Here is a 288358-nt window from a genome sequence, read left to right on the forward strand (position 1 = left end):
CCCTCAAGGTGGGAGAATCCTGCATGGCCCCTTAGCCACCAGCACATTCAAAGTTCTCCATGGTAACAAACCAGCATTGTGACCCATCTGCAAGAGATTCCCTGTCACCTCCAGGCCTTGGTACTTCTCCCCAGAGGCAACAGAAGGAACATGCCATGATCCTCAGGTGCAATTATTAATGGACATGTGCTTTCCAGGCATCCATGCGGGAGATCTCTCTAACCCAAACTTTCCACATGGAGGACAGTGGAGCAACCAAAGCAGACTCCACCTGTCCAGTAGAAGGAAACCTTGCTGTTTGGAGCATCTCACAAGCCTCAGCGTGGGGAATTCTCCATAGCCTCTTGACACTACCACTCCATTTGTCAGACATCAGAGACACAAATTCCAGTGTGAGCAAATATCTGACATCCCCCCTAACTCAGGTGCTGGCTATCTCAAATAAGACGCTGCCCTTTGTAACTGCCTACTGCTTGGCACTGAATTTAACCATAGCTAGTGTTTACAATTCCATCCTCACCTGACTGGTCGCCAAGCCCTCTTGATAGGGAATTCTGGAGCCACAACGCAGCATTCCACCTTCCCCAAAGAAAGAAGAATTGCCTGGTGAGACTGTCTAGAAATCCCACATGAGGATCATCTGCTCAGCCCTCGAGGATCCCTGATTTATCAGCTGCCCTGGACAGTAGTGCGGTGTCTGACAGAGCCTGAGCCATGACTTCGTGTTAGCCATCCAGAGAGTTGTTCCATATCCAGCATGTGAGACCGGCCATGGCTCAATCCGTCCTCTCTAACCATCCTTGGTATTTGAGCATCTGTCCCCAACCTTTGCTGGAATCCCTACCAATGGGGGTACTTGAAGCCCAATAGCGAACTGCTCCTTCCCCATCACATGAAACCTAGCTGTTGGGATGGGTGTCCAACCCTGAGAGGTAGCCAGCTGTATGGGCAATGAGACCATGCCCACTCCTATGGGTCGCCCTGGGGAAAAACAGGCATTGTGACCCTCAGCCTGAGCATGCTTTCAATTAAGACCTCTCGATTGCACCACCAGCATCCCTCATTTAGGGCTGGTATGCCCATAGGCCCAAATCCTAACCCTTGGTGGGAATCTCTTGGCGCCCTGACCCATCTCTGGAATCCCTGTTTTGGGGCACTCCTAGGATGGAAAACAGCACTCTCCCCTTCCCCGAGAAAGCCACCAAACTATTGGGAGCCGCAAGGATCCCTAAGGAAGAAAAATCTCCCATGGACCCATGAGACCACACCTACATTCTGAAGCCATCCAAACACACAATCCAGATAGGAAAGCCTGTGCTACTGCCTTCCAGTCACCCTAATTACAGTTCCTGATAAACTTTCCTCCAGGTCTATGCATTAGGCCTGTGATCACCTCACCACTAAGCCTATCCCGAGTTTGGCTTTGCAATCTACTCTCCCCAAACCATGGCTCATATGTCCTCCAGGATGGGGTTTTGGAGCCACACCACAGGACTGTCCCTGCCATCCCCAGGGAAAATTTGCCCATCCCAGTTTCCCAAACCATCTAGATTTAAAGAAACCCCAAAGTTTCGTGGGCCCACCGCCATACTGGAGGCTGTTCTGGATGCAAAAGCACAGTCTGAAACACCCTGATCACCTACATCCAGAAGATGCCAAAGTCAATGGTCCTGAGTCAGATGATTGAACCTGACATGCCCCTAGGACCTCAATGGAATCCTAGATTAGGTTTACAGGTATTGTCCTCAGAGGCTTGTTCTGGAATACCAACTTATAATATAACATGATATAACAAGAACATCTCCTGTTCCCAGAAAGAAACCGTGCTCTTTGACCTCTGTCAAACCCTCTGGGTAGTAGAATCATACTTGGCCCTTTAGAACCAGGACATTCTAAGAGTTCCTTGGTAAAAAGCCAACATTTTAACCCAACTGAAAGAGATTCCATGTTGAATCATCGCCCTTGGTACTTCGCACCAGAGCCACCAGAATAAACCTGCCATGTTCCTCAACTGCAATGGAGAATGGAGGTTTGCTTTCCAGGTATCCATGCGGTCGTGCTCTGCTACCCAAACTTTCCACATGGGGGAACCTAGAACAAACAAACCAGACTCCACATGTCCAGTAGAAGGAAATCTTGCTGTTTAGAGCATCTCACAAGCGTCAGCATAGGAAATCCTCCGTGGCTTCTTGACACCACCCCTCCATTTGTCGATCATCATAGATTCAAACTCCAGTGTGCACAAACATCTGACAACCACCCTTACTCAGGTGCTTGTTTCTCAAATAAGATGCTACATATTGGAACTGCCTTCCGCTTGGCACTGAATTGAACCGTAGCTTGGTTTTCCAATTCCATCCTCACCCTACTGGTCTCCAAGCCTTGTTGAGAGGAAATTCTGGAGCCACAATGCAGCATTCTGCCTTTCCCATAAAAAGTAGTAGTGCCTGGTGAGTCTGGCCAGAAACCCCACATGAGGATCAATCCGCTCAGCCCTCGAGGGAACCCCGATTTACAGGCTGCCCTGGCCACTAGTGCTATGTCTGAAAAATCCTGAGCCCCAACCTTATGTCAACCACCCAGAGGGTGGGGCCCATATCCAGCATGCAGACCGGCCATGGATCAAGTCCGTCATATCTACCCATCCTTGGTATTCAGGCATCTGTCCCCAGTCTTTTGTTGGAATCCCTTCCAATGGGGGAACTTGAAGTGCAATACAGAACTACTCCTTCCCCGTGGAAGGAAACCTGAATGTTGGGATGGGTGTCCAACCATCAGTGTGGGAACCAGCTGCATTGTCAATGAGAACACACCCACTCCTGAGGGCCGCCCTTGGATCAGAGAGATATTGTGACCCTCAGCCTGAGCATGCTTTCAGACAAGCACTCTCAGTTTCACCACCAGATTCCTGCTTTGCCAGCCTGGTACACCCCTAGGCCCACATGCTAACCCTTGGTGAGATTTTCCAGGTGCCCATACCCAGTTCCCATCTCTGGAATTTCTCTTTTGGGGCTCCCCTTATATGGAAAACAGTACTCTTCTCTTCCCCGAAAAAGCCACCAAAGTATTGGGAGCTGCCAGAATCCTTAGAGAGGAAAAATATCCCTTTGACCCATGAGACCACACCTACAATCCGAGGCCATCCTGAACACACAATGCAGATAGAAAAGCCTGTGCTACCTCTTTCAAGTCACGCTAAGTACAGCTCCTGATGAGCTGCCATCCAGGTCTATGCATTGGGCCTGTAATCACCTCGCCCCTAACCATAACCCGAGTTTATGTTTGCAGATTTCTCTCCCAAAACCATGGCTCAAATGCCTCCAGGATGAGGTCTCTGGAGCCAAACCACAGGACTGTGCCTGTCATCACCAAGGAAAATTTGCCCATCCCAATTTCCCAAACCCTCTAGATTAGGAGAAACCTGCAAGGCCCCTGAGCTTACCACAATATTGGAGGACGCTATGGAAGTAAATGCATATTTTGAAACACCCTTATCACCTACATCTGCCAGACACTCAAGTCAATGGTCCTGAGTCAGAAGATTGAAACTGACATGCCCCTAGGACCTCACTGCTACTGTAGATTAGGTGTTCAGGTATTTGTCCTCAGAGGCCTGTTCTAGAATACCAACTTATGATACAACGTGTGGTTCCTGAGCCACAGAACAGAACATCACCTGTCCCCAGGAGGAAACCATGCCCTTCGACTTGTGTCAAACCCTCCGGGTGGAAGAATCCTGCAAGGCCCCTTAGCCACTAACATTCTAAGATTTTTTTGATAACAAACCAGCATTGTGACCCATCTGAAAGAGATTCCATGTTAATTCATCACCCTTGGTATTTCACACCACAGCCACCAGAACGAATCTTCCATATTTTTCAGCTGCAATGGACAATGCAGGTGGTCTTTCAAGGCAGCCATGCGGGAGAGCTGTACTACCCAATCTATCCACATGGAGGACACTGGAACAATGTTTGTTTGGAGGAGCCCAAACAAACTAGACTCCCCAAATCCAGTAGAAAAAATCCTTACTGTTTGGAGAATCTCACAAGTGCCAGCGTGGGACATCCTTCATGGCTTTTTGACACAACCCTTCCTTTAGTCGGTCATAATAGATACAAACTCCAGTGTGAGCAGACATCCAACATACACCCTTACTCAGGTGCTGGATATCTCGAATCAGCCACTGCACACTGGAGCTGCCTTACGCTTGGCACTGAATTTAACTGTAGCTTGTGTTTACAATTCTATCCTCACCCTCAAGGTCTCCATGGCCTCTTAATAGGTAAGTTTCGAGCCACATCAGAGCATTCTGCCTTCCTCATGGAAGGAAGAAGGGCCAGTCAGTGTTCTAAGAAAGCCCACATGAGGATCAATCTGCTCGACCCTCAAGGGATCCCCGAATTGTAGGCTTCCCTGCCCACTAGTGCTGTTTCTGACAGAGCCTGAGCCTCAACTTCGTGTCAGCCACCAAAAGACTGTGGACCATATCCAGCATGTGAGACTGGCCATGGCTCAAGTCCGTCATCTCTACCCATCTTTGGTATTCAGGCATCTATCCCTAAACCTTGCTGGGATCCCAGTCAATGGGGTAACCTGAAGCACAATAGAGAATTCCTCCTTCCCAATGGCAGGAAACCTGTCTGTTGGATGGGTGTGCAACCCTCAGAGTGGGAGCCAGTGGTATCGCCAATGGGACCATGCCCACTCCTGAGGGCTGCCCTGGGATCAAACAGGCATTGTGACCCTCATCCTGAGCATGCTTTCAAACAAGCCCTCTCAGCTTCACCACCAGGATCCCGCATTGTAGGCCTGGTATGCCCCCAGGCCCAAATCCTAACCCTTGGTGGGATTTTCCAGGCACCTTGACCCAGTGCCCATCTATGTAATTTCTGTTTTGGGCCATCCCTAAAATGGAAAGCAGAACTCTTCCCTTCCCCAAAAAACCCACTAAACTATTGGGAGTTGCCAGGATCCTTAGAGAGGTAAAGTCTCCCATTGACCTATGGGACCATACCTACATTCTGATGCCTTCCTGGACACACAATCCAGATAGAAAATCCTTTGTTACTGCCTTCGAGTCACCCTAATTACAGTTCCTGTTGAACTGCCCTCCAGGTATATGCATTGAGCATGCGATCACCTCACCACTTACCCTAACCTGAGTTTGTGTTTGCAGAATTCTCTCCCAAAACCATGTTTCAAATGCCCTGCTGTATGGGCTCTCTAGAGCCACATCACAGTACAGTGCCTACCATCGCCAAGGAAAATTTGCGCATCACAGATTCCCAAACCCTCCAGAATAGGAGAAACTTGAAGGCCCCTGAGCCCACCTCCTTATTGGAGGTTGCTCTGGTCACAAATGCGCAGTCTGTACACCTGCTGACCTACATCCAGGCAAACACCCAAGTCAATGTTCCTGAGTCAGAAGATTGAACCTGACATGCCCCTAGGACCTCATTGGAACCCTAGATTAGGTTTCCAGGCACCTGTCCTCAGGAATGGGTCACAATGCTGAATTGTTACCAGGGAGATCGTAGAATGTGCTGGTGGCTAATGTGCCCGGAAGGATTCTCCTACCCTGAGCATTTGGCACAGGTTGAAGAGCACGGTTTCCCTAGAATATCAATTTATGATAGAGCATGTGGTCCCTGAACCACACAACAGTACATCTCCTGTCCCCAAAGGAAACTATGCTCTTGGACCTGTGTCAAACCCTCAGGGTAGGAGAATTCTGCATGGCACCTTAGCCACCAGCACATTCTAAGATCTCCGTGGTAACAAACCAGCATTGTGACCCATCTGCATGAGATTCAGTTGCAACTCCAGGCCTTGGTAATTCGCCCCAGAGCCACCAGAAGGAACCTGTCATGTTCCTGAGCTACAATGGTCATTGGGGGTGTGCTTTCCAGGCATCCATGCAGAAGAGCTCTGCTCCCAATCTTTCCACATGCAGGACACTGGAGCTAGCAAACCAGACTCCCCCTTTCCAGTAGAAGGTAACCTTGCTGTTTGGAGCATCTTACAAGCTCCAGTATGGGGAATCCTCCATGGCCTCTTGACGCCACCACTCCATTGTCATCATCATAGACACAAACTCAAGTGTGAGCAAACATCTGACATCCGCCCTTACTCAGGTGTTGGTTATCTCGAATGGGCCTCTGCACATTGAAACTCCCTTCCGCTTGGCACTGAATTGAAAAGTAACTTGTGGTGACAATTCCATTCTCAACCTACTGGTCCCCAAGCCCTCTTGATGAGGAATCTGGAGCCACAATGCAGCATTCTGCCTTCCCCATAGAAAGAAGAATTGCCTGGACAGTCAGCCCAGAAACACCACATGAGAATCTATCTGCTTGGCACTTGAAGGAATTCTGATTTATAGGCTGTCCTGGCCACTAGTGCTGTGTCTGACAGAGCCTAAGCCACGACCTAGGGTCAGCCACCAAGAGAGCGGACCCCATATCCACCATGTGAGATCGGTGATGGCCCAAGCCCGTCATCTCTATCCATCATTGGATTCAGGCACCTTTCCCTAGAATTTTGCTGGAATACCTGCCAATAGGGGAACCGAAGGACAATAGAGAACTCCTCCTTCCCCATGACAGGAAACCTGGCAGTTGGGATATTTGTAAAAACCACAGAGTGGGAGCCAGCTCCATGGACAATGAGATCACGCCAACTCCTGAGGTCCGCCCTGGGCACAAACAGGCATTGTGACCCTCAGCCTGAGCATGCTCTCAAACAAGCCCTCTCAGTGGCACGGCTAGAATCCTGCATTGCAGGACTGGTATGCCCCAAGGCCCAAATCCTAACACTTGGTGGGTTTTCCAAGCACCCAGTCTGAGAGCCTGTCTCTGGAATCCCTGTTTTGGGGCAACCCAATGATGGAAAACAACACACTTCCTGTCTCTGAAAAAGCCACCAAACGTGGGGAGCTGCAGGATCCTAAGAGGGGAAAAATCTCCGCTGGACCCATGAGACCACACCTGCATTCCGAGGCCATCCTGCAAACACAATCCAGATAGAAAAGCCTGTGCTACCACCTTCAAGTCACCCCAATTAGAGTTCCTCATGAGCTACCCTCCATTGTACGCATTGGGCCTGCAAACACCTCGCCACTAGCCCTAACACGAATTTGTGCTTCCAGATTTCTTTCTCAAAACCATGGCTCACTTGCTCTCCAGAATGGTGTCTCTGGAGCCAGAGCACAGGACTGTTCCTGCAATCCCCAAGGAAACTGTGCCCATCTCAGTTGCCCAAACATTTCAAATTTGGAGAAACCTGCAAGACCCCAGAGCCCACCTCGATATTGACGACCCCTCTGCACACAATGCCCAGTCTGAAACACCCTGATCACATACATCCAGGAAGACACCAAGTCAACGGTCCTGAGTAAGAAGTTTGAAACTGACATGCCCCTAGGTCCACACTGGAACCCTAGATTAGGTTTTCAGGCATCTGTCCTCAGTGAAATTTCTGGAATACCAACTTATGATAAATCATGTGGTCCTGAGCCCCACAAAAATAGATATCCTGTCCCCAGAAGGAAACCGTGCTCCTTGACCTCTGCCAAACCCTCAGAATAGAAGAATCCTACGCAGCACCTTAACCAACAGCACATTCTAAGATCTTCCTAATAAGTAACCACCATTGTGACCCCTCTGCAAGAGATTCCATGTCAACTCAAGGCCTTGATACTTTGCCCCAGAGCCACCACACACAGACCTGCATGTTCCTCAGCTGCAATGGTCAATGGAGTTGCGCTTTCCAGGCATCCATGTGGGAGAGCTCTGCTACCCAAACTTTCCACATGGGGGCCCTGGAGCAAACAAACTAGATTCCACCTGTCTACTCGAAGGAAACCTTACTGTTTGGAGCATCTCACAAGCCTCAGATTGGGAAATCCTTCATGGCCTCTTGACACCACCCCTCCATTTGTCGGTCATCATAGATAGAAACTCCAGTGTGAGCAAACATCTGACATCCACCCTTATGTGCTAGATATCCCGTATAAGCCGCTGCACAAAGGAACTGCCTTCCGCTTGGCACTGAATTGATCCGTAGCTTATGTTTATAGTACCATCCTCACCCTACTGGTCCCCAAGCCCTGTTGATAGGGAATTCTGGAGCTACTACGCATCATTGTTCCTTCCCCATAGAAAGAAGAAGTGCATGGTGGGTCTGCCCAGAAACTCCACATGAGATTGAATCTTCTCGGCCTTCGAGGGAACCCCAATTTATAGGCTTCCTTACCACTAGTGCTCTGTCTGACAGAGACTGAGCTCTTACCTAGTTTCAGCAACCCAGAGAGCGGGCCCCATATCCAGCATGTGTGACTGGTCATGGACAAAGTCTGTCATCTCTACTCATCCTTGGTGTTCAGGCACATATCCCCAGACTTTTGCTGGAATCCCTGCGAATGGGGGAACCTGAAGCACAATAGAGAACTTCTCCTTCCCATGGCAGGAAACTTGTCTGTTGGGATGGGTGTTCAACCCTCAAAGTCGGAGCCAGCAGCATGGCCAATGAAACCATGCACACTCATGAGGGCCACACTGGGCACAAACAGGCATTGTGACCCACAGCCTGAGCATGTTTTGAAACAAGCCCTCTCAGTTGCACCATCAGGATCCCACATTGCAGGCCTGGTATGCCCCTTGGTCCAAATCATAAGCCTTGGTGGGATTTTCCAAGCACCCTGACCCAGAGCCCATCTCTTGGATCCCTGTTTTGGGGCATGCATAAGATGGAAAGCAGCACTCATCCCTTTCCCAAGAAAGCTACCAAACAATGGGAGCCGCCAGGATCTTTAGAGCGGAAAATCTCCCATGGACCCATGAGTCCACACCTGCATTCCTAAACCAACCTGGACACACAATCCATATACAAAAGCCTGTGCTACCGCCTTTGAGTCACCCAATTTACGGTTCCTGATGAGCTCTCCTCCAGGTCTATGAATTGGGCCTGGGATCAGCTTGCCACTACCCTAAGCCAAGTTTTTGTTTGCAAACTTCTCTTCCAAAACCATGACTCACATGCCCTCCAGGATGGGGTCTATGTAGCCACACCACAGGACTGTGCCTGCCATCCCCAAAGAAATTGTGTTGTCAAAGTTGCCCAACCCAACCAGATGGGAGAAATCGTCAAGGCCCCTGAGCCCACTCCAATTTTGGAGGCCACTCTGGGCTCAAATGTGCAGTCTGAAACACCGTGATCACCTACATCCAGGCAGACACCCAAGTCAATGGGCCTGAGTCAGATGTTGTAAACTGACATGACCCTAGTACTTCATTGGAACCCTAGATTAGGTTTTCAGGCATCTGTCCTCAGAGGCCTGTTCTGAAATACTAGCTTATGATTCAACATGTGGTCCCTGAGCCACACAACAGAACATTTCCTGTCCCCAGAAGGAAACCGTGCTCTTGGACATGTGCCAAACCCTCAGGTTAGATGAATCCTGCATGTCCCTTAGCCACCAGTACATTCTAAGATCTCCCTGGTAACAAACCAGCATTGTGACCCATCTTCATGAGACTCCATGTCAACTCAGGGCCTTGATACTTCACCTTAGAGCCAACAAAATGAACCTGCCATGTTCCTCTGCTGCAATGGTCAATGGAGGTGTACTTTCCACACATCCATATGGGAGTGCTCTGCTACACAAACTTTCCTCATGGGGGTCCCTGGAGCAAACAAACCAGAATTCCCCTGTTCGGTTGAAGGAAACCTTGCTGTTTGGAGATTCTCACAAGCCCCAGTGTGGGAAATTCTCCATGAACTCCTGACACCACCCTCCATTTGTTGGTCATCATAGACACAAACTCTTGTGTGAGCAAACAGCTGACAACCGCACTTACTCAGGAGTTAGATGTATCCAATCAGCTGCTGCACACTGGAACTGCCTTCCGCTTGGTAATGACTTTAACAGTTGCTTGTGTTTACCATTCCATCTTCACCCTCCTGGTCCATAAGCCCTCTTGATAGGGAATTCTGGAGCAACAACACAGTATTCTGCCTGCCCCAAGAAAGAAGAATTGCCTGGGGAGTCTGCCCAGAAACCCCACATAAGGATTTACCTGCAAGGCCCAAGACGACACCCTAATACCTTAGGCCACCATGGGAACTAAGGCTCTCTCTGACTGAGCCTGAGCCACGACCTCCAGTCAGCCACCCAGACAGGGCCCCATTTCCTGCAGGTGGGACTTGTGCCCCAAAGCCGTCATCTCTACTCAACCTGGATATTCAAGCCTCTGTGCCCAGTCTGTAGCTCAAATCCCTGCCTATGGGGTACCTGAAGCACAAGGGTACTCCTCCTTCCTAATGACAGGAAATCTGGCTGTTGGGATGGGTGTCCAACCCTCAAAGTGGGAACCAGCTACATGGACATGAGACCACGGCCACACATTGGGAGCCACCCTGGTCACAAACAGGCATTGTGACCGTCAGCGTGAACCTGCTCCCAAAAAAACCCCACAGTAGCTGGACCAGGAGCCAGGAGAGTGGGACATCCAGTCCCCTAGAGCTAATACTCACCCTCGTTGGTGTTTTTCAGTCGCCTACACCCAGAAACCATCCCTGGAATCCCTCTTGTGTGGGTCCATTGAAACGGAAAACAGCGGTCTTCCCTTCCCCCAGAGACAGCAAATCCTTGGGTTATGGTCAGAATTCCCAGAGATGAAGAGGGTTCCATGGCACCATGAGGCCACCCCTACATTTTTGCGACCATTTTGGACACAATCCAGACAGAAAAGTCTCCCCAACTGCCTCGACGACACCTTAATTTCACTACAAAATGAACTGCCCTCAGAGCCTGCAGATCGGGGCTGTGATCACATCAGGCCTCACCCTAACGCTAGTACGCATTTGCAGATTTCTGTCTCCAAAACCCTGTCACACGTGTCCTCCAGGATAGGGCCTCTGGAGCCACACAGGACGACTGTACCTACACTCTCTAAGAAAACTCTGCCCTTCACTTTTGCCCAAACCCTGAAGCTTAGGAGCAAAGTACAAAGCCCCTTAGCCCACCTCAATTTCCAAAAATGGTCTGGACCCAAGTGTACATTGTGACACACAGTGAGCTCCTGCCTCCCGGCGAACATCCAAGTCAAAGGCCCTGAGTCAGAATATTGAACCTGACATGCTCCTAGGACTTCATGGATGCTTTAGCTTAGGTTTTCAGGCACCTGTCCCGAGAGGACTGTTCCCCCATACCATCTTATATTTCAACATGTTGTCCCTGAGCCACACAACAGATCCCTCCTGTCCCAGAAGGATACCTTGCTCTTGGTAGTGTGTCCAAGACTCAGTGTATTAGAATCCTGAATTGCCCCTGACCATCCCAACAATCCAGTGTCTCCCTGGAAACAAACCAGCATTGTGATCGAACAGCATCAAACTCCATGTCAACTCAGCCCCCTTGGAACTTCGCCCCAGAGTCACCAGATCGAACCTGCCATGTTCTTCAGCTGCAATGGACAATGGAGTAGTGCTTTCCAGGCTTCCATGAGGGAGAGCTCTGCTACCAACCTTTCCATATGGGGAACCCTGGATCAAATAAACCAGACTCCCCCTGTCCAGTAGAAGAAAAACTTACTGTTTGGAACATCTCACAAGCCGCAGAGTGGGAAATTCTCCATGGTCTCTTGACGCAAACCCACTATTTGTCCGTCATCCTAGACACAAACACCAGTATGAGCAAATATCTGACATCCACCCTTACTCAGGTGCTGGAATCAGGTGTCTTGAATCAGCTGCTGCACGCTGGAAGTGCCTTCCGCTTGTCACTGAATTGAACCATAGCTTGTGTTTTTAATTCCATCCTCACCCTCCTGGTCCCCAAGCCCTCCTGATAGGGAATTCTGTAGCCACAACACAGCTTTCTGTCTTCCCCATAGAAAGAAGTGTCTGGTGAGTCTGCCCAGAAACCCCACATTAGGATCCACCTGCATGGCCCTCGATGGCACCCTAATATCTTAGGCCATCATGCATTCTCAGGCTCTGTCTGACACAGGCGGAGCCACTGTCTCCAAGCAGGCACGCAGACAGTGGGCACCATATCCTGCAGGTGGGACCTGCCGTGGCCGGAAGCCATCATCTCTATTCAACCTGGGTATTTGGGTATCTTTCCCAAATCGTAGCTCAAAACCCTGCCCATGGGGGTACCTGCAGCACAGGAGTATCCTTATTCCCAATAGCAGGAAACCTGGATGTTGAGATGGACACTAAGACTCTGTCTGACACAGCCTGAGCCACGACCTAGAGTCAGCCATGCAGAGAGTGGGACCCATATCCTGCAGGTTGGACTTGCCGTGGCCCAAAGCCGTCATCTCTACTCAAACTGGATATTCAAGCATCTTTCCCAGATTGTAGCTCAAATCCCTGACAACTGAGGAACCTGAAGCACAAGAGTATTCCTCCTTCCCGAAGGCAGGAAAGCTGGCTGTTGAGATAGGTGACCAACCCTCAGAGTGGGAATCAGCTGCATGGCCCACGAGACCACGGCCACTCATGGGAGCCACTCTGAGAACAAACTTGCATTGTTAACCTCAGCGTGAGGCTGCTTTCAAAAAAAACTCTTCAGTGGCTGGAACGGGATGCCCCAGAGCATGCCTACCATCTGAGGGCCAAACACTCACCCTCATATGTGTTTTCCAGGTGCCCATACCCAGAACCTGTCTCTGGAATCCCTCTTTTGGGGGCTCCCTGAGACGGAAAACAGAAGTGTTCTCTTCTCCCAGAGACAAGAAACTCTTGGGAGCTGAGCAGATCCCCAGAGCTGAAGTATCTCCCATGGCACCATGAAGCCACTGCTACATTTTGCAAAAGTCTGGGACAAACAATGCAGACAGAAAAGCCCGCACTACTGCCTCCATGATACCTTAACTTCAGTACACTATGAGCTTCCCACAGGACGTGAAGATCGGGCCTGTGATCACTTCAGCCCTCAAACTAACCCTAGTTCGCGTTTGAAGATTTCTGTCCCAAAGCCCTGTCCCACATGCCGATCAGGATAGGGCCTCTGGAGCCACACCAGACGACTGTGCCTACACACCCGAAGGAAACTCTGCCCTTCACTGTTGACCAAACCCTGAAGACTAGGAGCAAAGTAAAAAGCCCGTGAGCCCACCTCAATTCCGATGAAAACTCTGGACCCAAGGACACATTCTGACACACAATTAGCCCCTGTCTCCAGGCAGACATCCAAGTCAAAGGCCCTGAGCCAGAATATTGAACCTGACATGCCTCTAGGACTTTATCAATACCCTAGCTTAGATTATCAAGTGACTGTCCACAGAGGCCTGTTCTTCAATAACAACTTATATTCCAACCTGTAGTCCCTGAGCCACACAACAGAACCCCTCCTGTCCCTTAAGGGTATCTTGCTCTTGGTAGCTGTGTCCAAGACTCAGTGTAAGAGAATCCTGCATGGGCCCTGACCGCCCCAACATTCTAACGTCTCCCTGGATACAAACCAGCATTGTGATCCAACAGCGTGAAACTCCATGTCAATACCGGTTACTTTCAACTTCACCCCAGCATCACCAGTACGAAACTGCCATTTCCTCATCTGCAATGGGCACTGGAGGTGGGCATTCCAGGCATCCATGCACAGTGCTCTGCTCCCCAAACTTTCCACATGGGGGACTCTGGTGCATACAAACGAGGCTCCACCAGTCCATTACAAGGAAACCTTGCTGTTTGTAGCATCTCACAAGCCCCAGGGTGAGAAATCCTCCATGGTTTCATGACGCCTTCCCTCCATTTGTTGGTCATCAAAAACACAAACTCCAGTGTGGGTAAACATCTGGCATCTGCCCTTACTCAGGTGCTGGATGTCTCCAATCAGCTGCTGCACACTGGAAGTGCCTTCCACTTGGCAATGAATTTAACCATAGCTTGTGTTAACAATTCCATCCTCACTCTCCTGGTCCTCAAGCCCTCTTGATAGGGAATTCTAGAGCCACAACACAACATTCTGCCTGCCCCATAGAAAGAAGAAATGCCTGGTGAGTCTGCCCAGAAACACCACATGAGGAACCACCTGCATGGCCCTCGACAGCACCATAATATCATAGGCCGCAATGGGCACTAAGACTCTGTCTCACACAGCCAGAGCCACGACCTCCAGGCAGCCATGCGGAGAGTGGGCCCCATACCCAGCAGGTGGACGTGATATGGCCCGAAGCCATCATCTCTACACAATCTGGATATTTAGATATCTGTTTCCAGACTGTAGCTCAAATACCTGCCTATGGGGGAACCTGAAGCACAGGGTTATTCCTCCTTCCCAATGGCAGGAAACTTGGCTATTGAGATGGATGTCTTACCCTCAGAGTGGGAACCATCTGCTTGACCCATGAGACCAGGGCCACTCATGGGAGACGCCGTGGGCACAAACAGGCATTATGACCCTCAGCGTGAGCCTCCTTTCAAAAAACACCCTCGGTAGTTAGACCAGGAGTCCACAGAGTGGGCCTGCCATGACCCTAGGGCCAAATCCTCACACTCATTTGTGCTTTCCAGGCGCCCAAACCCAGAACCTGTCTCTCGAATCCCTCTTTTGGGGGTCACCTGAGACGGAAAATATCAGTCTACCCTTCCCCCAGAGACACCAGACACTGGGAGCTGGGCAGAATCATCAGAAATGAAGAATATCCCGTGGGCTCATGAAACCACCCCTAACTTTTGCGACCATCCTGGACACACAATCCTGACAGAAAAGCCTGCGCTAACGCCTCCATGACACCTTAATTTCAGTACACTATGAGTTGCCCTCAGGGCCTCCTGATAGGTCTTGTGAACACTTCGGCCCTCATCCTAACGCTAGTTCACGTTTGCATTTTCTGTTCCCAAAGTCCTGGCCCACACGTCCTCCAGAATGGGGCCTCTGATCCCACATCAGACGATTGTGCTTACACTCCTGAAGGAAACTGCCCTTCACTGTCGTCCAAACCCTGAATATTAGGAGCAAATTACAAAGCCAGTGAGCCCACATTATTTTAGAAGAATGTTCTGGATGCAAATACACATTCTGACACAGAATGAGCGCCGGCCTCCAGGCAGACATCCAAGCAAAGGCCCTGAGTCAGAAGTTTGAACCTGCCATGACTATAGGACTTCATCGATACCCTAGTTTAGATGTTTAGGCGACTGTCCCCAGAGGCTTGCTATCCAATACCAACTTATATTACAACATGTGGTCCTTGAGCCACACAACAGAACCCCTGCATTCCCCAGAAGGATACCTTTCTCTTGGTATCAGTGTCCAAGTCTCAGTGTAGGAGAATCCTGCATGGTCCCTGACCACCCCAACATTCTAACGTCTCCCTGGATACAAACCTGCATTGTGATCCAAAAGCATGAAAATCCATGTCAACTCAGCCCCCTTAGAACTTTGTCCCAGAGCTACCAGATCGTACCTGCCATGTTCCTGAGCTGCAATGGTTCCTGAGCTGCAATTTCCAGCCATCTATGTGGGAGAGCACTGTTACCCAAAATTTCCATATGGGGGACACTGGAGAAAACAAACCAGACTCCCCCTGTCCAGTAGAAGGAAAGTTTGTTCTTTGGAGCATCTCACAAGCTGCAGCGTGGGAAATATTCCATGGCCTCTTGACACCACCCCACCATTGTCCATCATCATAGATACAAACTACAGTGTGAGCAAACATCTGACATCCGCCCCTACTCAGGTGATGGATGTCTAAAATCAGCCGCTGTACACTGGAACAGCTTTACGCTTGGCACTGAATTTAACCATAGCTTGTGTTTACAATTCCATCCTCACCCTCCTAATCACGAAGCCCTTTTTATAGGGAATTCTGGATCCACAACGCAGCATTCTGCCTGCCCCATAGAAAGAAGAAGTGCCTGGTGAGTCTGCCCAGAATGCACACATGAGGATCCACCTGCATGGCCCTCGACGACAACCTAATATCTTGGGCTGCCATGGCCACTAAGGCTCTGTCTGACACAGCTTGAGTCATGAGCTCCCGTCAGCCTTGCAGTCAGTGGGTCCCATATCCTGCAGATGGGATGTGCCCTGGCCCGAAATCAACATCTCTCCTCTACCTGGTTATTCAGGCATCTGTCTCCAGACTGTAGCTCAAATCCCTGATTTTGGGGGTACTTAAAGCACAAGAGTTTTCCTCCTTCCTGGTGGCAAGAAATCTGGCCTGTTAAATGGGTGTGCAACCCTCAGAGTGGGAACCAGTTGCATGGGCCTTGAGATCACGGTCACACATGGGAATCGCCCTGGGCACAAACAGGCATTGTGACCCTCAGCGTGAGCCTGCTTTCAAAAAAACACTCTCGGTAGCTGGACTAGGAGTCCGCAGAGCAGGTCAGCCAGGTTGCTACGGCCAAATCATCTCCCTCGTTGGTGTTTTCCAGGCACCCAGACCCAGAAACTGTCTCCGGAATCTTTCTTTTGTGGTTAATCTGAGACTGAAAACAGCAGTCTTCCCTTCCCCTAGAGACACCAAACTCTTGGGAGCTGGGCAGAATGCCCAGAGATGAAGAATCTCCCATGGCCCCATGAATGCACCCCTACCTTTTGAGACCATCCTGGACACAGAATCCAGACAATGTATCATGATGTACCGCCTCCATGACACCTTAATTTCAGTATATTATGAGCTCCCCTCAGGGCCGGCAGATTGGGCCTGTGATCACCTCAGCCCTCACCCTAACCCTAGTTCGCATTTGCAGATTCTGTCTCCAAAACCCTGGTCCTCATGCCTTCCAAGATGGGGCCTCTAGAGCCACAGTGAAATACTGTGCCTACCGTACTCCTACAGAGGAAACTCTGCCCTTCACTGTTGCCCAATACCTGAAGATTAAAAGCAAAGTACAAATCCTCTGAGCCTACCTCAATTCCCCAGTATGCTCTGGATCCAAGTGTACATTCTGACACATAATGAGCACCTGCTCCCAGGTAGGCATCCAGGTCGAAGGCCCTGAATCAGAAGTTTGAACATGCCATGACTATAGGACTTCATCAATACCCTAGTTTAGATTTTTAGGCACCTGTCCCCAGAGGCCTGTTCTCCTATACCAAGTCATATTACAACCTGTGGTCCTTGAGCCACAGAACAGAACCACTGCTATCCCCAGAAGGATACATTGCTCTTGGTAGCTGTGTCAAGACTCAGTGTGGGAGAATCCTGCATGGTCCCCTAACCATCCCAATATTCTAAAGTCTCCCTGGATACAAACCAGCATTGTGATCCAACAGCATGAAACTCCATGTCAACTCAGCCCCCTAAAACCTTCTTCCCAGAGCCACCAGATCGAACCTGCCATGTTCCTGAGCTGCAATGGTCAATGGAGGTGTGCTTTCCAGGCAACTATGCAGGAGAACTCTGCTACCCAAACATTCCATATGGGGGACACTGGAGCAAACAAACCAGACTCCTCCTTTCCAGTGGAAGGAAACCTTGCTGTTTGTAGCATCTCACAAGCCACAGAGTGGGAAATCCTCCATGGCCTCTAGACGTCACCCCACCATTTGTCCGTCAACATAGACACTAACTCCAGTGTGAGCAAACATCTGACATCTGCCCTTACTCAGGTGCTGGATAACTTGAATCAGCCGCTGCAAACTGGAACTGCCTTCTACTTGGGACTGAATTTAACAGTAGCTTGTGTTTTTAATTCCATCCTCACCCTCCTGGTCCACAAGCCCTCTTAATTGGGAATTCTGGAGACTTAACACAGCATTCTGCCTGCTCCATCAAAAGAAGAAGTGCCTGGTGAGTCTGCCCAGAAACCCCACATGAGGATCTACCTGTATGGCCCTCGACAACACTGTAATATCATAGGTTTCCATGGGCACCAAGGCTCTGTCTGACACAGCCTGCCCACGACCTCCAGTCAGTCACCCAGACAGTGGGCCCCATTTCCTGCAGGTGTGACTTCCTGTGACCAAAAAACAAAATCTCTACTCAATCTTGATATTCAGGCCTCTGTCCCAGACCGTAGCTCAAATTCATGCCTATGGGGGAACCTGACACACAAGAGTACTCCTCCTTCCCAACCCTCTGAGTGGGAACCGGCTGCATGGCCCATGAGACCACAGTCACACATGGAAGACTTCCTGGATACAAATAGGCATTGTGATCCTCAGCGTGAGCTTCCTTTCAAACAAAATCCTTCGGTATCTGGATCAGGAGCCCATAGAGTGGGACTGCCAGGTCCCTAGGGCCAAATCATCATCCTCGTTCATGTTTTCCAGGCGCCCAGATGCAGAACCTGTCTCTGGAATCCCTCTTTGGGTGTCCTCTGAGATGGAAAACAACAGTCTTCCCTTCCCCCAGAGACCCCAAACTCTTGGGAGCTGAGCAGAATCCACAGAGACAAAGAATTTCACATGGCCTCATGAAGCCACCCCTACCTTTTGCGACCATCCTGTACCCACACCCGACAGAAAAGCCTGCGCTGCCACCTCCATGACACCTTAATTTAAGAACTGTATGAGCTGCCCTCAAGGTCTGCAGAGTGCTAGTTTGCTTTTGCAGATTTCTGTCCCCAAAGCGCTGGCCCACATGCCCTCCATGATGGGGCTCCTGGTGCCATGCCAGACGACTGTCCCTATGCTCTGGAAGGAAAATCTGCCCTTTATGGTTGCCCAAACCCTGAGGATTAGGAGTAAAGTAAAAAATCCCCTGAGCCCACCTCAATTTCAAAGATGGCTCTGGACTGAAATGTGCATTCTGACACACAATGAGCCTCTGACTCCAGTCTGACATCCAAGTCAAAGGCCCTGAGTCAGAAGTTTGAACCTGCCATGACTATAGGACTTCATCGATACCCTAGTTTAGATGTTTAGACGCCTGTCTGCAGATGCCTGTTCTCCAATACTAACTTACATTCCAACATGTGGTCCTTGAGCCACACAACGAAACCCCTGCTGTCCCCAGAATGATCCCTTGCTCTTGGTAGCTGTGTCCATGACTCAGTGTAGGAGAATCCGACATGGCCCCTGACCTCCCCAACATTCTAATGATCCCTGGACACAAAGCAGCATTGTGATCCAAAAGCACAACTCAGTGTCAACTCAGACCACTTGGAACTTCGCCCTACAGCCACCAGATCGAACCTGCCATGTTCCTCAGATGCAGTGGTCAATGGAGTAGTGCTTTTCAGGCATCCATGTGGGAGAGTACTGCACCCAAACTTTCCATATGGGAGACACTGGAGCAAACAAACCAGACTCCCCCTGTCCAGTAGAAGGAAACCTTGCTATTCGGAGCATCTCACAAGCCCTAGGGTGGGAAATCCTCCATGACATCTTGATGCCACCCCTCCATTTGGCTGTCAGTGTAAATACAAACTGCAGTGTGAGCAAGCACCTGGTAACAAAGTAGCATTGAGACCCATCAGCAAGAAATTCCATGTTAAGTCAAGTGAATTCTCCAGCCACATCTCAGCATTCTGCCATCCCCATAGAAAGAAGAAGTGCCTGTTGAGTCTGTCCTGAAACCCCGCTTGAGGATCAGTCTGTTCGTTCCTCGAGGGAACCCCGATTTATAGGCAGCTTTGGCCACTAGTGCTTTGTCTGACAGAGCTTGAGCCCCGACCTAGTGCCCTCCTCCCAGAGAGCGGGGCCCATATCCAGCATGTGAGACTGGTCATGGCTCAAGTCCATCATCTCTACCCATCCTTGTTATTCAGGCATCTCTCCCCAGTCCTTTCCTGGAATCCCTGCAAATGGAGGTGTTAGGGTCCATAATCAAAGAACCGGGACTGATACAAAGGAAGGTCAAGCAAAGTTTTATTTTGCGCCAAGCATTGAGAATCAAACTGACTGGTCAGGGCCATCTCTTGCAAAGAGGCGACCCCTCCCAGCCTCACAGACTAACTTTTATAGAGGTAGTTAGCCAGGCTATACACATGTGGCCAATGAGATTGCAATACACAGAGAACAATGCACAGTCATGCTAAATCACCACACACACACAAAAAAAATTCTGGGTAACACAAGGGTGCCCAATTATATTTCAATTTACCCTAATAGATATATGCATGCCCTACTGATTGGATGTCTTCACCTGGCCTGAATGGCCCTTGTATCTAGGCTTTTTAAGTAAGTTCCTCTGGGAAGGGCAGGGTCAATCTAATTTTACTGCATAGGGTCAATCTCAGATCACTACATAAATACAAAATAACTCCCTCTGGCCAACCAGACCCTTACAGGGGAACCTTAAGCACCATAGAGAACTCTTTCGTCCAGTTGGCATGAACCTGTCTGTTGAGATTGGTGTCCAACACTCAGAGTGGGAGCCAGCTGCATGGCCAATGAGACCACACCCAATCCTGAGGGCAACCCTGGGCACAAACAGGCATTGTGACCCTCAGCCTGAGCATGCTCTCAAACAAGCCCTCTCAGTTGCACCACCAGGATCCTGCATTGCAGGCCTGGTATGCTCCTAGGCCCAAATCATAACATTCCATGGGATATTCCAGGTGCCCAGACCCAGAGCCTGACTCGAATGGATGTTTTGGGGCACGCCTAAGATGGAAAACAGCACACTTCCCTTCCCTGAAAAAGCCACCAAACTATGGGGAGCCTCCAGGATCCTTAGAGAAGAAAAAATCTCTCATGGACCCATGAGACCAGACATGCATTCCGAGGCCAACCTAGACACACAATGCCGATAGAAAAGTCTTTGCTACCGCCTTCCAGTAACCATAATTACATTTCCTGATGAGCTGCCCTTCAGGTTTACACATTGGGCCTGCGATCACCTCGCCACTAACCATAACCCAATTTGGGTTTGCAGACTTCTTTCCCAAAACCATGGCTCACATGTCCTCCAGAATGGGGTCTCTGGAGCCACAGCACAAGACTGTGCCTGCCATCTTCAAGGAAACTGTTCCCATCACAGTTACCCAAAATCCCTAGATTAGGATAAACCTGAAGGGCCTCTGAGCTCACCCCAATATGGGAGGCAGCTCTGGATGCAAAAGCCCAGTATGAAGCACCCTGATAACCTCCATCCAGGCAGACACAAAAATCAATGGTCCTGAGTCAGAAGATTGAAGCTGACATGCCCCTAGGACTTCATTGGAACCCTAGGTTAGATTTTCAAGCATCTGTCCTCAGAGGCCTGTTCTGGAAAACCAACTTATAATACAACATGTGTTCCCTGAGCCAAACAACAGAAATTTTCCTGTCCCCAGAAGAAAACCTTGCTCTTGGACCTGTGTCAAACACTCAGGATGATAGAATCCTGCATGGCCCCTTAGCCACCAGCACATTCTAAGATATCCCTGGTAACAAATTAGCATTGAGACCGATCTTCAAGAGTTTCCATGTCAACTCAAGGCCTTGATACTTCGCGCCATAGCCACCAGAATGAACCTGCCATGTTCCTCAGCTATAATGGTCATTGGAGGTGTGCTTTTCACACATCCTTGCAGAAGTGCTATGCTACCCAAATTTTCCACATGGAGGACACTGGAGAAAACAAACCAGACTCCACCTGTCCAATAGAATGAAACCTTACTGTTTGGAGCATCTTCCAAGCCCCACCGAGCGAAATCCTCCATGGCCGCTTGACGCCATCCCTCCATTTGTTGATCATCATAGACACAAACTCTTGTGTGAGCAAACTCTGACATCATCTTTAGCCAGGTGATGAATATCTCGAATAAGCCTCTGCACACTAGAACTGCCTTCTGCATGGCACTGAATTTAACTGTAGCTTGGGTTTACAATTCGATCCTCACCCCCATGGACCCAAATCCCTCCTGGTAGGGAATTTTTAAGCCACAATGCAGCATTCTTCCTTCTCCATAGAAAGAAGAAGTGCCTGGTGAGTCTTCCCAGAAACACCAAATGTAGATCAATCTGCTCGGTCATCGAGGGATTTATAGGATGCCTCAATTTACAGGTTACCCTGGCCACTAGTGGTGTGTGACAGAGCCTGAGCACTGAACTTGTGTCAGCCACCCAGAGAGAGGGCACCATATCTAGCACGTGAGACTAGCCATGGCCCAAGTCCATCAACTCTACCCATCCTTGGTGTCCCCAGGCCTTTGCTGGAATCGCTGTCAATGGGGAACCTGAAGAACAATAGAGAACTCCTCTTTCCCAATTGCAGGAAACCTGGCTGTTGGGATGGGTGTCCAATCCTCAAATTGAGAGCCAGCTACATGGCCAATGAGACCACACCCATTACTAAGGGCCGCCCTGGGAAGAAACAGACATTGTGACCCTCAGCCAGAGTATGATTTCAAACAATCCCTCTCAGTTGCACCTCCAGTTTCCCGCATTGCAGGCCTGGGACACCCCTAGGCCCGAATCCTAAATCTCCGTGAAATTTTCCAGGCACCCAGACCCAGAGCCCGTCTCTGGAATCTCTGTTTTGGGGCATGACTAAGATGGAAAGCAGCACTCTTCCCTTCCCCAAAAAAGCCACCAAAGTATTGGGAGAAGAGGGGAGCCTTAGAGAGGAAAAATCTCCCATGACCCATGAGACCACACCTGCATTCCAAGGCCATCTTGTTCACACAATCCAGTTATAAAAGCCTGTGCTACCTCCTTCCAGTCACACTAATTACAGTTCCTGACAAGCTGCCCTCCAGGTCTATGCATTGGGCCTGAGATCACCTTGCCACTAACCCTATCCTGAGTTTGTGTGTGCAGACTTCTCTCCCAAAACCATGGCTCACATGCCCTCCATGATGGGGTCTCTGGAGCCATACCAAAGGACAGGGCCTGTCATCCCAAAGGAATCTTTGCCAGTCACATTTGCACAAACCCACTAGATTAGGAGAAATCTGCAAGGACCCTGAGCCAACTCCAATATTGGAGGCTGTTCTGGAAGCAAATGCATAGTCTGAAATACCCTGATCACCTACATGCAGGCAAACACCCAAGTCAATGGGCCTGAGTCAGATGATTGAACCTGACATGCCCCTAGGACCTCACTGGAACCCTAGAATAGGTTTTCAGGCTCTCCTCCGAGGCTTGTTCTGGAATACCACCTTATAATACAACATTGGTCCTGGAGCCACACAACAGAACTTGTTCTTTCCCCAGAATGAAACCGTGCATTTGACCTCTGCCAAACCCTCAGGGTAGGAGAATCCTGCATGGCACGTTAGCCACCAGCACATTCTAAGATCTCCCTGGTAACAAACCAGCATTGTGGCCAATCTGTAATAGATTCCCTGTCAACTTAAGGCCTTGGTACTTCGCCCAGAACAACCAGAATGAACCTGCCATCTTCCTCAGCTGCAATGGTCAATGGAGGTGTGCTTTCCAGGCATCCCTGAGGGAGAGCTTTGCTACCCAAACATTCCACAAGGGGGACACTGGAGCAAACAAAACAGACTCTCCCAGTCCGGTAGAAGAAAACCTTGCTATTTGGAGCATCTCACGAGCCTCAGCATGGGAAATCCTCCAAGGCTTCATGACGCAACCCCTCCACTTGTTGGCCATCATAGACACAAACTCCAGTGTGAGCAAACACTGACATCCGCCCTTACTCAGGTGCTGGATATCTTGAATCCGACACTGCATATTGGAATTCCCTTTTGCTTGGCACTGAATTGAACTGTAGCATGTGTTCAAAATTCCCTCCTCAACCTACTGGCTCCCAAGACCTCATGATAGGGAATTCTGAAACCACAACGCAGTATTCTGCCTTTCCCATAGAAAGAAGTGCCTGGTGAGTCTGCCCAGCAACCCTACATGAGATTCAATCTGCTCGGGCCTCGAGGAAACTCCGATGTATAGACTGCTCAGGCCACTATTGGTGTGTCTGACAGAGCCTGAGACCAGACTTAGTTTCAACCAGCCAGAAAGCGGGCCCCATATCCAGCATGTGAGACTGACCATAACCCAAGTCTGTCATCTCTACCCATTCTTGGTATTTAGGCACCTGTCCCCAGACATTTGTTGGAATCCCTAACAATGGGTGAACCTAAAGCATAATAGAGAACTCCTCCTTTCCCATGGGTGGAAACCTGGGTGTTGGGATAGGTGTCCACCCCCAAAGTGGGAGCCAGTTGCATGGCCAATGAGACCACGCCCACTCCTAAAGGCTGCCCTTGGCACAAACACTCATTGTGACTCTCATCCTGAGTATGATTTCAAACAAGCCCTCTCAGTGGCACCACCAGGATCCCGCATGCAGCCCACGTACACCCCTAGGCTCAAATCCTAAACTTTGGTGGAGTTTTCCAGGCGCCCAGACCCAGAGCCCATCTCTGGAATCCCTCTTTTGGGGCACCCCTAAGATGGAAAACAGCACTCTTTCTTTCCCCGAAAAAGAAACCAAACTATGGAGAGCCACCAGGATCCTTAGAGAGGAAAATTCTCACATGGAATCAGGAGACCACACCTGCATTCCAAAGCCATCTTGGACACACAATCCAGAAAGTAAAGCCTGTGCTACTGCCTTCTATTCACCCTATTTACTGTTCCTGATGTACTGCCCTCTACGTCTATGCATTGGGACTATTCGCCTCCCCACTAACCCTAAACCGAATTTCAGTTTTCAGAATTCTCTCCCAAAATCATGACTCTCATGCCACCAAGGATGGGGCCTTTGGAGCCACAATACAGGACTGTGCCTGCCATCCCGAAGGAAACTGTACCCATCACAGCTGCCCAAACCTTCAAGATTAGGAGAAACCTGCAAATTCCCTGAGCCCACCTCTATACTGGCGGTTGCTCTGGTGCAAACTCGCAGTCTGAAACACCCTGATCACCTACATCCAGTCAGACAGCCATGTCAAAGGTCCTGAGTCAGAAGATTGAACCTGTCATGCCCATATGACCTCATTAGAACCCTAGACTAGGTTTTCAGGCATCTGTCCTCAGGGTCCTGTTCTGGAATACCAACATATGATACATGTTGTCCCTAAGCCTCATAACAGAACATCTCCTGTCCTGAGAAGGAAACCGTGCTCTTCGACGTGTGCCAAATCCTTTGGGTTGGAGAATCCTATATGGCACCTTAGCCACCAGCATATTCTAAGATCTGCCTCATAACAAACCAGCATTGTGGCCCATCTGCAAGAGATTCCATGTCAACTCAAGGCCTTGGTCCTTTGCCGCAGAGGCACCAGAACGAACCTATCTTGTTCTTCAGCTGCAATGCTCAGTGGAGGTGTGCTGTCCAGGCATCCATAAGGGACAGCTCTACTACCCAAACTTTCCACATGGAGGACCCTGGAGCAAACAATCCAGACTCCAACATTCCAGTAGAAGGAAACGTTGCTATTTGGAGCATCTCACAGGCCTCAATGTGGGAAATCCCCCATGGCCTCTTGACACCACCACTCCATTTGTCAGTCATCAAGACACAAACTCTAGTGTGAGCAAACATCTGACATCCGCCCTTACTCAGGTGCTGGATATCTCGAAAAAGATGCTTCGCATTTGAACTGCCTTCTGCTTGGCACTGAATTGAACCGTAGCTTGTGTTTAAAATTCCATCCTCACCGTACTGGTCCCCAAGGCCTCTTGATATTGAATTCTTGAGCCACAATGCAGCGTTCTACCTTCCCCATAGAAAGAAGTGCCTGCTGAGTCTGCCTTGAATCCCCACAAGAGGATCAATCGGTTCAGCTCTTGAGGGAACCCTGATTTGTAGGCTGCTCTTGCCACTAGTGCTGTTTTTGACAGAATCTGAGCCCAGACCTAGTATCAGCCACACAGAGAGTGGGCCCCATATCTAGCATGTGGAACTGGCCATGCCACAGTTTGTCATCTATACCCATCCTTGGTATTCTGGCTTCATTCCCCAGACTTTGTTGGAATCCTTCCAATGGGGGAACCTGAAGCATAATAGAATACTACTCCTTCCCCAAGGCAGGAAACCTGGCTGTTGTGATGGGTGTCCAACCCTCAAAGTGGGAGGGAGGTGCATGGCCAATGTCACCATGCCCACTCCTGAGGGCTGCCCTAGGCACAAGGAGGCATTGTGACCCACAGCCTGAGAATGCTTTCAAATAATTCCTCTCAGTTCCACCACAAGGTTCCCACATTGCAGGCCTGGTATGCCCCAGTCCCAAATTCTAAAACTCGGTTTGATTTTACAGGCACCCAGACCCAGAGCCCATCTCTGGAATCCCTGTTTTGGGGCACCCTTAAGATGGAAAACAGCAATCTTACCTTCCCCGAAAATTTACCAAACTATGGGGAGCCGCCAGGGTCCTTAGAGAGGAAAAGTCTCCCATAGACCCATGAGACTGCACCTGCATTCCGATGCCATTCTGGACACACAATCCAGATAGAAAAGCTTATGCTACCACCTTCCAGTCACCCTAATTACAGTTCCTGATTTGCTCCCCTCCAGGTCTATGCATTGGGCCTAATTGCCTTGCGACTAACCCGAACCCGAATTTGTGTTTGCAGACTTCTCTTCGAAAACCGTGGTTCACATGCCCTCCAGGATGGTGTCTCTTGAGGCACACCACAGGACTGTGCCTGCCATCCCCAAGTAAAATGTACCCATCACATTTTCCCAAACCTTTCAGATTAGGAGAAAACTGAAAGGCTCCTGAGCCCACCCCAATACTGGCAGCTGCTCCGGACACAAATGTACACTCTGAAACAACCTGAACAGCTCCATCCACGCAAACAGCCAAATCAATGGTCCTGAGTCAGAAGATTGAAGCTGTAATGCTCCTAGACCTCATTGGAACCCTAGATTGGGTTTTCTGGAACCTGCCCTCAGGGAACTGTTTTGAATACCTACTTATGATGCAACATGTGGTCCCTGAGCCACAAAACAGAAAATCTCCTCTCCCCAGAAGGAAACCGTGCTCTTCAATCTGTGCCAAACCCTCAGTGTAGGAGAATCTTGCATATAGCGTTAGGCACCAGCACATTCTAAAATATACCTGGTAACAAACGTGCATTGTGGCCCGTATGGAAGACATTCCATGCCAAATCAAGTCCTTTGTGCGTCGCCCCACAGCCACCAGAAAGAACCTGCCATGTTCCTCAGCTGCAATCAATTGAGGTGTGCTCTCCAGGCATCCATGTGGGAGAGCTCTGCATCCTAAACTTTCCACATGGGGAACCCTTGAGCAAACAAACTGGACTCCACCTGGCCAGTGGTAGGAATCCTTGCTGTTTAGAGCATCTCACAAGCCTCAGCGTGGGAAATCCTCCATGGCCTCTTGAAGCCACCTCTCCATTGGACGGCCATAATAGACACAACCTCCAGTGTGAGCAAATATCAGACATCTGCCCTTCCATAGGTGGTGGATATTCGAATCAGCCACTGCACATAGGAACTGCCTTTCGCTTGGCACTGAACTTGGCTTGGTATTGAACCCTAGCTAGTGTTTACAATTCCATCCTCACCCTACTTATCCCCAAGTCTCTTGATAAGGAATTCTAGATCCTAAATGCAGCATTCTGCCTTCCCCATAGAAATTAAAGGTGCCTGTTGAGTCTTCCCAGAAAACCCACATGAGGCTCAATCTGCTCAGCCCTCTAAGGAACCCCGATTTGTAGGCTGTCCTGGCCACTAGTGCTGTGTCTGACAGAGGCTGAGCCCTGACCTAGTGTCAGCTACCCAGAGAGCAGGACCTATATCTAGCAGGTGGGGCTGAACATGGCCCTACTCCATCATCTCTACAAATCCTTTGTATTCAGCCACCTGTTCCCAGACATTAGCTAGAATCTCTGCCATTGGGGGAGCCTGAAGCGCAATAGAGAACTCCTCCTTCCCATGGCAGGAAACATGGCTGTTGGGATGGTTGTCCAACCCTCAACGTTGGAGCCAGCTCCATGGCCAATGAGCCAACGTCATCTCCTAGGGGCCGCCCTGGGCACAAACAGGCATTGTGATCCTCAGCCTGAGCATGCTTTCAAATAAGCCCTCTCAGTGTCACCACCAGGATCCCTCATTGCAGGCCTGGTATGCCCCTAGGCCCAAATCCTAACCTTTGTTGGGATTTTCTAGGCACCCAGACTCAGAGCCCGTCTCTGGAATCCCTGTTTTGTGGCACCCCAAGATGGAAAACAACACTCTTTTTTTTTTTTTTCCCAATTTATTTATTTTCAGAAAAACAGTATTCATTATTTTTTCACCACACCCAGTGCTCCATGCAAGCTGTGCCCTCTATAATACCCACCACCTGGTACCCCAACCTCCCACCCCCCCGCCACTTCAAACCCCTCAGACTGTTTTTCAGAGTCCATAGTCTCTCATGGTTCACCTCCCCTTCCAATTTACCCAAATTCCCTACTACTCTCTAACGCCCCTTGTCCTCCATGCTATTGGTTATGCTCCACAAATGAGTGAAACCATATGATAATTGACTCTCTCTGCTTGACTGATTTCACTCAGCATAATCTCTTCCAGTCCCATCCATGTTGCTACAAAAGTTGGATATTCGTCCTTTCTGATGGAGGCATAATACTCCATAGTGTATATGGACCACATCTTCCTTATCCATTCATCCGTTGAAGGGCATCTTGGTTCTTTCCATAGTTTGGCGACTGTGGCCATTGCTGCTATAAACATTGGGGTACAGATGGCCCTTCTTTTCACGACATCTGTATCTTTGGGGTAAATACCCAGGAGTGCAATTGCAGGGTCGTAGGGAAGCTCTATTTTTAATTTATTGAGGAATCTCCACACTGTTCTCCAAAGAGGCTGCACCAACTTGCATTCCCACCAACAGTGTAAGAGGGTTCCCCTTTCTCCACATCCTCTCCAACACATGTTGTTTCCTGTTTTGTTAATTTTGGCCATTCTAACTGGTGTAAGGTGATATCTCAATGTGGTTTTAATTTGAATCTCCCTGAGGGCTAATGATGATGAGCATTTTTTCATGTGTCTGATAGCCATTTGTATTTCTTGATTGGAGAAGTGTCTGTTCATATCTTCTGCCCATTTTTTGATGTGTTTGTCTGTTTCGTGTGGGTTGAGTTTGAGGAGTTCATTATAGATCCTGGATATCAACCTTTTGTCTGTACTGTCATTTGCAAATATCTTCTCCCATTCCGTGGGTTGCCTCTTTGTTTTTTTGACTGTTTCCTTTGCTGTGCAGAAGCTTTTGATTTTGATGAAGTCCTAGAAGTCTATTTTCGCTTTTGTTTCCTTTGCCTTTGGAGACGTATCTTGAAAGAAGTTGCTGTGGCTGATATCGAAGAGATTACTGCCTATGTTCTCCTCTAAGATTCTGATAGATTCCTGTCTCACGTTGAGGTCTTTTATCCATTTTGAGTTGATCTTTGTGTACGGTGTAAGAGAATGGTCGAGTTTCATTCTTCTACATATAGCTGTCCAGTTTTCCCAGCACCATTTATTGAAGAGACTGTCTTTTTTCCACTGTATATTTTTTCCTGTTTTGTCGAAGATTAATTGACCATAGAGTTGAGGGTCCATATCAGGGCTCTCTACTCTGTTCCACTGGTCTATGTGTCTGTTTTTATGCCAGTACCATGCTGTCTTGGTGATCACAGCTTTGTAATAAAGCTTGAAATCAGGTAAGGTGATGCCGCCAGCTTTATTTTTGTTTTTCAACGTTTCCTTAGCGATTCGGGGTCTCTTCTGATTCCATACAAATTTTTGGATTATTTGCTCCAGCTCTTTGAAGAATGCCGGTGGAATTTTGATCGGAATGGCATTAAAAGTATAGATTGCTCTAGGCAGTATAGACATTTTAACGATGTTTATTCTTCCGATCCAAGAGCATGGAATGGTCTTCCATCTTTTTGTGTCTTCTTCAATTTCTTTCATGAGTGTTCTATAGTTCCTCAAGTATAGATCCTTTACCTCTTTAGTTAGGTTTATTCCCAGGTATCTTATGGTTCTTGGTGCTATAGTAAATGGAATCGATTCTCTAATTTCCCTTTCTGTATTTTCCTTGTTAGTGTATAAGAAAGCCACTGATTTCTGCACATTGACTTTGTATCCTGCCACGCTGCTGAATTGCTGTATGAGTTCTAGTAGTTTGGGGGTGGAGTCTTTTGGGTTTTCCATATAAAGAATCATGTCATCTGCGAAGAGAGAGAGTTTGACTTCTTCATTACCAATTTGGATACCTTTTATTTCTCTCTGTTGTCTGATTGCTGTTGCTAGGACTTCTAATACTATGTTGAACAAGAGTGGTGAAAGTGGGCATCCTTGTCTTGTTCCTGATCTCAACGGGAAGGCTGCAAGCTTTTTCCCATTGAGGATGATATTTGCTGTGGGTCTTTCATAGATAGATTTGATGAGGTTCAGGAATGTTCCCTCTATCCCTATACTTTGAAGCGTTTTAATCAGGAACGGATGTTGGATTTTGTCAAATGCTTTTTCTGCATCAATTGAGAGGACCATGTGGTTCTTCTCTCTTCTCCTATTAATTTGTTGTATCACATTGATTGATTTACGAATGTTGAACCATCCTTGTAGCCCAGGGATGAATCCCACCTGATCATGGTGGATAATCTTTTTAATGTGTTGTTGGATCCTGTTGGCTAGGATCTTGTTGAGAATCTTAGCATCCATATTCATCAGTGATATTGGTCTGAAATTCTCCTTTTTGGTATGGTCCTTGCCTGGTTTGGGGATCAGAGTAATGCTGGCTTCATAGAAAGAGTCTGGAAGTTTTCCTTCTGCTTCAATTTTTTGAAACAGCTTCAGGAGAATAGGTGTTATTTCTTCTTGGAAGGTTTGGTAGAATTCCCCAGGGAATCCGTCAGGTCCTGGGCTCTTGTTTTTTGGGAGATTTTTGATCACTGCTTCAATCTCGTTATTAGATATCGGTCTATTCAGGTTGTTGATTTCTTCCTGGTTCAATTTTGGTAGTTTATATTTTTCCAGGAATGCATCCATTTCATCAAGGTTGCTAAGCTTATTGGCATATAACTGTTCGTAGTAACTTCTGATGATTGTTTCTACTTCCTTGGTGTTAGTTGTGATCTCTCCCCTTTCATTCATAATTTTATGAATTTGGGATTTCTCTCTTTTCTTTTGGATTAGTGTAGCCAGTGGCTTATCGATCTTATTGATTCTTTCAAAAAACCAGCTTCTAGTTTCATTGATACGTTCTACTGTATCTCTGGTTTCTCCCTCATTGATCTCAGCTCTAATCTTGATGATTTCCCTTCTTATGTGTGGAGTTGGTTTGATTTGTTGTTGATCCTCCAGTTCTTTAAGGTGTAGAGACAGCTGGTGTGTTCTGGATTTTTCAATTTTTTTGAGCAAGGCTTGGATGGCTATATATTTTCCCCTTAGGACCGCCTTTGCTGTATCCCATAGGTTTTGGACCAAAGTGTCTTCATTCTCATTGGTTTCCATGAATTGTTTCAGTTCTTCTTTGATCTCCTGGTTGATCCAAGCATTCTTAAGCAAGGTGGTCTTTAGCTTCCAGGTGTTTGAGTTCCTTCGGAACTTTTCCTTGTGATTGAGCTCCAGTTTCAAAGCATTGTGATCTGAGAATATGCAGGGAATAATCTCAGTCTTTTGTTATCGGCTGAGTCCTGATTTGTGACCCAGTATGTGTTCTATTCTGGAGAAGGTTCCGTGTGCACTTGAGAAGAATGAGTATTCTGCTGTTTTAGGGTGGAATGTTCTGTATATATCTATGAGGTCCATCTGGTCCAATGTGTCGTTCAATGCTCTTGTTTCTTTATTGATTTTCTGCTTCGATGATCTGTCTAATTCTGAAAGAGGCGTGTTAAGATCACCTACGATTAGTGTATTCATATCAATATGACTCTTTATCTTGATTAACAGTTTTCTTAAGTAATTGGCTGCTCCCATATTGGGAGCATAGATATTTACAATTGTTAGATCATCTTGGTGGATAGTCCCTTTAAGGATTATGTAGTGTCCTTCTGTATCTCTGACTACAGTCTTTAGTTTGAAGTCTAATTTATCTGATATGAGAATCGCTACCCCAGGCTACTTTTGAGTCCCATTGGCATGAAAGATGCTTCTCCACCCCTTCACTTTCAGTCTGCGTGTATCTTTAGGTTCAAAATGGGTCTCTTGTAGACAGCATATGGATGGGTCCTGTCGTTTTATCCAATCTGCAACCCTGTGCCGTTTTATGGGTGCATTGAGGCCATTCACATTGAGAGTGATTATTGATAGATACGTTTTTATTGACATCGAGTTACCTTTGAAGTCTTTCTTTCTGTAGACTGTCTCTATATTTCTGTTCAATGCTATTCTTGGGATTTTTCCTCTTTTATAGAACCCCCCTTAATATTTCCTGCAGTATCGGCTTGGTGGTTGCATAGTCTTTTAAGTCTTGCCGGTCTTGGAAACTCTTTATCTCTCCATCCATTTTGAATGTCAGTCTTGCTGGATAAAGTATTCTTGGCTGCATGTTCTTCTCATTTAGTGCCCTGAATATATCTTGCCAGCCTCTTCTGGCTTGCCAGGTCTCTGTGGACAGGTCTGACGTTATTCTGATGGGCTTCCCTCTGTAAGTAAGGAGCCTCTTTGCCCTGGCAGCTTTCAAGAGATTATACCTACAATTATAATTTCTCAATTTGACTATCAGGTGTCGTGATGTTTTTTTGGAGTGTATAATCTTGGGTGGAGACCGTTCAGCCTCTAGTACATGAACGCTGGTTTCATTCGCGAGATTCGGAAAGTTTTCTTGAAGGACTTGTTCCACGACATCTTCTAGACTTCTTTCTTTCTCCTCCCCTTCAGGAATTCCAATAATTCTGATGTTGGAACGCTTCATGGCATCACTTATTTCCCTAATTCTGCTTTCGTGGGATCTAAGCTGTTTGTTCCAGGCTTCCTCCTGATCCTTTCTCTCTATCTGTTTGTCTTCCAGATCACTAATTCTATCTTCTGTCTCAGTTACCCTAGCTTTGAGAGAGTTTAGATTGGATTGGAACTCATTGAGAGCATTGTAGACCTCCTCCCTGGTAGCTTTAAGCTCCGCCCTAACATTGTGAACATCCTGTCTGGTCGCTTTCAGTTCGGCTCTAATCAATTCTGTTTGGTCATCCATGGCTTTCTCCAACCTAGCTATTGCCTGGATAATTGTTAGCCTGAATTCTCTTTCCGACATATTGTCTATGTTGATAGCCGTTAGCTCTGTTGTGGAAGGTCCATCCTCTGTATTTTTCTTCTGTTGGGCATTCCTCCTCCTAGTCATTTTGGTGGGAGAAGACTGAACAGATGTAGCTGGATGTATCAACTCTGGTGCAGTCAAGGTGCACCCTGGAACACTTCCTGATCTCCGTCTCAGAAGCCTCAGTCTGGGTGCAGAAGCTGAATAAATTCCCCCTTGGATGCTGGCAGTGCAGGTTCCAAGTTAAAGACCCTGGGGGCGCAGGATCTTTTGCTCGTCCCCAAAGCCAAGGCAGTGGCGGCTGTCTGGGAGCTCCTGACCGCCAGAGAGGTTCCAAGCAGTGATCGCACACTGAGATTTTGCCGCTGGCCGGGGCTGGGAGTGCCCGGCTTGCGCGCACCTCTTTTCAGAGGCGGCTGTGGGTCGGGCGCGCGTCTGGGGCACTGAGAACGGGGCGCTGGTCCGTAAGCCGCAGGCTGGGCTTTTGCGCGCCTCTGTCCGGGGAAGAGTTTCGCGGGCGCGCGGCTTAGACTTTGAAACAATGGCCCGGGTCTAGAAGCGCCCCAGGGCCTTAGAAACCCAGGAGAGCTGGAGCGACGTGCACGCGCATCTCAAGCTTTGTGGTAGGGCGAGCGCGCGTTCTGCAGACCGGCTCCCATCCCCTCACAGGAGCCGGAACCCCGCGCTCTGGGGCGCGCTGGCGGCTTAGGGACCAGGAGCTGGTTTCTCTGCCGCACTCTCTCTGCTTCCGCGCCGGGGAGGCCGTCTGGGACCGGGGACTCAAGCCCCTGTCCCTAGCCGCCCCGATTCCCACAGTTTGCCCCCGCGATCCTTTGCTCTTTTGGAGTGCTTTCAACCAGTCTCCAAGTTACTGCTGGTCCCCAGACGCAGGGCACTCTCGCTCGTATCGGGGTATTACTTTCCCACCGGTCGCCTCTGGTGGCTCCCTCCCCCTTTTGTTTATCTTCCGATCTCAGTCCGCCGTTCCCATTCCGCTTTACCTGCTCACTGGCGTCTTCTGCACCTGTAGAGATCCAGACGTGTATAATTCTGATCTCAGGCTGATTTCATGGGTGATCAGAGTTCTTTGGTAGGTAATCAGCTCACTTTGGGGTACCAGCTGAAAAGACGCCTCTTCCTAGTACCCCGCCATCTTGTCCCCCCCGGAAAACAACACTCTTACCTTCCCTGAAAAAGCCCCCAAACAATTGGGAGCGGACAGGATCCTCAGAGAGGAAAAATATTCCAGGGACCCATGAGACCACACCTGCATTCTGAAGCCATCCTGGACACACAATCCAGATAGAAAAGCTTGTGATACCGCCACTGAGTCACCCTAATTACAGTTCCTGATGAGCTACCCTCCAGGTTGATGCATTGGGCCTGCGACCACCGCACTACTAAGCCTAACCCGAGTTTTTGTTTGCAGACCTCTCTCACAAAACCATGACTCACATGGCCTCCCGGATGGGGTCTCTGGAGCCACACCACAGGACTGTGCCTGCCATCCCCAAGGAAATTTTGCCCATCACATTTGCCCCAAAACTCCAGATTAGGAGAAACCTCCACGGCCCCTGATCCCACCGCAATATTGGAAGCAGATCTGGATGCAAATGCAGTCTGAAACACCCTGATCACCTACATCCAGGCAGACACCCAAGTCAATGATCCTGAGTCAGAAAATCGAACCCAACATGCCCCTAGGACATCACTGGAAACCAAGAATAGGTTTTCAGGCATCTGTCCTCAGATGGCTTTTCTCTAAAATCAACTTACGATACAACATCTGTTCCCTGAGTCACACAACAGAACATCTCCTGTCCCTAGAAGGAAATTCTCCCCATTCCAATATCTCCATGGACACAAACCTACATTAGGACCCATCCGCAGGAGAGTCCATTTCAACTCAGCCCTTTCTGTTGCTACCCTGAGCCAGCAGACCAAACCTGTCTTGTCACTAGGTGGGATGCCAAGACATCCATCCTCAGAACCCTGCTCTGGAGTCGTTCTATATGGGACATCCTGGGGCATTCCAACAGGTCTCAATTTTCCTGCAGAAAGAATCCTTGTGGTTTGGAGCATATCAAAACTCCCATCGTGGGAAAACCTACATGGCCTGGTGATGACACCACCACTTCATGAAGGAGCCATGATGGCCAGAAACTCCAACCTGAACAAACGTCTGATCCTCGCCCTCACTTCAGATGCACGAAATCTCGATTCAGTGCTGCAGAGTGTGCCTCCTGTGCCGTCGCTCCGAAACCTATGCCTAGCTTGTGTTCTCAGATTATTGTCCTCACACTCTTGGCCCACAAGCCCTCCAGTTTAGGAATTCCACAGCTACAATGCAGCACTCTGCCTGCCCTCAAGAAGAAAAAAAGTTGCCCTCTGGGGCTATCCAGAAAACTCAAATGAATATTAACCTGGACGCCACCCAACTGTACCCCAATTATACAGTCTACCCTGGGCACTAATGCCCTGTCTGACACAGCCTGACTCTGGACATCCCGACCCACACCCAGACTGCTGGCCCCACACTGAGCACATTCGGACCCGCCATGCCCTATGTCCTCATCTCTTCCCAGTCTCGGTTTTCAGTCTTCAGAACCTAGACCTTATCTCCAATCACTGCCCAAGGGTGAACGTGATGCAGAAATCAGAACTCCTCCTTCCCCATGGCAAGAGAGCTTGTGGTTGGCATTTTGTGCAACCACAGTGTAGAAGAAACGAGTGTGGCCCATGAGGCCCCGCTCATGCTTGAGGGCTGCGTTGGTCATAAACAGGCATTGTGACCCTCAGCGTGAGCCCTTTCCTCAAGTAAGGGTCTGGAAGAAAAGCTGGCATATTGGGCTTGCGATGCTCCTAAACCCCCAATCTTAACCAGACTTCGGGTTGTCTAGTTCCCCCTCCCCAGGGCTCTGCTCTGGAATCCCTACTTTGGTGGCACACCTGAGGTATAAAAACAGAAAGGTCTCCTCCCATCCTACAAAATGACCGCAAGCTCTTGTGATCGGGCTAAAACACCAGAGAGGGAGACTCGTCCATGTCCCTTGAGGCCACCCTGAAATTCGATGGCCATTGGTGACACAAAATCCAGAGACAAAAGCCTGAGCATTCGCCTCACATTCACCCTTTGTTCATATCCCGAAGAGTTTACCCTGAAGGGATTTACACGGTCTGTAGATCGTGCTTGCCATACCTACGTCCCCACCTAAGCCGAGTTTGTGTTTTCAGACTTCTGTCCCCTCAGCCCTGACCAAACACCCTACATATTGGGGACCCAAAAGCCATACCTCATGACTGTGCGTGACCTCTCAAAGGGAATTCTTCCCATTTCTTTGGCCACAACCATATGATTTAGGAGAGACCTCCAAAGTCCCCGGGGCCATCCCAACAGTGTAGGCCGCCTAGGACAAAGAGGGGAGATCTGACACATGCGGAGCAACTACCTCCACTCAGACCTGTAGACAGAAGTTCCCAGAGAAGAGGATTGAACCGGAGAGGCCTCTGGGCCCTAATCGTATCCATTGTTTTGGTTTCTAGGCATCTCTATTCAGAGGCCTGGTTTCCAATACTGGCATATAGGGGTTTCCTGAGGCACCCATCAGAACATATCTCGTCTCCACATGGGAAACTTGTACGTTGGAGCTGTGTCAAAACCTCCAGTTAGGAGAATCCTTCAGGAACCTGGTGCCACCGCCCCATTCCAAGATCCTCATGGAAACAAACACAAATTAAATCCCATCCTCAGGAGTGTCAATTACAACTCAGCCCCCTCAGTTGCTCCCACAGAGATAGGAGATCGAACCTGTCTTGTCACTAGGAGACAATTGGAATGAAAGGCAGGCTGCCCAGGCATACATGCTTAGAACCGTGCTCTGGAGTCATTCCATATGGGATGTCCTGGAGCACTCCAACAGTTCTCAATTGTCCCGCAGAAGGAATACTTGCAGCTTGGAGCATCTCACGAGTCCCATCGTGGGAAAAATTTCATGGCCTCATGATGCTCTTCCCTTTTCATGACGGGGCCATTATGAACAGAAACACCAAACTGAGCCAACGTCTGATCCTCGCCCTGACTTCAGATGCATGAGATCTTGATTCAGCTCTGAGAGGGTGCCTTCTGTGCCCTCTCCCTGAAACCTAAGCCTAGCTTGAGTTCTCAAGCTCCTGTCCTCACACTCCTGGCCCACAAGTGCTCCAGTTTGGCAGTACTGGAGCAACAATGCAGCACTCTGCCTGCCCTCCAGAAGAAATATGTTACCCTCTGGGGCTACCCAGAAATGCCAAGTGACTAACAACCTGCACACCACTAGACTCTACCCCAATTATACAGTCTATCCCTGGGCACTAATGCCCTGTCTGACACAGTCTGAGCCCAGAACTCCCGACCGAAACCCAGACAGCTGGCTGCACACTGAGCATATTAGATCCGCCATTGCCTTAGGTCCTCATCTCTTCCCAACCTCGTTTTTCAGCCTTTGGAACCTAGAACTTATCTCCATTGCACAAGGGAGAATGTGATGCAGATATCAGAACTCATCCTTCCACATGGCAAGAAATATTGTGGATGTCATGTTGTCCAACATTCAGTGTAGGAGAAAACAGCATGGCCCATGAAGCCCCGCCCATGCTTGAGGGCAACGTTCGGCACAAACACACATTGTGACCCTCAGCGTGAGCTCTGTTCTCAAGTAAGGCTTCTCAGTGGCTGGACCAAGAGCCCGCTTATGAGGCTTGCCATGCCCCTAGGCCCCATTTTTAACCGGATTTCAGGCTGTAAAGTCACCCCTTCCCAGGGCTCAGCTCTAGAATCCCACTTTGGTGAACAACAAAGGTAAAAAACAAAGAAACAACAACAACAACAAAAACCCGCATCCCACAAAATGTGCCCAAACTCTTGGGATCAGGCCAAATCCCCACAGAGGGACACTCATCCATGGTCCATGAGGCCACCCCGACATTCCACGGCCATCGTTGACACAAAATCCAGAGGCAAAAGCCTGAGCAAGCACCTCACACTGGCCATTTTTTCATATCCCGAAGAGTTCTCCTCATGGTCTGTAGATCGGGTCTGCCATACTTAAGCCGAGTTTGTCTTTTCAGACTTCTGTCCCCACAGTCCTGACCAAACACCCTCCGTGCTGAGGCCCCTGTTGCCACAACTCAGGACTGTGCCTGTCCTCACCAAGGGAATTCTGTCCATTCCATTGGCAACAACCATACAAATTAGGAGAAGCCTCCAAAGTCCCGGAGACCATCCCAATAGTGTAGGCCACCCAGGACAAACAGGGGTGATCTGACATCAGCTGAGCATAAGCCTCCACTCAGAATCGTAGACAGATGTCCACAGAGAAGAATATTGAACCAGACATGCTCCTAGGCCGTAATCAGATCCATTGCATGTTTTCCAGGCATCTCTCCTCAGAGGCCTGGTTTCCAATACAAGCATGTGGGGGTTTCCTGAGGCACCACCAGAGCAAATCTCGTCTCCACATGGGAAACTTGCCTGTTGGAGCTGTGTCAAAACCTCTGGTTAAGAGAATCCTTCAGGGCATCAGTACCACCGCCCCATTCCAAGGTCTGCATGGACACAAACCCACATTAAGACCCATTTGCAGGAGAGTCCATTTCAACTCAACCCCCTCACTTTCTCTACAAAAGCCAACTGATCGATCCTGTCTTGTCACTAGGAGACAATTGGAATGCGAGGCGGACTGCCCAGGCATACATCATAGAACCGTGCTCTGGAGTCATTCTGTATGGGGCGTCCTGGAGCCTTCCAACAGGTTTCAATTGTCCCACAGAAGGAATCCTGGCAGACTGAAGCATCTCAAAACTCCCACTGAGGGAAAAACTCTGGCATCGTGTTGACTCGTCCCCGTCATGAAAGGGCCACTATAGAGAGAAACACCAAACTGAGAAGACGTCTGATCTTCGCCCTGACTTCAGATTCATGGGATCTCCATTCAGCTCTGCAGAGTGTGCATGATGTGCCATCACCCCGAAACCTAAGCCTCTCTTGTGTTCTCAGACTTCCATCCTCACACTCTTGGCCCACAAGCCCTCCAGTTTAGGAATTCCAGAGCCACAATGCAGCACTCAGCCTGTCCTCCAGAAGAAATACATTGCCCTATGGGGCTACCCAGAAACCCCAAATGGGGAACAACCTACAGGCCACTCGACTGTACCACAATTATACAGTCTACTCTGGGCATTAATGCACTCCTTGACACAGTCTGAGCCTGGAACTCCCGACCGACACCCAGACAGCTGCCCCCCACACTGAGCATATTGGACCCGCTATGGCTTTAGGTTGTCATCTCTTCCCAACCTCGTTTTTCAGGCTTTAGAACTTAGACCTTATCTCCAATCATTGCCAAGGACTGAACGTGATGCAGAAATCAGAACTCATTCTTCCCCATGGCAAGAAATATTGTGGTTGGCATGTTGTCCAACATTCAGTGTAGGAGAAACCTTGTGGCCCATGCGGCCCCACCCACGATTGAGGGCAGCGTTGGGCACAATCATGAATTGTGACCCTCAACGTGAGCCCTGTCCTCAAGAAAGGCCTGTCAGTGGCTGGAGCAAGAGCCCGCATATGGGGCTTGCGACGCCCCTAATTCCCCAATCTTAACCAAAGGTCGGGATGTCCAGTCGCCTCTCTCCAGGTATCTGCTTAAGAATCCCTCTTTTGGTGGGAGACCTGGTTAGGAAACAGAAAGGACTCCTACCATCCCAAGAATGACCCCTAACTCCTGGGATTGGGCCAAATCCCCACAGTTTGGAGACTCGTCCATGGTCATTCCACAGCCATTGATGACAAAAAATCCAACACAAAAGCCTGAGCATGCGCCTCACACTCACCCTTGCTTCATATCCTGACGATGCCTCCTCACGATCTGTACATCGGGCCTGACATACCTACATTCCCAAACTTAAGTCAAGTTTGTGTTTTCAGACTTCTGTCCCCACAACCCTGACCAAACACCCTCCATTCTGTGGCCCCTGTTGCCACAACTCAGGACTGTGCCTGTCCTCTCCAAGGGAATTCTGCCCATGCCATTGGCAACAACAATACAAATTGGGAGAAACCTCCAAAGTCCCCGAGGCCATCCCAGTAGTGTAGGCTTCCCAGGACAAACAGGAGTGATCTGACACCAGCTGAGCATCAGCCTCCTCTCAGAACCGTAGACTGATGTCCACAGAGTAGAAGATTGAACTGGACAGGCCCCTAGGCCGTAATCAGATCAATTGCTTTGTTTTCCAGGCATCTCTCCTCAGAGGCCTTGTTTCCAATACCAGCATATGGGGGTTGCCTGAGGCACCATCTGAGCAAATCTCGTCTCCACATGGAACACGTGTGCGTTGGAGTTGTGTCAAACCCTCCAGATAGGAGAATCCTTCAGGACCTTGGTGCCACCACCCCATTTCAGGGTCTGCATGGACATAAACCCACATTAAGACCCATTTGCAGGAGAGTCCATTTCAACTCAACCCCCTCACTTTCTCTACAAGAGCGAACCAATCAAACCTGTCTTGTCACTAGGAGACAATTGGAATGCGAGGTGGGCTGCCCAGGCATACATCCTTAGAAACGTGCTCTGAAGTCACTCCGTATGCAGCATCATGGCACCCTCCAACAGGTTTCAATTGTCCTTCAGAAGGGAACCTGGCGGTTTGGAGCATCTCAAAACTCCCATTGAAGGCAAAACTCCATGGCCTCGTGTTGCCCTTCCCCTTAGGGCCATCATGGACAGAAACACCAAACTGAGCCAATGTCTGATCCTCGCCCTGACTTCAGATGCACATGATCTTGATTCAGTTCTGCAGAGTGTGCCTGCCATGCCTTCACCCCAAAACCTAAGCCTCTCTTGTGTTCTCAGACTTCCATCCTCACACTTCTGGCCAACAAGCCCTCCAGTTTGGAAATCCCAGAGCCACAGTGCAGCACTCTGCCTGCCCTCCAGGAGAAAAACGTTGCCCTATGATGTTACCCAGAAACCCCGAATGATTATTAACCTGCACGCTACTCAACTCTACCCCAATTATACAGACTACGTTGAGCACTAATGCCCCTTTCTGACACAACCTGAGCCCAACACTCCCGACCAACACCCAGACAGCTGGCCACATACTGAGCACATCGGACCCCCCCATGGCCTTAGGTCATCATCTCTTCCAAACCTAGCCTTCAGGCTTCAGAACCTAGACATTAACTCCAATCAAGGGCCAGGGGTGAACGTGATGCAGAAATCAGAACTCATCCTTCCCCATGGCAAGAAACCTTGTGGTTGGCATGATGTCCACCATTCAGTGTAGGAGAAACCAGAGTGGCCCAAGAGTCCCTGCCCATGCTTGAGTGCCGTGAGGGCACAAACACACATTGGGACCCTCAGCATGAGGCCTGTCCTCAAGTAAGGCCTTTCAGTGGCTGGACAAAGAGATGACGTATTGGGCTTGCCATCCACTTAGGACCCAATCTTTAACCAGAGGTCAAGTTGTCCAGTCACCTCTTACCAGGGCTCTGCTCTGGAATCCCTTTTTTGGTGGGACACCTGAGGTAACAAAACAGAAATGACTCATCCCATCTCACAGATTGACCCAAAACAATTGGGAACAGGCCAAATCCACAGAGAGGGAGACTCGTCCATGGACCATGAGGCCTCCCCAACATTCCACGGCCATCTTTGACACAAAATCCAGAGAGAAAAACCTGAGAAAGGACCTCACATTTGCCCTTTGTTCGTATCCCGAAGAGTTCTCCTCGTGGTCTGTAGATCGGGCCTGCCATACCTATGTCCCCAAACATAAGCTGAGTTTGTGTTTTCAGACTTCTGTCACCCCAGCCCTGACCCACACACCCTCAACGCTGGGCCCTTGGAGCCACACCTCAAAACTGTGCCTTCCCTTTCCAAAGGAATTCTGCCCATTCCATTGGCCACAACCTTGCAAATTAAGAGAAACCTCTAAAGTCACCAAGGTGATCCCAATAGTGTAGGCCCCCAAGGACAAACAGGGGCGATCTGACAACAGCTGAGCAACTACCTCCACTCAGACCCGTAGACAGATGTCCACATAGATGAAGATTGAACCAGACAGGCCCCTAAGCTTAATCTGAACCTTTGCTTTGGTTTTCAGGTGTCACTCCTCAGAGGCCTGTTTCGAAGAACTGCATATGGGGCTTTCCTGAGGCACCAAACAGAACCTCTCTCATCTCCACATAGGGAGCTTTCTTATTGAAGCTGTATCAAACACTTCAGTTAGGCGAATGCTGTAGGGCACCTGAAACACCAGCACATTCTAAGGTCTCCATGGACACAAACCCACATTACGACCCATCCTCAGTACAGTCCATTTCAACTCAGCACCCTGGGTAGCTTGACCCAGAGGCAGCAGATCAAACATGTCTTGTCTCAAATAGCCAATGAGAATGCGAGGCATGCTGTACAGGCATCCATACTTCGAAACCTGCTCTCTAGTCCTTCCATAGGGTACGTCCTTTTAGCCATCCAACAGGACTCGATTGTCCTGCAGAAGGAAACCTTTTGGTTTGGAGCAACTCACAAACTCAGTGTGTGAAAACCGCCTGGGCTCATGAAGCCCTCACTTCATGAAGGGGCCATCACGGACACAAATTCCAGCATCATTCAACATCTGATCATCACCCTGAATCCAGATGCAGGAGATCCCAATTCAGCCTCTGCAGAAAGGGCCTGCCATGCCCTTGGCCCCAAACCTCACCCTAGCTTGTGTTTTCAGACTTCCACCCTCACACTGCTGGCCCACAGGCCCTCCTTACTGGGAATTCTGGGGCCAAAATGAAGCACTCAGCCTGCCTCCCAGAAGAAAAACCTTGTCTATGGGGTTGCCCAGAAACCCCAAATGAGGACCAAACTGCTTGACCCTCAGCAGCACCCCAATTGCATAGGCTACCCTAAGCACTAATGTTCTGTCTTACATAGCCTGAGCCCAGACCTTCCAACAGACACCGAGACAGCTGGCTGCACACCCAGCACATTGTACCCGCCATGAGCTTAGGCCATTATCTCTTCACAACCTGGGTTTTCAGGCCTCGGAACCTAGAACTTATCTTCAATCCCTGCACAGGGGGAACCTGATGCACAAGTCAGAACTCCACCTTCCCCATGGCAAGAAACCTTGCTTTTGGCAGTGAGTCAAACCTTCAGTGTAAGAGAAACTTGCATGGCCCATGAGGCCATGCCCATGCTTGAGGGCTGCCTTGGGCACAAACACGCATTGTGACCCTCAGTGTGAGTCCCTTATTCAAGTAACGCCTCTCAGTGGCTGGACCAAGAGCCCACATATGGGGCTTGCCATGCACATAGGCACCCAGGCCTAGCCAGAGGGCGGGTATTCCCGTTGTCAGTACCCACTGCTCTGCTCTAGAATTCTTCCACTGGAGGGACACCTGTGTCAGAAAACAGTACTCTTCCCTTCCCACAGAATGACCCCAAACACTTGGGAGCTTGGCAAATCCCCAGAGAGGGAGACTCTTCCACGGCCCATGACAACCCCTACATTAAATAGCCATTTTAGACTCAACACCCAGGGACAAAAGCCTGAGTGACCACTTCCCACTCGCCCTCTGCTCATATCCAGAGGAGCTCCCCTCACGGACTAGAGATCTGGTCTGCCATAATCTTGGCCCCAAACTGGAGCCAAGTTTGTGTTTTTGGAAATCTGTCCCCAAAGTCCTGACAAACACAGCCTCCAGGCTGGGTCCTCTGGAGCCATACCACAGGACTGTGCCTGCTCTCTCCTAGAAAACGGTGCCCATTCCATTGGCCACAACCCTACAGAATAGGAGAAACCTCAAGGCCCCCAAGGACATCCTAATAATGTAAGCCGCCCTAGACGAACAGGAGCATTCTGACACAAGCTGAGCAACTACCTCCATGCAGTCATGCAGACAGATGTCCACAGAGACAGAAGATTGAACTGGACAGGCCCTTAGGTCCTAATCTGAACTCTTGCTTTGGTTTCCAGGTGTCACTCCTCAGAGGCCTGGGTTTGAAGACCAGCATATGGGGCTTTACTGAGGCACTGAACAGAACACTTCTCGTCTCCACATGGGAAGCTTCCTTGTTGGAGCTGTGTCAAGCCCTTTGGGTTGGAGAATCCTGCAGAGTCCCTGAACCACCGCCACATTCCAAGATCTCCATGGCCATCAACCTTCATTATGACCCATCCTCAGGAGGGTCCATTTCAACTCAGCCCTTTGGGTAGCTCTCCCAAGAGCTCACAGATTGAACCTGCCTTGTCCCGACCAAACCTTGGGATGTGAGGTGGCGTTTCCAGGCATCCATGCTTAGACCCGTGCTCTCGAGTCTTTCCATATGGGGCGTCCTGGAACCATCCAAAAGGACTCGACTGTCCTGCAGAAGGAAACCTTGAAGTTTGGAGTAGCTCACAGCTTCCATCGTGGGGAAACCTCCCTTGCCTCATGAAGCCCCCACCCCCTTCAGGAAGGGGCCATCATGGACACAAACTCTAGCCTGAGGCAACATCTCATACTCGCCATGACCTCAGATGCAGGAGATCTCGATTCAGCCTCTGCAGAGTGGGCCTGCTGTGCCCTCGGCCCCATACCATATGCTAGCTTGTGTTTTCAGACTTCCTTCCTAACACTCCTGGCCAACAAGACCTCCAGACTGGGAATTCCGGAACCACAACACAGCCCTCTGCCTGCCCACCAGAAGAAAAACGTTGCCCTATGGGGCTCTCCAGAGAACACAAATGAGGATCAACCAGCTCGGGACTCAGCCACACCCCAATTGGATAGGCTGCCCTGGGCACTAATGCCCTGTCTGACACAGCCTGAGGCCAGACGTCCCAAGAGACAAGGAGACAGCTGGTTGCACCCTTAGCACATCGGACACGCCATGGCCTTAGGCCGTCATCTATTCCCAACCTGGGTTTTCAGACATCTGAACCTAGACATTATATCAAATCCCCACACCGTTGGATACCTGAAGCTTAAATCAGAACTCCTTATTCACCATGGCTGCAAAGCTTGCTGTTGGCATGGAATCACACCTTCAGGGTAGGAGAATCCTTCATGACCCCTGAGGCCACGCCCAAACTTGAGTGCCGCCTTGGGTACAAACTCGCATTGTGACCCTCAGCATGAACCCCATGTCAAAGTAAGGCCTCTCAGGGCCTGGACCAAGATCCCGCATATGGGGCTTGCCAATCCCCTATGCTGCCAATCCTCACAAGAGTTTGAATTTTCCACTCGCCCATACCTGGGGCTCTGCTCTGGTATCTCTCTCTTTGAGAGACACCTCAGCCAGACAATAGGACTCCACCCTTCCCACAAAATGACCCCAAACTCTTGGGAGCTGGGCCAAATCCCCAGAAAGGGAGACTCTTCCATAGTCCTTGAGGCCTCCCCTACAATCCAAGGCTATTCTGGACACAACATCAAGAGACAAAAGTCTGAGGGAACGCCTCCCACTCGCCCTTCGTTCATAAGGCAAGGAGCTTCCCTCTCAGTCTGAGGATCCGGCCTGCCATACCCTCAGCACCACACCTAAGCCGAGTTTGTGTTTTCAGACTTCTGTGCCCACAGCCGTGACCCACACAACTTTCAGGCTAGGGCCTCTGGAGCCACACTAAAAGACTGTGCCTTTCCTCTCCAAGTAAACTGTGCCCAATCCATTGACCACAACCCTACACGTTAGGAAAAACCTCCAAGACCCCTGAAGCCATCCCGATAGTGTAGGCTGCCCTGGACTAAGAGGGGCACTCTGACATCAGCTGAGCAACTACCTCCACTTAGACACTCAGTGTCTCCAGAAACAGAATATTGAAACGGACAGGTCCCTAGGCCCTAATATGAACTCTAGCCTTGGTTTCCAGGTGTCCCTCCTCAGAGGACTGGTTTTGAGGACCAGCAACTGGGGCTTTTCTGAGGCACCAAACCGAACCTTTCTCGTCTCCACATGGGGAGCTTTCTTATTGGAGCTGTATCAAACCCTTCAGGTAGGAGAATTCCACAGGGCCCCTGAACCACCAGCACATTCCAAGGTCTCCATGGACACAAACTCACATTATGACGCATCCTCAGGAGAGTCCATTTCATCTCAGCCCTCTGGGTAGCTTGTCCCAGAGCCAGCAGATCAAACATGTCTTGTCGCTAATGGCCAATGGGAATGCGAGGCATACTGTACAGGCATCCATCCTTCGAACCCTGCTCTCCAGTCCTTCTGTATGGGACATGCTGGATCCATCCAACAGGACTCAACTGTCCCCCAGAAGGAAACCTTGTGGTTTGGAGCAACTCACAAACTCAGCGTGGGGAAACTTCCTTGGCCTCATGAGGTCCCTGCTTCATGAAGGTGCCATCATGGACACAAACTCCATCCTCAGCCAAAGTCTGATCCTCACCCTGACATCAGATGTGGAGATTCCAATTCAGCCTCTGCAGAGTGGGCCTGCCATGCCCTTGGCTCCAGAACTCACGCTAGCTCGTGTTTTCAGATTTCCATCATCACACTCCTGGCCCACAAGCCCTCCCAATTGGGAATTCTGGGGCCACAATGAAGCACTCTGCCTGCCCCCTAGAAGAAAAACATTGTCTATGGCATTGCCCAGAAACCCCAAATGAAAATCAACCTGCTCGGCCCTCGGCAACACCCCAATTGCATAGGATACCCTAAGCACTAATGCTCTGTCTTACATAGCCTGAGCCCAGACCTTCCAACAGACACCGAGACAGCTGGCTGCACACCCAGCATATTGGACCCACCATGGTCTTGGGCCATTCATCCCTTCTCATTGACCTGTGTGTCTTCCTGGAGGTATATTCTGAGGCTGTGTCAGACTGTGTATTTTTTCCGGAGCGGCCTATGAAATTGGGGTGGGCTCAGGGGTCTTGCATGTTTCTCCTAATCTGGTGGGTTTGGGAAACTTAGAAGGGCTGAGATTTCTCGGGATAGCAGGCCCACTGATGTGGTGTGGTCCTGGAGGCCCCATCCTGGAGGGCATATGGGTCAGGACTTTGGGTCCGAAGTCTTCAGACACAGACTTGAGTAAGAGTTAGAGGCGAGGTGATGGCAAACCTGATCTGCAGACCCTAAGGGCAGCTCCTCGGGATTTGAAATTTGGACGGTTGGGAGGGAGGAGCACAGGCTTTTCTATCTGTATTGTTTGTCTAAGATGGCCACGAAATGGAGGGGTGACCTCATGGGTCCATTTGAGATTCTACCTCTCTGGGGATTCAGCCCGGCACCCAAGAGTTTGGTGTCTTTCTGGCGGTTGGGGGAGTGCAGTTTTCCGTGTCAGGGGTCCTGTCCAAACAGGCATTCCAGAGATGGGTTCTGGGTCTGGGAGTCTGGATCACCCCTCAAGGCTTAGGATTTGGGCCTAGGGGCATGACAGGCCCTCTCCATGTTCTCCTGGTACCGCTCCCGAGGGGGCTTGTTGCAAATGGGTCTCAGGCTGAGGGTCACAATGCCTGTTTGTGCCCAGATGCCCATGCTGAGTGGGCGTGGTCTCACGGGCCATGCACTTGGCTCCCACTCTGAGGGTTGGACAGCAATCTCAACATTCAGTTTTCCTGCCATGGGGAAGGAGATGTACTATTTTGTGCTTCACGGTTCCCCATGGACAGGTATTTGAGCTAAGTTCTGGGACAGGTACCTGAATACCCAGGCTGCTTCAACATGAGGTTCTCGGGCCAAGGCAGGACCCATCTGCTGGAAATGGGGCCTGCTGTCTGGGTGGCTGACAGGAGGTCGGGCTCGAGCTGTGTCAGACAGAGAATTCATGCAGAGGGCGGCCTATGATATTGGGGTGCCATTGAGAGCCGTCTAGCTGGATCCTCATGTGTGGTTTCTGCGAAGACCCTAAGGGCACTTCTTTCTGGTTAGCAGGCAGATGGCTGCATTATGGCTCCAGAATACCCAAGATGGAGGGCTTACAGGCGAGGAGTATGAGGACAGAAGTCTGAAAACACAAGCTACGGTTAAGCTCAGTGCTGAGCACATGTCCGTTCCAATGTACTGCAGTTGTTTCGAGATCTCCAGCTCCTGGCGAGGGTCAGATGTCTTCTTACGCTGGAGTTTGTATCCGTGATGGCCAACGAGTGGTGGGGTGGCCTCAAGAATTCTTGGAGGTTTTTCCAAGCTTGAGCTTGTGAGCTTCTCCAAACATCAAGGTGTCCTATTGCAGGACAGGAGAAGTCCGCTTACAGGGCTCCAGGGTCCCCCATATGGAAGATTCGATAGCAGAGCTCTCTGAATGGAGGCCTGGGAAGCCCATCTCGCATTACCATTTCAGCTGAGGAACAGGACAGGCTTGATCCAATGACACTGATTCCAAGTTCCAAGTGATCTGCGTTGATGAAAGTTCTCAGTCTAATGGGTCACAATGCGGCTTGGTGTCCAGGGAGACCTTAGAATGTGGTGGCAGTTCTCGGACCATGCAGGATTCTCTATCCTGAGGATTAGACCCAGTACCCAGTAGCCAGGTTTCCTTCTTGGGACAGGAGGTGTTCTCTTGTACAGCTCACGGACCACAGTTTGGACCATATGTTGAATTTCCAGAACAGGCCTCAGGGGAGAGAGGCCTCAAAACCTAAGCTGGGTTCTGATGAGGTTGTAGGGGCATGGCAGGTTCAATCTTTGGACTCAGTGCCATTGACCTGTGTGTCATCCTGGAGGTCGGTGCTGAGGTTGTATCAGGTTCTGCATTTTTTCCAGAGAAGCCTATGAAATTGGGGTGGACTCAGGGGCCTTGCAGTTTTCTCCTAATCTGGACGTTTTGGGAAACTGAGATGGGCAGAGTTTCCTCAGGAAAGCAGGCCCAGTGATGTCCGGTAGTTCTCGAGGCTCCATCCTGGAGGACATGTGGGTCAGGACTTTGGGACCAAAGACTTCAGACACAAAATTGGGTAAGATTTAGGAGCGAGGTGATGGCAGGCCCAATCTGCAGATCCTAAGGGAAGCTCTTCGGGATGTGAAATTCAGGTGGCTGGAAGGGAGGAGCACAGGCTTTTCTGTCTGGATTGTGTGTCTAGGATGGCCACAAAATGATGGGGTAACTTCATGGGTCCATGGGATATTCTTCCACTCTGGGGATTCTGCTTGGCACCCAAGAGTTTGATGTATTTCTGGGGACGAGGAAAATGCTGTTTTCCATCTCAGGAGTCCTGTCCAAACAGGGATTCCAGAGATGGGTTCTGGGTCCAGGCACCTGGAAAACCCAACCAAGGCTTCGGTTTTGGGCCTAGGGGCATGATAGGCCCGCTCTGTGGGATCCTGGGCCAGCTCCCAAGGGGTCTCTTTGGAAAGGCATCTCAGTTTGAGGGTCACAATGCCTGTTTGTGCCCAGTTGCCCATCATGTGTGGGTGTGGTCTCATGGGCCGTGCACTTGGCTCCCACTCTGCGGGTTGGGTAGCCATCTCAATATTCAGTTTTCTGGCCATGGGGAAGGCGGATTACTCTTTTGTGCTTCAGTGTCCCCTATGGGCAGGAATTTGAGCTCAATCTGGTACAGTTACCTGAATACCCAGGTTGGTTCAATATGATGCCCTAGGGCCAAGGCTGGACCCACCTGCAGGTTATGGGGCCCACTATCTGGGTGGCTGACAGGAGGTAGGGAATCAAGCTGTGTCATACAGAGCATTTGTGCAGAGGTCGGCCTATTATATTGGGGTGCCCTTGAGGGCCGTGCAGGAGGATCCTCGTGTGGGTTTCTGCGAAGACCCATAGGGCACTTCTTTCTGGTTGGCAGGCAGAAGGCTGCATTTTGGCTCCAGAATTCCCAATATGGAGGGCTTGAAGGCAAGTACTATGAGGACAGAAGTCTGAAAACACAAACCACGGATAAGCTCAGTGCTGAGCACATGGCCATTCCAATGTGCAGTGGTTGTTTCGAGATCCCCAGCACCTGAATATGGGCGAGGGTCAGATGTCTGCTCACGCTGGAGTCTGTATTCATGATGGTCAATGAATTGTGCAGTGGCCTCAAGAATTCTTGGAGGTTTTCCCAAGCAGGACCTTGTGAGCTTCTCTAAACAGCAAGGTGTCCTACTGCAGGACAGGGGCAGTCCACTTAGAGGGCTTTAGGAACCCCGATATGGAAAGATTCGATAGCAAAGGTCTCTGAATGGAGGCCTGGGAAGCCTTCCTTATATTACCATTGCAGCCGAGGAACATGACAGGCTTCATCTGCTGGTTCTGGTTCCAATTTCCAAGTGATCTAAGTTGATGTGTTAGGGTCCATGATCAAAGGAACGAGACTGATACAAAGCGACGGTCAAGCAAAACTTTATTTAGCGCCAAGCATCAGGAATCAAACTACAGGTCAGAGCTACCTCTTACGAAAAGGCGGTGACAATGAACCCAACAAGGTCACTTCCAAGAAGGCCACTCTGGACGAGGCCGCTCTAGATGACGCTGCTGCTCTGCAGATGAGGCCGCTCCATGATTGGAGCTGTTCCCAAGAAGAGGCCACTCCCAAGACAAGGCCACTGCTCAATGAAGTTGCTCCCCGGACAAGGCCGCTCCCAAGAAGAGGCTGTTCTGGACAAGACCATTTCCTGGATGAGGCCACTCCCAATGACGAAGAAGCAACAATGACAAGGAGGACAACCCAGATGACACAGACTCTGCTCCCCACGATGCTACTCTGACCAGGCTTCCACCCAGAGGAAGCCACCACTGCGGACAAGGCCACTTGTGGTTCGGGGTGGCGAGGCATTTTGCAGCGAGGCTGCTGGTGTCTAGGGGCCGTTGGCATCTCAGGGCTGCTTACGCCTCCAGACCGCTGGCATTTAGGGGCTGCAGGTGTCAGGACCGACTGCTGGCATCTAGGGCCTGTAGGCATCAGGACCGCAGGCGTCGAGGGACCGCTGACAACTGGACCGCAGATGTCTCAGGACCGCAGGCGTCGAGGGACCACTGACAACTGGACTGCTGGGCCGCTGCTAGAGGCTGGAGGCAGCAGGCGGCAGGCGGCAGGAGGCAGGCGGCAGCGCTCGGGGCCGCCGCCGGAGGCTGGAGGCTGCAGGCGGCGGCGCTCGGGGCCGCCGCCAGAGGCTGGAGGCTGGAGGCGGCGGCGCTTGGGGCCGCCGCCGGAGGCTGGAGGCTGCAGGCGGCGGTGGTTCGGCGCCGCCGCCGGAGGCTAGACCGCCGGAAGCTGGAGGCTGGAGGCGGCGGCGCTCGGGGCCGCCGCCGGAGGCTAGACCGCCAGAAGCTGGAGGCTGGAGGCGGCGGCGCTCGGGGCCGCCGCCGGAGGCTGCAGGCTGCAGGCGGCGGCACTCGGGGCCGCCGCCGGAGGCTAGACCGCCGGAAGCTGGAGGCTGGAGGCGGCGGCGCTCGGGGCCGCCGCCGGAGGCTGCAGGCGGGGGCTTGGGGCCGGCCGGAGGCTGGAGACTGCAAACGCGGTTGTAGCTCTTACAAGAGCTGTTACAGCTCTTCTATTCACCGTTGACTCCCCTGCTCTCCGCCGACTTCCAGCGCTCTCCACAGCGCTTCACCGCTCTCTGCCGACTTCACCGCTCTCCGCGGACTTCACCGCTCTCCGCGACTTCACCGCTCTCCGCGGACTTCACCGCTCTCCGCAGACTCCATCCCTCCTGCAGCAGCTGCTGCTCTCCTGTGGCAGCCCCCCTTTGACAGCCTGGCAGAGTAACCTTTATGGGGGTGGTTAAGCCCTGCCCCTACACAGGTGGCCAATTGAATTCCAATTTTCCCAGTGGATATACATACGGCTTACTGATTGGATGACTCCACTCAGTCTGCCCCACCCTTACAGATGGATATTCTCAGTCTGAGTCACAGTGCTGCTTCGTGTCCATGGAGACCCTAGAATGTGATGGTGGGTCTGCGGTCATGCAGGATTCTCCTACCTGAGGGTTAGACCCAGTTCCCATGAGGCAGGTTTCCTTCTCAGGACAGGAGGGGTTCTCTTGTATGGCTCAAGGACGACATGTCGGATCATATGTTGAATTTCCAGAACAAGCCTCTGGGCACAGAGGCCTGAATACCTAGGCTAGGGTTCTGATATGGTTGTAGGGGCATGCCATGTTCAAACATTGGACTTAGGGACTTTGACCTGCGTGTCTTCCTGGAGGTAGGTGCTGAGGCTGTGTCGGACTGTGCATTTTTTTCCAGAGCAGCCTATGAAATTGGGGTGTGCTCAGGGGCCTTACAAGTTTCTCCTAATCTGGAGGATTTGGGCAACTGAGACGGCAGAGTTTGCTCCAGAGAGCAGGCCCAGTGATGTAGTGTGGTTCTGGCAGCGCCATCCTGTAGGGCATGTGGTTAAGGGCTCTGGGACCAAAGTCTTCAGATACAAAATTGGGTAAGAGTTAGGGGCAAGGTGATGGCAGGCCCGATCTGCAGACACTGAGGGCAGCTCCTTGGGATTTGAAATTCAAGCGGCTGGGAGGCAGGTCAACGTCTTTTCTGTCTGGCTTTTGTCTAGGATGGCCACGGTATGGTGGTGTGTCCTCATTTGTCCATGGGATATTCTACCTCTCTGGGGATTTTGCCCAGCACCCAAGAATTTGGTTTCTTACTGGGGGAAGGAGAGAGCATGGTTTACCGTGTCAGGTTTCCTGTCAAAACAGGTATTCCAGAGATGGGTTCTGGGTCCTTGTCCCTGTATAACCCCACAAAGGCTTAGGATTTTCCCTAGGGGCATGATAGGCCCGATCTGTGGGGCCCTGGTCCAGCTCCCACAGGGACTTGTTGGCAATGGGTCTCAGGGTGAGGGTCACAATGTCTGTTTGTGTCCAGATGCCCATCCTGAGTGGGCATTTTCTCTTGTTCCATGCACCTGGATCCCAACCTGAAGGCTGGACCAACATCTCAACATTTAGTTTTCCTGCCATGGAGAAGGAGGAGTACTCTTTTGTGCTTCAGGTTCCCCGATGCGCAGGAATTTGAGTTATGTTCTGGGACACGTACCTTAATAGCCAGGTTGGTTCGAGATGAACGACTCATGTCAAGGCAGGTCACACCTGCAGGATATGGGGCCTGCTATCTGGGTGACTGCCAGGAGGTCGGGTCTCAGGCTGTGTCAGAGAAAGCATTAGTGCACAAGGTGGCCTATGATATTGGGGTGCCATAAAGGGCCATGCAGGTGGATCCTCATGTAGGGATTCCCGCAGATCCATAGAGCACTTCTTTCTGGTGGGCAGGCAGAAGGCTGCATTGTGGCTCCAAAATTCCCAATATGGAGGGCTTGAAGGCGAGGAGTGTGAGAATAGAAGGCTGAAAAGACAAGCTATGGTTAAGCTCAGTGCCGAGCACATGGCCATTCCAATGTGCAGCTGTTGTTTCGAGATGTTCAGCACCTAAGTACGGGTGAGGGTCAGATGTCTGCTCACGCTGGAGTTTGTATCTATGTTGGCCAACAAACAAGATATCCAGCACCTGAGTAAGGGCAGATGAATGATGTTTGCTCACACAGGAATTTGTGTCTATGATGACAGACAAATGGAGGGGCGGCGTCCAGAGGCCATGGAGGATTCCCCATGCTGATGCTTGTGAGATGCTCCAAACAGCAAGGTTGTTTTTCCTACTGACAGGTGGAGTCTGGGTTGTTTGCTCCAGGGTCCCCCATGTGGACCATATGTATAGCAGAGCTCTTCTGCATGGATGCCTGGAAAGCACACCCCCATTGACCATTGCAGCTGAGGAACATGGCAGGATCCTTCTGGTGGCTCTGGGGCAAATTACCAAGGCCTTGAGTTGACATGGAATCTCTTGTAAATGGGTCACAATTCTGGTTTCTTACCAGGGAGATCTTAGAATGTGCTGGTGGCTAAGGTGTCATGAAAGATTCTCCTACCCTGAGGGTTTAACACAGGTTGAGGAGCTGTGTCCCCTTCTGGGGACAGGAGATGTGGTGTTGTGTGGCTCAGGGACCACATGTTGTATCATAAGTTCGTATTCCAGAACAGTCCTCTGACGAAAGATGCCAGAAAACCTAATCTAGGATTCCAATGAAGTCTTAGGGGCAAGTCAGGTTGAATCATCAGACTCAGGACAGTTGACTTGGGTGTCTGCCTAGATGTAGGTGATCAGAGTGTTTCAGACTGTGCAGCCTCCAATATTGGGGTGTGCTCAGGGGCTTTGCAGGTTTCTCCTAATATGGAGGGTTGGGGAACTGACGTGCACAGTTTCCTAGGGGATGGCACACACAGTGCTATGGTGTTATTCCAGAAACCCCACCCTTGAAGGCATGTGAGTCATTATTATTGAGAGAAATCTGCAAACACAACCTTGGGTTAGGAATAGTGGCGAAGTGATCACAGTCCCAATGCGTAGACCTGGAGGGCAGCTCATCAAGAACTGTAATTAGGGCAACTCGAAGGTGGTACCACAGACTTTTATATTTGGATTCTGTGTCCATAATGGCCTCTGAATGCAGGTGTGGTCTCATGGGTCCTTGGGAGATTTTTTCTCTCTAAGGATCCTCGTGGCTCCCAATAGTTTGGTGTCGTTTTCAAGGAAGGGAAGAGTACTGTTTTCAATCTTAATGGTAGCCCAAAACAGGGATTCCAGAGATGGGCTCTGGGTCTGGGCACCTGGAAATTCCAACAATGGGTTAGAATTTGAGGCTTAGGGGCATACCTGGCCTGCAATGCAAGATACTGGTGGTGCATCTGAGAGGGCTTGTTTGAAAGTATGCTCAGGCTGAGGGTCAAAATGCCTTCTTGTGCCCTAGGCAGCCCTCATGTGTAGGTGTGGTCTCATTGGCCATGCAACTGGCTCCAACTCTGAGAGTTGGACACTGATACCAACAGTTAGGATTCCTGCCATGGAAAAGGAGGAGTTGTCTGTTGTGCTTCAGGTTCCCCCATTGGCAGGGATTCCAGCAAAGGTCTGGGAACGGATGCTTGAATACCAAGGATGAGTAAGGATGATGGAGTAAGGCCATATTTGGTCCCACATGCTAGATATGGGTCCACTGTCTGGGTTGCTTACACTAGGTCGGGACTCATGCTCTGACATACACCGTATAAGAGGCCAGGGCAGCCTATAATCGGGGTTCCCTCGAGGGCCTCACAGATTGATCCTCATGTGGGTTTTCTGGGAAGACTCACCAGGCCCTTCATTCTATGGAGAAGGCAGAATGCTGCATTGTGGCTCCAGAATTCCCTATCAAGAGGGCTTGCAGACCAGTAGGGTGAGGATGGAATTGTAAACCCAAGCTATGGTTAAATTCAGTGCCAAGTGAAAGGCAGTTACGGTGTTCAGCAGCTGATTCAAATATCCATCATCTGAGCAATGGCGGATGTCAGATGTTTGCTCATGCTGGAGTTTGTGTTTAGGATGAACAACAAATCTAGGGTTGGCATCAAGAGGCCATTGAGGATTACTCATGCTGGGTCTTGTGAGATGCTCCAAACAGCATGGTTCCTTCTACTGGACAGGGGGAGTCTGGTATGTATGCTCCGGTTTCCCCATGTGAAAAGTTTGTGTAGCAGAGAACTCCCGCATGGATGCCTGGAAAGCACACCTCCATTGACCATTGCAGCTGGGAACATGACAGGTTCATTCTGGTTACTCTGGGGCGAAATATCAAGGCCTTGAGTTGACATGGAGTCTCATGAAGATGGGTCACAATGCTGGTTTGTTACCAGGTAGATCATAGAATGTGCTTGTTGCTAAGGGGCCATACAGGATTCATCTGCCCTGAAGGTTTGACACAGGTCCAAGAGCACAGCTTCCTTCTAGGGACAGGAGATGTTCTTTCTTGTGGCCCAGGGACAACATGCTGTATCATAAATTTGTATTCCAGAACAGGCCTCTGAGGACAGATGCCTGAAATCCTAATCCAGGGCTCCAATTAAGTCCTAGGGTATGTCAGGTTCAATATTCTGACTCAGGAAAAATTGACTTGGGTGTCTGCCTGGATGAAGGTGATCAGGGTGTTTCAGACTGCACATTTGCATCCAGAGCGGCCTCCAATATTGGGGTTGGCTTAGGCGCCTTGCAGGTTTTTCCTAATCTGGAGGATTTGAGCAACTGTGATGGGCAATGTTTCTTTGGGGATGGCAGGCACAGTCCTGTGGTGTGACTCCAGAGACCCCATCCTGGAAGTCATGTGAGCCATGGTTTTAGGAGAGAAGTCTGCAAACACAAACTCGCGTTAGGGTTAGTGTCGAGGTGATCACAGCCCAATGCATAGGCCCAGAGGACAGCACATCAGGAAATGTAAATCAGGTCACTTGAAGGCGGCAGCACAGCCTTTTTTTTCTGGATTTTGTGTCCAGGATGGCTTCGGAATTCAGGTGTGGTCTCATGAGTCCATGGGAGATTTTTCCTCTCAAGGATCTTGGCGGGTCCCGATAGTTTGGCGGCTTTCTCGGGAAAGGGAAGAGTGCTGTTTTCCACCTTAGGGGTGCCCCAAATCAGGCATTCCAGAGACGGGATCTTGGTCGGTGCCGGAAAATTCCACTAAGGGTTAGGAAATGGGACTAGGGGTGTACCAGGCCTGGAATGCGGGATCCTGGAGGTGCAACGAGAGGACTTGTTTTAAAGTATGCTCAGTCTGAGAGTCACAATGCCTGCTTCTTTCCAGGGTGGACTTCAGGAGTGTTCGTGGTCTCATTGGCTATGCAGCTGGCTCCCATCCTGAGGGTTAGACCCCCATCCCAACAGACAACAGTCCTGCCATAGAAAGGAGGGGTTCTCTATTATGCTTCAGGTTCCCCCATGGGTAGGGATTCCAGCAAAGGTCTGGGGACAGATGCCTGAATACCAAGGATGGCTAGAGATGACGGACCTGGGCATGGCCGGTCTCACATACTGGATATGGGCCCTGGTCCCTTGGTGGTTGACACAGTTTCTGCTATCAGACTCAGTCTGACACATCACTAGTGGACTAGGGAACTTATAAATCAGGGTTCCCTAGTGGGCCGAGTAGATTGATCCTCAGGTGGAGTTTCTGGACAGACTCACCAGGCCCTTCATTCTATGGAGAAGGCAGAATGCTGCATTGTAGCTCCAGAATTCCCTATCAAGAGGGCTTGTGGACCACTAGGATGAGGATGGACTTGTAAACCCAAACTACAGTTAAATTCAGTGCCAAGCAAAAGGCAGTTCCAGTGTGCAGTGGCTGATTCGAATATCCAGCACCTGTGTAATGGCGGATGTCAGATGTTTGCTCACGATGGAGTTTATGTCTAGGATTACCAACAAATCGAGGGGTGGCGTCAAGAGGCCATTGAGGATTTCCCACGCTGGGTCTTGTGAGATGCTCCAAACAGCAAGGTTCCTTCTACTGTACAGGGGGAGTCTGGTATGTTTGCTCCAGTTTCCCCATGTGTAAAGTTTGTGTAGCAGAGCACTCCTGCATGGATACCTGGAAAGCACACCTCGATTGAAAATTGCAGCTGAGGAACATGGCAGGTTCGTTCTGGTGGATCTGGAGTGAAATATCAAGGCCTTGAGTTGACATGGAGTCTCATTAAAATGGGTCACAATGCTGGTTTGTACCGGGGAGATCATAGAATGTGCTGGTTGCTAAAGGGCCATGCAGGATTCATCTACCCTGAGGGTTTTACACAGGTCCAAGAGCACGGCTTCCTTCTGAGGACAGGAGATGTTCTTTTGTGTGGCCCAGGAACAACATGTTGTATCATAAGTTGGTATTCCAGAAGAGGCCTCTGAGGACAGATACCTGAGAACCTAATCTAGGATTCAAATGATGTCCTAGGGACATGTCAGGTTCAATATTCAGACTCAGTACCATGGACCTGGGTGTCTGCCTTGATGTAGGTGATCAGAGTGTTTCAGACTGTGCATTTGCTTCCAGAACGGCATCCAGTATTGGGGTGAGCTCAAGGGCATTGCAGGTTTCTCCTAATCTAGATGGTTTTGGCAACATTGACAGGCAGTTTCCTTGGGGATGGCAGGAACAGTCCTGTGGTGTGGCTCCAGATACCACAACATGGAGGGCATGTGAGCCATGGTTTTGGGAGAGAAGTCTGCAAACACAAACTCAGGTTACTGTTAGTTTTGAGGAGATCCCAGGCCCAATGCATACCTGGAGGACAGCACAGCAGGAACAGTAAATCAGGTCACTCAAAGGTGGTAGCACAGGCTTTTGTTTCTAATTCTGTGTCCAGGATAGCCTTGGAATGCAGCTGTGGTCTCATGGGTCCATGGGAGATTTTTCCTATCTAAAGATCCCAATAGATTTGTGGATTTCTTGGGAAGGGAAGAGTGCTCTTTTCCATCTTAGGAGTGCCCCAAAACTGGGATTCCAGAGACGGGCTTTGGGTCTGGGCACCTGGAAAATCCCACTAAGGGATAGGATTTGTTCCTAGGGGCATGCCAGGCCTGCATTGCGGGATCCTGGTGGTTCAAATGAGAAGGCCTATTTGAAATCATGCTCAGTCTGAGGGTCACAATGCCTGCTTGTGGCCAGGGTGGCCCTCATGTGTAGTGTGTTTTTATTTTTTTTCAATTTGTTTATTTTCAGAAATACATTATTCATTATTTTTTCACCACACCCAGTGCTCCATGCAAGCCGTGCCCTCTATTATACCCACCACCTGGTACCCCAACCTCCCACCCCCCCGCCACTTCAAACCCCACACATTGTGTTTCAGAGTCCATAGTCTCTCATGGTTCACCTCCCCTTCCAATTTACCCAAATTCCCTACTCCTCTCTAACACCCCTTGTCCTCCATGCTATTTGTTATGCTCCACAAATAAGTGAAACCATATGATAATTGACTCTCTCTGCTTGACTTATTTCACTCAGCATAATCTCTTCCAGTCCCGTCCATATTGCTACAAAAGTTGGGTATTCATCCTTTCTGATGGAGGCATAATGCTCCATAGTGTATATGGACCACATCCTCCTTATCCATTCATCCGTTGAAGGGCATCTTGGTTCTTTCCATAGTTTGGCGACTACGGCCATTGCTGCTATAAACATTGGGGTACAGATGGCCCTTCTTTTCACGACATCTGTATCTTTGGGGTAAATACCCAGGAGTGCAATTGCAGGGTCGTAGGGAAGCTCTATTTTTAATTTCTTGAGGAATCTCCACACTGTTCTCCAAAGAGGCTGCACCAACTTGCATTCCCACCAACAGTGTAAGAGGGTTCCCCTTTCTCCACATCCTCTCCAACACATGTTGTTTCCTGTTTTGTTAATTTTGGCCATTCTAACTGGTGTAAGGTGATATCTCAATGTGGTTTTAATTTGAATCTCCCTGAGGGCTAATGATGATGAGCATTTTTTCATGTGTCTGATAGCCATTTGTATTTCTTGATTGGAGAAGTGTCTGTTCATATCTTCTGCCCATTTTTTGATGTGTTTGTCTGTTTCGTGTGGGTTGAGTTTGAGGAGTTCATTATAGATCCTGAATATCAACCTTTTGTCTGTACTGTCATTTGCAAATATCTTCTCCCATTCCGTGGGTTGCCTCTTTGTTTTCTTGACTGTTTCCTTTGCTGTGCAGAAGCTTTTGGTTTTGATCAAGTCCCAGAAGTTTATTTTCGCTTTTGTTTCCTTTGCCTTTGGAGACGTATCTTGAAAGAAGTTGCTGTGGCTGATATCAAAGAGATTACAGCCTATGTTCTCCTCTAAGATTCTGATGGACTCCTGTCTCATGTTGAGGTCTTTTATCCATTTTGAGTTGATCTTTGTGTACGGTGTAAGAGAATGGTCGAGTTTCATTCTTCTACATATAGCTGTCCAGTTTTCCCAGCACCATTTATTGAAGAGACTGTCTTTTTTCCACTGTATATTTTTTCCTGTTTTGTCAAAGATTAATTGACCATAGAGTTGAGGGTCCGTATCTGGGCTCTCTACTCTGTTCCACTGGTCTATGTGTCTGTTTTTATGCCAGTACCATGCTGTCTTGGTGATCACAGCTTTGTCATAAAGCTTGAAATCAGGTAAGGTGATGCCGCCAGCTTTATTTTTGTTTTTCAACATTTCCTTAGCGATTCGGGGTCTCTTCTGATTCCATACAAATTTTAGGATTATTTGATCCAGCTCTTTGAAGAATGCCGGTGGAATTTTGATCGGAATGGCATTAAAAGTATAGATTGCTCTAGGCAGTATAGACATTTTAACAATGTTTATTCTTCCGATCCAAGAGCATGGAATGGTCTTCCATCTATTTGTGTCTTCTTCAATTTCTTTCATGAGTGTTCTGTAGTTCCTCAAGTACAGATCCTTTACTTCTTTAGTTAGGTTTATTCCCAGGTATCTTATGGTTCTTGGTGCTATAGTAAATGGAATCGATTCTCTAATTTCCCTTTCTGTATTTTCATTGTTAGTGTATAAGAAAGCCATTGATTTCTGCACATTGACTTTGTATCCTGTCACGTTGCTGAATTGCTGTATGAGTTCTAGTAGTTTGGGGGTGGAGTCTTTTGGGTTTTCCATATAAAGAATCATGTCATCTTCAAAGAGAGAGAGTTTCACTTCTTTCTTACCAATTTGGATAACTTTTATTTCTCTCTGTTGTCTGATTGCTGTTGTTAGGACTTCTAATACTATGTTGAACAAGAGGGGTGAAAGTGGGCATCCTTGTCTTGTTCCTGATCTCAATGGGAAGGCTGTAAGCTTTTTTCCATTGAGGATGATATTTGCTGTGGGTCTTTTATAGATAGATTTGATGAGGTTCAGGAATGTTCCCTCTATCCCTATACTTTGAAGCGTTTTAATCAGGAACGGATGCTGGATTTTGTCAAATGCTTTTTCTGCATCAATTGAGAGGGCCATGTGGTTCTTCTCTCTTCTCATATTAATTTGTTGTATCACATTGATTGATTTGAGAATGTTGAACCATCCTTGTAGCCCAGGGATGAATCCCACCTGATCATGGTGAATAATCTTTTTAATGTGCTGTTGGATCCTGTTGGCTAGGATCTTGTTGAGAATCTTAGCATCCATATTCATCATTGATATTGGTCTGAAATTCTCCTTTTTGGTATGGTCCTTGCCTGGTTTGGGGATCAGGGTAATGCTGGCTTCATAGAAAGGGTCTGGAAGTTTTCATTCTGCTTCAATTTTTTGAAACAGCTTCAGGAGAAAAGGTGTTATTTCTTCTTTGAACATTTGGTAGAATTCCCCAGGGAATCCGTCAGGTACTGGGCTCTTGTTTTTTGGGAGGTTTTTGATCACTGCTTCAATCTCGTTATTAGATATCGGTCTATTCAGGTTGTCGATTTCTTCCTGGTTCAATGTTGGTAGTTTATATTTTTCCAGGAATGCATCCATTTCATCTAGGTTGCTAAGCTTATTGGCATACAACTGTTCGTAATAACTTCTGATGATTGTTTCTACTTCCTTGGTGTTACTTGTGATCTCTCCCTTTTCATTCATAATTATATGAATTTGGGCTTTCTCTCTTTTCTTTTGGATTAGTGTAGCCAGTGGCTTATCGATCTTATTGATTCTTTCAAAAAACCAGCTTCTAGTTTCATTGATACGTTCTACTGTATCTCTGGTTTCTTCCTCATTGATCTCAGCTCTAATCTTGATGATTTCCCTTCTTATTTGTGGAGCTGGTTTGATTTGTTGTTGATCCTCCAGTTCTTTAAGGTGTAGAGACAGCTGGTGTGTTCTGGATTTTTCAATTTTTTTTGAGCAAGGCTTGGATGGCAATAAATTTTCCCCTTAGGACCGCCTTTGCTGTATCCCATAGGTTTTGGACCGAAGTGTCTTCATTCTCGTTGGTTTTCATGAATTGTTTCAGTTCTTCTTTGATCTCCTGGTTGATCCAAGCATTCTTAAGCAAAGTGGTCTTTAGCTTCCAGGTGTTTGAGTTCCTTCGGAACTTTTCCTTGTGATTGAGCTCCAGTTTGAAAGAACTGTGATCTGAGAATATGCAGGGAATAATCTCAGTCTTTTGGTATCGGTTGAGTCCTGATTTGTGACCCAGTATGTGGTCTATTCTGGAGAAGGTTCCGTGTGCACTTGAGAAGAAGGAGTATTCTATTGTTTTAGGGTGGAATGTTTTATATATATCTATGAGGTCCATCTGGTCCAATGTGTCATTCAATGCTCTTGTTTCTTTATTGATTTTCTGCTTCGATGATCTGTCTAATTGTGAAAGAGGCGTGTTAAGATCTCCTACGATTAGTGTATTCATATCAATATGACTCTTTATCTTGATTAACAGTTTTCTTAAGTAATTGGCTGCTCCCATATTGGAAGCATAGATATTTACAATTGTTAGATCATCTTGGTGCATAGTCCCTTTAAGGATTATGTAGTGTCCTTCTGTATCTCTGACTACAGTCTTTAGTTTGAAGTCTAATTTATCTGATATGAGAATCGCTACCCCAGCCTTCTTATGAGTCCCATTGGCATGAAAGATGCTTCTCCACCCCTTCACTTTCAGTCTGCGTGTATCTTTAGGTTCAAAATGGGTCTCTTGTAGACAGCATATGGATGGGTCCTGTCGTTTTATCCAATCTGCAACCCTGTGCCGTTTTATGGGTGCATTGAGGCCATTCACATTGAGAGTGATTATTGATAGATACGTTTTTATTGACATCGAGTTACCTTTGAAGTCTTTCTTTCTGTAGACTGTCTCTATATTTCTGTTCAATGTTATTCTTGGGATTTTTCCTCTTTTATAGAACCCACCTTAATATTTCCTCCAGTGTTGGCTTGGTGGTTGCATAGTCTTTTAAGCCTTGCCGGTCTTGGAAACCCTTTATCTCTCCAACCATTTTGAATATCAGTCTTGCTGGATAAAGTATTATTGGCTGCATGTTCTTCTCATTTAGTGCCCTGAATATATCTTGCCAGCCTCTTCTGGCTTGCCAGGTCTCTGTGGACAGGTCTGACATTATTCTGATGGGCTTCCCTCTGTAAGTAAGGAGCCTCTTTGCCCTGGAGGCTTTCAAGAGATTATACCTACAATTATAATTCCTCAATTTGACTATCAGGTGTCGTGGTGTTTTTTTGGAATGTATAATCTTGGGTGGAGACCGTTCAGCCTCTAGTACATGAACGCTGGTTTCATTCGCGGGATTCAGAAAGTTTTCATGAAGGACTTGTTCCATAATATCTTCTAGACTTCTTTCTTTCTCCTCCCCTTCAGGGATTCCAATAATTCTGATGTTGGAACGCTTCATGGCATCATTTATTTCCCTGATTCTGCTTTCGTGGGATCTAAGCTTTTTGTTCCAGGCTTCCTCCTGATCCTTTCTCTCTATCTGTTTGTCTTCCAAATCACTAATTCTATCTTCTGTCTCAGTTACCCTAGCTTTGAGAGAGTTTAGATTAGATTGGAACTCATTGAGAGCATTGTGGACCTCGTCCCTTGTAGCTTTAAGCTCCGCCCTAACATTGTGAACAACCTGTCTGGTCGCTTTCAGTTCGGCCCTAATCAATTCTGTTTGGTCATCCATGGCTTTCTCCAACCTAGCTATTGCCTGGATAATTGTTAGCCTGAATTCTCTTTCTGACATATTGTCTATGTTGATAGCCATTAGCTCTGTTGCAGAAGGTCCATCCTCTGTATTTTTCTTCTGTTGGGCATTCCTCCTCCTAGTCATTTTGGTGGGAGAAGACTGAACAGATGTAGCTGGATGTATCAACTCTGGTGCAGTCAAGGTGCACCCTGGAACACTTTTGAGCAATCAGGATTCCCCACCCAAACGAGAGACAAAAGAAAAGAAAAAGAAAAAGAAAAAAAGGAAAAGAAGAAAAAGAAAAACAAAAAAGAAAAGAGAGAGAGACAAACAGGAAAGAAAGGGAAGATGAAAGAGAAGGTTCAGCCCAGATGGGCTCCAAGGTAAGATTTATGAAGTAGACAAACAGAGATAAAAAGACTGATACAATTATATGGCAAGGGAAAGAATATATATATATATATATATATAAATATATTTATATATAAATATATAAATATATGAATATATATATATGCAAATAAAGAAAGAATATATATATATATATATATATATATATATATGCAAATAAAGAAAGAACCTCGTCAAAAAGAACCACAAGTGTAAAATTTATATGCTATCAGGACAAACACAAAAAACACAGAAACACTGGTGGAAGAAGATGGGAGAGTTCTTATAAATTCTCCGTGTGTGCGAGGAAGGTTGTTTTGATTCTTCCTGGATGTATCTTGATATCTTTGTTAAAGGACTCAACTTTCCTAAGATAAAGGGGATTAAAAATTGGTTTAACTATAGGGGTAGTATTGAATTGGGAAAGGGGATTACTTTGAAGTTAACTCTATATGAATATTAGAGGATAATAATAAAAAGGAATGTACTAGACTAAACTGCACTAATTTTTTTTAAACAATTCAAAAAATAAAAATGCAAAAGAAAAACATAGGTGTATGTATCAAAAAGTTCAGGTTAGAAAGGTATTATGGAATTTGATGTACTATACAGCTCGCTGTGATGGTAAATAGGTTAAAAAAATTACCTATGTGTAAAAAAATATATATATATGAACCGGAATAGTGGAAACGAGTGAACGATACAAGTTTTCCTATGAAGTAGTGGTGGTTCTCTTGTAGTCCTTTTTTTTTTCCTTTCTTGGTTTGTTTTCTGGGGGAGGGGCCTGCCACGTGGGTTGTCAGTCAATAATGTTTCCTGAGTTGAGTCCCCCCGCCCCCCTCAAGGGGGTGGGCTCTGGGGAAACTGGTTTTTTTCAGGCTTTTGTTCTCTGGCGGTTTTTTTGCTTGTTCACTTTTTTCCCTCTCACCTTGACCATCTTTGATGGTTTTTATAGTATTAGAAGAAATCAAACCACACCCTGATCTCCGTCTCAGAGAGAAGCCTCAGTCTGGGTGCAGAAGCTGAATAAATTCCCCCTTGGCCGCTGGCAGCGCAGGTTCCAAGTTGCAGACCCTGGGGGCGCAGGATCTTTTGCTCGTCCCCAAAGCCAAGGCAGTGGCGGCTGTCTGGGAGCTCCCGACCGCCAGAGAGGTTCCAAGCAGCAATCGCACACTGAGATTTTGCCGCCGCCCCGGGCTGGGAGTGCCCGGCTTGCGCGCACCTCTTTTTAGAGGCGGCTATGGGTCGGGCGCGCGTCTGGGGCACTGAGAACGGGGTGCGGGTCCGTGAGCCCCAGGCTGGGCTTTTGCGTGCCTCTGTCCGGGGAAGAGTTTCACGCGCGCGCGCGCGGCTTAGGCTTTGAAACAGTGGTACGGGTCAAGGAGCGCCGGCCGGGCCTCAGTAATTCAGGGGACTGTGGGGGACGTGCGCGCGTATCTCGAGCTTTGTGGTAGGGCTAGCGCGCGTTCCGCAGACTGGCACGGCTCCCATCCCCTCACAGGAGCCGGAACGTGTGGGTATGTTTTAATTGGCCATGCATCTGGCTCCATTTCTGAGGGTTAGGCACCCATTCCAAAAGGCAGGATTCCTACCATGGGGAAGGAGGATTTCTCATTTGTGCTTCAGTTACCCCATTGGCAGGGATTACAGCAAAGGTCTGGGACAGATGCCTGAATACCAAGGATGGGTAGATAAGAGAGACTTGGGTCATGGCCTGTCTCGCATGCTGGATATGGGCCCCACTCTCATGGTGGCTGACACAAGGTCTTGGCTCAGGCTCTGTCAGACACAGCACTAGTGCCCAGGGTAGCCTATAAATCGTGGTCCCCTCAAGGGCCGAGCAGATTGATCCTCATATGGATTTTATGAGCAGACTCACCAGGCCCTTATCTTTCTATGGGGAAGGCAGAATGCTGCATTGTGGCTCCAGAAATCCCTATCATTTGGGCTTATGGACAAGTAGGTTGAGGATGGAATTGTAAACTCAAGCTATGGTTAAATTCAGTGTCAAGTGAAAGGCATTTCCAGTGTGCAGTGTCTGATTCGAATATACAGCACCTGAATAAGGGCGGATGTCAGATGTTTGCTCACACTAGAGTTTGTGTCTATGATAGCCGACAAATGGAGGGGTGGCATCAAGAGGCCATGGACGATTTCCCATGCTGGGGCTTGTGAGATGCTTCAAACAGCAAGGTTTCCTTCTGCTGGACAGGGGCAGTCTGGTTTGCTTACTCCAGTGTCTCCGATGTGGAAAGTTTTCATAGCAGAGTTCTCCCACATGGATGGCTGGAAAGCATACCTCCATTGACCATTACAGCTGAGGAACATGGCAGGCTCGTTCTGGTGGCTCTGGGGCGAAGTACCAAGGATTTGATTTGACATGGAATCTCATGAAGATGGGTCACAATGCTGGTTTGTTACCAGTGAGATCTTAGAATGTGTTGGTGGCTAAGGGGCCGTGCAGGATTCATCTACCCTGAGGGTTTGATATAGGCCCAAAAGCACGGATTACATTTGGGCACAGGAGATATTCTGCTGTGGGACTTAGGAACCATATGTTCTATCATATTGGTATTCCAGAACAGGCCTCTGAGCACAGATGCCTGAAAACCTAATCTAAGGTTCCAGTGAGGTCCTTGGGGAATGTCAGGTTCAGTATTCTGACTCAGAACCATTGATTTCTGTGTCTGCTTGGATGGAGGTGATCAGGATATTTCAGACTGCACATTTGCGTCCAGAGTGGCCTCCAATATTGGGGTGGGTACAGGAGCCTTGCAGGTGTCTCCTAACCTGGTGAGTTGGGGCAACTGTGACGGGCACAGTTTCCTTGGGGATGGCAGGCACAGTCCTGTGGTGTGATTCCAGAGAACCCATCCTGGAGGGCATGTGATCCATGGTTTTGGGAGAGAAGTCTGCAACACAAAATCAGGTTTGGCTTAGTGGTGAGGTGATCACAGGCCCAATGCATAGACCTGGAGGGCCGCACGTCAGGAACTGAAAATCAGGTGACTCAAAGGCTGTAGCACAGGCTATTGTATCTGGATTGACTTTGCAGGATGGCCTCAGAATGCAGGTGTAGTCACATGGGTCCATGGGAGATTTTTCCTCTCTAAGGATCCTGTCGGCTCCCCATAGTTTGGTGGCTTTTTCTTGTCAGGGAAGAGTGCTGTTTTCCATCTTAGAGGTGCCCCAAAACAGGGATTCCAGAACCGGGATCTCGGTCTGGGTACCTGTGAAATCCCACCAAGGTTTAGGATTTGGGCCTAGGGGCATACCAGGCCTGCAATGAAAGATCCTGGAGGTGCAAATGAGAGCGTTTGTTTGAAAGCATGTTCAAGCTGAAGGTCACAAAGTCTGCTTGTTCCCAGGGTGGCCCTCAGGAGTGGGCATGGTCTCTTTGGCTATGCAACTGGTTCCCATTCTCAGGGTTGGACACCCATCCCAACAGCTAGGATTCCTGCCATGGGGAAGGAGCAGTTCTCTATTGTGCTTAAAGTTCCCCCATTAGTAGGGATTCCAGCAAAGGTCTGGGAACAGATTCCTGAATACCAAGGACGGGTAGAGATGATGGCCCTGGGCCAGGGCCGGTCTCACACGCTGGATATGGGCCCTGCCTTTTGGGTGGCTGACAAGAGGTCGGGGCTCAGGCTCTGTCAGACACAGCACTAGAGGCCAGGGCAAACTATAAATCGGGGTTCTCTCGATGCTAGAAGATTGATCTTCATGGGAAGTTTCTGGGCAGACTCGCTAGGCCATTCTTCTTTCTAGGGAGAAGGAAGAATGCTGCATTGTGTCTCCAGAATTACTTATCAAGAGGACTTGCAGACCAGTAGGGTTAGAATGTAATTGTAAACCCAATCTACAGATAAATTCAGTGTCAAGTGAAAGGCATGTTCAGTCTGCAGTGGTTGATTCAAATATCCAGCACCTGAGTAAGGTCAGACGTCAGATGTTTGCTCATGCCGTGGTTTGTGTCTATGATGAACGACAAAGGGAGGGGTGGCATCAAGAAGTCATGGAGGATTTCCCACGCTGGCCCATGTGAGATGCTTCAAACAGCAAGGCTCCCTTCTACTGGACAGGGGCAGTCTGGTTTGTTTGCTCCAGGGTCCCCCATTGAATAGTTAGGGTAGTAGAACACTCCCACATGAACGCCTGGAAATCACACCTCCATTGACTATTGCAGCTTAGGAACATGGCATTTTCGTTCTGGTGGCTCTGCGGAGATTTACCAAGGCCATGAGTTGACATGGATCTCATGAAGATGGGCCACAATGCTGGTTTGTTACTAAGGAGATCTTAGAATGTGCTGGTGGCAAAGGGGCCATGTGGAATTCATCTACCCTGAAGATTTGACACAGGTCCAAAAGCATGGCTTCCTTCTGGGGACAGGAGATGTTTTGTTGGGTGGATCAGGGACCACAGGTTGTATCATAAGTTGGTATTCCAGAACAGGCCTCTGAGAACAGATGCTTGAAATCCTGATCTACGGTTCCAATGAAGTCCTAGGGGCATATCAGTTTCAATCTTCTGACTCAGGATCATTGACTTGGGTGTCTGCCTGGATGGAGGTGATCAGGGTGCTTTATACTGGGCATTTGCATCCAGAATGGCCTCCAATATTTGGGTGGGCTCAGGGGCCTTGCAGGTTTCTCCTAATCTGGAGATTTGAACAACTGTGATGGGCACAGTTTCCTTAGGGATGACAGGCACAGTCCTGTGGTGTGGCTTCAGAGACCCCATCCTGGAGGGCATGGGAGCCATGGTTTTGGGAGGGAAGTATGCAAACATAAACTCAGGTTAGGGTTAGTGGAGAGCTGATTGCAGGCCCAATGCATAGACCTGGTGGGAAGCTTATCAGGAACTGAAATCTGGTGACTCGAAAGAGGGAGCACCATCTTTTGTATCTGGATTGTGTGTCCAGGATGGCCTCAGAATGCAGGTGTGGTCTCATGTGTCCATGGGAGATTTTTCCTTTCTAAGGATCTGGGTGGCTCCCAGTAGTTTGGTGGCTTTTTGGGGGAATGGAAGAGTGCTGTTTTCCATCTTAGGGGTGCCCCAAAAGAGGGATTCCAGAGACAGGCTCTTGGTCTAGGAGCCTCAAAAATCCCACCATGGGTTAGGATTTGGGCCTGCTGATGAACCCGGCCTGCTATGTGGGATCCTGGAGGTGCAATCAAGAGCATCTATTTGAAAGCATGCTCAGGCTGAGGGTCACAATGCCTGTTTGTGCCCAGGGCGGCCCTCAGGAGTGGGCGTGGTCTCATTGGCCATGCAACTGGATCCCACTCTGAGGGTTAGACTCCCATCCTAACAGCCAGGATTCCTGCCAGGGGGAAGGCAGAGTTCTCCACTGTGCTTCAGGATTCTCCAATGACTGGGTTTCCAGCAGTGGTCTGGGACAAATGTCTGAATATCAAGGATGGGTAGAGATGACGGCCCTGGGCCATGGTCGGTCTCACATGCTGGATATGGGACCCTCCCTCTGGGTGGCTGACATGAGGTCGGGGCTGTTTCTGTCAGACCCAGCACTAGTGTCCAGGGAAGCCTATAAATCGGGGTTCCCATAAGGGCCGAGCAGATTGATCCTCATGTGGAGTTTCTGGGCAGACTCACCATGCATTTCTGCTTTCTATGGGGAAGGCAGAATGCTGCTTTTGGCTCCAGAATTCCCAATCAAGAGGGCTTGTGGACCAGTGAGGATGGAATTTCAAACCTAACTATGGTTCAATTCATTTCCAAACGGAAGGCAGTTCCAATATGCAATGGCTGATTCGAGATATCCAGCACCCGAGTAAGGGAAGATGTTTGCTCACATTGGAGTTTGTGTCTATGATGACCGACAAATGGAGGGGTGGCGTCAAGAGGCCTTGGAGGATTTCCCACACTGGGGCTTGTGAAATCCTCCAAACAGCAGGGTTTCCTTCTACTGGACAGGGGGAGTCAAGTTTTTTTGTTCCAGTGTGGAATGTTTGGGTAGCAGAGCTCTCCGGCATGGATGCCTGGAATGCACACCTCCATTTACCTTTGTAGCTGAAGAACATGGCATGTTCATTCTGGTGGATCCGGGGCAAAGTAAGAAGGCCTTGAGTTGACATGGAATCTCTTGTAGATGGACCACAATGCTGGTTTCTTACTAAGGAAATCTTAGAATCTGCTTTCTGCTAAGGTGCCATGCAAGATTCTACTAACCTGAGGGTTTGGCACAGGTCAAAGAGCACGGTATCCTTCTGGGACAGGGCATGTTCTGTTGCGTGGCTCAGGGACCACATGTTGTATCATAAGTTGGTATTCCAGAAGAGGACCCTGAGAACAGATGCCTGAAAATGAGATCTGGGGTTCCAATGAGGTCCTAGGGGCATTTCAGATTGAACCTTCTGACTGAGGACCATTGACTGGTTGTCTGCCTGGAAGTAGTTGATCAGGGCGTTTCAGACTGTGCATTTGCATCCAGAGTGGCCACCAATATTGGGGTGGGCTCAGGGCCTTTGCAGGTTCCTCCTAATCTGGAAGCTTTGGGTAACTGTGACAGGCACAGTTCCATGAGGATGGCAGCCAAAGTACAGTGGTGTGTCTCCAGAGAACACATTCTGGAGGGTATGTGAGCCATGGTTTTGGGACAGAATTCTGCAAACATAAATTCAGATAAGGGTTAGTGGCGAGATGATTGCAGACCCAATGGGTAGTCCTGAAGGGCAGCTTGTCAGGAACTGTAATTAGGGTGACTGAAAGGTGGTAGCACAGGCTTTTCCATCTGGATTTTGTGTATAGAATGGCCTCGGATTACTGGTGTGGTCTCATGGGTCCATGGGAGACTTTTGCTCTCTAAGGATCCTGGGCTCCTCTCCATAGTTTGGTGGCATTTTTAGGGAAGAGAAGTGTGCTGTTTTCCATCTTAGGGGTGCCCAAAAGAGGGATTCCAGACATGGGTTCTGGGACTGGGTGCCTGGACATTCCCAGCAAGCATTAGGATTTGGGCCTAGGTGCATACCAGGCCTGCAAAGCAGAATGGTGGTGGTGCAACTGAGAAACCTTGTTTGAAAGCATGCTCAGTCTGAGGGTCACAATGACTGTTTGTGCCCAGGACAGCACTCAGGAGTGCACATGGTTTCATCAACCATGTAGCTGGTTCCACTTTGAGGGTTGGACACCCATCCCAATAGCCAGGTTTTTTTCCATGTGGAGCAGTAGTTCTCTATTATGCTTCCGGTTTCCCCATTTTCAGGGATTCCAGCAAAGGGCTGGGGACAGGTGCCTGAAAACCAAGGATGGGTAAGATGACCGACATGGGCTATGGCCAGTCTCACATTACTGATATGGGGCCCGCTCTTTTGATTGCTGACACTAGGTTGGGGTTCAGGCTCTGTCAGACACAGCACTATTGGCCAAGGCAGCCTATAAATCAGGATTCCCTCAAGGACCAAGCAGATTGATCCTCATGTGGGGTTTCTGGGCACTCACCAGGCACTGCTTTTTTCTAGGGGGAAAGAAGAATGCTGCATTGTGCCCCCAGAATTCCCTATCTAGAGGGCTTGGGGAACAGTAGGGTGAGGATGGAATTGTAAACACAAGCTACGATCAAATCAGTGCCAAGCGTAAGGAAGTTCCAATGTGCTGGGGCTTATTCGAGTTATCCAGCACCTGAGTAAGGGCGGATATCAGATGTTTGCTCACACTGGAGTTTGTGTCTATGATGACCAACAAATGGAGGGGTGGCGTCAAGAGGCCATGGAGGATTTCCCACGCTGGGGATTGTGAGATGCTCCAAACTGCAAAGTTTCCTTCTTCTGGACAGTTGCCATCTGGTTTGTTTGCTCCAGGGTCCCCCATGTGGAATGTTGAGTAGCAGAGCTCTTGTTCATGAATGCCGGGAAAGCACACCTCCATTGAACATTGCAGCTGAGGTACATGGTAGGTTCTTTCTGCTGGCTCTGGGGTGAAGTACCAAGGCCTTGTGTTGCATTGGGATCTCTTGAAGATGTGCCACAATGCTGGTTTGTTACCAGGGAGATCTTAGAATGTGCCAGTGGCTAAGGTGCCCTGCAGGAGTTTCTCACCCTGAGGGTTTGGCACAGGTCGAAGAGTACAGTTTCCTTCTTGGGACAGGAGATGTTCTGTTGTGTGGCTCAGGGACTACATGTTTTATCAGAAGTTGGTATTCCAGTACAGGACCCTGAGGACAGATGCCTGAAAACGTAATCTAGGCTTCCAATGAGGTCCTCGGGCATTTCAGGTTCAATCTTCTGAATCAGGAGCATTGACTTGTCTGTCTTACTGGGTTAGGTGATCAAGGTGTTTCAAAATGTGCATTTGCCTCCAGAGCAACCGCCAATATTGGGGTGGGCTCAGGGGCTTTGCAGGTTTCTCCTAATCTGGAAGGTTTGGGCAACTGTGATGGGCACAGTTTCCTTGGGGATGGCAGGGATAGTCCTGTGTGGGTCCAGAGACCTCATCCTGGAGGGCATGTGAACCATGGTTTTGGGAGAGGCATCTGCAAACACAAATTGGGGTTCGTGTTAGTGGTGATGTGATTGCAAGGCCAATGCGGAGACCTGGAGGGCAGCTTCTCAGGAACGGTAATTAGCGTGACTGGAAGGCGGTAGCACAGACTTTTCTCTCTGGATTGTGTGCCCAGGAGGGCTTCAGAATGCAGGTATGGTTTCATGGGTCCATGGGAGACTTTTCCTCTATAAAGATCCTTACAGCTCTCCATATTTTGGTGGCTTTTCGGGGAAGGGAAGAGTGCTGTTTTCCATCTTAGGGGTGCCCCATAACACTGATTCCAGAGACAGTCCTGGATCTGGGCACCTGGAAAAATCCCACCAAGGGTTAGTATTTGGGCCTAGGGGCATAGCAGGCTGCAATGTGTGATCCTGGTGGGGCAACTGAAAGGGCTTGTTTGAACACATGCTCAGGCTGAGGGTCACCATGCCTTTTTGTGCCTAGGGCGGCCCTCAGGAGTGGGCGTGTTCTCACTGGCCATGCAGATGTCTCCCCCTTTGAAGGTTGGCCACCCATCCCAACAGCCAGGTTTTTTTTTTCCCATGGGAAAGGAACAGTTCTCTATTATGATTCTGGTTCTTCCAATGGCACAGATTCCCACAAAGTTCTGGGGACAGGTGACTGAACACCAAGGATGGGTAGAGATGACGGACTTGGGACATATCCTGTCCCACATGCTAGATATGGGGCCCACTCTCTGGGTGGCTAACACTAGGTTGGGACAAAGGTTCTGTCATACACAGCACTTATGGCCAGGGCAGCCTATAAATCGGGGTTCCCTCGAGGGCCGACTTGATTGATCCTTTGTGGGTTTTCTAGGCAGTCTCACCAGGCACTTCCTCTTTTTATGGACAGGGCAGAATGCTGTTTTGTGACTCCAGGATTCCCTATCAAGGGGGCTTGGCGGCCAGTAGGGTGAGGATGGAATTGTAAACACAAGCTATGGTTCAATTCAGTGCCTAGCTGAAGGCAGTTCCAATGTGCAGCGGCTTATTCAAGATATCCAGCACCTGAGTAAAGGCGGATCTCAGATGTTTGCTCACACTGAACTTTGGGTCTATGATGACCAACAAATGGAGGGAGGTGGCGTCAAGAGGCCATGGAGGATTTCCCATGCTGAAGCTTGTGAGATGCTCCAAACAGAAGACTTCCTTCTGCTGGAAAGGTGGAGTGTGATTTGTTTGCTCCAAGTTCCCCTATGTGGAAAGTTTGGTAGCAGAGCTCACCCACATGGATGCCTGGAAAGAACACCTCCCTTGACTATTGCAGCTGAGGAACATGGCAGGTTCTTTCTCGTGGCTCTGGGGAGAAGTACCAAGGCCTTGAGTTGACATGAAATATCTTGCAGATGGACCACAATGATGGTTTGTTACCAGAGAGATCTTAGAATGTGCTGGTGGCTAAGGAGCCATACAGGATTCATCTACCCTGAGGGTTTGGCACAGTTCAAATACATGGTTTCATTCTAGGAAAAGAACAGGTTCTTCTCTGTGGCTCAGGGACCAAAAGTTGTATTATAAAGTGGTATTCTAGAACAGGCCTCTGAGGACCGATTGCAGAAAACCTATTCTAGGGTTCCAATGAGGTCCTAAGGGCATGTCTGGTACAATCTCCTGCCTCAGGCCCATTGACTTGGGTGTTTGCCTGCATTTAGGTGATCAGGGTCGTTCAGACTGTGCATTTGCTTCTGGAACGTCCTCTAATATTGGAGTTGGCTCAGGGTCCATGCAGACTTCTCCTAATCTGGAGGGCTTGTGCAACTGTGACTAGCAAAGTTTCCTTGGGGATGGCATGCCCAGTCCTGTGGGGTGGCTCCAGAGACCCCATCCTGGAAGGCATGTAAGCCATGGTTTTGGGAGAGAAGTTTGCAAACACAAACTCAGGCTAGGGTCAGTGGCAAGGTGATCACAGGCCCAATGCTAAGACCTTTAGGGCAGCTTATCAGGAACTGTAATTAGGGTGATGGGAAGGAGATAGCACAGGTTTTTCTAACTGGATTGCATGTCCAGGATGGCCTCGGAATGCAGGTGTGGACTCATGGGTCCATGGGACATTTTTCCTCTCTAAGGAATCTGCTGGCTCCTTATAGATTGTTGGCTTTTTAGGAAAGGGAAAAGTGCTCTTTTCCATCTTCGGGGTGTACCAAAACAGGGATTCCAGAGATGGGATCTGGGTCTGGGCGCCTGGAAAATCCCACCAAAGGGTAGGATTTGTGCTTAGGGAAGTACCAGGTCTGCATTGCGGGATCCTGGTGGTGCAACTGAAAGGGATTGTTTGAAAGCAAGCTCTGGCTGAGGGTCACAATGCCTGTTTTGCCCAGGGAGGCCCTCAAGAGGGTGAGGTCTTATTGGACATGCAGTAGGGTCCCACTCTGTGGGTTGGACACCCATCCCACCAGCTAGGTTTCCTGCCATGGGGAAGGAGGAGATCTGTATTGTGCTTCAGGTTCCCTGCTTGGCAGGGATTCCAGCAAAGGTCTGGGGTCAGATGCCTGAATACCAATGATGTGTAGAGATGACGGAATTGGGCCATGGCCTGAAGGCTGACATGAGGTCGGGGCTTAAGCTCTTTCAGACACAGCACTAGTGGCCAGGGCAGCCTATGAATTGGTGTTCCCTCGAGGGAGGAGCAGATTGATCCTCACGTTGCGTTGCTGGGCAGACTAACCCAGCAATTCTTCTTTCTTTGGGGAAGACAGAATGCTGTGCTGTGCTTCCAGAATTCCCTGTCAATATGTCTTGGGGAACAGTAGGTGAGGATGCGATTGTAAACACCTGCTATGGTTAAATTCACTGCCAGGCGTAAGGCAGTTCTAATGTGCTGCTTCTTATTCGAGATATCCAGCATGTGAGTAGGGGCGGATATCAGATGTTTGCTCACACTGGAATTTGTGTCTATGTTGACCGACAAATGGAGGGGTTGTGTCCAGAGGCTAAGGAGTATTTCCCACCCTGAGTGTTGTGAGATGTTCCAAACAGAAAGGTTTCATTCTACTGAACAGGTGGAGTCTGGTGTGTTTGCTCCAGGATCCCCCATGTGGAAAGTTTGGGTAGCAGAGCTCTTTAACATGTATTCGAGGAAAGTACATCTTCTTTGACCATTCCCACTGAGAAACATGGCAGATTCATTCTGGTGGCTCTGGGGCGAAGTATTAAGACCTTGAGTTGACATGGAATGTCTTGCACATGGGTCACAATGCTGGTTTGTTAACAGGGAGATCTTAGATTGTGCTGGTGGCAAAGGGGCCTGGCAGGATTCTCCTATCCTGAGCTTTTGACACAGGTCCAAGAGCATGGTTTCCTTCTGGGGGCAGGAATTGTTCTGTTGTGTGGTTCAGGGACCACATGTTGTATCATAAGTTGGTATTACAGAATAGGCCCCTGAGGACAGATGCCTGAAAACGTGAACTAGGGTTTCAATGCGGTCGTACGGGCATGTCAGGTTCAATCTTCTGATTCAGGACCAACATAACCCTAACCCTAACCCAAATGGGGATCAATCTGCTTGGCCCTCAGCAACACCCCAATTACATAGGCTACCCTAAGCACCAATTCTCTGTCTTACATAGCCTGAGCCCAGACCTTCCGACAGACACTGAGACATCTGGCCACACACACAGCACATCGGACCCACCACGGCCTTAGGTCATCATCCCTTCCCAACCTGGGTTTTCAGGCATCCGAACCTAGACCTTATCTCCAATCCCTGCACAGTTAGGAACCTGATGCACAAGTCAAAGCTCTACCTTCCCCAGGCAAGAAAACTTGCTGTTGGCAGGGAGTCAAACCTTCAGTGTAGGAGAAACCTGCATGGCCCATGAGGCCACGCCCATGTTAGAGGGCGGCCTTGGGCACAAACACACATTGTGACCATCAGCATGAGTCCCGTATTAGAGTAACACCTCTCATTGGATGGACCAAGAGCCCACATATGGGGCTTGCCATGCCCGTAGGCCACCAGGCCAAACCATAGGGCAGGTATTCCAGTTGTCAGTACCCACTGCTCTTCTCTAGAATCCCTCTACTGGGGGAACACCTGAGGAAGAAAACAGGACTCTTCCCTTCCCACAGATTGACTTCAAACTCTTGGGAGATGGGCAAATCACCAGAGAGAGAGAAACTTCCACGGCTCATTAGGCCACCCCTACATTAAATGGCCATTGTGGACACAACATCCGGAGACAAAAGCCTGAGTGAACACCTCCCACTCGCCCTCCTTTCATATGCTGGGGAGATCCTCTCACGGACTGTAGATCAGGCCTGCCATCACCTGGGCTGCAAACCTGAGCCGAGTTTATGTTTTTGGACGTCTGTTCCCTTAGCCCTGTCCCACACACCCTCCAGGCTGGGTCCTCTGGAGCCACATGATAGGACTGTGCCTGCTCTCTCCTAGGAAACTGCTCATTCCATTGGCCACAACCCTACAGAATAGGAGAAACCTCAAGGCCCCCGAGGACATCCCACTACTGTAAGCCACCCTGGACAAACAGAGGCATTCTATACAAGCTGAGCAACTACCTCCATGCAGACACGCACACAGATGTCCACAGAGACGGAAGATTGAACGGGACAGGTCTCTAGGCCCTAATATGAACTCTTCTTTGGTTTCCATGTGTCACTCGTCAGAGGCCTGGGTTCAAAGTCCAACATATGGGGCTTTCCTGAGGCAACAAACAGAACACCTCTCCTCTCCACATGGGAAACTTTCTTGTTGGAGCTGTGTCAAACCCTTCGGGATGAAGAATATTGAAGAGTCCCTAAGCTACTGCCACATTTCAAGGACCCCATTGACACAAACCCACATTATAACCCATCCTCAGAGATTCGCCTTCAACCTTTGGGTAGCTCGCACAAGAGCCAGCAGACTGAGCCTGCATGGCCCAACCAGCCAATGGGAATGTGGGGTGGTGTTTCCAGGCATCCATGCTTAGACCCCTGCTCTCAAGTATTTTAATATGGGGCATCTTAGAACCATCCAATAGGACTCTACTGTCCTGTAGAAGGAAACCTTGAGGTTTGGAGAGACTCAAACTTCTGAGCATAGGGAAACCTCCCTGGCATCATGAAGCCCCCATCCCCTTAAAGAAGGGGGCATTATGAACACAAACTCCAGCCTGAGGCAACATCTCATAGTCATGCTGACCTCAGATTCATGAGATCTCGATTCAGCCTCTGCAGAGTGGGCCTGCCGGGCCCTTGGCCCTAAACCTAATGCTAACTTGTGTCTTCAGACTTCCTTCCTCACACTACTGGCAAACAAGTTCTCCAGACTGGGATTTTCAGAAGCACAACACAGTCCTCTGCCTGCCCACCAGAAGAAAAACGTTGCCTATGGGGCTCTCCAGAAACCCAAATGAAGATCAACCTGCTCGGGCCTCGACTTTACCCCAGTTGGATAGGCTGCCCTGGGCACTAATGCTCTGTCTGACACAGCCTGAGGCTGGACGTCCGAACAGACAAGGAGTCACATGGCCACACACCCAGCACATTGGACACGCCATGGCCTTATGCCGTCATCTCTTCCAAACCTGGGTTTTCAGACATCTGAACCTAGAAATTATATCCAATTCCCACACAGGTGAGTAACTGAAGCACAAATCAGGACTCCTCCTTCCCCATGGCTATAAAACTTGCTGTTGATATGGAGTCACAACTTCAGTGTAGGAGAAACCTTCATGGCCCCTGAAGCCACGCCCAAAATTGAGTGCTGCCTTGAGCACTAACTCACATTGTGACCCTCAGCGTGAAGCCCATGTCGAAGTAAGGTCTCTCACGGCCTGGACCAAGAGCCCACATATGAGACTTGCTTGCCAAGCCCCTATGCTGCCAATCCTCACCAGATTTCGAGTTTTCCAGTCGCCCGTACCCAGGGCTGTGATCTGGAATCCCTCTCTTGGAGAGACACCTGACCCACACAATAGGACTCCACCCTTCCCACAAAATGACCCCAAACTCTTGGGAGCTGGGACAAATCCCAGAGAGGGAGACTCTTCCATAGCCCCAGAGGCCACCCCTACATTCCACAGCTATCCTGGACACAACATCTAGAGACAAAAACCTGAGCGACTGCCTCCCACTCACCCTTCATTCATAAGCAGAAGAGCTCCCCTCTCGGTCTGTAGATCTGGCCTACCATACTCGCGGTGCCACACCTAAGTCAAGTTTGTGTTTTCAGACTTCTGTGCCCATAGCCCAGATCCACACACCCTCTAGGCTAGGGCCGCTGGAACCACACTGAAGGACTTTGCCTGTCCTCTCTAAAGAAACTGTGCCTAATCCATTGGCCACAACCCTACAGATTAGGAGAAACCTCCAAGGCCCCAGAGTCCATCCCAATAGTGTAGGCCACTCTAGATCAAGGGGGGCACTCTGACAGCAGCTAAGCAACTATCTCCACTTAGACACTCAGACAGTGTCCCCAGTGACAGAAGATTGAAGCGGAAAGGCTCCTAGGCCCTAACGTGAAACCTAGCTTTGGTTTCCAGGTGTCAGTCCTCAGAGGACTGGTTTCAAAGACCAGCATGTGGGGCTTTTCTGAGGCACCAAACAGAACCTCTCTCATCTCCACATGGGGACCTTTCTTATTGGAGCTGTATCAAACCCTTCACGTAGGCGAATTCTGCAGGGCCCCTGAGCCACCAGCACATTCCAAGGTCTCCATGGACACAAACCCACATTATGACCCATCCTCAGGAGAGTGCATTTCAACTCAGCCCTCTGGGTAGCTCGCCCAAGAGCCCGCAGATTGAGCCTGCCTTGTCCCGACGTGCCAATGGGAATGTGATTTGGCGTTTCCAGGCATCCATGCTTAGACCCCTGCTCTCAATTCTTTGCATCTGGGGCATCCTGGAACCATCCAATAGGACTCCACTGTCCTGTAGATTGAAACCTTGAGGTTTGGAGAAGCTCACAACTCCCAGTGTAGGGAAACCTCCCTATCCTCATGATGCCGACCCCCTTCAGGAAGGGGCCATCATCGACACAAAGTCCAGCTTGAGGCAACATCTCATACTCGCCCTGTCCTCAGATGCAAGAGATCTCAATTCAGCCTTTGCAGAGTTGGCCTGCCGTGCCCTAGGCCCCAAACCTCATGCTAGCTTGTGTTTTTAGACTTCCTTCCTTGCAGTCCTGGCAAAGAATCCCTCCAGACTGGGAATTCCAGAACCACAACGCAGCCCTCTGCCTGCCCACCAGAAGAAAAACGTTGTCCTATGGGGCTCTCCAGAATCATCAAACGAGGATCAACCTGCTCGGGCCTCGACTGCACCCCAATTGGATAGGCTACGTTGGGCACTCAATGTCCGTCTGACACAGCCTGAGGCCAGATTTCTTGCCAAACAAGGAGACAGCTGGTCGCACACAAAGCACTTCAGACACACCATGTCCTTAAGCTGTCATCTCTTCCCAACATGGGTTTTCAGACATCTGAACTTAGACATAATATACAATCCCCACAAAGGTGAGTACCTGAAGCACAAATCAGAACTCATCCTTTCCCATGGCTGTAAAGCTTGTTGTTGGCAAAAAGTCACAACTTTAGTGTAGGAGAAACCTTCATGGCCACTGAGACCATGCCCAAACTGGAGTGCCGCCTTGGGCAAAAACTCACATCGTGACCCTCATGTGAGGCGCATGTCGAAGTAAGGTCTCTCACGGTCTGGACCAAGAGCCCACATATGAGACTTGCTTGCCAAGCCCCTATGCTGCCAATCCTCACCAGATTTCGAGTTTTCCAGTTGCCCGTACTCAGAGCTGTGATCTGGAATCCCTCTCTTGGAGAGACACCTGAGCCACACAATAGGACTCCACCCTTCCCACAAAATGACCCCAAACTCTTGGGAGCTGGGACAAATCCCAGAGAGGGAGACTCTTCCATAGCCCCAGAGGCCACCCCTACATTCCACAGCTATCCTGGACACAACATCTAGAGACAAAAACCTGAGCGACTGCCTCCCACTCACCCTTCGTTCATAAGCAGAAGAGCTCCCCTCTCGGTCTGTAGATCTGGCCTACCATACTCGCGGTGCCACACCTAAGTCAAGTTTGTGTTTTCAGACTTCTGTGCCCATAGCCCAGTTCCACACACCCTCCAGGCTAGGGCCGCTGGAACCACACTGAAGGACTTTGCCTGTCCTCTCCAAGGAAACTGTGCCTAATCCATTGGCCACAACCCTACAGATTAGGAGAAACCTCCAAGGCCCCAGAGTCCATCCCAATAGTGTAGGCCACCCTAGATCAAGGGGGGCACTCTGACAGCAGCTAAGCAACTATCTCCACTTAGACACTCAGACAGTGTCCCCAATGACAGAAGATTGAAGCAGAAAGGCCCCTAGGCCCTAACGTGAAACCTAGCTTTGGTTTCCAGGTGTCAGTCCTCAGAGGACTGGTTTCAAAAACCGGCATGCGGGGCTTTTCTGAGGCACCAAACAGAACCTCTCTCATCTCCACATGGGGACCTTTCTTATTGGAGCTGTATCAAACCCTTCACGTAGGCGAATTCTGCAGGGCCCCTGAGCCACCAGCACATTCCAAGTTCTCCATGGACACAAACCCACATTATGACCCATCCTCAGGAGTGTCCATTTCAACTCAAGCCTCTGGGTAGCTCGCCCAAGAGCCCGCAGATTGAGCCTGCCTTGTCCCGACGTGCCAAAGGGAATGTGATTTGGCGTTTCCAGGCATCCATGCTTAGACCCCTGCTCTCGAGTCTCTCCATATGGGGCATCCTGGAACCATCCAATAGGTTTCGACTGTCCAGCAGAAGGAAACCTTGAGGTTTGGAGAAGCTCACAACTCCCTGGACTCATGACGACCCCACCCCCTTCAAGAAGTGGCCATCATGGACACAAACTCCAGCCTGAGGCAACGTCTCATACTCGCCCTGACCTCAGATGCAGGAGATCTCAATTCCGCCTCTGCAGAGTGGGCCTGCTGGGCCCTCGGTCCAAAACTAACGCTGGCTTGTGTTTTCAGACTACCTTCCTCACACTCCTGGCAAAGAAGCCCTCTAGACTGGGAATTCCGGAACCACAATGCAGCCCTCTGCCTGCCCACCAGAAGAAAAATGTTGCCCTATGGGGCTCTCAAGAAACCCTAAATGAGGATCAACCTGTTCCGGCCTCAACCGAACCCCAATTGGATAGACTGCCCTGGGCACTAATGTTCTGTCTGAAAAAGCCTGAGGCCAGACATCCCAGCAGACAAAGAGACATTTGGCCGCACACCCAGCACATTGGACACACCATGGCCTTAGGTCGTTATCTCTTCCCAACCTGGGTTTTCTGACATCTGAATGTAGACATTTATCCAATCCCCACACAGGTGAGTACCTGAAGCACAAATCAGATGTCCTCCTTCCCAATGGCTGTAAAGCTTGCTGTTGGCATGGTTTCACACTTTCAGGGGAGGAGAAACCTTCATAGCCCCTGAGGCCACGCCTAAACTTGAGTGTTGCTTTCGGCACAAACTCGCACTGTGACCCCCAGCATGAGGCCCATGTGGAATTAAGGCCTTTCAGGGCCTGGACCAAGAGCCCACATATGGGGATTGCCAAGCTCCTATGCTCCCAATACTCACCAGAGTTCGAGTTTTCCAGTCGTCCATACCCAGGGCTGTGATCGTTTGAAAGCATGCTGAGGCTGAGTGTCACAATGCCTGTTTGTGCCTAGGGCAGGCGTCATGACTGGGGAGGTCTTAATGGCCATGAAACTGTCTCCCACCCTCAGAGTTGGACACCCATCCCAACAACAATGTTTTCTGCCATCTGAAAGGAGGAGTTCTCCATTGTGCTCCCAGTTCCCCTAGTTGCAGTGATTCCAGGAAAGGTCTGGGGACAGATGCCTGAATACCAAGGATTGGCACTTGGGCCATGGTCGCCCTCACATGCTGGATATGGGCCCCACTTTCTGGGTGGCTGACTCTAGGTCGGGGCTCAGGCTCTTGTGGATGGAATTGTAAACACAAGCTATAGTTAAATTCAGTGCCAAGTGTAAGGCAGTTCCAGGGTGCTTCAGCTGATTCCAGATATCCAGCACCTTACTAAGGGCGGATGTCAGATGTTTGCTCACACTGGACTTTGCGTCTATGATGAATGGACCGGTGGCATCAAGAGGCCATGGAGGATTTCCCATGCTGGGGCTTGCGAGATGCTCCAAACAGCAAGGTTTCCTTCTATCGAACAGGGAGAGTCTGGTTTGTTTGCTCCAGTGTCCCCCATATGGAAAGTTTGGGTAGCAGAGCACTCCCACATGGATGCCTTGAAAGCACAGCTCCAGTGACCATTGCAGCAGAGAGACAAGGCAGGTTTATTCTGGTGGCTTTGAGTTGAACCCCAAGGTCTATAATTGACATGGAATCCCTTGCCGATGGATTACAATACTGGTTGGTTACCAGGGAGACTTTAGAATGTGCTGGTAGCTAAGGTGCCATGCAGGATTCTCCTACCAAGAGGGTTTGACACAGGTCGAAGAGCACAGTTTCCTTCTCGGGACAGAAGATCATCCGTTGTGTGGCTCAGGGACCTCATGTTGTACCATAAGTTGGTATCCCAGAGCAGGCCTCTGAGGACAGGTGTCTGAAAACCTAATCTAGGGTATCAATGAGGTCCTAGGGGCATGCCAGGTTCAATCTTCTGACTCAGGAACTTTGACTTGGGTGTATGCTTGGATGTAGGTGATCAGGGTGTTTCATTTGTGTGTAGAGCAGGCTCCAATATTGGGGTGGCCTCAGGGGCTTTGCAGGTTTGACCTAATTTGGAGGCTTTAGGCAACTATGACAGGCATAGTTTCTGTGGGGATGGCAGGCATATACCTGCGGTGTGGCTCCAGAGACCCCATCCCAGAGGTCATGTGAGCCATGGTTTTGGGAGAGAAGTCTCCAAACATAAACTCTAGATACGGTTAGTGGCGAGGAGATTGCAGGCCCGATGCACAGATCTGAAGGGCATCTCGTCTGGAGCCGTAAACTGGGTGATTCGAAGCACAGGCTTTATATCTGGATTGTGTGTCCAGGATGGCCTCAGAATGCAGGTGTGGTCTCATGGGTCCATGGGAGATTTTTCCTCTCGAAGGATCCTGGTGGCTCCCAATAGTTTTGTGGCTTTTTCCGGGAAGGAAAGAGTGCTGTTTTCGATCATATGGGTGCCCCTAAACAGGGATGCCAGTGAAGGTCTTTGGGTCTGGGCGCCTGGAAAGTGCCACCAAGGGTAAGGATTTGGGCCTAGGTGCATAGCAGGCCTGTAATGCGATATCCTGGTGGTGCAACTGAGAGGTCTTGTTTGAAAGCATGCTCGTGCTGAGGGTCACAATGCCTGAAGGTGCCCAGGGCATCCCTCATTACTGGGCCTGGTTTCAATGGCCATGAAACTTTCTTCCACTCTGAGGGTTGGACAACCATTCCAACAGCCAGGTTTCCTGCCATGTAGAAGGAGGAGTTCTCTATTGTGCTCCCGGATCCCCTATTGGCAGGGATTAAAACAAAGGTCTGGGGACAGATGCCTGAATACCAAGGATGGGTAGAGATGATGAACTTGGGCCATGGCAATTCTCACATGCTGGATATGGGCCCCAATTTCTGGGTGGCTGACACTAGGTCCGGGCCGAGGCTCTTTTAGGTACAGAACTACTGAACAGGGAGACCTATAAATTGGGGATCCCTCGAGGGCCGAGCTGATTGATCCTCATGTGGGGTGTCTGGGCAGACTCACCACGCAATTGTTCTTTCTATGAGGAAGGCAGAATGCTGCGTTGTGGCTCTAGAATTCCTTATCAAGAGGGCTTGGGTAACAGTAGGGTGAGGATGGAATTGTAAACACAAGCTATGGATAAATACAGTGCCATGTGGAAGGCCGATCCAGGGTCCAGCAGCTGATTTGAGATATACAGCACCTGAGTAAGGGTGGATGTCAGATGTTTCCTCACACTAGACTTTGCTTCTACGGTGACTGAAAAATGGATGGGTGGTGTCGAGAGGCCATGGAGGATTTCCCACGCTGCGGCTTCTGAGATGCTCCAAACAGCCAGGTTTCCTTCTCCCGGACAGGGGGAGTCTGGTTTGTTTGCTCCAGGGTCCCCCATATAGAAAGTTTGGGTAGTAGAGCACTCCCACATGGATGCCTGGAAAGCATACCTCCATTGACCATTGAGTAGAGGAACAAGGAAGGTTTGTTCTGGTGGCTCTGAGGGTAAGTACCAAGGCCTTGAATTGACATGGAATCTCCTGCAGTTGGATCACAATTCCCTTTTGTTACCAGGGAGATCTTAGAATGTCCTGGTAGATAAGGTGCCATGCATTACTCTCCTATCAAGAGGGTTTGACACAGGTCGAAGAGCATGGTTTCCATCTGGGGACAGGAGACGTTCCATTGTGTGGCTCAAGGACCTCATGTTGTATCATAAGTTGTTGTACAGAACAGGCCTCTGAGGACAGATGCCTGAAAACCTAATCTAGGGGTCCAATGAGGTCCTAGGGGCATGTCAGGATCAATCTTCTGACTCAGGACCATTAACTTGGGTATCTGCCTGTATGTAAGTGATCAGGGTGTTTCAGACTATGCATTTGTGTCCAGAGCAGCCTCCAGTATTGGGGTTGCCTCAGTGGCTTTGCAGTTTTCAACCTAATTTGGAGGGTTTGGCCAACTGTGAAAGGCACAGTTTCTGTGGGTTGGCAAGCACAGACCTGTGGTGTGGCTCCAGAGACCCCATCCCGGAGGTCATGTGAGCCATGGTTTTGGGAGAGAAGTCTGCAAACACAAACTCATGTTAAGATTAATGGCAAGGAGTTCACAGTCTCAATGCATAGACCTGGAGGGAAGCTCGTCAGGAACTGTAATCTGGGTGACTCAAGGGGTAGCACAGGCTTTTATATCTGTATTGTGTGTACATCATGGCCTCGGAATGCAGGTGTGGTCTTCTGGGTCCATGGGAGGTTTTTTTCCTTTCGAGGGATACTGTCAGCTCCCAATAGTTTGGTGGCTTTTTTGAGGAAGGAAAGAGTGCTGTTTTCCATTTTAGGGGTGCCCCATAACAGGGATTCCAGAGACGGGCTCTGGGTTTGGGCGCCTGGAAAATTCTACCAAGTGTTAGGATTTGGGCCCAGACACGTAGCAGGCATGTAATGTGCGATCCTGGTGGTGCAGTTGAAAGTGCTTGTTTGAAAGCATGCTCAGGCTGAGGGTCACAATGCCTGTTTGTGCCCAGAGCAAGCCTCATGATTGGATGAGTTCTTAATGCCCACAAAGCTCTCTCCCACTCTCAGGGTTGGACACCCATCCCAACAACAAGGTTTCCTGCCATCTGGAAGGAAGAGTTCTCTATTGTGCTCCCACTTCCCTTAGTGGCAGTGATTCCAGCAAAGGTCTGGGGACAGAGGCCTGAATACCAAACATGGGTAGAGATGATGGACTTGGACCATGGTCAGTCTCACATGATGGATATGGGCCCCACTCTCTGGGTGGCTGACACTAGGTCGGGGCTCAGGCTCTTTCAGATACAGCACTACTGGGCTCAGCAGCCTATAAATTGGGGATCCCTCTAGGTAAGTGCAGACTGCTCCTCATTTGGGGTTTCTGGGCAGTCTCACCAAGCACTTGCTCTTTCTTTGGGGAAGGCAGAATGCTGCGTTGTGGCTCCAGAATTTCCTATCAAGTGGTCTTGAGGACCAATAGGGTTAGGATGGAATTGTAAACACAAGCTACAGTTAAATTCATGCCAAGTGGAAGGCAGTTTGAGGGTCCCGCATCTGATTCGAGATATCCAGCTTCTTACTAAGGGCAGATGTCAGATGTTTGCTCACACTGGGCTTTGCCTCTATGATAACTGATAAATGGACAAGTAGCATCAAGATGCCATGGAGGATTTCCCATGCTGGGGCTTGTGAGATGCTCCAAACAGCAAGGTTTCCTTCCACTGGACAGGGGGAGTCTGGTTTGTTTGCTCCAGGGTCCCCCATATGGAAAGTTATGGTCGCAGAGCACTCCCGCATGGACCTGGAAAGCATACCTCCATTGACATGGAATCTCTTGCAGTTGTTTTACAATGCTGATTGGTTACCAGGGAGACCTTAGAATGTGCTGGTGGCTAAGGTGTCATGCAGTATTCACCTACCAAGAGGGTTTGACACATGTTGAAGAGTATGGTTTCTTTCTGGGGACAGGAGATGTACTGTTGTGTTGCTCAGTGACCTCATGTTGTATCATAAGTTCATATTGCAGAACAGGTATCTGAGGACAGATGCCTGAAAACCTAATCTAGGGTTCCAATGAGGACCTAGGGGGATGTCAGGTGCAATATTCTGACTCGGACCATTGACTTGGGTGTCTGCCTGGATGAAGGTGATCAGTGGGTTTCAGAGTGTGCATTTGTATCCAGACTCCAATATTTGGCTTGGCTCAGGGGACCTGCAGGTTTCCTCCTAATCTGGAGGGTTTGGGCAACTGTGACAGGCACAGCTTCCTTGGGGATTGCAGGCACATACCTGTGGTGTGACTCGAGAGACCCCATCCTGGAGGGAATTGAGCCATGGATTTGGGAGAGAAATCTGCAAACACAAACTCCAGATAGGGTTATTGGCAAGGAGATTGCAGGACCAAGGCACAGACCTGGAGGGTATCTCGTCAGGAACTGTAATCTGGGTGACTCGAAGGCATTAGCACAGGCTTTTCTATCTGATTTTGTGTCCAGGATGGCTTCAGAATGCAGGTGTGGTCTCATGGGTCCATGGAAGATTTTTCCTCTTGAGGGATCCTGGCAGCGCCCAATAGTTTGGTGGCTTTTTCCAGGAAGCAAAGAGTGCTGATTTCGATCTTATGGGTGCCCCTATACCAGGATTCCAGAGACGGGCTCTCGGTCTGGGCTCCTGGAAAATGCCACCAAGGGTTTGGATGTGGGCCTAAGGGCATAGCAGGCCTGTAATGCGGGATCCTGGTGGTGCAACTGGAAGGTCTTGTTTGAAAGCATGCTCAGGCTGAGTGCCACATTGCCTGTTGGTTCCCAGGGCAGCCCTCATGACTGGGCATGGTCTCAATGGCCAGGAAGCTGGCACCCACTCTGTGGGTTGGACATCCATCCCAACAGCCAGGTTTCCTGCCACATGGAAGGAGGAGTTTTCTTTTGTGCTCCCGGTTCCCCTATTGGCAGGGATTCCACCAAAGTTCTGGGGACAGATGCCTGAATACCAAGCATGGGTAAAAATGATGGACTTGGACCCTGGCCAGTCTCACATGCTGGATATAAGCACTGCTCTTTGGCTGGTTGACACTAGGTCGGGGCTCATACTCTGTCAGAAACAGCACTGCTGCTCAGGAAGTCCTATAAATTGGGGATACCTCAATGGCCGAGCCGACTGATACTCGTATGGGGTTTCTGGGAAATCTCACCAGGTACTTGTTCATTCTATGGGGAAGGCAGATTGTTGCATTGTGGCTCCAGAACTCCCTATCAAGAGGGATTGGGGACCAGTATGGTGAGGATGGAATTGAAAACATAAGCTACCATTAAATACACTGCCAAGCAGAAGGCAGTTCCAGGATGCAGTGGCTGATTCCAGATATCCAGCACCTGAGTAAGGGTGGATGTCAGATGTTCATTCATACTGGGCTTTGAGTCTATGACGACTGACAAATGGAGGGTGGCGTCAAGAGGCCATGGAGGATTTCCGACGCTGGGGATTGTGAGGTGCTCCAAATAGCAAGGTTTCCTTCTCCCGGACAGGGTGAGTCTGGTTTGTTTGCTCGGGCTCCCCCATATGGAAAGTTTGGGTAGCAGAGCTCTCCCTATTGGATGCCTGGAAAGCACACCTCCATTGACCATTGAAGTTGAGGATCAAGTCAGGTTCGTTCTGGTGGTTCTGGGGCGAATTGCCAAGGCCTTCAGTGGACATGGAATCTCTTGAAGATGGGTCACAATGCTGGTTTGTTACCAGGTTGGCCTTAGAATGTTCTGGTGTCTTAGGTGCCCTGCAGGATTATCCTACCAAGAGGGTTTGACACAGATCTAAGAGCACTGTTTCCTTCTGGGGACAGGAGATGCTCTGATGTGGGGTTCAGGGGACACATGTATCATAAGTTGGTATTCCAGAACTGGCCTCTGAGGACAGATGTCTGAAAACCTAATCTAGGGTTCTAATGAGGTCCTAGGGGCATGTCAGGTTCAATCTTCTGACTCAGTATCATTAACATGGGTGTCTTCCTGGATGTAGGTGATCAGGGTGGTTCAGACTGCATGTTTGTGTCCAGAGCAGCCTCCAATATTGGGGTGGACTCAGGGGCCTTGCAGGTTTCAACCTAATCTGGAGGGTTTGGGCAACTGGTACGGGCACAGATTCCTTGGGGATGGGAGGCGCAGACTGGTGTTGAGGCTCCACAGACCCCATTCTGGAGGTCATGTGAGCCATGGCTTGGGAGAGAAGTCTGCAAACACAAATTCGGGTTAGGGTTAGTGGCCAGGACATCACAGGCCCAATGCGTAGACCTGAAGGGCAGCTCATTGGGAACAGTTGTCCGGGTGACTCGAAGGTGGTAGCACAGGCTTTTCTGCCTGGATTGTATATCCAGGGTGGCCTCGTAATGCAGGTGCGGTCTCATGGGTCTATGGGAGATTTTTCCACTCGAGGGTTCCTGGCGGGTCCCAGTAGTTTGGTGGCTTTTTGGGGGAAGGGAACAGTGCTGTTTTCCATCTTAGTGGTGCCCCAAAGTAGGGATTTCAGAGATGGGCTCTGGGTCTGGGCTCTTGAAAAATCCACCAAGGGTTAGGATTTGGGCCTAGGGGATTATCAGGCTTGTCATGCGGAATCCTGGTGGTGCCACTGAGAGGGCTTGTTTGAATGCATGCTCAGGCTGAGGGTCACAATGCTTGTTTGTGCCCAGGGCGGCCTTCATGACTGGGTGTCATCTCAATGGCCACGATGCTGGCTCCCACTCTGAGGCATAGACAACCATTCCAATAGTCAGGTTTCCTGCCATCTGGAAGAAGTTCTCTACTATGTTCATGATGTCCCTAGTGGCAGGGGTTCCAACAAATTTCTGGGGACTGATGCCTGAAAAGCAAGGATGGGTAGAGATGACAGACTTGGGCGTGGACTGTCTCACATGCTGGATATGGACCCCACTCTCTGGGTGCCTGATACTAGGTTGGGGCTCGGACTCTGACAGATACAGCATTACTGGCCAGGAAGTCTTATAAATCGGGGATCCCTCGAGCGCCGTACAGACTGATCCTCATGTGGGTTTTCTGGGCACTCTCACCAGGCACTTGTTTTTCTATGGGGAAGGCAGAATGGTGCGTTGTGGCTCCAGAATTCCCTATCAAGAGGGCTTGGGGACCAGTACAGTGAGGATGGGATTGTAAACACAAGCTATGGTTAAATACAGTGCAAAGCGGAAGGCAGTTCCAGGGTACAGCGGCTGATTCAAGATGTCCAGCACCTGAGTAAGGGCAGATGTCAGATGTTTGCTCACACTGGGCTTTGTGTCTATAATGACTGACAAATAGAGGGGTGGCATCAAGAGTCCATGGCAGATTTCCCACACTGGGGCTTGTGAGATTCTTTAGACAGCAAGGTTTTCTTCTCCCAGATAGGGGGATTCTGGTTTGTTTGCTCCAGGGACCCCCATATGGAAAGTTTCTGTAGCAGAGCTCTCCTGCATTGATGCCTGGAAAGCACACCTCCATTGACCATTGCAGCTGAGGAACAAGTCAGGTTCATTGTGGTGGCTCTGTGGGGAAGTACCAAGGCATTGAGTGGACATGGTATTACTTGCAGATGGGTCTCAATGCTGGTTTGTTACCAGGTAGAACTTAGAATGTGCTGGTGGCTTAGGTGCCCTGTAGGATTCTCCGATCAGGAGGGTTTGACACAGATTGAAGAGCACTGTTTCCTTCTGGGGACAGAGGATGAGGCTCACGGATCTCATGTTGTATCATAAGTTGGTATTGCAAAAGAGGCCTCTGAGGAGAGATGCCTGAAAACCTAATCTAGGGTTCCACTGAGATCCTAAGGGCATGTCAGGTTCAATCTTCTGACTCAGGACCATAGACATGGGTGTCTTCCTGGATGTAGGTGATCAGGATCATTCAGACTTCGCATTTGTGTCCAGAACAGCCTCCAGTATTGACGTGGACTCAGGAACATTGCAGGTTTCAACGTAATTTGGAGAGTTTGGGCAACTGTGACGGGCACAGTTTCCTTGGGGATGGGAGGTGCAGAACTGTGGTGTGGCTCCAGACCCCCAATCCTGGAGAGCATGTGAGCCATGGTTTTAGGAGAGAAGTCTGCAAACACAAACTCGGGTTAGGGTTAGTGGTGAGGAGATTGCAGGGCCAATGCGTAGACCTTGAGGACAACTGGTCGGGAACTGTATTCTGGGTGACTCAAAGGCAGTAGCACAGGCTTTTCTATGTGGATTGTGTGTTCAGGATGGCCTCAGAATGCAGATGTGCTCTCATGGGTCCATGGGATAGTTTTCCTCTGGAGGGATTCTGACGGCTCCCAATAGATTGGTGTTTTTTTTCGGGGAAGGAAGAGTGCTGTTTTCCATCTTAGGTGTTTCCCAAAACAGGTATTCCAGAGACGAGCTCTGGCTCAGGGCACCCGGAAAATCCAACCAAGGGTTAGGATTTGGGCCTAGGGGCATAGTAGGACTGTAATGTGTGATCCTGGTGGTGCAACTGAGAGGGCTTGTTTGAAAGTGTGCTCAGGCTGAGGGTCACAATGCCTCTTTGTGCCCAGGGCAGCCCTCATGACTGGGCATGGTCTCAATGGCCACGAAGCTGACTCCCAGTCTGAGGGTTAGGTACCCATCCCACCAGCCAGCTCTCCTGCCATCTGGAAGGAGGAGATCTCTCTTGTGCTCCAAGTTCCTGTAGTGGCTGGCATTCCAGGAAAGGTCTGGGGACATATGCCTGAATACCAAGCATGGGTAGAGATGATGAATTTGGGCCGTGGCTGGTCTCACATGCTGGATATGGGCCCCACTCTCTGGGTTGCTGACACAAGGCCGAGGCTTAGGCTCTGTCAGATACAGCACTACTGGCCAGGTCGACCTATAAATCAGGGGTCCCTCGAGGGCCAAGCAGACTGATCCTCATGTGGGGTTTCTGGGTAGTCTCACCATGCACTTGTTCTTTTTATGGGAAAGGCAGAATGCTGCATGGTGGCTCCAGAATTCCCTATCAAGAGGGCTTGTGGACCAGTAGGGTGAGGAAGGAATTGGAAACACAAGCTATGGTTAAATTCAATGCCAAGCAGAAGGCAGTTCTAGGGTGCAGAAGCTGATTCGAGATATCCAGCCACTGCATAAGGGCAGATAACAGATGTTTGCTCACACTGGACTATGCGTCTATGATGACTGACAAATGGAGATGTGGCATCAGGAGGCCATGGAGGATTTCCCATGCTGGGACTTGTGAGATATTCCAAACAGTAAGGTTTCCTTCTACCCAAAAGGGGGAGTCTGGTTTGTTTGGTCCACGGTCTCCCATTTGGAAATTGGGTAGCAGAGAACCTCCACATGAATGCCTGGAAAGCACACCTCCCTTGACCATTGCAGCTGAGAAACAAGGTAGGTTCGTTCTGGTGGCTCTGGGGTGAAGTACCACAGCCATGAGTGGACATGGAATCTCTTTCAGAAGGGTCATAATGCTGGTTTGTTACCAGGGAGTTCTTAGAATGTGTTGGTGGCCAAGGTGGTATGCAGAGTTCACTTACCAAGAGGATTTGACACAAGTCGAATAGCACGGTTTCCTTCTGGGAACAGGATATGTTATGTTGTGTGGCTCAGGGACCTCATGTTGTGTCCAAAGTTGGTATTCCAGAACAGGCCTCTGAGGACAGATGCCTGAAACCTAATCTCGGGTTCCAATGAGGGCGTACGTGTATTTCAGGTACATTCTTCTGACTCAGGACCATTGACTTGGGTGTCTGCATGGATGTAGGTGATCAGGGTGTTTCTGACTGCGCATTTGTGTCCTGAGAAGACTCCAAGGCCTCTGAGCTAAGGGGCCTTGCAGGTTTCCCCTAAACTGAGAGGTTTTTGCATCTCTGACGGGCACAGTTTCCTTGGGGATGGCAGGCACTGTCCTGTGGTGTGGATCCACAGACCCCATCATGGAGGGCATGTGGCCCATGGTTTTGGGAGAGATGTCTGCAGACAAAAATTCGGGTTAGGGTTAGTGGCAAGATGGTCAGAGGCCCAACGCGGAGACCTGCAGGACAGCTCATAAGAAACTGTAATTAGTGTGGCGGGAAGTCAGTAGCATAGACTTTTTTATCTGGATTGTGTGTCCAGGGTGGCCTCCGAATGCAGGTGTGGTCTCATGGGTCCATGGGAGACTTTTCCTGTATAAGGATCCTGGCCGGTCTCCATAATTTGGTGGCTTTATTGGGGAATGGAAGAGTGCTGTTTTCCATCTTAGTGGTTCCCCAAAACAGGGATTCCAGAGACATGCTCATTCTGGTGGCTCTGGGGTGAAGTTCCAAGGCCTTGAGTGGACATGGAATCTCTTGCAGATGGGTCACAATGCTGGTTTCGTACCAGGGAGATCTTAGAATGTGCTGGTGGCTAAGGTGCCATGCAGGATTCTTCTACCAGGAGGGTTTGACACAGGTCGAAGCACAAGGTTTCTATCTGGGGACAGGAGATGTTCTGTTGTGTGGCTCAGGGACCTTATGTTGTATCATAAGTTGGTAATTTAGAACAGGCCTCTGAGGAACAATGCCTGACAACCTAATCTAGGGTTCCAATGAGGCTCTAGGGGCATATCAGGTACAATCTTTGGACTCAGGACCATTGACTTGCGTGTCTGCATGGATGTAGGTGATCAGGGTTTTCCCGACTGCACATTTGTGTCCTGAGCAGCCTCCCGTATTGGGGTGGGCTCAGGGGCCTTGCAGGTTTCCCCTAAGCTGGAAGGTTTTTGCACCTCTGACGGGCACAGTTTCCTTGGGGATGGCAGGCACTGTCCTGTGTTGTGGATCCACAGACCCCATCATGGAGGGCATGTGACCCATGGTTTTGGGAGAGATGTCTGCAGACACAAATTCGGGTTAAGGTTAGTAGCGAGGTGATCACAGGCCCAATGCGGAGACCTAGAGGGCAGCCCAAAAATAACTGTAATTAGTGTGACTGGAAGTCAGTAGCACAGGATTTTCTATCTGGATTATGTGTCCAGGATTGCCTCTGAATGCAGGTGTGGTCTTATGGGTCCATGGGAGACTTTTCCTCTCTAAGGATCCTGGCAGGTCTCCATAGATTGGTCGCTTTATCGGGGAATAAAAGAGTGCCACTTTCCATCTTAGCAGTGCCCCAAAACAGGAATTCCAGATACAGGCTCTGGTTCTGGGCACCTGGAAAATCCCACCAGGGGTTAGGATTTGGGCCTAGGGGGGTCCCAGGCCTACAATGTGGTATCCGGATAGTGCAACTGAGAGGGCTTGTTTTAAAGCCTGCTCAGGCTGAGGGCCACAGTGCCTGTTTGTGCTCAGGGCAGCCCTCAGGAGTGGATGTGGTCTCACTGGCCATGTAGCTGGCTCCCACTTTGAGCGTTGGACACCCATCCTAACAGCCAGGTTTCCTGACTTTGGGAATTAGAAGTTCTCTATTGTGATTCAGGTTCGCCCATTGGCAGGGATTCCAACAAAGGTCTGGGGACAGATGCCTGAATACCAAGCATGGGTAGAGATGTTGGACTTGGGCCATGGCCAGTCTCACCTGCTGGATATGGGCCCCACTCCCTGGGTTGCTGACACTAGGTCGCGGCTCAGACTCTGTCAGATACAGCACTACTGGCCAAGAAGGCCTATAAATCGGGGATCTCTTGAGGGCCGAGAAGACTCATCCTCATGTGGTGTTTCTGGGCAGTCTCACCAGACACTTGTTCTTTCTATGGGGAGGCAGAAAGCTGTGTTGTGGCTCCATAATTCCTTATCAAGAGGGCTTGGCGACCAGTAGGGTGAGGATGGAATTGTAAACACAACCTACGGTCAAATACAATGCCGAACTGAAGGCAGTTCAAGGGTGAAGCGGGTTATTCGAGATATCCAGCACCTGAGTAAGGGCGGATGTCAGATGTTTGTTCACACTGGACTTTGCATCTATGATGACTGACAAATGGAGGTGTAGCATCAAGAGTCCATGGAGGATTTCCCATGCTGGGGCTTGTGAGATTCTCCAAAGAACAAGGTTTCCTTCTCCCGGACAGGGGAGTCTGGTTTGTTTGCTCCAGGTTTCCCCATATGGAAAGTTTGGGTAGCAGAACTTGCTGGCATGGATGCCTGGAAAGCACACCTCCACTGTCCATGGCAGCAGAGGAACATGGCAGGTTCGTTCTGGGGGCTCTGGGGCGGAGGTCCAAGGCCTTGAATTGATATTGAATCTCTTCCAGATGGGACACAATGCTGGTTTATTACCAGGGAAGTATTAGAATGTGCTGGTGGCTAAGGGGCAGTGCAAGATTCTCCTACCCTGAGGGTTTGGCAAAGATCAAAGATCACGATTTCCTTCTGAGGAAAGGAGATATTCTTTTGTGTGACTCAAGTACCACATGTTGGAATATAAGTTGGTATTCCAGAACAGGCCTCTGAGGACAAATGCCTGAAAACATAATCTAGGGTTCCAATGAAGTTCTAGGGCATGTCAGGTTCAATCTTCTCACTCAGGACCATTGACTTGGTTGTCTGCCTGGATGTAGGTGATCATAGTGTTTCACATGCACCTAGAGTGGCTGCCAACATTGGGGTGGGCTCACGGGCCTTACAGGTTCCTGTAATCTGGAAGGTTAGATCAACTGTGATGGGCACAGTCTCCTTGGGGATGGCAGGCACAGTCCTGTGGAGTGGCTCTAGAGACCCCATCCAGGAGGCATGTTAGCCATGGTTTTTGGAAAGAAGTCTGCAAAAACAAATTCGTTTTAGGATTAGGTGCGAGGTGATCATAGGCCCAATGCGTAGACCTGGAGGGCATCTCATCGGCAACTGTAATTAGGGTGACTAGAAGGCGATAACACAGGCTTTTCTATCTTAATTGTGTGTCCATGATGGTCTCGGAATCAGGGGTGGTCTCAGGGATCCATGGGAGACGTTTCCTCTCTAAGGTTCCTGGCATACTTTGGTGGCTTTTTCAGGAAGGGAATAGTGTTGTTTTCCATCTTACGGGTGTCCCAAAATAGGGATTCCAGAAACGGGCTGTGGGTCTGGGTGCCTGGAAAATCTCACCAAGTGTTAAGATTTGGGCCTAGGGGCATACCAGACCAGCAATGCGGGATCCTGGTGGTGCAACTGAGAGGGCTTGTTTGAAAGTATGCTCAGGCTGACAGTCACAATGCCTGTTTGTGCCCAGGGAGGCCCTCATGACTGGGCGTGGTCTTAATGGCCATGAAGCTGGCTCCCACTTTGACGGTTGGACACCCATCCCAACAGCCAGGTTTCCTGCCACGTGGAAGGAGAATTTCTCTATTGTGCTTCAGGTTCCCCCATTGGCATGGATTCCAGCAAAGATCTGGGAACAGGTGCCTGATTACCAAGGATGGGTAATGATGACAGACATGGGCCATGGCCAATCTCACATGCTGGATATGGGTCCAGCTCTCTGGGATGCTGACACTAGGTCGTGCTCAGACTCTATCAGACACAGCACTTGTGGCCAGGCAGCCGATAAATCGAAGTGCCAAAGAAGGCGAGCAGATTGATCCTCATGTGAGGTTTCTGGGCAGACACACCAGGCAATTTTTCTTTCTACAGTGAAGGTGGAATGCTGCCTTGTGGCTCCAGAATTCCCTATAATGAGGGCTTGGGGACCAGTAGGGTGAGGATGTAATTGGAAACACAAGCTGTGGTACAATTCAGTGCCTGCCAGAAGGCAGTTCCAATGTGCTGTGGCTGATTCGAGATATCCAGCACCTGAGTAAGGGCGGATGTCAGATGTTTTCTCATACTGAAGTTTGTGTCTGAACTGACAGAAAAAAGGAGGCCTGGCGTCGAGAAGCTATGGAGGATTTCCCTCGCTGAGGCTTTCAGATCCTCCAAACAGCGAGGGTTCCTTCCACTGGACAGGTGGAGTCTGGTTTGTTGGTTCCAATGTCCCCATGTGGAAAGCTTGGGTAGCAACTCTCCTGAATGGATGCCTGGAAAGCACCCCTCCATTGACCACTGCAGCTGAGGAACATGGCAGGTTCGTTGTGGTTGCTCAGGGGCAAAGTACCAAGGCCTTGAGTTGATATGGAATCTCTTGCGGTTGGGTCACAATGCTCGTTTGTTACTAGGGATATCTTAGAATGTGCTGATGTCCAGATGCCTTGCAGGACTCTCCTACCCTGAGGGTTTGGCACAGGTCGAAGAGCATGGTTTCCTTCTGGGGACAGAAGATTTTCTGTTATGTGGCTCAGGGACCACATGTTGTATCATAAGTTGGTATTCCAGAACAGGCCTCTGAGGACAGATGCCTGAAAACCTAATCTAGGGTTCCGATGAGGTTTTAGGGGCATGTCATGTTCAATCTTCTGACTCAGGACCATTGACTTGGCTCTCTGTCTGGATAAAGGTGATCAGGGCGTTTCAGACTTCGCAATTGCGTCCAGAGCAGCCGCCAATATTTGAGTGGGCTCAGGGGACTTGCAGGTTTCTCCTAATCTGGAAGGTTTGGGCAACTGCAACAGTCACAGCTTCCCTGGATGGCAGTCACAGTCCTGTGGTGTGGATCCACAGACCCCATCCTGGAGGGCATGTGACCCATGGTTTTGGGAGAGATGTCTGCAAAAAAATTTTGTGTTAGGGTTAGTGGCTAGGTGATCCCAGGCCGAATGCATAGACCTAGAGGGCAGCACATAAGAAAGTGTAATTAGGGTGACTGGAAGGTGATGGCACATGCTTTTCTATCTGGATTGTGTGTCCAGAATGGCCTCGGAATGCAGGTGTGGTCTCCTGGGTCCATGCGACATTTTTCCTCTCTTAGGATCCTGGAGTCTCCCCAAAGTTTGGTGGCTTTTTCAGGGGTGGGAAGAGTGCTGTTTTCCATCTTTGGGGTGCCCCAAAGTAGGGATTCCAGAGACAGGCTCTGGGTCTGGGCACCTTGAAAATCCCACCAAGGGTTAGGATTTGGGCCTAGCGGTTTACCAGGTCTGCAATGCCAGATTTTGGTGGTGCAAGTGAGAGGTCTTGTTTGAGAGCATGCTCAGACTGAGGGTCACAATGCCTGTTTGTGTCCTGGGCGGACCTCATGAGTGGACGTGGTCTCATTGTCCATGCAGCTGGCTCCACTCTGAAGGTTGGACAATCATCCTAACAACTGGGATTCCTGCCATGGGAAAGAGGAGTTCTCTGTTATGCCTCAGGTTCCCCCATTGGCAGGCATTCCAGATAAAGTCTGGGGACAGGTGCCTGAACACCAAGGATCAGTAGAGATGATGGACTTGGGCCATGGCCTGTCCCACGTGCTAGATATGGGGCCCATTCTCTGGGTGGCTGACACTAGGTCAGGGCTCATGCTCTGTCAGAAACAGCACTAGTGTCCAGGACAGCCTAGAAATCTGGGTTCCCTCAAGGGCTGAGCAGATTGATCCTCATGTGGGGTAACTGGGAAGACTTACCAGGCACTGTGAAACCGGCCATGGCACAAGTCCATCACCTTATGCTTTCAAATAAGCCCTCTCAGCTGTACCACCAGGATCCCACATTGCAGACCTGGTATGCCCCTACGCCCAAATCTTAACCGTTGGTGGGATTTTCCAGGCACCAGGATCCAGAGCCCGTCTCTGGAATCCCTGATTTGGGACACCCCTAAGATGGAAAACAGCACTCTTGGCCTACCCAAAGAAAGCCACCAAACTATTGGGAGCAGCCAAGGTCCTTAGAGAGGAAAAATCTCCCATGGAGCCAGATGACCACACCTGCATTCCGAGGTCATCCTGGACAGGCAACCCAGATAGAAAAGCCTGTGCTACCACCTTCTAGTCACCCACATTACATTACCTGATGAGCTGACATCCAGGTCTACCCATTGGACCTGCGATCACCTCGCCACTAACCCCAACCAGAGTTTGTGTTTGCAGACCTCTCTTCCAAAACCATGGCTCACATGCCCTCGAGGATGGGGTCGCTTGAGCCACACCACAGGACTGTGCCTGCCATCCCAAAGGAAACTGTGCCTTTCACAGTTGCCCAAACCCTCCAGATTAGGAGAAACCTACAAGGCCCCTGAGCCCACCCCAATTTTGGCGGCCACTCTGGGCACAAATGCACAGTTTGAAACACCCTGATCACCTAAATCCAGGCAGACAGCCAACTCAATGGGCCTTAGTCAGAAGATTGAACATGACATGCCCCTAGGAACTTATTGGAAACTTAGATTAGTTTTTCAGGCATCTGTCCTCAGAGTCCTGTTCTGGAATACCAGCTTATGATACAACATGTGGTCCATGGGCCAAGAAAAGAACATCTCCTGTCCCCAGAAGGAAACCTTGCTCTTCGGCCTGTGCCAAACGCTCATTGTAGGAGAGTCCTGCATGGCATCTTGACCACCAGAACATTCTATGATCTCCCTAATAACAAACAAGTTTTTTCGCCCATCCGCAAGAGATTCCATGTCAACACAAGGCATTGGTCCTTCGCCCCATAGCCACCAGAACGAAACTGCCATGTTTCTCAGTAGCAGTCGCCAATGGAGGTGTGCTTTCTAGGCATCCATGCGGGATAGATCTGCTACCCAAACTTTCCATATGGGGGACACTGGAGCAAACAAACCAGACTCCAACTGTCAAGTGTAAGGAAACCTTGCTCTTTGGAGCATCTCACAACCCTCAGTGTGGGAAATCCTCCATGGCCTCTTGATGCCACCCCTCCATTTGCTCTTCACAATAGACACAAACTCCAGTGTGAGCAAACATCTGACATCTGCCCTTACTCAGGTGTTGGATATCTCAAATCAGCTGCTGCACATTGGAACTGCCTTCCACGTGGCACTGAATTTAATGGTAGCTTGTGTTTCCAATTCCATCCTCAGCCTACTGGTCCCCATTTGGGAATTGATAGGGAATTCTGGAGCCACAACGCAGCATTCTGCCTTCTCCATAGAAAGAAGGAGAGCTGGGTGAATCTGCCCATAAACCGCACATGAGGATCAATCTGAAGGGCCCTCGAGCCAACCCCAATTTATAGGCTGCCCTGGCCACTAGTTCTATGTCTGACAGAGCCTGAACCCCGACTTAGTGTCAGCCACCCAGAGAGAGGACCCTGTATTCAGTATTTGAGCCCTACCATGGCCCAAATCCGTCATCTCTACCCATCCTTTGTATTCAGGCACCTGTCCCCAGACCTTTGCTGGTATCCTGGCCAATGGAGGAACCTGAAGCACAATAGAGCACTCCTCCTTCCCCATGGCAGGAAAATTGGCTGTTGGGATCGGTGTCCAACCTTCAAAGTGGGAGCCAGCTGCATGGTCAATGAGACCACACCAGCTACTGAGGACCTCCCTGAGCACAAACAGGCATTGTTACCCTCACTCTGAGCATGCTTTCAAACAAGCGCTCTCAGTAGCACCACCAGGATCCTGCACTGGAGGTATCCTAACCCTTAGTGTGATTTTCCAGGCGCCCAGACACAGATTCCGTCTCTGGAAAGCCTGTTTTGGGGCACCCCTAAGATGGAAAACAGCACTCTTACCTTCCACGAAGTAGCCACCAAACTATGGGGAGCTGCCAGGAACCTTAGAGAGGAAAAGTCTCCCATGGACCCATGATACAACACTTGCATGCCAAGGCCATACTGGACACTAAATACAGATACAATAGCCTGTGCTACCTTCATTGAGTCACCTGATTTACGGTTCCTGATGAGCTGCCCTCCCGGTCTATGCATTGGGCCTGCGATCACCTTGCCACTAACCCTAACCCAAGTTTGTGTTGGCAGACCTTTCTCCCAAAACTATGGCTCACATGCCCTCCAGAATGCAGTCTCTTGAGCCACACCACAGGACTGGGCCTGCCATCCCCAAGGAATCTGTGCCTGGCACAGATGTCAAAACCATCCAGATTAGGAGAAACCTGCAAGGCCCCTGAGCCCATCCCAATAATGGAGGCCACTATGGACACAAATGTGAAGTCTGGAATATGCTGATCACCTCCATCCAAGCAGACACCCTAGTCAATGGTCCTCAGTCAGAAGATTGAACCTGTCATGCTCCTAGGACTCAATCAAACCTTAGATTAGGTTTTAAGGCATCTGTCCTCAGGGGCCTGTTCTGGAATTACAACTTATGATACAACATGTGGCCCCTGAGCCCCACAAGAGAACATCCCTTGTCCCCAGAAGGAAACCATGCTCATGGACCTGTGTCAAGCCATTCAGGATAGATGGACCCTGCATGGCCCTTTAGCCACCAGCACAATCTAAGATCTCCCTGGTAAGAAAACAGCATTGTGACCCATCTTCATGAGACTCCATGTCTACTCCAGGCCTTGGTGCTTTGCCCCATAGCCACCAGAACGAACCTACCATGTTCCTCAGCTGCAATGGTCAATGGAGCTGTGCATTCCAGGCATCCATGCAGGAGTTCTCTGATACCTAAATTTTCCACATGGGTGACCCTGGAGCAAACAAACCAGAATCTCCCTGTCTAGTAGAATGAAAACTTGCTGTTTGGAGCATCTCACAAGCCTCAGCGTGGGAAATCCTCCATGACTCTTGATGCCACCCCTCCATTTGTCCATCAACATAGACACAAAGTCCAGCATGAGCAAACATCTAACCTCCGTCATAATTCAGGTCCTGGATATCTCGAATCAGCCGCTGCATACTAGAACTGCCTTCTGCTTGGCACTGAGTTATACCGTAGCTTGTGTTTACAATTCCATCCTCACCGTACTGGTCCCCAAGCCCTCTTAATTGGGAATTCTGAAGCCACAACGCAGCATTTTGCCTACCCCATTAAAGAATAAGGGCCAGGTGAGTCTTCACAGACTCTCCACATGAGGATCGATCTGCTCGTCCCTCAAGGGAACCCCGACTTATAGGCTGCCCTGGCCACTAGTGCTTTGTCTGACAGAGCCTGAGCCCCAACCTCATTTCAGCCAGCCAGAGAGCGGGGTTCATATCCAGCATGTGAGACAGGATATGGCCCATATCCATCATCTCTATTCATCCTTTGTATTCAGGCAACTCTCCCCAGACCTCTGCTGGAATCCCTGCCATTGGGCGATCCTGAAGCACAATAGAGAACTCCTCCTTCCCCATGGCAGGAATCCTGCCTGTTGGGATGGGTGTCCAACCCTCAGAGTGGGAGCCAGCTGCAAGATCAATGAAACAACGCCCACTCTTGAGGTTGCCCTTGACGCAAGCCAGCATTATGCCCCTCAGTCTGAGCATGTTTTCAAAGAATCCCTCTGAGTTGCACCTCCAGGATCCCGCATTGCAGGCCTGGCATGCCCCTAGGCACAAATCCTAAATCTTGGAGGGATTTTTCAAGCACACAGACCCAGAGCCCTTCTCTGGAATCTCTGTTTTGGGACACCCATATGATGGAAAAGAGCTCTCTACCCTTCCCGTGAAAGTCACCAAACTATTGGGAGCTGCCCGGATCTTTAGAGAAGACAAATTTCCCATGAGAACACACATGCATTCCAGGGCCATCCTGGACACACAATACAGATAAAACAGCTTGTGCTACTGCCTTTGAGTCACCAGATTTACAGTTTCTGATGAGCTGCCCTCCAGCTCTATGCATTGGGCCTGCGATCACCTCACCACTAACCCTAACTCGAATTTGTGTTGGCAGACCTCTCTCCCAAAACTATGGCTCACATGCCCACCAGGCTTGGGCCGCTTGAGCCAAACCACAGGACGGCCTGCCATCCCCAAGGAATCTGTGCCTGACACAGTTGCCAAAACCCTCCAGATTAGGAGAAACCTGCAAGGCCCCTGAGCCCACCCAAATAATGGAGGCCACTCTGGACGCAAAAGTGAAGTCTGGAACATCATGATCACCTCCATCCAGGCAGAAACCCAAGTCAATGGGCCTGAGTGGAAGATTGAACCTGACATGCCCCTAGGACTTTATTGGAATTCTAGATACGGATTTCAGGCATGTGTCCTCAGAGGCCTGTTCTGTAATGCGAACTTATGATACAACATGAAGACCCTTAACCACACAACAGAACATCTCCTCTCCCCAGAAGTTAGCCATGCTCTTGGATCTGTGTTAAACCCTCAGGGTAGATGAATCTTGCACAGCCCCTTAGCCACCAGCACATTCTACGATCTTCCTGGTAACAAACCAGCATTGTGACCAAACTTCATGAGACTCCATGTCAACTGAAGGCCTAGGTACTATGCCCCAGAGTCACCAGTACGAACATGCCATGTTCCTCAGCTGCAATGGTCAATGAAGGTGTGCTTTCTAGGCATCCATTCCAGAGAGCTCTGCTACCATAACATTCCACATGGGGAACACTTGAGCAAACAAACCAGACTCAACCTGTCCAGTAACTAGAAACCTTGCTGTTTGGAGCATCTCACAAGCCTCAGGGCGGAATTCTCCATGGCCTCTTGATGCCACCTCTCCATTTGTCGTTCATCATAGACACAAACTCCAGCATAAGGAAACATCTGACATTGGTCCTTACTCAGGTGCTGGATGTCTCGAATAAGCCACTGCACATTGGAACTGCCTTCTGCTTGGCACTGAATTTAACCGTGGATTGTGTTTGCCTTTCCATCCTCACCGACTGGTCCCCAAGCCCTCTTAATAGGGAATTCTGGAGCGACAACGCAGCATTCTGCCTTCCCCATAGAAAGAAGAAGTGCCTGGTGAGTCTACCCAGAAACCCCACATGAGGATCAATCTGTTGAGCCCTCAAGGGAACACTGAGTTATAGGTTGCCCTGATCACTAGTGCTGTGTCTGACAAAGCCTGAACCCTGGTCTAGTGTCAGCCACCCAGAGAGCAGGCCTCTTGTCCAGCATGTTAGTTTGGCCATGGCCCAAGTCCGGCCTTTCTACCCATCCTTTGTATTTAGGCAGCTGTCCCCAGACATTTACTGGAATCCTTGTCAATGGGGAAACCTGAAGCACAATAGAGAACTGCTCCTTCCCCATGGCAGGAATCCTGGCAGTTGGGATGGGTGTCCAACCCTCAGAGTGGGAGCCAGCTTCAAGACCAATGAGAACACACCCACTCTTGAGGACGCCCTGGGCACAAGCAGGCATTATGACCTTCAGTCTGATCATGCTTTGAAACAAGGCCTCCCAGTTGCACTTCCAGGATCCCGCATTGCAGGCCTGGTATGCCCCTAAGCACAAATCCTAAACCTTGGAGGGATATTCAAGTGCTCAGACCAAGAGCCCGTCTCTGGGATCTCTGTTTTGGGGCATCCGTATGATGGAAAACAGTTCTCTACCCTTCCCTCAGAAAGCCACCAAACAATTGGGACCCGCCAGGATCCTTAGAGAGAAAAAAATCTCCCATGGACCCCTGATAACACACCTGCATTCCGAGGCCATCCTGGACACACAATACAGATACAATAGAAGGTGCTACCACCTTTGAGTCACCCGATTTACAGTTCCTGATGAGCTGCCCTCCCAGTCTATGCATTGGGCCTGCGATTGCCACTAACCCTAACCCGAGTTACTGTAGGGGTGGCCTCAACGCCATGGAAGAGTCTAGCTCTCTGGTGATTTGCCTAACTCCCAAGAGTTTGGGGTCATTCTGTGGGAAGGGAGGAGTCCTGTTTTCTTCCTCATGTGTCCCCCCAATAGTGGGATTCTAGCGCAGAACACTGGGTACTGACAGCTGGAATAACTGCCCTCTGGTTAGGTGTTGGTGCCTATGCGCATGGCAAGCCCTATATGCTGGCTCTTGGTCCAGGAACTGAGAGGCCTTACTTGAGGACAGGGCTCATGCTGAGGGTCACAGTGTGTGTTTTTGCCCAACGTGGCCCTCAAGCATGGGTGGGCCTCATGGGCCACGTTCTATCTCCTAAACTGAACATTGGACAACATGCCAACCATAAGGTTTCTTGTCATGGGGAAGGAGGAGTTCTGATTTCTGCATCGCGTTCACTCCTGGGCAGTGATTGGAGATAAGGTCTAGGTTCTGAAGCCTGAAAAACAAACCGAGGGTGGGAAGAGATGAGGACCTATGGCCGTGGCTGGTCCAATGTGCTCAGTGTGCGGTCAGCTGTGTGGGTGTTGGTCAGGAGGTCTGGGCTCAGGCTGTGTCAGACAGTGCATTAGGGCCCAGGTTAGACCATATAATTTGGGTACAGTCGAGTGCCATGCAGGTTTAGCCTCATTTGGGGTGTCTCAGTAGCCCCATAGGGCAACATTTTTCTTCTGGAGGGCAGGTAGAGTGCTGCATTGTGGGTCCAGAATTGCCAGACTGGAGGACTTGGGGGCCTGGAGTGTGAGGACCAAAGTCTGAGAACACAAGCTAGGCTTAGGTTTTGGGGCGAGGGCAGGGAAGGCCCACTCTGTAGGGCTGAATCGAGATCTTGTGCATCTGAAGTCAGGGCGAGGATCAGACTTTGGATCAGGTTGGAGTTCCTGTCCATGATGACACCTTCATAAAGGCGGGGGGGCATAACGAAGCTATCGAAGTTTTCCACGTTGGGTGTTGTGTGATGCTCCAAAACACAAGGATTCCTTCTACGGGACAATTGAGACCTGTTAGATGGCTCCAGGCGTCCCATAAAGAGCAGGGTTATAAGGATGTATGCCTCATCAGCCCGACTCGCAGTCCAATTGTCTCCAAGTGAAAAGACAGGTTTGATCTGCTGGCCCTAGGGGAGTAACCAATGGGGCTGAGTTGAAATGGACTCTGCTGCTGCTGGGTCATAATGTGGGTTTGTTTGCATGGAGGCCTTAGAATGGGGCAGTGGCACTGGGGCCCTGAAGGATTCTCCTAACCGGTGGTTTTGACTCAGCTCCAACAAGCAACTTTCCCATGTGGAGACAAGATTTGTTCTGATTGGTGACTTAGGAAACCCCCATATGCTTGAATTGGAAACCAGACCTCTGAGGACAGATGCCTGGAAACCAAAGCAATGGATCTGATTCTGGCCTAGGGTCCTGTCCAGTCCGATCCATTTCTCTGGGGAAATCTGTCTACGGGTCTGGGTGGATGTATTTGCTCAGCTGGTGTCAGATTGCCCCTGTTTGTCCCAGGCATCCTACATTATTGGGATGGCCTCAGAGACTTTGGAAGTTTCTACTAATTAGCAAGGTCAAGGTCAATGGAATGGGCAGAATTCCCTTGGAGATTGCAGGCACAATGCTGAGGTGTGGCTCCAGGGGACCCAGCCTGGAGGCTATGTGGGCCAAAGCTGTGGGGACAGAAGTCTGATAACACAAACTCGGCCTAGTTTTGGGGACATAGGTATGGCAGGCCCGATCTACAGACTGTGAGAAGAATTCTTCGGGATATGAACAAAGGGAGAGTGTGAGGAGCTTGCTCAGCCGTTTTTCTCTGGATTTTGTGTCACCGATAGTGCTGGAAAGTCATGGTGGCCTCTGGACCATGGATGAATCTCCCTATCTGGGGATCTGGCCAGATCCCAAGACTTTGGGGTTATTCTGTGCGATGTGAGGAGCCCTTCCTGTTGTTTTACCTGGTGTCCCAATAAAAGAGTGATTGCTGAGCAGAGCTCTTCGGAAGGGCGACTGGACAACCAACCTTTGATTAAGAAGGGGGGCCTAGGGGCATGGGAAGCCCCATATGCAGGCTCTTGTTCCAGCCACTGAGAGGCCGTACTTGAGGACAGGGCTCACGCTGAGGGTCACAACACATGTTTGTGCCCAACGAGGTCTTCAAGCATGGACGAGACACATGGGCCATGCGGTTCCTCCTACACTGAACGTTGGACTACATGCCAAACACAAGGTTTCTTGCCATGGGGAAGGAGGAGTTCTGATTTCTGCATCACGTTAACCCCTGGGCAGTAATGGGAGAAAAGCTCTAGGTTCTGAAGCCTGAAAACCAAGGCTGGGAAGATATGATGACCTAAAGCCATGGCGGGTCCGAGTGTTCAGTGGGTGGTCCACTGTCTGGGTGTCGATTGGGAGTTCCGGGATCATGCTCTGTCAGACAAGGCATTAGGGTCCAGGGTGGACTGTATAATTGGGGTACAGTCGAATTGCGTGCAGGTTGATCCTCATTTGAGGTTTCTGGGTAGCCCCATAGGGCAACATTTTTCTTCAGGAGGGCAGGCAGGGTGCAGCATTGTGGCTCCGTAATTACAAACTGGAGTGTTTTGGGGCCAGGAGTGTGAGGACGGAAGTCTGAGAACAAGCTAGGCTTAGGTTTCAGGGTGAGGGTATGGCAGGCATACACTGGAAAGCTGAATCGAGTACTCATGCATCTGAAGTCAGGGGGAGGATCAAACGTTGGCTCAGGTTGGAGTTTCTGTCCATGATAGCCCCTTTATGAAGGGGGAGGGCATCATGAGGGCATGAAAGTTTTCACATGATAGGAGTTTTGAGATGTTCTAAACCTCAATGATTCCTTCTGCAGGACAATTAGAACTTGTTGGATGGCTTCAGTGCATCCCATACAGAATGACTACAGAGCAGGGTTCTAAGCATGGATGCCTGGGCAGCCCGCCCTGCATTCCAATTGTCTCCTAATGACAAGACAGGTTCAATCTCCTGGCTCTAGGGGAATAACTGAGGGGGCTGAGTTGAAATGGATTCTCGTGTGGATGGGTCATAATGTGGGTTTGTGTGCATGGAGACCTTGGAATGGGGCGGTGGCACCGGGACCCTGAAGGATTCTCCTAACCAGAGGTTTTGACACAGCTAAAATGAGAAAGTTTCCCATGTGGAAAAGAGATTTGTTCTGATTGATTCCTTAGGAAACCCCCATATTCTGGTATTGGAAACCATGCCTCTGAGGTTTTGACATAGTTTTAACCATCAAGTTTCCAATGTGGAGACGAGATTTGTTCTGATGGGTACCTCAGGAAACCCACAGAGTCTGGTATTAGAAAGAGGCCTCTGAGGAGAGATGCCTGGAAACCAAAACAATGTATCCGATGAGGGCCTAGGGTCCTGTCTGGTTCAATCTTCTTCTCTGGGGACATCTGTCTGAGTGGAGGTAGTTGCTCAGCTGGTGTCAGATCGACCCTGATTGTCCCGGGCGGCCTACAATATTGTGATGGCCCCAAGGACTTTGGAGATTTCTCCTAATGTGTACAGTTGTGGCCAACGTAATGGACAGAATTCCTTTGGAGATTGCAGGCACAATCCTGAGGTGTGGCTTCAGGGACCCCAGCCTGGAGGGCATGTTGTCCAGGGCTGTGGGGACAGAAGTCTGAAAAAACAAAAAAAAATCTCGGCTAAGTTTAAGGACGTAGGTATGGTAGGCCCGATCTACAGACCGTGAGGAGAACTCTTTGGATATGAACAAAGGGTGAGTGTGGCGTGCTTGCTCAGGGTTTTATCTCTGGATTTTGTGTCACCAATGGCTGTGGAATGTTGGTGAGGATTCATGGGTCATGGACACGTCTCCCTTTCTGTGGATTTTGCCTGATACTAGAGTATGGCGTCTTTCTGTGGGATAGGAGGAGTTCTATCTATTTCTTTACCTCAGGTGTCCCACCAAAAGATGAATTCCAGAGCAGAGCTCTGGGCAGAGGTGACTGGACAACCCGACCTCTTGTAAGAATGGGGGCCTAGGGGCATGGCAAGCCCATATATGGGCTATTTTTCCAGCCACTGAGAGGACTTACATGAGGACAGGGCTCATGCTGAGGGTCACAATGTGTGTATGTGCCAAACGCAGCCCTCCAGCATGGGCAGGGCCTCATGGACCACGCTGGTTTCTTCTACACTGAACGTTGGACAACATGCCAACCACAGGGTTTCGTGCTATAGGGAAGGAGGAGTTCTGATTTCTGCATCACGTTCAACCCTGGGCAGTGATTGGAGATAAGGTCTAAGTTTTGATGCCTGAAAACCGAGAATGGGAAGAGATGATGACGTAAGGCCATGTTGGTCTGATGTGCTCAGTGTGCAGCCAGCTGTCTGGGTGTGGGTTGGGAGGTCCGGGCACAGGCTGTGTCAGAGAGGGCATTAGTGCCCAGGATAGACTGTATAATTGGGGTGCAGTCGATTGGCCAGCTGATTGATAATCATTTGGGTTTTCTGGGTAGGCCCATAGGCAACGATTTTCTTCTGGAGGGCAGTTTGATTGCTGCATTGTGGCTCTGGCATTCCCAAACTAGAGGGCTTGTGGTCCAGGAGTGTGAGGACGAATGTCTGAGAACACAACTTAGGCCTAGATTTTGGGGCGAGGGCAGGGAAGACAAACTCTGCAGGGCTGAATTGAAATCTTGTGCATCTGAAGTCAGGGTGAGGATCAGATGCTGGCTCAGGTTGGAGTTTCTGTCCATGATGGTCCCTTCATGAAGGGGGTGGCACACTTCAGGAGCTATTGAGGTTTTACCATGATGGGAGTTGTGAGATACTTCAAACCACAAGCTTTCCTTCTGCGGTACAATTGAAATCTGTTGGATGGCTCCAGGATGTCACATAGGAAATGACTCAAAAACAGGGTTCTAAGGATGGATGGCTGGGCAGCATGCCTCACATTCCAATTATCTCCTAGCGAAAAAACATGTTCAATTTGCTGACTCAGGGGAGCTACTGAGGGTGCTGAGTTGAACTGGACTCTTCTGTGGATGGGCTATAATGTTGGTTTGTGTGCATGAAGACCTTGGAATGGGGCGGTGGCACGGGCCTCTGAAGGATTCTCCTAACTGGAGGTTTTGAAACAGCTTTCAAGAGCAAGTTTCCCATGTGGAGACGAGATTTGTTCTGATCAGTGCCTCAGGAAACCCCAAATGCTGGTATTGGAAACCAGGCCTCTGTGGAGCGATGACCGGAAAACAAAGCAATGGATACGATTAGGGTCTAGGGGCCTGTCATGTTCAGTGTTTTTCTCTAGGGACATCTGTCTTTGGGTCTGAGTGGAGGCAGCTTCTCAGCTCGTGGGAGATATCCCGTTTGTCCCAGGCATCATACACTATTGGGATGGCCTCGGGTACTTTGGCGGTTCCTCTAATTTGAACAGTTGTGGTCAATGGAATGGGCAGAATTCCCTTGGAGAGGGCAGGCAAAGTCCTGAGGTGTGGCTCCAGGGGTCCAAGCGTGGAGGGTATCTGGGCTAGGGCTGTGGGGACAGAAGTCTGAAAACACAAACTCAGCTTAGGTTTGGGGACTAAGGTATGGCAGAACCGATCTAGACTGTGAGGAGAACTCTTCGGGATATGAACAAAGGGCGAGTGTGAGGCACTTCCTTAAGCTTTTTTATGGGTTTGTGTCAAATATGTCTGTGAAATGTCGGGATGGCACCGTTCAGAACAAATTAGGAGAAAGCTCCAAAATCTCCGACGCCATCCTAAGAGTGTAGACCACCCGGGACAAACAGGGGCAATCTGACTCCATTTGAGCACCTACCTCCACTCAGACCCGTAGACAGATGTCCCCAGAGATGAAGATTGGAACAAATAGACCTGTAGGCCCTAATCGCAACCATTGCTCTGGTTTCCAGGCATCTCGCCTCAGAGGTCTGGTTTCCAATACCAGCATATGGAGGTTTCCTGAGGTACCCATCAGAACAAATCTCGTCTCCACATGAAAAACTTGCGAGCTGGAGCTGTGTCTAAACCACTGGTTGGGAGAATCCTTAGGGCCCCGGTGCCACTGCCCCATTCCAAGGTACCCATGGACACAAACCCACATTATGAGACATCCGCAGGAGAGTCCATTTCAAATCAGGCCCCTCGGTTGCACCCTGAGAGCCACCAGATTGAACCTGTCTTGTCAGTAGGAGAGAATTGGAATGCGATGCGGGCTGCCCAGGCATCCATAATTAGAGACCTGGTCTGGAGTCGTTCCATATGGGACATCCTGGAGCCATCAAAGAGGTCTCATTTATCCCGCAGAAAGAATCCTTGCGGTTTGGAGCATCTCACAGCTCCCATCAGAGGACAACCTCCATGGCCTCGTGACCCCCCCCATTCATGAAGGGGCCATCATGGACAGAAACTCCAACCTGAGCCAACGTCTGATCCTCGCCCTGATTTCAGATGCACGAGATCTCGATTCAGCTCTGCAGAGTGTGCTTGTCATGCCATCGCTCCAAAACCTGTGGCTAGCTTATGTTCTCAGATTGTTGTCCTCACACTCTTGGCCCTCAAGCCCTCCAGTTTGGGAATTCCTGAACCACAATGCAGCACTCTGCCTGCAATAAGGAAGAAAAAACTTACCCTCTGGGCCTACCCAGAAACCCCAAATGGGGATTAATATCCACGCCACTCGACTGTACCCCAATTATACAGTCTACCCTGGGCACTAATGCCCTGTCTGACACAACCTGAGCCTGGACCTTCCAACCCATACCCAGAGAGCTGGCTGCACACTGAGCACATTTGGACCCGCCATGACCTAGGACCTCATCTCTTCCCCATCTCAGTTTTCAGGCTTCAGAACCTAGACCTTATCTCCAATCCCTGCCCAGGGGTGAACGTGATACAGAGTTCAAAACTCTTCCATCCCCATAGCTAGAAACCTCGGGTTGGCATGTTGTCCAGCGTTCAGTGTAGGAGATAACAATGTGGCCCATGAGGTCCCGCCCATGCTTGAGGGCAGCATTGGGCACAAACACGTGTTGTGACCCTCAGCATGAGCCCTGTTCTCAAGTAAGACCTCTCAGTGGCTGGACCAAGAGCCTGCTTATGGGACTTGCCATGCCCCTAGGCCCCCATTCTTTTTTCATTTTTAAATTAAATTTATTTATTTTCAGCATAACAGTATTCATTATTTTTTCACCACACTCAGTGCTCCAAGCAATCCGTGTGCCCTCTATAATACTTGCCACCTGGTACCCCAATCTCCCACCCCTCTAGGTCCCCTTCGAGGGCTCTGCTCTAGAATTCCTCTTTGGTGAGACACCAGAGGGAGGGGGGGAACACAAAACAAAATGCATCCCACAGAATGCATTCAAACTCTTGGGATCGAGCGACATTCCCAGAGTGGGAGACTCGTCCATGGCCCTTGAGGCCACCACAACATTCCACGGCCATTGTTGACACAAAATCCAGAGGCAAAAGCCTGTGCAAGTGCCTCACACTCGCCCTTTGTTCATATCCCGAAGAGTTCTCCTCACGGTCTGTAGGTCGGGTCTGCCATACCTACGTCCCCAAACCTAAGCTGAGTTTGTGTTTTCAGACTTCTGTCCCCAAAGCCCTGACCCAAAACCCTCCAGGCTGGGGACCCTGGGGCGACAACTCAGGACTGTGCCTGTCTTCTCCAAGGGAATTCTGCCCATTCCATAGGCAACAACCGTACAAATTAGGAGAAACGTCCAAAGTCCCTGAGGCCATCCCAATAGTGTAGGCCGCCGGGACAAACAGGGGCGATCTGACACCAGCTGAGCAACTGCCTCCACTCAGACCCATGGACAGATGTCCACAGAGAAGAAGATTGAATCTGACAGGCCCATAGGCCCTAATCGGATTCTTTGCTTTGTTTTCCAGGCATCTCTCCTCAGAGACCTGGTTTCCCATACCAGCATATGTGGGTTTTCTGAGGCACCAATAAGAACAAGTCTCATCTCGCCATGGGAAACTTGTGTGTTGGAGCTGTGTTATAACCTCCAGTTAGGAGAATCCTTCAGGAACCCAGTGCACCGCCCCATTCCAATGTCTCCATTTACTCACATCCACATTATGACCCATCTTGAGAAGAGTCCATTTAAACTCAGCCCCATTGGTTGCAACCCCAAAGCCACTAGATCAAAGGTGTCTTCTAGCTAGGAGACAATTGGAATGTGAGGGGGGTTGCCCTGGCATCCATCCTTAGAACACTGCCCCGGAGTTGTTCCATATGGGATGTCCCGGAGCCATCCAACAGGTTTCAATTGTCCCTCAGAAGGAATCCTTGTAGTTTGGAGCATCTCACAACTCCTATCATGGGAAAACCTCCATGGCCTCGTGATGATCCCCCCTTCATGAAGGGGCCATCAAGGACAGAAACTCCAACCTGAGCCAGCGTCTGATCCTCGCACAGACTTCAGATGCACAGGATCTCGATTCAGCTCTGAAGAATGTGCCTTCCATGTCCTCACCCTGAAACCTAAGACTAGCTTGTGCTCTCAGACTTCTGTCCTCACACTCCAAGCCCACAAGCCCACCAGTTTGGCAATTCATGAACCAGAATGCAGTACTCTGCCTGTCCTCCAGCAGAAAAATTTTGCCCTATTAGGCTACTGAGAATCCACAAATGATTATTTTCTTCACGCCACTCGACTGTACCCCAATTATACAGCCTACCCTGGGCTCTAATGCCCTGTCTGGCATAGCCAGAGCCCAGACCTCCCCAACGACACCCAGACAGCTGCCCTCAAACTAAACACATTGGACCTGCCATGACCTTAGGTCATCTCTTCCCAACCTAGCTTTTCAAGCTTCAAAACTTAGACCTTAACTCTATACCCTGCCAAGGGGTGAACGTGATGCAGGAATCAGAACTCCTCCTTCCCCATGGCAAGAAAACTTGTGGTTGGCATGTTGTTCAATATTCAGTGTAGGAGAAACTGCATGGTCCATGAGTCCACACCCACGCTTGAGTGCCGCCTTGGGCACAAACATGCATTTTGACCCTACGCTTGAGTTCCGTATTCAAGTGATGCCTCTCAGTGGCTGGACCAAGAGCCCGCATATGAAGCTTACTGTGCCCATAGACACCCAGGCCTAACCAGAGGGTGGGTATTCCCGTTGTCAGTACCCACTGCTCTGCTTTAGAATCCCTCTGCTGGGGGAGGGGGGACACCTGAGCCAGGAAACAGGACTCTTCCCTTCCCACAGAATGCCCCCGAACTGTTGGGAACTGGGCAAATCTCCAGAGAGGGAGACTCTTCCACGGCCCATGAGACAACCCCTACATTAAACCGCCATTGTGGACACAACATCCAGAAACAAAAGCCTGAGTGACTGCCTCTGACTCGCCCTCCTTTCATATCCAGAGCAGCTCCTCTCACAGACTGTAGATCAGGTCTGCCATAACCTCGGCCCCAAACATGATCTGAGTTTGTGTTCTTGGACGTCTTTCCCCATAGCCCTGGCCCACACACCCTCCAGGCTGGGGACTCTGAAGTCACACCACAGGACTGTGCCTGCTCTCTCCTAGAAAACGGTGCCCAATCCATGGGCCCAAACCCTACAGAATAGGAGAAACCTCAAGGCCCCCGAGGACATCCCACTACTATAAGCTGCCCTAGACAAACAGGGGAATTCTGACACAAGCTGAGCAACTACCTCCATGCAGACACGCACACAGATGTCCACAGAGACAGAAGATTGAACCAGACAGGACCCTAGGACATAATCTGAACTCTTGCATTAGTTTCCAGGTGTCACTCCTAAGAGTCCTGGGTTTGAAGACCATCATATGGGGATTTCCTGAGGCACCAAACAGAACACCTCTCGTCTCCACATGAGAACCCTCCTAGTTGGAGCTGTATCAAACCCTTCGGGTTGGAGAATCCTGCAGAGTTCTTAAGCTACCACCACATTCCAAGGTCCCATGGCCAACAACCCACATTATGACATCCTGAGGAGAGTCCATTTCAAGTCAGCCCTCTGGGTAGTGAGCCCAAAAGCCTGCAGATTGAGCCTGCCTTGTCCCAATCAGCCAGTGGGAATGTGAGGTGGTGTTTCCAGGCATCCATGCTTAGACCCATGCTCTCGAGTCTTTCCGTATGGGACATCCTGGAACCATCCAATAGGACTCGACTGTCCTGCAGAAGGAAACCTTGAGGTTTGGAGCAGCTCACAACTCGCAGTGTAGGGAAACCTTCCTTGCCTCATGATGCCCCCACCCCCTTCAGGAAGGGGCCATCATGGACACAAACTCCAGAATGAGGCAACGTCTGATACTCGCCCTGACCTCAGATGCAGGAGATCTCGATTCAGCCTCTGCAGCGTGGGCCTGCAATGCCCTCAGCCCCAAACCTCACGCTAGCTTGTGTTTTCAGACTTTATTCCTCACACTCCTGGAAAACATGCCCTCCAGACTGGGAATTCCGGAACCAAAACGCAGCCCTCTGTCTGCCCACCAGAAGAAAAGCATTTCCCTTTGGGACTCTCCAGAAACATCAAATGAGGATCAACCTGTTCGGGCATCGACTGCACCCCAATTGGATAGGCTGCCCTGGACACTAAAGCTCTGTCTGACAAAGCAGAGGCCAGACATTCCGACAGACAAGGAGATAGCTGGCCACACACCCAGCACATTGGACACGCCACGGCATTAGGCCATCATCTCTTATAAACCTGAGTTATCAGATATCTGAACCTAGACATTATATCAAATCCCCCACAGGGGGGTACCTGAAGCCCAAATCAGAACTCCTCCTTCCCCATGGCTTTAAAGCTTGCTGTTGGCATGGAGTCACACCTTCAGGGTAGGAGAAACTTTCATAACCCCTGAGGACACACCCAAATTTGAGTGCCACCTTGGGCACAAACTCACATTGTGACCCTCAGCGTGAGCCCCATGTCGAAGTAAGGCCTCTCAGGGCCTGGACCAAGAGCCCGCATATGGGGCTTGCCAAGCCCCTATGCTCCCAATCCTCACCAGAGTTCGAGTTTTCCAGTCGCCCATACCTGGGGCTCTGCTCTGGAATCCCTCTCTTGGAGAGACACCTGAGCCAGACAACTGGACTCCACCATTCCCACAAAATGACCCAAAACTCTTGGGAGCTGGGCCAAATCCGCAGAAAGGGATACTCGTCCATAGCTTCTGAGGCCACGCCTACAATCCACGTCTATCCTGGACACAACAAAAGCCTGAGGGACTGCCTCCCACTCACACATCTTTCATAAGCCCTCACGGTCTGGGATCTGGCCTGCCATACCCTCGGTGCCACACCTAATCCAAGTTTGTATTTTCAGACTTCTGTGCCCACAGCCCAGACCCACACAACTTCCAGACCAGGGCCCCTGGAGCCACACCGAAAGACTATGGCTGTCCACTCCAAGGAAACTGTGCCCAATCCATTGGACACAACCCTAGAGATTAGGAGAAATCTCCAAGGCCCTCGAGGCCATCCCAATAGTGTAGGCTACCCTGGACTAAGAGGTACACTCTGACACCAGCTGAGCATCTATCTCCACTTAGACACTCAGACAGTGTCTCCAGAGACAGAAGATTGAAACGGACAGGACCCTTTGCCCTAATCTGAACCCTAGTGTTGGTTTCCAGGTGTCTCTCCTCAGAGGACTGGTTTTGAAGACGGGCATATAGGGCTTTTCTGAGGTACCAAACAGAACCTCTCCCGTCTCCACAGAGGGAGCTTTCTTATTGGAGATGGTTTGAAGACCATCATACCCTTCGGGTAGGCGAATTCTGCAGGGCCCCTGAAACACTGGCATATTCCAAGGTCTCCATGGACACAAACCCACATTATGACGCATCCTCAGGAGAGTCCATTTCAACTCATCCCCCTGTGTAGCTCGCCCCAGAGCCAGCAGATCAAACATGTCTTGCTGCTAATAGCCAATAGGAATGTGAGGTATGCTGTATAGGCATCCATCCTTTGAACCCTGCTCTCCAGTCCTTCCATATGGGACGTCCTGGAACCATCCAACAGGACTCGACTGCCTGCAGAAGGAAACCTTGTGGTTTGGAGCAACTCACAAACTCAGCGTGGGAAAACCTTCTTGGCCTCATGAGGCTTCCACTTCATGAAGGGGTCATGATGGACACAAACTCCAGCCTCAGCCAACGTCTGATCCTGACTTCAGATGCAGGAGATCTCGGTTCAGCCTCTGCAGAGTGGGCCTACCGTGCCCTTGGCCCCAAACCTCACACTAGCTTGTGTTTTCAGACTTCCGTCCACACACTCCTGGCACACAAGCCCTCCCTATTGGGAATTCTGGGGCCACAAAGCACTCTGCCTGCCCACCAGAAGAAAAACGTTGTCTATGGCGTTGCCCAGAAACCCCAAATGAGGATCAACCTGCTCAGCCCTTGGCAACATCCCAATTGCATAGGCTACACTAAGCACTAATGCTCTGTCTTACATAGCCTGAGCCCAACCTTCCGACAGAAACAGAGATACCTGGCCACACATCCAGCACATCGAAGCCGCCATGGTCTTAGGCCATTCATCCCTTCACATTGACCTGCCTGTCTTCCTGGAGGAATGTTCTGTGGCTGTGTCAGACTTTGCATTTTATCCAGAGCAACCTATGAAATTGGGGTGGGTTAAGGGGCCTTGCAGTTTTCTCCAAATCTGGAGGGTTTGGGAGACAGAAAGACTTTGCTCCGGAGAGCAGGCCCAGTGGTGTGGTGTGGTTCTGGAGGCCCCATCTTGGAAGGCTTATGGGTAAGGACTTTGGGACCAAAGTCTTCATGCACAAACTCGGGTAATTCTAAGCGTGAGGTGATGGCAGGCTGGATCTGCAGACACTGTGAGCAGCTGCTTGGGATTTGAAATTCAGGTGGCTGGGAGGCAGGAGCATAGTCTTTTCTGTCTGGATTGTGTGTCTAGGATGGCCACGGAATAGAGGTGTGACCTCATGGGTCCATTAGATATTCTTCCTCTCTGGGGATTCTGCCTGGCACCCAAGACTTTGATGTCTTTCTGGGGAAGAGGAAACATTGTTTTTTGTCTCAGAGGTCCTGTCCAAACAGGGACTCCAGAGATGTGTTCTGGTTCCAGGTGACTGGATAACACAACCAAGGCTTAGGATATGGGCCTAGGGGAATGAGAGGCCTACTCTGTGCCCTCCTGGTTCAGTACCCGAGTGGGCTTGTTTGAAGAGATTCTCAGGCTAAGGGTCACAATGCCTGTTTGTGCCCAGCTGCCTATCCTGAGTGGGCGTGGACTCATGGGCCATGCACCTGGCTCCCACTCTAAGGGTTGAACAGCCATCTCAACATTCAGTTTTCCTCCCATGCGGCAGGAGAAGTACTCTTTTCTGCTTCAGCATCCCTCATGGGCAGGAATTTGAGCTAAGTTCTGGGGCAGTAACCTGAATACCCAGGTTACTTCGAGATGATGGCCACAGGCCAAGGCAGGATCCACCTGCAGGATATGGGGACCGCTCTCTGGGTTGCTGACAGGAGGTTGGAGCTCGAGCTGTGTCAGACAGAGCATTCATGCAGAAGGTGGCCTATGATATTGGGGTAACATTGTGAGCCGTGCAGCTGGATCCTCCTGTGGGTTGTCTGCGCAGACCCATAGGGCAATTCTTCTTACTGGTGGGCAGGCAGAAGGCTGCATTGTGGCTCCAGAATTCCCAATATGGAGGGCTTGCAGGTGAGACGTATAAGGACAGAATCTGAAAACACAAGGATTGGTTAAGCTCAGTGCAGAGCACATGGCCGTTCCAATGTGCAGCGGTTGTTTCGATATCTCCAGCACCTGAGTATGGGCGAGAGTCAGATGTCTGCTCACGCTGGAGATTGTATCCATGATGGCCAAGGAATGGTGGGGTGGCCTCAAGAAGCCTTGTAGTTTTTCCCAAGCTGGAGCTTCTGAGCTGCTCCAAACAGCATGGTGTCCTACTGCAGAACAGGGGAAGTCTGCTTCGAGGTCTCCAGTGTCCCCCATATGGAAAGATTCAATAGCAGAGCTTTCTAAATGGAGGCCTGGGAAGCCCAACTCACATTATCATTGCAGCCGAGAAACAAGGCAGGCTTGATCCACTGGCACTGATTCCAAGTTCCAAGTTGTCTGCATTGACAGAAGTTCTCAGTCTAATGGGTCCCAAAGATGCTTGATTTCCAGGGAGAAATTAGAATGTGCCATTGGCCCATGGGGCCAGGCAGAATTATCCTACCTGAGGGTTATACCCAGTTCCCAGGAGCCAGTTTTCATCCTCAGGACAGGTGGGGCTCTCTTGTATGGCTCACGCACCACATGTTGGACCACAGGTTGGTTTTCCAAAACAGGACTCTGGGGACAGAGGCCTGAAAACCTCAGCTAGGGTTCTGATGAGGTCCTGAGCAGGTCAGGTTCAATATTCGGATCAGGGCCATTGACCTGCATGTCTTCCTGGAAGTTGGTACTGAGGCTGTGTCAGACTATGCATTTTTTCCAGAGCAGCCTATGAAATTGGGGTGGGCTCAGGGTCTTTGCAGGTTTCTCCTGGTCTGGAGGGTTTGGGCAACTGAGTCGGACAGAGTTTCCTCCAGAGAGCAGGTCCAGTGATGTGCTGTGGATCTGCAAGGCCCCATCCTGGTAGTCATGTGGGTCAGGGATTTGGGACCAAAGCCTTCAGACAATCTAGGGTAAGAGTTAGAGGGGAGGTGATGGCAAGCCCGATCTGCAGACCCTGAGGGCAGCTCTTTGGGATTTGAAATTTGGGTGGCAGGGAAGCAGGAGCACAGGCTTTTCTGTCTGGATTGTGTGTGTAAGATGGCCACGGAATGGAGGGGTGGCCTCATGGGTTCATGGGATTTTCTACCTCTCTGGGGATTCTGCCCGACACCCATGAATTTAGTGTCTTACTGGGGGAAGGGGAGAGCACAGTTTCCCATGTCAGAGGTCCCATTCAAACAGGCACCCCAGAGATTAGTTCTATGTCCTCTTGCCTGGATAACCCCACCAAGGATTAGAAATTAGACCTAGGGCATGATAGGCCCGCTCTGCTGGATCCTGGTCCAGCTTCCGATAGGGCTGGTTGGAAAGGGGTCTCAGTCTGAGGATCACAATGCCTGTTTGTGCCCAGCTGCCTATCCTGAGTGGGCGCGGACTCATGGTCCATGCACTGGACTCATGGGCCATGCACCTGGCTACCACTCTGAGGGTAGAACAGCCATCTCAACATTCAGTTTTCCTGCCATGGGGAATGAGTACTCTTGTGTGCTTCAGGGTCCCCCATGGGCAGGAATTTGAGCTAAGTTCTGGGACAGGCACCTGAATACCCAGGTTGCTTCGAGATGATGGCCTTGGGCCAAGGCAGGACCCAACTGCAGAATATGGGGCTCGCTGTCTGGATGGCTGACAGGAGGTCGGGGCTCGAGCTGTGTCAGAGAGAGCATTCATGTAGAGGGCAGCTCATGATAATGGGGTGCCATTGAGAGCTGTGCAGCTGGATACTCACATGGGGTTTTTGCGCAGACCCAGATGGCACATCTTCTTTCTGGTGGGCAGGCAGAAGGCTGCATTGTGGCTCCAGATTTCCCAATATGTTGGGCTTGCAGGCGAGGAATGTGAGGACATAAGTCTGTAAACAGAAGGTACAGTTAAGCTCAGTGCCGAGCACATGGAGGGTTCCATGTGCAGTGGATTTTTGAGATCTCGAGCACCTGAGTTTGGGCGAAGGTCAGATGTCTGCTCATGCTGGAGTTTGTATCCATGATGGCCAATGAATGGTGGGGTGCCCTCAAGAATCCTGGAGCTTTTCCCCAGCTGGAGCTTGTGAGCTGCTCCAAAGAGCAAGATGTCCAACTGCGGGAAAGGCAAAGTCCGCTTAGAGGGCTCCAGGTTCCGCCATATGGAAAGATTCGATAGCAGAGCTTTCTGAATGGATGCCTGAAAAGCCAACCTCACGTTACCATTATAGCCGAGGAGCAGGGCAGGCTTGATCCACTGGCTGGTTCGAAGTTATACGTGAGCTGCGTTGAAAGAAGTTGTCAGTCTAACGGGTCCCAATGCGGCTTGGCGTCCAGGGAGACCTTAGAATGTGGCAGTGTCTCTGGGGTCATGCAGGATTCTCCTAATTGAGGGTAGGACCCATTTTCCAGGAGCCAGGTTTCCTTCTTGGGACAGGTGGGGTTCTCTTGTATGGCTCATGGACCACAGGTCAGACCATATGTTGGATTTCCAGAACATGCCTCTGGAGAGAGAGGCCTGAAAACATAAGCTAGCCTTCAGCTGATATCCTAATGGCATGGCAGGTTCAATCTTCGGACTCAGCGCATTTTACCTGCGTGTCCTCCTGGAGGTGGGTGCTGAGGCTGTGTCAGACTGTGCTTTTTTATCCGGAGCAGGCTATGAAATTGGGGTGGGCTCAGGGGCCTTGCAGGTTTCTCGTAATGTGGAGGGTTTGGGCAACTGAGATGGGCAGAGTTTCCTCAGGCCCAGTCATGTGGTGTGGTTCTGAATGCCCTATCCAGGAGGCCTTGTGTGTCATGGCTCTGGGACCAAAGTTCAGTCACAAACTCGGGTGAGAGTTAGCAGATAGGTGATGGCAGACCCTATCTGCAGAACTTGAGGGCAGCTCCTCGGGACTTGAAATTCTCTCAGCTTGGAGACAGGAGCACAGGCCTTTTTGTCTGGATTGTGTGTCCAGGATGGCCATGGAATGCAGGAATGGCCTCATGGGTCCATGGGATATTCTTCCTCTCTGGAGATTCTCCCCAGCACACAAGAGTTTGGTGTCTCTCTGGGGGAAGGGGAGAACACAGTTTACTGTGTCAGGGTTCTTGTCAAAACAGGAATTCCAGAGATGGGTTCTGAGTCCTGGTGCCTGGATAACCCCACCAAGGCTTAGGATATGGGCCTAGTGGCCAGACAGACCTGGTCTGTGGGGTCCTGGTTCAGCTCCCATGGGGACTTGTCAGAAATGGGTCTCAGGGTGAGGGTCACAATGCCTTGTTCCCAGCTGCCCATGCTGAGTGGGTGTTTTCTCTTGTTCCATGCACCTGGATCCCAATCTGAGAGTTGGACAACCATCTCAACATTTAGTTCTCCTGCCATGGGGAAGGAGGAGTACTCTTTTGTGCTGTAGAGTACCCATCAGTAGAAATTTGAGCTATGTTCTGGGACAAATACCTGAATGCCCAGGTTGGTTCGAGATGAAGGACTCAGGTCAAGGCAGATCACACCTGCAGGATATGGGGCCCACTATTGGGTGGCTGCCAGGAGGTCAGGGCTCGACAATGTCAGACAGAACATTAGTGCAGAGGGTGGCCTAAGATATTGGGGTGCCATAGAGGGCCGTGCAGGTGGATACTCATGTGAGGTTTCTGCGCAGACCCATAGGGCACTTCACCTTTCTGTTGGGCAGGCAGAAGGCTGCATTGTGGCTCCCAAATTCCCAATATGGAGGGCTTGCAGGAGACGAGTGTGAGGACAGAAGTCTGAAAACATAAGCCACAATTAAGCTCAGTGCCAAGCATGTGGCCATTCCAATGTGCAGCAGTTGTTTTGAGATCTCCAGCACCTGAGTTTGGGGAGAGTCAGATGTGCTCACACTGGAGTTTGTATCTATGATGGCCAATGAACGAGATATACAGCATCTGAGTAAGGGCAGATGTCAGATTTTTAAAAAAGATTTTATTTATTTATTTGACAGAGATCACAAGTAGGCAGAGAGGCAGGCAGAGAGAGAGAGAGAGAGGAGTAAGCAGGCTCCCCGCTGAGCAGAGAGCCCAATGCGGGACTCGATCCCAGGATCCTGAGATCATGACCTGAGCCACCCAGGCGCCCCGGATGTCAGATGTTTGCTCACACTGGAGTGTGATATGTTTAGGTAGCAGAGTTCACCCGGATGGATGTTTAGAATGAACACCTCCATAGACCACTGCAGCTGAGGAACATGGTGGAATCCTTCTGGTGGATCGGGGGCGAAGTACTAAGGCCTTGAGTGGGCATGGGATCTCTTGCAGGTGGGTCACAATGCTGGTTTCTTATCAGGGAGATCTTAGAATGTGCTGGTGGATAAGGGATCATGCAGGATTCTCGTAACCTAAGGATTTGACACAGGTCGAAGAGCACAGTTTCCTTCTAGGGAGAGGAGAAGTTCTGTTGTGTGGCTCAGGGACCACATGTTGCATCATAAGATGTTATTCCAGAACAGGCTTCTGAGGACAGATACCAGAAAACCTAATCTAGGGTTCCAATGGGGTCCTAGGTACATGTCCGGTTTAATCTTCTGACTCAAGACCATTAAATTGGTGTCGGCCTGGATGTAGGCAATCAGTGTGCTTCAGACTGCACATTTGCATCCAGAACAGCTTCCAATATTGGGGTGGGTTTCAGGGGCCTTGCAGGTTTCTCCTCATGTGGAGGGTTTGTGCAACTCTGATGGGCAAAATTTCCTTGGGGATGTCAGAAATAGTCCTGTGGTGTGGCCCCAGAGACACAATCCTAGAGGGCATGTGAGCCATAGTTATGGAGAGAAGTTTGCAAACACAAACTCGGGTTAGGGTTAGTGGCGAGATAATCCCAGGCCCAATGTGTAGACCTAGAAGTCAGCCAGTCAGGAACTGTAATTAGAGTGACTCGAGAAGGTAGCACAGGATTTTTTATCTGGATTGTGTGTCCAGTATGGCCACAAAATGCAGGTGTGATCTCATGGGTCCATTAGAGATTTTTCCTCTCTGAGGATCGTGGCGGCTCCCAATAGTTTGGTGGCTTTTTCGGGGAAGGGAAGAATGTTTTCTTTCTTAGGAGTGCCCCAAAACAGTGATTCCAGAGATGAGCTATGGAACTGGGCACCGGTAAAGTCCCACCAAGGGTTAGGTTTTGGGCCTATGGGCATATTTGGCCTGCGATGTGGGATCCTGGTGGTGCAACTGAGAGGGATTGTTTGAAAGCATGCTCAGGCTGATGGCCACAATGCCTGCTTATGCCCAGGGCACCCTTCAGGAGTGGGAATGGTCTCATTGACTATGCAGATGGCTCCCACTCTTAGGGTTGGACACCCTTTCCAACAGCCAGGTTTCCTGTCATGGGGAATGAGCAGTTCTCTCTTGGGCTTCAGGTTCCCCCATTGGCAGGCATTCCAGCAAAGGTGTGGGGACAGGTGCCTGAATACCAAGGATGGGTAGAGATGATAGACATTGGCCATGTTCTATCTCACATGCTGGTTATGGGCCCCAATCTCTGGGTAGCTGACACTAGTTCTAGGCTCAGGCTCCAGAAGACACAGTACTAGTGGCCAGGGCAACCTATAAATCGGGGTTCCCTTGAGGGTCGAGCAGATTGATCCTCATGAGGTTTTTCTGGGCAGACTCACCAGGCATTTCTTCTTTCTATGGGGAAAGCAGAGTGCTGCGTTGTGCCTCCAGAGTTCCCTTTCAAGAGGGTTGGGGGACCAGGAAGGTGTGGATGGAATTGTAATCACAAGCTATGGCTCAATTCAGTGCCAAGCAGAAGGCAGTCCCAATGTGCAGCGGGTTATTCCAGATACCCAGTACCTAAAAAGGGCTGGTGTCAGATGTTGCTCACACTGGAGTTTGTGTCTATGATGACCAATAAATGGAAGGGTAGCATCAAGATGCCATGGAGGATTTCCCATGCTGGGGCTTGTGAGATGCTCACAAACAGGTTTCCTTCTACTGGACAGGGGGAGTCTGGTTTGTTTGCTCCAGTGTCCCCCATGTGGAAAGGTTGTGTAACAGAGCTCTTAGCTCTGAAAGCACACCAACATTGACCATTGTAGCTGAAGAAAATGGCAGGTTCGTTCTGGTGGCTCTGGGACTTAGTATCATGTCGTTGAGTTGACATGGAATCTCTTGCACATGGGTCACAATGCAGGTTTGTTAGCAGGGAGATCTGAGAATGTGATGGTGGATAAGGTGCCATGAAAGATTCTCCTAGCCTGAGGGTTTGACACAGGTCCAAGAGCACGGCTTCCTTCGGGGACAGGAGATGTTCTGTTGTGTGGCACAGGGACCACATGTTTTATCATAAGCTGGTATTCCAGAACAGGCCTCTGAGGACAGATGCCGTTAAATCTAATCTAGGGTCCAAGAGGTCCTAGTGGCATGTCAGGATCAATCTTCTGACTCAGGTGCATTGACTTGGCTCTCTTACTGGATCTAGGTGATCAGGTTGTTTCAAAATGTGCATTTGCCTTTAGAGTCACCGCCAATAGTGGAATGGAGTGAGGTGCCTTTCAGGTTTCTCCTAATCTGGAAGGTTTGGGCAATTGTGAAGGGCAGTTTCCTTGGGGATGGCAGGTACATTCCTGTGTGAATCCAGGGACCCCATCCTGGAGGGCATGTGAGCCATGGTTTTGGGGGAGAAGTTGCAAACACAAATTTGTGTTAGGGCTAGTGGCGAGGTGATCACAGGCTCAATGGTAGACCTGGATCGCAACTCGTCAGGAACTCTAATTATGGTGATTGGAAGACGATAGCACAGAATTTTCTATCTGGATTGTGTGTCCAAGATGGCCTCAGAATGTAGGTGTGGTTTCATGGGTACATGGGAGACTTTTCCTGTATAAAGATAGTTGTGGATCTCCATAGTTTGGTGGCTGTTTCGGGGAAGGGATTAGTGCTGTTTTCCATCTTAGGGGTTCCCCATAACAGTGATTCCAGTGACAGTCTCGGATATGGGCACCTGGAAAATCCCACCAAGGGTTAGGATTTGGGCCTAGGGGTGTACCAAGCTTGCAATGCATGATCCTGGTGGGGCAACTGAGATGATTTGTTGAACGCATGCTCAGGCTGGCTGAGGGTCATCATGCTTTTTTGTGACCAGGGCGGCCCACAGGAGTGAGCGTGGTCTCATTGGCCATGTAGCTGGCTCTACTTAGAGGGTGAGACACCCATCCCTACAGCCAGGTTTTTTTTTTTCCATGGGGAAGGAGAAGTTCTCTATTATGCTTCTGATCCCCATTGGCAGGGATTCAGCAAAAGTCTGGGGACGGGTGCCTGAATATCAAGGATGGGTAGAGATGACCGAGTTGGGCCATGACCGGTCTCACATGCTGGATATGGGGCCCGCTCTCTGGGTGGCTGATACGAGGTTGGGCCTCAGGCTCTGTTAGACACAGCACTATTGGCCAGAGCAGCCTATAAATCGGGATTCCCTCAAGGGCCAAGCAGATTGATCCTCTTGTGGGGTTTCTGGGAAGACTCACCAGGCCCTTCTGCTTTCTATGGGGAAGACAGAATGCTGCATTTTGGCTCCAGAATTCCCAATCAAGAGTTCTTGGGGACCAGTAGGGTGAGGATGGAATTGTAAACACAAGCTACGGTTCAAATCAGTGTCAATCATAAGGGGGTTCCAATGTGCAGCGGCTTAGTTGAGATATCCAGCACTTGAGTAAGGGTGGATGTCAGATGTTTGCTCACACTGGAATATGTTTCTATGATAACCGTCAAATGGAGGGGTGGTGTCAAGAGGCCATGGGGGATTTCCCACACTGAGGCTTGTGAGATGCTCCAACAACAAGGTTTCCTTCTACTGGACAGGTGGAGTCAGGTTTGTTTGCTCCAGAGTCCCCAATGTGGAAAGTTGAGTAGCAGAGTTCTCATTCATGGATGCCTGGAAAGCACACCTTTATTGAACATGGTAGGTGAGGAACATGGCAGGATCATTCAGGTGCCTCTAGGGTGAAGTACCAAGGCCATGAGTTGACATGGAATCTCTTGAAGATGGACCACAATGCTGGTTTGTTACCAGGGAGATCTTAGAATGTGCTGGTGGCTAAGGTGCTGTGCAGGATTCTCCAAACCAGAGGGTTTGGTGTAAGTCGAATGCAAGGTTTCATTGTGGGTAAATGACAAGTTCTGTTGTGTGGCTCAGGGAACAAAAGTTGTATTATTAGTTGGTATTCCAGAAGAGGCCTGTGAGGACAGATGCCTGAAAACCTATTCCAGGATTCCAATGAGGTCCTAGGAGCATATCTGGTACAATCTTCTGCCTCATGCCCATTGACTTGGGTATTTTCCTCCATTTAGGTGTTCAGGGTCGTTCAGACTGCACATTTGCTTCCAGAATGGCCTCCAATATTGGAGTTGGCTCAGGGTTCTTGCAGATTTCTCCTAATCTGGAGGGTTTGTGCAACTGTGACTGGCAAAGGTTCCTTGGGGATGGCAGGCCCAGTCCTGTGGTGTGGTTCCAGAGACGCCATCCTGGCTCTAGAGACCCCATCCTGGAGGACATGTGAGCCATGGTTTTGTGAAAGAAGTATACAAACACAAATTGTGTTATAGTTAGTGGCGAGGTGATTGCAGGTCCAATTCGTAAACCTGGATGGTAGTTCATCAGGAGCTGTAATTAGGATGACTGGAAGGTGGTAGCACAGACTTTTCTATCTGGATTGTGTGACTAGGATGGCCTCAGATTGCAAGTATGGTCTCATGGGTCCATGGGAGATTTTTTCCTCTCTACGGATCCTGGCGGCTCCCTATAGTTTGGTGGCATTTTCAGGGAAGGGAAGAGTGCAATTTTCCATCTTAGGGGTGCCCCAAAACAGTGATTCCAGAGACAGACTCTGGGTTCCACTAAGGGTTATGATTTGGGCCTAGGGACGTAGCAGGCCTGCAATGCAGGATCCTGGTGGTGCACCTGAGAGTGATTGTTTGAAATTATGCTCAGGCTGAGCGTCACAATGCCTGTTTGTGCCCAGGGCTGCCCTCAGGAGTGGGTGTCGTCTCATTGGCCATGCAGCTGGCTCCCACTCTGAGTTTGGACACCAATCCCAGCAGTCAGTTTCCTGCCATCTGAAAGAAAGAGTTCTCTATTTTGCTTAAGTTTTCCCTGTAAGGGTCTGGTTGGCCAGAGGGAGTCATTCTGGGTTTATGTAGTGAACTTAATTGACCCTATGCAGTAAAATTAGATTGACCCCACCCTTCCCAGAGGAACTTACTTGCAAAGCCTAAATACAAGCGGGTCAGGCCAGGTGAAGACATTCAGTCAATGGGGCACACATATATCTACTAGGGTAAATTGAAATTCAATTGGGCACTGTGTGTTTCCTGGTATTATTTTTTTCCGTGTGTGGTGATTTAGAATGACTGTGCAGTGTTCTCTGTGTATTGCAATCTCATTGGTCACCTGTGTATAGCCCGGTTAAACTAATTCTATAAAATTTAGACTGTGAGGCTGGGAGGGGTCAACTCTTTGCAAGAGACGACCCTGATCGGTAGGTTTGATTCTCGATGCTTGGCGCAAAAGTAAGATTTGCTTGAGCTTTGCTTTTTATCAGTCTACTTCTTTGATTACTAACCCTAACATTGGAGGGGCACCTGGATTCAAACGACGTGAACTGAGCCAGCATCGGAATTTTTGGGAAAAGCCTCCAGAGGTAAGATCTCAGGATCCTATCTGTCTGTCTGGTTGGCGCTCCATGGTATGGCCCACCAGTGAGAAGATGGACGCATCCATGCTCCCCAGGGCTGGAGTGGATGTGGGGATGCTCCATCCCTCTGCTGGTAGATCAATGGGGAGTTCTAGTGCCCCTGGGCGGTTGGGGTTTCGAGTCACCCTAGGCGGTCACCAGGGTATATGAATCCCCTGGTCAGTTAGGGGCCTTACAGGGGTTCGGATCCCCCAGGGCGGTGGGGTGGTTTGAGTCCCCCTAGATGGTCAGGGGGTTTGAGACCTGCTAAACGGTCAGGGGGCTCGAGTCCCCCTAGACTGTCAAGGGGTTTGAGTCTCCTTGGGCAGTCGGGGGTTGAGTCTCCCTAGATGATAGGGGGGGTTTGAGACCCCTGGGCAGTTACGGGTTTGAGTCCCCTTGGGCTGTTGGGGGTTTCGAGTCCCCGTGGGCGGTTGAGGGTTTCGAGTCCTAGGTGGTCGGGGGATAAAGCCCCCACTAGTGGCATGTTATGGGTAAGAATCCTTGGGCCTGTGGTTGTCTTTGCCTGGTCCTTTTTTGTCTGTTGTGTTGTTTGTTAAGATTGAAGAAATGGGGCAAGCAGAGAGTAAGCGGACTCTGACATTCAACTCTTCGTTCTTCATAATAGATGTGAGGCATCTCTCTCACTCATTTTGTGTGTTAAGGGCTATAAGTGGAGCCAACTGGGGTTAGTCTAATGCTGGGTAAAGATGCCCAATGCTGGCTCATTGGAGCCGGGTGTGGAATATGAGCGCCTATTCAGTGACTTTAATGAATATTCCCAAGCAGCTGCCAAAACTCCCTTTGCTTGGGGGGATTCTTTGCCTTTCCTGGCCCAACGTGGACTTCATAGACCCTCCTCCTTACTGGTGGGAGAGCATGGCATCTGACGTGGAGATGGTTATTTGTCTGTCTCAAGGTTTTAATGAGTAATTGTTAAAGTGGCTTCTGAAGTCTTTGGTAATCTGAAACTGTGAAGGGTTGCTTGAATGACAAATGGAATTAAATTTGTTGGACATGTAGGTATTAACCAAATGGGATAAAATGCTAGAACATAGGCTGCTGGAACTGGGTTTGTGCTTTTGAAATCTGCTGGTGAACACGTTCTGTGCAACTGATTAATAAATTCGCCATCTAAAGAATTCTGTTGTAATAACTCAAAATTTGCTTATATTTAGTCTTCAGTATAAGAACTTCAGTAGACATTCACGTATTTCTAAGAGTAAAAAATTCTGTTAAGTGTAATTAAGACTGATGGAAATGAGAAAAGCAACTCTGTATGTAAAAAGTAGGAGATATGTGAAAGTTTGAATCTGAAGAGTGCCTGACTGTGTGAATGTGTCTGTATGGCTCCACTTCCTCTACAGAGTCTGAGTGGGCTGCACCCTGAGTCTCACGAGGCATCATATGGCATAACAGTCATCTACTTTACAAAGTATCCTGTTCCGGGTTTTATCCGGACAGACCTTAGCTAAGAAGCTCCTAAGTTCCCGTGAGCTACGCGAGTAGGACAGCATTGAAAGATCCCCCTCCCCTTGTCTGCAACATCATTCACAATGGGAGGGAAACCTAGTAAACTCATTATCTGCATACTTTAAAAAAAGACACTGGTATAGAAAAGTTGGTGTTCTATATGTTTAAAAAGACAAAGTTTTCTTAAGTTAATTGATCTGTTATGGATTTCTCTTTTCCTGCCCAGAAAATTCAGTTTCTATTTTTTGTTTTATCAGGTATTTAACATCTCTAATTATATTTTGGCATGTATTTTAAAACTTTCTAATGTTTTAGCAATTGTTAACAAGATTTAAACCAACAATAAACCTTGGGTTACATTTAGGAAAATGCCATGCATCTCCTAAAGTTTTAATACATTGATAGATCACCACTTGATATTGTGATCATGGAAATGTTACGTGTCACAGAAATAACCTTATTTTCTTGCCAGTTACATTGTAAATTCTCATCTCACCAGCTCTTTACCATATCTATTCTGAGTTTTTGTAATTTTTAATTGTTTTAATTCTCTTGTAAGATAAATTCCATCTCAAAGAAAATTCATATGGGAGACTTTCAGGACAAATACAGGTCTTTGATATGTTGAAATTCTGGAGCTGAAATGGGTAAGAATTTAAAGAGGTAAAACCTGCATTCGGACTAAACCATAATTATTAACATGGGACTAGGTGAACTGAAAGATTATAATGTTGTATCTCTTGATGTTTTGTCTTATGTTTGCTCTTCCAGACTAAGGATACTTTTTCTTAAGTTATCTGTAACTTACAGAGATAAAACGTAGTCATTTGTAACCAAATCAAGGTATTCAATTATTTCTCTCTATCTGAACTCTCTGAAACGAAAATGTCTCAGCAAGTATTCTTTCTTCCATGGCAATCATACATCTGCTTAAGTTCAATAAGAATCCGTTCTTCACAACACCATTGGAAACATTGGTTATTTTATTTTACTATGGCTTTGACTGGAATGCCATATTAGAAAAGACTCAGATATGACTAGACAGCTTAAAGGAACTAAGGTTGACTTTCTAAAACCTGGAACCGTAAAGCCCTTTGGAACTGTTGGCCTGATACCTTGCTTACAGAGTTCCCAGCAGCCTCACCAGGTGAGTAAAGGATGTTACTTCCTGGCAGGTGCAGGAACCTCAGGATTCTTTGGGGGCCTCAGGAAGTGGAATTCACTCAAATCGACAAGTATTGCAGGCATGTGTGATGGCAAGTGCAAGTGTGTAGCTTGGTTTCTGGCCTGGAGAGGCTATCATAAGTTCAACCTAGAGATTCCTGATGAGAAGTTCCAGCAGAGCAGGTTATAAAAGATTTATATGATCCCTCACTGTTCTTGCTGAGCTTATGTAAATAATTAGGCCAAGCTTGTTAAAACTGGACTTGTTTTTCAGATAAATTAGTCCTGATTTGAATATCTCTGAAAACGAGGGTTATTTTAGAGAGAAAAAATTATGTTTAAATAGGACACCTTTATTTATGTTAAATTCTAGATTTGATTGTCTTTAAATGTTTGTTTACTTAAGCTACACAACTTGAGGTAATCTTCAGAAAGTTGCATGATAGCTCACTTAGACAATATTGCTTTGTAAGTCAGTCAGCCCCAGATATAGGAAACTTCAGAAAATTGAAGGATTTAAAGGGAAGAATATGTCTGAGTTAGTGGGAATAGCAGAAATGGTGTTTAACAACAGGGATGCACAGGAGGATGAAAAACAGACGAAAAAATAAAAAAAAAAACTGGTTAGGTTTTGGCATTACATGAGGCAGAGAGAAGATGGTTAGGGGATAGTCAATGGAAAGAAAACCTTAAGCACAGAGAAGGCAGGCGAGAAGACTTAGAATTAGATTAGTGTGCTTAATGTAAGAAAAGAGTACATTGGGCAAGGGAGTGCCCCAAAAGGAAGACAGCAATGCTTGCCACAAGAGACTGAAGGGGTCATAGTTTGGTGCCCCTCCCCGAACCTCGGGTACAAATTGAAGTGGAGGGGAAATCAGTTGATTTTTTGGTGGACATGGGAGCTCAATTTTCATCATTACTTAAACCTATGGGAAAACTACTTGGAGAGGAAGTCTGGGTACAAGGAGAAAATGGCACAGAGAGACATAAATGAGCAACAGAAAGGACTTTAAATTTAGCCTTGGGAATAGTTAAACATCAAATTTTGGTCCTCCCTAATGCCCCATATAACTTGATGGGAAGAAACGTCCTCCACAAGTTAAGAGCTGGCATTCAGTTCTCAGAAGGTGGCATGACTGTAACCTTGAGACAACCCATTGTACCAGTGCTTATGGTAGCAGTAGATGAATACCTCCTTTACAAGCCAGTCTCAAAACCTGAGGGAACAAAGTTGGGAACGCCTTCTCCAAATCCTACAGGAGGAGTTTCCCGAGGTCTGGGCAGAAGGGAAGCCCCCTGGCTTGGCCAAGGAACAACCTCCAGTGGTAGTAAAATTAACGGTGAGAGCTATGGCTGTTAGCGTTCGGCAATACCCACCTTCCCCAGGAAGCAAAAGAAGGGATCCGAAAACACATTAACCATCTCCAAGGAGAGGTCATCCTAGTTCCTTACAAATCTCCAGGGAACACACCTTTGCTGCCCGTCAAAAAGGCCGAGACTGGGGAGAACCGACCGGTCCAGGACTTGCGGGAATTTAATAAATGGGTTGAATATATCCACCTGATGGTGACTAACCCTTATACCCTACTCGCCCTCCTGGGCCCCAGATGAACTGTGTATACCATCTCAGAGCTCAAGGATGCATTTTTTTCTGCATGTCTTTAGCAAAGGAATTCACAGAACCTTTTTGCTTTTGAGTGATCTGACCCACAGGAAGGATTCCAAGGCCAGCTCACCTGGACAGGACTTCCCCATGGGTTCAAGAATTCGCCCACTATCTTCGACGAGGCCCTACATGAGGATTTGCATGAGTAGAGAACCTCCAATCCAGAAGTCACTCTGTTACAGTATATTGATGACTTGTTAATAACCTGTGAGGACTATAAGTCATGTTAGCGGGGGAGGAGAGCTCTCTTACAGACTGCAGGAAAAAGGGTATCGGGTGTCAGCGAAGAAAGCACAGCTCTGTCAGAGCCATGCCACTTAAAGGCTATGATCTCCACAAGGGAGTGCATTCACTGTCTGAGTCCAGGAAACAGGTGATCACCCGATACCCCCACCCCACCACATCCCATTAAGCAAGGGAGTTTCTTGGCGTGGTGGTCTACTGTAGGCTGTGGATACCATGGTTTGCAGAGATTGTCTGACCTCTCTACTAACTGGCAAAAGGAGGGCTCACTAGGGTAGAGGGGACAGCTGAGGCAGAAGGAGCATTTCAGGAATTACAAACAGCCTTACTGAGTGCCCCAGCATTGGCCATCCCAGATGTTACCAAGCCCTTCTATTTGTATGTGGATGAAAAAGCAGGGGTGGCCAAAGAGGTGTTCACTCAAACACTGGGGACTTAGCAAAGGCCAGTAACCTATCTTAGCAAGAAACTAGATCCAGTAGCAGCTGGGTTCCCCCCCGTGCCTTTGCATAATTACTGCCACAGACCTCCTGGTCAAGGATGAAAATTTTGACTATGCAAGGATGCAAATTTTGATTTTGTGTCAAAATCTCATCTTGACCACCACCCACGCTATCGAGGGCATTCTCTGGACTCCTCCCGACTGATGCATGATGAACACCTGAGTGACAGGTTATCAGGCCCTACTCCTAAACGAACCAAGAGTGACCTTCCATCCCCCGGTGGTGCTAAATCCAGCCACACTGCTGCCAGAGGAGCTGGCTGACCATCCACACGACTTTGGGGAGGTCCTAAACCATGTCTTAGGAATAAGGCCGGATCTCAGAGACATTCCCCTCCTGGATGCCAAGATGACTCTCTTCACAGATGGGAGTAGCTACATGGTCAATGGAAAGAGGTAGTCGGGGGCGGTGGTGGTTTCTCCTTAGCAGGAACTCTTGACAGCAGCCCTGCCACATGGAACTTCAGCACAAAAAGCCGAACTGATTGCACTCACTAAAGCACTGCAGATGGCCAAAGGTGAAACCACCAACTTCTATATTGACAGCAGATATGCCTTTGCTACTCTCCATATACATGTGGCTATTTATAAAGGAAGGGACCTATTAGCAGCCAAAGGAAAAGGAATTATAAACAGAGGAGAAATACTGGCTCTCCTCCAGGCTATTTGGGACCCAAAAGAGGTGACTGTTATGCATTGCCTGGGACACCAAAAGGGGACTGCTCTGATTTCAAAAGGAAACCACTTAACAGATCAAGCTGCAAAGCAAGCAGCCTGAGAAACAGTCAAGAGCTGGTTATACTCCCGGCTCTAGCCCTACCAGAAAAACCGGACTATTCAGAGGATGATTTAAAGTATTTACAAAAATGGGCTGAATTAGATTATGAAGGGGACTGGGTTAAGACTAAAAGAGGAAATTTAATTCTTTTTAGAAGACTAGGTAAGAAGTTAGAAGACCAGATACATCAAGGTACTTATTTCGGGATACACAAACTCAAGGACCTTATAGGCAAGCAATTTCAGATTTCGAAATTAGGGCATATGGTTGAGGATGTAGTTGATAGATGTGCTCAATGCCCAGTAGTTGAGGTGGGAGGAGCTAGAATGAGGGAAAAGAGAAAGAGGTAAGGAACCAGGAATTTATTGGGAAATTGATTTTATAGAAATGAAAACTCTAAAATATGGGCACAAGAGTATGTTAGTTTTTGTAGATACCTTTTTCAGGATGGGTATAGGCTTTTCCACCAAACGAGATGGCAGGAGTGGTAGGCAAAAAAAGGCTACTGGAAGAAATAATCCGAGTTTTAGGCTGCCTCTTATGATTGGGTCAGACTATGGCCCTGCATTTTAGTTCAGTCTCACAGACATTGGCCAAGGCCGTGGGCACAAATTGGAAACTACGTTGTGCCTATCGGCCCCTAGAGTTCTGGGCAAGTAGAGAGAACGAACAAGAATTAAAGAGACCTTGACAAAAATAATTCTAGAGACTGGCAGTAGATGGGTGGATCTTCTTCCTTTGCCCTCCTCAGGGCACGATGTACACCCTATTTAAACTGGGTGACCCCATTTGAAATAATGTTTAGGGAACCCCTCCCCACTCTGTCCTCATCTACAAGAGGTTGCCCTAGCAGAAATTACTGATCAGTCTGTACTACAATCACTGCAGGCATTACAGTCTGTCTTAAAAAAAAAAAGCCGTTGCAGGAAGCCAGACTGCCCATACTGGGATGAAGATGGAGGTGGAACCACATCCTTACCAATCCAAGGACTTGGATTGGATACATCACTATCAATGGGGAACTTGGAGCTTTGCTTTAAGGGACTATATACTGTTATCTTGACCACCCCCACAGCAATAAAAGTAGAAGGCATCAGGGCCTGGATTCACAAGTGTCACGTCAAATGAGCCGAGGATGAAGACGCCCCCTGCCCCACTGAGGTGGAAGCCACATCCAATGGACCCCGCTGACCATGGACTAAAGCTAAGACTCAAAATACTATGAGTTTATTGTTGCTCTTATTGTTACCTGTGTATGTAAAGTATTGGTAGGAAATTAGATAAAGGGGTAAAGGGGTAACTCATCAGCCGACTGTGCACTAGTATCATTTGTACAAAAGAAAACTAGAGTGATAAAAATGTTAGACTTACATGCTAAATATAAGCCCTTACAACCAGAGAACATAGAACAGGCTGAAAAGTCAAGGATTTGACTAATCTCCAAAGAAAAGTGGGGAATGTAAGGGCCTGGTGGGCCAGAGGGCATCATTTTGTGTTTATGTATTGAACTTAGATTGACCCTATGCAGTAAACTTAGATTGACCCCACCCCGCCCAGAGGAACTTACTTGCAAAGCCTAGATACAAGGGCGGGTCAGGCCAGGTGAAGACATCCAATCAGTGGGGCACAAAAATATCTACTAGGGTAAATTGAAATTCAAATGGTCACCCGTGTGTTACCTAGCATTTTTTTTTTCTGTGTGTGGCAGAATTAGCTTGACTGTGCAGTGTTCTCTGTTTATTGCAAACTCATTGGCAACCTGCGTATAGCCCGGCTAAACTACCTCTATAAAAGATAGGGCTGGGAGGGGTCATCTCTTTATAAGAGATGGCCCTGACCAGTCAGTTTGATTCTCGATGCTTGGCGCAAAATAAAGCTTTGCTTGACCTTCGCTTTGTATCAGTCCCGCTTCTTTGATTACAGACCCTAACACCCCCATTGGCAGGGAATCCAGGAAAGGACTGGGAAAGATGCCTGAATAACAAGGATGGGTAGAGATGACGGACTTGAGCCATGAATGGTCTGACATGCTGGATATGGGCCCCGCTCTCTGGGTGGAGAGCACTAGGTCGGGGCTCGGGCTCTGCCAAAGTTGCCTATAAATCGGGGTTTCTTCGAGGGCTGAGCAGATTGATCCTCAAATGGGGTTTCTGGACAGACTCACCAGGCACTTCTTCCTTCTATGGGGATGGCGAAATGCTGCAATGTGGCTGGAGAATTCCCCACCAAGAGGGCTTGGGGACCAGGAGGGTGAGGATGGAATTGTAAACGCAAGCTATGGTTCAATTCAGTGCCAAGCGGAAGGCAGTTCCAGTGTTCAGCGGCTGATTCGAGATATCCAGCACCAGAGAAATGGCGATGTCAGACTTCTGCTCACACTGGAGTTTGTGTCTATGATGACCACCAAATGGAGGGGTGGCGTCAATAGACCATGGAGGGTTTCCTTCCTGGGGCTTGTGAGATGCTCCAAATAGCAAGGTTTCCTTCTACAGGACAGGTGGAGTAAGGTTTGTGTACTCCAGTGTCCCCCATGTGAAAACTTTCTATAGCATAGCACTCCCCCAAAGATGTGTGGAAAGCACACCTCCAATGACCATTGCAGCTGAGGAACATGGCAGGTTCAGTCTGGAGGCTATGGGGCGAAGTATCAAGGCCTTGAATTCACATGGAATCTCTTGCTGATGGTTTCAATGCTAGTTTGTTACCAGGGAGATCTTAGAATGTGCTGGTGGCTAAGGTGCCATGCAGAATTCAACTACCCTGAGGTTTTTACACAGGAAGAAAAGCACGGTTTCCTTCTGGGGACAGGAGATGTTCTGTTGTGTGGTTCAGGGACCACATGTTGTATCATAAGTTTATATTCCAGAACTGGCCTCTGAGGACAGATTCCTGAAAACCTAATCTAGGATTCCAATGAGGTCCTAGGGGCATGTCAGGTTCAATCTTCTGACTCAGGATCATTGACGTGGGGGTCTGACTGGATGTAGGTGATCAGGATGATTCAGACTGCACATTTGCATCCAGAGCAGTCTTCAATATTAGGATGAGTGTAGGGGCCTGGCAGACTTCTCCTAATCAGGAGGATTTGGGCAACTGTGACAGTCAGAGTTTCCTTGGGGATTGCAGGCACAGTCTGTGGTGTGGCTCCAGAGACGCCATCCTGAAAACATGGGAGCCATGATTTTGGGAGAGAAGTCTGCAAACAAAAAATCGGGTTAGGGTTAGTGGCAAGGTGATCGCAGGCCTAATGTGTAGACATGGAGAGCACCTCGTCAGGAACTCTAATTAAGTTGACTTGAAGATGTTAGCATAGGCTTTTATATCTGGAATGTTTGTCCTGGATGGCCTGGGAATGCAGGTGTGGTCCCAACAGTTCATGGGCTATTTTTACTCTCTAAGGATTCTGGTGAATTCCAATAGTTTGGTGGATTTTTCGGGGAAGAGAAGAGTGCTGTTTTCCATCTTTGGGGTTCCCCAAAGCAAGGATTCCAGAGACTGGCTCTGGGTCTTGGGGCCTGGAAAACCCCACCAAGTTTTAGGATTTAGGCCTAGGGGCATATCAGCCCTGCAGTGTGGGATCCTGGTGGTGCAACAGAGAGGGCTGGCTTTAAAGCATGCTCAGGCTGAGGGTCACCATACCTGTTTGTGCCCAGTGCAGCCGTCATGAATGGGCGTGGCCTCATTGGCCATGCATCTGGCTCCCACTCTGAGGGTTGGACACCTATCCCAACAGCCAGGTTTCCTGACATAGGGAAATAGAAAACACGGGGTTTTCTGTTGTGTTTCAGGTTCCCCCATTGGCATGGATTCCAGCAAATGTCTGGGGACAAATGCCTAAATACCAAGGATGGGTACAGATGACAGAATTGCACCATAGCCAGTCTCATATGCTGGATATGGGTCCCTCTCTCTGGGTGGCTGACACGAGGTTGGGTCTCGGGCTATGTTAGACACAGCACTAGTGGCCAGGGAAGCCTATAAATCGGGGTTCTCTCAAGGGCTGAGCTGATTTATTCTCATGTGCTCTTTCTGGGCAGTCTCACCAGGCATTCTTCTTTCTATGGGTAAGGCAGAATGCTGCATTGTGGCTCAATAATTCCTTATCAAGTTGGCTTTGGGACCAGTAGGATGAGGATAGAATTGTAAAACCAAGCTATGGTTAAATTCAGTGCCAAGTGGAAGGCAGTTCCAATGTGCACTGGCTTATTGGAGATATCCAGCACCTGAGTAAGGGTGGATGTTAGATGTTTGCTCACACTGGAGTTTGTGTCTAAGATGACCAACAACAGGAGGGGTGGCGTCAAGAGGGAATGGAGGATTTCCCAAGCTGAGGCTTGTGAGATGCTCCAAACAGCAAGGTTTCCTTCTACTGGACACGGGGATTCTGGTTTGTTTGCTCCAGTGTCCCCCATGTGGAAACTTTGGGTAGTATAGCTCTCCTGCATCAATGCCTGAAAAGTACACCTCCATTGACCATTGCAGCTGAGGAACATGGCAGGTCTCTTCTGGTGACTCTGCTGAGAAGTACCAAGGCTTGATTTGATATGGAATCTCTTTCAGAGGGGTCACAATGCTGGTTTATTACCAGGGAGATCTTAGAAAGTGCTGTTGACTAAGGTGACATGCAGGATTCTCCTACCATGAGGGTTTAGCACAGGTCTAAGAGCATGGTTTCCTTTTGGGGACAGGAGATGTTCTGTTGTGGGCTTAGGGACCACACGTTATATCATAAGTTCGTATTCCAGAACAGACCTCTTAGGACAGATGCCTGAAAACCTAATCTAGGGTTCCAATGAGGTCCTAGGGGCATGTCAGGTTCAATCTTCTGACTCAGGAACATTGACTTGCATGTCTGCCTGCATGTAGGTGATTTGGGTGTTTCAGACTGGGCATTGGTGTCCAGAGTGGCCTCTAATTTTGGGGTGGGCTCAGGGGCCTTGCAGGTTTCTCCTAATCTGAGGGTTTGGGCAACTGTGATGGACAAATTTTCCTTGGGGATGGCCGGCCCAGTCCTGTGGTGAGGCCCCAGATATCCCATCCTGGAGGACATATGAGCCATGGCTTTGGGAGAGAAGTCTGCAAACACAAACTCGGGTTAGGGTTAGCGACAGAGTGATAGCAAGCCCAATGCATAGACCAGAAAGGCAGCTCATCAGGAACTGTAATTAGGGTGAATCGAAGGTGGTAGCACAGGCTTTTGTATCTGGATTATGTGTGCTGTATTTACTCTGAATGCAGGTGTGGTTTCAAGTGTCCATTGTTGGGGCCTCATGCCTAGAAGCGGTTAACCCAATAGAACAACAGTTCTTGGGAACCTCTTTAACTGAGGACCTTCACAGGTGGCAAGCCAGAGTGCCACCATGTCTCCTTGGTGATTGTTAGAAAATTGTGATGTTTGGCTTGTTGCCATTGAAGCTGCTGTCTCAAGCTAATAGCTAATAATAGCTAAGCTAATAAGGCTCCTGTGTTTTGTGAATATTGAGTTATGGCCTAAATGTCCAAACCACGAAGTTCAAGGCTGTTTGACATCTCTGCATGACCAGCTACTCTCAGGCCAAAATAGAAACTAGCACCAGATGTATAAGAGGTGATTCCCTTACTGTGTGGCATAAATCAGAACTCTGCAAAATAAACGTTGGCACTTGCTTGACACGTTCGCCTGTGTCCCTCCTGTTCTTCATATTCCCTTTCTTCATTATCCTATCCTTCAACCCTGCTCCCTCTTCTCATGCTGGCCGCCTCAGGTTGTGCCCTAACAGGGATCTGAAGACAAGTGGCATCTCAATTGAGGACTTTGTATTAACTAGAAGAATCCAGATGGTGTGGAATGACAGGAGTAATATATGGGGACAGCTCAGTCAACCCAAGAGGGTTATTTTTTGCCATCCCTGCAAGCTCTTCTAAAGGAGAGAGGGTCAACAGTGTCTCACAAGACTCTTCAGGGGTTTTTTGAGGTTGTTAGTGATTTATGCTCCTGGTTTCCTAAGGAAGGGAGTATAGATCTTGAACAATGGCGCCATATGGGTCAATAAATTAAGAATCAAATTTTTGCTCGCAGTGCTGCAGCAGTTCCAGAGGGTACAATGAACCTCTGGTCCAAGATTCGGGACCTTTTGGACCCTAAACATTCTATTGAGTTATTGTCTTTAAAATCTCAGTCAGTGGGAGAAGGTGAGGATTTTCTAATGTGCAGTTTAAGCCCTTATCAGGGCAGAGATTGCATGATGGTGTCGGTGCCATCTCTCCCTTCTTTGGAGGAATTATTCAATAAAAGTCATATATCTGAGAGTCCTCCCAGTGCGGTCACTTTACCGGCCCAATATTAATAACTTCAGGGGTGATGAAATTGAAACGATGATGTTTATCATGATTACGATAATGTCTACCATGTTTCCTCTTATCCAGCTCTGCTGCACTCCTTTTTAGATACACCATGTAAACAGCTGGTACCGAATAATCCTTTAATGCCACAGTGCACTCATGTTGGGGTTGATACTACTCCCTTTTTAGGGGGTGAATCTAAGATAAAATCGGCCTGTGAAATCCCAGATACTGGATGGCAGGCGCCAAGTCATAAAGTGAAAGTAAACATGCTGCTTTTCCTGTAACTGTGCTGCACAACAAAGTGCACGGTCATTTTCTGTATCGGGAGTAACACCATAACAGTGCACTTTGGATCAAGCACAGCAAAAAGGGAAAGATATTGCAGACTTTTCTTCGCTCCCTGTTACTGCCAACCAACAAGGACAAAGAATTTACACAGCTCTAAATTTCAAAGTCTTAAAAGAAATTAAAACTGCCCCTGCTCAATATGATCCTACCACTCCTTTTACTTTATCTCTACTTGATAATTTGGGAAGGGAAGCTTTGTGTCCTGGTGATTGGAAGGTCATAGCTCAAGCATGTTTATCAGGCAGAGATTTCCTATTATGGAAGGCTGAATTCACTGAAAGAGCTAATGAAATGGCTTTGTATAATAGAAGAACACAGATTCCTATTACTTATGACATGTTAGTAGGAGCTGGGCCTTATTATGATGTTGGCACTCAAATAGATTTTCCAGAGATTGCATACACTCAATGTAATGAATGTTCTCTTAAGGCTTGAAAGAGATTACCTACTACAGGGGCCAAAACTGAGGAATTATCTAAAATTCGACAGGGACATGATGAGCCCTATCAGGACTTTGTGGCCCATTTCTTTTCTTTCTTTTTTTTTAATTTTTAATTTTTTATAAACATGTAATATATTTTTATTCCCAGAGGTACAGGTCTGTGAATCGCTAGGTTTACACACTTCACAGCTCTCACCAAAGCACATACCCTCCCCAATGTCCATAACCCCACTCCCCATCTCCCAAGCCCCCCTCCCCCCAGCAACCCTCAGTTTGTTTTGTGAGATTAAGAGTCACTTATGGTTTGTCTCCCTCCCAATCCCATCTTGTTTCATTTAATCTTCTCCTATCCCCTTAAGCCCCCATGTTTCATCACTTCTTCATATCAGGGAGATCATATGATAGTTGTCTTTCTCTGCTTGACTTATTTCGCTAAGCATGATACCCTCTGGTTCCATCTACGTTGTCGCAAATGGCAAGATTTCATTTCTTTTGATGGCTGCATAGTATTCCATTGTGTATATATACCACATCTTCTTTATCCATTCATCTGTTGATGGACATTGTATTGGATGGTGAAGCTGGGACTATTATACTCAAACAATTGGCTTATGAAAATGCTAACTCTGCATGTCAGACTGCTATAAGCCCTTGGAGAAAAACAGGCACTTTAGAAGATTACATTCGATTGTGTGCTGAAATTGGGCCTTCCTATATTCAAGGAGTTACTATGGCTGCGATATTAAAAGGAATTCCCCCTCAAGAAATGCACCGACTCTTTATTAAATCTAAGGGAGGACAATTTAATAATCAAGCATGTTTTCAGTGTGGCAATTTTAGACATTTTCATATTCAATGCCCCCAATTATCTAAACAAGTGCAAAGTTTTCTTCGGTTAATTAAAATATAAATGAGTTTTCTCTTTGCTTGCCCAGAGTTATAAATGAAATCTCTTTGGTTCATAACCTTCCTTAATATTCTAAGTTACAGATAAACCTTGGGTTGCATTTGGATAAATGCTGTAATTATTCTAGAGGTTCTATACATTTCCTAAAATTTTAATGTTTTGCTAAGTGTCATCACTTAATATTTAACTATATCTGTTCTGAGTTTTTTAATTTGTAATTGTTTTAGTTCTCTTGTAAGATGAATTCCACCTTAAAAGGATATTCATATGGGAAAAATTTCAGGACAAATAAAGGTCTTCGATATGTTAAAATCCTGGGAACTAAAATGGGTAAAAATTTAAAGAAATAAGGGCTACTGCATTTGGACTAAACCAGATTTAGTAACATGGAACTAAATAAACTAAAGGATTATAATATTGTGTCTCTTAATGTTTTGTCTTATTTTAAACATTACTGGTTCTCTAATGTTTGCTCTTCCAGATTAGGGATATTTTTTTTCTTAAGATATTTGTAACTTACAAAATAAAAAAATATTTATTTACAAACAAATCAAAACATTCAATAAACATCCCATATAATTCACAAGAACAAGCCATTGTCAAAAGAGCTAACAGTACCCTTAAATCATATCTCAAAAAATTAAAAGATGGGGAGATACTACAGGGAACCATGAAATACTCTCCTCATATGCATTTAATTTTAATTCTTTATGTTTTAAATTTTTTGAATGTTGACAATATAGGTCGCACAGCAGCTGAACGCTTTTGGGATCCAGACTTTTCTCCACTTCTTTATGCTAGGTGGAAAGAACCCCTGACAGACACTTGGAAGGATCCTAATCCTGTCCTCCACAGAGGACACGGTTTTATTTGTATTTTTCCACAGGATGAGGAAGTACCGTGATAGCTCCCAGCAAGATGGGTGTGATTTCTCCCTGATAAAGAGGAAGATAGCCAAACGTCGGCTAAGTGAGCCCAGGAAATGACATGCTCGACGTCAAGCAACACCTACTTGGGGCACCGTGAAATCCCATTCTTCTTGAGCTGTGGCGTTAATAAAATCCGCAGATAAGCCTGTTACCCCAACCAATTTGTTCTTAGCATTCCTTGCTTTGTTAAATTCTGCCTCAGAGGCTCGCCCTTATTGAGCCTTGCATGTAAGATCTGCCTACTATTCAGGCGGCTACTTGGAGTGGCCTGTCTACAAGGGTCCAGACAAATTTTACCTGGGCTTTTGGAGGCATAAGTGATACTGTCTCACCTGATACTGTTGTCATGAATTTAATTGGATGGGCCTCACCTTGGGCCCTCCCATTTGTTTTCATTTTCCCTGAGATAATCAACAACCAGTATATGGGTGCCTAATTGCTTCTAACTCCTCACATACTTTAAAATACTTAGGTGGTTTCACCATGAGTTATGATGAGGATACAGAGACTTCCATAGCTAAATCAGGAGCTAAGAAAGAACATTGGACCCTGCTGGAGGTACAATAAAACCTATGCCCATTCATCCAGTAGTTGGGATGACTCCTTTAGATCATCCTTATTGCACTACTTCTAGTTCCTGGTGCACCAATTCACCTCCTTGGGTAGAATGTTTGCAGAAACATCCATAGGTTCTTACTCCCCATGGTATACTAACATCTCTATTACTAATTGGTCTAAGAGAAAAAATCTTAACTCCCAAAGGTCTCAGACTGCTGGTATTGATTCTCTTAATGTTCATCTTAATGCTATCCCTGGTAGCATGTTTTCTACACCACAGGGTATGTTTCATCCAGAGCTTTGGAAGCTTGTGGCTGCTATGGAACCTGTTATCACAGATGCACCTCTGTCTTCTTATTACCCAGCAAATAAAAACCTGATCTTAAGAGCTTGTATCCCTTGACCCTTCCTATTGGTTGTTGGGGCAGGAATAATAGCAAGATATACAGTTAATGGAACTATTATGTACAAGCTTTGCTGTCCTCGCTGTATATTGACTAATTGTTTGCTTGCTTTCGGTTTGCATAGGTCTGATTGGCCTACAATGTTATTTTTAGTTATGCAGCTGCCTTATGTTTTATTGTCTGTAGAAGTTACAGGAACTTGGTATGCTAACTATGGATATCAGTTTGCTTTGAAATTAGAAAAACAGTTAAAACAAACACGTCGATTTGTTGTGTTACTTATAACAGGTATTGCAGCTTTACTTTCCCTAATAGCCACAGCTACTGTCTCTTCTTTGGCATTATCTCAGAGTTCTCACACTGCAGAACATGTTAATATTCTGTCTCGAAATATATCTTACGCTTTTTCCTCTCAAGAAACTATCATAGAAAGATATTGAGTAGACTAGATGGCCTTGAAGAAGCAGTAGAATATTTGGGAAATCAATTATCTTTGTTCCTGACTCAAATGTCATTGATATGTCATGGAGGATATCAACACATATGTGTTATGCCCTTACCCGCGGATAACCACTCTTGGGAAAATTTTCAGAGACATTTGCGTAGCTTCTGGCATCATATCAATTTGAGCCTGGACCTAGATGAGCTACAATCACAAATTAACGCCATGAGACAATCACACTTGGATATTACAGACCCTTCTAATATTGCTGGACAATTCCTGCGAACCCTCAGGGGGTTTAACCCTGGAAACATTTTGTAACATTCCTTAGGGCTATTCTGTGGAGTGCTCATTTTAATTGTACTAATTACAATCATATGATGTTGTATGTGTAATAGGTGGAACCGGTCGGCTGCTTTGACACAGGCACATATCTATTTTCTCCATTTAAAACAAAAGGGGGAGAGAGGAGTCAAGATGGCGGAGAAGTAGCAGGCTGAGACTGTATCAGCTAGCCGGAGATCAGCTAGAGAGCTTATCTAAAGATTGCAATCACCTGCAAATCCATCGGCAGATCGAAGAGAAGAAGAACAGCAATTCTAGAAACAGAAAAACAACCACTTTCTGAAAGGTAGGACTGGCGGAGAAGTGAATCCAAAGCGACGGGAAGATAGACCCCGGGGGGAGGGGCCGGCTCCCGGCAAGCAGCGGAACAACGGAGCACAAAATCAGGACTTTTAAAAGTCTGTTCCGCTGAGGGACATCGCTCCAGAGGCTAAACCGGGGCAAAGCCCACGCGGGGTCGGCGTCACCTCAGGTCCCGCGGGGTCACAGAAGGATCGGGGGTGTCTGAGTGTCGCAGAGCTTGCGGATATTGGAACGGGAAAGCCAGCTGCAGAGACAGAGCCGACAGTAAGCTCGCAGCTCGGAGTTGCCTTGAACCGGTCGCAAGCTCGGTGAGCTCGGAGCGCGGCCGGAGGTTAGGCAGACGCGAGTTACTAGGAGCTGTTCGCTGAGGGCGCGCTGGGGAGCAGGGCCCCGGGCTCTCGGCTCCTCCGGGCCGGAGACCAGGAGGCCGCCATTTGTGTTCCCGTCCTCCGGAACTCTACGGAAAGCACTCAGGGAACAAAAGCTCCTGAAAGCAAAGCCGAGCAGATCACTCAGCCCGGCCCCTGGTAAGGGCGGTATAATTCCGCCTGGGGCAAAGACACTTGAGAATCACTACACCAGGCCCCTCCCCCAGAAGATCAACAAGAAATCCAGGCAAGACCAAGTTCACCTACGAAGGAGTTCAGTTTCAATACCAAGGAGAGAGCAGCAGAATTCCAGAGGAGGAGAAAACAAACCACGGAACTCATGGCTTTCTGCCTGTGATTTTTTAGTCTTGCAGTTAATTTAATTTTTTTCTTTTTCATTTTTTTCTCTTCTTCTGCTAAATTTTTTATAACTTTTACCCTTTTCTTTTTTAACTAGATTATTTAATATATATATATTTTTTTCTTTTTTATACTTTTCTTTATTCATTCTCTTTTTTATAATTCTTTATTTTTCTTTTTTTTCTTTCTTTATTTTTGAACCTCTTTTTATCCCCAAATCAGAAGAGATCTTAATCTCTTCAATCTTTTTTTTTTCTTAATTCTTTTTTAAATTCTTGATTGAATTTTTAATTCAATCTCTTTTTTTTATTCTTTTTTTCTTTTTTTTCTTTCTTTCTTTTTGAACCTCTTTTTATCCCCAAATCAGAAGAGATCCCAATCAGAAGAGATTGGGAGATCCCAATCAGAAGAGATTGGGAGATCCCAATCAAAGGAGATCCCAATCAGAGGAGATCCCTCACTCAATCGTGAGAGGGGAGAAATCCCCCCTCATGATTTGGGATCTCTTCTGATTTGGTTAAAGCATATTTTCCTGGGATTGTTGCCACCCTTTTAGTATTTTACTTGCTCATTCATATAGTCTTAGCTTGACAAAATGACAAGGCGGAAAAATTCACAACAAAAAAAAGAACAAGAGGCAGTACCGAAGGCTAGGGACCTAATCAATACAGACATTGGTAATATGTCAGATCTAGAATTCAGAATGACAATTCTCAAGGTTATAGCCGGGCTTGAAAAAGGCATGGAAGATATTAGAGAAACCCTCTCCAGAGATATAAAAGCCCTTTCTGGAGAAAAAAAAGAACTAAAATCTAACCAAGTTGAAATCAAAAAAGCTATTAATGAAGTTCAATCAAAAATGGAGGCTCTCACTGCTAGGATAAATGAGGCAGAAGAAAGAATTAGCGATATAGAAGACCAAATGACAGAGAATAAAGAAGCTGAGCAAAACAGGGACAAACAGCTACTGGACCATGAGGGGAGATTTCGAGAGATAAGTGACACCATAAGACGAAACAACATTAGAATAATTGGGATTCCAGAAGAAGAAGAAAGAGAGAGGGGAGCAGAAGGTATACTGGAGAGAATTATTAGGGAGAATTTCCCCAATATGGCAAAGGGAACGAGCATCAAAATTCAGGAGGTTCAGAGAACGCCCCTCAAAATCAATAAGAATAGGCCCACACCCCGTCACCTAAGAGTAAAATTTACAAGCCTTAGTGACAAAGAGAAAATCCTGAAAGCAGCCCGGGAAAAGAAGTCTGTAACATACAATGGTAAAAGTATTCGATTGGCAGCTGACTTATCCACAGAGACCTGGCAGGCCAGAAAGAGCTGGCATGATATTTTCAGAGCACTAAACGAGAAAAACATGCAGCCAAGAATACTATATCCAGCTAGGCTATCATTGAAAATAGAAGGAGAAATTAAAAGCTTCCAGGACAAACAAAAACTGAAAGAATTTGCAAACACCAAACCAGCTCTACAGGAAATACTGAAAGGGGTCCTCTAAGCAAAGAGAGAACCTACAAGTGGTAGATCAGAAAGGAACAGAGACAATATACAGTAACAGTCACCTTACAGGCAATACAATGGCACTAAAATCATATCTCTCAAGAGTTACCCTGAATGTTAATGGGCTAAATGCCCCAATCAAAAGACACAGGGTATCAGAATGGATAAAAAAACAAAACCCATCTATATGTTGCCTCCAAGAAACTCATTTTAAACCCAAAGACACCTCCAGACTTAAAGTGAGGGGGTGGAAAAGAATTTACCATGCTAATGGACATCAGAAAAAAGCAGGAGTGGCAATCCTTATATCAGATCAATTAGATTTTAAGCCAAAGACTATAATAAGAGATGAGGAAGGACACTATATCATACTCAAAGGGTATGTCCAACAAGAAGATCTAACAATTTTAAATATCTATGCCCCCAACATGGGCACAGCAAACTATATAAACCAATTAATAACAAAATCAAAGAAACACATCAACAATAATACAATAATAGTAGGGGACTTTAACACTCCCCTCACTGAAATGGACAGATCATCCAAGCAAAAGATCAACAGGGAAATAAAGGCCTTAAATGATACACTGGACGAGATGGACATCACAGATATATTCAGAACATTTCATCCCAAAGCAACAGAATACACATTCTTCTCTAGTGCACATGGAACATTCTCCAGAATAGATCACATCCTCGGTCCTAAATCAGGACTCAACCGGTATCAAAAGATTGGGATCATTCCCTGCATATTTTCAGACCACAATGCTCTGAAGCTAGAACTCAACCACAAGAGGAAGTTTGGAAAGAACACAAATACATGGAGACTAAACAGCATCCTTCTAAAGAATGAATGGGTCAACCGGGAAATTAAAGAAGAACTGAAAAAAATCATGGAAACAAATGATAATGAAAATACAACGGTTCAAAATCTGTGGGACACAACAAAGGCAGTCCTGAGAGGAAAATATATAGCGGTACAAGCTTTTCTCAAGAAACAAGAAAGGTCTCAGGTACACAACCTAACCCTACACCTAAAGGAGCTGGAGAAAGAACAAGAAAGAAACCCTAAGCCCAGCAGGAGAAGAGAAATCATTAAGATCAGAGCAGAAATCAATGAAATAGAAACCAAAAAAACAATAGAACAAATCAACCAAACTAGGAGCTGGTTCTTTGAAAGAATTAATAAAATTGATAAACCCTTGGCCAGACTTATCAAAAAGAAAAGAGAAAGGACCCAAATAAATAAAATCATGAATGAAAGAGGAGAGATCACAACTAACACCAAAGAAATACAAACTATTATAAGAACATACTATGAGCAACTCTACGCCAACAAATGTGACAATCTGGAAGAAATGGATGCATTCCTAGAAACATATAAACTACCAAAATTGAACCAGGAAGAAATAGAAAGCCTGAACAGACCCATAACCAGTAAGGAGATTGAAACAGTCATTAAAAATCTCCAAACAAACAAAAGCCCAGGGCCAGATGGCTTCCCGGGGGAATTCTACCAAACATTTAAAGAAGAACTAATTCCTATTCTCCTGAAACTGTTCCAAAAAATAGAAATGGAAGGAAAACTCCCAAACTCATTTTATGAGGCCAGCATCACCTTGATCCCAAAAGCAGACAAGGATCCCATCAAAAAAGAGAGCTATAGACCAATATCCTTGATGAACACAGATGCAAAAATTCTCACCAAAATACTAGCCAATAGGATTCAACAGTACATTAGAAGGATTATTCACCACGACCAAGTGGGATTTATCCCAGGGCTGCAAGGTTGGTTCAACATCCGCAAATCAGTCAATGTGATACAACACTTCAATAAAAGAAAGAACAAGAACCATATGATACTCTCAATAGATGCTGAAAAAGCATTTGACAAAGTACAGCATCCCTTCCTGATCAAAACTCTTCAAAGTGTAGGGATAGAGGGCACATACCTCAATATCATCAAAGCCATCTATGAAAAACCCACCGCGAATATCATTCTCAATGGAGAAAAATTGAAAGCTTTTCCACTAAGGTCAGGAACACGGCAGGGATGTCCATTATCACCACTGCTATTCAACATAGTACTAGAAGTCCTAGCCTCAGCAATCAGACAACAAAAGGAAATTAAAGGCATCCAAATCTGCCAAGAAGAAGTCAAATTATCACTCTTCGCAGATGATATGATACTCTATGTGGAAAACCCAAAAGACTCCACTCCAAAACTGCTAGAACTTGTACAGGAATTTAGTAAAGTGTCACGATATAAGATCAATGCACAGAAATCAGTTGCATTTCTCTACACCAACAACAAGACAGAAGAAAGAGAAATTAAGGAGTCAATCCCATTTACAATTGCACCCCAAACCATAAGATACCTAGGAATAAACCTAACCAAAGAGGCTAAGAATCTATACTCAGAAAACTATAAAGTACTCATGAAAGAAATTGAGGAAGACACAAAGAAATGGAAAAATGTTCCATGCTCCTGGATTGGAAGAATAAATATTGTGAAAATGTCTATGCTACCTAAAGCAATCTACACATTTAATGCAATTACTATCAAAGTACCATCCATCTTTTTCAAAGAAATGGAACAAATAATTTTAAAATTTATATGGAACCAGAAAAGACCTCCAATAGCCAAAGGGATATTGAAAAACAAAGCCAAAGTTGGTGGCATCACAATTCCGGACTTCAAGCTTTATTACAAAGCTGTCATCATCAAGACAGCATGGTACTGGCACAAAAACAGACACATAGACCAATGGAACAGAATAGAGAGCCCAGAAATAGACCCTCAACTCTATGGTCAACTTATCTTCGACAAAGCAGGAAAGAATGTCCAATGGAAAAAAGACAGCCTCTTCAATAAATGGTGTTGGGAAAATTGGACAGCCACGTGCAGAAAAATGAAATTGGACCATTTCCTTACACCACACACAAAAATAGATTCAAAATGGATTAAGGACCTCAATGTGAGAAAGGAATCCATCAAAATCCTTGAGGAAAACACAGGCAGCAACCTCTTCGACCTCGGCCGCAGCAACATCTTCCTAGGAACATCGCCAAAGGCAAGGGAAGCAAAGGCAAAAATGAACTTTTGGGATTTCATCAAAATCAAAAGCTTTTGCACAGCAAAGGAAACAGTTAACAAAACCAAAAGACAACTGACAGAATGGGAGAAGATATTTGCAAACGACATATCAGATAAAGGACTAGTGTCCAAAATCTATAAAGAACTTAACAAACTCAACACCCAAAGAACAAATAATCCAATCAAGAAATGGGCAGAGGACATGAACAGACGTTTCTGCAAAGAAGACATCCAGATGGCCAACAGACACATGAAAAAGTGCTCCATATCACTCGGCATCAGGGAAATACAAATCAAAACCACAATGAGATATCACCTCACACCAGTCAGAATGGCTAAAATCAACAAGTCAGGAAAAGACAGATGCGGGCGAGGATGCGGAGAAAGGGGAACCCTCCTACACTGTTGGTGGGAATGCAAGCTGGTGCAACCGCTCTGGAAAACAGCATGGAGGTTCCTCAAAATGTTGAAAATAGAACTGCCCTATGACCCAGCAATTGCACTACTGGGAATTTACCCTAAAGATACAAACGTAGTGATCCAAAGGGGCAAGTGCACTCGAATGTTTATAGCAGCAATATCCACAATAGCCAAACTATGGAAAGAACCTAGATGTCCATCAACAGATGAATGGATCAAGAAGATGTGGTATATATACACAATGGAATACTATGCAGCCATCAAAAGAAACGAAATCTTGCCATTTGCGACAACATGGATGGAACTAGAGCGTATCATGCTTAAAGCGAAATAAGTCAAGCGGAGAAAGACAACTATCATATGATCTCCCTGATATGAGGAAGTGGTGATGCAACATGTGGGCTTAAGTGGGTAGGAGAAGAATCCATGAAACAAGATGGGATAGGGAGGGAGACAAACCATAAGTGACCCTTAATCTCACGAAAGAAACTGTGGGTTGCTGGGGGGAGGGGGTTTGGGAGAAGGGGGGTAGGGTTATGGACATTGGGGAGGGTATGTGCTTTTGGGTAAATTGGAAGGGGAGATGAACCATGAGAGACTATGGACTCTGAAAAACAATCTGAGGTGTTTGAAGTGGCGGGGGTGTGGGAGGTTGGGGTACCAGGTCGTGGGTATTATAGAGGGCACAGCTTGCATGGAGAACTGGGTGTGGTGAAAAAATAATGAATACTGTTTTTCTGAAAATAAATAAATTGGAAAAAAAAAAAAAGCCCTCTCAGTGCACCACCAGGATCCCACGTTGAAGGCTTGGTAAGCCCCTAGGCCCAAATCCTAACACTTGGTTGGATTTTCCATTCGCCAAGACCCAGAGCCCGTCTCTGGACTCCCTGTTTTGGGGCAACCCTAAGATGGAAAACAGCACTCTTCCCACCCCGAAAAGCCATCAATCTTTTGGGAACCGCCTGTATCCTTAGAGAGGAAAAATCTCCCATGGACCCATAAGACCACACCTGCATTCCAAGGCCATCCTGGAAACACAATCCAGATAAGAAAGCCTGTGCTTCTGCCTTCAAGTCACCCAAATTACTGTTCCTGACGAGCAGTCCTCCAGGTCTATGCATTGCCCTGTGAAAACCTCGCCACTAACCCTAACCCGAATTTGTGTTTGCAGACTTCTCTCCCAAAATCATGGCTCACATGCCCTCCAGGATGCAGTCTCTGGAGCCAAACCACAGGACTGTGCCTGCCATCCCCAAGAAACGTTGACCATCACAGTTGTCAAAACCCTCCAGATTATTAGAAATCTGCAAAGCCCCTGAGCCCACCACAATATTGGAGGCTGCTCTGGATGCAAATGCACAGTCTGAAACACCCTGATCACCTACATCCAAGCAGGTACACAAGACAACTGTCTTGAGTCTAAAGATTGAACCTGTCATGCCCCTAGGACCTCTTTGGAACCCTTGATTAGATTGCCAGGCATCTGAATTCAGAGGCCTATTCTGGAATACAAACTTATGGTACAACATGTAGTCCCTGAGCCACACAACAATACAGCTCCTGTCCCCAGGGGAAACCATGCTCTTTGACCTGTATTAAACCTCATGGTAGGAGAATCCTGCATGGCACCTTAGCCACCAACACATTCTAAGATCGACATGGTAACAAACCAGCATTGTGACCCATCTGCAAGAGATTCCATGTCAACTGAAGGCCTTGATACTTCGCCCCAGAGCCACGAGAACGATCCTGCCATGTTCCTCAGCTGCATTGGTCAATGGAGGTGTGCTTTCCATCATCCATGCAGAAGAGTTCTGCTACTCTTACTTTTCACATGGGGGACCCTGAAGCAAACAAACCAGACTCCACTTGTCCAGTAGAAAAAACAACCTTGCTATTTGGAGCATCACACATGCATCAGCGTGGGGAATTCTCCATGGCCTCTTGATGCCAATCCTCCATTTGTGGGTCTTCATAGACACAAACTCCAGTGTGAACAAACATCTGACATCCATCATTACTCAGGTGCTGGATATTTCGTTCGTTGGCCAACATAGATACAAACACCATCGTGAGCCAACATCTGACCCTTGCCCATACACAGGTGCTGGAGATCTCAAAACAACCGCTACACATTGGAACAGCCATTTTCTTGGCACTAAGCTTAACTGTACCTTGTGTTTTCAGACTTCTGTCCTCACACTCCTCGCCTGCAAGCCCTCCATATTGGGAATTTAGGAGCCACAATGCAGACTTCTGCCTGCCCACAAGAAAGAACAAGTGCCCTATCGGTCTGTGCAGAAACCCCACATGAGGATCCACCTGCACGGCTCTCTATGGCACCCCAATATCATAGGCCCCCCCTGTGCACTAATGCTCTGACACAGCCTGAGCCCCGACCTCCTGGCAGCCACTCAGATAGCAGGCCCTATATCAGGCAGGTGTGATCTACCTTGACCTGAGTCCTTCATCTCGAACCAACCTGGGTATTCAGGTACCTGTCCCAGAACATAGCACAAATTCCTGGGCATGGTGGAACCTGACGCAGAAAAGAGTACTCCTCCTTCCCCATGGCATGAAAACTAAATGTTGAGATGGTTGTCCAACCTTCAGATTGGGATCCAGGTCCATGGAACAAGAGACAACGCCCACTCAGGATGGGAATCTGGCACAAACAGGCATTGTGACCTTCACCCTGAGACCTATTTCCAAAAAGTCCCCGTGTGAGCTGGACCAGGAGCCCACAGAGCCGGCCTGTCATGTCCCTAGGCACAAATCCTAAGCCTTTGTGTGGTTATCCATGGACAAGGACCCAGAACCCATCTCTGGAATCCCTGCTTTGACAGGAACCCTGACACGGTAAACTGTGCTCTCTCCTTCCCCCAGTAAGACACCAAACTCTTGGGTGCTGGGCAGAATCCCCAGATAGGAAGAATCTTCTATGGACACATGAGGACACTCCACCATTCTGAGACCATCCTAGACACAATCCAGACAAAAAAGCCTTTGCTCCTGCCTCCCAGCCTCACGAATTTCAAATCTCGAGGAGTTGCCCTCAGGGTCTTCAGATCGGGCCTGCCATCACCTTGCTCCTAACTCTTACCCTATTTTTTGTCTGAAGACTTTGGTCCCAGAGCCCTTAGTCACATGCCTTCCAGGATGGAGACACGAGAACCACACAACATCACTGGGCTTGCTCTCCCGAGGAAACTCTGCCCATCTCAGTTGCCCAAACCCTCCAGATTAGGAGAAACCTGCAAGGCCCCTGAGCCCACCCCAATTTCATAGGCTGCTCTCGAAATAATGCACAGTCTGACACAGCCTCAGCACCTACCTCCAGGAAGACATGCAGGTCAAAGTCCCTGAGTCCGATGGTTGAACCTGACATGCCCCTAGAACCTCATCAGAGCCCTAGTTTAAGTTTTCAGCACTCTGTGCCCAGAGAACTGTTCTTGAAATTCAACATATGGTCCGACATGTGGTCCCTGATCCTTACAAAAGAACCCCTCCTGTACCGAGAAGGAAACCTGGCTCCTGGGAACTGGGTCTAACCCTCAGGTAGGAGAATCCTGCATGGCCGAAGATCCACCACCACATTCTGAGGTCTCCCTGAACACCAAGCAGCATTGTGAACTATTAGGCTGAGAACATCCGTCAACTTAGATCACTTGGAAATTGGAACCAGAACCAGCGGATCAAGCCTTCCCTGTCCCTCAGCTGCAATGGTAATGCAAGGAAGGCTTCCCAGGCCTCCATTCAGAGAGCTCTGCTATCAAATCTTTCCTGGAGCCCTCTAAGTGGACTTCCTCTGTCCCAAAGTAGGACACCTTGCTGTTTGGAGCAGCTCACAAGGTCCTGCTTGGGAAAACCTCCAAGGCTTCTTAAGGATACCCCACAATTCGTTGACCATCATGGATACAAACTCCAGCGTGAGCAGATATCCGACACTCACCCAAACTGAGGTGCTGGAGATCTCGAAACAACTGCGGCATATTGGAATGGTCATGTGCTCAGTACTGAGCTTATCCATGGCTTGTGCTTTCAGACTTCCGTCCTCACACTCCTCGCCTACAAGCCCTCCATATTGGAAATTCTGGAGCCACAACACAGCCTTCTGCCTGTCCACCAGAAAGAAGAAATGCACTATGGGTCTTTGCAGAAACCCACATGAGGATCCTCCTGCATGGCCCTCAACAACACCCCAATATCCTAGGTCGCTCTCTGCATAAATGCTCTGTCTGACACAGCCCGATGCCCGACCTCCTGTCAGTCACCCAGATAGAGGGCTCCATATCCTGCAGGTGGGTCCAGCTTTGGCCCGAGGCCATCATATCGAACCAACCTGGGTATTCAGTATCCTGTCCCAGAACTTAGCTCAAATTTCTGCCCATGGGGGACCTGAAGACCAAAAAAGTACTCTTCCTTTCCAATGGCAGGAAAACTGAATGTTGAGATGGCTGTCCAACCCGCAGAGTGGGAGCCAGGTGCATGGCCCATAAGACCATGCCCACTGAGGATAGGCAGCTGGGCATAAACAGGCATTGTGACCCTCAGACTGAGACCCCTTTCCAACGAGCCATCTCGGGAGCTGGACCAGGAGCCACAGAGCGGGCCTGTCACACCCCTAGGCCCAAAACCGAAGCCTTGGTGGTGTTACCCAGCCTCCCAGACCTAGAATCCATCTGTGGAATGCCTGTTTGAATGGGACTCCTGACACGGAAAACCACACTCTCCCCTTCCCGCAGTAAGACACCTAACTCTTGAGTGCTGGATAGAATCCCCAGAGAAGTAGAATATACCATGGACCCATGAGGCCACCCCTCCATTCCGTGGTGATTCTACACACACAATCCAGACAGAAAAGCCTGTGCTCCTTCCTACCAGCTGCCTGAATTTCAAATCCCAAGGAGCTGCCCTCAGGGTCTGCAGATCGGGACTGTGATAACCTCTCCTCTAACTCTTACCCGAGTTTGTGTCTGAAGACTTTGGTCCCAAATCCCTGATCCACATGCCTTCCAGGATGGGGCCTCCAGAACCACAGCACATCACTCGGTCTGCTCTCCCGAGGGTAGTCTGCCCATCTCCATTGCCCAAATCCTCCAGATCAGCATAAGCCTGCAAGGCACCTGAGCCCACCCGAATTTCTTAGGCCAATCTGGTAAAAATTCAGTCTCACATACTCAGACCTACCTCCAGAAAGACATGCAGCTTAGTGGCCCTGAGTCCGAAGTTTGAACCTGCCATGCCCCAGGACCTCACTGGAAGCCTAGCATAGTTTTTCAGGCCTCTGTCCCCAGAGGTCTGTTCTGGAAAACCACCATATGGTACAACATGTCGTACGTGAGACATACAAGAGAACCCCACCTGTCTTGAGAAGGAAACCTGGCTCCTGGGAACTGGGACTAACCATCAGGTAGGAGAAACCTACCTGGACCCAGGGCCACCACCACCACCACCACCATTCTACGTTTTCCCTGGACACCGAGCTGCATTGGGACCCGTTAGACTGAGAACACTGAGAACCCGTTAGACTGACTGTGTCATCAATGCAGATCACTAGGAACCTGGAACCAGAGACAGCGAATCTAACCTGCCCTATTCCTTGGCTACAATGGTAACGTGAGGTGGGCTTCCCAGACCTCCATTCAGAGAGCTCTGCTATCGAATCTTTCCATATGGGGTTCCCTGGAGCCCTCTAAGTGGACTACCCATATCCCGCAGTAGAACACCTTGCTGTTTGGAGCAGCTCACAAGCTCCAGCTTGGGAAAACCTCCAAGGCTTCTTGAGGCCAATCCACCATTCGTTGGCCATCATGGATACAAATTCTAGCATGAGCAGACATCTGAACCTCGCCCATACTCAGGTGCTAGAGATCTCGAAACAACCACTGTACATTGGAATGACCATGTGCTCGGCACTGAGCTTAACCGTAGCTTGTGTTTTCAGACTTCTGTCCTCACACTTCTCGCCTGCAAGCCCTCCACATTGGGAATTCTGGAGCCACAATGCAGCCTTCTGCCTGCTCACCAGAAAGAAGTGACTTAAGGTTCTGCACAGAAACCCCACATGAGGATCCAGTAGACGGCTCTCAACGGCACCCCAATATCATAGGCCAACCTCTGCATGAATGCTCTGTCTGACACACCTCGAACCCTGACCTCCTGTCAGCCACCTAGACAGCGGGCACCATATCTTGCCGGTGGGTCCTGCTTTGGCCCATGGCTGTCATCTCGAACCAACCTGGGTATTCAGTTTCCTGTCCCAGAATTTAGCTCAAATTCCTGCCCATGGGAACCCTGAAGCACAAAGAGTACTACTCCTTCCCCATGGCAGGAAAACTGAATGTGGAGATGGCCGTCCAACCCTCAGATTGGGAGCCAGGGCATGGCCCATGAGACCACACCCACCCCTTATGGGCAGTTGGGCACAAACAGGCATTGTGACCCTCAGCCTGAGGCCCTTTTCAAATAAGGTCACTCGGGACCTGGACCAGAAGCCCACAGAGTGGGCCTCTCATGCCCAAAAGCCCAAATCCTAAGCCTTGGTTCGGTTTTCCATGAGCCTGGACCCAGAACCCATCTCTGGAATCCCTGTTTGGACAGGAAACCTGAGCTGGAAAACAGCGTTTTCCTCTTCCCCAGAAAGACATCAAATACTTGGGTGCCAGGAAGAATCCCCAGAGTGGACGAATAACCCATGGACCCATGAGGTTACCCCTCCATTCCGTGGCCATCCTAGACACACAATCCAGATAGAAAGGCCTGTGCTCCTCCCTCCCATCCACTGAATTTCAAACCCGAGGAGCTGCCCTCAAGGTCTACAGATCGGGCCTGCCATCACCTCGCCCCTAACTCTTACCAGTGTTTTTGTCTGAAGTCTTTGGCCCCAAAGTCCTGACCCACATGCATTCCAGGATGGGGCCTCCAGAACCACACCACATCATTGGTCCTGCTCTCCCGAGGAAATTCTGCCCGTCTCAGTTTCCCAAACCATCCAGGTTAGGAGAAAACTGCAAGGCCCCTGAGTCCACCCCAATTTCATAGGCTGCTCTGGAAAAAATGCTCAGTCTGACACAGCCTCAGCACCTACCTCCAGGAAGAAACGCAGGCCAATGTCACTGAGTCCAAAGATTGAACCTGCCATACCCCTAGGACCTCATCAAAACCTTAGCTCAGATTTTGAGGCCTCTCTCCCCAGAGGCCTCTTCTGGAAACTCAACATATGGTCCAACCTGTGGTCCGTGAGCCATACAAGAGAACGCCTCCTGTCCCGGGAAGGAAACATGGCTCCTGGGTACAGGGTCTAATCCTCAGTATAGAAAACTCTGCATGGCAAGAGAGCCACCACCACATTCTACGGTCTCACTAGACACCAAGCAGCATTGGGACCCGTTAGACTGAGAACTTCCATCAACGCAGATCACTTGGAACTTGGAATCAGTGTCATTGAATCAAGCCTTCCCTGTTCCTCGGCTGCAATGGTAAAGCGAGGTTGGCTTCCCAGGCATCCATTCACAGAACTCTGGTATCAGATCTTCCATATGGAGGACCCTGGAGCCCTGTAAGTGGACTTCTCCTGTCCCCCAATAGGACACCTTGATGTTTGGAGCAGCTCACAAGCTCCAGCTTGGGAAAACCTCCAAGGCTTCTTGAGGCCAATCCACCATTCGTTGGCCATCATGGATACTAACTCCAGTGTGATCAGACATCTGACCCTCGCCCAGGTGCTTGAGATCTCAAAACAACCGCTGTACATTGGAATGGCCATGTGCTCGGCACTGAGCTTAACACCGTAGCTTATGTTTTCAGACTTCTGTCCTCACACTCCTCGCCTGCAAGCCCTCCATATTGGGAATTCTGGAGCCACAACGCAGCCTTATGCCTGCCAACCAGAAAGAAGAAGTGCCTTATGGGTCTGCATAGAAACCCCACATGAGGATCCAGTTGCACAGCTCCCAATGGCACCCCAACATCTTAGGCCACCCTCTGCACGAATGCTCTGTTAGACACAGCTTGAGCCTGACCTCCTGTCAATCACCCAGACAGTGGGCCCCATATCCTGAAGGTGGGTACTTCCTCAACCCGAGGACCTCATCTAGAAGCCATCTGGGTATTCAGGTACCTGTCCCAGAACATAGCTCAAATTCCTGCCCATGGGACACACTGAAGCCCAAAAGAGCACTCTTCCTTCCCCATGGCAGTAAAACTGAATGTTGAGATGGCTGTCCAACCCTCAGAGTGGGAGCCAGGTGCATGGCCCATGAGACCACGCCAACTCAGGATGGGCATCTGGGCTCAAACAGGCAATGTGACCCTCAGACTGAGACCCCTTTCCAACAAGGCCCCTCGGGAGCTGGACCAGGACCCCCCAGAGCAGCCCTGTCATGCACCTAGGCCCAAATCCTAAGCCTTGTTGGGGTTTTCCAGGCTCCCAGACCCAGAACCTATTTATGGAATGCCTGTTTGGATGGGATCCCTGACACGGAAAACCACACTCCCTCCACACCCCAAAAAGAAACCAAACTCTTGGGTGCCGGGTAGAATCTCACATGGACCCATGAGGCCACCTCTCCATTCCGTGGCCATCTTAGACAAAAATCCAGACAGAAAAGCCTGTGCTGCTGCCTCCCAGCCTTCCGAATTCAAATTCCGAAGAGCTGCCCTCAGGGTATGCAGATCGGGCCTGCCATCACCTCGCCCCTAACTCTTACACGAGTTTGTGTCTGAAGACTTTGGAACCAAAGTCCTGACCCACTTGCACTCCATGATGGGGCCCCCAGGACCACACCACATCACTGGGCCTGCTCTCCTGAGGAAACTCTGCCCGTCTCAGTTTCCCAAAGCCGCCAGATTAGGAGAAAATTGCAAGGCCCCTGAACCCACCCCAAATTCATAGGCCACTACAGAAAAAATGCACAGTCAGACACAGCCTCAGAAAATAACTCAAGGAAGACACGCAGGTCAAAGGGAAGGGATGAATGGCCTAAGACCATGGCAGGTCTGATGTGCTGGGTGTGTGGCCAGTTGTCTTGGAGTCTGTCAGAAGGCTATGTAAGACAGAGCATTCGTGCTTAGGGTAGCATATGCAATTGGGGTGTTGCTGAGGGCCGAGCAGGTTGATCCTCATTTGGGGTTTCTTGGCAATGCCATAGACAATTTTTTTTTCTTCTGGTGGGAAGGCAGAGTGCTTCGTTGTGTCCCCAGAATTCCCAATTAGGAGAGCTTTTGGGAAAGGAGTGTGAGAATGGAAGTCTGAAAACACAAGCTAGGGTGAGGTTTGGGGCCAAGGACATTGCAGGCTTACTCTGCAGAGACTGAATCAAAATCTCCTGCACCTGAAGTCAGGATGAGAATAAGACGTTGGCTGAGGCTGGAGTTTGTGTCCCTGATGACACCTTCATGAAGCGGGGGTCTCATGAGGCCAAGGAACATTTCCCACACTGAGTTTGTGAGTTGCTCCAAATGACATGGTTTCCTTCTGAGGGATAGTCAAGTCCTGTTGGATTGCTCTAGGATGTCCCATATGAAAGGACTGGAGAGCAGGGTTCGAAGGATGGATGCCTGTACAGCATGCCTAGCATTCCCATTGGCTATTAGCGACAAGACATGTTTGATCTGCTGCCTCTGGGACAAGCTACCCAGGGGGCTGAGTTCAAATGTACGATCCTGAGGATGGGTCATAATGTGGGTTTGTGTCCATGGAGACCTTGAAATATGCTTGTGGTTCAGGGACCCTGCAGATTTGGCCTACCCGAAGGGTTTTATAGAGCTCCAATAATAAATATTCCCATTTGGAGACGAGAGAGATTCGGTTTGGTGCCTCAGAAAAGCCCCATATGCTGGTCATTGAAACCAGTCCTCTGAGGAGGGACACCTGGAAACTAAAGCTAGGGTTCAGATTAGGGTCTAGGGGCCTGTCCATTTTAATCTTCTGTCTTTGGAGACACTGTCTACGTGTATAAGCAGATATAGTTGCTCAGCTGGTGTCAGAGTGCCCCTCTTTGTCCAGGGAAGCCTACACTATCGGGAATGACTCAGGGGCCTTGGAGGTTTTTCCTAACCTGTAGCGTTGTGGTCAATGGATTGGGCAGTTTCTTTGGAGAGAACAGGCACAGTCCTTCGGTGTGGCTCCAGAGGCCCTTGCTGTGAGGTTATGTGGGTCCAGGCTGTGGGCACAGAGGTCTGAAAACACAAATTTGGCTTAGGTGTGGCGCCGAGGGTATGGCAGGCTGGATCTACAGACCAAGAGGGGAGCTCCTCAGCTTATAAAAGAAGGAAGAGTGGGTGGTGTTCCCTCAGGCTTTTGTCTCTGGATGTTGTGTCCAGGATAGTCGTGGATTGTAGGGGTGGCCTCAGGGGCTATGGACGAATTTCCCTCTCTGACGATTTGGCACAGCTCCCAAGAGTTTGCGGTCATTTTGTGGAAGGGTGGAGTCCTGTTGCATGGCTCAGGTGTCTCTCCAAGAGTGGGATTCCAGAGCAGAGCCACAGGTACGGGCGACTGGAAAACTCGAACTCTGGGGAGGATTGGGAACATAGAGGATAGGCAAGCCCCATATGGGGGCTCTTGGTCCAGGCCCTGAGAGGCCTTACTTCGACATGGGGCTCACGCTGAGGGTCACAATGCGAGTTTCTGCCCAAGGCGTCACTCAAGTTTGGGCGTGGACTCAGGGGCCTTGAAGGTTTCTCCTACCCTGAAGGTGTGAGTCCATGCCACCAGCAAGCTTTACAGCCATGGGGAAGGAGGAGTTCTGATTTGTGCTTCAGGTACCCCACTGTGGGGGATTTGATATAATTTCTAGGTTGAGATATCTGATAACTCAGGTTGATAAGAGATCACGGCCTAAGGCCATGGCATGTCCAATGTGCTAGGTGTGTGGCCAGCTGTCTCCTTGTCTTTTGGGACGTATGGCCTCAGGCTGTGTCAGACAGAGCATTAGTGCCCAAGGCAGCCTATCCAATCGGGGTATGGTCAAGGCCCAAGCAGATTGATCCTCATTTGGGGTTTCTGGAAAGCCCCATAGGGTAACGTTTTTCTCTGGTGGGCAGGCAGAGGGCTGCATTGTGTTTCCGGAATTCCCAATCTGAGGGTTTGTTTGCCAGGAGTGTGAGGAAGGAAGTCTGAAAACACAAGCTAGTGTTAGGTTTGGGGCCGAGGGCACAGCAGGCCCACTTTGCAGAGGCTGAATCGAGATCTCCTGCATCTGAGGTCATGGCGAGTAGGAGACGTTGCCTCAGGCTGGAGTTTGTGTCCATGATGGCCCCTTCCTGAATGGAGTGGGGGCTTCATGAGGCCAGGGAGGTTTCCCTACACTGGGAGTTGTGAGCTTCTCCAAACCTCAAGGTCTCCTTCTGCAGGACAGTCGATTCCTATTGGGTGGTTCCACGATGCCCCATAAGGAAAGACTCGAGAGCAGGGGTCTAAGCATGGATGCCTGGAAACGCCACCTCACATTCCCACTGGCTGCTCGGGACAGGGCAGGCTCAATCTCTGGGCTCTTGGGCAAGATACCCAAAGAGCTTAGTTAAATGGAATTTGCAGAGGATGGTTCATAATGTAGGTGGATGGCCATGAAGACCTTGGAATGTGGCGGTGGCTCAGGGACTCTGCAGGATTCTCCAACCCGAAGGGTTTGACACAGCTCCTACAAGGAAGCTTCCCATGTGAAGATGAGAGCTGTTCTGTTTGGTGCCTCAGGAAAGCCACAAATGCTGGTCTTTGAACCCAGGTCTCTGAGGAGTGACACCTGGAAACCAAAGTAAGAGTACAGATTAGGGCCTAGGGTCCTGTCCGGTTAAATATTCTGTCTATTTGGATATCTGTCTGCGAGTCTGCATGGAGGTAGTTGCTCAGCTTGTGTCAGATTGCCCCTGTTTGTCCAGGGTGGCTTACAGTAGTGGGATGTCCTCGGGGGCCTTGAGGTTTCTCCTATTCTATAGGGTTGTGGCCAATGAAATGGGCACAGTTTCCTAGGAAAGAGAAGGCACAGTCCTGTGGTGTGGCTCCAGAGGACCCAGCCTTGAGGCTGTGTGGGCCAGGGCTGTGGGGACAGATGTCCAAAAACACAAACGTGGCTCAGGTTTGAGGCCAAAGTTATGGCAGGCCTGACCTCCAGTCCCTGAGGGGAGCTTTTCTGGATATGAAAGGAGGGCAAGTGGGAGGCAGTCACTCAGGCTTTTGTCTCTGGGTGTTGTGTCCACAATGGCCGTTTGATGTAGGCGTTGTCTCATGGGCCGTGGAAGAGTCTCCCTCTCTGGTGATTTGCCAGCTCCCAATTGTCCCAGGTGTCCCCCCAGTAGAGAGATTTTAGAGCAGAGCAGTGGGTACTGACAACTGGAATACCTGCCATCTTGTTAGGCCTGGGTCCCTATGGGCATGGCAAGCTCCATATGCAGGCTCTTGGTCCAGCCACTGAGAGGCATTACTTGAATAAGAGACTCACGCTGAGGGTCACAATGCGTGTTTGTTCCTAAGGCGTCCCTCAAGCATGGGCGTGGTCTCATGGGCCATGAAAGTTTCTCCTACACTGAAAGTTTGACTCACTGCCAACAGCAAGGTTTCCTGCCATGGGGAAGGAGGAGTTCTGACTTGTGCATCAGGTTCTCCCCTGTGCAGTGATTGGAGATACGTTTTAGCTTCTGATGCCTGAAAACCCACTTTGGGAAGGGATGATGACCTAAGTCAAGCAGTTTGATCTTCACTTGGGGTTTCTGGGCAACCCCATAGACAAGGTTTTTCTTCTGGTGGGCTGGCAGAGTGCTTCGTTGTGACCCCAGAATTCCCAAACGGGAGAGCTTGTGGGCCAGGAGTATGATGACAGAAGTCTGAAAACACAAGCTAGGGTGAGGTTTGGGGCCAAGGACACTGCAGGCTCACTCTGCAGAAGCTGAATTGAGATCTCCTGCATCTGAATTCAGGGTGATTATCAGATGATGGATGATGCTGGAGCTTGTGTCCATAATGGCCACTTCATGAAGCAGGGACATCATGAGGCCAAGGTGGTTTTCCCACGCTCAGTTTTTGAGTTGCTCCAAACCACAAGATTTCCTTCTGCGGGACAGTGGAGTCCTGTAGGATGGCTCCAGGATGTCCCATATAGACGAACTGGAGAGCAGGGTTCAAAGGATGGATGCCTGTACAGCATACCTTGCATTCCCATTGGCTATTTGCAACAAGACATGGTTGATCTCCTAGCTCTGGGGAAATCTACCCAGGGGGCTGAGTTCAAATGGACTCTCCCGAGGATGGGTCGTAATGAGGGTTTGTGTCCATGGAGATCTTAGAATGTGCTGGTGTTTCAGGGGCCCTGTAGAATTCGCCTAACCTGAAGGGTTTGGTAGAGCTCCAATAAGAAAGCTCCCCATGTGGAGATGAAAGAGGTTCTGTTTGGTGCCTCAGAAATTCCCCATATGCTGTTCTTCGAACCCAGGCCTCTGAGGAGTGACACCTGGAAACCTAAGCAAGAGTTCAGATTAAGTCTAGATGTCTGTCTGGTTCAATCTTCTGTCTCTTTGGTCATCTGTCTGCGTGTCTGTGTGGATGTAGTTGCTCAGCTTGTGTCAGAATGCCCTGTTTGACCAGGGCAACTTACAGTAGTGGGATGTCACTAGGGGCCTATCCAGTTCAATCTTCTTCTATGTGGACATCTGTCTACAGTTCTGATTAGAGGTAGTTGTGTTAGGGTCTGTGATCAAAGGAACGAGACTGATACAAAGCGAAGGTCAAGCAAAACTTTATTTCGCGCCAAGCATCAGGAATCAAACTACCGGTCAGAGCTACCTCTTACGAAAAGGCGGTGACGATGAACCCAACAAGGTCACTTCCAAGAAGGCCACTCTGGATGAGGCCGCTCTAGATGACGCTGCTGCTCTGCAGATGAGGCCGCTCCATGATTGGAGCCGTTCCCAAGAAGAGGCCACTCCCAAGACAAGGCCACTGCTCAATGAAGTTGCTCCCCGGACAAGGCCGCTCCCAAGAAGAGGCTGTTCTGGACAAGACCATTTCCTGGATGAGGCCACTCCCAATGACGAAGAAGCAACAATGACAAGGAGGACAACCCAGATGACACAGACTCTGCTCCCCACGATGCTACTCTGACCAGGCTTCCACCCGGAGGAAGCCACCACTGCGGACAAGGCCACTTGTGGTTCGGGGTGGTGAGGCATTTTGCAGCGAGGCTGCTGGTGTCTAGGGGCCGTTGGCATCTCAGGGCTGCTCACGCCTCCAGACTGCTGGCATCTAGGGTCTGTAGGCATCAGGACCGCAGGCGTCGAGGGGCCGCTGACAACTGGACCGCAGATGTCTCAGGACCGCAGGCGTCGAGGGACCGCGACAACTGGACTGCTGGGCCGCCGCCGGAGGCTGGATGCTGGAGGCTGCAGGCGGCGGCTCGGGGCCGCCAGAGGCTGCAGGCTGCAGGCGGCGGCGCTCGGGGCCGCCGCTGGAGGCTGGAAGCTGCAGGCGGCGGTGCTCGGGGCCGCCGCCGGAGGCTGCAGGCTGCAGGCGGCGGCGCTGGGGGCCGCCGCTGGAGGCTGGAGGCTGCAGGCGGCGGCTCGGGGCCGCCAGAGGCTGCAGGCTGCAGGCGGCGGCGCTCGGGGACGCCGCCGGAGGCTGGAGGCTGCAGGCGGCGGCGCTCGGGTCGCCGCCAGAGGCTGGAGGCTGCAGGCGGCGGCTAGACCGCCGGAAGCTGGAAGCTGCAGGCGGCTCGAGGCTGCAGGCGGCGGCTTGGGGCCAGCGGGAGGCTGGAGACTGCAAACACGGTTGTAGCTCTTACAAGAGCTGTTACAGCTCTTCTATTCACCGTTGACTCCCCTGCTCTCCGCCGACTTCCACCGCTCTCCGCACCGCTTCACCGCTCTCTGCCGACTTCACCGCTCTTCGCCGACTTCACCGCTCTCCGCGGACTTCACCGCTCTCCGCAGACTCCATCCCTCCTGCAGCAGCCGCTGCTCTCCTGCAGCAGCCCCCCTTTGACAGCCTGGCAGAGTAACCTTTATGGGGGTGGTTAAGCCCCGCCCCTACACAGGTGGCCAATTGAATTCCAATTTTCCCAGTGGATATACATACGGCTTACTGATTGGATGACTCCACTCAGTCTGCCCCACCCTTACATTTGCACAGCTGTTGTCAGATCGCCCCTGTTGTCCTGGGCGGCCTACACTATTGGGATCGCCTCATTGACTTTGGAGGTTTCTCTTAATTTGCAAGGTTGTGGCCAATGGAATGGGCAGAATTCCTTTGGAGAGGGAAGGCACAGTTTTGAGGTGTAGCTCCAGGCCCAAGCATGGAAGGTGTGTGGGCCAGGGCTGTGGGCACAGACGTCTGAAAACACAAACTCGGCTTAGGTTTGGGGACGTAGTTATGGCAGGCCCGATCTACAGACCGTGAGGAGAACTCTTCACGATATGCACAAAGGGCGAGTGTGAAGTGCTTGCTCAGGCTTTTGTCTCTGGATTTTTGTGTCAACGATGGCCGTGGAATGTCGGGGAGGCCTCATGGTCCATGGGCATGTCTCCCTCTCTGTGAATTTGTCCCGTTCCCAAGAGTTTGGGGTCAATATGTGGGATGGGAAAGTCATTTCTGTTTTGTTATCTCAGGTGTCCCACCAAAAGAGGAATTCTAGAGCAAAGACCTTGTGAGGGGCAATTGGGCAACCCGACCTCTGGGTGAAAATTGGGGCCTAGGGAGATGGCAAGCCCAATATGCCATCTCTTGGTCCAGCCACTGAAAGACCTTACTTGAGGACAGGCCTCATGCTGAGGGTCACAATGCGTGTTTGTGCCCTCTCGGCTCTCAAGCATGGGTGGGGCCTCATTGGCCACGCTGGTTTCTCCTCCACTGAACGGTGGACAACATTTAAACCACAGGGTTTATTGCCATGGGGAAGGATGAGTTCTGATTTCTGCATCACGTTGACCCCTGGTCCTTGATTGGAGTTAAGGTCTAGTTTCTGAAACCTGAAAAGCTAGGTTGGGAAGAGATGACGAGCTAAGGCCATGGAAGGTCCAATATGCTTAGTGTGAAGCCAGCTGTCTGGGTGTCAGTCAGGAGGTCGGTGTTCAGACTGTGTCAGACAGGGCATTAGTGCCCAAGGTAAACTGTATAATTGTGGTACAGTCGAGTGGCATACAGGTTGATAATCATTTGGGGTTTCTAGGTAGCCCCATAGGGCAACATTTTTCTTCTGGAGTGCAGGCAGAATGCTGCACTTTGTCTCCTGAATTCCCAAACTGGAGGGCCTGTGGGCCATGAGTGTGAGGACAGAAGTCTGAGAACACAAGAGAGGCTTAGGTTTCGGGGCAAGGGCATGGCAGGCACACTCTGCATATCTGAGTCAAGATCCCTTGCATCTGAAGAGTCAGGGTGAGGATCAGATGTTGGTTCAGATTGGACTTTCTGTTCATGATGGCCCTTTCATGAAGGGGACAGAGCAACACGAGAACATGGAGTTTTTCCCCTGATAGGAGTTTTGAGATGCTCCAAACCGTAAGGATTCCTTCTACAGGACAATGGAGACTTGTTGGAATGCTCTAGGACATCCCATACGGAAGGACTCCAGAGCACAGTTCTAAGGATGTATGCCTTGACAGCCCGCCTCACATTCCAATTGTCTCCTAGTGACAAGACAGGATCAATGGGTTGGCTCTTGTAGAGGAACTGAGGGGGTTGAGTTGTAATGGACTCTCCTGCAAATGGGTCTCAATGTGGGTTTTTGTCCATGCAGACCTTGAAATGGGGTGGTGGCACTTGTGCCCTGAAGGATTCTCCTAACCTGAAGTTTTTACACAGCTCCAATGTGCAAGTTTCCAATGTGGAGATGAGAATTTCTCTGATGGTGCCTCAGGAAATCCCCATATGCTGGTATTAGAAACCAGGCCTCTGAGGAGAGATGCCTGGAAACTAAAGCAATGGGTCCGATTATGGCCTAGGGGTCTGTCCGGTTCAATCTTCTTCTCTGTGGATATCTGTCTACGGGTCTGAGTGGAGGCAGCCCTCTGCTGGTGTCAGATCGCCTCTGTTTTTCCTGGGCGGCCTACACTATTTGGATGGCCTTGGGTGCTTTGGAGGTTTCTCATAATTTGTATGGCTGTGGCAAATGGAATGGGCAGAATTCCCTTGGAGAGAAGAGGCAAAGTCCTGATTTGTGGTACCAGGGGCCCCAGCCTGGAGGGTGTATGGGCCCGGACTATGGGGACAGAAGTCTGAAAACACAAATTCGCCTTAAGATTGGGGACGTAGGTTTGGCAGGCCCGATCTACAGACCATGAGGAAACATCTTCAGGATATGAACACAGGGTGAGTGTGAGGCACATGCTCAGGCTTTTGTCTCTCGATTTTGTGTCACCGATGGCCATGGAATGACGGTGTGGCCTCATGGACCATGGATGAGTCTCCAAACTTTGTGGATTTGGCCCAATTCCAAGAGTTAGGGGTCATTCTTGGGATGGTAGGAGTCCTTTCTGTATCCTAACCAGGTCTCCCATAAAAAGAGGGATTCTAGAGCAGAGCCCTGAGTAGAGATGACTGGACATCATGACCTCTGGTTAAGATTCAGGGCCTAGGGGCATCACAAGCCCCATATGAGGGCTCTTGCTCCTGCCACTGAGAGGCCTTACTTGAAGACAGGGCTCACGCTGAGTGTCACAATGCGTGTTTGTGCCCAATGCTGCCCACAAGCATGGGCGGGGCCTCATGTGCCACAAGGTTTCTCCTACACTAAATGTTGGACAACATGCCAACCACAATATTTCTTGCCATGGGGAAGGATGAGTTCTGATTTCTGCATCACGTTCAACCCTGGGGATTGATTGGAGATAAGGTCTAGGTTCTGAAGCCTGAAAAACGAGGTTGGGAAGAGATGATGACCTAAGGCCATGGCGGGTCCGTTGTGCTCAGTGTGCGGCCAGCTGTCTGGGTGTTGTTCGGGAAGTCTGGGATCAGCCTGTGTCAGACAGGGCATTAATTCCCAGACTGTATAATTGGGGTACAGTAGAGTGGCGTGCAGGTTGATCCTCATTTGTGGTTTCTGGGTAGCCCCATAGGGCAACTTTTCTCTTCTGGAGGGCAGTTATATTGCTGCATTGTGGCTCCAGTATTGCCAAACTGGAGCCCTTGTGGGCCAGGAGTATGAGGATGGAAGTCTGAGAACACAAGCTAGGCTTAGATTTCGGGGCGAGGGCACGGAAGGCACTCTCTGTAGAGCTGAATGGAGATCCCTTGCATCTGACATCAGGGTGAGGCTCAGACATAGTCTCAGGATAGGGTTCCTGTCCATGATGACCCCTTCATGAAGGGGCCGGGCATCAAAAGGCCATGGAGTTTTCACCAAGGGAGTTCTGAGATGCTCCAAACTACAAGGATTCCTTCTGCAGGACAGTCAGGACCTGTTGGATGGCTCCAGGACATCCTGTACATAACGATTCCAGAGCAGGGCCTAAGGATGGATGCCTGGGCAGCCTGGCTCACATTCCAATAGTCTACTAGTGACAAGACAGGTAAGATATGCTGGCTCTGGGGGAGCAACCAAGGGGACTGAGTTGAAATGGACTCTTATGCATATGGGTCCTAATGTGGGTTTGTGTCCATGGAGACTTGGAATGGGGCAGTGGCACTGGGGCCCTGAAGGATTCTTCTAACCGGAGGTTTTGAGACAGCTCCAAAAAGCAAGTTTCCCACGTGGAGACGACATATGTTCTAATAGGTTCGTCAGGAAATCCCCATATGCTAGTATTGGAAACCAGGCTTCTGATGAGAGATGCCTGGAAACCAAAGCAATTGATCCAGTTAGGGCCTATGGTCCTGTCTGGTTCAATCCTCTTCTCTGTGGATATCTGTCTATGGTTCTGAGTGGAGGCAGTTGTTCACTAGTGTCAGATCATCCCTGTTTTTCCTGGGAGGCCTACACTATTGGGATGGCATCAGGGGCTTTGGAGGTTTCTCCTAATTTGTACAGTTGTTGCCAATGGAATGGGCAGAATTCCTTTGGAGAGGACAGGCACAGTCCTGAGTTGTGGTACCAGAGGCCCCAGCCTGGAGGGTGTTGGGTCAGGGCTTTGGGGACAGAAGTCTGAAAACACAAACTCAGCTTAAGTTTGGAGACGTAGGTATTGCAGACCCGTTTTACACACCGTGAGGAGACATCTTTGGGATATGAGCAAAGGGCAAGTGTGAGGTGCTTGCTCAGGCTTTTGCCTCTGGCTTTTTTGTCAACGATGGCCGTGGAATGTTGAGGTGGCCTGAAGGGCCATGGACGAGTGTCCCTCTCTGGGGATTTTGCCCGATCCCAAGAGTATGGGTGCATTTTGTGGGATGTGTTTCCTTACTTTTTTTTTTTTTTTCTTTTTAACCTTTGTTGTATCATCAAAGTGGGATTCAGAGCACAGCCCTGGGAATGGCAACTTGAAAGCCCAAACTCTGACTAAGGATTGGGCCTAGGGACATGGCAAGCCCCATAAGCGGGCTCTTGGTCCAGCCACTGAGAGGCCTTACTTGATGACTGGGCTCACACTGAGGGTCACAATGCGTGTTTGTGTCGAACGAAGACCTCAAGCATCGGCGGGGCCTCATGGGCCACACTGGTTTCTCCTACAATGAATGTTGGACAACATGACATCCGCAATATTTCTTGCCATGGTAAAGGATGAGTTCTGATTTCTGCATTACGTTCACCCCTGGGCAGTGATTGGAGATAAGGTCTAGGTTCTGAAACCTGAAAACCGATATTGGGACGAGATGAGGACCTAAGGCATGGTGGGTCCATATGTGTTCAGTGTGCGGCAGTTGTCTGGGTGTATGTCGGGAGGTCCGGGCTCAGGCTGTGTCAGACAGGGCATTTGTGCCCAGGGTAGACTGTATATTTGGGGTACAGACAAGTGGCGTGCAACTTGATCTTCATTTGGGGTTTCTTGGTAGCCCCAGAGGGCAAATTTTTTCTTCTTGAGGGCAGGCAGAGTGCTGCATTGTGGCTCCGGAATTCCCAAACTGGAGGGCCTGTGGGCCAAGAGTGTGAGGACAATACTCTGAGAACAGAAGCTAGGCATAGGGTTCAGAGCGATGGCACAACAAGCACGCTCTGCAGAGCTGAATCTAGATCTCGTGCATCTGAAGTTTGGGCGAATATCAGACGGTGGCTCAGTTTGGAGTTTCTGGCCATGATCGCCTCTTCATGAAAAGGGGGGTTATCACAAGGCCATGTAGGTTTTCCCACGATGGGAGTTGTGAGATGCTCCAAACAGGAAGGAATCTTTCTGCAGGAAAATTGAGACCTGTTGGAATGCTCCAGGATGTCCCATGTGGAACGACTCCAGAGCAGGGATCTAAGGATGGATGCCAGGGCAGCCCGCTTCCCATTCCAATTGTCTCCTAGTAACAAGACATGTTTGATCTGCTGGCTGTGGGCAAGCAACAGAGGGGGGTGATTGAAATGTACTCTCCTGCGGTTGGGTCCTAATGTGGGTTTATGTCCATGGAGACATTGGAATGGGGTGTGTTTCCTTCTGGGGACAGGATATGTTCTGTTGTGAGGCTCAGGTAACAGATGTTGTATCATAAGTTGGTTTTAGAGAACAGCCATCTGAGGACAGATGCCTGAAAACCTATTCTTGGGTTCTAATGGTGTCCTAGGGGCATGCCGGGTTCAATTTTCTGACTCAGGATCATTGACTTTAGTGTCTGCCTGGATGTAGGTGATCAGGGTGTTTCAGACTGTGCTTTTGCATGCAGAGCCGCTTCCAATATTGCAGTGGATCAGGGGCCTTGGAGGTTTCTCCTAATCTGGAGGGTTTGGGCAAATGTGATGGGCAAAGTTTTCTTGGGGATAGCAGGCACAGTCCTGTGGTGTGGCTCCAGAGACCCTATCCTGGAAGACATGTGAGGCATGGTTTTGGGAGTGAAGTCTGCAAACGAATACTATGTTTAGTCTTAGTGGCACGGTGATCACAGCCCAATGTGTCAACCTGGAAGGCAGCTTGTCAGGAACTGAAATTAGGGTGACTCAATGGCGGTAGCACAGCCTTTTCTATCAGAATTGTGTGTCCAGGATGGCCTCAGAACTCCAGTGAGTTCTCATGGGTCCATGGGAGTTTTTTCCTCCCTAAGGATCTTGGCGGCTCCCCATAGTTTGGTGGCTTTTTCGGTGAAGGGAAGAGTGGAGTTTTCCATCATTGGGGTGCCCAAAAACAGGGATTTGAGAGATGGGCTCTGGGTCTGGGCACCAAGAAATTCCCACCAATGGTTTGGATTTGGGCCTAAGGGCGTACCGGGCCTGCAATGCGGGATCCTGGTGGTGGAATAGAGAGAGCTTGTTTGAAAGCATGCTCAGGCTGAGGGTCACAATTCCTGTTTGTTCCCAGGGCACCCTTCAGGAATAGAAAGGGTCTCATTGCCCATGAAGCTGGCTCCCGTTCTGAGGGTTGGACCCCCTTCCCAACAGCTAGGTTTCCTGCCATGGGGAAGAAGCAGATCTCTATTGGGCGTCAGTTTCCCCCATTGGCAGGAATTCCAGCAGAGGTCTGGAGACGGATGTCCGAATACCAAGGATGGGTAGTGAGGACGTACTGGGCCATGGCCAGTCTCACATGCTGGATATGGGCCCTGCTCTCTGGGTGGCTGGCACAGGGTTGGGGCTCAGGCTCTGTCAGACACAGCACTAGTGGCCAGAGCTGCCTAAAAATTGGGTATCAGCAAGTGCCAAGCAAATGATCTTCATGTGGGTTTTTTTAGCAGTCTTACCAGGCACCAATTCTTTCTATGGGGAACGCAGAATGCTGCGTTTTGGATCCAGAATTCAGTGTCAAGAGGGCTTCAGGACCAGTAGGGTAAGGATGGAATTGTAAACACAAGCTAGAGTTAAATTCAGTTCAAAGCAGAAGACAGTTCCAATGTGAAGCAACTCATTCGAGACTTCCAGCACCTGAGTAAGGGCGGCTGAAAGATGTTTGCTCAAACTGGAATTTTGTGTCTATGATGACCAACAAATGGAGAGGTGGCATCAAGAGACCATGGGGTATTCCCCATGCTGAGGCTTTTGAGATGCTCCAGATTTCAAGGTTTCCTTCTACTGGACATGTGGAGTCTGGTTTGTTTGCTCTGGTGTCCCCTATGTGGAAATTTTTGGTAGCAGAGACCTTCAGCATGGATGCCTAGAAAGCACAAGTCCAATGAACATTGCAGCTGATGAACATGACAGGTTCATAATGGTGGCTCTGGGGCCAAGTGCCAAGGCCTGGAGATGACATGGAATCTCTTGCAGTTGCGTCCCAATGCTGGTTTGTTACCAGGTAGGTCCTAGAATGTGCTGGGGATTAAGGGGTCATGAAGGATTCTCCTACCCTGAGGGTTTGGCACAGGTTGAAGTGCTCAGTTTCTTCTTGGGACAGGAGATGTTCTGTTGTGTGGCTCAGGGTCCACATGTTGTATCCTAACTTGGTATTTATTCCAGAATAGGCCTCTGACTACAGATGCCTGAAACCTAATCTAGGGTTCCAATGATATCCTAGGTGCATGTCAGTTTTAATTATCTGTCTTAGGACCATTGACTTGGATGTCTGCCTGGATGGAGGTTATCAGAGTGTTTCAGACTGTGCATTTTTGTCCAGAGCGGCTTCCAATATTGGGGTGGGATCAAGGGACTTGCAAGTTTCTTCTAATCTGGAGGGTTTGGGCAACTGTGATGGGCAACGTTTCCTTGGGTATGGCATGTACAGTCCTGTGGTGTGGCTCCAGAGACCCCATCATGGAGGGCATGTGAGCCATGATTTTGGGAGAGAACTCTGCAAATGAAAACTCGGGTTAGGCTTAGTCGTGCAATGATTGCAGGCCCAACACATCGACCTGGAGGGCAGCTCCTCAGTCATTAGAGTGACTCCTCAGTAATTAGAGTGACTCAATGGAAGTAGCACAGGCTTTATTATCTGCATTGTGTGTCCAGGATGGCTTCGGAATGCAGGTGTGGTCTCATGGGTCCATGGGTTATTTTTCCTCTCTAAGGATCCTGGTGACTCAAAATCATTTGGTGACTTTTTCGGGGAAGGGAAGAGTGCTGTTTTCAAACATGTTGTCCCTGAGCCACACAACAGAATATCTCCTGTCCCCAGAAGGTAACCGTGTTCTTCGACCTGTGTCAAATCCTCAGGTTATGAGAATCCTGCATGACCCCTTAGCCACCAGCACATTCTAAGATCTCCCTTGTAAGAAACCAGCATTGTGACCCATCTGCAAGAGATTCCATGTCAACTCAAGGCCTTGATACTTCGCCCCAGATCCACCAGAAGGATTCTGCCATGTTCCTCAGCTGCAATGGTCTATGGAGGAATGCATTCCAGGCATCCATCCCCGTGAACTCTGCTACCTAAACATATCACACTCCAGTGTGAGCAAACATCTGGCATCCGCCCTTCCCCAGGTGCTGGATATCTCGTTCGTTGACCATCATAGATACAAACTCCAGCGTGAGCACACATCTGACCCTCGCCCATACTCAGGTGCTGGAGATCCCAAAAAAACTGCTGTACATTGGAACGGCCATGTGCTCGGCACTAAACTTAACCATAGCTTGTGTTTTCAGACTTCTGTCCTCACACTCCTCACCTATAAGCCCTCCATATCGGGAATTTGGAGCCACAATGCAGCCCTCTGCCTGCCCAAGAGAAAAAAGAAGTGCCTTATGGGTCTGCGCAGAAACCCCACATGAGGATCCGCCTGTACGGCCTTCTATGGCACCCCAAGATCTTAGGCCACCCTGTGCACTAAGCTCTGTTTGACACAACCCGAGCCCCAACCTCCTGGCAGTCACCCAAAGAGTGGGCCCCATATCCTGCAGGTGTGACCATCCTTAATTTGAGTCCATCATCTTGAAGCAGCTTGGGTATTCAGGTACCTGTCCCAGAACATAGCTCAAATTCCTGCCCATGGGGGACTCGAAAGCACAAAAGAGTACTCCTCCTTCCCCATGGCAGGAAAACTAAATGTTGAGATGGTTGTCCAACTCTTAGATTGGGATCCAGGTGCATGGAACAAGAGACAACGCCCACTCAGGATAGGAATCTGGGCACAAAAAGGCATTGTGACCCTCACTCTAAGACCCATTTCCAACAAGGCCCCGTGGAAGCTGGACCAAGACCCCACAGAGCGGGCCTGTCATGTCCCTAGGCCCAAATCCTAAGCCTTGGTGGGGTTATCCAGGCACCAGTACCCAGAACCCATCTCTGGAATCCATATTTTGACAGGAACCCTGACACGGTAAACCACGCTCTCTCCTTACCCCAGTAAGACACCAAACTTTTGGGTACCGGGCAGAATCTCCAGATAGGAAGAATCTCCCATGGACATATGAGGATACCCCTCCATTCTGTGGCCATCCTAGACACAATCCAGACAGAAAGGCCTTTGCACCTGCCTTCGAGCCACCCGGAATTTAAATCCCGAGGAGATGCCCTCAGGGTCTGCAGATCTGGCCTGCCATAACCTCGCCCCTAACTCTTACCTCATTTTCTGTCTGAAGACTTTGGTCCGAGAGCCCTGAACCACATGCCTTCAAGATGGGGCCTCCGGAACCACAGCACATCACTGGACCTGCTCTCTGGAGGAAGCTCTGCCCATATCAGTTGACCAAACCCTCCAGATTAGGATAAACCTGCAAGGCCCCTGAGCTCACCCCAATTTCATTGGCCACTCTGGAAAAAAAATGCACAGTCTGGCACAGACGCAGCACCTACCACCAGGAAGGCATGCAGATCAAAGGCCCTGAGTCTGAAGGTTGAACCTGACATGCCCCTAGGACCTCATCAGAACCCTAGATTAGTTTTTCAGGCCTCTGTTCCCAGAGGCTTATTCTTGAAATCCAAAATATTGTCTCTCAGTGGTCCATGAGCCATACAAGAGAACCCTTCCTGTCCTGAGAAGGAAATCTGGATCCTGGGAACTGGGTCTAACCCTCAGGTAGGAGAATCTTGCATGGCCGCAGATTGACCACCACATTAAGGTCTCCCTGGACACCAAGCAGCATTGTGACCCATTAGACTGAGAACTTCTATCAATGCAGTTCACTTAGAACTACGAACCAGAGTCAGTGGATCAATCTGCTCTGTTCCTCTACTGCAATGGTAATGAGAGGAAGGTTTCCCAGACCTCCATTTAGAGAGCTCTGCTATTGAATCTTTCCATATGGAGGACACTGGAGCCCTCGAAGCAGACTTCCCCTCTCCAGCAGTAGGACACCTTTCTCTTTGGAGCAGCTTACAACCTCCTGCTTGAGAAAACCTCCAAGGCTTCTCAAAGCCACCCCACCATTCTTTGGAAATCATGGATACAAACTCCAGCGTGAGCAGACATCTGACCCTGACCCATATTCAGATTCTGGAAATCTCAAAATTATTTCTGCACATTGGAACAGCCATGCGCTCAGCACTGAACTTAACCTTTGCTTGTGTTTTCAGACTTCTGTCCTCACACTCCTCGCCTGCAAGTCCCTCCATATTGGGAATTCAGGAGCCACAATTCAGACTTCTGCCAGAAGAAGAAGGAATTGCCTATGGGTCTGCGTAGAACCCCACATGAGCATCCACCTGCACAGCCGTCAATGGCACCCCAATATTATAGGCCACACTGTGCACTAATGTTCTTTATGATACAGCCAGATCCCCGACCTCCTGTCAGCCACCCAGATATCTTGCCCCATATCCTGCAGGCCCAATGTCCTCAGGCCAAGCCCGGGACCTGCCTTGGCCTGAGGCTGTCATCTCGAACCAACCTGTGTATTCAGTTACTTGTACAAGGACATAGCTCAAATTCCTGCCCATAGGGGACACTGAAGCACAAAAGAGTACTCCTCCTTCTCCATGGCAGGAAAACTGAATTTTGAGATGGATGTCCAACCCTTAGAGTGGGAGCCAGGTTCATGGCCCATGAGACCATGCCCACTCAGGATGGGCAGCTGGGCACAAACACAGACATTGTGACCCTCAGACTGAGACCCCTTTCCAACAAGCCCCCTGGGTAGCTGTACCAGGAACCAACAGAGCATGCCTGTCATGCCTCTAAGCCCAAATCCTAAGCCTTGGTTGGCTTATCCAGGAGCCCAGACCCAGAACCCATCTCTGGAATGCCTGTTTGGACGGGAACCTTGACATGGAAAACTGCGCTCTCCCCTTCCCCTCAGAAAGACACCAAATTCTTGTGTGCCAGGCAGAATCCCCAGAGAGAAAGAATCTCCCAGACCCATAAAGCCATCCCTCCATTCCGTGGCCATCCTGGATGCAAAATCCAGACAGAAAAGCCTGTGCTCCTGCTTCCAAGCTGCCAGAATTTCCAGTCCCTAGGAGCTGCACTCTGGGTCTGCAGATCGGGCCTGCCATCACCTCGCCCCTAAATCTTACCTGAGTTTGTGACTGAAGACTTCAGTCCCAAAGCCCTGACCCACAAGACCTCCCAGATAGGGCATACAGAACCACACCACAACACTGGGCCTGACCTCCCGAGGAAACTCTGCCCATCTCAGCTTCCCAAAACTTCCAGTTTAGGAGAAACCTGCAAGGCCGCTGAGCCCACCCCGATTTCATAGGCTGCTCTGGAAAAAAAAGCACAGTCTGACACAGCCTCAGCACCCACCTCCAGAAGGACACGCAGGTCAAAAGCATGGAGTCCGAAGACAGAACCTTCCATGACACTAGGACCTCAACGGAATGATAGCTTACATTTTCAGGCCTCTCTCCCAAGAGGCCTGTTCTGTAAATCCAACATATGGCCAAACCTGTGGTCCATGAGCCATACAAGAGAACCCCATCTGTCCCGAGAAGGAAAACCGGCTCATAGAAACTGGGTCCTACCCTCAATTAGGAGAATCCTGCATGGCCCCCGAGCCACCACCACATTCTAAGGTCTCCCTGGACGCCAAGCAGCATTGGGACCCGTTAGACTGAGAACTTCCATCAATGCAGTTCACTTAGAAGTTCGAACCAGAGCCAGTGGATCAAGTCTGCCCTGCTCCTCGGCTGTAATGGTAACGCGAGGTTGGCTTCCCAGGCCTCCATTCAGAGAGCTCTGCTATCGAATCTTTCCATATGGGGGACCCTGGAGCTCTCTAAGCAGATTTCGTCTTTCCCGCAGTTGGACACTTTGCTGTTTGGAGCAGCTCACACGCTCCAGCTTGGGAAAACCTCCAAGGATTCCCGAGGCCACCCCACCATTTATTGGCCATCATGGTTATAAACTCAAGCATAAGCAGACATCTCACCCCTGCCCATACTCAGGTGCTGGAGATCTCGAAACAACCACTGCACATTGGAGCGACCATGTGCTTGGCACTGAGCTTAACTGTACCTTGTGTTTTAAGACTTATAACCTCACATTCCTTGCCTGCAAGCCCTCCATATTGGGAAATCTGGAGCCAAACACAGCCTTCTGACATCCCCACCAGAATGAAGAAATGCCCTATGGGTCTTCGCAGAAACCCCACATGAGGAGCCACCTGCATGGCCCTCAATGGCACCCCAATATCATAGGCTGACCTCTGCACTAATGCTCTGTCTGATACAGCCCGATCCCCGACCTCCTGTCAGCCACCCAGATACCAGACCCCATATCCTGCAGGTGGGTCCTGCCTTGGCCCAAGGCTGTCATCTCAAACCAACCTGTATATTCAGGTACCTGTCTCAGAGCCTAGCTCAAATTCCTGCCCATAAGGGATCCTGAAACATAAAAGAGTACTCCTCCTTCCCCATGGCAGGAAAAACTGAATGATGAGAATTTTGTCTAATACTAAGAGTGAGAGCCAAGTGCAGAGCCTGTGAGATCACACCCACTCAAGATGGGCAGCTGGGCACAAACAGGCATTGTGACCTTCACCCTGAGACCGCTTTCCAACAAGCCCCCCTCAGGAGCTGGAATAGGATCCGAAGAGCGGCCTTGTCATGACCCTATTCCCAAATCCTAAACCTTGGTTGGGTTATACAGGCACCTGGACCCAGAACCCATCTCTGTAATCCCTGTTTGGAAGGGACCGCTGACACGGAAAAATGCGCTTTACCCTTCCCCCAGAAAGACACCAAACTCTTGGGTCCCAGGCAGAATCCCCGGAGTGGAAGAATGTCCCATGGACGCATGAGGCCCCCTTCCATTCTGTGGTCATCCTAGACACACAATCCAGACAGAAAAGCCTGTGTTCCTGCCTCCCAGCCTCCCGAATTTCCAATCCGGAGGAGCTGCCCTCAAGGTCTTCAGATCAGGAATGCCATCACCATGCCTCTAACTCTTACCCAAGATTGTGTCTGAAGATTTTGGTCCCAAAGCCCTTACCTATATGCCCTCCAGGATGGGGCCTTCAGAACCAGACCACATCAGAAGGCCTGCTCTCCCGAGGAATTCTGCATGTCTCAGTTGCCCAAACCCTCCGCATTAGGAGAAACCTGCAAGGCAACTGAGCCCACCCCAATTTCAAAGGCTGCTCTTGAAAAAAATGCACAGTCCAACACAGCCTCGCATGAGTGGTTCAGTGGTAGAATTCTCGCCTGCCAACACAGCCTCAGCACCTACCTCAGAAGACATAAAGGTCAATGGCACTGAGTCTGAAGATTGAATCTGCCATGCCCCTAGAGCCTCATCAGAACCCTAGCTGAGGTTTTTAGGCCTCTCTCCCCAGAGGCCTGTTCTGGAAAACCAACATATGGCCAACCTGTGGTCGGTCTGTGAGCCATTCAAGAGAACTCCTCCTGTCCCGAGAAGGAAATCTGGCTCTTGGGAACTGGGTCTAACCCTCAGTATAGGAGACTCCTGCTAGGCCCCAGGGCCATAGCCATATTCTAAGGTATCCCTGGACATGAAGCATCACTGGGACCCATTAGGCTGAGAACTTCTCTCAACGCAGATCACTTGTAACTTGGAACCAGAGAGAGCGGATCAAGCCTGCCCTGTTCCTCGGCTGTAATGGTAACACGAGGTTGGCTTCCCAGGCCTCCATTCAGAGAGCTCTGCTATTGAATATTTCCATATGGGGGACCCTGGAGCACTCAAAGCAGACTTACCCTGGCCCACAGTAGCACACTTTGCTCTTTGGAGCAGCTCACAAGCTCCAGCTTGGGAAAACCTCCAAGGCTTTTCGAGGCCATCCAACCATTTGTTGGCTATCAAGGATACAAACTCCAGCGTGAGCAGACATCTGACCCTCGTGGATACTTAGGTGCTGGAGATCTTGAAACAACTGCTACACATTGGAACGGCCATGTGTTCTGCACTAAGCTTAACCGATCCTCATGTTTTAAGACTTATGACCTCACATTCCTCGCCTGAAAGCCCTCCATTATGGGAGATCTGGAGTCACAACGCAGCCTACTGCCTGCCCACCAAATGAAGAAGTGCCCTATGGGACTTCTCAGAAAACCCACATGAGGATCCACTTGCACGGCCCTCAACATCACCCCAATATCATAGGGATCCCTGTGCAATAATGCTCTGTCTGACACAGCCCGAGTCCCGACCTCCCTTCAGCCACCCAGATAGTTGGCCCCATATCCTGCAGGTGGGTCCTGCCTTGGCCTGAGGACCTCATCTCACACCAACCTGGGTATTCAGGTACCTGTACCAGAATGTAGCTCAAATTCCTGCCCATGGGAAACCCTCAAGCACAAAAGAGTACTCCTCCTTCCCAATGGCAGGAAAACTGAATGTTGAGATGTTGTCCAACCCTCAGAGTGGGAGCCAAGTGCATTGCCCATGAGACCACGACCACTCAGAATGGGCAGCTGGGCAAAAACAGGCATTGTGACCCTCACCCTGAGACCTTTTTACAACAATCCCACAGGAAGCTGGACCAGGACCCCACAGAGCAGGCCTGTCATGCCCCTAGGCCCAAATTCTAAGCCTTGGTTGGTTTATCTATGTGTCTGGACCCAGAATCCATCTCTGGAATCCCTGTTTGAAGGGGACCCCTGAAACGGAAAACTGCGCTCTCCCTTTCCCCCAGAAAGACACCAATATCTTCAGTGCCAGGTAGAATTCCCAGAGAGGAAGAATCTCACATGGATCCATGAGGCCACCTCTCCATTCCATAGCCATCGTAGACATATAATCCAGAAAGAAAAGCCTGTGCTCCTGACTCCCAGCCGCAGAATTTCCAATCCCGAGCAGCTGCCCTCAGGGTCTGCAGATTGGGAATGCCATCACCTTGCCCTAACTCTTACCTGAGTTAGTGACTGAAGACTTTGGTCCCAAAGCCAAGACCCACATGACCTCCACGATGGGTCCTCCAGTACCACACCACATCACTGCGCCTGCTCTCTGGAGGAAAGACTGTGCCATCTCAGTTGCCTACACCCTCCAGATTAGGAGAAACCTGCAAGGCCCCTGAGCCCACCCCAATTTCATAGGCCGCTCTGGAGAAAATGCACAGTCTGACACAGCTTCAGCACCATCCTCCAGGGAGACACGCATGTCAATGGTGCTGAGTCCAAAGATTGAACCTGCCATGCCCTTAGGACCTCATTGGAACCCGAGCTTAGGTTTTCAGACCTCTGTGCCCAGAGGCCTGTTCTGGAAAAACAACATATGGTCCAATCTCTGGTCCGTGAGCCATACAAGAGAACCCCACCTGTCCCGAGAAGGATGCCTGGCTCCTGGGAACTGAGTCTAACCCTGCATGGCCCCAGGGCCACCGCCACATTGTAAGTACTCCCTGGACATGAAGCAGCGTTGTGACGCGTTAGACTAAGAACTATCATAAATGCAGATCTCCTGGTACTTGGAAGAGAGACAGCACTCAGAGTGCTCTGCTATCCAATCTTTCCATATGGGGGACCCTGAATCCCTCGAAGCGGACCTACCCTGTCCCACAGTAGGATACCTTGCTGTTTGGAGCAGCTCACGAGCTCCAGGAAAACCTCCAAGGCTTCTTGAGGTAACTCTACCATTCGTTGGTCATCATGGATACAAACTCCAGCATGAGCAGACAGCTAATCCTCGCCTATGCTCAGGTGCTAGAGATCTCAAAACAACCACTGCACATTGGAAGAGCCATGTGCTCGGCACTGAGCCTATTTGTGGCTTTGTGTTTTCAGACTTCTGTCCTCACACTCCTCGCCTAGAAGGCCTCCATATTGGGAATTCTGGAGCCAAAATATAGCCTTCTGCCAGCTCACCAGAATGAAGAAGTGCCCTATGGGTCTTCGCAGAAACCCTAGATGAGGATCCACCTGCACGGCACTCAATGGCACCCCAAAATCATAGACCGCCCTGTGCCTGAATGCTGTGTCTACAGCAGCCCGTAGCCCAACCTCCTTTCAGCCACACAGATAGCGGGCCCCATATCCTGCAGGTGGGTCCTCCCTTGGCCCAAGGCTGTCATCTCTAACCAACCTGGGTATTCTGGTACCTGTCCCAGAACTTAGCTCAAATTCCTTCCCATAGGGGTTCTTAAAGCACAAAAGAGTACTCCTCCTTCCCAATGGCAGGAAAACAGAATGTTGAGATGGCTGTCTAACCCTCAGTGGGAGCCAGGTACATCGCCCATGAGACCACACCCACTCAGTATGGGCAGTTGGGCAAAAACAGGCATTGCAACCCTTAGCCAGAGAAGCTCTTCAAACAAGCCTACTCGGGAACTGGACCAGGAGCCCATAGAGCGGGCCTCTAATGCCCCTAGGCCTAAATCCTAAGCCTTGATTCGGTTATCCAGTCACCTGGACACAGAACACATCTCTGAAATCCCTATTTGGACGGGATCCCTAAGACAGAAAACAGGGTTTTCCTCTTCCCCAGAAAGACATCAAAATCTTGGGTGCTGGGCAGGATCTCCAGAGAGGAAGAATATCCCATGGATCCATGAGGCCACCCCTCCATTCCGTGGCCATCTTAGACATACAATCCAGACAGAAAAGCCTGTGCTCCAGCCTCTCAGCCACCCAAATTTCAACTTCCGTAAGCTGCCCTCAGCATACCCTCAGGGTATGCAGATCGGGCCATCCATCACCTCGCCCCTAACTCTTACCCAAGTTTGTGTCTGAAGAGACAATGCACAGTCTGACACAGCCTGAGCACCTACCTCGAGGAATACACAAGGGTCAATGGCACTGAGTCTGAAGATTGAACCTGCCATGCCCCTAGGACCCCATCAGAACCCTAACTTAGGTTTTCAGGTCTCTTGCCCAGAGGCCTGTTCTGGAAAACCAACATATGGTCCAACATGTGGTGTGTGAGCCATACAAGAGAACCCCACCTGTCCCAAGGAGGAAACCTGGCTCCTGGGAATTGGGTCTAACCCTCAGGTAGGAGAATCCTGCATAGCTCCAGAGCCACCATCACATTATATAGGGCAAGAGTGGGACACAGGGCAGTAGCAGATCAGAAGCAGGGTGGCGGTAAGGGGGCAATGACAGTGAAGGCATGGGTTTGATAGTGGGCTTGTGGGGCACCCGGCAGGGTAGAGGTGGGGGGAGAGCACAGAGGGATGGTAGTAGCAATGTGGTGAGGCAGCAGAATAGTAATGAGCATGGTGGTGGGCAGGATGGGACAGTGTGGCTTCACAGGTTCATGCGGGGTGGCAGGCGGGTGGTGGCATGGGGGGAAGGGGGGACAGAACCAGCTGGGAGGCAGCGGCACCACAAATGCACAGGAAGGGCATAAAAGGCGGGGTAGGGCCTTAATGCATGTTGGTGGGGACTAGAGAGTGATGGTCAGCAGTGGCCTGGGGCACAGGGCAGAAGCTTAGTTACATCAACGGTGGTAATGTGGACAGAATGAGGGGTGTGCTGCGCATGGCAGGGTCACGAGGCAGGGGCACCCAGGAAGTAACAGCATTGGGAGAAGGCTGGGATGAGTAAGATGGCAGCAGCAGGTCAACGGGGAGGGAATCTGGAGGCACTGAAGCAAGGATGGGGGCACGACAGGCGGTAGTATTTCGGGGGTGTTTGGTGGGACCAGCAGGGCAAGAGCATAAGGTTAATATTGCTGTGGGCAGGGCAGGGCCTCTGCAGAGCTGTGGTAGAAAGGGGACAGTATGCAGTGAAGAAATGGCAGTGGGGGGAAGTGAGATAGCAGTGACTTGAGAAAGGCAGTGACTTAAGGAAATGCAGTTGGATGGCAGCAGACGTGGAGGCGAAGCGGGGAGGTATTGGCCCGGATGTGGTTGGGAGGGACCAGTGGGGCAGCAGCTGCCTGGCAATGGCATGGCATGGCTTGGGGCAAGACGGGGCAGTGGAGATGGGCAGGAGCAGCAGGGTGAGCATGGTAGCAGCAGTGATGCTTGGAAACCCAGGCACCAGGCCAGTAGAAGCACTGGAAAGTGGTGCAGCAGGGTGGCAGAGTCCTGGGGGTGCACAAGGGAGTGGTAGGGGCACTGGGGGTGACAGAGCAGGGCATCAGTTGCAACACACAGGGCAGCAGGGCAGCTATGGTGAGGGTTAGCTGTTGTGGTACAAAGGGGCACTGCTGTGGAGTAGCAGGGTGGAGGGTGACAGAGCTGATGGCAGTGGCCTGTCAGCAATGGGGGGTGGAAGGGGCAGAGGCGGGTGTGTGGGGCACAGCAGGGTGGCAGTGGGGGGATGGCACAGTGGGGTGGCCGTTGTATGGGGCATGGGGACCAGCCAGGCAGCAGAAGCACAGATGGGGGCTCAGTGATTTGGTAGCAGCGCTATGAAATGCTTTTTCTGCATATGTTGAGATGGTCCTATGATGCTGAATCTTCGTTTTGTGAATGTGGCACATTAGTTTGATTTGTGTGATGATTTTTATGTCTATGTTCATGACAGATACTAGTTTGACATCTTCTTGGGGCACATTGGGAGGTTTCGATAAGGGCCATGCTGGCCTCATAAAATGAGGTGAGGATCATTCCTTCCTCTTGTTTTTCTGGCAGAGTTGTAGAAGGATTGGTATTCTTTTTTTTTTTTTTTTTTTTTTCCTGTGGATGATTCATAGAATTCACCGGTGAAACCATGGGGTCCTGGACTTTTGCTTGTTGGAAGTTTTTCGTTTCTTATTTAATCTCCCTACTGGTCATTGGTCTGTTCAGAATTTCTGTTTCTTCAGGATTCAGTCTTGGCCGGTTGTATGTTTCTGGGAATGTATCCTTTTCTTTTGGATTATCCAGCTTGTTGGGGTGTATTCTTTCATAGGACTTTCCTATGAGCCTTTACATATCTATGGTATCAAGGAATATCTCTTTCATTTCTGAGGATGAATCCTCTTTCTTTTTTGTTAGCTTGAGTCTGACTGAGACTCTGTCAGCTTTGTTCTTTTCAAACACCCAGCTCTTTGTTGATCTGTTGTTCTTGTTTTATTTATTTATTTATCTTTCTATTGTCTTTTTAGTCTGTATTTCACTTATTTCAGTTCTGATGTGTTCCTTCCTTTGTTCTACTAACTTTGGACTTCATTTGTTCTTTTTCTGTTTCCTTGAATTATCAAGTTAGGTTGTTTATTTGAGATGTTTCTTGTTTCTTGAGATAGGCCTGTATTATTATAAACTTCCCCCTTAGAATGACTTTTTTTAAGTTAGCTCTAAGGGGTGCCTGTGTGGCTCAATCTGTTAGGCATTGGACTTTGGCTCAGGTCATGAATTTAGAGTCCTGGAATTGAGCACTGCATGAGATCTCTGGTTAGCATGGGGAGCCCCTTTCACCCTCTTCTACTGCCTGCTGCTCCTTCCACTTTGCTCAGTCTCTCTCTCTATCTCTCCCTCTGTGTCAAATAAATAAATGACCTCTTCAAAAAATTAAAGTGATCTCTATGCCCAGCGTGAGGTTGAAACTTAAAACCGCAAGATCAAGAGTCACAGCACTGCACTGACTAATCGGGTGCCCCATTTTAGAACCCATTTTACTGCATTCCATAAGTTTTGTTTGATTGTATTATTTTTTCATTTGCCTCAAAGTATTTCTGTGTTCCTATTTCAGTTTGCCCATGAATTCAATTGGTTGTTCAGTAGCATGTTGTTTAGTCTCTGTGTTTATGAATTTCCAGTTTTCTTCTTGTAATTGATTTCTAGTTCTATACCACTGTGTTTGGAAAAAAATGGTCAATTTGGTTTCACTCATCATTTGGGAAAATATTAGGCTTCTGGAGTTTATTGACTTGTCTTGTGGCCTCACATACGACTTATGGTGGAGAATGTTCTATGTGCACTTGAGAGGAGTGCATTCCATGTGCTGCTTTGGACAGAGGGTTCTGGGTGTATCTGTCAAGTCCATCTAAGTAACGGCTTGTCTGAGGCTGATGTTTTCTTTGTGATCTTCTGTCTGGATGATGTATCATTGAGAGAAGTGTGAGGTATTAAAGTATTAAATTTCCCTATGGTATTATTGCTGATTGCTTCTCTTAGATCTGTTCATATATGCTCTACATATTTAGTTGCTCCATTGCTGGGTGGGTAAATGTTTATAAATATTGCATCGTCTTACTGCATTGATTCCATTATCAGTTTCTGGTGCCCTTCATTGGCTCTTGTTACAGCGTCTGGATTTTTTTTTCTTTTTCCATTGTAATGAAAATCAGAAGATCATCTTTTAGCTCTGCAACCATGAGCAAAGCACAACTCTGCTCTGAGTCTGGTTTTCTTTATTTTCTTATATAAATAAACACAATAAATTCTTCTCCCAGGACCATATCCTGACTCCATTAAGAAAGTATGTATAAAAGTGATTTGTAAACTAGGAGATACTGCCTAATAATGAAAATGATTATACAACCACCAAATGTTCAAGATTAGATTTTTTAAGACATATTTATTTATTGTAGAGACAGAAAGAGATTGCATGTGCAAGAATATGCTACAGAGGGGAGGGTCAGAGGGAGAGAGGGAATCCTCCAGCAGCATACCCGCTGAGTGTGGAGCCTGGTGTGGGGCTCTCTCCCAGAAGTTGGGAACTTGATTTGAGCCCAAATCAAGAATCAGCTGCTTAACTGACCGTGCCACCCAGATAACCCCAGAATAAGATTTTTAAAAACATTTTTGAGGGCCTCCTCTCATAGGTATTATTCTAAGTGACCTCTATTTCATTCAAATATAAAAACTATTATTAAATTAAAAATAGAAACTGTTCTAAAAGCAAATATTCATAATAACCTCAGAGGTGGGGAAACAGGCAGAAAATAGGTTAAGAAGGGATACTGGGGTGTTTCAGTTGTTGAAGCTTGCCTTTGGCTCAGGACATAATCCCAGGTTCCTGGGATCAAACCCCAGTTCAGACTCCCTGCTCAGTGGGAAGTCTTCTTCTCCATCTCCCTCAGTCTCTCCCCCTGCATATGTACCCACTTCTCTGTCTCTCAAATAAATAATTAAATTAAAAAAGGAAGTTACTTTCTCAGTGTCATGATAAATATTAGAACTAGAAACAATCCTGAGTGTGTGATCCTGAAGAATGTGTTCTTTCATTTGTACATTTACCAAAAAATACCTAGCCCTCAAAATACCATAGATTAAATTAGTTCCCCCTTTCTCCATACCCTAAGTATCGGAAGATGTGACAATTCCAGGACCCTGGCTGGCAGGGTCGGTGGAGTGTTTGACTTTTGATCTCCAAGTTATGAGTTTGAGTCATGTTGGGGGTACAGATTACTTAATTGGAAAAAAAAGGTGCTATATTTGTGTTTGTTTTCTTTTTTCCTTTTGACAACTTCACCCATTTCTCCCAGCTCCAACCCCAAACTTCTGCCAGATCCCATCCGTTCTGTATGTGAGCTCACATTTTTGCTTTGGTTTTGTTTTAAGGTTCTACATGTAAGTGATTTCTAGTATTTGTCTTTCTGTCTGGGCCTGTTCTATTTAGCATAATGCTTTCAAGGGCAATGATGTTCTAAATCAAAAGATTTCACCCTTTATTATGACTGAGTAGTATTCCACTGTGTTTATCAACCACAATTTCTTTATTCATTCATCCACTGATGGCATTTAGGTTGTTTCTTTATTTTCACTGTTGTAAATAATCCTGCAGTGTACACAGGGGTGAATATACCTTTGTGAATTAGTGTTTTCATTCCCTTCAGATAAATACTCAGAAAGGGAAATGCTTGTTCCTTTGGTTGCTCTATTTCTCATTTTTTGAGGAACTTCCATACTGTTTTCCATAGTGGCTGCACCCATTTATACTCCCCGTAATGGTGGACTAGAGTTTTCCTCTACTCCACATCTTTACCAAAACTTGCTATTTCTCCTGTTTTTTGATAATGGCCCTTCTGACAGGTATGAAGTAGGGCCTCATTCTGGATTGATTTGAAATTCCCTGATGATTAATGATGAGCATATTTTCATGTTCAAGTAGAACATCTGTATGTCTTCTTTAGAACAATGTCTATTTGGAACTTCTCCTGATACACTAGATAACTTGTGGGGTTTTTTTGTTTGTTTGTTTTTGGTGCTTTTGTGTGTTTTGTTTTGTTGTTGAGTTGCATGGGTTCTTTATATTTTGAATATTAACCCCTTACCGGATATATAATTTACAAATGTTTTACCTTAGGTTACCGTTTTATTTTGTTGATGGTTTCCTTTGTTGTTTGGATGTTTTGTAGCTAGATGTAGGCTCACACTTTGCTTCTTTGTTTATTTTTATTTTTGTATCCGCTTAAAAGCACCACTACCAAGACCTTTCATCAAGGGCCTTTCCAAACCCTGTGTTTTCTGCTACAGGTTTTATAGTTCCAGGACTTTTATTAAATTGTTTGATCCATTTTGAGTTAATTTTTGTGTATGGTGTAAGAGAATGGTGCAGTTTTCTTCTTTTGCATGTGGCTCTCCAGTGTTCCCAGCACCATTGATGAAAGACTCTTTTCCCCCCTTGTTTAATCTTAGCTCCTTTGTCATAAGGTCCTGGACCATAGATGTGTGTGTTTACTTCTGGGCTCTCTCCTGTCTCCTGGAGATGTGTGTGTCTGTTCTTATGACAATGCTAGATTGTTTTGATTACTCTAGCTTTGTCATTACTCTGAAATGAGCAAGCATGATGCCTTTAGTGTGGTTCTTCTTTCTCTAGATTGTTCTGGTATTCAGAGTCTTTTGTGGCATCATACAAATTTTTAGAAACTTTCTTCTCTTTCTGTGAAAAATATCCTTAGAATTTTGACAGGAATTACAGTGAAACTGTAGATGGCTTAGAGAAGTATGGACATTTTACAATTATTAATTTTTCTCACCCATTAATATGCAGTGTCTCTTGGTTTATGTGTGTTGCCTTCAGTTTCTTTCCTTCCCATCTTGTCGTTTTCATCATACAATATTTTACCTCTTGGTGAAGTATATTCCTGGGTGTTTCATTCTTTTTCATGTAACTTCAGGTGGGATAATCTTCCTAATTTTCTCATGATTCGTTATTAGCATATAGAAACACAGCAGATTTTGGGGTAGTGATATTTTACCCTGCCCCTTTACTGAATTTAGTCATAGTTTGAACAATTTTTCATTGGCTTCTTTTAGGTTTTCCTTATATTCTATATCATCTGCAAGTAGTGACCATTTTACTTCTTTCTTTCCAGTTTTGATGCCTTCTGATTATCTTCTTGCATAATTGTTCTTCCTTGGATTTTCAATATTGTGTTCAACAAAAGTGGCAAGGAAAGATAGGCAATGTTCCTAACTTAGGTGATCTTAGAGGAAATAGAAACAGCTAAAACTTTTCACTATTGGATGTGATGTAATCTGTGTGGTTGTCATATATGGCCTTTTAAAAAATATTTATTTTATTTTATTTTAATTTAATTATTTATTATTTATTTTATTTGTTATTTATTTTATTTTATTTCATTTATTATTTGATAGAGAGAGATCCCAAGTAGGCAGATAGGCAGAGAGAGGAAGGAGCAGGCTCCCTGCTGAGCAGAGAACCTGATGCAGGGCTCGATCCCAGGAACCTAGGATAATAACCTGAGCTTAAGGCAGAGGCTTTAACCCCCTGAGCCACCCAAGCACCCCATATATGCCCTTTTTGGTGTTGAGGTATATTCCTGGTCTACACACTGTTGAGAATTTTGATTGCAAACGGATATTAAAGTATGTCAAATGCTTTCCTGGATCTCAAGTTGATCACATCATTTTTATTCTTTATTTTCTTAATGTGCTGTATCACTTTGATCAGTGTGTACCTGTAAAGCATCATTGCATTCCTGCAATGATCATAGTATATGATTTTCTCAGCATATTGGTGAACTTGGTTGCTAGTATTTTGTTGAATATTTTTGCATCTGTGGTCATCAGGGATATTGGACTGTAAGACTCTTTTCTTGGGGGTGGGGTCCTTGTTTATTTTTGAATTCGTTTATTTTTGCATTAGGGTGATGTTGGCCTCAGCAAATGAGTTTAGAAGCTTTCTCTTCTAGTTTTTGGAAAAGTGGGCAAATGACTGCTAGGAATCCTTCCCTGAATGGTAGAATTTAGCACGAAATGCATCTGGTTCTGGAAGTTGGTTTTTTGGGAGGTTTTAAGTTGCTGATATGAAGGGTATTGGTGTTTTATGTAAGTATTGAATGACTAAAGATGAAACTGTTTCCACATCTTGGTGGTGGGTTGGATGAAGGGGAATGAGAGTCATAGAGGCCCAGCACTCAGAAGCTCCGTCTGCCAATGTGGCTGTACCATTCCTCTCAGATGCTGGCAGAGGAGGAGGACATGGCAGAAACACAGCAAAGTGGTGGTGGCAGGGTGGTGGGAATGTAGAGTTCAAGGGGATGATGAGACTGATGCATGGTCCTCCTGTCCCACCCACAGGATATCAAATCATCTACTGCCTGGCCAACAGCAAATCCAGCATGTTCACCACAGTGGAGATGGGTGCCATGGTGGGGCGATCCACGGCCACTGAGCTGGCCCCAGAGTCAGCGTACATCTTCAGACTGATGACCAAGATGAGGCAGGGCTGCGGGAGCCCCTAGAGGCCACCATCATCACCACTGACAAGCGAGGTAAGGCCACAGGCCCAGGTCCACTGTCCTGGTGACACGGGGTGGACAGCTGGGTCCAATTGGGGGCCACAAACTTGCTGGATCCACAGCTTCCTGGGGCAGAGCTTGCAGGGTAGTGTGTCTACACAGTGTGATATTTACCAGACTGGCAGGAATGTCCCTTGAGAGGAGGTTGTGTAACTGGATCAGGGTAGCTCTGAGTCACCATGTTAGAGGGAGGCTCCCTGAAGCCAGATACTTTTTCTCTGATGTTCAAAACGACATGACCAGCTGAGCCAGGGGTTCCAAAACACGTTTTCTACCAAGCAATGCTAGGGAAATATGTCTTCATGGATGCATGCCGCTTCTTTTCCAAGAAGTGGTGAAGTGTTTACTGTTCATTGTCTTGGTTTCTCTTCACCAAATTATGGGGGACAAAAGGCTATGAGGCCCAGTTCTATAGAAGTTGTGAGGAACAGACAGATTAAGTCATTTACCAGGGACACAACTGTTGAGGCAGTGATGTGAACACCCTCCGCAGACACTGGGCTCCCTGTTCCCACAGCAATCTGCTGTGGATTCTTATATCAGTGAGCACCTGCTATGTCCTCCATCCTCATTCTGGGATCTGCATCAGTGGGTTCCCTTCCCAGGGCCACCCCCAAACACTCTAGGTCCTTTTTATGCCACCTGACCTTGGAGGGACCACAAGGGTTCCAGCTTAGGTCTGAGTAAGGAAAGAGCAGGGGCAATCTGGAGTGCAGAGCAGGCACTGAACCCCATCTCTGAGGCTGCCAGGAGCCTAGGTGGCTTTCAGAATAACGTGATGCCTGCCAGTTTCTATGCTACAAACTTCCCACATGCCTAGATCCCTTAGAGTTCTGGCTTCAGAATGTGTGGTTCAAGGACTGCCTCCCTGTTCTCTCCACATCCAGGGAGCAGGCTGTGCATTGGCCCTGCTGATGTCACAGGGTAGCATACAGGTAGTAGCTTGACCTGGCCTAACACTGGAGTGGTTTTGAGGGGAACATATGGCTCATATACCTCCTGTGCTCTTGAATGGAGAGCCCCATACATGCCCCAGAAGTATCTCCCTGGACTTTGGAGCAAAATCAAAACAACAAAATGAAAGGATCCAGGATACATTTGGGCCTATTTACCTGCAGAGTTACTCTTGGTCTGTGGCTTGCTCATCAATGTCAGAGCAGGGCTCTTACTGTAGCACAGGTAGGATGACAACCAGGCTGACTGCAAGGTATCTGGAAATGTTGCCACCCTGGGAGAAACATATTTGCTCACTACTCAAGTGTTGTTTGTGCTGTTGTGCTGAATCCTTTTCTGATTCAACTGCGTACTATGAGAGGCTGAGTGATATGCAAAGCCTGGATTGTAGAATGTGTTGGCTTCCCTATACATCTGTCCCTAGGGGTTATTTGGCTGCTGGGGAGGGGGTTGGAAGCAGGTATTTGGGTCTGATTTGCCTTGCTTCAAAAGTGCCCCCTGAGGATGAGCAGGAAGGTGGGGGCTGCAGTCCTATTTTTCACTTGGGTCCACATTGGTCACCATGATGGTTGGGTTTATTGAAGAACATGTCCAGCAAGCCCGAGTCTGTGGATCCTCAACTGCCTGTTGACGGCCTGTAACCAGGGCCTGGGGCACCAGAGCAGAGCCAGAGTTGCAGGGCCCAGGCATATGCTCATAGGAAAGGACTGGAGTCAGGGAGGGAGATGGTCAGTCCCAGGCAGCCACATCAGACATCCAGATCACAGGGATGCTGAAGCCTGGCTCTGTATTCTGTGACACATGTCTCAGGGCAATAAGCACACAGCGGGAATTCTGCCATCACCACAACCGTGAAGTAGAAGGTGTGGTGTCGAGCACAGTCAGGCACCTGGGTACAGTGTGTGTGTCTCCTAATCCAGTCTCCTTTTGAATGCCTCGGTCAGCACTTGGGTGTTGGATGAAGGGAAGCTAGCTAGGGTGCAAAAGTTCCTTCTGTGGAGGCTGGCAGGTGGAATGCTGCCTCGTGGCTTGGGTGGGTGGTTGGGTTATAGACCAAAATATCCTGCTAAGCACTAAGGCTCAGGCTCTGTGCAAGGGGATTCTTGGAAGCTCCTCAGAAGAAGAACCCCATCTGTATATCCCTGCAGCTCTGCTCCCCCTGCACAAACCTTGTATGGGTGCAAGGAGAGAGAAAGGGAGGGAAGGAGTATATTTGCTCCTTCCACGCCCATGCAGGTTACCATCTTCCAAAGAGATCCATCAAGGACATGGAACACAGAGGCTGAGTGGCCTGGTGGACACCAGGAGAGGGTGTTCTGTGCATCCAGGGGAGAAAGGGCTATACCTGCCTGACCATGGTGGATACAAAGTGGACACTAAACAGTTTTGTGGGCCTTGGGCAAGGCAGTGGGCTGCATGGTGTCACCATCATCCAAGAAGCCTCAATGAACACTGTTGCAAATCCTTTACAACCCCTCTGGTTTTCTCCTTGGGAGAAAATTCTAGAAGCAGAAACCTTTGCTCAGAAGATATGAGTGTGTTTGGTTTGAAGATATGGAAACTCACTGACAGGCCATGCCCTAGGGACGGGGATGCAGGTCTTGTAGCCTCTCTGCTTCCATGCTGATGTCTTGCCTTCAATATTTGGTGAAAATATATCTCATTAATTGTGTGTCCATAGGCCTTTCATTCCTACTCTACCACTAAATGCCTGTGACTTTACACGGTGATGTGTCTCATGGGGTCTTAGTGTCTGATCGTGAAAATCCTCAAACTCAACTGGGTACAGATTTGCAGAACTCATGGAAAATCTGCATTCAAGCCAAACAAGAATTAATAAGGGGGGGACTCAGTGAGTTGAGGAAAATGAGCCTAACTTTGTGACTCTTGTTTGAAACATTGCTGGTTCTTTAATATTTCTTCTTCCAGATTGAGGGAAACTGGATCTGAAAGTATCCATGATCTACAGAAATGTGATGAAATATTTCTTTGTGAGCAAATGGGTGCATTTAACTTCTCTTCCTCTTTGAACCCTCCATCATTCAGAAACTCTCAGGGAGAATTCTTTCTTCCAAGGTTCTTAGGATTATTGGCGTAGGTTCAGCACAAGTGCCTTTTTCTTGTAACAGGACACCACTGGAAACATTGGTTATTTTACCAAAGGATTGCGTGAAATGTCCTATTTGAGAGTAACGTGTATAGACTCAGATAATGACCAGACAATTTTCAGGAATTAAGGGTGGCTTTGTGGAGCCCCTTGGCAAGAGAGGCTTCAAACCTTGATGACACAGTGCCCAGGACCCTTGCCAGATGAGTAGGGAAAGTTACTTGTTGGCAGGTATAGGAACCTCAGGATATTTGGGGGACCTCAAGAAGAGGAATCAACCCAAATCGACAGGTATTGCAGTCATGTCTGATGGGAGTATCTTGGTTGACTTTGGCTTGGACACACTACTGAAATTTCACTCTAGAGATTCCTCATGAAAAGTTCCAGCACAGCAGGGTTTCAAAATCTGTATGGAATGGTCCATCACTATGCCTGCCAGACTTAGTTAGAATAGATGGTAAGAAACCAAGTGTGCTTGCAGCTGCCTTCATGCATCTAAGAAACCATCCCAGATCCGTTGAATTGAAATCCATCACCTATGTGGACTGGTACCCACTGTCACCACTTCCAGGCATTTCTATGCCTCACAATGTGTCCTGTGAAGCTCTGAATATATTTAATTCACAATCAGGTTTGGGGACCTCACCTTGGAGGCTGGCAGTGTATTCTGTTTGGAAAAATCCTGTCAGAACTATACCCCAAATTTTCCCAGAATCCTCTAGAAGCTGGTTGCTGGAGGGCTTGCCCTTTGGGTCAGTAGAATAGTCGCTGGTTAGGGGTGAAGCAATCTTCAATCTCCAAGGTATAATTTACATTCATTTTGGATGGTTATTAGTTGTTGTTTTTTTATTTCTTCTTTTGAGTTCCAGGGTCCATGAGAGGCATGTCTTAGAAATGAAAGACCAGAGGCTCATTTCAGCCAAATAGAGTTGTGAAAAAAGAAAGAAAGACAGACTAACAGAGTCATTCATGCAGAGTAGAAAAAACACTGAGAAGGTAGAGTATATGCACATCTCCTATGGGAGTTCTGTGTCACTGAAGTTACAGGGTAGATTAATGAGAATGCTTGTCAAAAGTGAAAGAAGATTCAAGGAGAAGTAAGAAACCCTAGGATGATCATGCAAAATGCAGTTGAAATAGGGTTTCTGCAGATCTCCTGTTCAGGTTCGTGGTGCAGCAGGATCTTTACTTAGACTCTTGTCACTAGTTGCAAATGGTGAGTGACCTCTGGGCCATCACCTGGAAAACATCCTCCTGCTTGGGACTGGCATAGATATCATGGAACTCCTGATAGGCAATTTACCATGCATGTATTATTTGAAGGTCTGCCAGCAGCAACAACAATTTCAGGTTCCTGTGGTTTTGGCCTCTTTGAGCTTGTGCTCTCTGTGGGAAGGGAGGAGCATGCTTTCAGTTTTGTATGACATTGTATCTTCCGGAGTATGGGTCCTGAGACCTCAGCTAAATGCTCTCTCTGTTTTTACACGTGGTGCTTCAAGGTTCAGGCGACTTGGCCTCCTTGGCAGCATCCAATGTATCCGGCCACTGTCTCTTCAGTACAGATTCAAGTGCAACACGTATAGGAGTGTGACCCCTGTCATCTCCCTGATGGATGTGCATCACAGCAGTAAGTTGTCCTGGTTCTGAAACTTCCGCCTGGGTTGAGATTCAGGGCTTGGGTGCCTGAGGTTGGGTGCCTCTTTTGCTGGCTTCTATCTTTCTTCTGGAGGCAAAGATACCCTCTTCTTTTTTATTAAATTGAAGATGTACCCTTAGCCAGAATATCTAGAGTTTGTTGCTTGGGGAAAATTACTTAGTGGCACATATGGAGAAGATTCTGCAAGTCCCTGCTCCAAACGAAACATCTGAACTACAGGTTGGTTCTGTTAGCAGAATCCTGAGTTATTGCAGGGTTATCTTATAAATAGACATTCTCTCCAAAATAGTGTTTTCTGTCAACAAATTCTTTTTAGGGCCAGTAAAGTAGAGGTAAGAATATTGGGCATTTTTACAAATGGATCTGTGAGTGGACGTGCTTTTTTTTTTTTTTTTTTTTTGAGGGGGAGGTGCGAGAGAGAGAGGGAGACACTGGGCAGGCGCCACACGCTTTGTAGAGCATGACACAGGACTCGATCTCACAACGCTGGGATAATTATCTCAGCCAAAATCAAGAGGGTCAGTAAGAAGGTCACTCACATAGAGTAGAGAAGATATGAGGAGGTAGAGTGTTTGCACATCTGCTGTAGGAATTCCATATCACTGAAGATTCAGGATAGATGAATGAGAACATATTTATTTTTTTCCATGTTTTTTTAATTTATGTTTTATTTTCAGCATAACAGTATTCATTATTTTTTCACCACACCCAGTGCTCCATGCAATCCATACCCTCTATAATACCCACCACCTGGAACCCCGACCTCCCACACCCCGCCCGCTTAAAACCCTCATTGTTTTTCAGAGTCCATAGTCTCTCGTGGTTCACCTCCCCTTCAATTTCCCCCAACTCCATTCTCCTCTCTATCTCCCCATGTCCTCCATGTTATTTGTTATGATCTACAAATAAGTGAAACCATATGATAATTGACTCTCTCTGCTTGACTGATTTCACTCAGCATAATATCTTCCAGTCCCGTCCATGTTGCTACAAAAGTTGGATATTCATTCTTTCTGATGGAGGCATAATACTCCATAGTGTATATGGACCACATCTTCCTTATCCATTCGTCCATTGAAGGACATCTTGGTTCTTTCCACAGTTTGGCGACTGTGGCCATTGCTGCTATAAACATTGGGGTACAGATGGCCCTTCTTTTCACGACATCTGTATCTTTGGGGTAAATACCCAGGAGTGCAATGGCAGGGTCATAGGAAAGTTATGTTTTTAATTTATTTTTTTTCCAATTTATTTATTTTAAGAAAAACAGTATTCATTATTTTTTCACCACACCCAGTGTTTTTAATTTCTTGAGGAATCTCCACACTGTTCTCCAAAGAGGCTGCACCAACTTGCATTCCCACCAACAGTGGAAGAGGGTGACCCTTTCTCCACATCTCCTCCAACATATGTTGTTTCCAGTCTTGCTAATTTTGGCCATTCTAACTGGTGGAAGGTGATATATCAATGTAGTTTTAATTTGAATCTCCCTGATGGCTAGTGATGATGAACATTTTTTCATGTGTCTGCTAGCCATTTGTATGTCTTCATTGGAGAAGTGTCTGTCCATATCATCTGCCCATTTTTTTATATGTTTGCCTGTTTTGTGTGTGTTGACTTTGAGGAGTTAATTATATATCCTGCATATCAATCTTTTGTCTGTACTGTCATTTGCAAATATCTTCTTCCATTCCGTGGGTTGCCTCTTTGTTTTTTTGACTGTTTCCTTTGCTGTGCAGAAGCTTTTGATTTTTATGAACTCCCAAAAGTTCATCTTCGACTTTGTTTCCTTTGCCTTTGGAGAAAATTTTTGGAAAGATATTGCTTTGGCTGATATCGAAGAGATTACTGCCTGTGTTCTCCTCTAGGATTCTGATGGATTCCTGTCTCAAGTTGAGGTCTTTTATCCATTTTGAGTTTATCTTTGTGTACGTTGTAAGAGAATGGTCGAGTTTCATTCTTCTACATATAGCTGTCCAGTTTTCCCAGCACCAATTATTGAAGAGACTGTCTTTTTTCCACTGTATATTTTTTCCTGTTTTGTCAAAGATTATTTGACCATAGAATTGAGGGTCCATATCTGGGCTCTCTACTCTGTTCCACTGGTCTATGTGTCTGTTTTTATGCCAGTACCAGGCTGTCTTGGTGATCACAGCTTTGTAGTAAACTTCAAATCAAATCAAGTAACGGGACACATCCTGTTTTATTTTTGCTTTGCAACATCTCCTTAGTGATTCGGGGTCTCTTCTGATTCCATACAAATTTTAGGATTATTTGCTCCAGCTCTTTAAAGAATACAGGTGGAATTTTGATTGGAATAGCATTAAAAATATAGATTGCTCTAGGCAGTATAGACATTTGAACAATGTTTATTCTTCCGATCCAAAAGCATGGAATGGTCTTCCATCTTTTTGTGTCATCTTCATTTTCTTTCATAAGTATTCTGTAGTGCCTCAAGTACAGATTCGTTACCTCTTTGGTTACGTTTATTCCCAGGTATCTTATGCTTCTTGGTGCTTTAATAAATGGAATCAATTCTCTAATTTCCCTTTCTGTATTTTCATTGTCAGTGTATAAGAAAGCCATGATTACTGTACATTGACTTTGTATCCTGCCACATTGCTGAATTGCTATGAGTTCTAGTAGTTTGGGGGTGGAGTCTTTTGGGTTTTCCATATAAAGGATCATGTAATCTGTGAATAGAGAGAGTTTGACTTCTTCATTACCAATTTGGATACATTTTAATTCTCTTTGTTGTGTGATTGCTGTTGTTAGGACTTTTTTCGGATTTTTTCTTCCAATTTATTTATTTTCAGAAAAACAGTATTCATTATTTTTTCACCACACCCAGTGCTCCATGCAAGCCGTGCCCTCTATAATACCCACCACCTGATAACCCAACCTCCCACCCCCCCGCCACTTCAAACCCCTCAGATTGTTTTTCAGAGTCCATAATCTCTCGTGGTTCACCTCCGCTTCCAATTCCCCCCAACTCCCTTCTCCTATCCAACACCCCTTGTCCTCCATGCTATTTGTTATGCTCCACAAATAAGTGAAACCATATGATAATTGACTCTCTCTGCTTGACTTATTTCACTCAGCATAATCTCTTCCAGTCCAGTCCATGTTGCTACAAAAGTTGGGTATTCATCCTTTCTGATGGAGGCATAATACTCCATAGTGTATATGGACCACATCTTCCTTATCCATTCATCCGTTGAAGGGCATCATGGTTCTTTCCATAGTTTGACGACCGTGGCCATTGCTGCTATAAACATTGGGGTACAGATGGCCCTTCGTTTCACTAAATCTGTATCTTTGGGGTATATACCCAGGAGTGCAATTGCAGGGTCATAGGGAAGCTCTATTTTTAATTTCTTGAGGAATCTCCACACTGTTATCCAAAGAGGCTGCTCAAACTTGCATTCCCACCAACAGTGTAAGAGGGTTCCCCTTTCTCCACATCCTCTCCAACACATGATGTTTCCTGTTTTGTTAATTTTGGCCATTGTAACTGGTGTAAGGTGATATCTCAATGTGGTTTTAATTTGAATCTCCCTGAGGGCTAATGATGATGAGCATTTTTTCATGTGTCTGATAGCCATTTGTATGTCTTGACTGGAGAAGTGTCTGTTCATATCTTCTGCCCATTTTTTGCAGTGTTTGTCTGTTTTGTGTGGGTTGAGTTTGAGGAGTTCATTATAGATCCTGGATATCAACCTTTTGTCTGTACTGTCATTTGCAAATATCTTCTCCCATTCCGTGGGTTGCCTCTTTGTTTTTTTGACTGTTTTCTTTGCTGTGCAGAAGCTTTTGGTTTTGATCAAGTCCCAGAAGTTTATTTTCGCTTTTGTTTCCTTTGCCTTTGGAGACGTGTCTTGAAAGAAGTTGCTGTGGCTGATATCAAAGAGATTACTGCCTATGTTCTCCTCTAAGATTCTGATAGATTCCTGTCTCAAGTTGAGGTCTTTTATCCATTTTGAGTTGATCTTTGTGTACGGTGTAAGAGAATGGTCGAGTTTCATTCTTCTACATATAGCTGTCCAGTTTTCCCAGCACCAATTATTGAAGAGACTGTCTTTTTTCCACTGTATATTTTTTCCTGTTTTGTCAAAGATTAATTGACCATAGAGTTGAGGGTCCATATCAGGGCTCTCTACTCTGTTCCACTGGTCTATGTGTCTGTTTTTATGCCAGTACCATGCTGTCTTGGTGATCACAGCTTTGTAATAAAGCTTGAAATCAGGTAAGGTGATGCCGCCAGCTTTATTTTTGTTTTTCAACATTTCCTTAGCGATTCGGGGTCTCTTCTGATTCCATACAAATTTTAGGATTATTTGCTCCAGCTCTTTGAAGAATGCCGGTGGAATTTTGATTGGAATGGCATTAAAAGTATAGATTGCTCTAGGCAGTATAGACATTTTAACAATGTTTATTCTTCTGATCCAAGAGCATGGAATGGTCTTCCATCTTTTTGTGTCTTCTTCAATTTCTTTCATGAGTGTTCTATAGTTCCTCAAGTACAGATCCTTTACCTCTTTAGTTAGGTTTATTCCAAGGTATCTTATGGTTCTTGGTGCTATAGTAAATGGAATCGATTCTCTAGTTTCCCTTTCTGTATTTTCATTGTTAGTGTGTAAGAAAGCCACTGATTTCTGCACATTGAGTTTGTATCCTGCCACGTTGCTGAATTGCTGTATGAGTCTAGTAGTTTGGGGGTGAAGTCTTTTGTGTTTTCCATATAAAGAATCATGTCTTCTGCAAAGAGAGAGAGTTTGACTTCTTCATTCCCAATTTGGATACCTTTTATTTCTCTCTGTTGTCTGATTGCTGTTGCTAGGACTTCTAATACTATGTTGAACAAGAGTGGTGAAAGTGGGCATCCTTGTCTTGTTCCTGATCTCAACGGGAAGGCTGCAAACTTTTTCCCATTGAGGATGATATTTGCTGTGGGTCTTTCATAGATAGATTTGATGAGGTTCAGGAATGTTCCCTCTATCCCTATACTTTGAAGCTTTTTAATCAGGAATGGATGTTGGATTTTGTCAAATGCTTTTTCTGCATCAATTGAGAGGGCCATGTGGTTCTTCTCTCTTCTCATATTAATTTGTTGTATCACATTGATTGATTTGCGAATGTTGAACCATCCTTGTAGCCCAGGGATGAATCCCACCTGATCATGGTGGATAAACTTTTTAATGTGCTGTTGGATCCTGTTGGCTAGGATCTTGTTGAGAATCTTAGCATCCATATTCATCAGTGATATTGGTCTGAAATTCTCCTTTTTGGTAGGGTCCATGCCTGGTTTGGGGATCAGGGTAATGCTGGCTTCATAGAAAGAGTCTGGAAGTTTTCCTTCTGCTTCAATTTTTTGAAACAGCTTCAGGAGAATAGGTGTTATTTCTTCTTTGAAGGTTTGGTAGAATTCCCCAGGGGATCCCTCAGGTCCTGGACTCTTGTTTTTTGGGAGGTTTTTGATCACTGATTCAATCTCGTTATTAGATATCGGTCTATTCAGGTTGTCGATTTCTTCCTGGCTCAATGTTGGTAGTTTACATTTTTCCAGGAATGCATCCATTTCATCTAGGTTGCTAAGCTTATTGGCATATAATTGTTGAAAATAACTTCTGATGATTGTTTCTACTCCTTGGTGTTAGTTGTGATCTCTCCCTTTTCATTCATAATTTTATGAATTTGGGCTTTCTCTCTTTTCTTTTGGATTAGTGTAGCCAGTGGCTTATCGATCTTATTGATTCTTTCAAAAAACCAGCTTCTAATTTCATTGATACGTTCTACTGTATCTCTGGTTTCTCCCTCATTGATCTCAGCTCTAATCTTGATGATTTCCCTTCTTATGTGTGGAGTTGGTTTGATTTTTTGTTGATCCTCCAGTTCTTTAAGGTGTAGAGACATCTGGTATGTTCTGGAATTTTCAATTTTTTTGAGGGAGGCTTGGATGGCTATGTATTTTCCCCTTAGGACAGCCTTTGCTGTATCCCATAGGTTTTGGACCGAAGTGGCTTCATTCTCATATACACTATGGAGTATTATGCCTCCATCAGAAAGGATGAATATCCAACTTTTGTAGCAACATGGATGGGACTGGAAGAGATTATGCTGAGTGAAATCAGTCAAGCAGAGAGAGTCAATTATAATATGGTTTCACTCATTTGTGGAGCATAACCAATAGCATGGAGGACAAGGGGCATTAGAGAGGAGTAGGGTATTTGGGTAAATTGGAAGGGGAGGTGAACCATGAGAGACTATGGACTCTGAAAAACAGTCTGAGGCGTTTGAAGTGGCGGGGGGTGGGAGGTTGGGTTACCAGGTGGTGGGTATTATAGAGGGCACAGCTTGCATGGAGCACTGGGTGTGGTGAAAAAATAATGAATACTGTTTTTCTGAAAATAAATAAATTGGGAAAAAAAAGAGTAACAAAAATAAATAAATAAATAAATAAAATTTAAAAAATTGGGGGGGACAAGATGACGGGGTAGTAGGAAGAGGTGTCTTTTCAGCTGGTACCCCAAAGTGAGCTGATTACCTACGAAAGAACTCCGATCACCCATGAAATCAGCCTGAGATCAGAATTATACACGTCTGGATCTCTACAGGGGCAGAAGACGCCAGTGAGCAGGTAAAGCGGAATGGGAATGGAGGACTGATATCAGAAGATAAACAAAAGGGGGAGGGAGCCACCAGTTGCGACCGTTGGGAAAGTAATACCCCAATACGAGCGAGAGTGCCCTGCGTCTGGGGACCAGCATTAACTTGGAGACTGATCCAAGCATTCTTAAGCAAGGTGGCCTTTAACTTCCAGGTGTTTGAGTTCCTTTGGAACTTTTCCTTGTGATTGAGCTCCAGTTTCAAAGCATTGTGATCTGAGAATGTGCAGGGAATAATCTCAGTCTTTGGTATTGGTTGAGTCCTGATTTGTAACCCAGTATGTGGTCTATTCTTGAGAAAGTTCCATGTACACTTGAGAAGAATGAGTATTATGTTGTTTTAGTGTGGAATGCTCTCTAAATATCTATGAGGTCCATCTGGTCCAATGTGTTATTCAATGTTCTTGTTTTTTTTTTTTTTTTTCAATTTATTTACTTTCAGAAAAACAGTATTCATTATTTTTTCACCACACCCAGTGCTCCATGCAAGCCGTGCCCTCTATAATACCCACCACCTGGTACCCCAACCTCCCACCCTCCTGCCACTTTAAACCCCTCAGATTGTTTTTCAGAATCCATAGTGTCTCATGGCTCACCTCCCCTTCCAATTTACCCAAATTCCCTACTCCTCTCTAACGCCCCTTGTCCTCCATGCTATTTGTTATGCTCCACAGATAAGTGAAACCATATGATAATTGACTCTCTCTGCTTGACTGATTTCACTCAGCATAATCTCTTCCAGTCCAGTCCATGTTGCTACAAAAGTTGGGTATTCATCCTTTCTGATAGAGGCATAATACTCCATAGTGTATATGGACCACATCTTCCTTATCCATTCATCCGTTGAAGGGCATCTTGGTTCTTTCCATAGTTTGGCGACTGTGGCCATTGCTGCTATAAATATTGGGGTACAGATGGCCCTTCTTTTCACGACATCTGTATCTTTGGGGTAAATACCCAGGAGTGCAATTGCAGGGTCATAGGAAAGCTCTATTTTTAATTTCTTGAGGAATCTCCACACTGTTCTCCAAAGAGGCTGCACCAACTTGCATTCCCACCGACAGTGTAATAGGGTTCCCCTTTCTCCACATCCTCTCCAACACATGTTGTGCTCTTGTTTTTTTATTGATTTTCTGCTTCAATGATCTGTCTGTTTCTGAGAGAGGCTTGTTAAGATCTCCAACGATTAGTGTATTCATATCAATATGACTCTTTATATTGGTTAACATATTTTTATGTAATTGGCTACTCCCATATTGGGGGCATAGATATTTCAAATTGTTAGACCATCTTGGTAGATTGTCCCTTTAAGAATGATGTAGTGTCCTTCTATATCTCTGACTACAGTCTTTAGTTTAAAATCTAATTTGTCTGATATGAGAATCGCTAACCCAGCCTTCTTTTGAGGCCCATTGGTATGAAAGATGCTTCTCCAAACCTTCTGTTTCAGTCTGGGTGTATCTTTAAGCTCAAAATGGGTCTCTTGTAGACAACATATGGGTGGGTCCTGTCCTTTTATCCAGTCTGCAAACCTGTGCCATGTTATGGGTGCATTTAGGCCATTCACATTGATAGTGATTATTGATAGATACGTTTTTATTGACATCGTGTTACATTTGAAGTCTTTCTTTCTGTAGATTGTCTCTATATTTCAATGCTATTCTTGGGCTTTTTCCTACTTTAAAGAAGCCCCCTTAATATTTCCTGCAGTATAGGCTTGGTGGTTGCATAGTCTTTTAAGCCTTGCCGGTCTTGGAAACTCTTTATCTCTCCATCCATTTTTATTGTCAGTCTTGCTGGATAAAGTATTCTTGGCTGCATGTTCTTCTCATTCAGTGCCCTGAATATATCTTGCCAGCCGTTTCTGGCTTGCCAGGTCTCTGTGGACAGGTCTGACGTTATTTGATGGGCCTCCCTCTGTACGTAAGGATCTTCTTTGTCCTAGCTGCTTTCAAGAGGTTCTGCCTTGAATGATAGGTTCTGCCTACAATGATAACTCTTCATTCTTACTATTAGATGTCTCGAGGACTTTCGAGAATCTGTAATCTTGGGGAAAAACCTTTCAGCATCTGGTACATGAACGAGCATTCCATTCATGAAATTCAGAAAATTTTCATGAAGAACTTGTTCCACTATATCTTCTAGACTTCTTTCTTTCTCCTCCTTTTCAGGGATTCCAATAATTCTGACATTGTAACGTTTCATGGCATCAATTATTTCCCTGATTCTGTTTTTGTGGCATCTAAGCTGTTTGTTCCAGGCTTCCTCCTGATCCTTTCTCTCTATCTGTTTGTCCTCCAGATCACTAATTCTGTCTTCTGTCTCAGTTACTCTAGCGTTGAGAGAATTTAGATTAGATTGGAATTCATTGAGAGCATTGTGAAGCTCATCCCTGGTAGCTTTCAGCTCTTCCCTAATATTGAAAACATGATCTCTGGTCGTTTTCAGTTCGGCCCTAATTAATTCCGTTTGGTCACCCATTACTTTCTTCAACTAGCTATTGCTTGGATAATTGTTAGCCTGAATTCTCTTTCCGACATATTGTCTATGTTGATAGCCGTTAGCTCTGTTGCAGAAGGTCCATCCTTTGTATTTTTCTTCTGTTGGGCATTCCTCCTCCTAGTCATTTTGGTGAGAGTTGGCTGAACGTTGTGTAGCTGAATGTATCGACTGTGGTGCAGTCAAGGTGCACCCTGGAACGCTTCTGAGCAATCAGGGTTCCCCACCCAAATGAAAGGAAAAAGAAAAGGAAAGGAAAAAAGAAAAAGAGAGAGGGAGAGAGAGGAACGAAAGGTGAGATAAAAGAGAAAGTTCAGTGCAAATGGGCTGCAAGGTATGATTTATGAAGTATACAAACAAACACAGACAAACAAAAAGACTGATAAAAGTATATGACAAAAGAAAAAAATAATATATATATTTGCATATGCATATATATATATATATATATATATATAGAGAGAGAGAGAGAGAGAGAAGAAGAAGAAGAAGAAGAAGAAGAAGAAGAACCTCGTCAAAAAGAACCCTGAGTGTAAGATTTATATACTATCAGGGCAAACAGAAAAACAAAGAAATACTGGTGGAAGAAAAAGATGGGAGAGTGGTTGTAAATTCTCAGTGTGGTTGAAGAAGGTTGTTTTGATTCTTCCTGGATGTATCTTGATATCTTTGTTAAAGGACTCAATTTTCCTAAGATAAAGGGGGATTAGGAATTGGTTTACCTATAGGCATGGCATTGAATGGGGAAAGGGGAATACCTTGGAGTTTAACTCTATATGAATATTAGAAAATAAAAATTAAAAAAGGAATAAACTAGACTAAACTAAACTAAAATTTTAAAAAAAGAAATTTAAAAAATAGAAATGCAAAAGGAAAACACAGGTGTATGTATCAAAAAGTTCAGGTTAGAAGGTTATTATGGAATTTGATGTACTGGACATCTCACTGTGACGGTAAATAGGTTAAAAAATTATCTATATAATAATAAAAAATTATGTATGTAAAAATGGTCCAGAATAATGGGATCGAATTAATAATAAAAATTGTCCTATGAAGTAGGTGGTTGTAGTGGTGGTTGTTCTCAAGTCATCTTTTTTTTTTTCCTTTCCTGGTTGGTTTTTCTGGGGAAGGGGTGTGTCACGTGTGTTTTCAGTCAATGATGTTCTCTGAGTTAAGTCTTCCCGCCCCCCTCAAGGGGGTGGGCTCTGAGGAAACTGTTTTTTTTCAGGCTTTTGTGCTCTGGAGGTATTTTATATTTGTTCACTTTTGTTTTTCTCTCTCGCCTTGACTGCTTTTGATGGTTTTTGTAGATTTAGAGTAAAGCAAACTGCACCCTGACCTCCATCTCAGAGAGAAGCCTCAGTATGGCTGCAGAGCCCAAATAAATTCCCCCTTGGCCACTAGCAGAGCAGGTTCCCAGTTGTGGTCCCTGGGGACTCAGGATTTTTTGCTCGTACCCAAAACCATGGCAGCGGCAGCTGTCTGGGCAGGTCCAGACTGCCAGAGAAGTTCCAAGCAGCGATTGCACAGTGAGATTTTCCTGTTGGCCCGGGCTGGAAGTGCCTGGTCTTTCCGGTTCAAGAGCACCTGGCTGGTGCCTGTGTGCACCACTCTCAGGGCAGGGCGCAGGGCATGACTCAGACTCTTGTGGCATGGCAGGGCACTCACATGGGGACTGCAAAAAGGCTGTTCTTCTGTTGGCTGGTGATGCTTCCAGCCCCTCACCAGAGCCAGGCATCATGCACTCTCAGGTGTGCTGGTGGTTCAGGGACTGAGACCTGTTTCTCTGCCCCACTCTCTCGCTCCGCGCAGGGGTGGATGTCCTGGGTCTGGGGACTTAAGCCCCTTAACCTAACACCCTGATTCCCACAATTTCCACCCACCCGGTGATCCTTTGCTCTTTTTGAGTGCTTTCTACCAGACTCCCAAGTCAATGCTGGTCCCCAGGTGCTGGGCACTCTCCTATTGGGATATTACTTTCCAACGGGTTGCCTCTGGTGGTTCCCTACCCCTTTTGTTTATCTTCAATATCAGTCCAACTTTCCCACTCCTCTTTACCTGCCCACTGGCGTCTTCTGCTCCGATAGAGATCCAGACGTATATAATTCTGATCTCAGACTGATTTCGTGGGTGATCTGAGTTCTTTGGAAGGTAATCAGCTCACTTTAGGGTACAGGTTGAAAGGGCACCTCCTCTCACTTCCCCACCATCTTGTCTCCCCAATGAGAACATATTTCTAATATGAAGATTCTAGGAGAAGTAAGCATCGCTAAGATGGTCATGTGAAATGCAGTGGTAATAAGGTTTCTGCAAGTCTTCTGTTTGGTTCTGGGAGCAGCAGGAAGTATATTTAGTCTCTTGTCACTAGTTGGTGATTGACATTTGGGTCACCTCTTGTCCTACATGCTCCTCCTTTAGTGTGGCATAGACATCGTGGAACTTCTGGTAGCCAAGTTTGGAAGGGGAGTTATGGATGGAGAGAGAGACCTTTATGCAGGCTCCACCTGCGATGCAGAGCATGACATATGTCAGGGGGTCGATCTGACAACCCTGATATCAGGACCTGAGTCAAAATCAAGAGTTTATCCCTTAAATAAAAGAACCATCCAGGCGTTCCTGGATGTGCTTTGTGTTTATGGACAGGCGCATATGTATCCCCTCCTATTCTAAATCATCTAAATCGGGGACTGTTTCCATATCGGCAGTGATCTTACACTTTCTCAGGCCAAGAGATAAGGAGCTATTCTTGGTGGTGGAGAAAAGCATTTGGCTACCAAATTCTCATAGAGGGGGAGGAAGCCCTCACTGCCTGAATCTGAACAGTAGAGTTTAATTCCTGTCCTGATACACACAGTTCTTAAAAAATAGCACCATTATAAAAGATGAAATTAATTTGCAAGTCCCTGGGTGGCACAGTTGGTTAAGCATCTGCCTTTGATCCGACCTCAGGGTCAGGATCCCTGGATCCTGGAGGATCAGGCCCTCCATTGAGCACCCTTCTCCATGTGAAGTCTGCTTTCTCTCCCTCTTCTCTGCTTCCCAACCCAGACTGTTCTTGCTCTATTTCTAGCTCTCTCACTCTCAAATAAGTAAAGAAAATAGAAATATTTCTAAGCATGTAATTAACTTATAAATCTTTTCCAATTTATGAGGACAATATTAGTAGAATTAAGGCCATATGAGAGGTAGATCACAAACCATGTGTTGTTGAGTCTTATTGCCATTCATCCTTGCAATCTACATACATTGATATATTAATGTTTTCATGAACACCTTTTTTTCTATCACCTTTTGTTCTTAGATTCTAAATTAACCCTTCAAGTGATGTTCTCATGGATCCCAGGCAGTGTATATATGTGTCAAACTTCCTACCAAGAGACAGTACCAGTGTCATTTGTGAGAGCTAGTAAAGAAAAAGACCCTGATCTTAATTGGCACAGTGTGCATGGTTGTAAGACCCCCTCCTTTTCAGTGATACTGGCCTTTTGCAAATACTGATGGATGGAGCAGATTTGCTTTATTTCTAGCTATTGATTACTGAAATACTGCATTCAGCATCCCTCAGAATATGACGCAGTTTTACGTGTTTGCAGTGAAAAATTGTCAGTGTCTGAGTTTGTATCTCAATTTCACCCTAAGAAATTCCTTGGGAGGTATTTGCCCAGTGATTTTCTGATGTGAGTGTCCAGGGAAGATTTTCCACTTTTGCATTGGGATCAGTGTTTCCTCGGTGTGAGGGTGTCGTTGCTGGCTAAGGAAGAAGGGATAACTGAGAACAGTCCTTTCCTCATCACTCTGGGAGGATTTTCTTCTGTGCAAATCCTCCCAGGTCCTTCACGTGTTGGCTCCATGAGGAATGGGATTCCCACATGGAATTCATCAGCATTCAGCAGCAGCGATGATGCAGGGTGTCCCAGGATGTCCCTGCACCTTCGCTCCTGTATGAGGGATGATCAGCTCTCTGAGATGGTAGCAGGAGCTTAGGCCAGAGCCCCTGTTGAATCTTCTTCCACCAAGATACAGCCCTAGTGGTTTTCCACATGTGAGTTCTCTGGTGTTGGAAACGGGACCACATCTGGCAGAAGGCTCTGCCTCAGTGATCAGAGACACTGTACTCTTTGATTTCTGTGGTGGAGAGAAAGGTGGGCACTCTGGGTACAGGCGGGACCCCAGTAATGACAGACACAGGTTTCCCTGGTCTGAGTTGTTTGGTGTCTCCAAATGTGAGAGCTGTATCTAACAGCTCTTCCACATTGACCACATTTGTCGGGGTTCCCACTGGTGTGGATCCTCAGATGCTGGCTAAGGGTGTGGCTGTACTAAATGCTTTCCCTTGAAGATGGATTCAACCATGTTCTGTCTGTGGCAATGTGCCCATGACCTCGAAGGGATGCATGTTGCTGCAAGCTCTGGTAGAGCAATTCTACCACATGGCTTCTAACCCATGTGAGTTCATGGGGAAGAATAAGAACAGAGCTCTCTTAAGGAAGGGTCTCCCACCCTTTTACATCGCCAAGGTGCCTCTCCCATGATTTTGCTGTGTGCAGAAGTGAGCCCTGCCCGAGAATTGTTACCCCATGCATATCATGTCTACTTTTTTCAGAAGGGTGAGTTCTCTTGTGTCTCCCCAGGTTAGAGCCCCTACCAAAGGCTCTTCCACACTGGGGAGATGTGTGTGGTGCAGTCCAGGATGAAAGAGTTCTGATATCATTTGAACTGGGGACAGATGGCTGAAGGTTCTTCCACATTGTCTGTAAATACAAGGGTTCTCTTCCCAGGATATAACACGCATGCAATGGGGTGAGGTACATGAGAAATCTCCCTCCTGTGCCCCAGCATAGGCCTGGCTCCTGTACAGGGTGAACACTCCTAATGCCCAAAACAGGAAGGGCTGTGGAAGGACTGCTCACTCGTGTTCCTCCCTTCCTGACTCAACATATGAATTCCAGCCCCTTCCTTCAGCAATTGTCTCTGCATCAACCTCTGCATGCCACTTGTAGTCTGGTGCCGTGTTACTCTCCGGAATTCAGATAGATCTTTCTATATGGTAGCCTCACAATCATGTCAACTGCTGATTAAATTTTAGATGTTTGACTTTCAAAGACTCTAGCAATGAGTCGTGTTCAAGCCAGTGACTTTTACAGACACTCAGGCGATGGTTTGACTTGAGGCACATTTCAGCCCAGAAATCAAACTATTCAGATTTCTGTGCTATGCTGGGGTCATGATGGGAGACTGACTCTATCATTTTAAGAAAGCCTCTTCCTTGAAAATCACAAGGACTTTTATAAACTGAGGGAGACTCTGGTCTTGCAGGGTTTTGATCTCTATTTGTGGAGAATCTGTTTTTGTCCTTTCCTTACTTTAGGTCACTCAGAGCACCTGAGGAATTTCACGCATGTCACATGTTGGGGGTGGGTGATGTGTTGCGTGCCTGCTCCTTCTTGGTGCTTAGCTGGTTTTATCCTCCCTCCTCGTGTGCCCCTGAACAGTTTAGACCCTTCTGTCGTTAAGGTTGTTGAAGGAGGATGGTCTCATCTGTAACTTCTTCCTGCTGATTAGGGAAAAGAGCTGTAACTACCTGTGGGTCGTTCCTGGTCAGTTGGGGGGCCTCTCTGTGTCAGAGTTGTGAAATGAAGAGACTGCTGAGTGCAGGGGAGAAGTTGTGACTGGATCTTGTTGAGTGTAAAAGACCATCTGTCCTCTGGAAGTGCCTGCAGTGAAGGGTTCCTGGCATGACCTGCAGAGACAGGGGGGATGAGTGAGGAACAACACAACAGGGTTAGAAGAAGAAAGAGAAGGAAAATCCCCATGAAGAGTCCTTTGATAATGGGTGAGAACCCTCCCCCAGGCCAAGAGTTGAGTCAGTCCTTAAAAAGTGAGATCCTTGGGGGACGCCTCGGTGGCTCAGTTGGTTAAGCAGCTGCCTTCGGCTCAGGTCATGACCCCAGCGTCCTGGGATCGAGTCCCACATCGGGCTCCTTGCTCGGCAGGGAGCCTGCTTCTCCCTCTGCCTCTGCCTGCCTCTCTGTCTGCCTGTGCTCACTCTCTCTCCCTCTCTCTCTAACAAATAAATAAATAAAAACCTTTAAAAAAAAAGTGGGATCCTTGGAAGTGCGGATTTGAGCAGTGGTATCTAGTAGGAATGTAGAAGTCTCTTTGTGATAGTGGAGAATGTACCCACATCATTCTGTCTTTAGATTGGCACAAGCTCCACCTTGTGCAGCAGACTTTATGACATCTAAAGTCTTTGTGTTTTGTAGAACTTCTTCATGCATTGGGATCATTCCCTTATTTCATTGAGAAATCCTGTTTGGGCTGATATGTATGGCCTTAACTGTGTTCTCTGTAAGACTTCCCCATGCCACACAACATCCTAGAGTCCCAAAGAGGGACAGAGATGGATGCTAGGTGGCCATGTCCATGAAACAGAGCACACATGCACTGTTGCTTGAAACAGGGAAGGTTGGCTGGTTCGGTGATGGTTTTCATAATGCACCCAGGCATCTACGCCCACCCCAAGTGTCCGGTGGCCTCTGGAGCTTGGGGAAGCCATGGGCACAGGTTAGAGCTTCATGGCCATTGAGTCCCAGCTAGGGGCCTTTATCTAATCCTGAGACTCCTTGAACTGCAGTCAGGCTTTCAAGGGCTCCTCAGGTTTGGAGGGCCATTCTTGGAATGTGCAAATATTTTAGGCCCATGTTGGGTTGGCAGGTTATGACTTGGAAGAAGACCCTTTTCTATAAACTGCTTCACTGGTGTAGAAGACGAGGAAGGCCTGTTGGAGTCAGAATAAATTCTTGTAAGATTTTTGCCAATTAGAACCAACAGGTGGGCATTAGAATCTCTGCTTTGTGGGCAGACAGGTTTTGGCCTCAGTGGTCTTGAGTTCGACTGAAGACAGCAAACCTGGTTTTTCTTACCACCTTTCCATGAAACTATTGCCATTGCTAAAGCACATGTGTGCATTTTCATAGGAACATCTTAAGTCTGGTCGACTTAAGAACCTTTCAAGTGTTATGAGCCATGGGCATAGAGTGGTCAGGTCCAGGCCTAAGTGCCACTGGGTTTAAAGTTGGGCTGGTTTCCAGTGTTAGTTCAGGCGTATCTTGAATATAAGCTGGTACTTGATAAATCAGCCTCTTATCATTGTTTGGTGTCTTTTGTTCTCTGTGATGCTCTGGAGCTGATGCCAAGTCCTTAGAGTCAGGGGCCATCCCTGTATGAATTGGGAGGTTCCTTTTCCCAGGTGGGGAAGTTGGATGCTTAGTTAAAGCCTTTGTTGGCCATTGTACCTGAATGGGATGGCTTCTTGGATCAGTAGGACTGGGAGGGAAAAAAACATTCCAAGAAGCCCTTTTTATTTTGAGGTCTTGCCTGAATATCCTCGTTAGTAGGAATCGCCGATAAGTGGGAGAAAATTTGTCTGGCAGTTAAGGCCCATCCCAGGTGCACCCTCAACTCCAGTTACAGGGACAGCTGGGTCCTTCATTGTTTCCATAAGTCCCCAGAGAACCCAGTGAAGTGACATATGTTCTCTGGCTTTGAGGGAATGAGTTCTTGATCCTGGCCCCGTACAATTGGTCAGGGTGCTTGTTGAGTTCCACAGTCGTGGGGGAATCATTAGCATGTTCCAGTTGTTGAATTAGACCTGAGCCCATGGGTTCCTGGTATCCCCACAGAATTAGTAGCAAGGGGATTGCCTGTCCATGAGCTTATGTGGAAATGTTTCTGAAGATGACCTCAAGTTGTCTAGCTTAGGTAAGCAACACATATGGAAAGGCCACCAGAGTTAGACTTGAACGTCCACTAAGGTGGGTTTTTGTAGCCTACATTTCCTCTTGAAAAGAATGCTGCTTTCCAGAGACAGCCAGCTCAGGGGTCACATCCTTGGAAAGCAAGTCCCGCTGCAATTATCAACTTAAGCTTAGCAAGCCTAGTGATCAATCGTGGTTATCACTTAAAATCTGCATCATTGGGACTTTTTTGAGGACTCTCTAATCATTGTCTCTCTAGGCCAGTAGCCAAGGGAAGGGCTTGCCATCAGACATGCCTGTAATATGGATTTGTCACATTCCTCTTCCTGATGCGCCCGATATATCCGAGGTTCCTACACCTGCCAGAGAATGGCATAATTTATGCTCCTGGTGAGGCAGTGGGGCAGTCTGGAAGCAAGGGGTAAGGCTAACATTCCCAAAGGGCTTGATGGTGCAGGTTTTCCAAAAGTCAGCCTATTTCCTTATATCTCTGTGGTCCCATCTGAGTCTCTGCCTTGCTCTCTCCATAGGACAGACCCATCCAAGCCTTGATCAAATCACCCATGTTTCCAATGATGCCCTGTTACAAGGAGAAGAGATTCTTTTTGAACATAGGGAGAAAGATTAGGGTTGCTTTGGGAGAATAAATGTTTCCTGAGTCCTTTAAACTTGGAGGACTCAGGTAGAGCAAAACGTGCAATGCTTTAACATGCTTCCTAAGCAATGTTGGCCATTGCTGCTATGAACATTGGGGTACTGATGGTCGTTCTTTTCACTACATCTGTATCTTTGGTGTAAATACCCTGTAGTGCTATTGAAGGGTGATAGGAAAGTTCTATTTTTAATTTCTTAAGGAATCTCCACACTGTTCTCCAAATTGGCTACACCAACTACCATTCCCACCAAAGGAATGTTGGATCCCACTTTTGTAAGCTCTAGGTGTCTAGCATTGCCGTCCTTGAGGCCCATGTTTTCCCCAAGGTGCAGCGTGGTGATTGGGGCCCTAGTTCCTCTTCCATGGTGTATGGGTGCTCCAGATGTCAAACTCAGATTAGGGTCAGTCTCTCCTCCCTACACCTGTTGCTGCTGCAAAACACACGGACTGAGTGGGGCCCGTTTTGTGGGACCACTGCCTGTGTTGAGCCCAGCATTGGTCACGGTCAGGTGTGTGGAAGTGATGGGGGCGGTTCAGGGTTGGCACACTGGGGGAATACAGCTGGGGTGGCTGCTGTCCCTTGAGTTGATTCCAGGGTGGTCAAGGGGCCCTGGCCATCCTGCTTCTTCCTTCATCTGTCATGCTCTTCATGGTTTCTGGGGACTAGAGGGACATCGGGAGGAGGAACAGCCCTTAAAGCAGACAGTGGAAAGGCTGGAAGGCTGCTGGGCCCCCCAGTCCCGGGGGAGGCCCAGTCTCACCAGACAATGAACTATTGTAGGCCCAGATCATTGACTCGTGCTCCAAGTGTCAATCAACAGCAGGGCTTGGGCAGTCAACTCTGGGTGTTTTTGCTGACTCAGAGTGTCCTCTAATCTCTTCCTTGGGGTTCCAGTGCCTTCTTCTGATAGGTTGCAAAGAACTGTTCTCTTTGTTTGGCCTGCGGAGGTCAGGTGCAAGAAAGCCGTTCCTGCAGGCATGTTTCCTTGTGTTTTCATGCCGAGTTTTCCTCCGGGCCCAAATCAAAGACATAAGAGGGCCCCCAGGGCCCTCCTGGATCCCTTTGTCTGAGCACCTCTGGAGACTCTGTTGCCTCAGGGTCATGGGCAGACTGTCCTGTGGTGCACCTGTGGAGAAAGCAGGTGGAGTGTTATGAGATAGCAAGTGGCATGTGGCCTGAAGCAGGTCTTACCAGAGGCCTGTGGGGGTTTGTGAGATGTGTCTTCTGAGGTGTTGAGGTAGATGTTTCCCTGTAGGACCCATGTGTGACATGAAGAAAGGGAAGTTTCCCATGGGCCTCCTGGGGCTGAATAAAGGCCACACTCCCAGGGTCACTCAGAGCCCTTCCCTAAGTGTCTTCCTCCATTACTGTCAGGTCTTCCTCCTGCTGGGCTGTCCCTTCCCCAGTCTCTCTGAGAGCCCTCAACATACCCTTCTCTGTGGGGGGAGCCTTTGCCCACACGAGTGTTGCATGTGGCATGACAGAGAAGGCGTGCTCCCGATTTCCATGGGAAGTGAGTTTGCATGGGCCCCACACTGTGGGCATTTGGTGGGCAAGGTGGAAGCAGGCAGGATGACGTTTCCATGATGAGTCTTCACTGTGGATTAAGGGATTGAGAAGAGTCTCTAGAATATAAAACTCACATAGAGAAATGGTGCCATGAGGGGACCTGCTACCTCCCTCAAGGCATCTTGGAGGCTTGGGGTACTGGAGGTGTTGGTCAGGTCGTACAGGAGTGGTCAGCGTACATGACTCAGCTGGAGAACGGTGCCTAATCCATACCAAGAAAGATGCAGCACTAGGAGGGGTTAGCTGTCCTGCTCCTATGAGCCTGGGGGCCTGTCTTATTTGCTCATTTCTCAGGTGCCTGAAGTGGGATTTGGGACACCCTACCACTGTCTCTTCTTGACTAGTGTTGTTCAGGAGCAAACCGTTCTGCTGATTTTTGCAGGGTGGGACAGAAAGGCTTGGGTCGTGCAGGGTGAGGGGTCAATGGGGTGCGGGACCCTTTTCCAGAGGAGCACAGTGCATGGGCTGCCTGGTGTCCAGTCCCTACAGGCATCCAGTGCCCTCCCTCCAAGATCAGTAGCTCCTGGACGACAGCATCCAAACACCACAGGGAGTTGCTCGGATCAGGTGGAGGTTCCCCAAGGGATGTTCTCAGGCTTCCTAGTGCCTGCAGGGACTGTGGCCTTCCTCTTCTCTTTGTGGTCAAGAGTCTAGGGCAGCAAGTCGGGTTTTGTGTGGTTTCCCGAGGTCCCCACAACAAAGTCAGGGCAACAAGGGAGAACATGTATCCATGTTTGCCTGCCCCTTTTCCTGCCTAACTCACCACTTTCCCAAGTCCTTCTCATCTTCTGCTTCCCTTGTTGTTTCTGTCAAGTCCACAGAAGGGAAGCTTCGAGAGCTGAAAACAAGAGCAGAACAGAGCATGAGCACACACTCCCAGGCAACAGAGAATCAAGTGGGGACACCCAGGCCCAGCCTCCCTTCCTGAGGCCCCTCTAGCAGAGTGAGCTGTGCCCTGCCAATTCCCAGGCCTACTGCCTGCTTTGCTATCCAGGGTTGCTTCCCAGACTCAGTGATGAGGGATCAGGGTGATGCTAGGAAAGGGCTGAGGAGGGATACCCATGGATTATCATGCAGCAGTTCAGATGCAAATCCTGAGTGCCTGCGGAGATTAGGGCCTCCGGACTGGGCTTGTCAAAGAAGGGAAAGGGGAAGAGCTGGGAAGAGGTGCTTATGGACAGATGAGAGAGGAAACCCAAGAGATGGAGTTGGAAATGAATTACAGGCACAGTGTGTCTCCTTCCATCGGAATCATTGTCTTCCATGGAATCCTCCTCCAGGTCAAAGAGCAGTAAGGATCTGGGGTGGCCAAGAGAGAACAAAGGGGAGGTAGTGGAGCTGACGACCTCTGGCCTGTTGCTCTGGGGATGATGGCCTCTGCCCTCAGTTGGATGGGGCCTCAGATCTGAGTCCTCCCTGGTCTTGGTCGCTTGATCTCCACAGGGTTCAGGTGGATCTCTGGTTGCCCACGTGCTCTTCCAACCTCTGATTCTCTCCAGGACCCAGAACCCCATCTGAATGATTCTTTCCCTCCTGGAGGCCATCACTGTCGCTAAGACTGCCTCTGCAGGACTCTCACTTCCTCCGTCCCTGTTCCTCTCCCTCCCTGCTCCCCTTCCTCCTCCTTCTCCCCTAGTGGTGCTCCATGTCCTTCCTCCTGCCAAGGTCCACCAGTCAAAAGGATCAGGGGGAGCCTGTGTAGTGAACCCAGAGGAAGTTGTCCAAAAGGGGGCAACGAAGGAGAGAGGAAATATCCTGGTTCCACGGAAACAATCCCCTGATCCTTCTGTGCTGGGAGCAGCTGTCCTGGTTCTGGGATTGCTGGGGAAGTACAGGGAGAGATGGCCCACCACCTCCCCATAGCCATGTCTGCCCAGTGACTGAGATGACCTTCCCAGGGACATGTTTCAACGTAATACAGTGACCTCTGTTTCCATCAGTGTTACAGAGGTTGAATGGAGATGGGAGCAGGTGCCCTCAGCTGTTCAGGGCAGCCCAGGAAAATGTCCACCAGTGTGGTCAGTGAATCACAGGATTCCAGCCAGAGCTCCTGCTTAGGCTGGCAGGGAATGGATGGGGCAGGGGTGCATGTAGGGTCCTGGGCAGGCCTGAGGAATGTTTGTAGTTTGGGTACGCTGTGGAGTGGGGAGCTTTACCAGGGCTGTGTGACAGAGAGTTGGGTTTCTGAGAGGAGCTGTGACTCCCTGGCACTGCTCCAAAGAAGCTCTGTGCTATGCCTAGATGGCAGCTGGTGAGAGGTTGAGTGGACCTGGGAGAGCATGTGTAAAGCAGGTCCAGCATCCCCTTCACACAGGCCTGGAGGACACTGGACCATGACATGGGGTCTCCAGCGCAGCTTCATGGGGCATCATTCCCTTGGTAACACGTCCACAAGTTAGATTGGGCTGGGGTGTGAAGGCTGGCAGAAGCTAAGGGACACGGGAGCCTGTGTAGTGAACCCAGAGGAAGTTTGCTTTACCTCCTCCAGCTCTGAGAGTCCCCTTGAAGGTACAGCAGTTTGGTACAGAACCAGGAAGGTTTGGTAGGGAACATTATGAGGGAGAGAGTTTACCTGTCTTCCATGTCCTGTCTCCCAATAGAATGTAGTGTTCTGGTTCTTTTGCACAGGAGAGGGTGGTTGGGGCTGCCAAGTCATGACCATGACCAGGTCTGGGACCATGCCAAGAAAAACCCAGAATCTCTTGTGCAACATTCCTGAGAGGCCTTGAGCAAAGAGACCAAGCTTTGACATGTGGCAGCGGGAAAGGGAGGCAAGAGCAGGTCTGATGGGAAAGATCCTTAAACTAAGCATGCAAGGAGTCGTGTGGTGATAAAAACAACCCAGCCTACCCCAAAGGCCCGTGAACACAATGTCTGTTCTTTTCACTGAGAAACTATGAAATGAGCAAATCATGCCTGTTGCTAATGTATCCCTTTCCTTGGTGGTTTTTTTATTCACCTTCTTTCTCCAGAATGGCAGGCGCAGTCCCCTGTTCCCAGGAGCCCTGTCCCACTGTTCCCTTCCTCTGTGCCATTCCCTACCTGAAGAGAATTCGTCCTCACTGCTGGAGTCTTCGATGCTCTCTACACGCAAATCTGTAGGAACTGAAACAGGAGCAATCCTGTTACGAGAAAGACTGCCTCAACCAATCATCCCAGTTCTGTTGAGGTTTCTATGGGCCATGCAGCATCTGCCTGACGCTTTTGCTCTGCTGTCAAATGTTCATGGGACTGGTGAAACCAGAGACCTTCAAGGAGACAGGGAATGGAGTTTCATCCCTTCTAATAAGACCAGGATGCTGCAGCAGTCACCTCAGTGTCAGTTATACATTCCCATGACCACCCTCCTGTCCCAGTGCAACCATCTAAAACTCCAGTCATTATGCGACTTTTGACATGTGGCTAGTGGGAGCGAGGCACTGGACTTTTTTTTTTTCCTTAATCATTTCCTTATAGTTCATTGAGATAATAAATGACTGTAAAATGGACACTAGACAGACTCTTTCCTGGTTATCTCAGCATTAGAAACCAACCAGGATCGAGAGAGAAGCCCTACTCTCCTGTGTATTTCTCCAGCCTTAGTGGCTGGCTTGACAAGGCCATTGATACATAAGACACTCCTGGGCTGACGCACACCCACCAGGCACTGTTGGAGGCCTTTTGTACCCTAAAAGATTAAGCTAAACCCCCAGTTCCTAGAATAAATGGGGAACAGGTTCAGTGCAACACTGACCAAAAGCACAATGTGATGTTCTTGAAACAGAGAAACAGCTAGAATAGACAATGGAACCACAGAGAACACAAGGAGTCAAAACTTTTCTAAGTGTGAAGAAGTAGGTATTGGTTCCCTAGAAACTGAACTTCCAATACCTTGGATCACTCCCCTGAGCCAAAAGGATGGTTCTGGCATTTAAATAGGCAGGGGCACGTGGGAGCGAAATAGAAATGCCCCAATGCACTCATGTTGGCATCACAATGCTTGACAAGAGGACCGCCTAGAAAGAGCATCTTCTTCTGAAACAGCGAACAGAATGAAAAGGCATCCCACAGATAGGAGAAGCCATTTGAAATCCTGATTTCAGAAATGTTGTGTTCACTGACAAAACAGAAAAACAACAAACAAAACAAATGCAAAGAAAGAAGAACGGGAGTTCACCAAATGAAAGAATCGAGAAAAAGACTTGAATAGACTGTGCTGCAAAGGGAACAAATGACTGGGCAAGCAGACATATGAAAAGATGCTCAACATAAGACATCATGAGGGCAATGTGAATCCAAAGGACACTGAGCTGTGGCATTACCTGCTAGGATAGCGAGGACCCAAACCAGAAATTCAAGCCCAAAACCCATGTCGGAAGGATGCAGAAAATTTGAGATTTTGTATGCAATTAGTAGAATGCAGAATGGTGCAACTACCCCAGAACATCCTCTTGAGTGTCCTCAGGGAGCCGCGAAACGTACTTTCATGGATCCCGCAGATGCAAGTGAGGAAAAGAGATCGCAGAAAATCAGATTCTGTTCAAATATGTGTTTCTCACGAGAGAAAGACTTATTTGCTGCCAAAGAACCCTGAAACCTTGATTTTGCTCTGTTTCCATTCCAAGGCACTGAACTCCCTTGACTTGTCTATTGGCCCAAACCTTCCGAATAAAACAAGCCACTCTTGCAAGGACAGATGCCCAGAGAAATGTATGGTGATTGTCCTGCCACACCTGTTGAGGTTTGAGGTACTCTTTTGTCACCTTGCAATGCACAGAGCACCCTTCGTTCCTGCGTGGAGGGGGCCCGGGTCCCCCCAGTGATGCTCAGTCCCGGAAGGCAACCTCATTCTGCCTTGGATAGGACACCTTTTGGGGCCACATCTGAGAGCCCCAGCTAGGACCAGTGGTGGGTGTGTAATTTCCCCTGGGAGAAGGCCAGTTGCATTCTTAGACACAGTATCTGCAGGGAAATGGTAGATCTCACGGGGAAACATGGAGTGAATTGGCCCCATCTGTTCCTGGCCACTGCTCCTTTGTCAGGTCCTCCCTGAATGGGGTGTTGCACAAAGCTGTCATGGAAGCCACCTACAGAAGGGAGTAGAGTGTCCCAGCACTCAGTGCTTCTTATGAGGTTGGGAAGATGCATCGTGGGGCCTCTGATGCACAGACATGTGTGTAGGCGTAGTGTCAAGAGGGAGGTACTGTGACCATTCATGGCTGAGACCTACCTTGATGGGAGAGCCGATGGACACTGATTCAGTAACAGGGATTGGAAAAGACACACTTGTGTCTTTGGGGCACAGTCTAGCCTTTCCTAGTTAGTGACAGGATTTGTTTTCTAGGGGAATTTATGTGTATTTGCAAGGAAAGAAAACCTATTTCAATTTTAGGTGATAAAGAGTTTTCACATGAATTGACGTTCATGACATGACATAGATGGGAAACTTCCCTGAGAATGTGGACACCGTTAATCGCCATGTTGAGGGGACCAGACACATTTGAGAACATACCATTCACCCCCCTGACAGACACACCAACCCTGAGAACCACAGCACATGGATTCCCATGTAAACACACCTCCTGCCCAGCATGCAATCCTACAGCACTGAAGAAGAGCACTGTAGCTACCGGGGGCAGGGTCATGAGGCCTCGGGTCTCGGTCTGGAATATGACTCTTAGTGTCATTGCAACAGGATCTGGATTCTGGGTGGTTCTCAAGATGGAGCCTGCAAGGAAGCCCTACCTTGCCCACTGTCCAGGTTGCTCCAAACCAATGAGTGACTCTAGAGAACAGCATAAATAACACTCTCCCTTTCCAGCAGGGCCACCTACGATTTCAGAAAAGAAAACATGATGAACATCAAGTCATGCCTCATCCTGTGTGCACAGCTCCTTTGTTCTCTTGGTGATGGGCAGGGTCATGGGAAGTGATATGAAATCCACCTAGAGGTGAAATGCCCTGGGTCCACTGGGTGGCAAAGCGGTGTCAGTAGCACCCGTGAAAAAACTCACTACCCTATGGACATTAACTGAACCTGCTGTTTCCTGCAGGGTCTTTGGAATGGGGTCTCCATGGCTAACAGATGCTCCCTCAATAATCTCCCCACCACAGATGTTGTATGGGCTGAGGTGTTTGGATCTGATTTCAGAAATAAGAGAAAAAACGGATACTGTACTTCACATGAAGAAAGGCTAACTTACCACCTTGGTGAAAAATGGGGCCTCTCCCTCTGTGCTGTCCACATAAAGGCCATAACATGGGTTTGCCAAGGGATCTAGGTAGATACACACTGAGAGTGTCAGGACCCCGGCAAGACTCTTCGGGAATTGCTCAAGGAACTTTACTTGGCGTGTACGTGCAGACAAGTGTGTGGAGGGGGGGAGCTAATCTGTCTGTACTGAGCTGTAGTTGGCCCTTCCTGGATGGAGGATGAAAAGTCCTGGAGTGGAGCAGGGACATGAATAGAAGCACTGCCTCCTGTTTGAGCTACAGGGCCTGGAGTAGCTGTGAAATAGTCCATCTCCAAGGCACACCTACTCCCTGCCCCCAAACCTGCACCACCTAGGAGCAGCGGAGTAGTTTCCGGGGACAGGGCCATGAGGCCAGGGGTCTTTCCCCAGAAAATCCCTTTCTGTTATTCCGACCTTTATTCTCAGTCCCACAGCACCTGGAATCAGGATGGTTCTCATCATGGAGCCTGCGAGGATGCCCCACCATTCCCCATTCCCCTTTTCCAGGTTGTTGCAAATAAGTGAGTGACCCTAGAGTCCAGAATACTTACTGCTGTCTCCTGCCAGAAGGGACATCTGTGATTTCAGAAAGGAAAACAGTATGAACATCAAATCAGGCTTTGTCCTGTTTGCATGGCTCTTTTGTTCCCTGGGGGATGGGAGAAAACCAGATGGGGATGTGTGCTAGAGGCCCGTGAGCCCCAAAGTATGAAGAAAGCAAAATGAGTCCTGCCCAAATGTGCCCAGTCTTCCTACAGGTCCCACGTTCCAGGTCCCACTGAACAAAATAGGTGGCAAGGAGGAATAGCTGCTACCTGTACCAAAGCTCCCTGCCCTCCAGATGGTAGGTGATCCTGCTGTGGTTGTCCCCACCCCCCTGCACTGCCTTTGTGATTAGGTAGCATTTGGTAACAGATTCTCACTCAAACTTCTCCCTACCCTGTCAATCGTGCATGTTTAGATTTTTGTATGTGACCTTGATTGAAAAAGTCAGAAGACTTTTGTGTGTCCCACAAAGAATGGCTAACTTACAACCCTGGTGAAATATGGGGCATCTTCCTCTGTCGTTCCTGTGTAACGTTCACCCGCCTGTCCATCCAGCAAATCTAGAGAGAGATAACACAGAATGGTCAGTCCACTGGTGGGGCTCGGCAGGAAGAGCTCAGGGAGTTTAGCTTGGAGTGGGCATGCATGGGAGTGTATGGTGACATTGGGTTACATGGGTATAGACTGAGAAAGCTGCTTCTGCATCAACAGAGATCAGGGAAAGGAGCAGGAATGCAGAGAGAAACATTGACTCTGAACTTTAGCTAAAGGGAATTGAAACAGTGCGACTTCTTCAACCTGAAAAAGGGTACATACTAATATGCACACTCCCTTGTACTGACAGGCAAGTTCCTCGAACCAGTGAATGTGTCGTGGTCATTGTTAAGACCGTTTCTTTGCTGCTCTTACCTATCTCTTACCTCTTCTAGGAGATTGTATTTCTTCAGAAGAACACTGTGTAGCAGGGTTGCATTTAATGTAAGCATAAGTACCCTAGATGTTTACATTTGTTCCTGAGTCATGCATGGTCAGGAATGACCAAAGATATAGGATATATACATACTGACATCTGTGCATTCCAACAGAGTCCCCATTCACAAAATGCTAATTCTTCCCAGTCTTCCTTTCCTGTGGCATGTGGGTGTGTCCTATGAGTCAGCAAGACCCATTTTCCCAGGATCTCCCCCATCAGGAAATGGCAAGTTCATAAGAGAGCGGAGGCCAGGTGAGAGAAGGGCACTCTCTAATCTGGCCATGTAGCAGATTGCCAGGAAGTTTGATTAGGCCTCAAGCTAATGATGAAGCTTTCCTGGCAGTTGTCATATGCCAGTGAGACTTCCCTCTGTGCATTCAAGATGTGAGCATTTTAGTAAGGTTGGTGATGATGTTTTGAAAGACTAAAGTAGCTTCTGATTTCTTTGTGTTTTAACCATGTCTGAGAAATGTACCCAGCTAGGAAAGATGTCGGCCCCTTCCTTTCTCCCCATCCCTGTCTGAGGAAAGGGAATCCTAAACAACTGTCCTGGTAGAACTGTGGTTAACGTGGAATGTGGTGTCCTGGGGGGGGGGTGTTCACAGCGGGGATGAAGGAGGTTTGGCCTTGAAACTTTGACCTGTGCACTTAACTTCATTAAGTGGGAGATGTCTTCTGATGAAAGGCACCCAGTTAACACACCCACATGCCCAGTCCCATCACATCGACCCACACAAAAACAAGCTCCAACCCTCAGACACACCAAGCACACCACTTGAATGACCTACTGTTTGCAGGGACTGTAGTACAGGGTCTGTTTTTCTACAGGACACACCGTTTGTTCAGTTCACCCCAACCTCCGTTCCCAGGAGGAACTCAGAATTCGGGAAGCTCTCCAGATCAAAGGAGGAGAGAAAGCCTCTTCAGCTAGATCTGTCCCCCTAAAGGGAGTGATGGGAACACACATATATGGGACATATCTGGTTGCTGCTCCTGAAGTTGGAGAAAGGGAAAGAAACCGAGTGAAGATCCCAGCACCCTGTGCACACCATGTGCCCACAGCTCTATGCCCTGGGTGTCATAAGCAAGCTAGATGGGATGCAGTCATTGTGTTTATGATCCAGCAAGGAAGAAAATAAGCTCCAGAAAAGGCTCTGGCTTGGAATGTCAAATCTCCCAAGTCCATTTTCTTCAGCAGCTCATTACAAAGCCATTTTTCATAGACAGAATGATCTTGTGCAAAATGCTCACGACCATCCATTGCCTAAGGAATGGTGGTGATGTTTCTCAGTGCCATTTAAGTATGGTGTCCGCTAATGTTATAAACTCACTGCAGGCTCTCAGAACCAAGGAAATTGTCTCTCCCCTTTGGCATGTACATGCTCAGATATTCATGGAAAGATAAATCAAACACTGTATGTCCCTCAGAAGCACAAAATGACTTTACCGAGGTGACCAAGCGGCTCAGATATTGAGGCTTCTCCCTTCAGCTCAGGATCTGATCCAAGGGTCCTGGGATGGATCTCCACATTGGACACCCTGCTCAAAAGGGGAGCCTGCTTCTTCCTCACCCTCTGCTACTCCCCCCACTTGAAATCTCGTGTGCTTTCTCTCTCTCTCTCTCTCTCTCTCTCCCCTTCTCTGTCTTTTTGTCTTTCAAATAAATAAAATGTTGAGGAAAAATGAGTTTACCTGAGGGAGAGTTGGAGTTTCTTCCTCTACCCTCAAAATGGGTAGCTCTTCCATCAGGCCCTCTGGGGGAGCTAGGAGGATACAAAGAACTTTGAGGACACTGGTGTGGCTGTTCAGGAAGTAGGCAGGGAATTTGGATGCATGAGTACAGGAGGTGAGTGTGTGCAAGTGGGTGCATAGAAGGTACTGTCCGCACTGCTGCCGGGCCTTCTCCTTGGTGCAGTGAGAAAGGGATGGAAGAGTATCAGGGAGAAAATGCGAATAGGGTATTTGTCTTGCTAGCTAAAGTGAGCCCTATCAAAGTCAAATAGTCAGTCTAATACATGTGAAACCTAACCTGGCTTCTGTGTGAGGACCGAGACCCATAACCTCTCCTGACTGATGTGCCACTAAGGTGTCCCATGCTTCTTCTTTGGAAATTAGTTCTGGGCACAATATCCCAATATACTGTGACTATATGTATCATGTCTCTGTAAGATTTTGCACAGCAAAAAAAGCAGCCTTGCTTGCCAGGCTGAATTCAACCCTCAGAAAAGAAGCCTAGTAGTTTGCTTCACTCATCATTTGTCTTCAGAAAATCCCATGTACAATGCTTCAGAACACTGATGTAAACAGCTGGCACTGTCGATGAGTTTGATAGATTCCTTCTACTATTCTTGAGCTTTCCCATGTGTGTGGGGGTGTTTCCCATGAAGACAGTGGCTGTCTGAACACTCCCAGGTGTTCTGGCCAGTGGGAAGTTTCTTACACAGAGGAGTCTTAGAGTCTGTGCTGACAGGGTGTAAGCCAGCTTTGAAGGACATTTGCTCCAGGGGTGTTGGTCCAAAGCTTCCAACCAAGCTTGACCTTGATTTCCTATTTACCAGTGGTGTGTGAGTGTGTGCTTAGAGAATTTGAACCTTCCTGGGGCTTATGGAAATCTTACCAAGTACAGCAAATCCCTTCCGTGATGCTTTTCTGCCATTGATCATGTGTACACCCTGAGACTGGCTATGACCGATGTTGCCCTGTTCTGTCCTCCACGGGTCCACACCCTTTCCAGTAATGTGGGCTTGAGCACGAGGATGTGGATTTTCCCTGTGCACTTGACTCGAGGGACCAGGCTGTAATCTTTAATGTGGGCTTCTATCCTTGCCCTGGTTTCTGTGAACTTGGAAGTCACTGTGTCATGTTGGGTCCTGTCGGGAACCATAGAATCTAGGTTTTTGGCTGTGTGCACAGATTCTGGTGGCCCTTTGCTAGCTTGCACCTATGGTACATCATGACCCCCTGGCTGAGGGACTAACACAGGTGCATAGGCCAGAGCAACTTTCAGATTGAAACCTGAGCTCAAATATTGGCTTTCCAAGTAGGAGGTCAAGGGTTTTGATTCATCTCCACACCATGCCCGTCTCAGGAAAGCAAAAGGAAACGTCCTCCAGGTATAACTGTGGTGAGCAGAGGAAAGAGTATGTAAAGTGTGCCAGGGTGATGAAAGTGTATTGGAAGGATGACACTTTGACTGTGATGGAAGTGTGAAAAGTATGTTGTGAGAAAGACACACATTTGTGTTCACAAGCATAACACATGAACATACAAACATGTACACACACACAGACTCACACAAACATGCACCCACGCCCCATGCACACAGGGCTTTCATCCCACGTGCACACAAAACACCCCTTCCCTATGTTCGAGTTTGTTCACGCCCTGTTCAACCTGGTCACCGTGCCTCACTGGAAAGTCTTGGTCAGTATCCCCCAACCCCAATTCCTTGTTGGAATCCAGAATCAGGGAGCAGGCTGCTTTTTTGTCTAGATTTCCTCCAAGAGCCCTATGTTGTTAAATACATACAGCTGTCATTCCTCCCAGCGTCTACCTGCGATTGGGGAAAAGGAAACACAGTGAGGATCCCAGAATCCTGTCTACTGTTGGGACAGCTCTTTGGTTTGGGGAGGACATCAGGCAGTTAATTGGATGAGGTCCCATGGTTGAGACCATATCCCCCCACCCGAGTTGAAGAGCACAGTTTGAATGATGCAGGAGATGTTCATGGCAGATCTCCAAAGTCCATTCTGATCAAAAGACAGAACGTTCTTTTTCAAGAAGAATCCTTTTCTGCTGAAGAAGGTGTTTGATCCCATCGAGTTTGTAACTAAGGCTGTTCTGTGTCATCACCACTTTTGGGTCTACTGTGCATAAGAGGTCGGACTCAGCATTCCTCCATGAGGGGAGACTGCTGCCCCCTTCCCCTGGGAATGCCAGTTTTCATCAAACTCCACTGATGGAAAAAATCAAGGAAGCACCATTACTGTCTCTGAGAAAGAGAGGTGACCTTACCTGAAGGAGAGTTGGGGCACCTTCCTCTGTCCAGCCCCTGGGAAGGCCCTTGGACTGGCCCTCCACAGGGTCTAGGAGAACAGAGAGGAGCTGTCAGGACATTGGCTGCACTACTCAGGAATGACTAGGAAAGTTATGTCTTCTGGATGTGGATGGGAGGCCAGAGTGAATGGATATGAAGAGGGACCAAGCAAGGCTGATGTGCTGCTGGGCCCAATTCCTTGGTGTACATAGAAACACAGAGGAGGGGAGCAGGATGGAAAAGGGAAACAGGGCCTTGACTTTCAAACAGAGGGGATGGCATCAGTGGGAACTCATTAACGTCCATCTGGGAAACACTCAAGGCACACTGGGTTTCATGGCGCAGTCCCCTGAGCCCTCCTGCCCACTGTGAAGCCAAGCCAGCTTGTCACTACTTCACCTGGTCATAGGACCTGTTCATCTGTCTTCCCTGCACCTCTGCTGTGACCTTTCAGTCCTCTATTGCCTTGGAGTAGTGAGTTTTTCGGTGATGGAACCTAAGTACTGTGGATGTTGTATTTGTTAGTATGTGTAAGATCAATGACACTGCTATTATCCCTAATGCTTTTTAGACAGCACTGCCATCTATGAGGAAAACATTGCCATCCTACCTCATGGAAACTGTACCCATGATGACATGACCGGCCCTCCCCCTATCCTCCCTGAACCATCCCTTCCAATTTCTGGGTCTACAAATGCCCTACTCTAGTGTCCTCAAAGCCTGGGATAGTGTAATGTACCTCTTTTCTTGTGTGCTTGCTTTCAATTGTGTGTTAGGTTTCTAGGGTCTGTCTATCTCCTAAAATATTGGAAAACTTTGTTTCTTCTTATGCCTGAATTGCACACCATGATGTGTATAGATGCCATTTAATGTGTCCTTTCCTCCCATGATGAATTTGGGGGCTGTGCCTGTCTGTGGCTATTGGGAAACTAGCTGTGTGAGACCTTAGTGCACAGATTTCTGTGTTTCCAGAATGAGAAGATGTCACTGAATGCATTGGCCCAAATTGTAGAATGGTAAACACATGGTATGTACTGGGTACTTGAGTTCCCCAAATGTTGTGAGGTCATTTTGTTCCTTTGAAGGTACGTAGCACACCATGTAAGATGTGGCTTATGGGCGGAAGTAGAGGGGGGAGATGGTGAAACCTCCTGTCGTATTCTGTTCCATTTTTCTTTAAGCATTACTGGTGGAAAACATAGTCTCTTCCTTCCTACACATCTAAGAACCATGTTTCCTGGAGAGACCTATAGGTACCTGTGTGTTCCAGAAAGACATAAGATCCATCCCTTCAGCTAGTAGATTATTTTTTCCCGTGTCCCTTGGATCCAGTTTGAATGAGAATTTCATCGTGACGTGTGGACTTAATGGGGATGGACGGCATAGAGGGAAATGGCTACCAGTGAAATCAGAGGAAAATGTGTCTCAGCAGTTTTAAAAGCTTCGGTTATGTCTCTGCTACTGAACAAAAGAGTGCATCTCCAATCAACGTAATGAGTCAATCTCCAAGGTAACTTGCTTGCTGTCGCCAATGAAGTAGACCTGATCATGGAGGGAGAACCAGATTTTCTTCTTGGGTGGTCGTGGAGAGGCTGGTGTGGTTGTGGGCAGCTCCACATCCTCAGGTAGAGGCTCCACCCAAATTGCTTGGAGATGCATAGAAATAGAGAGCAGTGTAGGAAACTTGTTATCGGAAGACCATAGGGGGATGCGACATTTTTTACTTCTAGTCCAACCGTCTCCTGCTCCTACTCACCAGCTTCCCAGCAGGCATTCTTCCCTCCAGTTGGGACTTAGGAAGAGATCGTCGTGTGCTATGCTCTGAATTCCACCCCCTCCCACACCCACAGGTAATGTGGACAATGGCTTGTATTGAACACAGACATGACAGAAACAGAGAAGAGTGCTGTGAGCACACATAATGGCCTGGGTTTACATCCCATTGAGCAGCCACACCTACCTGAGAGTGTTCCCAAAAACCCTCTGTGCCCCGTTTCCCTGCCTTCTGGCTTAGACGTTAGTGTGCCATCACGGTGTCCCAAGTGATTGAGTCCAAGGAGTGCCTGGGACCTAGGGCAGGACGGGATGCCTCCCAGTTGCTTGGCAGGTGCTGAGGAACGGACTGCCTATGGACTCAGCTAGATGGCTGGCTGTGGGTGAAGCCAGACCTGGGACTTGGGATGGCTCCACTGCACTGGAGGATGAAAGCACCCTCTTTATCTTTCCCATGAGGACGATGCTTGACAGCCAATAGAGAATCTGTGTCCCTTTCTCCTGTACTCCGCACAGCAGCACTGATGGTAGTGGCAATGGGCTGGAAGCCCATTGGACAGTGGAGGCTCTTAAATGTAGGGTGGTAAAGGGATTGTCCTGAGTTGCCACCCTGATGAGGGATGAATCTGGGACAGAAATGTCATCGTTTCCCTGTGGATGGAGATCCCCGAGCCCCTGACACCCACAAAGGGCCCCTGAGAAAATGTCCTGAAGTCCTAAACCAAGAGCTGCCCTCACAATCTGAAATCCCCCTGTGTCAGTGTTTCTGCAGGAGAGAGTGAGTGCCACAAGACCAGACTCAGTCCTCACTCACCTCTGTGTTTGTGGCCTTGGCATAAAATATGTGGTGGTTTCTTCCAAATGGAGCCCTAGTGAAGGACAAGGAACGTGTAGCATTGGTTACATTCCCTCACCTCTCTGAAAGGTCAGCACAATCACCCACAGCCATCCTGAAGGCCAGTTGAACCCCACAGCTACTGGTGTTCTGCTTGGCTCCCAAGCTGATTCAAACTCCCAATAATCACATAGGACCCCACCGAGAATTTGCTTGCCTTCCACTCCCAATGGTCACACATTGACCCTGCTGAGAACTCGCTTGCCTTGGTCTGGTCAATATGGAGAAGCAGTTCCTGGTATGAACGAACATGGAGTTGGCCATGTGGGCTGGGGATGGTTGGTTTCAGGAAGGAGATGTATGATGCTGAATGGCCTACTCTTGATGTGAGGACTGTTCTGAGGAGCCTGGGTGGAAGTGAGGTTACCCTGGCTGGAGTGAGTTCCCCCCTACTCTCTCATTCTTCCCCTACTCACAGGTCTCTTGATACCTTCTGGAGACTGGAGACTGTAGGTTTAGGGGACATTCTTCCGTCTCCCTCCCTAGGCCAGGCCTTGAGAACCCAGGCCAGCAGTATCTTTGAGAACAGCAGACAGTCCACTGTGCAGCTTCCGTTTGTTCTTTCCACCCACCTGGTGGCACAGCCTGTTCCCGTCCACTCCCAGGCATCAAGCAGATGGCCTGTGAAACCCTCCACCTCAACCCATGAAAACACCCTGATATCTTCAAGTATCTCTCCTAAAAACAGCTGCATTTCAACTGTTGACCATTCCTCCGATTTTGTCATCTCCATTGGGAAGAGGCTACCAGCAATTCTTTCCCCTCAAATGTGTTGCCTGGGTCGCAACAAGATTCTCCTGATCCAGGGACAACAGTTTTGTATGTGACCTGGGTGTGTTCCCTATATAACTGTGTCTGAAATTGCCATTCAGAAAGAGTATGGTTTTCTGAACGTAGAAGTGATTTAGGGAAGGCAGCTTTCCCAATAAATCTCAGTGAAATAACCCAGAAAAAATAACAAACACAGGCATTGAACCAGGAGGATAAATCAGAGGGTGGAAAGGAAAAGCCAAAGAGAAGAAGATGGCCTCTGCAAAAGGGAGGCAACCATCCTGAGAGAAGATAATTGAGAAAATCGATAGGCACATACCCATAAAACAGCAGTTGAGATTTCCCATTGTGGGGACCTTTACAAGTCTTCACCAAACTGCAAGTGGCTCGGCTAACAGAGTGACCATTGAAACAGAAGGATGGGTGTGTGTCATCAGGTTACCATGGTGGTGGTTCATGAAAGAACTCTCAGGGAGAAGGCATCCCTGCACACTGTGGAGTCATGGAGGGAAATGGATTGGAGAGGGGTTGATGGATGATGGGCCTTGAAGAAGGCCCTTGTTGTGACCAGCTCTGAGTGGTGTAAAGAAGTGATGAGTTCCTGAATTCTACTGCAGAATGCAATACTGCACTGTAAGTTAACTAACTACATTTTTTGGCATTCAAGAAAAAAATGAAACTCCTGAGGGCACATAGGAGACTTAAATGCTCATTTTACTATCTGCCTCTCTGGAAAACTCCTATTTAAATGAGATTGTTCCACAGACTCTCTCTAGGAGTTCTTGGGTGGCTCAGTGGGTTAAATATTGGCCATAGGCTCAGGTCCTACTCTTGGAGTCCGGGATCAAATCTAGCATCAGGCTCCCTGCTCAGTGATAGCGCATTTCTCTCTGCCCCTCAACCAAGTCATACCTGCTGTGTCCAATATGGAAAATATGTTAAAAAAAAGAAAAAAAGAAGTGCTTAATGTGGGGCTCCCTTCCCCAGGAATGCCCTGTGTTCCTTCCAGGAGCCCCTTGGAGCCAAGGGTGACAGTTACTAATATTGTCTGTGGGGCGGACTGCCTGATCCATGAGCTAAGAATACAAACATATGCCTGTCATTTTTCAGTGAGTTGCATTATTTTGGATCCCAAGGTGCCCTTTCTGCAGGGGATGGAGAGACACACTTTGAATACACTGGATTCTCCCTGTGTGTCCGATTTCAAAGGCCCTTAGTGCACTGACCTCCCTCTTGCCTGCCACCCATCCTCCTTTTCCAGTCTGCAGGGAGGGTCTCCCTTTGTGGACAGTGGGTCGTCTCCACCACTGGATGGCACCTCTGGGGCCTGCATACATGGCATGCATATGTGGTGTCCCTGCATGGACACAGAGGATGAGTCAGATGACAGTTGGGTAGGACCCTCTTGGCAGCCGAGATCAGTCTGTGCACTCTGGAGTGTTTGGACCCAAAACCTCTCTGCTGGCTTCACCCCTTATCCTGTACTCCCTGGAGCTTGGCATTCAGGGGCCAGATCCATTGTAAGTCCCTGTGGGCCTGGCCACTGCCGTGTGGTCTCTTGGAAAGTGACAATTCAGAACTCCTTGGCAACAACCCAGGGGATATAGGCATTTAAAGGCAGCAAATATAACGTGATTTTTTAAAAATAATTTCTACCTGGGGCACCTGGGTTTCTCAATCGCTTATACCGTTGCCTTCGACTCAGGTCCAGGCCCTTGGATCCAGCCCATGTTAAGCTCCCTGCTCAGGAGAGTAGTGCCTGCTTCTCCCTCTGCCACCGCCTGTCACTCTGCCTGCTTTGGAGCTCTGTCTCTCTGCCAAAGAAGTGAGTAAATTTATTACAAAATAAACAAGTTAATAAAAATGAAATGTAAATGAAGATATTTTATGAGTTCTGCAACATAATATGATGGGAGGGGGAACAAAACCAAACGAGTAACAGCATATATTTACACACGACAATACAATTGTCATGCTGCTTCAGGTAACACAATCATACCCTTTTATCCAATTGATATCTAAATAGAACATTTTTCTCTCACAGTTTTGGAAAACTTTCTTAATGATGTTATGAAAATATGCACGTTTAAAGAAATTAAGTTTTGGATAATATCAAGTAATCTCTGTCATTTTGGCAAATGTCAGATAACAATTAATTGGAGTTTACGATTTGATGAGGGTTTCCTTGGTGGTGGTGGTGTGAAGACAAGTATAGCTATTTAGAGTAACTTAGAGACTACGATGGAGGAAATTGGATGGATTTCTGACGTTCTGTCAAAATAGACTTTTAAAAAAATATTTTACTTATTTGACAGACAGAAATCACAAGTAGATGGAGGCAGGCAGATAGAGAGAGGATGAAGCAGGGTCCCTGCGGAGCAGAGAACCCAGTGTGGGGCTCGATCCCAAGACCCTGGGATCATGACCTGAGCTGAAGGCAGAGGCTTTAACCCACTGAGCCACCCAAGCACCCCCAAAATAGGCGTTTCCTTTCCGACAGCCAGGGCTGGTTCTTTGGAAAGAAATTTTCAAAAAAGCCTGAATTGGAACCCATTGATTTCAGGAATCTGAATTTAAGGTGAGGTGTTGGAGGCTACGGCATGCTTGGAGTCATGGATCAAACCAGGCCCTGACTTGTGTCTCCTTTAAAGTCCGGACACCTTGACAAGGTGTTAAGGATGGAAAAGTCGAGTAACACTGAGAGAGGGTCTCTGCTATGTGTCATGTGCTCGCCTATGTGACTTCCCACACGCTCTCCCTGCAGAAGGGAACAATGTGGTCAGTGTCATGAATTCTTACTTGGTCCTTGTTGTTCCTGTACCTCCCATAACCCACACCCTGGTTGATTGTCTTGCTAATGGCTTTAGCCAAGACTACCTGGCATTGCGAGGTTTGCTTGTAGTTAATGTAAACTTGTTATAGAAACTTGTGGTCATCTGACTAGATACTGATGCACTACTCCTCCTGTTGTGGTCTGCCTTATAAATGGTTATAAGATGTGGAATAAAATCGGTACTCTTGGACATCATCCTCAGTGCTGCTCCTGCCCCCATCTCTTTGTCTCTTAATTTCTTTTCACCATGCTCTTACCCTCACGTTTCCTGGTTGATTTGTCACACCGGCTGTGACAAGTGGCTCCCGAACAGGGACCATAGCCACGTTTCAAGGGAGTGCCCAAGTACAGATGAGTGGTTATCAAGATTTCGGTTAGAGAAGCCCAGGTTGACTGGCGATGGCAGGAGTAAAATTATATGGGGCAATCTCATTCTATGGAACAGGAGGATCATTTTGTTATGGCATTGCAGACCCTTTTAAAGCAGAAGGGCTCTAAGCACTCAAAGAAGGCCTTACAGCAATTTTTTGGTGTATCTGATCTTTGTCTTTGGTTTCCTAAAGGAGGAATGGTAAATTTACAAATTTGGCAGAAAGTAGGGCAAGAGATTAAAAATCATTTGAAAATTAGAGGACCATGTGCTTTCCCTGAAGGAACCATGAAAGTTTGGGAATATAATCAAGAGACTTTAGATCTGCAACATTCTATAGAATTAACCTCTATAGCTTCTCATTATTCTCTTTGTAATTTGGCCATAGATGAATTGGAGAATAAGTATGAACATCTTGGTGCTGGTATTTCTTCTGAGTTAGTTGCTGGCCTCACCGATTCTCATTCCGATCCTTTTGATACTCCTGGAGATGGAGTGCCTCTGAATGATGATAAAGACGTATTTCTTGCCTCTGCCCCTGTAGACCCCAGCCATTCTGTTTGTCAGCAAGAGTATCCACACTTTGGAAAAAATTTGAGTCTATTGGGGTTCAAACAAACTTTATGACACATAGACGAACTCAGACTCAGACTCAGAATCCCTTAAGATTTTTACCCCTAAGGACTCAAGTGTAGGATTTCCAGTAATGCAGAATCCTCAGTCTGGCGTGCCCTACAGAGTTGGGGAGACTGTACCTTAAAGTATGTTTCCTGTGAGTCCACACTCAATTGATTATCCAAAACAACTTCCTGAAGGAGCTGAACCACTAAAAACTATGGTGCTAAAGTGGTCATTTTGTCAAGCCAAACAAGCAGGAGAGGATACTTCCGCTTTTTCCACGTACCCTGTGACACAACTGCCTGATGGCTGAAGGGCTTTTAATACTGTAAGTTTTAAAATGCTAAAAGAAATTAATGCATCCACTTTACAATATGGGCCTACTGCTCCATACACTTTGTCTCTACTGGATAGCATAGGTTTAGAAGCCTTGTGCCCTGGAGATTGGAAAGTCATAGCACAGGCATGTCTTTCAGGGGGATATTATCTTTTATGGAAAACAGAGTTCCTTGAAAAGACTAATAAAATTTCTATATATAACAGGAGAACTAATATTCTTATATCCTACGAAATGTTAATAAGAGATGGGGCTTATGCTGAGGTACAAACACACATTGATTATGCCGAAATTGCCTATCAACAAATTTCAAAATGTGCCTTAAAGGCATCGAAGGGTCTTCCTTCATCAGGAGTGTGAACTGAGGAATCATCAAAAATTCAGCAGGGCCCAGGTGAACCCTATCAGGATTTTGTAGCCTGGCTCTTAAAGGCTGTTGGTAGAATTGTGGTAGATGGAGAAGCTGGACTATTTTTGTCAAACAATTGGCCTTTGAGAATGCTAATTCTGCCTGTCAAGCTGCTATCCGTCCATGGAAGAAAACGGGTACTTTAGAGGATTATATTCACTTAAGTGCAGAGATCGGATCATCCTATATCCAAGGGGCAACTTTAGTGGCTGCACTGAAGGGTATTTCTCCAACAGAAATGCAAAGACGTATGATTACAAAGGAGCAATTACAAAAACGTCTTTGTTTTCAATGTGGACAACCTGGGCATTTTAAGGCTCAGAGCCCACAATTGAGAGTAATTTCTTCAGGAACTTCTTCCTCCTTTAATATTGGGAGAAAGTCTGCTCCCAGTTCCTTATGTCCTCGTTGTCACCGAGGATTTCATTGGGCAAAATCTGTCATTCCCAAAGGGACAAATTTGGGAGCCCTATTTAGGGAAACTGGAAATGTGGCTCACTGTAGCCCCAACAAATAATATCAGCAATGATTCCTCAGTCACCCCTGTCAGGGCCAATACTGCTGACCTCCCAGGCATCAACAAATTATATCTAGGTACCCCATCCACTGCAGTATTAGACTTGGCCCCGGATACACCTGCTTACATGGAAGCTGGGGAACCTCCCAAGGCTATTACAACTGGAATCTGGGGACCATTACCTAGGAGGACTTGGGGTTTATTATTAGGGAGATCTAGTTGGACAATGAAAGGACTATCTGTCCATCCTTGGGTCATAAATGAGGATTATAATTAAAATTATGGCCACTTTAAGAGAAGGAGTGCTCTCACTACAACCTCGGATTCCTCTTGCACAATTAATTATTATGCCACGGCTGGAAACCAATAATCCAGTGGTGAAGGGCAAGCGAGGAACCAGAGTTTTTGGCTCTACTGATGTTGGTTGGGCTCATTTAATTTCTGTAGACAAACCTTATTTGACCTTATTTGTTCAGGGTTGAGCCTTTTCAGGATTGGTGGACACTGGAGCAGATGTTTCAGTAATCGCCTCCCAGCACTGGCCTAAATACTGGCCTCTTGTAGATTCAGATACTTCTATTAGAGATGTAGGACAAACCTATGGTCCTAAGTTAAGTGCTAATTTTTTAAATTGGTCCACTGATGAGGGTCATCAAGGAGTATTCCAACCATTTGTGCTACATATTGATCTTAATTTATGGGGACGTAATGTCTTAACAGATATGGGTGTTTCTTTGACAATAGTTCCTATCTCCAGAACTAAGCAGCATTCAGTTACAAAGGTCTTTAATGGAAAAAATAGGATATATTTCAGGTAAGGGCTTAAGAGAAGATTTACAGGGAAAACCCCATGTGCTTCATTTATAATCACAACCTTCAGAAGCGGGGTCCGATTTTCTTCAGGGCACTGAAAACCCCTCCCATGCACTGCCTATTGAGTGGAAATCTAATGATTCTGTATGGGTGGATCAGTGGCCCTTGCCATCAGAAAAGCTGGCAGCAGCGGCTACCCTGACAGAAGAGCATCTGCTTTTGGGTCATTTAAAGGAGTCCGGTAGCCCTTGGAATACTCCTATATTTGTGATAAAGAAAAAATCAGGAAACTGGAGGTTATTACAGTATCTGAGAGCCGTAAATGCTACCATGAAACCTATGAGGGCCCTTCAGCCTGGTTTACCTACACCATCAGCTATTCCTCTTCAATATAAATTGATAATATTAGGTTTAAAAGATTGCTTTTTTACTTTTCCTCTAGCCCCTCAAGATTGCGAATGGTTCGCTTTTACTATTCATAGTACTGATCATAAGGAGCCTGCTAAGTGATCTCAGTGGCAAGTTTTGCCCCAAGGTATGGCTAATAACCCCACCTTGTGTCAAGAGTTTGTGTCTCCTGCAAGTGCCCCGTTTCAAGTACAATTTGAACTAATGGTTTATTGCATACATTATATGGATGATATTTTATTGGCAGCTGAAAGAGAAGACATTTCACAAAGTGCTTTTGTCTTTTTAATTAATCACTACAACAATATAATTTAATTATAGCTCCTGAAAAGGTACAAAAAATGGAACCATTTGAATATTTGGGTTACATCATTGAGAATAAAAGAATTCACCCTCAAAAAATCTCTTTGAGAGGGCGCCTGGGTGGCTCAGTAGGTGAAGCCGCTGCCTTCGGTTCAGGTCATTATCTCAGGGTTGTGGGATCGAGTCCCGCATTGGGCTTTCTGCTCAGCAGGGAGCCTGCTTTCCTTCCTCTCTCTCTGCTTGCTTCTCTGCCTACTTGTGAACTCTATGTCAAATAAATAAATAAATAAATAAATAAATAAATAAAATCTTAAAAAAAAAACTCTTTGAGAATGCAGTCTTTACGTTTGTTAAATAATTTTCAAAAATTATTAGGAGAGGGGGGAGACAAGTTGGCAGGGAAGTAGGAGGAGGCGCCTTTTCAACCTGTACCCTAAAGTGAGTTGATTACCTACCAAAGAACTCCGATCACCCATGAAATCAGCGTGAGATCAATATTATACACGTCTGGATCTCTACAGGGGCAGAAGACACCAGTAAGCAGGTAAAGTGGAGTGGGAATGTTGGACTGATACCGGAAGATAAACAAAAGCGGGAGGAAGCCACCAGAAGCAACCGATTGGAAAGTAATACCCCTAATGTGAGAGTGCCCTGCATCTGGGGACCAGCATTAACATGGAGACCGGTTGAAAGCACTCCAAAAGAGCAAAGGATCGCCGGGGGTGGGGGCGGAAATTGTGGGAATCCGGGCAGCTAGGGACAGGGGCTTAACTCCCTGGACCCAGGACAGCCTCCCCTGGCACTGAGCCAGAGAGAGTGTGGGGGAGAAAAGAGGTCTTGGTCCCTGAGCCGCCAGCACACCAGAGATTGTGTGGGGTCTGGTTCCTGTGAGGGACTGGGAGGCACGCCAAATGGCAGAACGCCAAGCCCTGCTACTGAGCCTAAGACACGCACACCTCACACCCTCCCCTGAGAGAGGTGCACAAAGCACCCCCTGGTGCTCTTAGACCTGTGCCATTGTTTCAGAGCCTGAGAGGCGTGCCCCAAACTCTCCCTTAAGAGAGGTGTATGAAGGCACAGCCTGGTGCTTTTGGACCTGCGCCCCGCTCTCAGAGCCTGAGACATGTGCGAGACCCACAGCCTCCCCTGAGAGAGGTGCGTGCAAGCTGGGCGCTCTTAGACCGAGAAAGACAGGCACTCCCTGCCTGGGCCAGTGGGAAAAATTCAGTGTGCGATCACTGCTTGGAACCTCTCTGGCAGTCTGGAGCTGCTCAGACAGCCGCCACTGCTGTGGTTTTAGGTGCCAGCAGAAGATCCTGCGTCCCTGGGGACCATGACTCAGAAGCTGTTCTGCCAGCGGCCAAGGGGGAATTTATGTAGGCTCTGCAGCCAGACTGAGGCTTCTCTCTGAGAGTGAGGTCAGGGTTCAGTTTGCTTTCCTCTAAACCTACAAAACCCACCAAAAGCGGTCAAGCTGAGAGGAAAAAAAAAAAAAAAGTGAACAAACATAAAAACCTCCAGAGAACAAAAGCCTGAAAAAACCGGTCTCTTCAGAGGCCACCCCCTTGAGGGGGGGCGGGAGGACTTAACTCAGGGAACATTGACTGACAACTCACCTGGCAGGCCCCTTCCTCAGAAAACCAACCAAGAAAGAAAAAAAAAAAAAAGACTACAAGAGAACAACCATGACTACTTCATAGGACAGCATTTATTTTTAATTTGTTCCCACTATTCTGGCTCATTTTTTTATATAGATAATTTTTAACCTATTTACCATCACAGTGAGCTGTCCAGTACATCAAATTCCATAATAACCCTCTTTTTGATACATACACCTGTGTTTTGCTTTTGCATTTCTATTTTTTAAATATCCTTTTTTTAGTTTAGTTTAGTCTAGTTTATTCCTTTTTTAATTTTTATTTTCTAATATTCATATGGAGTTAAACTTCAACGTAATCCCCTTTCCCCAGTCAATACTACCCCTACAGGTAAACCAATTTTTAATCCCCCTTTATCTTAGGTAAGTTGAGTCCGTTAACAAAGATATCAAGATACATCTTGGAAGAATCAAAACAACCTTCCTCTCCCACACTGAGAATTTATAACCACTCTCCCATCTTTTTTCTTCCACCAGTGTTTCTCTGTTTTTCTATTTGTCCTGATGGTATATAAATTTTATACTTGAGGTTCTTTTTAACGAGGTTCTTCTTTTATTTGCGCATACATATATATATATATATATATATATATATATATATTTCTCTTCTCATATACTTTTATCAGTCTTTTTGTCTGTTTTTGTTTGTATACTTCATAAATCTTACCTTGGGGCCCATTTGGGCTGAACATTCTCTTATCTTCCCTTTCTACTCTGTCTCTCTCTCTCTCTTTTTCCTTTTTCTTTTCTTTTTTCTCTCATTTGGGTGGGGAATCCTGATTGCTCAGAAGCATTCCAGGGTGCACCTAGACTGCACCACGGTTGATACATCAAGCTACATCTGTTCATCCATCTCTCACCAAAATTACTAGGAGGAAGAATGCCCAACAGAAAAAAAATACAGAGGATGGACCTTCTGCAACAGCGATAACAGCTATCAACATAGACAATATGTTGGAAAGAGAATTCAGGCTAACAATTATCTAGGCAATAGCTAGGTTGGAGAAAGCCATGGATGATGAAATGGAATTGATGAGGGCCACACTGAAATCAACAAGAGATGATGTACAAAATGTTAGGGAAGAGCTAAAATCTACCAGAGATGAGGTATGCAATGCTCTCAAAGAGTTCCGACCCAATCTAAATTCTCTCAACGCTTGAGTAACTGAGACAGAAGATAGAATTAGTGATCTGGAGGACAAACAGATAGAGAGAAAGGATCAGGAGGAAGCCTGGAACAAACAGCTTAGAAGCCACAAAAATAGAATCAGGGAAATAAATGATGCCGTGAAACGTTGCAATGTCAGAATTATTGGAATTCCTGAAGGGGAGGAAAAAGAAAGAAGTCTAGAAGATATAGTGGAACAAGTCCTTCATGAAAATTTTCCCAATCTCACGAATGGAACGAGTATTCATGTACTAGAGGCTGAACGGTCTCCACTCAAGATTATAGGTTCCAAAAAAAAAAAAAAAAAATCTAGGCACCTGATAGTCAAATTGAGGAATCATAATTGTAGATATAATCTCTTGAAAGCTGCTAGGTCAAAGAGGCTCCTTACTAACAGAGGAAAGACCATCAGAATGTCCACAGAGACCTGGCAAGCCAAAAAGAGCTGCCAAGATATATACAGGGCACTAATTGAGAAGAACATGCAGCCAAGAATAATTTATCCAGCAAGACTGACATTCAAAATGGATGGAGAGATAAAGAGTTTCCAAGACTGGCGTGGCTTAAAAGACTATGCAACCACCAAGGCAACACTGCAGAAAATATTAAGGGGGGGGTTCTATAAAAAAGGAAAAATCCTAAGTGTAGCATTGAACAGAAATATAGAGACAATCTACAGAAAGAAAGACCTCAAAGGTAACATGATGTCAATAAAAACGTATCTATAATAATCACTCTCAATGTGAATGGCCTAAATGCGCCCATAAAATGGCACAGGATTACAGATTGGATAAAACAACAGGACCCATGAATATGTTGTCTACAAGAGACCCATTTTGAACCTAAAGATACACCCAGACTAAAAGTGAAGAGATGGAGAAGAATCTTTCATGCCAAAGGGCCTCAAAAGAAGGCAGGGGTAGAAATTCCCATATCAGATAAATTAGATTTTAAACTAAAGACTGTAGTCAGAGATACAGAAGGACACTACATCATTCTTAAAGAGACTATCCACCAAAATGATCTAACAATTGGAAATATCTATGCCCAAAATATGGGAGAAGCCAATTACATAAGAAAACAGTCTACAGAAAGAAAGACTTCAAAGGTAACTCAATGTCAATAAAAACGTATCTATCAATAATCACTCTCAATGTGAATGGCCTAAATGCGCCCATAAAATGGCACAGGGTTGCAGATTTGATAAAATGACAGGACCCATCCATATGTTGCCTACAAGAGACCCATTTTGAACTTAAAGGTACACCCAGACTGAAAGTGAAGGGATGGAGAAGCATCTTTCATGACAATGGGACTCAAAAGAAGGCTGGGGTAGCGATTCTCATATCAGATAAATTAGACTTTAAACTAAAGACTGTAGTCAGAGATACAGAAGGACACTACATAATCCTTAAAGGGACTATCCAGCAAGATGATCTAACAATTGTAAATATCTATGCTCCCAATATGGGAGCAGCCAATTTCTTAAGAAAACTGTTAATCAAGATAAAGAGTCATATTGATATGAATACATTAATCGTAGGAGATCTTAACACGCCCCTCTCAGAAATAGACAGATCATCGAAGCAGAAAATCAATAAAGAAACAAGAGCATTGAATGACACATTGGACCAAGATGGACCTCATAGATATACACAGAACATTCCACCCTAAAACAATAGAATACTCATTCTTCTCAAGTGCACACAGAACAGTCTCCAGAATAGACCACATATTGGGTCACAAATCAGGACTCAACCAATATCAAAAGACTGAGATTATTCCCTGCATATTCTCAGATAACAATGCTTTGAAACTGGAGCTCAATCACAAGGAAAAGTTCAGCAGGAACTCAAACACCTGGAAGCTAAAGACCACCTTGCTTAAGAATGCTTGGATCAACCAGGAGATCAAAGAAGAACTGAAACAATTCATGGAAACCAATGAGAATGAAGAAAACTGTTAATAAAGATAAAGAGTCATATTGATATGAATACATTAATAGTAAGAGATCTTACCACACTTCTCTTAGAAATAGTTCATCAAAGCAGAAAATTAATAAAGAAACAAGAGCATTGTATGACATACTGGACTAGATGGACATCATACATATATACAGAACATTCCAACCTATAACAACAGAATACTCATTATTCTCAAGTGCACCTGGAACCTTCTCCAGAATAGACCACATACTGAATCACAAATCAAGACTAAACCGATAGCAAAAGACTGAGATTATTTCTTGCATAATCTCATATCACAGTGCTTTGAAACTGGAGCTCAACTCCAAGGAAAAATTCATATGGATCTCAAACACCTGGAAGCTAAAGACCACCTTGCTTAAGAATGCTTGTATCAACCAGGAGATCAAAGAAGACCTGAAGCAATTCATGGAAACCAATGAGAATGAAGACACTTAGGTCCAAAACCTATGGGATACAGCAAGGTGGTCCTAAGAGGGAAATACATAGCCATCCAAGCTTCCCTCAAAAAAAACTGAAAAATCCAGAACACAGCAGCTGTCTCTACACCTTAAAGAACTGAAGAATAAACAACAAATCAAACCAACTCCACACATAAGAAGGGAAATCATCAAGATTAGAGCTGAGGTCAATGAGGTAGAAACCAGAGATAGAGTAGAATGTATCAATGAAACTAGAAGCTGGTTTTTTGAAAGAATCAATAAGATCAATAAACCATTGCCACACTAATCCAAAAGAAAAGAGAGAAAGCCAAATTCATAAAATTATGAATGAAAGGGTAGAGATCACAACTATCACCAAAGAAGTAAAAACAATCATCAGAAGTTATTATCAACAGTTATATGCCAATAAGCTAAGCAACCTAGTTGAAATGGATGCATGCCTGGAAAACTATAAACTCCCAAAATTGAACCAGGAAGAAATTGACAACCTGAATAGAATGATATCTCGTAATGAGATTGAAGCAGTAATCAAAAGCCTCCCAAAAAGGGAGGCCTCTGTGGCTCCGTTGGTTGGACGACTGCCTTCAGCTCAGGTCATGATCCCAGAATCCCAGGATCGAGTCCTGCATTGGGCTCCCAGCTCCATTGGGAGTCTGCTTCTCCCTCTGACCTTCTCCTCGCTCATGCTCTCTCTCACTGTCTCTCTCTGAAATAAATAAATAAAATCTTAAAAAAAAAAAAAAAAAACAACTCCCAAAAAACAAGAGCCCAAGACCTGATGTATTCCCTGGGGAATTTTATGAAACTTTCAAAGAATAAATAACACCCATTCTCGTGAAGCTGTTTAAAAACATTAAAGTAGAAGGAAAACATTCAGACTCCTTCTATGAAGACAACATTACCCTGATCCCCAAATCAGACAAAGACCCTACCAAAAAGAAGAATTTCAGACGAATGTCACTGATGAATATGGATGCTAAGATTCTCAACAAAATCATAGCAAACAGGATCCAACAGCACATTAAAAAGTTTATCCAGCATGGGTTCGTCTGTGTGGCTCAGTGAGTTAAAGCTTCTGCCTTCAGCTCAGGTCATGATCTCAGAGTCCTGGGATCGAGCCCTGCATCGGGCTCTCTGCTCAGCAGGAGCCTGATTCCTTGTCTCTCTCTGCCTAGTTGTGATTTCTGTCTGTCAAATAAATAAATAAAATCTTAAAAGAAAGAATTTATTTAAAAAAAAATTATCCACCATGACCAGTTGGGATTCATTCCTGGGCTACAAGGTTGTTTTACCATTCACAAATCAATCAATTTGATAGAACAAATTAATATGAGAAGAGAAAAGGACCTCATGGTCCTCTCAATTGATAAAGAAAAAGCATTTGACAAAATACAGGATCCATTCCTCATTAAATCACTTCAAAGTATAGGGATAGAGGGAACATTCCTGAACTTCATCAAATCTATCTATGAAAGACCCAGAGAAAATATCATCCTCAATGAGAAAAAGCTAGTAGCCTTCCCATTGAGATCAGGAACACGACAAGGGTGCCCACTCTCACCACTCTTGTTCAACATAGTATTAGAATTCCTAGCAACAGCAATCAGAAAACAAAGAGAAATAAAATGTATCCAAATTGGCAGTGAAGAAGTCAAACTCTCTCTCTTCGCAGATGACATGATTGTTTATATTGAAAACTAAAAAGACTCCACCCCCAAACTACTAGAACTCATACAGAAATTCAATAACGTGTCAGGGAACAAAGTCAATGTACAGAAATCAGTGGCATTTTTATACACTAACAATGAAAATACAGAAAGGGAAATCAGAGAATCGATTCCATTTACTATAGCACCAAGAAGCTTAAGATCCCTGGGAATAAACCTAATCAAAGAGGTGAAGGATATGTACTCGAGGAACTACAGAATACTCATGAAAGAAATTGCAGAAGACACAAAAGATAGAAGACCATTCCATACTCTTTGATCGGATGAATAAACATTGTTAAAATGTCTATACTGCCTAGTGCAATCTATACTATTAATTCCGTTCCGATCAAAATTCCACCAGTATTTTTCAAAGAGCTGGAGCAAATAATCCAAAAATTTCTATGGAACCAGAAGAGACGCAGAATCGCTAAGGAAATGCTGAAAAACAAAAATACAACTGACTGCATCACATTACCTGATTTCAAGCTTTACTACAAAGCTGTGATCACCAAGACAGCTTGGTACTGGCATAAAAATAGACATGTAGACCAGTGGAACATAGTAGAGAGCCCAGATATGGACCCTCAAATCTATGGGCAAATAATCTTCGGCAAAACAGGAAAAAATATACAGTGAAAAAAAGAAGTCTCTTCAATAAATGAAACAGACATGTGGACCACTGAAACATAGTAGAGAGCCCAGATATGGACCCTCAACTCTATGGGCAAATAATCTTCGACAAAACAGGAAAAAATATACAGTGGAAAAAAGAAGTCTCTTCAATAAATGATCCTGGGAAAACTGGACAGCTATTTGTAGAAGAATGAATCTCGACCATTCTCTTACACCGTACACAAAGATAAACTCAAAATGGATAAAGGACCTCAACGTGAGACAGGAATCCATCAGAATCCTAGAGGAATACATAGACAGTAACCTTTCCGATATCAGCCACAGCAACTTCTTTCAAGATGTATCTCCAAAGGCAAAGGAAACAAAAGCGAAAATAAACTTCTGGGACTTCATCAAAATCAAAAGCTTCGCACAGCAAAGGAAACTGTCAAGAAAACAAAGAGGCAACCCACGGAATAGAAGAAGATATTTGTAAGATATGACAGTACAGACAAAAGGTTGATATCCAGGATCTATAAAGAACCCCTCAAACTCAACACACACAAAACAGACAATCATATCAAAAAATGGGCAGAAGATATGAACAGGCACTTCTCCAATCAAGACATACAAATGGCTATCAGGCACATAAAAAATGTTCATTATCACTAGCCATCAGAGAGATTCAAATTAAAGCCACATTGAGATATCACCTTACACCAATTAGAATGGCCAAAATTAGCAAGACAGGAAAAAACATATGTTGGAGGGGCTGTGGAGAAAGGGGAACCCTCTTACACTGTTGGTGGGAATTCAAGTTGGTGCAGCCACTTTGGAGAACAGTGTGGAGATTCCTCAAGAAATTAAAAATAGAGCTTCCCTATGACCCTGCCATTGCACTCCAGGGTATTTACCCCAAAGATACAGATGTAGTGAAAAGAAGGGCCATCTGTACCCCCAATGTTTAAAGCAGCAATGGCCACGGTTACCACTGTGGAAAGAACCAAGATGCCCTTCAATGGACGAATGGATAAAGAAGATGTTGTCCATATACACTATGAAGTATTATGCCTCCATCAGAAAGGATGAATACCCAACTTTTGTAGCAACATGGACGGGACTGGGAGAGATTATGCTGACTGAAATAAGTCAAGCAGAGAGAGTCAATTATCATATGGTTTCACTTATTTGTGGAGAATAACAAATAGCATGGAGGACAAGGGGAGTTAGAGAGGAGAAGGGAATTGGGGGAATTTGGAAGGGGAAGTTAACCATGAAAGACTATGGACTCTGAAAAATAATCTTAGGGGTTTGAAGCAGCGAGGGGTTGGAAGGTTGGGGGAAACAGGTGTTGTGTATAAGAGAGGGCACAGATTGCATGGAGCACTGGGTGTGGTGCAAAAAGCAATAAATACTGTTATGCTGAAAATAAATTTAAACAAAATTATTATGAGATATTAACTGGATTAGGCCCTTTTTACATTTAACAGCTGTTGATATGAAACCTTTATTTGATATCCTAAAAGGACATGGTTCTCCTTTTACTCCTCAAGTTTTAACTGACAGCGCTAAGACAGCATTGCAATTAGTCAATGATAAATTGTCACAAGCACAACTTTGTCAATATGATCCTACCACACCGATATACCTACTATTGTTAATGTCATAAAAATTACCCTTTGCAGTGATATGGCAAATTCAAGGACCCCTGGAATGGATCCATTTAGCACTACATCACTTGCATATTATTACCAGATAAATAGAATTGTTAATGCAACTGATCACTAGGGTTCACCAGCAAATTGTTCATATTCCAGGTAAAGAAACTGATTTTTTTAATTTTACCAATGTTAACTATTGATTGTGTGCAGACATTATTCAAATTTAACCTTGATTGGCAGATAGCTCTTTCTAATTACCCAGGAGAACTTCGATACCATTTACCAGTGGATAAGTTATTGCATTTCTTTTCTACCGTTTCTATTGTAATAAATGATCCTATTCAGACAAGTCCCCTTGCTTCTGCTATTAATGTTTATGAAGATGCTGATAAAAGAAGACATACTGGCATTTATAAATCTTCTCATTCGGGTCATGAGTCTTTTTGAGCATTTTATGCCACTACGTCTGTCCAGAGAGCTGAATTAAAAGGAGTACATTTAGCCCTGGAGAAATTTCCTGAACCATGTAACTTATACAGTGATAGTCATTATGTGGCACATGCCATTCCGCTGTTATCAACTGCATACATTCTTACTAATGATGAGGAACATTTTCATCTTTTTAGAAATATTCAATGTTTGCATCAAAAAAGAGCTAATCCTATTTATATCATGCATATTTGAGCACATACAAACTTACCTGAACCTTTAACTGAGGGCAATGCTATTACAGACGCATTAACTCACATACAATTGGTCTTTTTTTTTTTCCCAATTTATTTATTTTCAGAAAAACAGTATTCATTATTTTTTTCACCACACCCAGTGCTCCATGCAAGCTGTGCCCTCTATAATACCCACCACCTGGTACCCCAACCTCCCACCCCCCCGCCACTTCAAACCCCTCAGACTGTTTTTCAGAGTCCATAGTCTCTCATGGTTTACCTCCCCTTCCAATTTACCCAAATTCCCTACTACTCTCTAACGCCCCTTGTCCTCCATGCTATTGGTTATGCTCCACAAATGAGTGAAACCATATGATAATTGACTCTCTCTGCTTGACTGATTTCACTCAGCATAATCTCTTCCAGTCCCGTCCATGTTGCTACAAAAGTTGGATATTCGTCCTTTCTGATGGAGGCATAATACTCCATAGTGTATATGGACCACATCTTCCTTATCCATTCATCCGTTGAAGGGCATCTTGGTTCTTTCCATAGTTTGGCGACTGTGGCCATTGCTGCTATAAACATTGGGGTACAGATGGCCCTTCTTTTCACGACATCTGTATCTTTGGGGTAAATACCCAGGAGTGCAATTGCAGGGTCGTAGGGAAGCTCTATTTTTAATTTCTTGAGGAATCTCCACACTGTTCTCCAAAGAGGCTGCACCAACTTGCATTCCCACCAACAGTGTAAGAGGGTTCCCCTTTCTCCACATCCTCTCCAACACATGTTGTTTCCTGTTTTGTTAATTTTGGCCATTCTAACTGGTGTAAGGTGATATCTCAATGTGGTTTTAATTTGAATCTCCCTGAGGGCTAATGATGATGAGCATTTTTTCATGTGTCTGATAGCCATTTGTATTTCTTGATTGGAGAAGTGTCTGTTCATATCTTCTGCCCATTTTTTGATGTGTTTGTCTGTTTCGTGTGGGTTGAGTTTGAGGAGTTCATTATAGATCCTGGATATCAACCTTTTGTCTGTACTGTCATTTGCAAATATCTTCTCCCATTCCGTGGGTTGCCTCTTTGTTTTTTTGACTGTTTCCTTTGCTGTGCAGAAGCTTTTGATTTTGATGAAGTCCCAGAAGTCTATTTTCGCTTTTGTTTCCTTTGCCTTTGGAGACGTATCTTGAAAGAAGTTGCTGTGGCTGATATCAAAGAGATTACTGCCTATGTTCTCCTCTAAGATTCTGATAGATTCCTGTCTCACGTTGAGGTCTTTTATCCATTTTGAGTTGATCTTTGTGTACGGTGTAAGAGAATGGTCGAGTTTCATTCTTCTACATATAGCTGTCCAGTTTTCCCAGCACCATTTATTGAAGAGACTGTCTTTTTTCCACTGTATATTTTTTCCTGTTTTGTCGAAGATTAATTGACCATAGAGTTGAGGGTCCATATCAGGGCTCTCTACTCTGTTCCACTGGTCTATGTGTCTGTTTTTATGCCAGTACCATGCTGTCTTGGTGATCACAGCTTTGTAATAAAGCTTGAAATCAGGTAAGGTGATGCCGCCAGCTTTATTTTTGTTTTTCAACGTTTCCTTAGCGATTCGGGGTCTCTTCTGATTCCATACAAATTTTTGGATTATTTGCTCCAGCTCTTTGAAGAATGCCGGTGGAATTTTGATCGGAATGGCATTAAAAGTATAGATTGCTCTAGGCAGTATAGACATTTTAACGATGTTTATTCTTCCGATCCAAGAGCATGGAATGGTCTTCCATCTTTTTGTGTCTTCTTCAATTTCTTTCATGAGTGTTCTATAGTTCCTCAAGTATAGATCCTTTACCTCTTTAGTTAGGTTTATTCCCAGGTATCTTATGGTTCTTGGTGCTATAGTAAATGGAATCGATTCTCTAATTTCCCTTTCAGTATTTTCCTTGTTAGTGTATAAGAAAGCCACTGATTTCTGCACATTGACTTTGTATCCTGCCACGCTGCTGAATTGCTGTATGAGTTCTAGTAGTTTGGGGGTGGAGTCTTTTGGGTTTTCCATATAAAGAATCATGTCATCTGCGAAGAGAGAGAGTTTGACTTCTTCATTACCAATTTGGATACCTTTTATTTCTCTCTGTTGTCTGATTGCTGTTGCTAGGACTTCTAATACTATGTTGAACAAGAGTGGTGAAAGTGGGCATCCTTGTCTTGTTCCTGATCTCAACGGGAAGGCTGCAAGCTTTTTCCCATTGAGGATGATATTTGCTGTGGGTCTTTCATAGATAGATTTGATGAGGTTCAGGAATGTTCCCTCTATCCCTATACTTTGAAGCGTTTTAATCAGGAACGGATGTTGGATTTTGTCAAATGCTTTTTCTGCATCAATTGAGAGGACCATGTGGTTCTTCTCTCTTCTCCTATTAATTTGTTGTATCACATTGATTGATTTACGAATGTTGAACCATCCTTGTAGCCCAGGGATGAATCCCACCTGATCATGGTGGATAATCTTTTTAATGTGTTGTTGGATCCTGTTGGCTAGGATCTTGTTGAGAATCTTAGCATCCATATTCATCAGTGATATTGGTCTGAAATTCTCCTTTTTGGTATGGTCCTTGCCTGGTTTGGGGATCAGGGTAATGCTGGCTTCATAGAAAGAGTCTGGAAGTTTTCCTTCTGCTTCAATTTTTTGAAACAGCTTCAGGAGAATAGGTGTTATTTCTTCTTGGAAGGTTTGGTAGAATTCCCCAGGGAATCCGTCAGGTCCTGGGCTCTTGTTTTTTGGGAGATTTTTGATCACTGCTTCAATCTCGTTATTAGATATCGGTCTATTCAGGTTGTCGATTTCTTCCTGGTTCAATTTTGGTAGTTTATATTTTTCCAGGAATGCATCCATTTCATCAAGGTTGCTAAGCTTATTGGCATATAACTGTTCGTAGTAACTTCTGATGATTGTTTCTACTTCCTTGGTGTTAGTTGTGATCTCTCCCCTTTCATTCATAATTTTATGAATTTGGGATTTCTCTCTTTTCTTTTGGATTAGTGTAGCCAGTGGCTTATCGATCTTATTGATTCTTTCAAAAAACCAGCTTCTAGTTTCATTGATACGTTCTACTGTATCTCTGGTTTCTCCCTCATTGATCTCAGCTCTAATCTTGATGATTTCCCTTCTTATGTGTGGAGTTGGTTTGATTTGTTGTTGATCCTCCAGTTCTTTAAGGTGTAGAGACAGCTGGTGTGTTCTGGATTTTTCAATTTTTTTGAGCAAGGCTTGGATGGCTATATATTTTCCCCTTAGGACCGCCTTTGCTGTATCCCATAGGTTTTGGACCGAAGTGTCTTCATTCTCATTGGTTTCCATGAATTGTTTCAGTTCTTCTTTGATCTCCTGGTTGATCCAAGCATTCTTAAGCAAGGTGGTCTTTAGCTTCCAGGTGTTTGAGTTCCTTCGGAACTTTTCCTTGTGATTGAGCTCCAGTTTCAAAGCATTGTGATCTGAGAATATGCAGGGAATAATCTCAGTCTTTTGGTATCGGCTGAGTCCTGATTTGTGACCCAGTATGTGGTCTATTCTGGAGAAGGTTCCGTGTGCACTTGAGAAGAATGAGTATTCTGCTGTTTTAGGGTGGAATGTTCTGTATATATCTATGAGGTCCATCGGGTCCAATGTGTCGTTCAATGCTCTTGTTTCTTTATTGATTTTCTGCTTCGATGATCTGTCTAATTCTGAAAGAGGCGTGTTAAGATCACCTACGATTAGTGTATTCATATCAATATGACTCTTTATCTTGATTAACAGTTTTCTTAAGTAATTGGCTGCTCCCATATTGGGAGCATAGATATTTACAATTGTTAGATCATCTTGGTGGATAGTCCCTTTAAGGATTATGTAGTGTCCTTCTGTATCTCTGACTACAGTCTTTAGTTTGAAGTCTAATTTATCTGATATGAGAATCGCTACCCCAGCCTTCTTTTGAGTCCCATTGGCATGAAAGATGCTTCTCCACCCCTTCACTTTCAGTCTGCGTGTATCTTTAGGTTCAAAATGGGTCTCTTGTAGACAGCATATGGATGGGTCCTGTCGTTTTATCCAATCTGCAACCCTGTGCCGTTTTATGGGTGCATTGAGGCCATTCACATTGAGAGTGATTATTGATAGATACGTTTTTATTGACATCGAGTTACCTTTGAAGTCTTTCTTTCTGTAGACTGTCTCTATATTTCTGTTCAATGCTATTCTTGGGATTTTTCCTCTTTTATAGAACCCCCCTTAATATTTCCTGCAGTATCGGCTTGGTGGTTGCATAGTCTTTTAAGTTTTGCCGGTCTTGGAAACTCTTTATCTCTCCATCCATTTTGAATGTCAGTCTTGCTGGATAAAGTATTCTTGGCTGCATGTTCTTCTCATTTAGTGCCCTGAATATATCTTGCCAGCCTCTTCTGGCTTGCCAGGTCTCTGTGGACAGGTCTGACGTTATTCTGATGGGCTTCCCTCTGTAAGTAAGGAGCCTCTTTGCCCTGGCAGCTTTCAAGAGATTATACCTACAATTATAATTTCTCAATTTGACTATCAGGTGTCGTGATGTTTTTTTGGAGTGTATAATCTTGGGTGGAGACCGTTCAGCCTCTAGTACATGAACGCTGGTTTCATTCGCGAGATTCGGAAAGTTTTCATGAAGGACTTGTTCCACGACATCTTCTAGACTTCTTTCTTTCTCCTCCCCTTCAGGAATTCCAATAATTCTGACGTTGGAACGCTTCATGGCATCACTTATTTCCCTAATTCTGCTTTCGTGGGATCTAAGCTGTTTGTTCCAGGCTTCCTCCTGATCCTTTCTCTCTATCTGTTTGTCTTCCAGATCACTAATTCTATCTTCTGTCTCAGTTACCCTAGCTTTGAGAGAGTTTAGATTGGATTGGAACTCATTGAGAGCATTGTGGACCTCCTCCCTGGTAGCTTTAAGCTCCGCCCTAACATTGTGAACATCCTGTCTGGTCGCTTTCAGTTCGGCTCTAATCAATTCTGTTTGGTCATCCATGGCTTTCTCCAACCTAGCTATTGCCTGGATAATTGTTAGCCTGAATTCTCTTTCCGACATATTGTCTATGTTGATAGCCGTTAGCTCTGTTGCGGAAGGTCCATCCTCTGTATTTTTCTTCTGTTGGGCATTCCTCCTCCTAGTCATTTTGGTGGGAGAAGACTGAACAGATGTAGCTGGATGTATCAACTCTGGTGCAGTCAAGGTGCACCCTGGAACACTTCCTGATCTCCGTCTCAGAGAGAAGCCTCAGTCTGGGTGCAGAAGCTGAATAAATTCCCCCTTGGATGCTGGCAGTGCAGGTTCCAAGTTAAAGACCCTGGGGGCGCAGGATCTTTTGCTCGTCCCCAAAGCCAAGGCAGTGGCGGCTGTCTGGGAGCTCCTGACCGCCAGAGAGGTTCCAAGCAGCGATCGCACACTGAGATTTTGCCGCTGGCCGGGGCTGGGAGTGCCCGGCTTGCGCGCACCTCTTTTCAGAGGCGGCTGTGGGTCGGGCGCGCGTCTGGGGCACTGAGAACGGGGCGCTGGTCGGTAAGCCGCAGGCTGGGCTTTTGCGCGCCTCTGTCCGGGGAAGAGTTTCGCGGGCGCGAGTCTTAGACTTTGAAACAATGGCCCGGGTCAAGAAGCGCCCCAGGGCCTTAGAAACCCAGGAGAGCTGGAGCGACGTGCACGCGCATCTCAAGCTTTGTGGTAGGGCTAGCGCGCGTTCTGCAGACCGGCTCCCATCCCCTCACAGGAGCCGGAACCCCGCGCTCTGGGGCACGCTGGCGGCTTAGGGACCAGGAGCCGGTTTCTCCGCCGCACTCTCTCTGCCTCCGCGCCAGGGAGGCCGTCTGGGACCGGGGACTCAAGCCCCTGTCCCTAGCCGCCCCGATTCCCACAGTTTGCCCCCGCGATCCTTTGCTCTTTTGGAGTGCTTTCAACCAGTCTCCGAGTTAATGCTGGTCCCCAGACGCAGGGCACTCTTGCTCGTATCGGGGTATTACTTTTGCACCGGTCGCCTCTGGTGGCTCCCTCCCCCTTTTGTTTATCTTCCGATATCAGTCCGCTGTTCCCATTCCGCTTTACCTGCTCACTGGCGGCTTCTGCCCCTGTAGAGATCCAGACGTGTATAATTCTGATCTCAGGCTGATTTCATGGGTGATCAGAGTTCTTTGGTAGGTAATCAGCTCACTTTGGGGTACCAGCTGAAAAGACGCCTCTTCCTAGTACCCCGCCATCTTGTCCCCCCCATACAATTGGTCTTAACCACTAAGTTTGAGCAAGCTGCTCAAATCATGCTCATTTTCATCAAAATGCAGCGGCTTTACATAAACAATTTCAGGTAACAAGAGAGGAAGCTCGGCAAATAGTTAAGAACTGCTCCACTTGCTCTGTTCATCATCCCCAACCAACTTATGCTGTGAATCCTTGAGACTTAATGCTTAATCATTTGTGGCAAATGGATGTAACTATTTTCCCCCTTTTGGAAGACTTAAGTATCTCCATGTTTCTATTGATACCTTTTCTGGATTTTTACATGCTATGGCACACTCTGGGGAATGCTTTCCTGAAGTTCAAGATCATTTGCTTTCAGCATTTGCCACTCTGGGCACCCCAAAAGCAATAAAGACGGATAATGGGACTGCCTGTACATTTCAAGCTTTTCAAACGTTTTGTGCCATTTTGAACATAGCACACTCTACAGGCATTCCATATAATTCTCAGGGTCAAGCCATTGTTTAACACTCAAATAGTACTCTTAAATCTTTAAAATTAAAAAAGGGGAGATACTACAGGGGAATGTAAAATATTCTGCACATATGCATTTAACTTTAACCCTATATGTTCTAAATTTTTAAAATATGGATGATATCGGTCAGACAGTGGCTGAGCGCTTCTGGCATCCTGATTTTTCTCCACTTCCATATGCCCGGTGGAAAGATCCTTTGACCAGATTATGGAAAGGTCCATACCCAGTGCTTCGAAAAGGGCGAGGGTTTGTTTGTATTTTCTCTCAGGATGAGGACACCCTGCGATGGCTCCCAGAAAGATGTTGCTGACTTCTCGCCACTATGCCAGAGAATAGCAACGATGGCTCTGGGTCAAAGGAGTCAGAGAAGACGAAGACGAAGGAGACGTTTACCCCTCTTTCGAGTGGGACAGATGAGAAATCTTATAATTCAAGCCATGAACCTGTTCAACCAGGCCCGGCCCAATGAGGCCGTTCTGGTTGTCTTATATGCTTTATTGGCTTTAGTTAATATGCTTAAGGTTCAAGCCAGTCATTACTGGGCTGACTTGCCTTACCCTCCATCGGTGCACCCAATTACTTGGGATGATCCCACGCCCTGAATTCATACTAATATCCCAGAACATTTTGGAGGTATTGTCACGGAGGGAATAGAGCATGCCAAACATTATATGAATTGGTCTGGAATTTCGGCACAAGTCCCTATTTGTTTTCAAGACCCCTCTCATGAGCAAATTTTAATGAATGGCTGCATGATGATTGAAGAAGTTCCCCTTATAGTGTTGTCTCTCAAAGTAATTCCTCATACAGGGGCCATTGCTAGGTGAATAGAGGAATGGAATATTTATGAAATTGTTGGAGAGGAAAACCCTACCTTTAGTGGATTAGGTATGTGCCCCCAGGGGTATTTACCTTGTCCCAGGAGTCTTCTCTGTTCCAGGCCCCATTTGGAAGGAATGTGTACAAGATGTGCTGCAGATTATGTCTCCGCCATGATTATTAGGTGTTCCTGGATTCACTATTACTAACTGGTCTAAGGCGTCTAACGTTCAAATTAAAGACCCTTTGTTCATCTTTCCAGAGACTCTCAAAAAGGTCGTCTATACTTTCATAACACAACACTTCCTGCGAGACTCTTTGCTACAGAAGAAATGATTCACCCTGAACTGTGTAAGCTGGTAGCTTCCTTGGGCCCCCCACACACAGAGTAGGAGACAACACTCTGGATGCAACTGCTTGGGAAAGCTTGTGCTCCCCACCCCTCTTTATTAGTTGTGGGTCTGGTACAATTTCACCTTCGGAGTTTAAGGGGCCAAAAGGAGAATACCTCACATACCACATAGAGTGTAATGAATGTGTATTAACTAATTGTATACCAATTTCTTCTTCTGTTCTAAAAGGATGCCCCATTATGATATATTTAGTAATGCAACCTCCATATTTACTCCTCCTGGTGGAGGTGGAGGATCCCTGGTATGACTCAGGAGCATACAGACCAAAAAATTTTTAGCCGGTTGGAAAGATTGGAAGAAGCAGTAGAATTTTTTTTTGGGGGGGGGCAATTATCAGTGTTAAGAGTTCAAATGTCTTCAGTATGTCATGGAGGATTTCAACATATTTGTGTCACTCCCTTGAAAGCCTTGAATTATTCTTGGGATGCTGTTAAACACCATTTACAGGGAATATGGTTTCATAGTAATGTAAATCTAGATCCTGCAGAGTTGCAAAAGGAAATTGCTAATATAGGACATTCACAACTAGATGTACAAAATCCTGCTACTATATTATCTCAGATTTTGGATGAGTTGCATGGGTTTAATCCTAGAAATATAATGAAATATTTCTTTTGGATTTTTATCATTGTATTCATTGTCTTGGCTATATTGATTGTAGGATGTTGAGTTTCCTTGTTTTGTACAGGACAACAATGACTGCAGGCTCAGGCACAAATTCACATGCTTGCTTTATTTAAAAAAAAAGAAGGGGGAGATGTTGGACGCTACGATATGCTTGGAGTCGTGGATCAAACCAGGCCCTGACGTGTGTCTCCTTTAATGTCTGGACATCTTGACAAGGTGTTAAGGACGGGAAAGTTGAGTAACACTGAGAAAGGGTCTCTGCTATGTGTTGTGTGCTCGCCTATGTGACTTCCCACACGCTCTCCCTACAGAAGGGAACAATGTGGTCAGGGTCATGAGTTCTTAGTTGGTTCTTGTCATTCCTGTGTCTCCCATAACCCACTCCGTGGTTGATTGTCTTGCTAATGGCTTTAGCCAAGACTACATGGCATCACGAGGTTTGCTTGTAGTTAATGTAAACTTGTTATAGAAACTTGTGGTCATCTGACTAGATACTGATGTATTACTCCTCCTGTTGTGGTCTGCCTTATAAATGATTATAAGATGTGGAATAAAATTGGTACTGTTGGACATCATCCTCAGTGCTCCTTCTGCCCCCATCTCTTTGTCTCTTAATTTCTTTTCACCATGCTCTTACCCTCACTGGTCGATTTGTCACACCGGCAATCACATTGAGGTGGACTTTGGCATTTGAACGTTTCCTCTCATGTTTGCCATAACCGGACAATATATAAATAGCCTACCATGGCCCTTTGCATTGGTACATCTTTGTGTCAGTCAAGAAGTGGGTGCTGGGAAAGAAAAAAAATGGTACACTTCTGTTTGGGGAAATAGGGATGGTCATCTGGGAGACACAGAGTGGAGAGAAATCAGGTGTGCCCCCAATTTTGAGCAGTGAGTACAGGTTTATGAAAGAAAAGCACAGGCACGTGTTTTGCAAGGATAACGATGAGTGCTGGCAGTTAACAGGTGTTGCGTTTTCTCTCTTTCAGTCCAGAGAAGATGGATGTGTACCAGGTGGTGGTGGATCTACCACTGAGCAGGTCCATGGGCCGGAAGTCAAAAGTACATTGTGCTCAGACACTTGAAACAGGAGATGTGCCTAGGGTTTCCTTCCTGATTGTCCTTCACACTCTAGTTTCAGAGGGGCTCTCTTAGCAAAGCTTCCATCGCTATGAATCATCCTTGAGAATTCTCGTCCATTTATTTTCTTCCATCTTTCTAACAGGAAAACAGCAATGATCCAAGTGTGATTTACTACTGTCCCTTTTCACTGTCTGGGTGGCTGGCAACCTGCTTCGGGTCCCTTCTGCGCCTGGAAAGTGGCAGTTTCGTAGTTCCTGGGTCATCCAAACTACTTGAGCCTTCAGATTGCACCCCACTATCAAGAAGACATGAGGACGTCCAATCTAGTTGGTACTTAGAGTCTCATTTCTGGGTAGACCTGAGGGTTGACTTGTATTCTTGGAGGAACACTTATTTTGACATTTTCATTAGTACTGCAAGGAGAAACGCAAAATAGAAGCCATTGGAAAGTTTCTAATTTAAAATACTCAAGAGTCCAAACAGTGCATTTCTTGCTCCGATGCTTGGGTCTTTCACCATCTCTTCTCACAGAGAGATTCTGGAGGAATGGCAAGACCCATGACGTTGTGTTCTGGTGCCTCTGCTCTTCCTCTGGAAAAGAGCCTGCTGTCCCCTTGACCCTGAGTGCAGAGGAGCTGGGTGGGTCTGCTGTTGTGCTGGGTGGATGAAAGTCCCTGGTCAGGGAAGGAGGAGAACGCTGCTCCACACAGACCTTCTGGGGATGCCCAGGGCTTTCCCTGCAGAAGCTCAGTGCAGCTCCAAGAGTGGGAGGTGGTTCTGGACTCCCTGACCCGTGTCTCTTTCCACCTGTAGGTGTGAAGAAATACCGGCACTTCGGAATCATCCTGATGGCCTCCAAGAGCATTGGCGTTAGCCCATCTGGTGTGCGTTGGAGGTGTTTGTGAGTGAGACAAGTATGCTCCGGATGACCTTGTCCTTTGGGAGTCCTGGCCTGCCTCTCTCAGGGTCTTATCAGCATACCCTGGTTGAAGTGTATAGTTCCAGGGCACCCTGGGAAGGGGAGACGTTAGGTTCCAGGTCATTGCTGGGAACAAGGAGATCTGTGGAGGCCTGAGCCAACCCAGTGGAAAGAGAGATGCTTTCAGTCTTGCCCTCAGAACTGAGGGATTATTTCACACCTGGAGGCATCCTCCCAATTCCTAGGACCTGCTGCCAAGAGAGGCATTGCCTCCTGGGAAATCTAGGCATCTGTAGTCCTTGACCTCTTCCGAGAAGTCTGTGCTCAATGGCCCTCAGTGCCAGGTGGGCCTGCAGCAACCTGGTATCCACATCAGCCAGACCTGCTGGTCACATCCCCTTCTCAGGTCTGAGAAAGCCTGTTTATAGCCCTTTGTGATGAAGCCCCTTAATTTGTTGTCATATCTGCCCCTTCTTTGGCGGCTCCCAGAGGGATGTCATGTCTCATCTAGCACCATGTGGGCTCATCTCTGAGCCGAGGGCTCTGTTTCTTCTCCCCTCGCTTGTGGGGGCTCCTGCTCAGGTCAGCTGGGGAAGTTAGAGTGTGATGCCTCCGGCCAGCAATTATAGGAATTCCCTCTCCAGGCAGAGTCCAAGGCTGGCAGAAGAAGTGGGCGTATTCCCTGGACTAGCCCTCCAAAATGGGTCAGATGGTCTTTCAAAGTGTGGGGAGGTTAAGGTTTCCAAACATCACAACAGCACGTGGGCCATAACTTATTTGAATTCTTCTGGAACCATCAGACAACCCTTGCAAAATGTGAGGATGAGTGAAATGTGCTGCCTGGAGTGGAACTTGTCTTGGCGTCTGGGGCTTCTGTCCCCAGGGGTTATCCAGGTCAGTGGAGAGTGGCTAAGGGGCAGGTTATTTGGGACTGATGTGCCTTGGTTCCGAGGTGCTCTCTGTGTTTGAGCAGGAAGGCGGGGGCTCCAAACCGATTGGCTCCTGGGCCCATGTTGGTCACCACAGTGGTTGAGTTGAGAGGAGCACAGGGCCAGCCAGCTGGATCTACGGCTACTCAACTGTTTTTGCTGGCCTGAATCCAAAGCCTGGGGCTCCTGGGCAGAGCCAGAGTCACAGGACCCAGGCATATGTCCATAGGAAAAGACTGGAGCCATGGAGGGCGGAGGCAGGCAGACCCAGGCAGCCACAGCAGCCTGCCAGGTCAACGGGGTGCCGTAGCCTGGCTCTATGCTCTGTGCTTTATTGGAGGGTTGGTGTTTATCAGGGCAAAATGCACACAGTGTGAAGTCTGCCATAGCCACAACCCTGAAGTGGAAGGGTGTTGTTGAAGTGGAAGGTAGTTGTTTTTTGTTTTTTTTTTTTTTCCTGTTGAGTTCCCAGGGTCGATGAGAGGCATCTCTTACCAAGGAAAGACCAGAGGCCCATTTCAGCTTCATGGAATTCTTGGCAGCCAAATCGGCAAAGATGCATTAGGGGAACGTCTTCTAGCAACAAAGCTAAGTCTATCACACATGGCCGGGCCCTGTGGTTTTGGCCTCCTTGAGCCTGAACTCACTTCTGGGAGGGAGGGGCCTGCTTTCCATCATGGATGACTCTGTGTCTCCCCAAGTGCGGGCCCTGAGACCTCAACTAAATGCTCTCCTTGTTTTTACAGGTGGTGCTTCGAGGCTCAGGAGACGTTGCCTCATGGGCAGCATCCAAAGCATCTGGCCTCTATCACTTCAGTGCAGATTGAAGTGCAGCACATACAGGAGTGTGACCCCTGTCATCTCCCTGGTGGATGTGTATCATAGTGGTAAGTTGTCTTCGTTCTGAACCTCCCACCTTGGTTGAGGTTCAAGCTTTGACTTGGCTGTCTTTCTTGCTGGCTTCTGTCTTTCTTCTGGAGGGAAAGGTACCCTCTTCTTGTCAATTAAATTAGAGATATACCTTTAATAGAACATCTAGAGTTTGATGCTTGGGGAAAATTACTTAGTGGCCCATATGGAGAAAGTTCTGGAAGTCCCTGCCCCACACAAAACTTCTGAACTCCAGGTTGCCTCTGGTAGCAGGATCCTGAGATATTGCAGGCTGACATTATGAACAGACATTCTCTCTACGATCGACCTTCTGCCCACACTTGCTTTATTGGGCCATTCATCTAGAGCAAAGAATCCCGGGCTTCTTTACAAATGGATACCTAAGTGGATTCCACACCTGTTCTCTCTCTCTCTCTCTCTCTTTCTCTTTCTCTCTCCCTCTCCTTTTTTTTTTTTTTTGGTGGGGGGCGGGAGTGGGAGTTGCAGATGATGAGAGAAACCCTTAAGCAGGCTCCACATGCTTTGCATAGCCTGACACAGGGCTCAATCCCATAACACTGACATTATAACCTTAGCCAAACCCAAAACTTGGTCCCTTAACTGAAAGAACCATGCAGGCTTTCCTTGACATGCTTTGTCTTAATGGAAGGGAGCATACAAACCCCCTCGTGTTCTAAAGTCTTCTGAATCTGGAAGTATTTCCACGTCTGCAGTGGTCATGCACCATCTCAGGCCCAGAGATACGTAGCTGTACTTGGTGGTGGAGAAAACCCCTTGGCCCCCACGTTCTAAAAGATGGGGAGAAAGCCCTCACTGCCTGATGCCGAACTGTAGAGGTTTTCCTGCCCTGGTCACAACAGGTCTTCCAGAAGAACACCCTTGTATAAGATGAAATTAATTTGCCAGCCCCTGGGTGGCACAGTTGGGTAAGTATCTGCCTTTGGCTAAGGTCAGGATCCCTGGATCCTGGGGGATCAAGCCCTGTATTGGGCACCCTTATCCCTCTTCCTCACTGCCTGACCCAATCTGTTCTTGCTCCCTCTCTAGATCTGTTGCTCTCAAATAAGTGAAGTAAATAGATATATTTTTAAGCATGTAATTACTTTGTAAATCCTTTGCAATTTGTGAGGACAATATTAGTAGGATTAAGGACACATGAGAGGTAGATCACAGATGATGTGTTTGTTGAATCTTTTGGCCATTCATCCTTGTGATCTACATACATCAATAGGTTAAAGTTTTAAAAAATAGGTTAATGTTTTTGTGAACATACATCTATGTCCTTGTGTTCTGAGATTCTGAGTTAACCCTCCAATAGATGTTCTCATTGATCCCAGGCAGTGTTACTTCCTGTGATCTGACTTCCTACAAAGAGAGAGTACCTGTGTCAGTTGTGAGAGTTCGTAAAGGAAAAATCCCCCGTTCTTATTTGGCACAGTGTGCACGGTTGTGAGACCACACCTGTTCGGTGATCCTGGCCTTTATGCAAGTACTGATGCATCAGAGAAGATGTGCTTGATTTCTAGCTATTGGTTACTGGAAGAGATCATACCATGTTCCTCAGAACGGGATCCAATTGTATGTGTTTGCAGTGTCTGAGTTTGTATCTCAATGTCACCCTAGGAAATTCCTTGGGAGGTGTTTGCCCAGTGATTTTCTGATGGGAGTGTCCTGGGAAGAATTTCCCCCCATTGCGTTGAGATCAGTGATTCTTTGGTGTCAGGGTGTCATTGCTGGCTAAGGAAGAAGGGATACCTGAGCCCATTCCTTTCCTCATCACACTGTGGGGATTTTCTTGTGTGCGAATCCTCCCAGTTCCTTCTCATGTTGGCTCCGTGAGGAATGGGATTCCTACATGGATTTTGTCAACATTCAGCAGCTGCGATGATACAGGGGGTCCCAGGAGATGCCTGCACCTTCGTTCCCATGTGAGGGATGATGCGCACTCTGAGATGGTAGTGGAAGCTCAGGCCTGAGCCCTAGTTGAAGCTTCTCCCACCAGGATACAGTGCTAGTGGTTCTCCCCGTGTAAGTTCTCTGGTGTTGGGAAAGGACCTACTTCTGGCAGAAGGCTCTGCCAGTGCCTCTGCCAATGCTTCAGTGATCGGAGACATGGGGTTTGTACTGTGTGATTTCTGTGGTGGTGAGAAAGGTGGGCACTCTGGGAACTGCGGGACCCCAGTGATAACAGTCACAGGTTTCTCTGCTCTGAGTTGTCTGGTGTCTCCAAATGTGAGAGCTGTATATAATGGCTCTACCACGTTGACCACATTTATTGGGGCTCCCGCTGGTGTGGCTCCCCGGATGCTGGATAAGGGTGTGGTAGGACTAAATGTTTTCCCCTGAAGATGGTATTCAACCAGTTTCTCTCTGTGAGAACGTGCCCATGACCTCGAAGGGATGCATGTTGCTGAGAGCTTTTGTGCAGCAATCCCACAACATTGCTTCTACTCCGTGTGATGTCCTGTGTGTGAATAAGAGCAGAGCTCTCTGAATAAAGGGTCTCCCACATCCGTTCCATCCCTAAGGTGCCTCTCTGGTGGTCTTGCTGTGTACAGAGGTGAGAACTGCCCTGGAATTCCTCTCCCCATGCATATCATGTCTACTTTCCTCGGAAGGGTGAGTTCTCTTGTTTATCCCGGGGTTAGAGCCCTGACAAAATGCTCTCCCACACTGGGGAAATGTGTGTGGTGCGATACAGGATGAACAAGCTTTGATGTCAGTTGCACCAGGGACACATGGCTGAAGGCTCTTCCTCATTGTCAGGAAATACAAGTTTTGTCTTTCCAGGACACAAAAAACATGGAGTAAGTTGAGGGATGTGAGAAATCTCCCTCCTGTGCCCCAGCATTGGCCAGGTTCCTGTGCAGTGTGAACCCTCTGCTAATGGCCAGAGCAGGAGGGGCTGTGGAAGGATTGCTTACTCATGTTCTCCCTTCCTGACTTGTAGTAATTCCAGCCTCCTCCTTTGGGTATAGCATCTATGTAAAACTCTGCATGCCACTTCTGTTTGAGTGCAATATTCCTTTCCTGAATTCAGATAGATATTTCTACATGTTTATGGCTTGACTTGAGGCCCATTTCAGCCAAGAAATAAAACTATTCAAATATTTGGTAGGAAAACCTGTTTCCTCAGTGTCTTGGAAGACAGGAGATTGTGGTGAATGCTTAGTGTACCCCATGTCCAATTGTAGTGTGGAAGGCCAGGTTTCATTACTGTGAAGCTTCCCATTGACTTGCAGAGAAGCAGACCTTTGAGATAAACCTCTGTGAGTTTCACTCCATCCTTTTTAATAGGGAACATATTGCCATGAGCTCCTGGGTCTTATATGCAAATAATGAGTCATGGAACACTACATCAAAAACTACTGAAGTACTCTATGTTGACTAAGATAACAGAACAAAAGACAGAAATAGGGGGAGGGAGGAAGGAATATAAAGAACAAAAAGGTAATGCAGGGAAGGAAGGAAGGAGGGAGAGTGGGCTGAAAAAAGGGAGAATAAAAACTGGTAGAGAGGCATAAGGCGAAAGAAAAATTTTGAAAGTTGTGAGACAAACATCTGAGAGTTAAGATTTGAGCTTGATGACAAAGGAAAGAAATGGAGTTCTCTAATCAGGATAAGAAGCATATTATAGGGTATTGGTGATGAGAACCTATGGACCAGATAAACACATGAGAAAAAGAAAGTGAGGATGGGATGCTGGGGAGTTTAAGGTGGGCAAACTCAACCACGTCGAGGACTGAAAGAAGTGCCACGTGAGGATTTAAGTTCAAGAATCACAGAAGTGTCCCGTTTTCAGAGGACACAGAATGTGTAGTGGGTTAGGTGGATGGAGTCGGAAGAGTTGACAGAAATGGGCCCATTTTGCAGGGTGGTTTCTACAGGAGCCCTACAAGAGACAGGACTGATGAACGAAAAGATGTTCGAGTTCAAGGCCGATGGTCAAGAAGGAAGTCTTGAGAGAGATTTGCTGGCAGAAGTTGATTTTTATTAAAGCACAGGGATATGACCCATAGGTAGAAAGGGTTGCTTGCTGGGGTCGTGACGGGAGGCTGACTTTCTGGGATGGCATTGGGGGAAGTCAGGCAAAAGGGAGGTTTTGCAAGAACGTTGCGGGAGGACAGAGGACACCCAGGATACAGGAAGCTTTGCTCTTGTCAAGTGAAGGTGGTTTTTCCTTCTAAAAAGGCATTAATAGAAAGATGGTTGGGAGCTTCCTGGAGGAATGTTACCTTCCTCCTCTCACAAGTCCTTCTCAAGGGATTGCAGGTTTGAATAGAAACACTGTCTTTTTGGCATTTCCTTTGGCTTCAGCCTCCCTCCAGTGTCATGGAGAGGAGAGAGATTTTAGGGATTCAGGAAACAAAGGTATGGGTCTCTGGAAGTTAGCTACCCTATTGACAAGCAATGCTCTTCCTTGGCAATCACTAGCACATTCGTAAACTGAGGGAGACTCAGGTCTGGCAGTGTTTTGATCTCCATATGTGGTCAATCTGTTTTTTTTTTTTTTTCGTTGCCTTGGCTTTAGGGCAGCCAGAGTGTATGAGGAATGTCACCGATATCACATGCTGGGGGGTGACAGCATGTGAAAGCTTCTGCTTTGTCCTCAGCTAGCCTTCTCCTCCCTCTTCCTGTGTCCCTGAACAGTTTAGACCCTTCAGTCATTAAAGTTGTTGAAGGAGGAAAGTCTCATCTTCTGTATCTTTTTCCTGCTGAATAGGGACATAGAGCTGTCCTTACCTATGGGTCAGTACTCGTCATTTGGGGACCTCTATGTGTAAGAGTTGTGAATTGCAGAGGCCACTGAGTGCAGGGGAGAACTTCTGTTTGTATTTTCCTGAGTGGACAGGACCATCTGTCATCTGGAAGTTACTGCAGTGAGGGATTTCTGGCACCACCCAGGGAATTTGTCAAGCCCTGGGCTCTTGTATATTGGGAGGTTTTTGATCACTGCTTCAATCTCATTACTAGATATCGGCTATTCAGGTTGTCAGTTTCTTCCAGGTTCAATTTTGGAAGTTCATAGTTATTTGTAATCTCTCCCTTTTCATTCATAATTTTATTAATTTGGGCTTTCTCACTTTTCTTTTGGGTTAGTTTGACTGATGGTTTATCGATCTTATTTGTTCTTTCAAAAAACCTACTTCTAGCTTCATTGATGAATTCTGCAGTATCTCTACTGTATCTATCTCTAGTTTCTATCTCATTGATCTCTTCTCTAACCTTGATTATTTCCCTTCTTTTGTGTGGAGTTGGAATAATTTGTTGTTGATTCTCCAGTTCTCTAAGATGTAGAAACAGCTGGTGTATTCTGGATTTTCCTTTTTTTTTTTTTTTTGAGGGATAATTGGATGGCTATCCATTATCCAGTCCTCCTTAGGACTGCATTTACTATCCCATAGATTTTGGACCTAAGTGTCTTCATTCTCATTGGTTTACATGAATTGTTGAAGTTCTTCTTTGATTTCCTGGTTGATCTTAAAACTCTTAAGAAGGTAGTCTTCAGCTTCCATGTATTTGAATAACTTCCAAACTTTTCCTTGTCTTTGAACTCCAGTTTCAAAGCAATGTGATCTGAGAATATGCAGGGAATAATCTCAATCTTTGGTTTCCGTTGAGATCTGATTTGTGACCCAGTATGTGGTCTATTTTGGAGAAGGTTCCATGTACACTCAATAAGAATGAATATTCTGCTGTTTTAGGGTGTAATGTTCTGTATATATCTCTGAGGTCCATCTGGTCTAATGTGTAATTCAATTCTCTTGTTTCTTTCTTGATTTTCTGCTTAGATGATCTATTACTGAGAGTGGTATGTTAAGATCTCCTACTATTAATGTATTCATATCAGTATGAGTCATTATCTTGATTAACAGTTTTCTTAAGTAATTCGCTGCTCCCATATTGGGGGCATAGATATTTACAGTTGTTAGATCTTCTTGGTGGATAGTCCCTTTAAGAATGATGTAGTGTCCTTCTGTATCTCTGACTACAGTCTTTAGTTTAAAATCTAATTTATCTGATATGAGAATTGCTATGCCAACCTACTTTTGAGGTCCATTGGCATGAAAAATGCTTCCCCATCCCTTCATTTTCAGTCTGGATGTATCTTTAGGTTCAAAATGGATCTCCTGTAGACAACATATGGATGGGTCCTGTGGTTTTATCCAATCTGCAACCCTGTGTCGTTTTATGGGAATATGTGTAGGCTATTCACATTGAGAGTGATTATTGAGAGATACGTTGTTATTGACATCGTGTTACCTGTGAAGTCTTTGTTTCTATAGATTGTCTCCATATATGTCTGTTTAATGATATTCTTGGTTTTTTCCACATTTATAGAACCCCCCCTTAATATTTCCTGCAGTGTCAGCTTGATGGTTGCATAGTCTTTTACGCCATGCCAGTCTTGGAGACTCTTTATCTCTCCATCCATTTTGAATGTCAGTCTTGCCGGATAAACTGTTATTGGCTGCATCTTCTTCTCATTTAGTGCCCTGAATACATCTTGCCAGCCCATTATGGCTTTCAGGTTTCTGTGGACAGGTCTGACGTTATTCTGATGGGCTTTCCTCTGTACATAAGAAATTTCTTTGCCCTAGCTGCCTTCAAGAGCTCCTGTCTACAGTTATGATTCATAGTTTTCACTATCAGGTGTCTCGAGGTCTTTTTGGATTCTATGATCTTGGGCATACATGCCTCTAGTACATGAATGTTGGTTCCATTCACGAGATTGGGAAATTTTTCAAAGAGAATTTATTCAACTATATCTTTTAGTCTTCTTTTTTTCTCTTTCCCTTCAGGGATTCCATTAATTCTGACGTTGGAACTTTTCATGGCATCATTTCTTTCCCTAAGTCTATTTTTGTGGTTTCTAAGGCATTTGTTCCAGGCTTCCTCCTGATCCTTTTCCTCTATCTGGTTGTTCTCCAGATAACTAATTCTATCTTCTGCCTCAGTTACCCCAGGTTTTAGAGAATTTAGATTAGATTGGAACTCATTGAGAACATTATGCAAATCATCACTGGTGGCTTCATTTCTGCCCTAATCAATTGCATTGTGTCATCAAGGGCTTTTTCTAACCTAGCTATTGCCTGGATAACTGTTAGACTGAATTTCCCTTCTAATATACTGTCTATGTCCATATCAATAATCTCTTTTGCAGAAGGCCAAGTCTCTGAATTTTTCTTCTGTTGGGCATTCCTCCTCCTAATCATTTTGGTGAGAGATGGCGGAAAGGACATGTAGCTGAATGTATCGACCATAGTGCAGTCAAGGTGAACCCTGGAACACTTCTGAGCAATCAAGAGTCTCCACCAAAAAGACAGGAAAAAAGAGAGAGAGACAGGAAAAAAGAAGAAAGATAATATAAAGGAGAAGTCCTAGCCCAAATGGGCCTCAAGGTAAGATTTATGAAGTATACAAACATAAATGGACAAGCAAAAAGACAGAAAAAATAGGTGACAAGAGAAGAAAAATAAATTAAAAGAAGAACCTAGTGAACAAGAACCCCAAGTATAAGATTTACAAACTACCAGGACAAAAAATAAATACACAGAAACACTGACAGAAGAAAAAGAGGGGAGAGTGGTTATAAATTCTCAGTGTGGGCGAGGAAGGTTATTTTGATTTTTCCTGGATGTATCTTGATATATTAGTTAAAGGACTTAACTTTCCTAAAATAAAAGAGGATTAAAAGTGGTTTACCTATAGGGGTAGCATTGATTGGGGAAAGGGGATTACATTGAAGCTTATCTCTATATAAATATTTAAAAAATAATGAATAAAATAAAATAAAATAAAAATTTAAAAATAGAAAAGCAAACGAAAAACACAGGTATATGTATCAAAAAGTTCAGGTTAAAAGGTTAGTATGAAATTTGATGTACTGAACATCTCATTGCAATGGTAAGTAGGTTAAAAGTTATATCTATATCTATATCTATATCTATCTATCTATCTATCTATATATATATATATACCAGAATAGTGGGAATGAATGAAAAATAAAAGTTTTATCTATGAAGTAGCAGTGGTTGTCCTCTTGTCTATTTTTCGGAGGGGGGCTGACTTTCTGGGGGAGGGGTCTGCCACATGGCTTTTCAGTCAGTGATGTTTCTAGAATTAATTCCTACTGCCCCCCTCAAGGGGGTGAGCTCTGAGGAAACTGGTTTTTCAGGCTTTTTCTCTCTGGATATTTGTTTGTTTGTTTGTTCATTTGTTTTCTCTCCTCTTGGCAGCTCTTGATGGTTTTGGAGGTTTAGAGGAAAGCAGATTGCACCCATACCTCCCTCTCAGAGAGAAGCCTCAGTCTGTTCCCCTCTGGGTGCTCCAGAGCACATAAATTCCCCCTCAGCTGCTGGGAGATCATGTTCCCAGTCATGGTCTCTGCAGTCACAGGAACTCCCTCTTGTACCCAAAACCACAAGAAATACTAGCCGCAGCTGTCTGAGCAGTTCCAGGCCGCCAGAGAGGTCCCAAGCCCAGAGAGCACACTGAGATTTTCCCACTACCCCAGGCTGGGAGTGCTCAGACTCTCTGGGGTATGAGAGAGCACAAGCTGGCGCCAGCCGGCACCTCTTTCAGGGGAAGGTGTAGGGAGCAACTTAGACACTGGTTGCACAGTGTGAGCGTGGAGAGTGCAAAAGGCTGTGGTTCTGCCTGCTGGCTGGCAAGTCGCCCTCACCCTCATGGGCACTGCCACTCAGACACTCTCAGGCTCCCGGTGGCTCACGGAACAAGACATGGCTTCTTCTCTCCACTCTCTCTGGCTCAGTGCCAGTGGTGGTGTCGTGGGTTGGCTGCTTCAGCCCCTAAACCTAACCTCCCAATTCCCCCAATTTCCCCCTACAATCTTTGCTCTTTTTGAGTGCTTTCAACCAGACTCCAAGTTAATGCTGGTCCCCAGTCACAGGGTATTGAGGTATTACTATCCAGTGGGTCGTTTCTGGTGGCTCTCTCCCCCTTTTATTTATCTTCTGATATCAGTCCAATGCTCCACTCCACTTTACATGCTCACTGTTGTCTTCTACTCCCATAGAGATGCAGACGTGGATAATTCTAATCTCAGGCTTATTTCATGGGCAATCAGAGTTCCTTAGTAGGTAATCATCTCAATTTAGAGGACAGCTTGAAATGGTGGTGTCTCCTACTTCTCTGCCATCTTGTATCCCCAAGAATTGTCCAGTTATATATTTTTAAGGAGCTAGTGCAAAGAATGTTTATTTTTTTACATTTTTTCACCTTTTTTACATTTATATTTTAGTTTTATTAACATTCAAATTATCTAACTAACATACACTGTATTGTTAATTATGGGGTAGAATTTAGTGATTCATGAGTTCTATATAGCACCCAGTGTTCATAATATCAAGGTCCCTCCTCAATGCCGATCAGACAATTACCCCATCCCCCAACCCATTTCCCCTCATGTAACCCAGTATACACCCTATTTAGTTAAGAGTCTGTCATGTTTTGTCTTCTGTTTCTAGCCTGTTTCATTTTTCTTTCCCTTCCCCTATATTCATCAGTTTTGTATATTGAATTCCAAATAGGAATGAAATATTATGGTATTTGTCTTTTTATAGGTGACTTATTTCACTTAGCATGATATCCTCCAATCCATCCACACTATTGCAAGGGAAAATATTTCCATTTTTTGTTTTTCGTTTTTGGTTTTTGTTGTTGTTGTTGGCTGAGTAATATTCCATTGAGTATGTATACCAAGTCTTCTTAATTCACTCATCAGGAATGGACATCAAGGCTCTTTCCATGGTTTGGGTTTTGTGGATATTGCTGGAGTAATACTAGGGGTATGTGCCTCTTCTAATCACTATATTTATGCCCTCTTGATAAATACCTAGTAGTGAACTGCTGGGTCATATTGTAGTTTATTTTTATCTTTCTGATGAACCTCTGTACTATTCCCAGAGTGGCAGCACCAGTTTACATTTCCCTCAGCTGAGTAAGAGTGTTCCCCTTTCTCTGTGCTGTGCTGTGCATTTGAACAATCTGATTGGTTTGAGGTGGTGTTTCATGATGGTTTTGAATTGTATTACTCTGATGAAGAATGATGTTGAGGATTTTTTCATGTGTCTGTAAGCCATTTATGTGTTCTTTGCAGATTTGTCTGTTAATTTCTTCTGGCAATTTCTTGATTGGACATTTTTGGGGGTTGATTATTGAGTTTGATGAGCTTTTCTTAGATTTTGAAGACTAGACATTTAGGTCAGCTGCAAATGTCTTCTTCCATTCTATATTCTACAATTCAGCTTTGTTGATTCTTTCTTTTGCTGTGAGAAAGCTTTTTTTCCTGATGAAGTACCAGTGGTTCATGTTGGGTTTTGTTTCCCTTGCCTCCGGCAAGAAGTTTTATTTGCCAAGGTCAAAGATGTTGTTGCTTGTGTTTTGCTCTAGGGTTTTGATGGATTCCTTCCTCACAGTTAGGTCTTTCATCCATTTTGAATTTGTTTTTGTGTATGGTATAAGAAAGTGGTCCAGGTTCATGCATCCGCCTGTGGCTGTCCAATTTTCACAACATCATTTGTTGAATACACTGTCTTTTTTTCCCCCATTGGATAATCATACCCCTTTGTCAACCACTTGGAGACCATAGAGTAGAGGGTCCATTCCTGGGTCTTCCAATATGCTCCATGGATATAGGTGTCTGGTTTTGTACGAATACCATACTGTCCTGGTAATTACAGCTTTAAAATACAGCTTGAAGTCTGGAACTGTGATGCCTCCCATTTTCATTCTCCTTTTCAACGTTCCATTGGCCTCTTGGATTGTTTTTGGGTTTTACAGAAATTTTAGGATTGTTTGCTCCAGCTCTCTGAAAGATGTTAAGGGTTTTTTTTTTTAATTTTATTTATTTATTTGACAGACAGAGATCACAAGTAGGCAGAGAGGCAGACAGAGAGAGAGATGGGGAAGCAGACTCCCCACTTGAACAGAGAGCCCGATGTGGGACTCGATCCCAGGACCGTGGGATCATGACCTGAGCCGAAGGCAGAGGCTTTAATCCACTGAGACACCCAGGCGCCCCTGTTAAGGGTATTATGATAGATTGCAATGAATGTGTAAATTTCTTGGCATAGCATAGATAATTTAATAACATTTGTTTTTCTAATCCATGAACTTGAAATATTTGTCCATTATTTGGTGTCTTCCTCAGTTTCTCTCATAAGAGTTCAATAATTTTCAGAATACAGGTCTTTTACCTCTTTGGTTAGGGTCAATCCTAGGTATCATGTTTTTTTCATGAAATTGTAAATGGAATCAATTACTTCATTTTTCTTTTTTCTGGCTCATTGTTAGTGTACAGATATGCAACTGACTTCTGCACATTGGTTTTATATCCTGGGACTTGCTGAATTGATGTATAGGTTTTTAGCAAATTTGGGGTGAAGTCTTTCGGATTTTCTACAAAGAATAGTTTGTCAAAAAGATCAACAAGGAAATAAAGGCCTTAAATGACACACTATACCTGATAAACATCACAGATATATTCAGAACTTTGCATTCTAAAGGGACAGAATATGCATTCTTCTCTAGTGCAAATGGAACATTCTCCAGAATAGATCACATCCTGGGTCATAAATCAGGTCTCACCCAATACCAAAGATTGGGATCATTCCCCGCATATTTTCAGACCACAATGATCTGAGGCTAGAACTCAATCAAAAGAGGACATTTCAGAAGAACCCAAATACAGGGAGACTGAACAGTATCCTTTTAAAGAATGAACGGGTCAACCAGGAAATTAAAGAAGAATTGAAAAAATTCATGGAAAAAAATGATAATGAAAACACAATGGTTCAACATATGTGGGACACAGAAAAGGCAGTCCTGAGAGGAAAATATACAGTGGTACAAGCCTATCTCAAGAAACATGAAAGGTCTCAAATACACAACCTAACCCTACACAAAAAGGAGCTGGAGAAAGAACAAGAAAGAAACCTTAAAACCAGCAAGAGAAGAGAAATCAAAAGACCAGAGCAGAAATCAATGAAATAGAAACCGAAAAACAATAGAACAAATCAATGAATCTAGGAGTTGGTTCTTTGAAAGAATTAGTAAGATTGATAAACTGCTGGCCAGACTATTCAAAAAGAAAAGAGAAAGGACCCAAAAAAATAATACCATGAATGACAGAGGAGAGATCACAACCAACACCAAAGAAATACAAACAATTATAAAAACATACTATGAGCAACCCTACGCCAATAAATTTGACAATCTGCAAGAAAGAGATACATTCCTAGAGACATATAAACTACCACAACTGAACCAGGAAGAAATAGAAACCTGAACAGACCCACAACCAATAAGGAGATTGAAACAGTCATCAAAAATCTCCAAGCAAACAAAAGCCCAGGGTCAGAGGGCTTCCCGGGGGCGGAGGGGAATTCTACCAAATATTTAAAGAAGAACTAATTCCTATTCTCCTGAAACTGATCCAAAAAATAGAAAGGGAAGGAAAACGTCCAAACTCATTTTATGAGGCCAGCATCACCTTACTCCCAAAATCAGGCAAAGATCCCATCAAAAAAGAGAATTACACACCAATATCTTTGATGAACACAGATGCTAAAATTCTCACCAAAATACTAGCCAATAGGATTCAGCAGTGTATTAAAAGGATTATTCACCACGACCAAGTGGAATTTATTCCAGGGCTGCAAGGTTGGTTCAACATCCGCAAATCAGTCAATGTGATACAACACATCAATAAAAGAAAGAACAAGAACCATATGATACTCTCAATAGATGCTGAAAAAGCATTTGACAATTCACAGCAAACCTTCCTGATCAAAACTCTTTAAAGTATAGGAATAGAAGGCACATACCTCAATATTATCAAAGCCATCTATGAAAAACCCACCGCATATATCATTCTCAATGGAGAAAAACTGAAAGCTTTTCCCCTAAGTTCATGTTCATTATCACCACTGCTATTAAACATAGTACAAGCAGTCCAAGCCTCAACAATCAGACAACAAAAAGAAATTAAAGGCATGCAAATAAGCAAAGAAGTCAAACTATCACTCTTTGCAGATCCTATATGTGGAAAACCTAAATGACTGCACTCCAAAACTGCTACAACTTGTACAGGAATTTAGTAAAGGGTCAGGATATAAAATCAATGCACAGAAATCAGTTGCATTTCTGTACACCACCAACAAGACAGAAGAAAGAGAAATTAAGGAGTCAATCCCATTTACAATTGCACCCAAAACTATAAGATACCGAGGAATAAACCTACCAGAGAGGCTAAGAATCTATATAGGCTCAGAAAACTATAAAGTACTCATGAAGGAAATTTGGAAAGACACAAAGAAATGGAAAAAAAATTCCAAGCTCCTGGATTGGAAGAACAAATATTGTGAAAATGTCTATGCTACCTAAAGCAATCTACATATTTAATGCAATTCCTATTAAAACCCAACCTTTGGGGCACCTGGGTGACTCAGTGGGTTTAGCCACTCCCTTTGGCTCAGGTCATGATCTCAGATTCCTGGGATCGAGCCCCACATCGGGCTCTCTGCTCAACTGGGAGCCTGCTTCTCCCTCTCTCTCTGCCTGCTTGTGATCTCTTTCAAATAAATAAAATCTTTAAAAACAAAACAAAACAAACAAACAAAAATAAACCCACCCATTTTTTCAAAGAAATGGAACAATTAATCCTGAAATTTATATGCAACCAGAAAAGACCTCAAATAACCAAAGGAATATTGAAAAAGAAAGCCAAACTTGGTGCCATCACAATTCCAGACTTCAAGCTTTATTACAAAGCTGTCATCATCAAGACAGTATGGTACAGGCACAAAAACAGACACATAGATCAATGGAACGTAATAGAGAGCACAGAAATAGACCCTCAACTCTATGGTCAACTAATCTTTGACAAAGCTGGAAAGAATGCCCAATGGAAAAAATACAGCCTCTTCAATAACTGGTTTTGGGAAAATTGGACAGCCACATGCAGAAAAATGAAATTGGACCATTTCCTTACACCACACATGAAAATAGACTCAAATGGATGAAGGACCTCAATGTGAGAAAGGAATCCATCAAAATCCTTGAGAAGAACACAGGCAGCAACCTCATCGACCTCAGCCGCAGCAACTTCTGCCTAGGAACATCGCCAAAGGCAAGGGAAGCAAGGGCAAACAAGAACTACTGGAATTTCATCAAGATCAAAACCTTTTGCACAGGAAAAAAAAAACAAAGTTAACAAAACCAAAAGACAACTGATAGAATGGGAGAAGATATTTGCAAACGACATATCAGATAAAGGACTAGTGTCCAAAATCTATAAAGAACATGGCAAACTCAACACCCAAAGAACAGATAATCCAATCAAGAAATGGGCAGAAGATATGAACAGACATTTCTGCAAAGAAGACATCCAGATGGCCAACAGATACATGAAAAAGTGCTCCACATCATTCAGCATCAGGGAAATACAACTCAAAACCACAATGAGATATCACCTCACACCAGTCAGAATGGCTAAATTTAACAAGTCAGGAAATGACAGATGCTGGCAAGGATGCGGAGAAACGGGGACCCTCCTACACTGTTTGTGGGAATGCAAGCTGGTGAAACCACTCTGGAAAAGATCATGGAGGTTCCTCAAAATGTTGAAAATAGAACTACTCTATGACCCAACAATTGCACTACTGGGTATTTACCTTAAATATATAAGCATAGTGATCCAAAAGGGCACATACACCTGAATGTTTATAGCAGCAATGTCTACAATAGCCAAACTATGGAAAGAACCTAGATGTCCATCAACAGATGAATGGATAAAGAAGAAATGGTATATACACACAGTGGAATACTATGCTGCCATCAAAAGAAATGAAATCTTGCCATTTGTGAAGACGTGGATGGAACTAGAGAGTATCATGCTTAGTGAAATAAGTCAATTGGAGAAAGACAACTATCCTATGATCTCCCTGATATGAGGAAATGGAGATGCAATGTGGGGGTTTGTGAGGTAGGAAAAGAATAAATGGAACAAGATGGGATCAGGAGGGAGACAAACCGTAAGTGACTCTTATTGTCACAAAACAAACTGAGGATGGCTGGGGTGAGGTGGGAGTGCTGTCAATTGTGTAAAACTAGCGATTCACAGTCCTGTACCCCTGGGGATAAAAATATATTATATTTTTACACACACACACACACATATATATATGTATATATATATATATATATACATATATATAATAAAAAAAGAGCTTGTCAACTACAAAGAGGAAGAAAATTGACTTCTTTGTTGCCACTTTGAGTGCATTTACTTATTTTTGTTCTCTGATTGCTTAGGGTAGGATTTCCAGTAAAATGTTTCACAACAATGGTGAGAGTGGACATCCCTGTTGTGTTACTGACCATAGGGGGAAAAGTATCACATTTATTCGAATGAGGATGGTATTTGCGTAATCTTTCACAATATTGAAGCATTTTCTTCTTTCCCTACATGGCACGTTGTTTTTAATCAAGAAAAGGTACTGTATTTTGTCAAATGCTTTCTTTGTGTCTGTTGAGGGGCCATATGGTTCTTATGTTGTATCATATTGGTTGATAGACAGATGTGGAACCACCCCTCCATCCCGGGAACAAATCCCCCTTGGCTGTGGTGAATAACCCTTTGAATGTACTGTTGGATCCTGTAAAATATTTTTGGGGGAACAGGTTTCCATCCATGTTCATCAGGGATATTGGTCTGAAATTCTCTTTTATGGTGGGGTCAATGTCTGGTTTAGGGTTCAAGATAATGCTGCCCATACAGAATGAGTTTGGAACTTCTCCTTCCATTTCTATTTTTAGGAACAGTTTCAGAAGGATAGGTATTATTAATTCTTCTTTAATTATTTTCTAGAATTCCCCTGGGAAGCCGTCAGGGCCAAGACTGGTTTGTTGGGATGTTTTTGAATTCATTTCTTTGCTGACTGTGGGTCTGTTTTGGTTTTCTGTTTCTTCCTGTTTCAGTTTTGGTAGTTTATAGATTTCTAAAAAGGCTTTGATTCCCTACAGATTGCCTAATTTCTTGGTATTTAATTGCACATAATATTTTCTTGTTTGTTCCATGCTGGTAGATAAGCTCTCCTTTTTTATTCAGGATTTTATTTATTTGGGTCTTTCTCTTTTATTTTTGAGGAGTCTGCCTAGGGTTTCATTCATCTTATTCATTCTTTCACAAAACCAGCTCTTAGTTTCATTGATCTGTTCTACTTTTAAAAACAATACTGTATCATTGATTTGCACTCTAATCTTTATTATTTCTCTTCACCTGCTGGATGTAGGCTTTATTCGCTGTTCTTTCTCAGATACTTTATGTTTAAGGTTAGATTGTGTATTCGAGAATATAATTTGTTTCTTACAAAAGGCTTTTATTGTCATTACTTCCCACTTGGGACCACCTTTGCTGCATCCCAAAGACTTGGAATTATCCTACATTTATTTTCATTTGCTTTCATGTATTTTTAAATTCTTGTTTAATTTCCTGATTCTCCATTTATTCTACAGTAGGATGTTCTTTATCCTCCACGTTGTTGTGGTCCTTCCACATTCTCTCTTGTAATTAACTTCAAGGTTCATAGTACCATGGCCTAAAAATATTCATGTTATAATGTCAATATTTTGGTACTTGTGAGACCTAATTTTTCAGCTAGTATGTGATCTCTTCTGGAAAACGTTCCATATAACCTTCCAAAGTATGTTTTCCTGGTGTTTTCAGAGGCAATGTTCTGCATATCTCCGCGAAGTCCATCTGGTCCAGTGTGTCATTCAAAGCCCAAGTTTCCCTGTTGGTCTTCTGTGTAGATGATCTGTCCATTGCTGTGAGTGGGTTCTTAAAGTCCACCTGTATTACTGTATTCTTATCAAGGAGTTTCTTTAATTTTGAAATTCATTGGTTTGTATATTTAGGGGCTCCCAAGTTAGGGGCATACATGTTTACAATCGTTAGGTCTTTTCATTGGGTACATCCTTTTTATTATGTTATAGTGTCCTTCTTCATCTCTTATAATAGCCTTCAGTTTAAAATCTAGTGTGTCTAATGCAGAGGGATGGATCCTCCAGCATTCCTTACATGCCCATTAGCATAATAAATGATTCTCAATGCCTTCAATTTCAATCTCGACGTGTCCTTGCCTCTGCAGTGAGTCTCTTGTAAGCAGAATATTGATGGTTCTTGCTTTTCTTCTTATCCACTATACACTATATCTTTTGATTGGGGCATTGAGTCCATTTGCCTCAGAGTGGTATTAAAGTATGAATTCAGTGCCATTGTATTACCTGTAAAGTTGCTGTTTCTATAGATTATCTCTGTTCCTTTCTGGATTTTGCTTACCTTTGGGCTCTCTCAACACTCAGAGGATCCCCAAAACTGTTTATTTCAGGGTTGGTTTAGCGTTCACAATCCTTAAGTTTTGTTTGCCCTGGAAAACTCTTTATCTCTCCTTCTACTCTGAATGACAAGCTCCCTGGACTACATAATCTTGGCTGCACAATTTACCCATTTACCACATTGAATATAACACGCATTCCTTTCTGGCCTTCCTGATGTCTGTGGACAGGTGTGCTGCAACCCTTATGTATCTACCCTTAGTGGTTAAGTTTCTCTTTTCCTGAGCTGCTTTCAAGATTTTCTCTTTATCACTGCACTTTGAAAACTTGACTCTGATATGTCAAGATGTTGACATATTTTTATTGATTCTTTTTTTTTATTTTTTCCAATTTATTTATTTTTAGAAAAACAGTGTTCATTATTTTTTCACCACACACAGTGCTCCATGCCCCCTATAATACCCACCACCTAGTACCCCAACCTCCCACCCCCCCGCCATTTCAAACCCCTCAGATTGTTTTTCAGAGTCCATAGTCTCTCATGGTTCATCTCCCCTTCCAATATACCCAAAAGCACATACCCTCCCCAATGTCCATAACCCTACCCCCCTTCTCCCAACCCCACTCCCCCCAGCAACCCACAGTTTGTTTCATGAGATTAAGAGTCACATATGGTTTGTCTCCCTCCCTATCCCATCTTGTTTCATGGATTCTTCTCCTACCCACTTAAGCCCCCATGTTGCATCACCACTTCCTCATATCAGGGAGATCATATGATAGTTGTCTTTCTCCGCTTGACTTATTTCGCTAAGCATGATACGCTCTAGTTCCATCCATGTTGTCGCACATGGCAAGATTTTGTTTCTTTTGATGGCTGCATAGTATTCCATTGTGTATATATACCACCTCTTCTTGATCCATTCATCTGTTGATGGACATCTAGGTTCTTTCCATAGTTTGGCTACTGTGGACATTGCTGCTATAAACATTCGGGTGCACGTGCCCCTTTGGATCACTACGTTTGTATCTTTAGGGTAAATTCCCAGTAGTGCAATTGCTGGGTCATAGGGCAGTTCTATTTTCAACATTTTGAGGAACCTCCATGCTGTTTTCCAGAGTGGTTGCACCAGCTTGCATTCCCACCAACACTGTAGGAGGGTTCCCCTTTCTCCGCATCCTCGCCAGCATCTGTCATTTCCTGACTTGTTGATTTTAGCCATTCTGACTGGTGTGAGGTGATATCTCATTGTGGTTTTGATTTGTATTTCCCTGATGCCGAGTGATATGGAGCACTTTTTCATGTATCTGTTGGCCATCTGGATGTCTTCTTTGCAGAAACGTCTGTTCATGTCCTCTGCCCATTTCTTGATTGGATTATTTGTTCTTTGGGTGTTGAGTTTGTTAAGTTCTTTATAGATTTTGGACACTAGTCCTTTATCTGATATGTCGTTTGCAAATATCTTCTCCCATTCTGTCAGTTGTCTTTTGGTTTTGTTAACTGTTTCCTTTGCTGTGCAAAAGCGTTTGATTTTGATGAAATCCCAAAAGTTCATTTTTGCCCTTGCTTCCCTTGCCTTTGGCGATGTTCCTAGGCAGATGTTGCTGCGGCTGAGGTCGATGAGGTTCCTGCCTGTGTTCTCCTCAAGGATTTTGATGGATTCCTTTCTCACATTGAGGTCCTTAATCCATTTTGAATCTATTTTTGTGTGTGGTGTAAGGAAATGGTCCAATTTCACTTTTCTGCACGTGGCTGTCCAATTTTCCCAACACCATTTATTGAAGAGGCTGTCTTTTTTCCATTGGACATTCTTTCCTGCTTTGTCGAAGATTAGTTGACCATAGAGTTGAGGGTCTATTTCTGGGCTCTCCATTCTGTTCCATTGGTCTATGTGTTGTTTTTGTGCCAGTACCATGCTGTCTTGATGATGACAGCTTTGTAATAAAGCTTGAAGTCCGGAATTGTGATGCCACCAACTTTGGCTTTGTTTTTCAATATCCCTTTGGCTATTCGAGGTCTTTTCTGGTTCCATATAAATTTTAGGATTATTTGTTCCATTTCTTTGAAAAAGATGGATGGTAATTTGATAGGAATTGCGTTAAATGTGTAGATTGCTTTAGGTAGCATAGACATTTTCACAATATTTATTCTTCCAATCCAGGAGCATGGAACATTTTTCCATTTCTTTGTGTCTTCCTCAATTTCTTTCATGAGTACTTTATAGTTTTCTGAGTATAGTTTCTTAGCCTCTTTGGTTAGGTTTATTCCTAGGTATCTTATGGTTTGAGGTGCAATTGTAAATGGGATTGACTCCTTAATTTCTCTTTCTTCTGTCTTGTTGTTGGTGTAGAGAAATGCAACTGATTTCTGTGCATTGATCTTATATCCTGACACTTTACTAAATTCCTGTACAAGTTCTAGCAGTTTTGGAGTGGAGTCTTTTGGGTTTTCCAGATAGAGTATCATATCATCTGCGAAGAGTGATAATTTGACTTCTTTGCCGATTTGGATGCCTTTAATTTCCTTTTGTTGTCTGATTGCTGAGGCTAGGACTTCTAGTACTATGTTGAATAGCAGTGGTGATAATGGACATCCCTGCCGTGTTCCTGACCTTAGTGGAAAAGCTTTCAGTTTTTCTCCATTGAGAATGATATTTGCAGTGGGTTTTTCATAGATGGCTTTGATGATATTGAGGTATGTGCACTCTATCCCTACACTTTGAAGGGTTTTGATCAGGAAGGGATGCTGTACTTTGTCAAATGCTTTTTCAGCATCTATTGAGAGTATCATATGGTTCTTGTTCTTTCTTTTATTGATGTGTTGTATCACATTGACTGATTTGCGGATGTTGAACCAACCTTGCAGCCCTGGGATAAATCCCACTTGGTCGTGGTGAATAATCCTTCTAATGTACTGTTGAATCCTATTGGCTAGTATTTTGGTGAGAATTTTTGCATCTGTGTTCATCAAGGATATTGGTCTATAGCTCTCTTTTTTGATGGGATCCTTGTCTGCTTTTGGGATCAAGGTGATGCTGGCCTCATAAAATGAGTTTGGGAGTTTTCCTTCCATTTCTATTTTTTGGAACAGTTTCAGGAGAATAGGAATTAGTTCTTCTTTAAATGTTTGGTAGAATTCCCCCGGGAAGCCATCTGGCCCTGGGCTTTTGTTTGTTTGGAGATTTTTAATGACTGTTTCAATCTCCTTACTGGTTATGGGTCTGTTCAGGATTTCTATTTCTTCCTGGTTCAATTTTGGTAGTTTATATGTTTCTAGGAATGCATCCATTTCTTCCAGATTGTCAAATTGGTTGGCATAGTGTTGCTCATAGTATGTTCTTATAATAGTTTGTATATCTTTGGTGTTAGTTGTGATCTCTCCTCTTTCATTCATGATTTTATTTTTTTGGGTCCTTTCTCTTTTCTTTTTGATAAGTCTGGCCAAGGGTTTATCAATTTTATTAATTCTTTCAAAGAACCAGCTCCTAGTTTGGTTGATTTGTTCTATTGTTTTTTTGGTTTCTATTTCATTGATTTCTGCTCTGATCTTTATGATTTCTCTTCTCCTGCTGGGCTTAGGGTTTCTTTCTTGTTCTTTCTCCAGCTCCTTTAGGTGTAGGGTTAGGTAGTGTACCTGAGACCTTTCTTGTTTCTTGAGAAAAGCTTGTACCGCTATATATTTTCCTCTCAGGACTGCCTTTGTTGTGTCCCACAGATTTTGAACCGTTGTATTTTCATTATCATTTGTTTCCATGATTTTTTTTCAATTCTTCTTTAATTTCCCGGTTGACCCATTCATTCTTTAGTAGGATGCTGTTTAGTCTTCATGTATTTGTGTTCTTTCCAAACTTCCTCTTGTGGTTGAGTTCTAGCTTCAGAGCATTGTGGTCTGAAAATATGCAGGGAATGATCCCAATCTTTTGATACCGGTTGAGTCCTGATTTAGGACCGAGGATGTGATCTATTCTGGAGAATGTTCCATGTGCACTAGAGAAGAATGTGTATTCTGTTGCTTTGGGATGAAATGTTCTGAATATATCTGTGATGTCCATCTCATCCAGTGTATCATTTAAGGCCTTTATTTCCCTGTTGATCTTTTGCTTGTATGATCTGTCCATTTCAGTGAGGGGAGTGTTAAAGTTCCCTACTATTATTGTATTATTGTTGATGTGTTTCTTTGATTTTGTTATTAATTGGTTTATATGGTTTGTTGTGCCCACGTTGGGGGCATAGATGTTTAAAATTGTTAGATCTTCTTGTTGGACATACCCTTTGAGTATGATATAGTGTCCTTCCTCATCTCTTATTATAGTCTTTGGCTTAAAATCTAATTGATCTGATATAAGGATTGCCACTCCTGCTTTTTTCTGATGTCCATTAGCATGGTAAATTCTTTTCCACCCCCTCACTTTAAGTCTGGAGGTGTCTTCGGGTTTAAAATTAGTTTCTTGGAGGCAACGTATAGATGGGTTTTGTATTTTTATCCATTCAGATACCCTGTGTCTTTTGATTGGGGCATTTAGCCCATTAACATTCAGGGTAACTATTGAAAGATATGATTTTAGTGCCATTGTATTGCCTGTAAGGTGACTGTTACTGTATATTGTCTCCGTTCCTTTCTGATCTACCACTTGTAGGCTCTCTCTTTGCTTAGAGGACCCCTTTCAGTATTTCCTGTAGAGCTGGTTTGGTCAGCTGCCAATCGAATACTTTTACCATTGTATGTTACAGACTTCTTTTCCCGGGCTGCTTTCAGGATTTTCTCTTTGTCACTAAGGCTTGTAAATTTTACTCTTAGGTGACGGGGTGTGGGCCTATTCTTATTGATTTTGAGGGGCGTTCTCTGAACCTCCTGAATTTTGATGCTCGTTCCCTTTGCCATATTGGGGACATTCTCCCCAATAATTCTCTCCTGTATACCTTCTGCTGCCCTCTCTCTTTCTTCTTCTTCTGGAATCCCAATTATTCTAATGTTGTTTCGTCTTATGGTGTCACTTATCTCTCGAATTCCCCTCATGGTCCAGTAGCTGTTTGTCCCTCTTTTGCACAGCTTCTTTATTCTCTGTCATTTGGTCTTCTATATCGCTAATTCTTTCTTCTGCCTCATTTATCCTAGCAGTGAGAGCCTCCATTTTTGATTGAACTTCATTAGTAGCTTTTTTGATTTCAACTTGGTTAGATTTTAGTTCTTTTATTTCTCCAGAAAGGGCTTTTATATCTCTGGAGAGGGTTTCTCTAATATCTTCCATGCTTTTTTCAAGCCCGGCTACAACCTTGAGAATTGTCATTTTGAACTCTAGATCTGACATATTACCAATGTCTGTATTGATTAGGTCCCTTGCCTTCGGTACTGTCTCTTGTTCTTTTTTTTGTTGTGAATTTTTCCGCCTTGTCATTTTGTCCAGCTAAGAGTATATGAAGGAGCAAGTAAAATACTAAAAGGGTGGCAACAATCCCAGGAAAATATGCTTTAACCAAATCAGAAGATATCCCAAATCGTGAGGGGGATTTCTGCCCCCTCACGATTGGGTGAGGGATCTCCTCTGATTGGGATCTCCTTTGATTGGGATCTCCCAATCTCTTCTGATTGGGATCTCTTCTGATTTGGGGATAAAAAAGTTTCAAAAAGAATGAAAGAAAAAAAAAGAAAAAAAGAATTTAAAAAAAGAGATTGAATTAAAAATTCAAACAAGAATTTAAAAAAGAATTATGAAAAAAAAAGATTGAAGAGATTAGGATCTCTTCTGATTTGGGGATAAAAAGAGGTTCAAAAAGAAAGAAAGAAAAAAAAGGAAAAAAAAAGAATTAAAAAAATGAATAAAGAAAAGTATAAAAAAGAAAAAAAATATATATATATATTAGATAATCTAGTTAAAAAACGTTTAAAAAAGAAAAAGGGTAAAAGTTATAAAAAATTTTAGCAGAAGAAGAGAAAACAAATGAAATAGAAAAAAATTAAATTAACTGCAAGACCAAAAAATCACAGGCAGAAAGCCATGAGTTCCGTGGTTTGTTTTCTCCTCCTCTGGAATTCTGCTGCTCTCTCCTTGGTATTGAAATTGCACTCCTTGGTAGGTGAACTTGGTCCTGCCTTGATTTCTTGTTGATCTTCTGGGGGAGAGGCCTGGTGTAGTGATTCTCAAGTGTCTTTGCCCCAGGCGGAATTACACCGCCCTTACCAGGGGCCGGGCTGAGTGATCCGCTCGGCTTTGCTTTCAGGAGCTTTTGTTCCCTGAGCGCTTTCCGTAGAGTTCTGGAGGACGGGAATACAAATGGTGTCCTCCTGGTCTCCGGCCCGGAGGAGCCGAGAGTCCGGGGCCCCGCTCCCCTGTGCACCCTCAGCGAACAGCTCCTAGTAACTCGCGTCTGCCTAACCTCCGGCCGCGCTCCGAGCTCACCGAGATTGCGACCGGTTCAAGGCAACTCTGAGCTGCGAGCTTACTGTCGGCTCTGTCTCTGCAGCCAGCTTTCCCGTTCCAATATCCGCAAGCTCTGCGACACTCAGACACCCCCGATCCTTCTGTGACCCCGCGGGACCTGAGGTCACGCCGACCCCATGTGGGCTTCGCCCAGGTTTAGCCTCCGGAGTGATGTCCCTCAGTGGAACAGACTTTTAAAAGTCCTGATTTTGTGCTCCGTTGCTCCGCCACTTGCCGGGAGCCGGCCCCTCCCCCCGGGGTCTATCTTCCCGTCGCTTTGGATTCACTTCTCCGCCAGTCCTACCTTTCAGAAAGTGGTTGTTTTTCTGTTTCTAGAATTGCTGTTCTTCTTCTCTTCGATCTGCCGATGGATTTGCAGGTGTTTGCAATCTTTAGATAAGCTCTCTAGCTGTTCTCCTGCTAGCTGAGGTAGTCTCAGCCTGCTACTTCTCCGCCATCTTGACTCCTCCCCCATTTTTATTGATTCTGAGAGGAGTTCTGTGTACCTCCTGGGCCTGAGTACATGTTTCCTTCTGCTAGGTGGGGAATTTGTCAGCTCCAATTTGTTGAAATAAACCTTTTCCCCTTGTGTCCCTCTTGTCATCTTCTGGTACCTCTATTATCTATGTATTATTTCACTTTATGAAAGTGCTGAGTTCTCAAAATCTCCCTTGGTGATCCAATAGTTTCCTTTTTTTATTTTTTAGCTTCCTTATTTTCCTTTATCTTCCATTTCACTGACTTCCTCTTCTGCCTCATTCACAGTCCTTCCCATAGTCTTCATTTGGGACTGAATCTCTGTGATAGCATTTTTAATTTGGGTCCATCTAGATTTGTGTTCTTTTATTTCTACAGTGAGGGATTCTCTATTGTCTTCTACACTTTTATTATACTGTCTAGTATCTTTTGAATCGTTGTTTTAAGTTCTAGTTCAGATATTTGAATTATATCCATAGTGATACAATCCCTGGTAGTAAGTACGACCTCCATTTCATTAATTTCAGGTGAATTTCTCCATCTCATTATTGTGTCCAGAAAAGAAAAGAAGAAAAGAGAAAATATAATGAGATGAATAAAACTAAATAAAATAAATTTTAAAAGAACTAAAAATTATTAAAAACAGATGAAAAATTATCACCTGAATGAATAAAAGGAATATTCATAAAATTAAGTCTATAACATCATGTAATAGTTTTTGATCCATTCAGTATTGTGACATATTAAATATGATTTTTAAAGTGCTTTAAGATTAAAAAACATAGATGTAGGAGAAATTCATTGATGAATAGTAGGTGATCCAGTATACTTGAAGAGGAATTTGGCTTTTTAAATGGCTCTCAAAACATGTGGGGGATGTACCAACAAAAGGCACAGGCAAGCAAAACAAAGTTGAATAAGAATAATAAAACAGCACTAGAAGTCATAATATGCTGGAAACACCATCATGTTATAGGATGTTTCAGAAATCTTAATGAGTTGAAGAGAATTATTAAATTAAAATATTAGGGTTTATATGTTCCTACAAAATGATCTAGAATTTCCTGCTTATATTTTGTATTCTATAGGATCCATAAATGATATTATATTTTGTAGAAAAATAATCATGGAGAGGGGATTGGAGGTTGGTATTAGATGCTACTGCAACATGCTTCTTATAGGGCAATGTAAAATCTTACTATAAAGTAGATCTTGAATTTACTAGTGGAAAAAACAAATCTTGATAGTGAAAACTTTTTAGTTTGAACAATATCACAGTCTTTAAAATTAAAATTCATTTTGAAAATATTTTATATTGATATTATTTAATATTACCAATTAAATAATTATACCATGTATTGCCTCCTAAATCTACATTAATACTTTATATTAAAATATTTTGTTCAAAAACAACAACAAAAAACAGATGAAAAATAGGAAAAAACTGAATAAATAAATAAAATTTAAAAAAATAAAAATACAAAGAATGCTACCTAATGTTTTCCCTTAAAGTTGAACCTTTGCAGCCCTCTATGATCAGTAAACTTGACAGAAGTGAGTTGTGTGTGATGGTCTTCTGAGGGAGGGGTCTGTGGCACTGATTCTAAGATGTGCTTCAGGTGGAACAAATGCAACTATCCTAAGCAGAAGCAGACCTCCAGGTAATCCACCCTGGCCACCAGTATATGGCCCTGTAATACTCCCTGATGATTTATAGCACCAATGGGTGGGATGACTATGGATTCATTCTGCTTTCTACCCAGAAGATGAAAATTTACAACCCAATTCTTCAGTGAACTCTCACAGAAAGGCATTCCATCAGTCTTATCTCCTTGGTTTCTGTCTGAATTCTGTGTTCACCCAGGAAGTGACAAAGCATTTTTATCTCAGGCATGCAACTGAATTCCAACTCCAATTTCTATGGGTTTCTGTGTCAGAATCATGCTGTACCTCCTGGAATTTAGAGGTCTTGCTATGCCTCTGCCTTTTTATTTATTTATTTTTTTTGTGGACTCTTCCCAGGAATGTGGTCATCCAATTGTGCTGTGATTTGAAGTTTAGGACTACATAGAGCAAAAAGCCAGCTCCTAGCCTCATGGTTCTCAACCAGCTTTCTCCAACTGATATCTGAGGACTCTGAAGCATTCAGGCCCCAGCTGTTCTTCTTGTGACCTCAAGGATCCACATGCTGCCACACTTGGGATTTTACCCTGCTTCACCATATGAACACCTTTAATCCAGGGACATCCCCCAAAGTAGTAAACTCTTAAGTTTAAATTGTGTACTTCTTTGCTGATAAAACTTTGTGGCAGCCTTCTTAGCCCAGGTTCCTCCCGTCTGCTATATCCACACCTGTATCACCCACAAAACTTATTCCCACCCATGCCACTCAAACTCTGAAGCTGAATCATGCAACTCAATAGGAGATGGATGTAGCTCTTGAAGTGGATCAGGATCTTGTTCTGGGGCTGGTGCTGTAGCTTCATGAAGAGAAAGTATCCACACCATGATTGACTTTTTGTGTCCTTCTAAATAAAGGAAAGTTTTCCCATCACCCAATGTTGTCTGACCCCATGAAGGAATCCCTGGGAGGTCTCTCCTGATCGCTGGTAATGGGCACAGGGATCTGAGTTTACTCATTACTCCTGGTCTATCACAGCTGGTGGAGACTTGCTCTGTTTGGCCCAAGCTGTTCCAGTCCATATACTTGTTGATTTCAACATGTTGTAGGTCCACATAAGGAACCCCTTGCCCTCACCTCAGAAACTCTCTGGTTATCCTCCCTCTGCAACTCTTCCCTTCTTTTGTTCTTTTCTTTTAAATAAATAAAATTAAAAATTAAAGATTGAGCATAAAGTTGTATATTTAGGCCTTCAAAACCCGAATGGAAACAACCTCCTATGTGTATTTGTCATTATTCCCCCTAGTGCTGATGGTGTCAGAGATGCAGGACAGCCCATGGAGTGAAAGGGCCCATGGTGGAGGGACTCTTGGTTCCCGAAAGACCACATGAAGGAGATTTATCTCCAAACTGAAGATTCACACAGCACTCTCATGTGATGAAATTTATGGTCATATGCTACCAATGTTTGGGGAGTTATTTGGTAATTCTGCATAACATGATATACCTACAACATGTTGAAATCAACAAGTAAACTTCATTTGTTAACATCCTAGAACCTAATATGACCAGAGAAGTATCCGGCTTCCTCAGCCAGTAGAGCATGTGGTACTTGATCTCAGGGTCATGTGTTTGAGCCCAATATGAAACAGAGTTTCCTTAGGGCTGTAAAAAAAAAATCTTACGCATGACGAGAATAAAATAGGCTTTGGCAGTAGAGCTGTTCAAGGTGGGCTGGATGCTCTAGGCTGTTCATTCAGCCTCTGGGCCCTGAGCAATCAGATGGTGCCAGTGTTTATCAGGTAACAAGTCTCTATCTCTAGAAGCTCAGGGTATAGAGGGTAAGATGGACAGACATGAACCAAAAAGGTGAATGAAAAGAGATTTACCCCATAAGAAAAGAGTAAGGGACTATAACTGGGTCCTGAGCTCCACCATGTGAGGGGTGTGAGAAGGATGTGCTGAGAAGAAATTGAGAAATCCTATGGCAGGAAAAGAAGGAGACAGCCCTGCACAAATCAGAGTATATTTAGCCTGGCAGAGGGCACCATGGTGCAGAGGATTTTAAACAATATGACATTGCTACAGTGGAGTTAGAAACAAGGCCCAGGGGATTGGCAGAAGCTAAAGAGAGGAGCAGGGAGGAAGGGGACGGTCAAGGCCTGGGGCAGGTGAACAGTATCAGTACCCCGCTCCTAGTTCTGTGTGACCACATTACCCCACACTCAGTGGCTTAACCAACAAACAATTTCGCACAGTCTTAGAGGATCAGGAATCCAAGAGTAACCAGCTAGAGGCTCCTGCCAGAGCTTCTCAGTATGTTGGGGCTGTTGAAAACACCAAGGCACGACCTGATTAACTGAGAACCTGAGCTCACTTATGGTTGTTGGCAGGATTCAGTCCGTCTCAAAGGCCTGAGTTCTTCTGTCTGTTGTACATCACATCTCTTTGGGATGTAACGTGCACATGTCTGGATCAGGGTTCAGCATAAGGGCTTTTGCTCCTGAGTGAAGATCTGAGAGAGAATAGTTGTCAGAGTCAGCATGGGACTGGACAATGAGCTTTTATAACTAAATCTCAGAAGGGGCTTCTGGGTCATGTTGTGATGTTCTGTGGAATGGTAGGAATCACTAAGTCCAGACCACACTCCAGGGGACAGTGCTACACAAAGATGTATAAACAGGATATATAATTTCAGGGAACCACTGAGAGGATAAGGTGATGACCTCAACAGGGTTAGGGCACTGCCCAGAATGGTTAGAAGGCTGAAACATGCATGAACCCAGCTTTTTGAGAGTACTTAAAGTAGGGATCCTGTATGCATGTTGCCATTCACCAGAAGGCTCTGGGAAAAGTTGTGTTGAAAGAAGTGGCTACAGACATGGAGATGGTAAAAGGGTGACTGTGAGACTTGATATCCTAGATAGGAGGCATTCCGTCAAGTTCTTGGCTGAGGGGCAGCACAGCTCATGGCAACACACTGAGTGGAATCCTATCCATATCACACCCAACAAAAAGAAGTTAATGGCTCTCAGTATAGGGTATGCAGTCTCTAGAGGTAAGGGTGAATTCTGAACTTCAGAAACCAAGGCTCCAATCCCTTCTTGCTTTTAAAAATTAGAAAACATATGATCTTGGGAAGCTATTATCCACCTCTCTGTAGGTGAGCCTACCATCTTCTGGGACTTCAGAATTTGAGCACTGATGAACACATGTGTACATACATGAAAGAGTGTGCATGTTCATGTGTACACACAGTAGTAACTATAGAGTGAGATCTGACCAATAGAAGACCCAGAGAAGATAAGAATAGGAAGAAAATATGGTTGGAGCTATTTCTTACATGACACTATTCCTCCATTATCACAGAAATTAACCCACAAATGCCTATAGACATCTGGATGAAGTCCATGCTAGAATCATCTGTATTGAACGAACAAGATGTAGACCACCCCTGATGGGATAATGTCTTGCCAGAGACACAAACAGGTAAGATTGGAGAGCTGTTCCTGAAGACTCATGTGTTTACAATCTGAGGCCCTGGCTGCTTCCAGACCTTCCTTAGGGGCCTGTGGAGAGGGGTGTGTTGGTGTCACTGTGTACAGATGTGGACTTGCATGTGGAATGGGGATGAGCAGGTGGCAACCCTGAGCACTGATTGTGTAGGAGTCAATCCAGGAGTGGACGTGGGTAGGTGATCTCAGGCGGTGAAGTTACTTCCTTGACTGCAGACCCCAACAGAATTTGGAACCCCTGCACACAGGCTTCCATATTCTAGTGTAGTCCAGCACCACAGTTACTTGGCTAGAGTCATCTAATTTTGAAAAATGTTCTACTGCTGTTTGCCTACTTCCCAGGACTCTGGCTCCCAGAAAACCCAGGGGAATGACTTTCTCACATGCTTCAGATATTGACTCAAACCTCATGGACAAAGCCTCAGGGCATCTGGCAGGAGGATCGATAAGGTAATACAGAGCAGCTTATGCCAGGCCATGCCACACCTATGAGGCATCCCAGGGCAGCCTCGTCCTCTCCTCTGGAATTTCTGGCAAAAAGGGATATGTGGGGTTCCTGCCACTGGGATGGAGGGATTTGCAAGATAGTGGATACCCTGCTGATCCCATTATGTTCACACCAATGTCCTGGTGGGCAGGGTGGAAAGGATTCCTGAGGTGCATCTTACCTCTCTCAGAGCTAATCCAAGGCCCTGAAGCTGTGTCACATTTCTCTCCTTGGTGAAGCTGTGTGCATACTAGGGTATGGTGTGTCTGGAATGGAGTGCCATGGGTCTAAGGACCAACAAAGGCAGCCAGGTAGGGCTCTGATGCCTCCTGGCTGATTGCTGGGCACTGTCTTTACAGACCTGCACACAGGAGATCGGGCAGGAGATGAATGTTGAGATCCTCTGCTCTACTTGCTTGAAGGACAAAATGTGCCCCCAAATGCCAACAGAGTCCAGTGCTGGCTCAGGGTAAATGCAGGTGCTGGGGACATCTATCCCCCAGGGTCCCAGTAGAGCATAAATGGACCCATGTCCCAGAAGCCAGCCTAGTTATGCAGTGGGATTCCTGCTACAGTTCTGAACCCACATGAATCTGCATCACCATCTCCTTTTCAAACCTGCCCTCATTGCCCTGCCCCCTCCTTGGCCAGATGTAGAGTCATTGTCCA

This window comes from Neovison vison, chromosome 7 (genome assembly GCF_020171115.1).
Source record: "Neovison vison isolate M4711 chromosome 7, ASM_NN_V1, whole genome shotgun sequence".
In the NCBI taxonomy this organism is placed as follows: domain Eukaryota; kingdom Metazoa; phylum Chordata; class Mammalia; order Carnivora; family Mustelidae; genus Neogale; species Neogale vison.